The sequence below is a fragment of the Sturnira hondurensis genome, unplaced genomic scaffold (assembly GCF_014824575.4).
Source record: "Sturnira hondurensis isolate 20B ecotype Veracruz unplaced genomic scaffold, ASM1482457v3 Scaffold0014745, whole genome shotgun sequence".
Classification (NCBI taxonomy): domain Eukaryota; kingdom Metazoa; phylum Chordata; class Mammalia; order Chiroptera; family Phyllostomidae; genus Sturnira; species Sturnira hondurensis.
Genome location: NW_028087376.1, coordinates 1355251 through 1642931, shown reverse-complemented (window position 1 = coordinate 1642931; position 287681 = coordinate 1355251). Strand labels below are relative to the sequence as shown.

The window sequence follows — 287681 nt, the reverse complement described above, 5'->3', positions numbered from 1 at the left end:
GCAGATAAAAAAATGGTAGTACATGTATACGATGGAATATCACTCAGACAAAAAAAAAGAGAATGGAATCTTACCATTTTTTGACAGCATGGATGGACGAGAGGGTGTTACGCTAAGTGAAACAAGCCAGTCAGAGAAAGACAAGTACCAAATGATTTCACTTATATATAGCATGTAAAGAACAAAATAAAAACAAACAAAACGGAAACAGACTCATGGATACAGAGGGCACACTGATGGTTGCCAGAGGGAAGGGGTTGGGGGGCTGGGAGAAAAGGGTGAGGGATTCAGAAGTACAGATTGGGCCCTGGCTGGTGTGGCTCAGTGGATTGAGTGCCCAGCAGTGAACCAAAGGGTCGAGAGTTCAATTCCCAGTCAGGGCACATTCCTGGGTTGCAGACCAGGTCCCTGGGTTGGGGGTGTGTGAGAGACAACCACACATTGACGTTTCTCTCCTCTTTCTCCCTCCTTTCCTCTCAAAGTACAAATCGGTGGTTGTAGAGTAGTCATGGGGATGTAAGTACAGCACAGGAATTACAGTTACTAATATTGTAATAACTAGTATGGTATATTGAGGGGAACGCTTTGTAAAGTATGTGACTGTCTAACCACTAAACTTTATACCTGAAACCAATACAAAATAAAGTTGAGAGAGAAAGCAAGAACATAATGTTTTAAGTCCGCTGCCTGGGCAGAGGGAAGGCAGAACGCTGCTGCTCGGGCCTGGCCAGCGTGGGCCTCGCTGAGGAGGTTCACAAAGGCAAATTCGGGGGGCAGCTTGGTCCTCCCAGCACCTCTGGGGCCTTAGTCAATGGCCATCTAGGCAGATGGTGGCCGGCATGAGCAGGACAGTGTCACTAGTCCAGACTTGAGCTTGATTGGCTTTGAAGTTTTGTCTTTGGTTGTAAACTTCCTTTTTAATCGGAGTTGTGTGCTGTCCACAGGGGGAGCGCCAGGTGAGCGGAGCTCTGACCGGTGGGAACAGTGGCCCCTCTAGGACAGGCTCCCGAGGCCCTGAACCCCGCTGTGGGTAAGGGTTGAGGCAGCCACATTCCTGGGGGCGTGGAGGACGAGGAGGACGGGCCAGGGGCCAGACGCTGTTTACTGAGCCTCAAGCTTTTTGGTGTTTGAACTGGCTGTGTGCCATCACCCTGGGGTGTCCTGGCCGCATGTCAGCCCTGGCTTTGAGCACGAGGAATCCATACTTAAATGTCAAGCCAGGGTAATTTATTGAAATATTAACATTTGCCAGGTCCCCCCCTTACCCACTTACCCACTCATTCCAAGCAGGTAGCCAAGCCATTTGTATTTTTCTTGACTCAGGGCTTTTTCCAGAGCAGAAAACAGAAGCAGGGCTGTCATACCAGCTGATCCTCAGCCGACGGCAGCATGGGAGGACTGCAGCCTCAGAAGGCCATGTGCACCCAGTCTGCAAAAAGACATCTGTGCATTGGGCGATGTGCTTTCACTCTGAGCGACTCCCTGGGCCCCCAGCCCACGCCCCTGTTCCAACCAGACTGCGGCAAGGTGAGCACTGCCTAGCAGCAAGGTGGCCGTCTTGCCAGGAAAGACAGCCATCACCCTTGCCTAAAGCCACCTCCTCCCTTTTGTCCACATAGAGGGTCCCCATGGAGGCCCATACACCAGTTCTCAGGGGTTAGAACTCTGACTAATATCAGCCGGTGAAGACACACAGGGGCCAGGAGAGCCCGGCCCCAGCCCACTCTGGCTCCTGGGGATGTGGTGCCTGGCACTTGGCTGCCACCTTGAGACCCGGAGGAGGGAGCGAGACCCTGAGCCAGAGCCACGCACACCATCACTGTGCTGCCCGGCAGAGGCTGGCAGCAGCGCATGCCGGGTCTCCGCATGTGTGCACTCACCTGAGAAAAGAAAACCTTATTGTTTAGCTACTGTCGGCCGTGTGTTTTATCACAAAAAGCATCTTAAGTGATACAAAATGATAACAACATGGGTGCTACATGGCTTCCCTTTTCCCCTTCAGGTCCACTCTCTACCTTTCTCCACCTCACTGGCCTGCCGCAGACGGACCCTCAGGGATGAGACTGCAGGACAGCTGCCCAGGCCCTCAGGCTCCCTGTGGGGGTCAGCCCAGGGGAGACCCCAGCAGGAGCAGGGCCCTGCCAGGAGCAGGAGAGAGAAGTAGGGTGTTTATCCTCAGGCTCCCTTTCTCAGTGGCAGCTGAGGGCACGGCTCCTTCCAGGTGGCCCTCTCTGTACCATACCCCCTGGGTTCTCCGACTGCCCGCCCCTTGTCCCTTCAGCTCTGGCTGTGTCCCCATTGTTGCTAGAGCCCTGTACACCCACTATCCTTTGTTCATTTCTCGAAATCCTGTGGATTTACAAATCCACATATTTGTAAAAGTTCCCTGTATTTAAACTCTTCAAGCCCTGACTGGTGTGGCTCTGTGGGTCGGGTGGTGTCCTGAAAACCCAGGGGTCCCACTTTGATTCCCAGTCAGGGCCCCAGTTGGGGGGGTGCTAGAGGCGACCTATCAGCGTTTCTCGTGAACAGTGATGTTTCTGCCCCTTTCTTTCTCCCCCCTTCCCCCTCTATAAAATGAAATGAAATGAAGTGAAATGAAATGAGATAAAATAAAATCTCTCTAAAAAAAAAAGAAAGAAAGAAAATCTCCTCTGGTGTGGCTCCTCTGGTTGGAGTGTAGTCCTGTAAATTGAAATGTCACAGGTTCAAGTCCCAGTCAGGGCACATACCCACCTAAGTTGCAGGTTTGATTCCTAGCTGGGTTGCCACAGGAAGCAACCATCAGTGTCTCTCTTCCTCCCTCTCAGCAGTGGAAGAAACACAGAATGAACACACACACACTTGGGTAACCCAGCACACCAGCTCAGCTACTGGCCAGGATCCGCTGCACCAGATCTGTGTGCTGGTGAGTGTGCTGGCTGTTTTCAGGCAGGATCACGTTGGCTGCAGTGATCTTGGCCCCAGGACGCCTGAGCGCAGGATTCTGGAATTGGGCTGCCCCCACAATGGAGGAGTCAAGGGCAACCAAGAGCCAGGGAAGACGAGCCCCGCGGGCCTGTGGCAGGCAGGCACCGCAGTTACCCAGAGAGCACTGCGGGTGGCCCAGGCCTGCGTGCAGGTGGGAGCGGGGCCTGAAGGTCAAGTGGCCGCCGCAGGAAGTTTCCAGGGCGCCAGTGGTGGACATGAATATCAGGGAGCCACACGAAAGGCCGGTAAGCTCGAAGAAAGATGATCGATCCCCCAGGAAGATATCACTTCACACCCTTTAGGGTGACTGAGATAAACAAAAAACAAAAAATAGTAAGAAAAAGAACGGGTAAAGGTGTGGAGAACTCCGAACCCTTGCGCTCTGCTGGTGGGAATGTGAAACTGAGCAGCTGCTGTGGAAAACGGTGCGGTAGCTCCTCAACAATTAAAAACGCACTCTTTCTGCAATCCAAAGAATTAAAGGTAGAGTTTCAAAGAGACATCTGTTCACCCATGTTCGTAGCCCTGGAGTAGCCTCGGGTTGGGGAACAGAAACGGCTGGGGGAAGGCCGAGGGTCCCGCCCCACCAGCTTCCGGCCCCTCCCTGACGGGCAGCTGACCGGTTCCCAGCCCTCGGCCACCTGAGCAGGAGGGGTGCAGGGCTGGCAGGTCCAGGCCAGCTGTTTGCTCCCAAGGCCTCAAGTTGCCTAGGGCCACTGCGTCCCCTCCCCCACCCTGCCCTGGCTTTCCCCGACTCTAGCCTCGCCATCCTGGGGCTGCCAGAGGGTGTCAGCCCCTGCTCCCAGGAGTGTCTCCCCTAGGGCCCTCCTTGGTGGGCCCCTTGGCCACTCTGCCTGGGCCTGCTGCCCTCAGACTCTCGGGACCCCAGGAATGCTCTGCCAGGCCTTCGTCCTCGCTGTTCCCTCTGCCTGGACACTGTCTCCTCGGAGCTGCGCTGAGCGTGCACTCCCACACGCTCTTCGTTTTCCACTCAAATGCCCCTTCTGAGTGAGGCCCTCCTGCCTGGTAGTAATAGTAATGACAAGAATGACAGCGTAACTCCTTACCTAGTGGTGACGTGTATTTTTTTTTTTTTACCCTTTGCCCTAACCTCTCCCACCCCTTCCTCGTGTGAGCTTGACGAAGGCAGGAATCGAAGTTTCATTTCTTCTGTTCATGCGGTTCCAGCAGGGACCTTGTAAGTGCTGGTTGACTGGGTGCAGTTTCATGCAGAAGGGTCCCCAGTCCACATCCTGTTTTGCATCCTACTTGCCCTCCTACTATTGATACTTGGTGACCATCCCTCTCTGTCATTAGTCTTCTAGAATGTGCAAGGGGCAGCAACAGACAATTTGAGGAGTACAAGGAGCAGCCAAAGCAGGCCATGTGTTGGGTCTGGTCCTAGCATGCTCCACATGGGCCAGGCCCTTCCACAGTGTGGGGTGCACACCGTAAGCAGCCCTATTTCACATGCCTAGAAATGGGATCAGAGAGGGTAGGAAACCTGCCAAGGCCCCACAGCTGTAGTGCTGATGCCTGCGCCGGGAGCCACCACACTGCAATAATCAACAGAGCAGAAACAAGAACCAGCCACGAGATGTCATCTCCCTGTGCACATCGGGTGGCTTGTCCTACACCTGGCAGCCTCACCCTTGGAGTCTTCCCTCTAGGTTTACCAGTTGCTGGCACCACTGCCCACCACACTGCCCAGGCCAGCAGCAGGCCGCCCTGCTCCTGTGGTCCCACCTGGCTCATCCTGCACCAGCTCTCACTGGGGCGATAGCAGGGCCCCCCAGGCCAGCCCCTGGGCCCAGTCTTGCCCTGATGTCATGAGTTCAATTCCAGGGACAGCTGGGTAAAGAGGCCCAGGCCTATGTGAACTGGCAGTGTCTCACTCGCCTCTCGAAGCCACACTGCAAACAGCCTGAGTGGCCACCACAGATGTCGAAGTGTGCCTTCACTTGAGTCTTCTTGGCCATCCATTCTCAAAACTCCGGGGTCACCCTCAGCCCCTGGACATCTGTGCCCTTACCTGTGACTCTGTCCTGGCACCTCCCTCCACTTGACCGCACTGTCTGGGGGGTTTTGAACAACTAACAGACCGACTAAATGACTTGTCAAGGTCCTCCAGACCATGAGAGATGAGGCTGGGGCTCAAATCTTGCCCAGGCCTGATGGCTGTCACAGGGCCACTCCTGAGGCAGGCCCAGGAAGAGGAAGCTGAGTGCAGTGGGAATGAAAAACAGCCATGACGTGGCACTTTCCCCTTGGCAGTGGGTCAAGGGCCACCATGATAGGCCCCACCTTGGCCCTTGGTGCTGGCCCCAAGGTCAGCCACAGCCACAGCTGCTGCTGTCCCAGGCAGGCCTGCTCCAGCATGTCCTGCCCTCTCTGGCATGTGCCCAGGAAAGGGACTGTCACCTCAAGGTTCCCAGATAACAGCCTGGTGCCCAGGGATAAAACAGGGAGCCTGCCAGGCAAGTGCTCTCCACCCCCTGTGACATCATGGCCTTCCTCTGGCTCCTCTCCTGCTTCACCCTCCTGGGCACAGCCCTCGGTGAGTGCTGGGGCAGGCGGAGGCCCGGAGGCTGTCTCCCCAACCCTGAGGCCGGCAGGGGCCCCAGGGGCCCTATTCCCAGTCCAGCGGAGCATGGTGGTGTGAGCACGAGCAAGTCTCATCCCGCCTGAGCCTTACCAGCCCATCTCTCCAGTGGGGACACTGGGAAGGTTGGATCAGACCAGCCAGTGTGAGGCCTCTGGGCAGTAGGTGGCTGTTCTCAGGGCTGGCCTGAGGCCTCACAAGGGACAGGAAAGACAAGTCCAGAGGGACAGAAGTTCTCTGAACAGGTGGTGGTTCCCAGACAGATGCAGGTGGTGAGCAGGTGGGCAGCCACACCAGCCCTGTGGGGCCCCTGAGCCCAGCTGCTTTAAGCTCGTTTGCAGAGGGCCTGGTGTGGGCCAGGAGCACCTCACCTTATGTCCCCCTGCTTCGCCTGCTACCTTATCTTACATCCCCATGCCAACTTTGTGAGTTGGCGGGGGTGATGGTGCAGTCCCCATTTTGCTGGTGGGAAAACTGAGACTCAGTCGTTAAGGCTGGTTCAAACCAGAGCCCAGCCTCCCTGCCGGGCTCGGGTCCTGCACCGCCTGCTGGGCTTGTGTGGATGGAAGCACAGGGCAGACTGCGCTGTCCCTGGGGGACTCCTGGGGCAGAGGGTCCTGAATGGGATCCCAGAGTTGTCTGTGGCCTCCACCTCTCACCCCATACCCCCACCCCCAGGCTGCGGGGTCCCCGCCATCCAGCCCGTGCTGGGTGGCCTGTCCAGGATCGTCAATGGGGAGGAAGCTGTCCCTGGCTCCTGGCCCTGGCAGGTGTCCCTGCAGGTGAGGGGGGACTCTGCCTGTGAGTGGGGGCATATGGGGGTGGTTGGCCTGCTGGGGTCCAGTCAGTGCCGACCTCTCCATCTTCCTCCAGGACAAGACCGGCTTCCACTTCTGTGGGGGCTCCCTCATCAGTGAGAATTGGGTGGTCACCGCTGCCCACTGCGGAGTCAAGTAGGTGCCTGGTGCCCCTAGGAAACCCCTTGAGGTGGGAGGAGGCCCCTCAGGACTCAGGACTAGTCCTTTAACTCTATCCCTCAGTTTTCTAATTTGGAAATGTATAGAAAAGTCGAGCCCTGTTGGTTTCCCAGTGAGTCGCCGAGAAGGAAACATGTGGCAGGTGTTCTGGGAGCAGCTGTGGACCGCCTGAGCGCCCACCTCTGTGACCAGCACCACACGCAGGCACGCACACACTCCCATATATCTGCACATGCATGCACTCACACTCACATACAAGTACCCTGCCCCTGCGGCAGGGCCCCCCCACTTCATAGCAGGAACCCCCTCCTTTCTCTGGCCCTCTCCAGAACCTCCGACCTGGTTGTGGCTGGGGAGTTTGACCAGGGCTCAGATGCCGAGGACATCCAGGTGCTGAAGATTGCCAAGGTACAGTGGCCCTGGACCCCAGGTGGCCCCGGAACCCAGGTGGCCCCAGGCATGGTGGGCCTTGCGAGCTGCAGCCCAGGTTAACTGGGCTGTACTGACTGGGCTGTACTGAAAAGCCCCTGGGCTCGGGGAGTGAGAAGGGAGCCCCAGCTCCTCCCGATCACCCCAACACCCCATCACGATGTGGTGAAGGAGAAAGCAGGGTGTGGCGGCTCCGTGCAGCAGCTGTTTGGGCCTGGGCTCCGGGCCAACAGCAGGAACTGCCTCGCTGAGCAAGCCACTGCTCAGAGAGGGAACTGAGGCACTGAGGGGCAGCCCAGCCCTGTGTGAGTTTCTCTCCTGACCCCAGCTTGGGCTGTCGGCCCCGCCTCCCAGGTTTTCAAGAACCCCAAGTACAACGCGTTCACCACCAACAACGACATCACCCTGCTGAAGCTGGCCACGCCCGCCCGCTTCTCCCAGACTGTGTCCGCTGTGTGCCTGCCCAATGCTGACGACGACTTTGCTGCTGGGACACTGTGTGCCACCACCGGCTGGGGCCTGACCAAATATAGCAGTGAGTGACCCCGAGGGGGGCAGGCAGTGGAGGCTGGGGCGGGGTGGGGCTGCAGCTGCTGACCACCCACCCCACCTTTCCAGACGACAACACCCCTGACAAGCTGCAGCAGGCAGCCCTGCCCCTCCTGTCCAACACTGAATGCAAGATGTTCTGGGGCAGGAAGATCACCAATATCATGGTGTGCGCAGGCGCCAGCGGCATCTCCTCCTGCATGGTATGGCCTCGGGCTTGCTCTGCACCCCTTCCCTCCCAGCCATTGGGGCTCCCACAGAGAGGCAATGGAAGGAGCAGGCAGCCTCTTTCTGGGACCTGCTGCTTTCTTCCTGGGCATTCCTACCCGAGTAGTTGGGATCCTGGCAGAGCATCAGTGACCTCTGGGAAGTGCCAGAATAGCGGGGCTCTGGTCTTGTAGCCCAAACAGGGCAAGATTCCACTGATGCTGGCACCTGAGCAAACGGTGCTGTCTGGAGCTGTGCGGTGTGCAGCCAGGCAGTGGAACAGGGGAGCCTGGAAGGGCTCCCGAGGCAGCCCTTCCTCACTGTGGCCTCACGGCTGGCACCAGCCATGGTTTCCTCTTATCAAACTCACTTCACTGAGCCTCCAACACAAAACTTCACCCTGGGGGGCAACCCAGACTTTCCAGGGGCACAAACCACAGAAGGTGCAGCCCAGGTTCCTTTCACAGTCTCTCCAGTATGCTGGCGTGGGGTCTGCTGGATGTGAGGCCCTGGGCTGGGCTCTGGGAACAATAGTCAGGGGCCTCTGGGCTGCCAGGTCCAAGCCCCCTTCTCCTTCCCCTGCAGGGTGACTCTGGCGGCCCCCTGGTCTGCCGGAAGGGTGGAGCCTGGACCCTGGTGGGCATCGTGTCCTGGGGCAGCAGCGTCTGCTCCACCTCCAGCCCTGGCGTGTATTCCCGCGTCACAAAGCTCCTGCCCTGGGTGCAGCAGATCCTGGCCAGTAACTGAGCTCCTGGCCCTGCCCTGGTCTACCTGCCAACCCTGCTCCCGCAAGCTTCAATAAACCTGGGAGAAACATATCGATGGTGTCTATGTCCTGTATTGGCGTCTCTGAGGCTTCACTCAGACCCTGAACGTGGGCATTCACTGGGGCAGGTGGCAGGGGGGTTCCTGGGAGGGGTTCTCCTTAGTCCACATCCCCAGAGAGTGGCCAAGGAGGGCACACGCCAATGAATGGGACCTCGGCTCCCACACTCCCACCTGGGCTGGGCTGCCAGGTCCTCACTACCTGCCTCCTGCTCAACCTGCTTTGGGCTGGCACTGGGGAGCAGTGTCCAGAGGACGAGCCTGCTACTGGCTGCGTGTACCTCTGGTTCCAAGGACCCTCCCAGGAGTGGCCCCGGGCTGCCTCTCCCATGCCCACACTGGAAACACTGGAAAGGACCCCCTCCTCTCAGTGGTGGATGAGGGAGCCATGCCCTTTCTCGGCTGCTTCTGTCCTGTTCAAGGACCAGCCGGGGGCGCCATGGCATGTGTGGAACGTAGGATGCTGGAGGGAAGAAGGCAGAGCCAGCAGCTGGGGAGGGGAGACCAGTCCTGACTCCCAGACCACCGTCTGACTTCCAGCCCAGACTACACAGCAGGCAGGTTGCACGGGGCCCCGCAGACCTTAGAGCCATTCACAAACCTCTCCTCCACTGGGCAGGAGGTTCCTGGCCTCAGCTCCCTGGCCCAGTCCTGCTTCCCAAGGCTTTGCTTTTCTTCTGCTGGGACTCTCACCCTCCCCAGAGGCCACCCACAGCCTCACCAAGGGTCCCTCCAACCCACTACTCCTACCCTGGGCATCCACAAGGGGGATGAACCTACCTTCCCACCCAAGGGCCCTCTTGCCCCTCACACCTCAGGAAACTGCTTATCATTTTTAAAAATTTTATTTAAATGTAGACTATTAGCCAAATTATTGGAAAATCAATAATGAAAAATAGTTTTTTAGGGTTTTCTCCTGGCGCTGAGAAGGAACATATCACAGCTGCACTGATCCCTGTGGGGCAGGGACATGGCACCCCACAGCCCCCAGGGGTCACCCAAGGCCATGTGGGTCAAGGGGCCTGCATGCTCCTGGCTAGGCCATTTAGTATTGGGGCCTTCTCCAGGCCCACGGTGAACTCAGGGAAGCCCACCAGCCTGCTCCTTGGCCTCAGCTCCGGAGCCCTAGCTCTGCTTGGGCCCCTCTGAGCCCACACCCTGCCCTGTCATAAACATGTACAAACCCCTGGGCATCCAGGGCACCAGGCCTGGGTGGAGATGGGGTTACCTGCCCCCTGCCTGCAGCACCGAGACTCTGGGGGAGGGTGACCGGGGCAGCCTGGACCTCACTGCCCTCCTCCCCTGGCCTCCATCCCTCTGGTCATCCGTTCTCAGGCAGCCGCCAGCTGGCCCAGGACTCGGCGGAACTGCTGGGTGCTATGGCCCAGCTCCCTGACCCTGTCCACCATGTCCTGGGCAGCAGCAGGCGACGGGTACTGCAGTGCGGCAGCCTTGGTGGTCGCCACGATGCCGCGCAGGAGGTCGCACAGCAGGTTGCTGTAGTGAGTCACCTGGCTGCGCACATCGGCGGCCTTGGCCTGCCGCGACAGCGTGTCACCAATGAACACCAGCTTGTGGGCACTAAGGATGACAAATTTGCTGTGTGCCACAAAGATTTTGGGCGGCTGGTTGGTGGCCACGGCGGTGAAGAAGGCGTCCACCGCGTTGGTGAGCGTGGTCAGGTTGGCCTCGCACTGCTCCAGGTAGAAGAGGAGCAGCTGCCGGTCTGAAGGGCCCAGGCCCCCCGGGCGCCCTGGGGCCGGGGGCGGGGCCGGCGTCCAGTTGGTCAGGTCGTGGTCTATGGGGCGTGACACCTCCTGCTCCAGCCGCTCGAACTGCTTCAGCTGGGGAGAGGGAGAGCACAGTGAGGCTGCAGACACACAGCAGGCAGGAGTAATGGGGACAGCGCTCCGGGGCCGGCGGCAGCGGGGCCTGTACCCTCAGCAAGTAACGAGTTTCTTTTAGAGATTCCCCACTTGACTTTCACCGATCTCACGTACGATGCCGCTCATGTGACACGTTTCAAATGACAAAGTGGCAGAAATGGAGACAGACAAGTGGGTGCAAGGGCAAGGGACGCCACTGGGGGCTGCTCTCTAGTCCAAAGTGATTGTGGGAGGGACTGGGTGACGGGTGCACAGGACTGCTCTGTTCTCTTTGCAACTTGCCGTGAATCTATATGTTTTCCAAATGAAAAGTTAAAAAAAGGTTCCTCCTAATGTATACAACATAAAAAGATTCAAATACACCAAATGGGGGGAAGATAAGGTACCCATCACCAGGAATCCCATGCACCCAAAATAATCCGTTAAAAAATCTGGTAAAGTATCTTTTAGAATGACACATTCAAGTTATTTGCACATAAAGTAACACCTGCAAAATGATTTGGGGTCAGGGGGGCCAGACAAAACAGCATTAGCTGCTGTGTCGAGAATGGCTGATGCTGAGTGAATGGGACCCAGAGGGCTAGTTCTTTTCAATTTTATAACTATATTACATTTTTTATGATAAAAATTCTAAACAAAGAAATACCTTGGTATTTGTAAAATTTCAGTGCCCACCAATAGACAACAAAAATTTACATCCCCCCCCCAAAAAAGGTAAATATTGTTCAAGATTTTCAGCCCTGACTGGTGTGGCTCAGTGGATTGGGCACCAACCTATGAACTGAAAGGATGCCTGTTCAATTCCCAGTCGGGGCACAGGCCTGGGTTGCAGGCCAGGTCCCCAGTTAGGGGATGCGTGAGAGGCAACCAACTGATGTTTCTCTCCCTTTCTCCCTCTCTCTGAAAGTAAATAAATAAAATCTTTAAAAACTACTACAAACACTTTAAAAAACCTGACAACACTATATATAATATTTTATCACCTACTTTTAGCACCAACGGGTCAATCGTTTCATGCTAGTGAGTTCGTATGAAAGCACATGGTAAGAGGGAAGTTTCCATGAGTGGTGGTCTCACCTGGGAGTCTGGTTTGACTGACAGGTCCTCACCAGAGCAGCTTCTGACCAGGGCACTGAGTGGCTGTGACCAGCTTGTGCACAGACTCAGGGAAAGATGACTTCTACTCTACCCGAGGTGTCATGCCTTAATTTAATTGGCGAAACCAACACGAAACGTAACACTCACAGCACTCCAAATTCCCCCTCAGGCAGCTATGGTAAAGCTCACCCCTCAGTTCTCTCGTCTAGTAAGAGAAGACACTTAACTTCTGTTCTGTTCTGAACTCTGGTGGGTCTTTTCCATTTTCTGACAATTCTCAGTGCCACAGCTATATAACAGTCTACCCTATGAAAATGTCATACTTCATGTAAACAATACTCTTAGACAGATGTCGGGGGGGTGGTGGTTCCAGAGTTTTCGCTGATATGGAAACAGAGCAATCAACGTCCTTGTCAATACATTTTATCTGCCTGTACTTTACTTGTATTTCACGCCTCCAGACCCGAAACTCTAGACCTTCAGAGTTCTCCCACCTAGTCCTGCTTTTCAGTCCAGCTCCCAGCAACCTCTCTAAGTGATCTCTTGGAGACAGATATGCGAAGAGAGTTACACTCAGCGAGGCAACATTTACAAAAGTAACGCCCAGAGCCGAAATGCCCACCAAGGACTGGGTGAACAAACGCTGGTGGAGTCTGGAGGAAATAAAGAGGATAAAGCGCATGCCACTTCTTAAATCACTGGAGATGGCACATATTTTATGTACAACTATTAACATTTATTTACCCTGTCACTGAGCATCGTCTACGTGCCAGGGAAGTGTTCCAAGCCCTGTACCTTTCTTTAGTCATCATTCTGACGTCAGCCTGAGCAGATGCCTCTCGGATCTGCTCTGCAGCGGGGGAGGCTGCGGCTCTGCTCGCGTGCACCCAGGTCTCAGGGGCGGGGGCTGGGGGAAACCTGATGGGTGATATCCGTATTACCTCGTGCTAGTCTATAATTTTTATTATCTTCATAATCAGAATAAAACTCCCTTAATTTTTAAAACTATCTCTTTCAAGTGATCCAAAACATGCAGGAAATTCTATGCTGGAAGAGAGTTTATCTGAGGATTGGGTACAATGTGAATGTTCAATAGTAGCTATTGCAGCCTTTGTACAGAGTGTTTGATGCCATGGAAAAACCCGTGGGATAAAAGCAGACGTAACTGCTCACAAAGTATCACGTTAAACCACCTCTGGGGAGCTTGCTTTTTCTCTTTCACACTTGGCGTGTGCACGCTAACATGGCCACGGCCACCACGAGCACTCTGACAATAACATCAACCCAACCTGCACTCGGAGACAGTCACACAGCCGAGTGGGGGCTGGCCGAGGGGCAGCCGGCTCCTCTGATGGAGGAGAAGCCCGTGCGTGCTGGGCCAGGCTGGCGACCCCGAGCACGTCCTCACCTGCTGCAGCTCCAGCTGGCCCTTCCCCTGCCGCATGATGTTGCCCTTTTCCAACAGCTCCTTCTGAGTCTTCTCAAACTCCTCCTTCCCCTGGGGGGCAGACAAAGACTGGTTTGAGTGAGCCAGAAGCCCCAGTCAGGGGCAGCTTCCCGCGGAAGCGGCTCTCCCGGGCTCCTCCATCTCACGCTGGCACAGGAAAGGCTGGGCACGCTCTATGTGGCCACAGCCATCCTCTCTGCCTGGTTTCAGTGTCAGGAATCACATCCACGCCCGCCCTCCTGTCCCTGACCCCTGGGCATCTGCTGGCCCTCAGCCTGGAATGCTGAGACTGACTAGCACCCGTGTCCCTGCTCAGAGGTCCACCCCACCCCACCCCACCTTCCCACCACCGTGTTTCTTTCCCCCTGCTGGAAGTATCTGTTTTTGTGTATGCTTCAGAATCCACCTTCCCAAACACTACCTGGTCACCAGGTAGTCTCTATCCTGGTCACCAGAGAAGCCCCACCCCCGCAGGTGTTCCAGAGCCTTCCCTGGCTGGCACTGGAGGACTCTGATTGGCTTCCAGGGGCCACCTGGCCTGGAAGGTCAGAGTGAGAGAACACAGGGACTCCCGAAACCCTGCTGGGGCTAAATCCTCCTCAGGCTGCAGGGCCCTCTGTACAGGGTGATGAGGGGCCCACTACAAGGGTGGGAAAATCAGAGCTCAAACTGGGCCAGAGGGCTTCCCCAGGGCCCCAGGAGGGGCAGGCACCCACCTGCAGGTGGACATAGTCGTAATCCTCCATCCAGCCCCCCTCACTGTTCTCGTACTGCCCATCTGGTGAGTCCTGGGAGGTGAACTTGGGGGGTGAGGGCAGGGGCCTGGACTGGATGCTGCTGGCCTTGTCGGTGGGGTTGGGATGTAGGGGGCCGCCTCCCTCGGGCCCTGGGACAGGGGCCTTGGTCCGTCTGAAGAGCAGTGAGGCATTGCCGTGCAAGAAGGAGGCCAGCTGCTTGGCGTCCTCAGGCACAGCCCGTGAGCAGGCCACCAGGCGGTCCAGGTCTTCAGGAGTGGCCCCAGCGCCTCCATGGCCACTGTCGAAGGTCTGACCGTGGGCCACCAATGTCTGATACACATCCTCCATCTTCTGCAGCTGCCGGTTGAGCTTGGCATGCAGCGTGCGGTCAGAAGTGTGGGCAGCATTGCCCACGGCACTGCGGGCAAACTCTAGCAGCTCATGGACGGCCCCCTGGACGGCAGCCATAGCAGCTCGCAGGTCCAGCACCAGGGGCTCCTGAGGCTCAGTGCTGCCGCGCCAGCCCCCACACCTGCCAGCACTGCCTGCCACGTCCAAGAGGTGGGCTACAGTGGCACTCACACCCTGCTGTAGCCGGGCCAGGGCCTCCACGGCCACCTCCAGCTCTAGGGGCTCTCGGCCTGGCCCTGGTGCCTCCAGGGAGGATGCCGACTGGCTGCTGCGAGTGCTGCCCGTGCTGGAGGCGGACAGGCGCTTGGCCTCAGTCGGGGCCTCTCGCTCAGCCGGTGGGGGCACCACGTACACACCATCGTCAGCCACACTGCTGTCAGCTACCTCGGGAGGAAGGACCCGCTCTCGAGGCACGTCGTAGAGGGTGCCAGGGCCAGGCCGCCTCAAGCCGGGGGGCACATCGTAGAGGTCGGGAGCAGGGGGTGGCACATCGTACACATCCTCAGTTGGCGGGGAGTCTGGAGGCGGTGCGGCGAGGACCAGCGGGTGGCGGGTTGGGTCAAAGGGCTTGGCCTTGGCAAAGGCAGGGGGCACGTCATAGGTTTCTTCACGCAGCAGTGGGCCGTCAGGGACATCCTTGCTCACCGATGGAGGAACATCATACACCTGAGGGGCCAAAAGGTGGTCAAGGCTGCCCACCCACCAGCCCACGAGGAGCCTAGGACCAGGACTCGGTCACCTACGCAGACATGGCCCAAGTGCACAGGTTCATCCACGTAGGTTACACTTAAGAGCCCAATTCTGGAGCCACAGCTGAGCTCAGAATCCTGGCTCTACTGCTGCCTGGCCACGTGACCTGAGGCGGCGCCTGTCTGCTCAGCTGTGAGACGGGAGAACTCCCTCACAGGTTCATTGTCAGGGCTCCATAAGGCAGTGCACCGTGTCACTCCCAACACTCAGTGGGAGGTCGGCTACCACCACCTTCACCACCACTACCGCCGCCACCGCCACCACTGCCACCACCACTGCCATCACTGCCATCACCACCGCCATCACCATCACCGGCCACCACTGCTGCCTGTGTACTCCCTTCTCTGGGGCACGTGTGTGACTGAGCTTTTTATGTTACTTGTCAGCCAAGGACGACCTGGTTTGCGCCTACTGTAGTTTTTAGACTACAAGACATACCCTGCCCATGTCCCCCCGCCGACTTTGGGAGGAACAATGGTTGTTAACGCTGCTGTTGAGTTTTGTTTACATTTACACTGGTGAAATACTATGTTACGTTATTCAATATTTTACATTTTTTGCTTCAAAAAAATTTCTCTATTTTCCTCCTCTAAAACCTGGGTGTATCTTATGCTCCAAAAAATATGGTAATTCCCTCTCATAGTTATTGGTCACCCCTCCTCCGTTCTCAGAAGAGCCCTGATTCGTATGGCAAATTCTGTGGTCACCTTGCTGATACCCTGGGTGTCCCCCTCAAGCACCCGTGGAGAGGGGCTTCCAAGGGGCCCTTCTGCAGCCACGGAAGCTGAGGATCAGAAAAGCACCCGTCACAGGGCGAGAGAGGGACAGAGCTGGGGTCTGGAGTCAGGTCTCTTGAGGCCCCCAGCCCTGCAGATGCGGGCCCCCACTGTGGCGTACACACTTACAGTCCCGCCCAGAACCCTGAGCGCAGTCGGGACTCAGCCCAGAGGCCCCAGCATTCCCCGCTGCTCACCGCATGGTGGCTGGATGGCGGCAGGCTCTTCTCCACACTGGGGGGCACGTCATACACGTCCAGGGATGGGTCCCAGCCATTGGGACCCTTGACAGCCATGGGGGGTGTGTCATATACCTGAGGGGCAGGAAAGGTGCAGTGACACAGGTGCCAGGGTCCCCTGAGGAAATGGAAAGCGGAAACCCCACAGCACCCACCCCTGGACGCCCCTGCCCTGGCCACAGCTGAGAAAGCCTAGCTCCCCGAGCAGGGCCAGCCCGAGTTGCCCCCACTCCAGACCCTACACCTACCTCCTGGCCGTACTGGCTGGGGAGCAGCCCTCGAACAGGGGGCACGTCATAGATGTCCTGGGGTCCTGGGCCCAGCAGGTGGCGTGGGATGTCGTACTCGTCCTGCACTGGCTGGGAGGCCTCAAACACGTAGCCCTGCCCCACGCGGGTGGGCACCACCACCTAGGGCAGACGGCAGATGGCAGACTGTCGCCACTACCCCTGGAAGCCAGGCTCCAGGGTCCACCCTCAAGTCTTCAGGGAGATTCCACTCCTCCCATGAGGTAGCTGGGACACCAAGGCAGTGTGAGTGGGGGGGGGTCCCCCAAGGGTGGGCCCAGGGGTCACTCTAAGGCAAGGGCATTCTCATCCTCATGCATTCTCTGCCATTTCTTCAATGAAACGCCACCCCTGGCGAACACTAGGGCCCCAGGGTTTATTGGGAATGGCGGCTCCGGCCCGGGAACAGAGGCAGTCTGTACAGCTGGATGACCCAGGAGGCTGCAGAAGAGGGTGCCTATGGGCTCATGGAGGGTGGGCCACCCTTGAGTGAGGTGCCCCTGCCTCAGGACACCTCCCAGCTACATGCTCCTCAGAAAGGTCTGCCAGCAAGGAGCTGTCCTGACCGCAGGATCCAGCAGCCACCTTCGGACCCAGGACAGATGGAGGTGGTGGGGCCAGAGGAGGTGGCCTGGGCAGATCCCAACCACCACAGCCGGGGGCCTCCGGAGAGGTAGGCAGTGGCCTGGCAGAGCAGCAAGCAGGCCTCTGTCCTCCCCTGCCCCCCGACCCCCGGCATTTCTTGCGGAGACTCCTGAACAGGGCCACTAGGGATTTCCAGGCCTCAGAGACAGTTCTTGAGCAGATGGAGAGAGAGGGTGTGGGCATGAGGGAGTCGCCAACACTAGAACCGAGATTCCCACCCCCATCCCCACGGGCCCTGAGACCACCACTCACCCAAGCAGGAAACATCTGCCCAGAGAGGAGCCTGGCCTCTCCCTGCCTTGGTGCCCTGCCCCCCGGCCCAGGATCCAGAGCCTCGAGCTGCCCACGGCCCTTCCTGTCAGCACCCTGTCCAACAGGCAGTGCTGGGCAGCAGCCGCCTCCCTGCAGGCACCCAGCCCTGTGGGAGGAGCAGACTGGGTGGGGGTCAGCCCTGAGCCAAAGGCTGGCAGGATCTCCTAAGGCGCTCAGGGCTCGCCTCCCCCACAAGGCTGCCTGTTCTGCTCTTCTCCGACAGAGATGCCTTTTGTTTCTTGATCAAAGGGGACGTCTGGGACAGGGTTGACTCAGGCCCTCCCCACACATAGCCCTGGGGCAGTAGGGCTGAGGCAGGGCCTGCCCTCAGGCTCAAGGCCCCCAGATTCCGGTGTCCCTGCTTGTGCCCCACACCACCCCCACCCCCGCCCTGCCAGCTGCCAGGAGCAGCTGAGTGTCTCCCCAGTGGCCAGGCACCAGCACTTTTCTCGTGGGCCCAGAGCTCAGCAGAGCCTCCTGCTCCTGCATTCCCTGCTGGCCTCCTGGGCAGCCAGTGCAGCAAAGCAACACTGGGCTCTTGGGCAGGCTCCCATTAGCTGCTGGGGCGTGCCTCGGTGGGGTGTCCCCCGCCCACTGCCCCCCACCCCTGTGTGTCCTGAAATGGAGTTGGCAGCCCTCCCCAGACTCATCTCCCTCCTTGAGCCCCAGACTTGAGTCTCCTCCAGAGCTATTTTTGGACACAGTAACCTGCCAACAGTTGGGCAGGCGGGCGGGCAGGCGGGAGCCGGCGGGTTATGGCAGGTTGGCAGGGCCTTGAAGCAAGGCCTGAGGCATCTCTGGGTCCCACTGGCCTCTGAAGGGCAGATGGAGACCCGGCCTCAAGAACAGGGTTGTGCATGCAAGCCCCTCTCAGCCTCCTGCAAATGAAGAGGGCAGGTAGTGCAGGAGGAAGGGCCCTGGGGGCTGGACCCCAGGCCCTGGGCGGCTTGCCACTCCTGCGGCTGAGCTGGTGACAGTAAGCAGCTATATTGGCCAGCAAGTTTTTCTGGTAGAAAAAAACAGTATGGAAGCCGCCAGTGGAGAAGAAACCTCATTACAAAATCCCTCTCTCCAGAGAGCTGCTGAGCCCGCTAATTAGAGGCTGCCCTGCTCCCCACATGGGGCCCCATTAGCAGGACCTTGAGGCCCCTGGGGGTGAGGGACACAGCCAGAGTCTGGGAGGAGACACAGACCCCAACCCAAGACCTCTCTCTCTCTCACACACTCACACACTCTCTCTCTCTCTCTCTCTCTCACACACACACACACACACACACACACCTCTGCAGTGCGGACGGCAAACCCACAGAAGCAGGGTCCCATCAGTGTGTCTGCAGAGCAAGAGTGAGGCACGAAGCTAATGGCTATCAAGTCCCAGTGAGATAGGGCAGGCCTCCTGCCCAACTCTGTCTGGGTGCCCAGCAACCTCCAGGCAGCTCGGCTGCCAGACTTCCCCTCCTGCAAAAGGGTCACTGACTTACGTCTGCCCTTGGCACACCCCCACCACACTACTATCCAGAAGCTTGGTTTCCTCCTCTGAGAAATGGAACAACATCAGAATGCTGTGGGGCAGAGCAGGTGACCATCTATATGCTCTCACTGAGAGTGGGGGACACACCTGACACGGGCCCCCTTGCTCCTGACCCCACCATGGCCCAGTACCAGGAGTCTGGGGAAGAGACAAAGCTCCCAGAAGGAACAGGACTGAGCGCAGCTGCATCTCCCCAGAGCCTGACCCACTGCCCCAGCTGTTCCTGTCGGCACAGCTGCGCCCCTGCCCCAGAGGCGCGCCCCTGCCCCAGAGGCACGCCCCCAAGAATGACCTCACAAAACACGGCCCCCCCCTTACTTACTTCTGCTCTCAGCTTCCCAAAGCCATGCCCCAGCCCAAAGGGTGCTGACCTCTCTCAAGCCACTGCGCTCCAGGATCTGACCCCTCCTGACCACTACCCTCACTCGCCTTCCAGAGTCCTGGGCACCAGGGTCCCAGCCTCCCCAACCAAAGTCCTGGCAGGGTTCCTCCATAGCCCAGCCAAACTCTACGGCAGAACCAGGAGCTTGCTTCCCAGACCCAAAGGGAATAACGAGATTTATGAAAGCACAGCCTTGAAACGTGGGCACAGATGTGCACACACCAAGACATCTGCCCCCACACTGTCAGAGACATGCACCGTCAGAAACCGTTGGGCGCCCACTGGCGGGGGAGGCGGGCAGCAGAGTGAAACCCACAGCAGCAGTCACGATCATGCTTAGGGACCCAGAAGCGCTTTCGATATCTGATATTGGATTTACAGCTTCAAAATGCAAAAGAATGTGTATGAGCCTGCGAAAGGCAAATAGAGAATATGCTAGACAAAATACGCCCAGACTGGCCAGTGATTACCTCTGGACTGGGGCGTCTCCTGTCCAGGCTTTTTCATCAATTATGCATTTTCTATGACAAACAAGCATCACTTTCATGATCATGAAATAAAGATAGACGAACTCTCGGCTGCCCAAGCCAGGATCAGTGGGGCTTCTTAGGGGAGGGCAGCTGGACACCCGCCAGGTGAGCCCAGCAGCAGTGTGAAAGCAAGCCCCTCAACTGTAGGGCAACAGAACCAACGGTCAAAACGTGGGCTTGAGTCTGCAGCCTGCAAGAGTCTCAGCGCTGTTTCTTAGCCCCAGGGTTTCCCTGCCTGCCCAGCCTCTCAGATACACCAGGGTCGACTGCAAAGACTCAGGGGGGAGAGAAGGGTGGGGGAAAGGGTGCACCTCCCTGGGATGCAGTGTGCAGAGCACAGACTGTATGTGTAAGGGGATGGACTATGGCCTGTCCCAAGGCTCACCAGCTAGGCACTGCTCTCTGCCACCTCCCCACAGGATGGGGCTCCCCAGGCAGGGCTGTGCTCCTCCCACTAAAACTGCCTGGGAGCAGCCTTAGTCTGGGCTGTCCCCCTCCAGCAGGGCAAGCTTCTGCTACCAGCCTGTCTCTGGCCTGGCAGCTGAAGGGGCAGGTAGGGCAGGAAGTGGGAGTCAGTGACCAGGGGTCCATGGGCAGGTCTCCTGGCTGCCAAGCTCCACCCTGTGGGCAGGGGCAAGTCTCCCCCCTCAGTCCTGGGTTGGCTCTGCGGACAGAGGCTCAGTGAGGAGAGTGCGCGTCTGTCTACAGGGTTGCTGGCTCTCCAGACACAGGAGGCCCTGGGTTACATACAATACAAAAGCAAGGCTGGGCCCGGCCCGGGGAAGCTGATGCCAGCAGAGCCCAACTGTGGTGCCCACCACCCGTCCTCTCCTACCAGGGCCCCTGAGTCACACCACTCACTGCACCCTCCCCTTTTGAAGAGGGGGAGCTGGGCAGCCAGGACTGGGAAGGCTGCGAGGGCCTCCCTACTAGTGTGGGCTGTGTCTCAGGGTCCTCCTGGGAGAGCTGTAGAGGGTGAACAGGGAGACAGTCCTCCAAGCCCATGGGACTTCAGTTTCCGGGACTCAGGAAACTCCACTCCCCAACTCTTGAAGGGACATGTGCAGGGAAGACACAGGCCGAAGGTGAGAAAATGTTGCTTCTGACTGAGCCAGTCCCAGGCAGCCCGTGGACTGGGAGGGTGCAGGGCACAGAGCCTTGTCCCTTGGCCCAACATCCACTGGCAACAGCTCACAAGGGGCTAGAATCAGGGTCTCTCTCGGGGCAACCCCTACACCGGCAGCCCCACAGGCAGTGTATTTTCCACAGTGCAAGAGGCACAAACCAATCGCCCTATAGGAACCCACAGGCCCACAAACATGCCCCAGAAGAGAAGGGTAGGCACCTGTGGAACCAGAACACCAGAAGATGTGCCTCACCCCTACCTAAGGGGCTGACACGTGTGCCCAGAGGACTCAGGGGAGTCCCCAGGCATGTGGCATCNCAGCTCACAAGGGGCTAGAATCAGGGTCTCTCTCGGGGCAACCCCTACACCGGCAGCCCCACAGGCAGTGTATTTTCCACAGTGCAAGAGGCACAAACCAATCGCCCTATAGGAACCCACAGGCCCACAAACATGCCCCAGAAGAGAAGGGTAGGCACCTGTGGAACCAGAACACCAGAAGATGTGCCTCACCCCTACCTAAGGGGCTGACACGTATGCCCAGAGGACTCAGGGGAGTCCCCAGGCATGTGGCACCAGGCCTCTTCCCTTTGCCCCTTCCTCCTTTCCTGCTGGCTGGGATGCAGACACGTTGGCTGGAGCTCACACAGCAACCACTCCAGCGCAAGAGACCCAAGCCCTTCAATGAGGAAGTCAGAGCAACAAGAGGGAAGGAGCCACGGCCCCTGACAGGCACGGAGGTGCTGCGTGAGCACTGTGCTACTCACCTCCAGACCTCTGCTCTCATTCACTCCGTTCTTCTGGGAGTTTGGCCACGCTCACCAAACTGCCACACTGCCCTCCGTGCAAGATTTCTCCCCCTCGAGTGCCACCCAGCACGCCCAACCAAGCCTCCCTCCCCTTCCTGGGCTCCCTGCCTCAGCCTGGGTCCCTCGCTGCTCCCTGCACCCTCCGTGGGCAGGATGACTTCACTAGGACAAGGATTGGGCAGGTTGCTCCCACTCAAACCCCTCCGCCTTCAGGAAAGCATCTGGGTCTTAGGTGGCACCAGGGCCTGGGAGTGCACCCCCAGCCTGCTGCTCTGGCCTCGCCAGCCAAGCCCCACCCGCCCACCACTTTTCCGCACCTCCAGGCCTGCGACAGGCTGAGTTCTCTGCTAGTGCCACCCTCCCACAAGGGTTTGTCTGCTGGCAAACACCTCATGGTCCCAGGCCAGCTCAACGTCTCCTCTGTTGGCCCAAGCTGTTCAAGCCCAACGGCAGCAGCAAAATGAACCCATTTCCCAAACACTCACCTCCCCCAGATGAAACACACAGCCACTGCTGGAGCCCTGGAGAACCCAGGGAGGCTGAATCCAGAGACCTGGGTCTGGGCAAAATCTACCGGGAGGGCTGCCCTTGTCATGCCAGGGTGGCCTTACCTTTGCCGGTGGCTTCGTCCCCTCCCAGCTGCGTGCATCCATGGATGGAGGAACCTGGTAGATGTCGTGCCCTATCCCAGCAGAAGGCGGCACCTGGTAAATATCCTGGGTGGAGTTGCCAGGCCCTGGAGGCACCTGGTAAAGGTCTGAGGCTGGACTGGGGAACGGGTGATGGGGCATCTGCTTTGAGAACGTGGACGTCTGCTTGGCGGGGGGAGACTGAAACTGTGCGCTGGGCCCAGGGGCTTGATAGAGGCCTTGCTGGGTCTTGCTCGGGGTCGGTACCAGGTAGACACTGTCAGGCTGGGTTGGGTAAGTGACAGGCAGCATGGGAGTGTATTGGGCAGTTGGGTTGTGGAGGCCAGGCTGGGGCGGGGCCGAGGGGGCGGGCGGGCCAGGGCCGGGCCCTGCAGGCTTCTTGTCATGCATGCCCACCAGGATCTTGAGGCGGTTCCCAGGCACAATGCCTTGGCGCCCATGCAGCGAGCAGAGCCACCAGCCGTCCAGGCCCTGTGTGTCCCGCTCCAGCACCGTCATGATGTCGCCCTTGCGGAAGGACAGCTCATCCGGGGACTCGGCCACGTTGTCATAGAGGGCCTTGGCCAGCACGTTCTGGGGAGAGAACACAGGCAGACATGAGGGCAAGGGCAAGTGCATGGGGCCTCCGCAGCCTGCCCAGCTCCCGCAGAGGAAGCCACTGGCCTCTGCAGAGGAAGCCACTGGCCTCTGCACCAGGAAAGGAGCTCGGCAAGGTTTGGCACCCCCTCCCCCTCCCTCGGGCACCTCTGTCGCCTCAGCCTCCAGGAGAAAGTCCCAGCTGATCCTAAATTTTTTCCAAAGGGGCCTGGACAGTACCTCAAGATCCTCTCAACCACAGCCCCCACCTACACTCCAGGGAGGGCACTCAGGACACCCTTAAACACCACCCCCAGAGGCATACTGCGGAGGGGAGCAAGGATGACTGTAAGGGCCACACGTTCCGGGAAGAAAAGAGGATGCATGCCCTCCCTGCTCCAACTCAACAGTCCTGCTGCCCCCCCCCCACCCCCGGTGCCAGCAGCCTAGAGGGAAACCCAAAGACAGTGGGGAGGGGATGCGGGGACAAAACAGCCATCATCCATGTCAAAATCCCCACATGCTAGAAGAGTCCATAACTGACGTGAATGAAAAGTCATAGAATAGATGTCACAAAGCTACAAATTATTCAAGAATTAATCAGGCAAAGACTGCAGGGGGCCTCAGAGAAAGGAATTTTACCTTCTGTCACAAGGCTCAAGGAGAAACCTGAATTAGGGGAAAATGTACCAAGTTCACAGTGGGATGACTAAGTGCTATAAAAAACCAATTAGCCAAGCGTACTTAAAAACTACAATTACAATCAAAGTGACAACAGAAATTGTTGTTGTTGAAGAATCCGATCAAAGAAAACCAACCTTTCTAGAATTAAATGTAGAAATAAGAGGTCTACCTTGGCTGGTGTAGCTCAGTGGATTGAGAGCCAGCCTGAGAACCAAAGGGTTGCTGGTTCGATTCCCAGTCAGGGCACGTGCCTGGGTTGTGGGCCAGGTCCCCAGTTAGGGGAGCTCGAGAGAAAACCACACATTGATGTTTCTCTTCCTCTCTTTCACCCCCCTTTCCCTCTCTAAAAATAAAGAAATAAAATCTTTAAAAAAAAGAAGTCCACAAGTAAACAAATTAATTCTGGGGGACAAAAAGAAACCACCAAGGGGCACTCGGCGCTCTCCTTCCCAGCCACAAAGATGTGCCACGACCCCAAACCAGTGAGTGGCACAGGACCAAAGAACTGGGGCAGGGCTCATGAAGGACGCCCGCTCTGTGGGAAGCTCATGGACATTACAGGTGGTGCCTCCAAACACCTGGGAAGAATGAGACTACACCACAGATGATATTAAGAAAAATTTCACTCTGTAGGAAGTAAAATCCGTTTGGACACTTGCTTCGTGTTATAAACAAAAGACAATCAAAGGTCTAACTGTGATGTATAATTCTAGAACTAATAAAAGAAACAATTGTGGGAAAATATCTTTGTGACCTTGAGATGGGAAGAAATTATTTTAAAAAACCCTCAAAAAACGAAGACACCATCCCCCCACCGCCAAAGGCGCAAAATGTAAGCTGATGAGGACAAAGACATGGTAAAAAATCACCAAGAGACAAGAGAGCGACTAATCTAGAATGTGGAGGCACTAATCCAAATCAGTAAGAAAAAGACATGAAAACCAACAAAATACGAAGAATGCATTTTCCAAAGGGGAAAGCAGAATGGCCAAGACCATCACGAAGAAAGCTCAGGGCCCCAGCCAGCAAATAAGGACACACATGCCACTTTGCTCCGGGTGCCAGCCAGTGCCCAGGTGTCCTGAGCTGGTGTAACACACAGATCTACATGCTAGAGCCCTTTACTGTAAATGTTATAAACACCTACAAAACAATGCTGAGCATTTCTCAGAGACACTTAACCAGGGAGATTCCAGACGCCTTACGTTAGCACAGGCGCTTCTGGAAGAGGGGTGGCGATGAGACAGACATCAGGACTAAATGGGAAAAGTAAAGCAAACACGGAAGGGCAGCACCCTCCAACCCCACTCTTGACGGCTGTAATTCTCCTGTTAGCTTGCACAGCCACCCAGAAGTGAGCACTGATTTGAGGTTCTGTTAGTCAGCAGATCCCCGCCCCCCTGCAGAGCAGGGACATGAGCTCCATGTGGCCCAGGTACGGGAGAGGCCCTGGGAAAGGCTGAAAGTCAGAGGCAGAAGGACCAGGGCGCTGGTGACACTAGGCTGCAGGCACAGAACCTCACAGCCGTAGAGAACCCAGGGGCCAGGAGGCCTTCAGTTTTCCGCGCTCGGTTCCCGATGCCGCTGCTCCCCCTTCACAGGTGCCAGGCTCACACTGGGCTCAGAGATATCCCAGAAGTTCCCCCAGCTGGAGCCAAGGTCAGTTCCAAAGAGCTAAGGAGGCGCCTGGGGGAGACAAGGTCAGGGCTGTTTTGGCCTTCTAGGGCAGCAGAGGCCTAGGCCTCACACACGAGGAAGCCAGGTCTGTGGAGGGGACAGCGCCAGGCCAGCTGGGCTCCTGCCCCACCAGCTAAGCCTCAGCTCTGGTTGCCCTCCTCCGAGTCTTNCCAGGCTCACACTGGGCTCAGAGATATCCCAGAAGTTCCCCCAGCTGGAGCCAAGGTCAGTTCCAAAGAGCTAAGGAGGCGCCTGGGGGAGACAAGGTCAGGGCTGTTTTGGCCTTCTAGGGCAGCAGAGGCCTAGGCCTCACACACAAGGAAGCCAGGTCTGTGGAGGGGACAGTGCCAGGCCAGCTGGGCTCCTGCCCCACCAGCTAAGCCTCAGCTCTGGTTGCCCTCCTCCGAGTCTTCAGAGATCTGAGAACACAGAACCTGGTCTGGACCCCTGGCTTGGGAATGGGACCTGAGTTCTGGCCACCCACTAGCTGTGCGACCTTCCCCACTTGAGCCCAGTCTCTTCCCCAGAGAAGAGACTCATCTGCAAGGAGTCAAGCAGGAGCTGGAATTCCAGGCAGAAGGAAGAGCCACGCCTCCTCAGGCTAGAGCAGGAAGTGGGAGCCAGGGCCCTGGGGCAGAGAAGAGTGAGGGTGAGACCTCATTCAAGCCCAGGCCCCTCCCTCCACACCAGCCTCTGGGGCCACAACTGCACCCTGAGCTCTGTCTCCCCTGCCTGCCACACTGAGAACCAGGGAAGAGGACCAAGCACCATCAAGTCTGGAGCACGTGCTCTGGGACTCAAGGCTACATGTTCGGCCCTGGGGAGTGCCAACAGCTCAGAGCCCCCAGGTCCCAGAAAGGGCCAGAGGCAGGAAACTTGGGAGCCAAGAGGAGTGAGACCCAGGGGAGGAGCCAGCCCAGGCAGTTGGCTCAGAGTTCAGGGAGGGCAGAACTGGTGGGATCATCCCGGCACCAAGGTGCGCACTGAGGCAGAGGCCCTTGGGACTGCTGATTGCTGCAAACGGCCCACAGAGATTACCAGTTACAGACGCACACAAGTGCAGATTACATCTCTCAATAAAACATCACGCCAACTTCAATAATGGGGACACGGTAAGAACACCAGTGTTAATGTTTTCGATGACTAGGACGTGTTTTTCTCTTCCTGATTTTCAGAAGTTTTCAATATGAGCATTTTTTTTTGCTTTGGTGTTAAAAAAACTACACACCCTGAAAAAGAAAACAGTGGACTACCTTCGAGGCTCCAAGGCAGGATGGAACAGAGGAGGCCGAAGCAAGTCCAGAGGCCAGAGCCCAGGGAGAAGGAGGCAGGGGCGGGGCTGCCCTGCGGCCCACTAGGGCTCAAGGGCCCCATCCCCAGGCTGCCTGCAAGAAAAGCAAGTTTCCCAAATATGGTCTGTAGCCGCCCTGAGGCCTCGGGGAATCATATCCTTGCCAGAGGGCGGGATACTAGGTCTCCCGCCCCTAGTGACCCCAGAACACAGAGCCACCCCACTGGGTCCCCCGCAGCCCCTGCCCTGGTGACCACAGGAAGTGCCAGCAGAGTGAGTCACAGAAAAATTCCCCTCCAGCTCAGTCAGAGGGGGCGGGGTACAGACAGAGGGGACTGCCCTCTAGGAGGCCCCTTACCTCTCAGGAGGAGGGTAGCCCCAGGAAGGCTGGCAGATCAGCCTCCGCCAGGCCCCAAAGACAGGGCTGGGCACTCAGGGGGCTGGAGGGCTGTGCTGGAGGCAAGGTCCAGTGGGGAAGGGAAAGGAGAGAGAGTACACTGGGCCTGAGAAGCAACTGGGACCTCCTGTGCAAGGGTGGTCAGCCCTTACCGCCTCAGAGTGAGCTCGAAGAGCAGTCAAGAGTTGCTGCTATATAGTCCAGGGTGGCTGGAGCCAGGCTGGGAAGACCCCTTGGGCTGGGCACATGGCGCTGGGCACCTGGCACCAGGAGCTCTTTGCCTGTGTCAACTGGTGGCCCTGCCCAAGAGCCCCAGAGGCAGCCGCTCCACAGCACAGCCTGTGAGTCCAGGGCACTGCTGGCACCACAGCACTCCAGCTGGCCGAGCCCAGCCCCTTTGGGCTTCTAAGCCTGCCCAGCTGCTCCTGAGACAAGCTCCTCCTTCCTTCTCTCAGCAGCAGCAGCTAGGGCCAGACCTAAGGGGTCTCAGGCAAGTCCCCTAGTTTTTCTGAGCACCCAGAGCCCTTTGCTAAATTGACAGTCCTGGTTTCACAGGATTATTCTCTTGTTTAAAAAAATTCTCCTGGCTCTGCTTTTGGCCAGGTGCTGGGCCAGGCCCTGCAAGGTGGCCCAAGCCTAGCTCGACCAGGCCCCTGTCCACAAGGGGCTTATATTCCAGTAGGGCAGAGAGACACCAAACCACTTGCTAGGGCAGGGGACAAAAGTGTGGTACCAGCATGCAAGGGGCTGCTGCCCAGACCACCCAGCTGACCAAGGGCAGATTAAGAGATTTCTGGCCAAGACGGAAGAGTCAGTAAGTAAACACGCTTTGTCTCTGTGCACAACTACAGCAAAAATTATAACTAAACTACAAAACAAGCATCACCCAGATTTGTCGGAAAATCAAGCTGCGTGGAAGTCTGACAACCAAGGATTTAAAGAAGCCACATTCATCTAGACAGGTGACTTTTCTACAAGTCCATGCTGAGCAAGCAGTCAAAGCAGTTCTAGCTAATACACAGAAACAAACACAGGGAGGCTGCCAAATTGAGGAGACAAAGAAATATGGCCCAAATGAAAGAACAAAACTCCAGGAAAAGAACTAAATGAAATGGAGATAAGCAACCCATCAGAGGCAGAGTTCAAACACTGGTTGTCAGGGGGCCCACAGAACTCACTGGGCACCGCAACAGCAGAAAAAAAGACCCAGGCAGAAATGAAAGCTGCACTAAGTGAAATAAAGAAAAACCCACAGGAACCAAGAGTGGAGGGGATGAAGCCGAGATTCAAATCAACAATTTGGAACATAAAGAAGGGAAAAAGCATTCAGAACACCAAGAAGAAAAAAAGAATTTAAAAAATGAGGATAGGCTAAGGAACCTCTGGGACTTCTCCAAATATACCAACATCTGAATCACAGGATGCCAGGAGAAGAGGAAGAGCAAGAAATAAAAAACTTATTTGAAATAATAATGAAAGAAAACTTTCCTAATTTGTTGAAGGAAATAGACAAAGTCCAGGAAGCACAGAGTCCCAAACAAGTTGGATCCAAAGAGGACCACACCAAGACCATCACAATTAAAATGCCAAAGATTAAAGATAGAGAATCTTAAAGCAGCAAGAGGAAAGGAGAGAGTTACCTACAAAGAAGTTCCCCTAAGACCATCAGCTTAATTTCTCAAAAGAAACCTTGCAGGCAAGAAGGGGCTGGGAAGAAGTATTCAAAGTGATGAAAAGCAAGGATCTATATCCAAGATTATTCTATCCAGAAAGCTATCATTTAGAATGGAAGGGCAGATAAAGCGCTTCCCAGACAATGTAAAACTAAAGGAGTTCATCATCACCAAGCCATTATTATATGAAATGTTAAAGGGACTTATTTAAGAAAAAGATCAAAACTATGAACATTAAAATGGCAACAAATGCACAACTATCAGCAACTGAATCTAAAAAACAAACTAAGCAAACAAACAGAACAGGAACAGAATCAGAGACATGGAGATCATTTGGAGGGTTATCAGCTGGGAGGGAGAAGGGGGAAAACAGGGGGACAGGTACAGGGACTAAGAAGCATAAATGATAGCTACAAACAGACCGAGGGAGGTTAAGGACAGTATGGGAAATGGAGAAGCTAAAGAACTATGTGTACGACCCATGGACATGAACTAAGGTGGGGGTGGTGAGGGGCAATTGCTGGAAGAAGTAGGAGTACTGGACAGAGGAGAGCAAAGGGGGGAACCCTGAACAACTGCAACAGCAATAATCAATAAAGTATATGTGTATATATATATATGTGTGTGTGTGTGTGTATGTATATGTATATATATGTGTGTGTGTGTATATATATATATATATATTAAAGATTTTATTTATTTATTTTTAGAGGGGAAGGGAAGGAGAGAGGGAGAGAAACATCAACCCATGGTTGCCTCTCCTGAGTCCCCTGCCAGGAACTGGCCCACAACCCAGGCATGTGCCCTGACTGGGAATCGAACCGTAGTTGTTTGGTTCGCAGGCCTGCGCTCAATCCACTGAGCTACACCAGCCAGGGCAATAAAGTATATTTTAAACAGTGTGGTGCCCAAAACAGGAGGCGGGACCCAAACCCCCCTGGAACTTATTTATAAACAACTCTATATTTATTATTACATGTTTAAACCACAGTCACCTTCAAAGTCCTCTTCATTAGACTCACCTATTGAGACAATTTTTCCTGCTCAAAACAGTTTTTGAACTTGTTGATTTTGATGCCTTTTAGTGCTTCTGCTGTTTTTTGTTTCACCTCTGCAACATCGGCAAAACATTTCCCTTTGAAGGCTTTTTTTCATTTGGGGAAACAAAAAAGTTGCTTGGGGTGAGATTGGGTGAATAGGAAGGGTGGGGTATGGGGGTCATGTCATTTTCGGTCAAACACTGTTAAAACACTCAGCACAGTGTGGGCAGGTGCCCTTGTAAATCACCTATCATGAAATGGGCAAACACACCAAGTCTTCAAAAAACAAAAATTCACTGAAGCAGAATGCGGCCTCTCACAACAATGCCAGCTGATACACTGGTACAGATGAATCCCTAGAACACTCACCCAGTGGGGAAAGCCTGTACTACAAGGGGCATGCCCTCCAGAATATAATTCCAGGGTTTTTTTGGGTCCCCCCTTGTAATGTGAGATAAGGCCACTGCATATAGGGGTGGTCAGAGCTGTCCTCCCCAAGGAGGTGATACTTCAGGTGACCTCACGAATAATGAAAACTAGGCAACCATGAAACCAGCTGTAGAAGAGCACACAGGCAGAGGGGGATGAACCAAGGTGCTGAAGCCGGGGAGGCCAGAGGGGTGAGGGCTGAGGCCCTGGAGCAGCAGGCAGGCTGAGGCCAGTCACACTGCAGGAGGAGTCGGCGCAGTGTGTGGGGAGCTCAGTAAATGCTACCAAACAGCGGCACCCCGTAGCAGGGTAAGTCCAGCTTGAGCTCTGGACATGTCCCCCAGGACCCAGCGTCTTGCCCCAGCTTATAAGAGGAGTCATCTCCTTCAGAGCTCAGTGGTCCAGCCTCCCTTGCTGCTGGGACAGTCAGGTGCCTCAGCCCCAAGCTCACAAGAGGACACAACTGTAATCTCTTGGCAGGGCACACCACCAAGGCATCATCACAGTTCTGGCAGACGCTGCCAGCCACTGGTGTCCAAGACACCACACAGGCTGCTGCCTGAGTTGCCCTGCATCTCTGGCCACCTCGCACCTGCCTCTAGGAAAGCTCCCGCAATGCCTCACTCCTTCTCCTAGACATTAACTAGGATGGTGGCCCTCCAGGAAGGATCCCGTGCCCCCGCCACAGGCACCTGCTCCCTGTTGCCCCCACCTGGAAGTGCTGACCAATACATCTTATTATTTCCCATTTCATGCCCCTGAACCTCAACACCCAAAATGCGAGGGGCTGTCTCCTTCAGCATGTAATTCCCACAGCCCCACCAGCACCAGGCCTGGCCCAGGATGGGTGGGCTCAGGCAGAAGCCCTCTTTGCAGAAGGCAGTGTCCTGCCCTCCCTGGGAGCAGTGTAGTTTCACCTGGAAAGCCAGGAATGCCCTTTGGGGTTTGCTAACCCAGGGGGAGGAGGTGGAGGAGAACCCTCAGCCAGACCACGTGGGTCTTCAGACCTGGAGCAGCTGGGCCTTGGACGCTGGTGGTCACAAGCCTGGGAGAACCTCAGCCATCTGACGGGTATTCAGGTCTCCCTGCTGGCTCTACTGTCTGCCTCAGGGACCTTGGGTGTGCTCTGGGTATCCCAAAACCCCGCCTGGGAGAGGATGCTATAGGGTGGACCTGAATGGTGGAGACACAGTTGATGGCCCCCAGTGACTACAACAACTGCAGCCAGTGCTGACTCCATACCAGAGGTGGGGCTCTTCTGCACACCTCAATCATCTCTTTTAACCCTATGAGATGTTATAATTACCTCCATCTTACAGATGAGGAAACCGAGGCCCAGAACAGTTACTTGACGTGCCAGGGTCACCGTCAGGGAGCAGCAGCGTCAGATCAGGGCTGTCTGAAAATATGGAGCTCAGCAGTTCCTGGGATAATGCTTAGGCTCATGGAAGCCAGGAGTGGAAATTTCACAGGCCTCTCCCCCGCTCCCTGTTCCCCACTTCCCAATACACAGATACACACACACACACACTCTCCGGCCCCACACACAGCAGTCACTGGGGAAACACTAGTTTCCTTCATATCCAGAACCATATCAAATGGGAGCCAAGTTTATTTCTGGAGTATTCTGTTTGCTTATCCCAAGAAGCCCCAGTAGCCAATGGACACAGGCCCAATGTGCACGTGCCAACTGCAGTCTGCGCCCACAACCCTGCTCACTCATGCTTAGAATGCCCCTGGAGGGGCCGCCCACTGGCCAGGGTCCTGACAACTTTCTTATCTTGCTCTCCCATCCTCAGTTCAGCCGAGCTCTCTTCCAAGACACCCCCACACTCACATCCTTGGTGGAACCTGGGGACCAGTGGCCTTAGCATCACTTCTCTGATATCTCAGGGACAACTGAGAGAACAGAACCTGGGTTCAAGTCCTCAGTGCTTGGACAGCCACAGGCAAGCCCCTATTTGTACAGAGCCAACCCAAGGGGGGCATGAGAGCACAGCTCCTGCCCTGCCCTGCCTACCTCAGGGGCCCGAGGCTCAGGGGGCAGAGCCTCATGCCTGACACTCAGCAGCCAGAGGACAGGTCTGCAGGATGAAGGGCTAAAAACCCACCTGTAGGTGGCCACAGCCAATATTCCCGTAACAAGCCACACATGACAATAGCAGATGTGCTTGTGTCCAGGGCCAGCTCTGGGCTAGAGGCGGACCCCCTCCCCACCCCTGCTAGGACACCCCAGGTACTATCCTGGGAAGCAGGTGAAATGGGGAGGGACCTCCCGCTGTGGGACAAGGCATCTGAAGTCCCACATACTACAGCGGGACTGGACCAGAGCACCCAGGAGCCTGTGTGGGTAGTGTCAGGGCACAGCCTTAGACCCTCCAGGCCATTCAAACTTGCAGCTTGGGAATGGTCCCCACCCCCCTCAAAATCTGTACTACTGCTACCCAGCCCCGGGACTCAACCCCGGCTAGCAGACCCAGTCCTGGGTGCTTGATACTTTGCTGCTCTTTCCCAGTCCCTGGGGCCCTAATGGGAGGATTCAAAGTCTCTCAGCAAAGGCAGCATCAGGCCCAGAGTGGGGGTAACCATCCACATCCCCAGGTTTGTCATCATGGAGGGCAGAGACAGAAGGGACAGCCCAGAGGGGACAGTAGGGACTTGACTCCCTACATGACTCTCCACCTCTCCATCTAAAGCCCCAAAGAGTTCTGCCCACTTCAGTCCTAAATGAGAACTTTCAGCAGCTTTTAAAACACCACCTCTGCGGCCAAAATGGAGAGGGAGACAGACGATAGCATATAAAGTGCGGTGCCCTGGGTCAAAAAAAAAGGGGGGTATAAAATCCCTGATTTCTGGGATGCACAGTGAAGTTGGGTTGGGAGATGGCACCCTGCCCTTTCAACCCTCTGTGGTCCTTCCACCCCAGGCCAGTTCTTCACCCCACTCCCCACCTAGAGAGCGGAAGGAGTTAGGGCAGCAAGACAGAGGTGGAAACACCTCTGAGGGACCACCTTCTTGGAGGAAGACCATCCTGAAGCCCCTTATTTGGGGGCCCTAAAGGCCCAGAGAAGGAGCTGGCCCAGTGTCTTTGCTGGAACCCCACTCTCCAAGTCTGACTCCAACACTCTTCCTCAACCCTCTGAGAAGTCTCCTGGGTACACACCCAGCTGATGCCAGCTGTGGGCTCCTAGAGGGGCAGGGATGGAGTTCTCTAAGCCCAGGAGAAAAGGGTGGTGGATCCTAGGAAGGGGCCATAGAGGCCAGAGGGACCCCACCCAGGTGGCAGCCCCAGCAGAGCATGGAAGCGCCCCAAAGACCAGAGTGCCCCCAATGAGGGGTGCACACACAGGGCAGAACAGACTTCTGGATACAATCCTGTGCCTCGGTCTCCCCATCAGTACCATCTGTATGACTGGCAGAGAGGTGAGCTGTCTCAGGCGCCTTTCCTGTTCTGACAGGATGCCCTGGTAGCACTGCCCCTACTTCAGCCGTTCTCCCAAGCTTAGAGTGCTGGGGCCTGCCCACAGTACTCCCAACGTGCTCAGCACAAACAGTCATGGCCACAGGCATCAGGTCTCCTCCCTGAGTGGAGCTGAGAGTGACTCTCCTGCCCTGCCTCCACCCAGTTCCCACTGGGCTCCTTCCTCGCCCAGGGCAAGCGGGTAGTAGCTCCCAGTGCCAGGAGGGCATGTCAGCAGCCCTTCCCAGACCTCCCTTCCCTGCAGGCTCCACCTGTACCCAACCCCACTCTTGCTCCCCAAGCACCCGGCACACCCCTGCTCTCCTAGGTCTGTCAGCCCTGCAATCCTCAACCCCCAACATCAGTTCTCCACTCCAAAAAGTAATGGGCAGAGAGAGTGTATCCTCAAAGCCCAGGCAGATGAGGAATATCTCCCAGCCTGGCTGAGTACCTCCCCATCTAGACCCTTCCTCACAGTAGGGGTGTGGGAAAGGAAACTCCACGTTCTCGAGATGGATGAGAGAGCCCCAACCTCCAGTCTAGGATGAGTCCCCAACATCTCCACCCAGCTCTAATCCTCCCACTCTACCTACACAGCCCCAGCGCTCAGCAAATCTCAGCTTCTCCAACTCCCTGAAAGGGCCCTGGGCTCTGCCTAGCTGCAACAAGGGGTTGGGAGCCTGGGCTACTGACGCCTGAAAATTAGTTCGCCCGTACCCTGGCCCTGCGCCCGCACTCGACCTGCGGAGGCTGGAACCCTGGGGTCACAGTGCACCCCGAGCTTCTAGAATCCAGCACAGGCAGGCCGGAGTGAATCATTAACCGGACCCAAGTTGTCGCACCCGCCACGCCGACAGCTCTGTTGACGCCACGCACTTGCTCGCCCAGCCCTTAACCCCTAACCTGGGGGCAGTGCGCAATTCGAAAACACAGATAGATCAATAGACTGACCATCACCCCACTTCCTGGAAAGTCAAGCCTCCTGGAAGTTCACGCTCTAGGGACCCAGGATCCCTCCCTGTAGCCAAGGAAACTGAGGCCAGGGCTGGAAGGCCCAAGATCATTGACAAGGTGGCATCTGGCAGGGGGAGAGCGGGCCTCCTGCCAGCAACTTTCCCGGATCCAGGAACTTTCTAGCAGCCAGTAGCCCCTGAGTCCGGGCCACTTTCAAACGCCCCGGGTCGCGCAGGATCTGGGATCCTAAGCAGTTCTCGCCTCCCGGCAATAGGTCAGGGACGGGAGGCGGATCCAGGACCTCGGACCCCAGCTTTTTAGCGCCCCTCACGGAGGCTCTGGCGGCAGGCGATTCCCAGGACCCGCAGGTCCGGCAGGAAATGCCACTTCGCTTAACTCTCTCCGGTCTGGGCCTGCCCCGGGGCGCGGGCAGAGCAGTAGCCCTGAAGCTGGTATGTGGACCCCAGCCGGACTCCCAGGGGCAAGTACCCTACCCCGCCCATCGCACTCACCAGGTAGTTCATTCTGTCCTGCGGGCTGGCCAGAGGCCCGGGCTCCCCGCAGGGGCGCACACCTCGCTATCGTTCTCGGAGTTTCAAGCGCACTGCGGCCGCCCCACTCCGTCCGCTGCCTGAGCCACTACCTCTGCCACTGCCGTCACCACCCAAAGCGATCCCACCTCGCTCCGCCTGCAGCTAGGCCTGGCCAGCCGGCTCCCGGCATGCCCAGCCGCGTGCGCCCATTGGACACTGTGGCTCCCTATGCAAATGAACCGCCTGCCCATAGGGCGCGGGCCCGCGAGCACGCGGGCACGCGCCACCTAGTGCCTAGTGGGACCATCCCCCCACTTTCTACCAGCAAGAAGCTCTAGGCGCCTTCCGAATGCCAGGCTTCAATCCTAGTATGCGGATATCTCCTTTTTTCAAATGCACTTCTCCAACTTCTACCATCGGGAAGAATGAGCCCCTCCTCAAAGGCCTAAGCAAATGCCCTTTTTTTCTGGTCAGACTGCCGGCCGGGATTGCCATTCTCTGCGTGCCATTGCAACTCTTGAAGCGCCCACTCAAGTCGATTTACACCTTCCTCGCCCTCCAACCCCAGACATTCCGCTCGTGTCCTTCTTGCCATCAGACTCAGATCCGATGGCGCAAAGAGCACAGCCCTATACCCTACAGCCCAAATAGTAATTAATAATAACAACCACTGCACGGACTCAGGTCAGGCCTCTCATATAAACAGCCCAGGAAATGAGGACTCAAGGCAGGGAGGTTGGAGGCTGAGGCGGTCCGGTAGTAACCCAGGGAGTGCAGATCTGGGGCTCATCTTGTTCTACCAGAGGAGCCCTGTGGGAGGCTCCAGTCCATCTACAGACCTGGGCTCACCAAATCCCACCTTCTCCACTTAACTGAATCCAGCCTCCTTAAATTGTCCTCCACAATCCCAGTTCTGCTCTAGACCTCTGGCCCCATCTCAATCCCTCAGTCAGCTCTGTCCAGGCCTAACACCCTATGCCCCAACAACTCATTTGTTTCAGCAACATGGTGGGGGGGTCTGCAGAGAATGAAAGGGAAAGGAGCACCACCGCAAATGGGAACTGAGTGGAAAACGCTTTAGTTCTCCCAAGTCCTCACTCTAGGAGAACCAAAACTAGGCCGAAGATCAATGACTGCCACCCCATACAGCAGAACCAGGATGTACTGGTCCCTGTGCTGACTCCAGGCTTGTACAATGGTCTGCAGGGAGATCTGAGATGGAACCTGCTCCAGAACCGGTCAGTTTGGTGCCTTATCTCCAGACCCTTGGACAGTCAACATCCTGGGCTACTTGCTGCGTGCATGCGTGGACACACTGCCAGGGAAACAGCAGGGCAGACTTGAGTTTAGCCTATAAAATACCTATAAACCCAGTGGATCCATGGCTGCCTCTCCCCCGGTAACACACATCAGACACCCAGACGAGATATGCCACCTTGGGCAGGCCCTCTCCCGTCTGTATGAAGGGGCTGGGCTGCGGCAGCCCAAGTCTGGCTAGTCATAGGTCCCCTGGAGAGCTTGTTAAAAACACATTCCTAGGTTCCCCCTCTGGAAAAACCCTGTGGGAACCAGGACATCTGCCCTTCCTCAAAGTTTCTCAGGGAACCACTAGACAGAACTCACAGCATAAGGACTGGGGAAGGAGCAGTGGGATTTGGACACAATGTGATCCAGAGTCCTCAAGGAGCAGAAAAACTTAGCCGCCAGCCTGTGCCTTCCCCAAGACTGGCCTATTTGTCACCTTCAAAACAGCCTATTTTCCTGCAAAGAAGAGCCAGCTCTCTGAGAAACACTGCCTAGGGCATTCCCTCCTGCCTGCTCCCAACAGCTGTGCCCCAAAGTCAGGCAGGGAACAGTGGGACCCCTTACACCTTGACCCCCATCCCCAAACTGGCTGGCACCCAGGTTCCATGGGAGCAGATCAGAACCAGCTGGATCATCTGTGAGCATCTGTCTGTGCTAAGGGCTGGAGGGGGTCTTTGGGTGATTCCACAGGCCACACTGCTGTGAGGGGAGGGGCGGGGAGCAGGCCTCACAGTGAGGCAGTGTCCTGCAGTCAGGTCTCTGCAGGGATTGGAGGGGACACAAATGCCCTGGCCCTTAATTCTGTCCTAGCAGGCCTAGGGAGGGAGGAGGTGCCTGGTTGGGAACAAGGGAATGGGAAAGAAAGACCCTCCAGTCTCTGGAGTTGGATTAGAGCGGGCCCTGGGGGCGGGGCTGCCCATGTGGGGGCGGGCCGGGGGAGGGAACCCAGCTCCAGGCTGAGGCATTTCAAAAATTTGCTCCTTTTCTACTTAAACTCCCTCCCCCCCCAGCCTGTGCCTCCTAGAATGGCATTTCCGCTTTGGAATCAAGGCTCTAGGATCTGTGCCCCACTGTGCTGGAAGGAGGGGGAGAGGAATGCTCCTTCTCAGGCCTGGGCGGGAGGCGTGGAGGGTGGGACCCAGTGGGCAGGCTATGGCTGGGGTATATGGGGGAGCAGACCCTCCTGAGCTGACACAGCCCACAGGTCAGCCTCCATGCGGCCCTGGGCCAAGGCTCTATGATCACATGGTCATTTCATGACCACAGCAGTTCTTCCAAACAGGCTCCACAATAAGCCCCATTTTCCAGATGAAGAGGTTAAGACCCAGTTTACAGCCGCTTTGCCCCATCCTATGGACTCTCAGCCACAGAAGGGGCAGTGCTGGTATCCAGGGACAGAATGGTAGGACTATCAGACTGCCGGCCACCCTGTCTGCTCTGTGGTACCTTCTGGACAGGGCAGGAAGGGAATGGAGGAGCAGGGGCAGTCAGGCTCAGAAAGCCAGGGGCTCTGTAGCACTCAGAGACCCCAAAGGACAGACAGCCGAGAACTGGGGCCAGTACTACTCCCCACACAGGTCCAACCCCACATGGGTATAGGGGACCGTGCGGACAGGAGGGAGAGCAGTTGTGTGCTGAGGAGTAGCTGAGGAGTAGCTGAGGAGGTGTTGCTGGGTGGAGACGCAGGAGTGCCACCGGACGCCCACCCCAGAAGCAGCCTGGCACCTCCAGCCAGGCCAGAGATGAGCCCACAGGCTAGAAGGTGATGTCACCAATCCCTCCCACGGGAGCCTGGAATGGAGCTATCTGTACAGGAAACATGGTGGGCCCAGCACATGGGGACACTGGATCTCATCTGTCCATTAAAGTGTCCACTGGGGTGAGGGCTGCTGCTGCTCCCAAACCCTAGGTGGGAAGAAGAGCTTGGGACCCATCTCCCACTCTCTGGGCTTCCTAGGTCTTATTCTTCAAGTTGGACCCATTGCACAACAAATAATTCTTGCTTCGGGCCAACAATGTCTGTTGACAGCATTTATAACTGCAAACAAAGGGGGTGGGGCTTCCCCTAAATGCCTAACTATAGAGGACTGGTGAGGCAACCATGGCCTCTCAATGGAATATTGTGCAGCTATTAGGATGGCTACTTTCAAAGACCGAACTCATGTAAGACAACGCCTGCGATAATGGGAGTGAAAGGAGCGGGCTCCAAGGGCTTGCACAGTGACTTCGGGCAGCCCTTTTCCCTCCTAAAGCCTTGGCTTTCCCAGTAGCACAGGAGGGTGTCTAGATGGGTCGGCGGATGGCCGGCTCTGGGAGTAACAGCAGGAAAGGATTTCCTGAGACCGGAGGTGAGTGCTGCCAGCCCCAAGGACAGGAAGAAATGATGCATCTGGAGGCCCACAGAGTGAAGCCTTCCCCCTGGAACCCCCTGGGGCCCAGTCCTTCCTAGTCCTTCCTCCTCAAAAGGAGCCCTGGTGCTGGCACCAGCTCTGCATGGGTAACCCCTGCTGATGGCCCACATTGATGGCCTGGACAAGAGATGAGCCCAGCTGCTTCAAGAAATGCTAACACAGCCCTGACCCGTGTGGCTCAGTTGGTTGAGCGTCATTCACAAAGTGAAAGGCTACAGGTTCGATTCCCGCTCAGGGCATGTGCCTGGGTTGCAAGTTGGGTTGCAGGTTTGATCCCTGGCTGGGGTATGTACCAGAGGCAATGGATTGATGTTTTTTTCTCTCACTTTCATGTTTCTCTCCCTCCCTTTCTCCCTCCCTTGCCCTCTCTCTAAAAATAAATAAATAAAACTAAAAAAAAAAAAGAACCATTAACACAGGCTGGACATGGTCCTTGCTGCCACCCTGGGTACCAGGATAGAACTATCACTACTCAGAGGCTCCCGGGGGCAGGGCCTTGCTCAAGTCACACTGCCAGAAAGTGGCAGAGCTGCAACCACAACCCACCTTCCCAGACATGTCCCCATGGAGAAGCCCCCAGGGGACCCCAGACAGAGCAGCATGTGCTCTCTCAGGTGGGCGTTAGAGCTGTCTAACGCCCCCAGAAAGAGCTTTCCTACTGTCCCCTGCTCCTCCAGGGTAAAGAGGTGGGCAGACCCCATAGCCGGAGCCAAATCCCTGCCTAGTCACCGCCTCCTGGGGCAGATGGCTCTAGTCCTGGAGGCGTATCCAGGGCTATTCAGTATCCACCAGGCCAGTCGGCAGAGGCTTGGATGCAAAGGCAGGGCCGGGACCAAAGGAGTGGGGGCAAAGTGACCAGGTGCAGGGATGTAGCTGGAGGAGGGGAAATGGGTTTGGGCAGAGGGCAGACTGGCCTCCCAGGGCCAGGCCTGGATCCCAGCAACCTCAGTGCCCCCCATCTTCCTGTATTTCCCTCCCTGCCCACTCTGGCTCTTTCAAGGAACTGGAAGGAGGTGCATTCTCTCCTAATTGCTTTGTGAACTTGAAAATTACAGGACCTGGCTGGTGTAGCTCAGTGGATTGAGCGCGGGCCTGCAAACCACACAATCACGGTTCGATTCCCAGTCAGGCCACATGCCTGGGTTGCAGGCCAGTTCCCAGCAGGGGACTCATTGATATTTCTCTCCTCTCCTTCCCTTCCTCTCTAAAGACAAATAAATAAAATCTTTAAAAAAAAAAAAGAAAATTAAAGAGCAGCAAGCAGCAAAGTACCTGTAGGGAGCGGCCTGCTTCAGAAAGGGGCTCTGCTCACAGCAGACCCAAGGCTGGGTGGGGTGCATGGGCAGGCTGGGCCCTGGGGCACTTCCCAGGTGCTCTTTACCCTACTCAGGATGCTGACCCCAGTATTCTCAGTGCCCCCTTCTCTTCTGTAGCCCCTCTTCTATGCTCCAGGTGGGGGGCCCCCTGGGGGGCGGGCCTCCCTGGGAGCTGTCATGTAGTCAGGGGCCCCAAGTGTGCAATGTGAAAGTTGGGGCCTGGATGCACTTGCCCTGCCTTTGGCACTGGGACGCCGCTCCTGGAGCCCTCACCCAGCACCCGTAGACACTGCCTGGAGGGGGAAGGGGGCTGGCAGAAGCAATGGGGTGGGGAACAGAGGGGGTGGGTTCCGGCCGGAGGATAGGAAGGTGGGAGGAGGAGAGGCATGGAGACAAGTGCCTGTCCTCAGAGAGAAAGATTTGCTGGTGGCTGTCCGGCTTGGGCTGGGCTGGCAGGGACAAGGGCATGGTCAAGAGGCTGGCCCCAGCCCACCATCTGCTCTTGCCTCTCCCCATAGCAACCGGCCCCAGCACATCAGGGCAGTGGAGTGGGGGGGACTTCACTTCACATGCCATCTGCTGTCCCCTCCACAGCCTGCTTCCAGAGGAGCACAGGTGCCCACACCCACAGAGACCCACGGAGACTCACAGGGACCCAGAGACACAGACAGAGGGGCAGAACAGGGCTTCCCAGTGCTCAGCTGGGACAGGTGGGTCAGGCAGCCAGTGGTGTTGCCGGAGGGGACTCTGGGGGCAGTGGGCTCTGACGGCAATAAGGTGAGAATACAGGAGGTAGTGGATACAGAGCTAAAGCAGTCACTGGCAAAGTGCTGCTTTTTCTCCCTCCTCAGGCCCCACTGTGGAACATCTCACCTGCGCCTGCTCCAACCTACAGAGAAAGGCTCTGTGTGTCCCAGGAGAGAACGTTAAAGATTCCAGCAGGCATGGGACCCTCAGCCCACCACTGCAGCCTTCAGAGCCTCGGTGTGTGCATCTGTTAAGTGTGACTACCACCAGCAGCCCTGCCCATCACCAGGTCACCAGACTGCAGGCACACGTGGAGGCCGCACAGTGCACAGCCCTGCCCCTCCCCATCATCACATACCAGCCCCATCACATTCCTGCCAGGAACCAGGGGAGGGGGTGCCCTGCACTCAGCCCTCCCTGCTCTCCTGGCCCCTGCTTAGGTGCCCTGAGCTTCCCCAGCTCCTGAACCACAGGAGGAACAAAACCTCAAGTGGGCCTTTGGCCCTGCAGATCCGCCAGCCAAAGTGGGGTGCTGGGCAGGGTCTCCCCAGCAGGAGTGTAGGGTGTGGGGAGTGGCTAGCTGTGGGCTCTGTCACATGATTACGTGTGCGCTGGCCATTCCCTTGGCACCTATTCACTCCTAGGATACAGCTGCCTGGAAACCAGGTTTCTGGAACTGACACTCCAGGGTGTGTGCATTGGTGGGGCGGGCGGCCAACACGAACACGTGAACGAACGTCTTCGAGGTCAGGGATCTGAAGGAGAGCAGAGGGATGGCGACGAGGGGGACTCTATACAAGGTGCCTGGAGTCGGGGCTCTCTGCGGAGGTGGCATTTGAGCAGATGTGTGAATCTTTTGCTAAGACGTATTATGCAGAAAAAGTAACAGCAAAGATTTATAAAAATAGCACAGGCTGCCAACTCCTTCGGTGTGAAGAGTACAGCTTGAGGTGTTAGGGACTCAGGGAGCAGCTTCCAAGCAACCCCCCTCCCCCAAGCTGAGCTTCGTGAGAGGCGGGGTCTCCATTGGGCTGGGGCCTCCTGGAGTTGAAGCAGGTGTAGCCACAGTGCCTACCCCGAAGGCAGGGGCCAGAGACAAAGGGGAGGGTGCCCAGGACCCTGGGGAGGGTGGAGGACCTGGTTGGCGCCCAGGACAGCCACCACCCTCTCCTATGCCCTGCTCTTCTGGAAGCCTCCCTACTCTAGGGTCTCCGGAGTGGAAAGGGGCCTGGGAGAAACACAGGTGCCTCGAAAACCTAAGATGCCTATGGGCAACCTGGGAAGAGGGAGTTCAAACGCTCGATACCTGGGGAGAGCTGTGAACAGAAAGGTGTGTGGTCGCACCACTTTCGGGACAAGCACACAGCAGGGCAGCCAGGATTTGGTGGCACGGACGACTCCCTGGCCTGTCTCATAGCACACATAATTGGCTATCAGGTTTTACAAAAATACTGACAACACAGGTGCTCCAGGACTCAAAGATACACGGCACACAATAACTGGAGACAGATATCCATCAGCAAGAGAATGAATAAATACATAAGTTCATATTCATAAAAGGAATGACTGGGAAGGTGGGTCAGGGAGCCAGCAATGAAAAAAAGGAAAGACCCCTCGTCTTCAAGCCACCTAACGTCCTCCCCACAAGCAGCAGCTTCTCTGAGGGTCCCACTCAGCCACCCCAACAAGGCTTCTGGGACGGCAGCTAAAACACCCAGCTCTCAGTGCAGAGACACAGCCACCTGTCTGCAGGGGCCCCTCCGTTCTCCCAGGGACAGACACATCCTTGGCAGGCAGGCCGGGAAAGCTGGAGCCATGAGGTGGAGAGAAAAGAGCCAGGCTGGCCTGGGTCCTACTCTGAAGAAGCCTGCGGTCTCCCAAGGGAGCCTGATAGCACCAACAATAAATGCACAATCTCAGACACGGGTCCCAGAGGACTTCTCAGGGACATTGCCCTCAGCCTGGGCACTTGAGAGTGAGCATGAGCGACCTGCTAAGTACAGCAGCAGTGGGAGATCACCTCCTACACAGGGACGGCCAGGCAGGGCCAAGCCAGGTGGGAGGAGGGGAGGTGGCAGGAGGGCCATGCCATGCCATGTGCTTCAGAGACTGAACCGAGGACTTTGGACTCGGACACTGCCTCTCACCACTGTTCCCTTCTTAGCCCGTCCTGCCAGGCTCCAGCTGTCCATGGCCTGGCTGCCTTGGCCCGTGCTTCCTCGATCCCTAGCCACCTCTCCCGTCACAACACTGGCTGGCACAGAGCCACACACAAGGGGCCCCGGGACCACTGGTGGAGGTTCAACCAGGTGCCACGCCTGGTCTGCTGGTCTCCACCAACCACTGCTGGGGCCGCACGGGGCTAGACCCATCCTGCCGCACAGCCCTGGGCAAGCTGCCTCATCTCCCAGGGGTGCTGAAGGGGTTACACGAACTCATGCTTGGAAAACCATAAGCAGAGGGTCGGTCTCTCAGTAGACTTGGCCTCTGTGGACAACTCAACAAGCCACAACCCCCACAATTAGAGAGGCCACGCAGGATGACGCTCGCTTTCTGGCTTTGGATCCTGCCAAACTTTGTTCCCACCCTGGCTCTGTCTCTCAGGGGTCATGTGACCCTGGCAAGACACAGGTCCTCCCTGAGCCTGTGAAGCCCTGAGCCCAGCACCTGGAACACACATCAGCACCCTCACCCCTTGAAAGGACCCATCATCCCTCAGCAAAGGAGCAGAGGAGGGGCTGGAGTGGCTGAGCCCATTTCACAGGTGGGAAACAAGAGGCAGGACAGACCACAGGGAACTTCTCTACAAGCTGGAAGCTGGGGTGTTACCTGACAGTGCCAGAGGACAGCCAGCACCTTGACTCCTAAACACAGATCATGCCAGTGCCTGGCAGGGGTCTGAGGTGGGTGGCACAGACCTTTTCTTTTCAAATGCTTCCTGCCTCCCCAGAGGCAAGAGACAGGCCCAAGGCACCAGGTGTCTGTGCTCAAAGGAAGGCAGAGGTCAGAGCTCAGTCTGATACAGCGTCTCCAGGGGCTACGTGAGCCGTGCCCTCAGCTCAGGGCATAGGAAGGAGCACTGCGCAGGGAGTCAGCAGGACCCTGTGTGCCTTTCCCTTCCTGGGACCCAGACCCTGTGTGGGTTAAAGGACAGAGAGAGATTGGCTGATCCCTGGAGGGTCCTCATGCTTTAACCTGGCCAGCCCCAATCTCTTCTCTCCCCACCATCACCACCCATTCCATTCTGAAGCATCTTGTAATTTCTGTGAGCCAAAGTGCCTGCATCAGCCCCATCCAGGAAAAGACTGCCCAAATGAACGGGTATGCTTAAAGCCTAAATGTGTCTGTGAGTACCACATGGGAAGTCACTCTTCTGGGTTCCAAGAGCAGGGCTTGAGCAGGCAGCTTGGCCTGGAAGCCTTCAAGGCGCCTCACCACTTACCAGCACATGAAAGCAATTTTCTGAACATTTCATCATTACTCCAGAATTGAACTTGTCCTCCCAGCCCCACCAGCTATCACAATGCCCAAGGTCTGAGGTGAGAGCCTGGGTGATTTGACAGCCCAGCCACACAGAAGACAGATGGTGAGACCCCTGCCAACCCATGCAGAACCCCCAAGGGCTAAGGCTGCAGGCAGGAGGGTGGGAAGTGATTTGGAGCTGGCAACGGTGTGGACAGACCAAGCAGACCTCGGCTGCCGGTCTCCATAGCAGGTATCTACACAATGCCTGTCTGCCCAGGTCACGCTCGGACCCTGGCCTTCCTGCCATCCCTCTCTTGTCACGGTGAGGGGTTTGGGTGCCATCCCAGACTCCATGTCCCGGCCTCTGCTGTGACTTACTGTGGACAACCAAACCATACCAAGTGCAGACCTCCCAGACAGAGGCCCATCCAGGCTCTGATGTGACCTGAGTCACATTCCCTGTTCACTACCACCCTAGAGACCCAAGCTCCCAAGCAGTCCACTTCATCCCTGCGGCCAGTGCCCACATGGTCAGGGCAGGGCCCCAGAAAAGATCCAGAGGTTTGAAGGAAAGCAGAGCAGGAAAGAAGGGCCTGGAAGGTCCTTTTCTGTCTTCCCTCTTTTTTTTCTTTCTAAAGAGGAGGCAATTATGCTCTGAACCAGAATAAATGGTTGGCGGGGCGGGGGGGGTGTTCACATCAGCACCGCCAGGAAGCCCTAATTTTTTCATCTGTAACTGTGCATTACCACTTCTGGAGGCGGACAGGAGTTGGGCATCTTTAATTCCATAATAACAATGCTTTGCACTTACACAGCATCTCTCCTCCAGTAATCCCTACGGTGGTTAATTAAGAGGCCACTTGCCCTGCCAGAAGCCCCAACTGTCTGCTTCACCGTTAAGGATGGGGTCCCCCAGGTGAGGAGCAGTCCTGGAAACAAGGCCTGGTAGACAGACGTTCTGGCCCACTGCCCCATCCTGTCAGAGGGAAAGGCCCCGGCTCATCAGAGAAACAATGGCTGGAGGCCACAGATCCCTAGCCTGCAGACAGTACCCCTTCTGTGAAGGGCTCTGAGTGTCGGCCACCACCTCGGTCTGTCCCCCTGTACAGCAGGCTGGGGCCTGCACCTGGGGTCCGGTGACTGTGGGTAGGTGGGATCACCAGCCCCTTTCAGGGGATGGGGCCCAGATGCCTCCAGATGCCACTGGCCAAAGTGTGGAGCCCTCTCCTGGAGGCTGCCCAAGCTTGCCTGCTGGGCAAGGAAGAGGGGGTGTCAGGAAAGAAGAAAAACTCCCAAGGCTGGGAGAAAGAAAGGGAACTGCCCCTGCACCTTTAGGGGTTTAGCAGCAGAGGAAAACTTCCCAGGAAAGTGAATGCATCAGCCATTCTGGGGACCTGGCACAGACCGCACAGGGCCAAGCCGTCCTGGGGGGTCCTTGGGGGTCCTGGGGGATGGGTGTCTTTGGAGAGATACAGACCTGCAGCCAGGCCTGGCCATCCTAATGAGGTTCCTGGAGCACAACAGGGCAGCTATCCCTGGGAGACGTCACAGACCTTCCCCGCTCACCTGGCCCAGGGGCCCTGGATGGGGCTCCCAGAGAGCAGCAGAGACCTCTCCCCACTGGGCCTGGCCATCTTGGTGGGGAAGGGGGTCCTGGGGGACAGCACGGACTCCTGCCTGGCCCAGCTGTCTCAGGGGTTTCCCAGGGGCCAACAAAGACCCCTGCAAACCCAGCCGTCCTGGGGCTCTCCCTGAGGGGAGAGCACAGACCCCCATCGACCAGTCTCTCCAGGGACGGAAAAAAAGCAGGGGCAGAGAGGCCGGCTTGAGGAAGACACCCCCAAGCTGCCCCCAAACCCCGACCCCAGAAGGCCCAAGTGGGGGGCGGTGGGCAACCCTCAGCTCGGGAGCCCACGCGACATTAGGCCTGCAGCTGGCGGCGAGGTCGCAGGCCCGGCCGGGCGCCGACCCGGAGTCTTGGCCGGCAGTCTTGAGTCTTGGCCGGCAGTCGGTACTCACCGGCACGGACATCTTGGCCACTGCTCCCGGACCGGACGGGCAGCAATGCCGGCCGGCTGCGGGTTCCCGTCCGCTGCACCGCTCAGAGCACCTGGTGCGGGGTCCTGGTGCTCTCAAGGCTCCCCGCGGGCTCCTGCGCGCTCCCGGATCGCTCCTGGATCGCTCCCGGATCGGACAGTCCAGCGGCTCCCACCCTTTCTGCGCATGCGCTTTCCGTGCTATCCCTCCTCCCCTCGCTTCTGCCGGGCCGCGTTAAAGGCGAGGACCCCGGACCCTGGCATTTTTATGTCGGCCCAACGAGGCTCCAGGGCTTGGTTTCCACCCCTTATTCACCCTTCAACGGCCACCTCAAATTGTACTATCTCCTGTTCACCCACCTGGTTATGGAGATCAGAACCTTCACCCACCATGTTGCCCAGCCCAGGGTGCTGGGCGACGGCTCTGTGTCTGAAGGCGATTGCACAGTCAGCAGAGCAGGGCTCCTAGAAACCCTTCCCACCACCTCAACTGAAAGCCAAGAGACCCCGGGTAACCCCCAGATGCCGACCAGGGCTCTTCTGCCTGCTCTGCGCTCCCCACACTACCTGTCCTCTAGGGATGAGGAGCTCTGGACACCCCAGGAACAGCCTGACTCCTTGTTGGGTCACCCTGACAGTTGGAGCTGGACTGGCTTTTAGGGAGGCTGTTCCCCCTAACCCCCATAGAAGAATGACCCACAGACAGTGTACCTGCACCAGGGTCCAGCCTTCAGACACTAGAAAACAGACATTCACCAGCCAAGCCTCCGTTTGCCCGGGTTTAATACCCCCAGTTCCTTCTGCTGCTGCACCTCTGACATGGTATCCAAACACACATGCGTCTGAATCCCCTCACCCCCTGCAAGGTGGACCTTGCTGTTCCAATGACACACATAACAGACTGAGGCTCTGTGATCCCTCAGCTACCCAAAGGCAGGACAAAGGCTCTGATAACTGTTCTGCCACCCCTGCTCCATAGGGGCTCTTCCTGGGCAAAGCCTAAGAGGGGTGGGAGACCGTTGCTCCTGTGCAGGGCAGGAATAGTGAGCCCCAAGGCCAACGTTCCAGGGGCCAGGGCAGTGCCTGGGAAGGTCAGGACAGCAACCCACCCAGGGGAGGAAAGACAGAGCTGGTTCTGTCTATGAATTCAGCCTCTACGGTTCAGCCTCCATGAGGCTGGCACTGGCCTCAGCTCATGGGACACCTGGGGGCAGACAGAGAAATCTGTCTGCTCCCAGGCCCCTAGGAAGTCTGTGGGGGCAGCTGCCCAGGGGGACAGGCTCTTTTGTCTGCCAGGTGTGCATGGCCAGGAGGCCCAAGGTGGTTGAACAGAGGGAGGAAGCGATGGCAAGGGGGTGTTTTCCAGACACCCAGATCTGCCCTCGGGTCCCAAACCTTAATATCCTCCATTAGCAGGTCATTCAGTGGAGTTGAGGCGGCTTTCCAGCCTTCTTCTCCAAGAGGTGGGGCTGCCTTGATCTTTCTCCCCAGGGTCCTGAGGAGAGTCCTAACAGTGGCCACCAGCAACGAGAGGGGAAGCAGCTGTGCAAGCAAGAGGGAGACCGAGGCCTGCTGCCAGGTCCAGGGTCCAGTTCTTGGATCAGTGAGCCAGGGTCCCTTCCTACTCCAGCTGATCAGGGTTGTCCCCGCTTCACCCCCTTGAGTAGGAATTCCCAATTGTGGTACCTTAGTTTCCCCTGTCCAGAGCTTGGCAAGGGGGAGTTGGAAGGGGCAGACAAGGCCATAGGGAGCAGAGAGGGCTCTAGGCTGACAGCTGCCACCTCTTCAAAGGACGCTCTGTGTGTGTCTGGCAGGCAGCCTTGCCCGTGCCCACCCGCCTGTGTCCAGCTGGCATGGGAGTTCCTGAGCTGGGAACGACAGCTCAGCCTGGCGCCTGGGCTGCCAGCCACAAGTACTCACTGTCTTAGAGGCCTCTGAGGCCACCCTGATCCCTCCCTTACTGAGCCTTCCTCGCCTCCTTCTTTCTCTCCTACTTTGGCTAAAATCTTATTGCCCACTCTTTCTGTCTCCTCTCCCATCAACCCCATTTCTAGGTGCCTGGGAAAGGAAAGACCCTTTTCACACCCCTAGGTATGGGATGGGGGGATAAAAACCCAAGGGAGGGGTGCAGTGGGCGCCAGGACCTTAAAACCACCTAGTCCTCACCTCCAGCTGCCCTCCAATGTCTTCTTACAGCTGCTCATTGGCGGGGCGGGGGCATCACTAACTCTCCCTTAACACAGAAAGAGGGATCTCCGGCCAGCCCCTCACTTACTCTAAGGCAAGGGACCCAGGGCCCTGGGTGTGGAGTTGGGGACAAACAGAGGAGCCCTATAAGGGTACTAAGTGCCTTACCCCAACACTACCAGGTATCTGTGGAAGCAAGGATGCTCCTCTCTTTCTACACCCCACCCCCACATCATTCCATCCCCCAATCTCATCCCCAGCGGGCAAATCCTGAGTGACTCACTCAGTCCTGCAGACAACAGGCCCTGGGTCCTCCCAACTAGCAGTTTGCCCCAGAAGCAACAGCTGGGCTGCCTGAGCAGGCGCCAGCACCCTAAGAGGGTCCTGGAGGGCTTACCAGGGCCCTAGGGAGACAGGGGTTGTGGCTGCTTTTGGTACCGGTAGGGAAGGGCATTTGGACACAGGCACAAAGTAAATCTGGGCAGAGACGAGCTTCATACCTAGCTCCCTGGCCTTGGTCCCCTGGGCCTTGCTGTGTCTAGAGGGGCTGAGGTCTGAGGGGTGGTTCCTTGTGCTCTAGCCCCCAGCGTAACCAGGGATCTTTCTGGCAGAGGAGCCCTGGACCTAGGAGGGTACACGGAGTCTTCTAAGGTGCCTGAAGGCACCGTGTAATAGCCCTGCCTTAGCACGGCGCCCCTGTCACCATTGATGAACCAACACTGACACATCCCTGGTAACTAATGTCACGCTCTGTGTGGGCTGCCTTGGCTGTCCCTTACTGTCCTGTCCCTGTTCTAAGATCCAGTCCAGGAACCCACATCACGTTTAAGCATCATGTCTCCTTAGGCTTCTCCGGGGTGTGACGCTTTCTCAGACGCTCCTCGTTTTTGATGACCTCGAGGAACACTGGTCAGGGACTTTACAGCCTGTCCTTCCATTGGGGTCTGTCTGATGTTTTTCTCGTGGTTAGACTGGGGTTATGCCTTTCTCATTACAGTGTATCAAGGCTACCTGGTATCAACAAGATTTGTTGCTGTTGATGTTGACCTTGATCACCCGGCTGAGATAGTGTTCGTCAGTGTCTCCACTCTAAAGCGACTCTTCCTCTCCCACTTCCTATGCTGTCCCCATTCGGAGGGATTGAGGGGCTCCGCCTTCTTGAGGATGCAGTGTCTACAGAAATTGTTTGTAATTATTCTGTAACGGACACGTGTCTCTTCTTTATCCAATTACTTGTTTATATCAGTGTGAACTCACAGATAGTTATTTTACACTTTGGATCACAACCCCATACTACTTCATTTTCTTGCTCAAATTATTCCTGCTTTTGCTATTGAGAGTTCTTTCAGTTGGTAAATAAGATTTTTCAAGAGAAGCTAGAAATCCAGATTATTGGGCTTTTTTTTTTTAAGATTTTATTTATTTATATATCTTTAGAGGGGAAGGAGAGAGGGAGAGGACCATCAATGTATGGTTGCCTTTTGTGCGTCCCCTGCTGGTAGTTAGCCTGCAAGGAACCGGTCTGCAACCCAGGCATCTGCCCTGGCTGGGAATAGAACCGCGATCATCTGGTTTGCAGGCCCGCGCTCAATCCACTGAGCTACGCCAGCCAGGTGGGCTTTTTAAAATTAAGGTTTTACTTATTTATTTTTAGAGAGAGGAGAAGGGAGGGAGAAAGAGAGGGAGATAAACATTGATGTGAGAGAGAAACATCAGTTGGTTGCCTCTCACATGTACCCTGACTAGGGACCCAACCATCCACCCAGGCTTATACCTGATTGGGAATCAAACCAGGAACTTTTTGCTTTACAGAACAATGTTCAATAAACTGAGCCATACCAGTCAGGGCGAAATCCAGACTGTTTTTGTAAAACCTCTGGGTATTGAAATGTCGCCTGAGTAAGCCCATTGAAATGCTTCTACGGAATAACCCCAGACAGCTCCGGGCCTGGAGTGGTCACCTGGTTGGAATCTCGCTCTGCTGCGTGCGGCTGAGCGACCTTGAGAACAAGTTGACCTGCCTGGGGCCCAGTTTCCTCCTCTGTGGAACAGAAGGATGGTGCCCTTCGGTGGCTGAGGGAATTCTGCCGAGTGACTCAAGTAAAGTTTGGGGCACCAGACCTGGTACAGAACCCTTGCTTATTAAACATTAGTGCCACACACATGAGCCAGGTGCAGTTCAGCAACTCCCTATGAAGGGCAAGAACTAAGTTTGTTTTGGCGAGGCCTAGAGGGGTACTTCAGGACTGGGGCGACCAACGAGATCCTGTGAGCTCTGGAGTGGGTGAGAACGGGAGCTACCTACCCCAACCCTGGTTTTCAACATGAGAGTCGATCGCTACTTACTCTGTAGTAACACCACATTGACAGGTGGGACAGAACCAGATGTCCTGTTTCACTCACCCTAAAGTGTGAATGACTACCTCTCCCCAGGAAGACAAGTCAGACTAGCATAGAAAGAGAGGCTGCACTAGGTGGAGTAGGTGGCGAACATACTGTAAACAAGTCTGCTACTCAACATCCTTAGGGGAATTTCGAGGTCTGGTCAAGGGTGGGCTCTGTGGGCTGGGGCAGGGTGCCTCTGTGTCTGTCCTTCATGCACAGAACCCTGGGGGCACCTGGTTAGGGGAGAAGGTGATACTCAGGTCATCAGGCTGCTGGGCTCGGACTGGGACCATTGTCCCTCAGACACTGGGGCTTCAGGACCTAGTTAGTGGCAGAGGGGAGATGTTATTAGTTTCTCATTGCTGCTGTAACAAATTACTCTAAACCTGTGGCTTAAAACAACAGAGCTTTATCATCCTACAGTTCTGGGGGTCAGAAGTCCAAAGGGACTGCAGGACTGCATTCCTTCCGCAGGCTCCAGGCGAGAACCCTTTGCTGTGCCCTTTTCAGCTTCTAGGGGCTGCCCGCATTCCTGGCCTCACTGGCCCCGCATCACTCCAACCTCTGCTTCCGTCATCACATTCCTCTGGCTCTGGTCTCCCGACTCTGTCTTATAAGCCCCTTGCAATGGCGTTGGGCCCACCAGGGTAATCCAGGGAAGTCTCCCCATCTCAAGATCCTTAATTTAATCACTTTTTGCTTTGTGTGGTAACCTACTCATAGATTCGGGGGTTCAGAGGTGTTGGAGGGACCCCTGGCCCCCAGGTTGCTCCCCCGCACTGGGCACCACAGCCTGAACTGCCCCACAGCCGAGTGTGGCCAGTGTGGGAATCTTCTCTCTTAGTGCAGGCGGCATCTCTCACAGTTCACTGGAATAGCTAAAAATGTGCGCAGTCTGGGAGGACGAGGCAAAAACCCCTAAGAGGCCTGAACCCTTTGACCTCCAAATTCCAGGAATTTATCCTAAAACATGCACTCACAAGTATTCAAAGATATATGTGCAAGAACAGAACTTACAGCTTTCCTACCGATCAGGAAAACATGGGAACAGTTAAAGAAATTACAGGACATTCACATGACAGAATCCAGTCCTGGGCGGTGCCACAGATGACACAGAATGACAGGGAAATACGTTTATAATACATTGTTAAGTAAGGAAAAATAGTCTTTAAAATAGTAAGTACACTTGGATCCTATTTTCATAAAAATTCATATATTTAGCCCTGACTGGTGCGGCTCAGTTGGTTGGGTGTTGTTAGGCAAAGCAAAAGGTCCGTCTGTGGTTCGATTCCCAGTCAGGGAAAGTGTTTGGGCTGCAGGTTCTGTCCCGGTCGGGGTACAGACGAGAGGCAACTGATCTGTTTCTCTCTCACATTTACATTTCTCTCTTTCCCCCTCCTTTCCCCTCTCTATAAAAAGAAATAGGTAAAATATTTAAAAATTCACATATTAATTATGTTTGTGTTATATATTTGCATTGGGAAAATCGTGGAAAGATAAATGCCAAAATAACAGCTGTGGTTATCTTGGTGTGGGCGTAGGATTTCTTCTTCTTTTTTTTTTTTTTGCAATTGTGTAATATTTAGGGCAGGCCTATTGGGTACTTAGCACTAACTGTGCTAGTTAGAAAGTAGGGCTTTTTCTATCTCCGTGGATTAGAATTTCACAGGAGACCAGTTTGTTCGTTTCTTTGGAGAAGGGGAGGGACTTTTAGTATAAATAAGATTACATTCTCTATTTTCTAATGTTTCTTGAATGACACTCATTACTTGTACAACTTTTTTTACAGTAACCACTTTTTAAAATTGTGGTAAAACGTACATAACATGAAATTCACCATTCAACTATTTTTAAGTGTACAATTCAGCATTATAAAGCCGGTTTGCTATGCTGTGTGACCACCATCACCACCCATTTCCAGAACTTTCTTGCCATCCCGAATGGAAACTCTGCCTCCATTAAACAGTACCTTCTCTCTTCCCCTCCTCCCAGCCCCGGTTACCACCATTTTACTTTCCATCTCTGACTTTGCCTGCTCTGAGTACCTCACAGAACTGTAATCATACACTATGTATCTGTTTGTGTCTGGCTTACTGCATTTGGCGAGATGTTTTCAAAGTGTAATTTTTTTTAAAGAACACTTTTGGACAAGTTCTAGGAAAGGCAAGCCACCCTGGACAGGTTCCCACAAACCCCCTGGGGCCTGGCGCAGGGGTCTTTCCCAGAGGAGGACACCAAGTGAGCCTGTGCAGGGCGTGCAACAAAATGGCGAGCAGAGAAAGACCCTTGGTCACATACAGATCCAGAGGTCCTGTCACCCCTGAGCAGGCAGGGGACAGAGAGGGAGGTGCTTGCCAGGGGCTCCCAATGCAGCACAGCTGAGCTGGGCAGAGCTGCAGGCTCCCACCTCAGCTCCCAGGGCCCTGGCAGCTGACCTCCAGGTCTCCTAGAATGTTCGTAGACGCCCTGAGGCCAGGGCCCCTTCCAGGAACAGGCCTGTGTTCTCCGTGACTGTGACAAGTGGAATTTCACTCTTCACGGGGAAACAGTCCCCAAGGCATTGTGTTTCTGAATCCATAGATGAAACGCCCAGCTGAAGAGTATACATTCTCTAGCTTATTAAAGAGCCCGAAAGAGAGTGGCTGCCTCACTGGGGTCCCCAGTCCCCGGAGCAGCAGTGCTCAGGGAGGCAGGACCACAGCCACCCCCCACCCCCAACAACCCTCCCATCAGCTGCTCCCATGCCTGGAGGCCAGGGATCCTCAGCCCAGGGGCGCTGGGAAAGTCTCCCTGCTCCCAGGGTGAGACTGACCCTTGTGAAACCGGGGAAGTACTCACTGTAAGGGGTGAGGTCTGCACTTGGGCAGAAGCCAGGCTCCTTGTCACCTTTGCCCTCCAGTGACAGGGCCGGGGGCTTGGGGCAGAGGAGTGAGGAAGGGGAAGGACGGGGCTGGGCACAAGGCTGGCCTGGGTCTCTTTCTGCCTTTCTGCCACGTGACTTCAGCTCCATATTTATACTCTCTAAGCACGTTTTCCCCATCTGTCAAATGGGCTTAATAAAGCAGCCAAATACCCACAGCTCCAGGGAGTCCATCCCCACCTCCTTCCACTCGGGAGCTCCCAGCACATGCGGTGCAGTGCCCCCCATTCAACGCCCTGGGAGGAATGGGGTGTAAGGCCTGTAAGGGCCGCTACGCTGCTGCCGTCTGGGTCACTGACTCTCTGAGTCGCCCACCAGCCTGCCTTTTCTGATTCTGAGCTTTCCACTTCCCATGCCCCCCACAAGGCAGGACACCCCTGCTCCCCCTAAAGGACATCCCTGCACCCCTTCCCTGTGTTCTCCTCTTTCCCCTGTGTTAACCCCAGGTAATAACGATGCTGGAGGCTGGTCCAAGTTCTAGCCTCGAGTCTACTCTCAGGCAAATTCTTTACATAGGGCCCTTGGGCTCAATGTCTGACAGAAGGAATGGATGGCAGAAGGTTCTAGAAAGACGAAGCTGCCTGTCATCACCTGTCCGGAAGACAGACCTCTCAAACAACAGGATAAGACCCAGGTACATGGCAACAGACCCAGATGGGGAGGCCAAGCTTGGCCTCTGCCCCCCTGGGGTGGCAGAGGCTTCTCCGAGGTGGAGGCTCTGGGACAGGAGCTTGAAGGAAGAGTGAGAGCTCAGGGGCCTGTGTGGGCGGCAAAGCCAGTGTGGAGGTTGGTTTCTCCCACCCCCGCCGGGTCCAGCAGCCTGAGTCCCATGTGCTCCTGGGAGAGACAAGCCAAGTTTCCGGAAAGCACAGCCCAGTGGGGAGGCCTGCGTTCACACCCAGCTCTGCCAAGCTCTGACCTGGGCTAGCCACGCCCCCTCCAGACCTTGGCTCCCTCTTCTGAGCCCTGGGACAGCTGTGTGGGGTGCTCAGAGAGGGTTCCTGGGGCAGCTGGGCTCGGCCTTCTTGGGATCCACTTCTGTTTCCTCTACACATTATTGTCTACTAATACGTGCAAGGCACACATTTCCTGGAAGCGGAGCCTGAGATGGGGATTCTTTGAAAGTGGGGACCAGGGAAGGTCTAAATAGGGAAGTGGAGGCCTACACTCCAATCCAGCTCCAGCTGGGAGCTCTGCAGTGTGGATTGCACCAGAGAATTGCTCTCACCTCTGGGCAAGGGCTGGGCTGTTAAACTCCCAGTCCACTGCCTGGCCTGGGCTGAGGGGTAACCTCTGGACAGACAGGTTCCCCTCTGCCCAGGGCAATTTTCCGGAGACAGAGTGGCTGTGAGTAGTTAACAGTCAGCTCTCCCAGCAGCTGGGGGATGGGTGCACCTGCGAGAAGGGGTCTGGGCTGGCTAAGGCCAGTCCAGTTACCTTCAGCACCCTGCCCAGAGGAGGATGAGTCAACAAGCCTGAAGTTTTACAGGCTCTTTTGCCCTTAAGGAGCCGATAGCTATGGACTGCCTTGCCCTCACAGACCCTCGGTTGTGTTTGGGGAGTTGCTTGCAGAAAGGCCCTAAGTACAGGTGGGGATGGGTTCCAGACAACCTTTCCTGTGCCCCCGTCCCCCACAAACACAAACACACACCCCTAGAATCCCTGCATCACCCTGGTAAGGTGATCGGACTCTCCATGAAAGGAGAGGGCCATGGTGTGGGGAGATATGCCAACCTTGAGGGGTGGGGGATTTGAGCTTTTATCGAATTAAAAAATGTGGGGCTGCTGTTGTGTGGTCCCAGGCTGTTGGGGCATTGTAAGAGGCTGCAGTTTGTTCCAATGTTATCTTCTGCCTGTGGCTATAGGGAGTGGTTAGTTCAGTTCTTGCTTCCAGTCACTTCTGGTCCTGGGGACACAGACTCAGGAGACTACAATGGCAGTCTTGCTTAACGAGGTCACAGGCTTGCTAGGTAAAAGGTGCCATGAGAGCAAATGGGTCTGGCTGTGTACTTTCACACCCTACTCCACACCCCACTCCGTGTCCATGGCGGGAGTCTCAGCCCACACGCCTCCCTGCCCAGGGAGGAGCCCTGGGGGAGAACTAAGGCCTTCACCAAGACACTAAAGAACTGAGGCCGAGACCCAGGCCCTCTGACTTTCAGGTCTTTCTCTACTAGGGGGAACATCCATGACAGAACCCCTGTAAGGGGGAGCAGTGTCTCCCTTTTTGGGGTGAGAGTGGGGAAAGCTCCCCTGAAGAGCCGAGGCAGCCTCCTGTCCTACCCTCCATACAACCCAGACCACAGGGAGACTAGGGAACAAGGAAGCAGCAACCCTGGGCCAGCCTGGAGGGAGACTAAGCGAGTGGCTGAGCTCAGAGAGAGGCCCGGGCAGCTGCCCGAGAAGCTCCGCCCATGGAGGGTTCTGCTCGTCTGGGGCGGCCGTTCTTGCTGCCAGTGTCTCAGGCTTTTTGAGAAGGACATAACTTTTGGTTTTAAATGGTTTCCTTCCCCGACAATCCTTTCACCTGTCTGCAAGGAGGGAATCTTCGCCAGTTCTAAGGCATTCGTTAGCCTAAGCCCTGCTCATCCTGGGAGGGCCCCCTGGGAGGGGCCTCTGCTCCACCTGCAAGCCCAGGAACCCGAGCCAGCCGGGCTCTCAGACTGCCCCGTCGCCATGGGCTCCCTCTTGTCCAGGGTGCACTGGATGGAGCAGTTGCCACCAGTCCAGTCTGTACCACTCCACGATGGTCCAGAGGTGCCCCCATCTCACAGACAGCAACAGTGAGGCCACATGAAGCAGCCAAACTCACAGAAGAAAGAGTGATGCCAGATGTGAGGCTCAAGGCCTGAGCCACAGATCTGGAGTCCTGTGTTCGGGCCTGATTGTCCCAAGTCTAGGCCACATGGTAGACCTGGAGAAGACACAAAAGGCCACTGAAATGTGAAAGGGGGCAGGCAAGTCATTCAAGGAAGAACAACCTCAGTTTGGGAGGATAAAGGCAGAGAGGGGACCAGATCGGCTGCTACCTGATTGTGAATAATAGCATCAGGCAAATGTGGACCTGTTCACCAAACCTCAGGAGCACTTGGGAGGTGTGAGAGAAGTGACGTGAAGCTCCCCCCCCAACTGAACAAAACTCCCTTACCCAGAGAGGTGACAGGATAACTGGTTCAGATGTTGAAAGCAAATCATAAATGAATGGGCCACAGCACTGGGTTTGTGATGAATCAGAAGTCGTCAGGGCATATTTGGGATGCATTGGTCAGGGGCCTCTGGGGAAGCAGAGCCAATAGGATACAGGCAGAATTCCCATGATCCACCCTCTGCAAGCTGGGGACCCAGGGCAGCTGAAGGTTTCATCCCAGTCCGAGTCTGTAGGCCCTAGAACTGGGAGTGCCCATGGACAGGAGGAGATGGACGTCTGAGGTCAACGAGAGAGCAAACCCACCCTTTCTTCACCTTTCTGTTCTACTCAGGCCCTCAGTGCTGACAACTCAAATGCTAATCTCTCCCAGAAAAACCTTTAAACAGGCTTTATTTCACCAGCTACCTGGGCATCCCTTAGTCCAGTCAAGTTGACGCATAAAAGTAACCGTCATGCCTGCCCTGAAATGCCCCTTCCAGAGACAGGATGCAGGCTGGCACCGCAGACAGTGCAGGCGCTCAGGGGCGGTCCAGTCCAGCCTTCTCCTTCTGGACGCGTCTTGCCCACAGCATGGGGCTCTGCACGGGAGACAGACAGGCCCCCTGCTGAGTCCGGTCTTTTCAGAGGGCTTTCACAGGGAGGGGGCACCTTTCTCAGAGGTGGCTGGGCCTTGAAAATAGGCACCTGCCCTGATGCACAACTGCCCTCGTAGAAGCAACCTGGGAATAATCGGGGATGCAGGTCAAGGTCTCCAGACAAGGTGGTTCATCACGGCATTACTTATAACTGGAGGTGAGTAACCTCGGCAGCCAGTGGGGAAAGACTGGTAAACCGAATGACGCTACAAGCATACAATGGCACGCTTATCCAGTTGTTGAAAACCACACTGTGAAGGAAGGTTTGGATAAACCCGGAAATGCTTGTCATCTACACCATCTGGAAAAAACTGCACCCACCAACACAGGTCAATAGGATTCTGTGATCAGGACAAGGATCAGAGCCTGCTCCTACTACGGTCACAGCCCCCAGGACAGGTGACTCCTGAGCACATGAGATCTTTGGTGAGTGCGACTAAGGAACTGAATTTTGAAGTCTATGAGTTTAAGTTTAAATGTAAATAGCCACACACGTAACTGTGAGTGGCTTCTGCGTTGAGCTGCAGAGGAACGGTATAAATTCCATTGCGTTAAGAAAAAGTATGTAAAATAAATAAATAAAGTAAAAAAATCAAAAACAAAAAGGTATGTACAAACGTATGAAAAAGGACTGAGACATGCACAGCAGTCTTCTCTGTAAGATGAAAGGAGATGTAAATGTTCATTTTCTGCTTCCCAGTTTTCCAACAATAAACAGTTTCCTCCTACAATCAAAACACTCGCAGAGACCTACTGTACCTATGGCAACGGGGGAAAAGAGAGAGGAACGGCCCGCGCAGGCGGAGTTCCCGCTGGCAGGAGGGCCGGGGCGCTGGCCTGGGAACTGGGGTAGTCTGTCCTGTGCGGGGCTTGTTTTGACAGGACTGTTGTGCTTCTGGTGGCTTGGGCCAGCTCCAAGCCGCAGAGCAACCTGGCTGACACACGACAACTCGGTGTAGCTGGTGTGAGCACGCGTGTGTGCACGTGGGCCGTGCCATCTGCTGCCAGCCTGGCAGTGAGTGAAGCATTGCCTCTTCAGTTGTGTGTGTTGGGTCCCGGGGTGGGGGGGCGGATTTTGTTGTTTGAATTTCTCTCGTGCTTCCCAGGCCTGACTTCAGCTGCTCCTCCAAGTTACCCATAACTCTCAGGAGCCTCCCAGCTAAGCTCTCTGCTGAGCCTCCAGACTTGAAAGTAGGAGAACGTTCCCACAGGCGGCAGGAGAGAAACCTGGGCTCACCAACGATATAGTTTGCTGGTGCGTCAGGGATTTCGGAGTTCGAATGATCTGAAGTGGCAAGAGTAAAGGAAGGTTGGGATTTTCCTAAATACACAGCTGGAGGCTTTTACCTTTTTTATAAGTGAGGAGGCCACACGCAGTGGTTCTGCAACTTCAGGGTGCGTGGGAGTCGCCCGGCTGCTTGTTAGGAATTCAGAGTCCTGACATAACACCCGGGACTGCCGCCCCTCCCTCAGTTTTCGGAAGCAGGAATGGGGGCCAGAGAGGCAGTGGGCCAAGTGGGCACAAGCTGGTCAACAGAGCTGGGTTAGAATTGGGGTGTCCTGACGTGGCTGTGTGTCTTCCACTGTGTCAGCCACTTCTCAGTTGCCTGTGTCTGGCGTTCAGGGAAGAGTCAGGACCCCCCCACCCCCCGCAGGCTTGATATTCCCCAGAACACTTCTCAGACTCAGAAAAGTGCTCTACTTGCTGCAACAAGAGCTTCGACAGTTCATTATAAAGGCTACCAGTCAACAGACAGGCGGGGTGGTCCAGAGAATCCCATGCACAGGAGCCTCTGGGCCTGGGGGTTGGGGTGCATGCCACCCGCGCAGCACGAGGACGTGTTCATCCACTTGGAAGCTCCCCAGATCTTACAGAGGATTCATTTCACAGGCAAGATCGACGAAATCATTGGTCGTTGGTGATCGAACCCTGTCTCTGGCCTCCCTCTTCCCCGAGGCCAGCAGTGGAGATGAAGGTTCTAGTCACAGGCACCGTTTTGCTGGTGACCGCCCTATCCTGGAGCTAGATACAGCTCCCCCAGGAATCATCTCCTGAGAGTACAAAGACAGTAAATTCCAAGGGGTTTAGGCACTCTGTGCTAGGAACTGCGCATAAAACAAGTATCCGTTTTTATCGCACCACACAGGGTGCTTGCATTCACCCGGAAAACACCACTTGCGTTGCAAAGACAAATTAGGCCTCTACAGTGGTGCTTATTCTCACCATTTCTAGCCCCAGCTGTCAACAGCGGTCTCAAGGGCACACACAGGTCACACCAGACACTGTTGGTGCAGGAGGGCAGATGTGTGTGTGTGTGTGAGTGATTGGGGGAGAGAGATTGGGAGATGGGCAGATTTTCCTCCCTGTTCTCAGGACCCCCACCCTCAAATTCAAAGGTCCCATGATGGACCTCAATGATAGAGCTGTAACAGAACTGCAAGGCCCAGCTAGAGACGACAAAAAAGGAGGGACAGAGAGGGTCCACCTGGCACCCTCAGGCACCCAGTAGAGTTGCTGTGTCATGGCCAAGTGCAGCTCAAGATTTATTAGACAGGGCCTGTGCTCTTCAAAGTCGTGCTAATTTGTACTCACAAAAGCTTGGCTGTCTTAGGGAGCTGGGGGCCAGGTGCGCACTCTAATTAGAACAACTGAACACCTGGCTAGTGCATCCCATTCAACAAAAACGCTGTGAGATAGGCAGGGCAGGACTAGTAACCATCCCCAGCAACATTTTGAAGACAAGGAATCAGACTCAGAGGGACTCAGCCTGGATCCCCACGCTGATTTCGGGGTAGAGGCCGGAGACTGACCCCAGTGTGTCTGTCCCTGGGGAGTGTTGTCCTCCTGCTATTTCTCTTGCCCCCTCCCCAGTGTCAACCCTGTACCCCACTTGAGCATTGACCAGGTAGTCTTCCCACCAGCTTTCTGAGGCCACAATAAGGAAAATTCACTGGCAGGGCCTGGAGAGGAGGACACTCTGAAGGAGAGTCTCCACGGTTTGGGCCGTTCCTGGCTGCAGGGAACCAAGACAGAAGCTTCCAGACTTTCATATCCCACACTCCTTGTTGTTGGCAACTTGCCTGTGCACAGCGATTGCCTCTGAGGTTTTTTTTTTTAATTAAATATTTTATTTATTTATTTTCAGACAGAGGGGAAGGGAAGGAGAGAGGGAGAGAAATATCAATGTGTGGCTGCCTCTCGTGAGTCCCCCGCTGGGAACTGGCCTGCAACCAAGGCATGTGCCCTGACTGGGAATCGAACCGTGAGCCTTTGCTTCACAGGCCCGTGCTCAATCCACTGAGCTACACCAGCCAGGGCTGTCTCTGAGTTTTTTAAATCTAAGTTGCCCTAGGAGGGCACCAAAATTTGCAGGGGATAAAGAAACTGCAGAAAAGGCCCAAGCAGGAGCCCTGGGCACACCTGTGAGCCTAGGGCAGAGGGTGCAGAGGGAGTGGCATTTAAGATACTTGAACATTTGAGATGACCTGGCAGTCATCTGGGCACCCGGCCCCACCTCTCCTCACTCCCTGAAACCAGGCAGCATCCCAAGGAGGAGATGCCGCTTAGCACAGAAACCTGGCCCAGACTGAGCACAAGTGACACCTCACTAGGAGGCCTGTCCGAACAGGAACGGAGGGGTCTGTGTGAGGCCACGCTCCTCCCCTTGCAGGGAGCACCCAGGGCACAGGCAGGATTGGAAGTGAGGACGGTGTGCCTACGCCTTTGCTGTGCACTTCTGACACGACGTTTTGGCAGCCGGCATGCCAGCTGCACTTCGGCCGCACGCATCGCCTCATCTTTGCTTCTGTCCCCCTGCACCAGGCCCTGTCTTCCCAACATGCCTTCCCCAGCACGGGGATCCAGAAGGCGATGATCTCACCTGCCCCTTTTTCCAGTTATGGGATATAGGTGTGACCACTGGCTGTTTAGCAGTTTGCCTGAAGGCAAGTTTCCTTTTCTCAAAAGTGAGGAGGACCTCAAAAACGAGATAACGTGAGGAAGCACCTGGGACTGGGCCATAGTTTGCTGATGGAGATAAGAGCTTCTGATCCTTCCCTGGGAGCCCACTATTTCATACCACTTCCTATTTGTTCACTTGTTTGGGGGTAATTTAAAAAAAAGGCATGCCCTGGCTGGTGTGGCTCAGTGGATTGAGTGCCGGCCTATGAACCAAGGGGTTACCAGTTCTTTTTTTTTTAAAGATTTTATTTATTTATTTTTAGAGAGAGGGGCAGGGAAGGAGAAAGAGAGGGAGAGAAACATCAATGTGTGGTTGCCTCTCATGTGTCCCCTACTGGGGACCTGACCTGCAACCCAGGCATGTGCCTGAGAATCGAACCTATGACCCTTTGGTTCGCAGGTCAGTGCTCAATCCACTGAGCTACATCAGCCACAGCAAAGGGTCACCAGGTGGATTTCCAGTCAGGGCACATGCCTGGGTTTCAGACCAGGTCCCCAGTTGGGGACGTGTGAGAGGCAATCATATACTGATGTTTCTCTTCCTCTCTTTCTTCCTCCCTTCCCCTCTCTCTAGAAATAAAATCTTTTTTAAAAAGTTTCTTCTCTTAAAAAAAAAAAGCCATGAACTCTTACCTAACACACCCAAGCAATTCTAGTTCTGAAACCGAATGCCAGACTGCACCGTCGAGAGCCTGTTCTAGGTCCTTTCTGGCCCTCCATGCCACGCCACCCACACCATGCCAACCTAACTATACATCACACACTGCCCCTCACCACCCTTCTGTTCTGCTGATGCCATGAGGCAGCACAGCACCTGGAGAGCCCCGCCACCTGGTCCCTGCCTGGGTAGCAGAAGCGCCATCACGCCATCCTGTCTAGGAGGTTCTCCCCGGCCTTCTGCAGGGGCAGCCATCAGCTGGCCTCCTGCACCTGGATGGGTCTTAGGAACTCGAGGACTATGCTGTCTGCCAGGGCTCTCAGTCCAGTCTCTCCTCAACAGCGCTCTCGGGATGCAGTTCTTAATGGGGCCCTTCTCCCCTGGAGACCTCACGCAGAGTTCCTAACTGGAGCAGTGCATTCCTCGGGAAATAGAACACAAAGAGCAGCTTGTTTTGTTCTCTGACCTCGTGCTGTTGTAGGGCAGTTTTTTCGGTAATGGGAAGGTACCCGATGCCCTGGAAATCTGACACACCTACCAGGGACAAGGAGAAGACACAATTGATGGCATGAGCAAGGCCAGGAAACCCAACTCTAAGGGATTCCCTGGGCTCTGAAGACCTTCGAGAAGTGTCCCGGGCCGTTCTCCCGCGGTCACTCACACCAGGCGAGCCAGGCGCATGGCCCGGTCAGCGCTGCCAAACTGCCTCTTAGCACTGACTCAGTCTTTCCGCTTCCCGCTTCCTGTGAAAATTTGCCTTAACAATTCCCGACCCTGGGATAAAGGGACAGTACTTCCTTTGGGAGTTAGGCAGATTCATTTTCACTAGATTTGGATGTGAAGAGCTAGATTATCCATTTGTTCTTAAAAACGGCGGGTGAGGTGTTGTCTGCCATGGCTCAAATGAGGCTCTAACGAAAAAGGTGATTCCTGACTGCAGATGAACACACTTCAGTCAGCCCCACCACCCAGCCTGGCCTCAGCGGGCTTACAGAGAAAGGCCAGGCACTCGCTGAGGCAGCTGTGTCCTGAGAGAATGAGGAAGGAAGAGGACTGGGCAGGTGGCAATGCTGGCTGAGAAGGTAGGTCCCACCAAGGACATAGAAACATAGTCAGGTGACCAAGATGAAGGCCCGAGGCTGGACCACACCTGCCTGCAGCCTACCTCTCTCTCCCAGATTCTCTTACGCCTCAGTCCTCTGCCTGGGTCCCTGGCAGGCAGCAGACCCTTCATCCACAGCCATGGTGCTCAGCCCACTGTGGGTGGTCGGGCAGGGCTGAGAAGGCTGATATCTCCCGGGCCTAGCTTACACCTACAAGAAACAGCCACACATTTGGAGAGACCAGCTGTCCACGGTCCCTCGGAATTGATCCACACAGTAAGGGGTGAACAACACTCTGAGGAGTGGGGAGTGGCTTCACCTATACCAGGGTTCCCTCCAATACATTCCTGGCTGCTGCCCGACCTGCGGGGTGCGGAGCAGGGCTCTGGGCGGCTGCGCATTCTGTCCTGGATGGCCAGAGCACCTCCAAGTCTTCCTTACACACAGCTTAATTCTGCCTCCCTGGGACAATTATTAAAAAATGGTTTATGATGAAAATTTAAGTCTGTATAAAAGTAGAGTGAATAGTGTAAATAACCTGTGTTCCTCACCCAGCTTCAAAGTTACCAACAAACGGCCCGTCCTGTTTCATCTCACACTGCACCCACTCCTCTGGGGCGGTTGTGAAGGCCCAACGGAGAGAAGTCTGTTCGTTGATCACAAAGAACTGAGTGCGCCGGTACCACTGGCTGGCTGACCGATCACCTAGTCTCAATGCCCCTCCTCCCCCTTCCCTGCCTTCCACAGAGGTCTTCCAACCTCCCCCACAGCCAGAGGCGGTGGGTGACCCAGCTACGGCCAGTGACACATCAGCGAAAGCCTGCTCTGAAGCCTCGTTTAAGCCTCATTGTAAGAGGTGTACGTGCGGGAACACACACGTGCATTAGCCAGAGGAAGCCGCGTCACCAGTAAGGTGAACTCAGCTCCATATGGGTGCTTTTCAAGTGACTGCCTGTAGATCAGGAGGGAGGCAGCTTTGGTCAAGGCAAATGAAAGCTTTAAACGCGAAAGTCTGGGAACACCAAGTGAGGATCTATGACATGGGAGGGAGGGCACATGTAACAAGAACGGTGCAGCGCCTACAGCGCACCAGCAATGGGTTACACCCTTTGTGTCCAACTGTTTGGACACAAATGGAGGTTCTAAAGCTACAAATGACTGAACTATTGACCCCAGAAGCCCCAGGCTCCAGAAACCTACCACAGGCCCATGGATGGACACTTCCCTCTGCCCCGACTGGTAGTTAGCAAGCAGGTGGAATCCACAGAAGTCTCAACGTCTCTTCACAGCAGGAAGTAGCCAGAGTGGTCGTTGCCCCAAAGTCCCCAGGGATTTGTGTTCCTAATGCTTGAGGGGGTAATGTTAGGTAGAAGTTTAGGAGAAGGAGGAGGGGTAAGAGGGGGTCCATAGTACTTGCAGACAAAGCTCATAAGTAACTTTGATGAACTGCCTCTGGCCATATATTTAAAAGGATAACAAGAGGTGGTCACACCCTGCCTTGGGAGAGTATGAACTGCCTTCCTCCACCCAATCTGTCTGTAATTCCCTCCCCGCCACCACCCCCCCGATTCTGTAAAACCTCAGGACAAAGAGACCGAGGACCTCTGCCTTTCTCACGCCCCTTGGCTAGGCCTGTTCGCTTCCAGGAGAACATGTCACTAATAAACTTTGCTTACATGCTTAAAAATAATAATAATAACGGTCAAATAGCTAACCATTACATTCTCAACAAGCTGCCAGAGTGTCAGAAGATGGGACTGCGTCGCAGGGCTTTTGAAAAGACTTGTGAATGTGTAAAAAGTCATTAAGCAGAGATCAGGTATGTGCAGCGAACCTGCTGGGAAACCACGGAGCAAATCGAGAGACGGCAGAAAAGAAACTGAGCTTTCTGCAGAGTTGTAACATTAATCTGGTACAGAGGACAGAGAAGCCTGTGCGAGGATTCTCGCTGACAGAGCTGACCTCTCTCTCGATGCCTGGGGACAAAGTGAGAGTGGCAACCAGCCACCATGCCAAGAACCCAGCATGCTCTTGCAGTTTGTCTTAATCTCATAGGCTACAAAGGTGAGAAGATTTGCTAAAAAGAAAACCCTCATTTACAAGCTCAGCGCCATTTATTCTATGGGTTTACAACTCAGTCTTCAAACTGGGGGAGCTGCCTCCCGCTGTCGCTACAGTGCAGCTTCGGTGAAGAACTGTGAAGGGGAACGAACACCGGAGGCACTCAACTCCCGGAAGAAGCTGGGTCAGCCGCAGGGCGGTGACCAGTAGATGACGCACAGAGGACACCCCGAGGCAGGACTGGTGCCTCAGTCTCGGCTGGTGGCTCCTGCGGGTCCCGACGTTCTTCCCTTAACAAAATGCTGGCTGTCCTTAGGTTCAAGGACTTGCCTGTTGTTTCTGTGTCGCTGTGCGGGACCGTACCTGAAGCCTCACAGGTCACCTGTCCCGATGATGGCCTGGAAACGCTCCATCACGACTTCACTGACGTGGACATGAACAATGTGTTCTGTTCACATGCAGCCCGCGAAATACTTTTCCGAGAAGTTGAGATCCCTAACGATGTGGGGTGGACAATCAGGTCTTGGTTGCCTAGAGCTTCTGACCAGGTACCGGATGGGGAGATAAGTGCTTATACCCCTTGGGGGTGCCATGAGCCGTCGCAGCGCTGTGAGATACTGGTGTTACTCATGCCACTGCCAGACTGGAAAACAGAGGCTCAGAAAGCTAAGCTGTGGTCAAGGTCACAGAGTCGGTAGTTGTCCAGGCAGGAGCTGGATCCCAGGCTTTGGAACCTTCCCTTCCCCAGGACACCTCCCACCCCAGGATGAGGCTGTGGGGTTTGCTGCCTTATTAAGACAAAGGTTGGGATTTAAACTTTCCTATAGGGTACAGAAAAGAAAGTCTTTCAGAGTCTTCTGTGACAAGCCCCAAACTAAAGAATTAGTGAGGTAGGAACACATCTGAAGTCAACTTGAACTTTGGGAAGAGGAAAGAGGAGGGAAGGTAAAAGAAAAACCTTACCCTCAGTCTTACTTTATGCCAGTAATGGGAATCCCACGGAGAGCCAGGGATCGGGAAAGGCAGGGATGGAACCGAAAACAAAACTGCCCGGGGACCTGGTGTCCCACCAACACTAGGGGCTAGGCTGACTTCAGGAAGAGCCGCACGGCCCCGGAACCCACATCCTCGCCATGGCCAACCTGCACAGGCCTGGGGTGCACTGGTGGGGCCGGCTGGACTTCGAAGCAGAACAAAGGGAAGGCAAGTGGCCACTATTTCCACCAGCCTCTTCTAGGGCCTACTTTTATTTTTTAAATTATTTTTAAAAGATTTTATTTATTTTTAGAGAGAGGGGAAGAGAAGTAGAAAGACACATTGATTGGCTGTCTCTCAAATATGTCCCGACCAGGGACTGAACATGCCACACAGGCATGTGCCCTGACCGGAAATCGAATAGGTGACCTCTCATTTTGTGGTGCGATGCCTAACTCATGGAGCCACACTGGTCAGGGCCAACTTTTTTTTTACTTTTATTTTTTTAAGGACAAACTTTTAACAGTCAAATGAATGAAACCACGTGAGACCAAGATACAAAGACAGAATTCAATGTAGAAAAAGGCCTTGCTGGCGACAATGGAGGAGCAGCACTGGGGACACCCCCAGACACGCAGAAGCTCACACTGTAGACAGGGTTAGGCTGCGACTGGTTCCCCAATAACGTCAGGGTTTCATTTTGCTCAGCCTGAGATCTCGCTCAATTTCAAACTGCCTGTGATCCACTCGGTCCAGAAAAGCTTTCCGTTCAATGTACCTGGAAGAAAATGAAAGATGGCTGTCAGCAGAGTCCAGTAAGAGAACGTGTGCCCGCTGCAGGGCCCAACCCCCCCGCATGGCCTGTCCCTCAGGTGTGAACAGGCCCACCTGAGCAGCGGGACCACTGGGGTCACAGTACAGGCAAAGAGACGACCACAGTTGGAGCTCAGAATGACCACACATGACTCTCAGTAACATGGCCCTCACATTCGGTCTAAACAAGGATGTTTCTGGTTCAGATGAGAATGAAAATAAAACAAAAAACGAAAGCAACAACTTATCAAAGGGAAAATACACGGGGGCTTAGTGGTAGAAGCGATACAATTTTGTCACAGGGCTTTAGGGAAGGACAATCACGGGCTGAGCCAAGCATGGATCCAGAGCTCTCTCGCCTGCACGCTGGTCAAGGACTGAATGTGTCTGAGCTCATTTCCCTCAAGAGTGACACAACACTGCCACGTGTCCTGGCCTCAGTGGTGTGCTGAGCTGGTGAGGAGAGGAAACTGTGGGCCCTGTTCACACACGTCAAAGTGTCAACAAGGTCACCCAAACGTGGAAGACACAGGGGGGTAAAAACGCCCTGGCAGGCTACAGTGAGGGCGCAGTGAGGCGGCACACGCAGTGCTCGCATTGCTCGCCTCAGAGAGTATTTAACTGCCTCGCGCTCTTTCCTCCTCCTCACCCTCCCTCCTCTCCACGCACCTTGGCCCAGCTGGGGCCAGGCTGCTTCGAGGATGACAGAGGATGACAAAAGAGGACTTTCCCCTACTTCCTCTAAGGGAAAGGGATCAAGAGCCTCTGCCGCCCACAGTCCACCTACAGGGGCCCCTTACAAGGACAGTGTTCTGCTGCTAACCTGAGGCCAGGTTCAGCAGACAGGAAGGCTCCCCTGGGTGCTCCCGGGTGGGATGGGGAGGAAGCCCAGGGCTGAGGCAGGCTGGCAGACCCAGCTGCATGTTCCTAATGCTCTTTCTCACCATAAAGCATGTGGTCATTCGCCGGAGGGAGGGGATCTCTGCTGCTAATTAATCAGCTGAAAGTAAAACTGCCATTGAAAGTGGGACATATTAACTGAATCTCTGCACCAACTTTTCTTTTTGTTGCACCATGGAAAAAGTACGTCGTCTGTCATTACAAGGTCATTATGTTTACGGTGAGAACCTTACCAGGTTTAGGACCATGTTCCTTTGCTGAGTTCAGGGCCTCGCTTCCCCTCTCCCAGCGCCCTGTGAAGCGCAGTTTGTCCTGCTGCTTTCCAGCCAAACTGCCCTCTGTCTTACGGCATGGAGGTTCTAAATCTGAATCCTGATGCAGCCACTTGCTGGATGTTTGACTCTGAGTAAGCCACATAACCTTGCCAATTTAGCTAGCACAAAGTGCTCAATAAAATGGCAGTGAATGTTGTCACCATTATTTTGGGAACCTGGCTTCTGTCAGGGTTGTGAGGACGATGGATCCAAGAAAGCAGTCAGCTCTCCAGAGTTTTATCAGCAACAAGTAGCCCCCATGGGGTCCAGGCTGAGGGACTAGGGGCTGGGTCAGACCTGCCAGCCAGAGGCCGGAGTGGCTGAACACAAAAGGGCAGGGTCTGCCCCTAGGTTCGACATAGGCCCTCAGGGGAGGCAGTCAGGTGTCGCAAGTAACATACAGGATGCTGTTACATTTGAGTTTCAGATTTCCCTGGTGGACAGGGAAGCAACAGACACTGGGCCCCACCCCCCTTTCAAAATCTTCACTTGAGGATATGTTCACTCATTTTAGGGAAAGAGTCAATGTGGGGGAGAGAAACACTGATCAGCTGTCTCCTGCACGTGTACTGACCGGGGACTGAACCTGCAGCCTAGGTATGTGCCCTGACTGGAACATGAACCTGCGATCCTTCAGTGTGCGGACGCTCCAACCCAGCCAACTATCCCTGCTGGACCCCTTTTTGATAGAGAGAGAAAACAGGGCAGACTGACAGGGAAGCAGACACATGATAGAATAAGTTCCCTTCCATCTGTCATGAAGGGACCCAGGACTCTCCAGAAGTGACTGATGGGCTTTGTCACATCATGGCCACCATGGCTCCTCCCCGCAGCCCACGGGCCCTGGGTAAAGACGACAATGGGGACCAGCATTTAGAGGGCTAACTGCCTTTCGAAGTTCCCGCAGAAAATAAGGGTGACCCGTGGGTCAAGAGGAAGTTGGGGCATGTTTCGAGAGAGCCATTACCCAGGGCTACCTGTCTGAGGGCCGGTCACTGTAAGGGGAAAAGTATAATATAAAGTTAGAGCTTGGGTGGTCTTTTTTTTTTTGGCTTTCCTTTAAAGAAGAGAAAGTCATACTTCAGTTAGGATGCGCACTGAGTGTGAACAAAGGCCCTGAAGGTCCCGATGCTGTGCTGGGCCCGGCAGACCTTGAGACCATCAAGAGCGAAGCCAGGCTGGGTACAAAGAAGCAGATGCAGGCAGAGTTCAGGTCTGGGGACAGCCTCAGGCAGCAAAGAGGGGCTCCTGTGCGGAACGCGCCTGAACTCTCAAGGGCACTCCAGACAAAGGCCATCGAGAGAGGCTTGGTGACTTCATTTCCCCACTCATAGCCATCTGCAGCTGCTGATGGGTCCCTTGCGATGGCTTTGGTTTACTGCCAAGAGCTGACCAGGAACAGCATTTCTATTGGACGTGGACACCCCCACCATGAGAGAAAGAAAAGATTCCAAGGCTGAGGATGGCTTTGACATTTAGTATTTGTGTGACTTTGGGCAAGATGCTTAATTTTCTGTGCCTTATTTTTCTTCTCTGTAAACAAAATAAATATTACAGTACCCCTCTGAGATATAATGGAATGGTGACAACTTCTTTGTAAACAATAAAACCCCAAATAGCTACGAGCACTGAGGGGTTCCTGCTTCCCATTTCTGACCCCACTGATCATTATAAAGCCTCAGAGCCTGGGGTGGCTGGACAGGGAGGGACCCAGGGATCGGATGCTCCACAAAGAGGGGGGCCCTGGGGAAAGCCCCTCCTCTGAGCTGGCCTGAGCAAAGGCCTATTTAAACCAAGCCTCAGGAAGTTTCCAGGCAGCTTCAGCGGGTGACTGTCCCAGGACAGAACTGCCAGCTGACAACAGTAATGGTGCCTTTCTGGCCTGTACCCAGCACTCTTGGAGACTGAGGCCGATTCGACCCAGCCCACTGGGAGGCCGGGGGTGGGGTGCCGTCCCTTCCCACTACTATGGCATTATGTGGCCCATTTAAGAGGCAGCAGCAATTGCTTTCATTAATAAAATATGCTAATAGCATCAAAACCTAAGGGATTTTCTAGCCTTTCCTTTCAGAACCAGGTTACACCCAACAGGCTCTGACATCTTTTTGATCTTTCAACCCAAATTACTTTTCTGCCACTAATTTTCTTGAGATCCAGGCCAATGAGGAGAGAAAAGAAAAAGGAAGAAGAGGGCAAGAAAAGGGTGGAAAATTCTTCCAGGAAACATGTCAGCACCTACTTCTGGAAGCCCACGCCACAGACGAAAGGGGGGCCACCCATCCCCTGAGATGTCTGAGGTCTGTGAAGGCGGAAGTGCCCAACGGGTGTGCCCACCTCCCCAAACTCCGCTGCCTGCCCACAGAGGCCTGCCCACTGGTCAGGAAAGGGAAGAGCACAGTTGGGGCAGGGACACCTGGAGCAAGGACAGAACTGGGGATGCTCCAGGCTGTGCTACTAGTCGGCTGTGAGCACAGCCAACACGCATTCAGTGCAGCACAAACACGGGCAGAAAAGGGGGAGACGTCAATGCCCAGCACCAGAAAGCCACGGGCAGCAGGGCCACTCTGAGGCTGGAATAAAGCTCTGGGATGGAAGTAACGAGATAGGCACTTTTTTATTTTTCTGAAAAATACAACTAAAAGAAGCAATCTGTCCAAAACTGCACAAGCCTGTGTCCTCCCCACCCCTACAAGACGGCTGTGACTTGCAAACATCTTGAGGACCAGAGTAAAAGGGTGGCGATTTAAACTCAGTTTCTTTTCCAGTTTTCCTCCCATTGCACCTCCATGTGGGCTGGTCCTGAAAGAGTGACTCTTGGGGGTCATGGAGACAGGCCTTTGGACAAAGAAAATTATTTTCTCTGGTCTCTCCTTTAGGCCTCTCCAAATCACAAATACACCTGGTCGTCGAGCTCCATGACCTTCAATTTGACTGCCAAGCAGCAGCCCCAACCACGCCTGTACACCTTTTCTTTTCTACCATCAGTCCCTTCCCCTACGCTGGCCTGGAGGGCCTCCACCTCCCCAGCGTGGGAGGGCTGGGCTGCTGAGGGCCAGCGCTGCTGGGGCACCTGTGGGATTGCTCACAGGTGAGAGGGAAGCAACGCTAGATGCTGTGAGCGTGGACTGCTAACACCGGTCCTGAAATGCTGGACCCGGCCCTGGGGGCCTGGTCTCAGGAGAAAGGCATCTTTGGTGGAGGTATTTTAACCAACTCTGCTAACCAAAAATGAGGCCTGAGTGGAGACATCATTCGGATGTATCCTGCCCTTTTCTGAGTGGCTAACTCTAATCCCTCTGGTCTCTAAACCCAAGCCTTGGCTGTCTGGGACTCAGAGAGATGAGCACTGAGAGCCGTGGCTTAGCCCCCTGCTCTGGGCAGGGCTTTCATGGGTGCTGGGCACAAAGTGGTGAACCAGACCTCACCCTGGGATACTTACTATTCCGGAAACCAAACAGGACATGTATCCATTGGTACTAAGTGTGATGGGATTGAGGGTCCCTGGGATGGGTGGGATCTGGAGGAGTTGGGGTGTGCAGGGGACAGTCTGGGAGGGCCTGAAAAGCAGGGTGAGGAGCGAACACTGATTTCAGGAGGGAAGAGAGGGGGCAGACGGGAAGCGGGGCGACAGCGGGTGTCTGTGGCCCGTGCCGGAGTGCTGGCGGTAGGGCTGGACAAACAGGCGGGGCCACAACGGTTCAGGACAGAACGGTCTGTTGGACTGCAGGATATGAGTGGACAGAGAGGAAATCAAGGATGACGCCTAGGTTTTTCTTTTAACAGTTGTGTGGATGGCGATGGTGCCATTTTTTAGAGAAGTCAGAGGGAGGAGAAAGCATTATGCAGTTTCGGATGTTAACTTTGATGTGTGTTTCGGACGTGGAGATGTCAACTAAACAGGTGAAGTGGGGGTCTGGGAGTCACCAGCAGAGAAACGGTGCCTAGTCTGGGGATCGAGTGCGCTTTGTCAGGGGAGAGAGCGTGACAAGGGCTCACCCTGGGACTCCTCAAGTTTGAAAACTCAGGGAAGGAAAGGAGGCCAGCCAGGGCGAGTGGGAGGAGACGCCCCCAAGCTGTGTTTGCCACAGCTATGGAAAGCACTCCTGAGGCTGGCAGGAAGACACCAGAAAGCTGCCAGCCCCGAGGGGGCCCCTGTGAAGGCCTACCCCAGTCCCAGCCCGGCCAGGTGCGGCTCGCCCACACTCCCTTGCTCTCCTTTCAAGTCCCTGTTCCCTCGACATTACTGTGTCTAGCTGTGCCTCATTCTGAACTTGACATAAATAGACCTGTACAGTGTATGTTCTTTCACGATGTGCTTCCTTCACAGACTGTAATGGACACACTGGTTTTTGTTCTTCATAGAAATGAAATCATATACTCTTTGTGTTACGTTATTAAAATTTATACCTTTTTGTTGCTGAAAAGTATCCCTGTGTGTGAACATACCACACTTCATCACCTAATCGACAGACATTTGAGCTGTTTCCAGTTTGGGGGTGTTATGAAAAGTACTGTTATTTACATTTTCACATGTCTCTGGGGGAATACAAAGCTGCGTTTCTGTGGGGAACATGGCTGGGGGTGAACCTGCTAAATCATAGGGAATAACTGTACTGATAATGCCAAATGGTGTACTTGAACTTCAATTGTTACACCTCCCAGGTAAATTAAAGATCGTTATTACGTGGAGACTGCCCTCTATTTCTGCCTCACAGTCTATTTTGCCTAGTATTAACACGGCTACATCAGCTTTCTTTTAATTAGTGTCTGATTGGTTTATCTTTTCTCCCATTTTGGGGGGGGGTCAACATTTCTGCATCCCATTGTTTTACATATGTTTCTTCTAAACAGAAAATAGTTGTTTTCTGTTTTTTTAATTCAATGTGTCAATCTGTATTTTAACTATTTTATTTTATTTTAATTTACTGACATTTAATGAAAGGTCTGATAAATTTGGTTAAAAAACTACCATCTTACTTTGTGCATATTACTCGTCCTGCCTGTTTGGTTTCTTTAATTCTCTTTTTGTGTCTAATATCACAAATTATTTCATTATTCTCCCTCCATTATTTTGGAATTTACACACTATTTCTATTCTAGACATTTCAATATGCACACTTAACACTCTGGCCCTCCTCCTGGATAATACAAGATCTTTGGAAAACTAACCTCTGCTTACCCACTTCCAGCTTTTATGTGTCAGCCAGGTGTTTTAAACTATCTTGCTTTACAAAAAAACCCTTAACAATGTACAAGACATTGACATTATTGTTTTATATCATTAGTGCTCATTTAAATTCAGCAAATATATGCTTCTTTGTCTGCTGGGGCAATCTCTCTGTTTTATTATTCTGACAATGTCCATGCTGTCCTTCACTCTAATCTTTACCTACACATGGAGCACGTAAGTCTAGGTTGGCAGTTGTTCATTTCTGTGCTCTGAATACACCGCTCCAGCGTCTTCGGCCTGTACTGTTGCTGATGAGAAGCCATCTGTCAGTCTAACGCCCCTCCTTTCAAAGAAGTCTCTTTTTTTCTGGCTGCTCTTAAGGTTTTTCTCTGTGTTTGGTTTTCTGCAGTTTCACTCTACTCTAAGTTTGGATTTCTATTTTATTTATCCTGGGATTCTTTGGGCTTTAAAGAAATCTATAAAGAGGCATCTTTCATCTTTTTCCGCTCTGTCCGCCAAGTTGCTTAACCTCCCATATTCTTTGCCCTTTTGTCTCTCTGAACTATATTTTGGATAATTTCTCCTGTTTTCCAGTTCCTGGATTCTCTTTTCAGCTGGCCCAACTATTATTAAATCCATCCATTTAGTTTTTAATTATGGTCATTATATTTTTCATTTCTAGAAGTTCTGTTTATGTCTTTTTCAAATCTGCCAGGCTACTTTTAAAGTGAAAATCTCTGTCTGATATTCCATTGCCTAAAAATTCTTTGCAGATCTGATCCTGTGCCTCCTATTTCTCGAGGTGCCTTGTTCCCTTGTGTGAGTATTTTAAGATGGCAAAACCGCCCTTTAAAAAACTGGAAATAATAATCTAGCTTCAAATTCCATCGAATCTCTACAGTGGGAAAGACACGCTAGCATTTACTGAACTGGAATTACCACCAAAACACAAAAGCGCTATAGTCTTTTAAACTCAATCCGACCTTCTGTTAGTCAGAACTGCATAACAGGAATATTTTTATCACCGGTCATGGCCTGAATTCTTGTAGATGAGATTGATTTTAACACGGTGCTAGTACAAAGGTCATAGTATCATAATAAATAGGGCAGAGGCCAATCATTACTCACAGGTAGCTTTTTTGAGACATTACCAAATGTGACCTCTCCCCCTCCCCTGTTCAGGAAGGAGCACTTCTGCTCCAGGGGCACACTCTGAGGATCCCCCACAGAGTCACACAGAGGACCCTCTCCCCAGGTGACGCCTTTGCTTTGGTTGGCATCTGTGTGGGAGACATTGGGGGCCTGACCTGCCTCTGCCCACACAGACCTTACAGGTGTGGTTCTTGTGCTTCCCTCCCATTCGCACTGTGGCACTGGGTGCACTTTTCAATAGAAATCTTCTTGTCCTTCTCGATATCCTCTGTTTTGAAGTCGGCTCTCTAGTTACCATGTGCTGGAAAGGCTAAGCCAGCAGCTGGTTGTCTTGCTCTCATCTCTAGAATTTAAAAAAACTTTTACTATATTTAGGGCAGTGACATTAGTTCTTTATCTCTAGAATTTTGATGTGGTGGCCTAGTGATTCTAAGCCTTGGTTGTGCATCTGAAGCACCTAAGGAGCAATTTAAAAAATATAGATAACTATGACTCTTGATTTAGCAGCTCTGTATAGAGGTGACCTTATTCCCTGAACTCTGGAAAAATCCCCAGAGGATTCCTGTGCTTGACCAACATGAGAACCACAGGTCCGTCCCTAGACAAGGGGTTGGGCCCTTTGATCTGCCTGCAGGAGCTAGGAGAGGCAGGTGAGTGGTGTGGCAGTGGACACTGGACAGGGCAGGTGAAAACAGCCAAAGGCAAAGCACTTAAGTCATAGATCTGCCTTGGAAACACTCGATCAGACCCGAGGAAACCATCCGGCCAGGAGAAAAACCTCGGAAAAGGAGGGAAGAGCAGAGCACCCCCAAGCCGTACATCATCAGTTGTTCCCAACCCAGTCACTTGACTTCCACTGCCTGAAAAGTCTTCCTCATGGGGCAGACCTCTGTTTAATGATTCTAAAAATTGATTTTAAAGAAAGGGAGAGGGCAAGAAGGAGTGAAAGAGAGAGAGAAAGAAAAAGAGAGATACATTGACTTCTTGTTCCGTGTATTCATGCATTCATTGGTTGATTCTTGTATGTGCCCTACCCAGGGACTGAACCCGCAGCCATGGCGTATCAGGACAGCACTAACCAACTGAGCTACCTGGACAGGGTACAGATGTCTTTAGTCTTATTTCCTCTTCCAGTCTATGTTTTATTAACTCTCCCTTATCTTTAACAGCACCACTTCTTACTTTTTGTAAGATCTATATTAAGCAGAGTGAACATATTGTCTAACCCATATAATCAGAACTCTGAGAAATAACAGAGTGTAGCACACACTGGCAGCTGCCCTGCTGCCTTAGGTCACTAGGCAAATGCGGAAAAGAGGAGGGAGCTGTGAGTTACTGGAGCTGAGTCAGAGTGGGGAGGTTCGGGGCAGCTGTCAGAGGCCTGCTCCAGATAACGCTACCTCCGGCCTGCACCGTGCCCCCTCAGGCCTTCCCTCCCCTTCTGTCTCTGTTCTGTGGCATTCTATGTTTGACAGACTGACTTAGAAGTCTGGTACTGAAACAAGCTCATAAAGTCAGTAAAATTTTTTTTTAAAACATACTGATCAAAAAAAAAAAACATACTGATCAGCTTCCAAGTTCGCTCAAATAATCTTGAAGCCTAATTTAAAATATATGACATGCTAGTCCTAGCTAGGTAGCTCAGTTGTTTAGAGAGTCATCCCCATATACCAAGGATGCAGGTTTGATCCCCAGTCAGGGAACATACAAGAATCAACCAATGAATGCATAAATAAGTGAAACAACAAATCAGTATTTTTTTCCCTCTCTCCTTCCCTCTCTCTCTAAAAAATCAATAAAAAAATAAAAGAAGATATATGACCCTCCAAATAAATTCCTCATCTGTTTTTATTATGTTACATATATTATTTCATGAGATCCTCACAACCACTGCGGGTGGCATCATTATCCCGATTTCACTGGTGAAGGAGCTGAACCTCAGAGATGTCCAGTGTGCGGCAGGGAGGGCCCTTCTGGTGAGGGGAGGGGTGATAAGCACCCAAGGGCTCTCTGATGGATCACACAACATTTCCTTTCACGATTAGGGGTGGAAAGTGTTGACCTTGAGCCATGGACCCAGTTCTGTAGTAACTTTGTTCCTTAGTTCCTTCTGAGGTTCCCAAGTCCTCACGGAACACTGTTTCTCCCCTGATATTCCCAAGTACATAGTTTACGGACAGCCTCTTTGTACTCCGAAGTGAAGAGGAAGGGGATGCAAGTGATGGCCAAGGGTGAAGCCGCACCCTGGGTCAATGACATGGGTAAAAGTAAATCCCACAATAATGAGACATCTAGGCACTCCACTGGCTGCTTCTGAGGCACTGGGCTAGTCTGGCTTCTCGGAAGGCTGAACAATCTAGGTCAGGCCAAGACTGATGCAGTGAGCCACATCTGACCACGTGAATAAACAAGGTGACTTACAGTTCACAGGAGCTATACTTCAGCAAATTCAGCTTGGCAGACGTGACTGTCCCCGAGGGAGGTGTTGTTCACATGCCCCTCCCTTCCTGTTCCCCTCAGCATTTTCCTCACTGCCAGGACCTGCCCCACATTAGAACAGAGCTTTACTGACAAACCAAAGCACTCACACTTGTCATTTAAACTGGGTGGCCTGTCTGCAACAATTTCAGAGTTCTGAGGATTTTTCAGAGGAATAGGATCTATTCATTCTCACCCTTCTTTCCCTCGATTGTGGATGGCTAGTTCTTCACCAATGCCCTCTTCCTCCTTGAAGCTCTCCCAGTCCAATTTGGACTTCTCTAGGGTGCTCATCTTCTGCTTCTTGGCTCCAATTTTTCCCAAAAGGCTGCTCATGCCACTTGACCTTTTTAATCTAGGGAAAGCAAAAATATGAAACATGTAGCATGTGGAAACTATAATCTCTTGAGTAATGGTTTTTCTGATAGGCACAGGGCTCCCCAGATTTAAGCTATTTACCTTAATGGGACATGTTCATATCTAGGGTACTTACCATCTGGGGTGGAGAACATGTTACACAGACCAGAATTCTAATGTCTTTTTCCTGCTTACCATCTCTGACCCCTCTAAGGACCTGGGGACAGAAAATCCCGAGGATCTCTGTACGCTCCCACAGGTCTCTGCTTGCAAAGAGGGAGAGGCACAGTGTGATTTAGACACAGCTTTTGAATTACATGCCTCGGTTCATATTCCAGCTCTAACTGACTCTAGGCTAGTTATTTAACCATATCAGCCTTGGTTTCCTAGTCTGCAAAGGGAACCATTTACTCAGGGGCTATAGAGGGTCTTCTTTGTAAAGTGCTTAAACAGCACCTGCACAGAGTGAAGACTCAATAAATGTTAGCCATACGGAACCACTGTCATCACTTGTCCACTGAAGCCCCAGGGAACTCTTTTGAGAGAAAGAGAACCAGATCCCAACACTGACGATCAGGAAGTCACAGTATCTTGCAGGCATTCTGAGATCAGCAGTACCCTTTCAGCTCCTCTGAGTCAGGACCCTGGTTTTTTCCGGAAGGTGGAGAACACCCACATTCCTCACCCTGAAAGCGGGGAATGTACAGCCTGTGCTCTATTTGCCGGTGTTGCCATCATGGTCTGTGGGAGAAACCCCACATGCCTAAGGTCAAGTCTTGGCAGGTCAAATGTTTCTAGTCAATGTTAAATGTATGAGATAAAATAAGAATAACAGAATGCAGCTAGTTAGTAAGAAGGGGGTATCATGAGAAGGAGCATGACTTTTTGTCTATGAAACTAAGACAAATTATATACCAGCGTGCAGGAAACTAGAAGTTATTTTCTGCTTTCCTGGAACATGCAAGAGCGTGAAAACATTTAAAAATCTCTATGAGCTAACATCACAAGGTCTACTGATAACATCAGCACCTTTCAGGTACCTGGAATGCTGATTCTCCAGGTGCCTTCACAGACATGCTCGTATCTTAGTCTCACTGTGGCCTGTGTCTCAGAGTTGGAGGAGAACGCATCGAGAAGACTTAGGGTCACACTAACCATTCTGAAACCCCGCTGCCCCGCAGCACAGAGCCGGTCACCACCTCTACCCTGGAATGAGCTGACAGGCTGGTGTCCCCACTGCACGCAAGACTCTTAGGGCTGCAACAGCTCCCTCCCCACTCGCATTGTGTTCCTCTCGACTGAGAGTCTGTTAGCTACCCTACTGTGGTCGTGTCCCATGACATGCTGTTAGCTTACAATCAACTCAGAACAGGCCGGGCAGGCATCCTCATCCTGAAGGCTCTGACAATGGTTTTCCCGAGGTGGACAAATAAACAAAGTCTGACGAGGTCATTGACAGAGCAAAGGTCGAACCAATAAAAAAAGCAAACCTAGAAGGAAGCAAGGTCCTCCTGTGCCCAGTGCAGTGCACTGTGCTGTCTCACCTTTGAGGTGAGGCTCATTTGGAATATTTTCTGACAGCTATCTACTTCCCAATTTGAGTAAGGATTTTCCAAACAGTTCTTTATGAGCTTTTAATTCAGATCTTCTAAAAATTATTTCCTAAAACAATCTCTCCATCAACACACACACACACTTTTCGGTTCGCAGGCCAGCACTCAATCCACTGCGCTGCACCAGCCAGGCACACACTATTTTCACAGGAACAGAACATGAATGGGGATTTAGAAACAGTAGGTCAAATCTTTTCACTTCTCACCTGCCTCAATGCCACTGCTTTGGTTCTGTTAAATTCTCTCACCTGGGGTAATTCAGCAGCCTCTTCACCCATCTCTCCAAGTACTCCCTCCTGGCATTTATTCTACAGGCTGTCATTAGAGTGAATTTCCTAAAACACAATGTTATCATGCCTACTTAAATGTCTCTTCCTGGGCTCCTATTGCTCTTATAAGTATAAACTCAACTTGCAAAATTCTTACTGATCTTCTCTTGACACACCTACCTTTACAATCTATGCCCCAAGTATACAATCCTGAATCTGTACCTCACCTCTGCCTGCCTCCCTGCCATTCATCTGATCCACTCAGCTTAGAAACCACTCCCTCCAGGAAGCCTTCCAGACTCTTCCCTCAAGCTCTGGATTTGCTACCTCCTGGTGGTATTTCTATTGCACCCCAGTTCTTTTCCTATTTTAGTATGAATCCTTTCCATAGCAGATGCCTGAGGACTCTAATTTCAGCTGACCCCCACCCTGGGCAATTCTGAGCAAGCTCTGCCTCATTGCTGATAACATTCCACCAGGAGTACACACCTGGAGGCTTTCCATTTCTGGCTGCAGGACCTCCTTTGACCCTGCCTACATGTCACAAGCACTGTCTGGATATGTGGTGGAGTTCATGCCCTTGAGGCCTCCCTCATGGGGACAGGAGCTTGTGGACAAATGGCCCAGCCTCCTGTCCGCACAAAGGCAATTCTGGGAGATAATCTGAATGCTTCTCAGGAGTTCTGGTAGCATTGGGCTCTCGTGGCCTTGGATATGCAATCTTGTGTTGCTTTTTTAAAAAAAGATTCTATTTATTTATTTTCAGAGAGAGAGAGGAAGGAGAAAGAAAGGGAGAGAAACATCGATTGGTTATTTATCCCAAATGGGGACCTAGCCTGCAACCCAGGCGTGTGCCCCAACCTGGAACTAAACCTGCAACCTTTCAGTTTGTAGGATGATGCCCAACCCACTGAGCCTTACCAGTCAGGGCCAATGTTGTACTGGCTTTTCCTGCTTCCCTGTCTCATTCTTCCCACTGCTTCACTCCTGCTTCCTGGAATGACTTCCCAAATAACCTACCTGCATTCAAAGCCTCATAAGAAGTTCTGCTTTGAGAGGAGTCTCAGACGTTTAGGAGAAACATAATTTTCCTTGCACATGCTCTCTCTTTGGATACTCTAAATCTCTCTAGAGAGCACGGATATAGTTCTGCAAATATTGGGCACCTAACAAACCCAACAATGCCACCCAGATCACAGTGCCAATCAGTGGGAGAGAGTCAGATCTTTGTAAAATAAAAAGTGCTCAGAACACTTTTAAATCGAAGAATTTCTAAGTGTAGCAATTTCCACTTGTATTCACCAATCAGCTCGCTACAACCCAGGGTTCCACACTGTATCTGGGCAGCACCACAAGCTGGGCACCATCTAAGCCCCTCAGCCCGCAGCTCTGATGTTATCCCCAGATTGTAACACCTTTTCCACAAATCACTTTGAGAGCCCTATGAGAAAACAACTTTTTGCTGCACAGCAATGAAGAGGTTTCCAGCAAAGCAAAAAACCCTAATCCTTCTTTGCCTTGTTCACCACTAAACATCAGCAAAATGTCACCTGTGCTAATTATGCTTTAGGGAAAAGCTAGGCCGGCTTTCACTGGATCATTAACATGGTTTATAATTTCCTAATTTGATAGTCTTGAAAGCAAAAGTACCTGTCTTTTATTTGAAGCTAAATCAAAGCAAATGACACATTTATAGCAGCAGCCAGAACACACAAGAGGCTCATGGTAACTGAGAGACCGGCACTTCCTCCCTGGGCCCTGGCACCTGGGGTCCCTGTAAGTCTTCGAGCTCTCACACTCACTCTCTCATTTCGACACGGCTTTAGAGGCACAATCCTGATGCCATTCCATCCCAGATTTCGGGAAGGCAGATCTCCCAGGAACTTGGCCCTATTTCTGCTGTTGAGGTTCATCACTCAGGCTCTCAGGAAAGCTGAGCAGGCAAGAAAGAGTCGGCTTCAGGGCAGGGCCCTCTGCTGTCGGTGCTGAGAAAGGACACAGCAGAGGGTGCAGCAGTGGCGTATCTCCCTCTCTAAGCACCATAGGGCGGTGGGAGGGAGCCGATCAGCTCTGGTTTCCCATGGGCGTTTGGCAGCTGTGTTGATTAGAAAGCCATGGACAGGGGAGGTCAGAATTCCCTTGGGAGACCTCAACGCAGTTCCAGGCATCACTGATTTCTCTTGGTTCTGGATTCTGAGCCATAAAGGGGCACGATACTACCAGAAAGTTGGCTTTAACAGACCATCCCTGCCCCTTGCTGTGGATTTTTTGGTTTTGCTTCTAATGTGCAGTGCGCTGTGTCACAGAAGGCCAAGATTCTTCATTCAAGAGACTCCTCGTCTACCTTTTGCAAGTCAAAGTTCAAAGAAATGCACCACGTACTTGCTCACTCACAGATTACACCCAGAATGCTACATTCAGACACATCCAGGGCATTGCTGCCAAGATGTTTTCGATGTAACAATGACATTTCAAAAACCTTCTCCTGAATGTCCCATAACTTTATTGACCTTATAACTGTAAGTTCAATCCTGTCTGAGGAGCATGGCCTTCGCTCTAACCTGCGGGCTTCCCTGCCATAAGAGTATGGCTGAGTGTGGCAGGCATACTGGTGATAAGGGACTCTTACCAAGCTTTTCTTTATTCTGTTTTCTCTCCAGTTAGTTATTTGTCAATCAGCTATTCAGTTTCCTTCCCACCTAGCCAATGACCTCTCCCAACACCAGACACCAACCAAGACCTCACACAAAAACATTCAGAAACTCAGAAAAGTAAAAGGAACAAAAAAGGCAAAATGACAGTCATCCTTTTCCTCTTTGAAGTCAAAGTTTACAACAATAATTTGCTAGAATTTATTTTTTCTCTTTAGCTCCAGAAATGTGAGCCCAACAAAAGGATTGCAACTAAATTATAAACTCCACCCCACTGAGCCTGTCATAAAGATATTGCAGTAATTTGTTTGCTTGGCTCCAGCCCCATGAACACGCACCCAGGCTCACGCCAATGACTGTAGCAAAAAGACCCCTCTTCCGGGCCACCCTCACTGAGGGCTCACTGCTGTTACTATATATGAGAGGTACTGGAAAGGAACTGGACAAATACTTTCTTAAGTAGAACTAGAAAGGATGATAGAACACAATCGGCTGAGAAGGGAAAGTGGGAACATCTTTCCCCACTGTCTGTAAAATCAGCTCAAGCACCCAGCCATCCCACAGAAGAGAATTTTAGGTTTGGGAATACATTTAGGGTCATTCATTCATTGCATTCCTCCAACAGAGGTTACTGAGAAGTTACTGTATACCAGACATTGTGTTTGGAACTGGAGACACAATACAAGGCATGATCTTTGAGAAAATCTAAGAGATGAAATAATTATACTCACAAACTGTAACCACATATTATGAGGACATCAAGAGGGAGCAACTGAGAGGCAGTTTAATTCTTATTTTAGAGAATCCAGGAAGGATTCCAAAAAGGTTAAGAAACCTGCCCCAGTGCACAGCGGGAGACTTGGGACCAGTACTCAGTGCTTTTGACACCCAGTCTGTCTTCTCCATCTTCCTGATGCTCACCACAGGGACAGATAACTTTCAGGGATAACTTCCACACTCCAGTCTCTATCACTGCTAATTTGGGGGCAGGTATTCTTATTTTCCCCGCTGTCCTGGAACTCAGTGTACACAGGGCCCATGTCTTACTCATTCTTGACCCACTCGCAGTGTGGCACAAAGCCCTGCCATGGAACGTGACTGCGACATGTTCAATGAACTAAATCCCCATGACTTAATAACAGGCTTACCCAATTTTTTTCTCATAACAAAAACATTCAACACTATACTTTCACTGACAGGCCAGACAAGAAAGCTTCAAAACTGGACCAGCAAGGATGGGGTCAACACATGTGCTTGGAAGCACTACTGACCATTATTCAGAACTGCAACTTACAGAGCCTATGTTTTCCACCTCATTACCTGCATAACCACTAAAATGCAAATTACTTAGAGCTTAGTTTCTTTGGCAGAGATATGCAGTTTCCTTAGTATTTGTCATCTGTTTATAAGGCAGGAGTGGCCTTTTTTGTAGCCAGTATGTGGCTATTTTCCAGAGCCATACAAGGATCTGGAACCAGCACGGTACTTCCTGAGTAATGGGAAGAAAGTTTATGATGATAACTCTTCGGCGAGAACTGTCTGCTTGGAACCACTGTTCTGTGGTCTTCTCTGGATTGAAACCCGTAAGAATGAGAAGTGAAGCCCCAACTGTCGCCCAATCCCTGGGCCAATTTCACTGCCCACCTGTGTAACTCTCTAAGTAATCTCCTCAAAGCCCAAGACCAGATCACTTAAGGGATGGACTGGAAGTAAGCAGAACGTTGTGGAGTGTTTAAATCCCACTCACTTCCCAACCTTGTACTGACAGTATGGGACACTGGGTTCACTGGAAAACCAGAAGTAACACAAGAAGTTCCAAATAATCGTTAACAATCTGTGGCCTGAAAAACTGCTAGTACTCTTAAATCTATTACTGACATTGATACAGTGCCAGAAAAATACAATTTAAAAAAAGGGCATCTATCAGTGAAAGGTAAAAGCTGGCAAATAGCATCAGCCTCACAATTTTCTACAAATAAAAAATGATTTGCTACTAAGCACTATTGCTCACATGCCAATCCAAGAATGAACTGTACTTGTTTGTCTGACTTGACTTCAGCTGTTCTGCATCTTTACATGTGTCTGACAAACACACCCTTTGTTCCACGTTTAAAGTTTCCTGTCTCTTTTAATCTTTTAATCCAGCACGTTCTCCTACCTTTTCTTTTGTTTTGCTTGTTTGATTCTATTATATAATATTGCTGGTTTAGGTTTTTCTTTCCTACACCAAGTATGTCACACAGATGAAGCTGGGTACTTCTTACTCCACCATCACTTGGTGACAGGCACATTGTGCCAGGTCAGCCCAGGACTGAAGACGCTAAGTGTGGCCCAGTAAGGGAGTACAGTCTCCCCTCTGAATTAATTTGTAATTAATGTATAACATGCAGGATAATACTCTCAGGAAGTGTTCAGTGCTTATTTCTAGTGCCCCCACTATATACTACCCAGGCCATGTCTAAGGATCCTATTTGAAGGACAGATATTCAGAAAATCCCAAATAGATGATAAAACTCTGGCTCTGAGAAAGTCTCTAAAAAGTGTAAGAGCGGTAACTAGAGAAAAGGCCAAGGCTTAAGGATGATCAGCAGAGTCCTAGATTAGAGAGGCCAATGGTGAGAACAGAGGTCTCTGGCCAACCCAGAAGCATTCATGTGAGGGTTAAGTGCCATGGAAGTCAGTGGCAAAGAAAAACCCTTCTGGCCAGCCCACCAGACCTCTAGAGAATGACACTTGTAAATTTCCCCTCTCTTCTGTCCCGTTCTCATGTGGCTTCATCTCCTCCTTGGGAAAGAGATAATGCCACATCCCTTCCCGCCTCTGCCCCAGTGATTTCCTTCCTGGTGCCATTCCCATGGTGGGGGATCATGGCAAGGCAGGGAAGGGCCTCTGTTTTATATCAGCTGGGGAGCGCAGAGGGTTGGGGGCTGTCCAAGGAGGAAATGTTCAGTTTACTGGGAGTGAGGATGGTGTGTGTGGGGGGGGTGAGATGCTTTCCCCGAGGTGCAAACTGCTATTGCTTTAATTTATATAATCAGGCACAGCTGGGAGAATAATTTATTGACCAACAGGCCATTTAAATTTCTGAGACAGAATTTTAAAGGAATTATTAAATACAGCTTCAAACAAAGCCCATAATGACATTTTTCTCTATGCAGAACCCTGGGAGCTCAACCGAGGTGGGCACAACTTGTTTCCATGTGGAAACAAGGTTCCATGTGGGCTCTTAAATAATCCCAGCCACGGAGGCAAAGAAAAGATGAGGCTGAATCAGGATCTGGCAGCTAACAAGTCTATGACCTTTCTAAAGGTGAGCTTTGTTGTCTTTCTGAGACAGCGCTAAACCTGTGCTAACAGGGCGGGTCTTCGGCCTACCTGCCTGGGCTGAGGGAAAGAGCCACACTCGCCTTGAACACTCCCATCAGGAGAGCGCAGCTGGGCAGGTAGCACATCTCTCCAACGAGCGAACTTGGGAAGCAAAGCGCCAGGCACAGAAGATAAGTGTGCTGCAATTATGAGTTGTTTGGCTAATTGCTGATTAGGGTACTGGCATGCTTTCTCAAAAGGCACATCTCTACTTTTTCTTTGACTTTCAGTTTCCTTTTTCTTCCAGGCAGGTCTTTTATCACTTCATGAAAATATCTGAGGATGTCAATATAAAATAAATTTTAAATTCTTGGGCACTGCCCAGATTGAGATCAGGTCAAAGTTTCAGGATATGGGGGTGTCCTCAGCCAGACCAAAACTACTCCTTTAGTCTGACATCACAGAGACTTCACTGAGAATGGGATATGCCTGTGCTCCTTCCTAGAGATAGGTAAGCACATAAACCAAATGGCTTTATATGAAAGTCATGAGTTGGCCAGCATACATTTTACAAAATTACTTCCCCTCCCTGCCAAACTTCTCACTGCTACTAAATAAGCATGCTAAATTCCAAATAAGAAGGACACAGACATTGGACACAGTTGTGATTCCTGACACCTCAAAGTTCCGCCTGGAGAGGAGTGTTTAACGGTCTTTTCATTAATGAGGCTGAGTGGTAAAAAAGGTCATTTTTAGCACTTGGTGCTCCTGCTGGGGCCTGCCCCCAAATCCCTCTCATGGTGGCATCTGCCATATAGCTTGCTCACTTAGTTGCGAGGGTATCTTCTCCTGCCTTTTTTTAAAAAAGATTTTGTTTATTTATCTTTAGAGGGGAAGGGAAAGAGAGAGGGAGAGAATATCAATGTATGGTTGCCTCTTGTTCGTCCCCTGCTGAGAACTGGCCTGCAGCCCAGGCATGTGCCCTGACTGGGAATCGAACTGTGATCTTCTGGTTCACAGGCCCGCGCTCAATCCACTGAGCTACACAAGCCAGTGCTTCTCCTGCCTTTTAGAAGCCACAATCCTGCTAACTCAATGCGCAACTTGAGGCTCGGACTTCTACCTGCCTCCCTCCCTGGGGCAGCTCCCCCCTCTCCTCAAATGCCCAGGCACACTATCACCCGCATCAGCAGTTCACCCTTGTCACGGTACCCCTCACAACCCAGGATTTAAAGAGCCCATGGGGAGCAATTATCTTCACAAGGGTGATCAAAAGAAGGGGGCTTTTTAAAGCCTGAGCCCACAATGTCACTTTGCTAAGGCAATGCAATGGATTTCCATAAACAGAAATATCTGTTCCCATATAGTTTGTAGGGAAAGCGAAAAACTTTCTTTTTATTTCACGCAGGAAATGGTTTTCATAGATGCTAACCACAGCTGAGCATCTGTGTAACCACAACATAGTTTCTCTTTAATAAATGGAAGATTTTTACCCATTGCATCACTGACCACCAAACAGAATTCCCACCCTCCCTCTCTAAAGCAAGAAAAAATGCTAAGCAGCGTCTCCTTCCTTAATCTGCCGGCCAGGGCTGCTACCACAGCTTTTTCATTCAGAGATGTAGATTATTCTTCGAGGTTCCTGTCACCCAATCCCACTGCTGGGTGATGAACAAACCTTGAATGAACCTGGTTGCTTTGCACTCTGGGATCCCCTCAGAGCGCGTGGGTCACGATGTGAACGTGTATGACTTGCATCAAGGCCAAAAGGTTAAAAAAGGTGGACCCTCAGACCCTCCTACCTACTGGGAGCTGAGGGTCTGCTGAAACGAAGCTGGCCCACCCTGCCATGCATAGATAGTTTCAGGGAATTAAAACAGAACTAACGTGATCAAGAACTAACATGATCAAGTAAAGATGTGAAGGGTGAACGACTGATCACCCTTTTGCTCTGAGACACTAGGCCTCGCTCTGTCCCTGCTGTGAGAGTGAGGCTCCTCGCTCACAAGCCCGCAGGGCGGCCTGGCCTGGGAGAGTCTGTGAGCCCCTGCTGGGGGCCAGTGGCTCCCTGACCCCCTTCCCTCACTGTGAGGCTCTGCTGTACGTCAGCCAAGACCGTGTGAGCATGTTCATCGTTGTCCACACGGAGGAAGGAGGCTTGGAACTAGGGGACACTCACTGACAGTCTCATTGGAACGACACAACCAAAAGGGCACAGACAACCCTCCCCCGCCCAGAAACTACCTAGCCTGCCAGGGAAGAGTTTTCCTTTAAGAGTGAAGATAATGGGGACAGTAACCCAACTATGTATCATGCTGAATTTATTTGTGTTCTGAAAGAATGCTGGAAAATCTGATGACCAACCATTTCCTCTTCCCAGCTTTACTGAGATATAATTAACATACTAAAGAATCCACCCATCTAAAGTATACAAGTCAATGGTTTTTAGTATGTTCAGTTTCGCAGCCATTACCACAATCTAATATTAGAACATTCTGCCACCACCGTAAACAAAATACCCTCACACCGATTAGCAGCCATCCCCATCCCCTCCTCGGCTCTAGGCAACCATTAACCTGGTTTGGGTCTCTATAGACTTGCCTATTCTCTCAGCTAATACTTCTAAATCACAAGCTTAAGACTTTCAAATCATTCAGAAGCAACATTTCTCTAAGCTGGTATCTATTATAGCTTCCTATAGGAAACACACTTAAACTTTCAATTTGTCCTCTACATTATGGTCACATTTAATTTCACAAGGGCCAGGAAAATCAGGAATCTAGACTTCAGACCAGAACCCTGGAATAACTGAGCTGTCTGTATAGTGAAGTCCCACGCATCACTAGTACTATTTTGGAGCTGTGGTTTTACAACAGTGGGATACAGTGGCTTTGCACGCTGGACAGAAACCTGCCCCTGCCAATTAATCTTAAAACAAAACAAGACAAAACTAAACAAAACAAAAAAGCCTGGGCGAGTTACTTTCTCTGAACCTCAAATACCAACTGGTAAAGTGAGGATAATAACTACCCTGAAGAGTGATGATTACAAAAGCTATTAGTCAACTCCGCCCTTATTTACTTAGTGCCCTCAGTGTGCTGGGCGCTTTGCTGGCCACTGGAGATAGAGACACAGATTTCCTCCCCTCATCTAATTCATCTGTGCAAGAGACAGATACACAGACAAGTAATTACACCATGAGAAAACGGCTGCCCAGTAAGGGCAGCAGGAGCATAGCAGTGTGAGTTGGGGAAGGCTGCAGGGAGGGAGGGGGAGTTGCCTGAAATGTGAAAGATGAGAGAGAATTTGCCAAGGGGACAAGCTGAGATTAGAAAAGTCCAGAAAGAGGTAATAACACCTGCGATGTATGTGAAAGCACTGAGCATAATGCCTGGCACGCAGTAGATAACCAATACTTCCTGTCGCCCCCCCACTCTTATCCTCCTTGAAAAGATGCTCTCTAGAATCCAGAAAGAAACAAAAATCTTGCTGCCTGGAGGAAAATTAGAGGATCTGAACCTTTAGTAGTTGTGTGGTTTTTTTTTTCCTTGAGGCTAATTATTCTTTGGCAGCAAAGTATTTTAAATTTCTACTTCTTTTTTCCTCACACTTTTCATTTTGAAAAATTTCAAACCAAGAAAAGTTGTTCTCCTTTAATTTAGAACAGTCGTGCCCCCCCCCAATAGAATGGCCCACGATTGGGACTTGTCTGATTGTTAATGTCAGCTTCTTTGAAGGCTTCTGGGAGTCTTCCAGCATGTGATTCTTGGACTGCTTTTCTCCATCTACACTCACTTTTGGAGTGACCGCATCCAGTCCCATGGCTTAAGTACCAGTTATGTGCCTCTGACCCCCAAATGTCTTATCTTCAGCCAAGTCCTCTCTTCCTAACTCCAGCCATACACACCCAACTGCTCAGTGGACATTTCCACTCAGATGCCCTGTGGACCCAACCTCAGCAGCTTTCTGCATCTTAGTTGTGGAGGGCAACACCTGGCCTAGGACTTACCTCTCAGACTTCCTCTCTCCCACAACGACCTCCATTCACCCCACCTCAGGCACACGCTCACCGTACAGGCCACCATACAGGTCATTCCTCCTGCCCCAAATCCTCTCTCCCCAGGGAGCAGCTTGGTTAACTCCCCTCCCCTCCCTCAGGTCATCCTACTCAATGCCGGAACCTTCACCCACACCCTACACTTTTGACTTCCCTCCCCTCCTCAGATTTTCTCTTCTCCACAACACTTGACATTCTCTAGTGCATCATGTAACTATAGCTGCTCATTGTTTGTCTCCCTGCCAGAACGGAAACTCCACGCAGGCTGGAACCGGTGTGCTGTGCTCACTGATTTAACCCAAGCACCTGGCACAAAGGCAGGCACATGGTAGGCATTCAATAAAAATTTGTTAAAAGTCTATATGAATATTGGGAAAGCGTATCCACTTCGTACATTATAAATAGATCCCAACACTGAAACCTAAAGTAGGAACTCTCTGTGTCAGCTAATCACGTAGCTGCTGCCCATCCCTAGCTAGGTTTTCTACACGAGAACTGAGTACATCAGGGCAAGCACAGGAAACACGTTTGTTCGTTGCAGCAGATGGCAGACCGCCCTGAGTGACTGTCAGTAGCCTGGAATTTGTCCTAGGCTGGCCTTTGGCACCACCCCACAAGCGCCTGAAGAGTGTTCAACAATTCTGCCATTCACTGTAACCTGAGGTACAAGGGCTAAGATATCTCAACTGAACCACAAATGAGGGACAGAATTAAGGGCAATGCTGGACCAATCTTTTCTTTTATCTTCTGTCCATTACAGAATTTGCTAAAACAAACAAACATACAAACAAAAAACAACCCCAAAACAAAGTGATATTTGGATTCATTTTATGTGAAAATCTGGAACAACCAGGTCAGGGGACCTACTGGAAGACTCAGCTGCATGCGGCAAATGACTGTCTCCCTTGCTGTTGGTGACCTCACAGCTGGGCTGCTTTCGTCTGTTTTTTGGGGGAACTATTTAAAGTCATATACACTATTATGTTATCAGCCAGAAGCAATGCCTGACTCCAGCCATGAGGCTAAAACCAAATGGGATGGACGTAATTGGAGCAATGACCTAATCAACACTCGGCCAACAGAACGACTTCTTGTCCAAACCTGCCCCAAGAAGGATTCAGGTTCGCTGCAGGCAGCGCACTGAGCTGTGGCAAAAATGCCCACTCCCTCCAGCTGTCACTACCACCACCAGGAGGTAAGAGAACGATGCAGACTCTAACCTTCTCTCGTTTGGTGGGAATCTGGCTGCTGTGCACAGTGCGGGGGATGCGATGGCGAATGACCCCTGGAAAAAGATGCCAAAAGAACTGGTGCTTCTCACCGCTGGGGGTCTTGGTGCCTGGTGAGAATCCCAGGGGTAAAAGAAGATCCGACAAACTTCCGGGGGCGGGGGAGATGACAAAAATGAGATCATACACAAAGATTCAAGACTCCCAAACAGCTTCAGACTTGTAGACACTTGACTGTGGAACAATGTCTTCACAATTCTAAAGGAAAATAACTTCCCACCTATAACGTTACATTCCACAAAACCAGTAAAAAAAACCTGTGAAGGTGGAACAAACTTGTTTGCAGACAGGCAGAGTTTCCAAAACTCATCTCCCATAAACTGCTTCCTCAGGATGCTACTGGAGGGTGAGCTAAACCCGAACAAAAGAGTGAAGCTGGAGAGAGAAAGCTGAGGGGCCCAGGCAACGGCGGCTCCACAAAGAGGAGCAGCAGGCCCACAGCAGAACTGCCCAGAAAGCCAAGGCATCGAAGAGCCCTGACGTCACCAGGATAACGGAAGGCTCCAGAAGGAGCTGGCAGTGGGGTGGGGGGTGGAAATGACAGATTATCCGACTTAGTGGAGGGCAGTATTGAGAGGAATTTTACAGCCCTGTTGAAGAGTTTGGAAAAAAATCTGTGATAGGGACATGGAAAGCCAAGCAAAGTAAGGCACACAGGCGTACATGAAAGGAAGTACAAGGCAGCCTGCGGCCAGGAGCGGCACTTCGTGGGAGGAACGGACGGAGCTGGGATGCTGGGGGGCAGGGCTGGTTCTGGAGTGTGAACTCTTCCTTTTGCAAAAAAGGGGCTGATGCTTCTTAAAAACTAGAATTAACAGATGCTAATAAATAACATCTAAAACTCATAAACCAAGAAATAACAGTATATTAAATACATCAGTCTAAAATATGGACATAAAAAAAACAGACTAGGAGAAGTAATGAACAGAGTCAAAGCGGCTGGCTCAGAAATCAGGGCCCGGGACTGGGCCAGGAGACTGCTAGTACATTTTGACTTTTGAACTATATTATGGTTTTGATTTGATAACAATTTGAGTTAACAGAATTACGTAAGTTTCAGGTGTACAATTCTGTAACACACCATCTGTATAGTGTATCGTGTGTTCACCACCCCAAGTCTCCTTCCATCACCATTTATTCCCCTTCACCCTCTTTGACCTTCCCTCACCTCCCGTCCTCTCTGGTAATCACCATTCTGTTGTATGTGCCTATGATTTTTTCTTAATCCCTCCCCCTTTTCACCCAGCCCTTCAACAACCCCTCTCCTTTGACAGCTGTCAGTCTGTTCTCTGTATCTGTTTCTATTTTGTTAGTTTATTTTGTTCCTTAGATTCCACACACGAGTGAAATCATATGGTACTTGTCTTTCCGAATGGCTCATCTCACTTAGCATAAGAGCAGACAAGAGAGAAAGGGATTTTTCTGAGGCCATACTTGACTCTTAAACTTCCTAATTTTGACCCCTCTGACCCCTGCTGCTGTCATTACTTCACATGTTTACTGTTTATTCTTAATAAAGTTTTCCTACAGGTACAATCCTTTCTATAACATTGCAGTATCTGAACTGAGCTATATTTGAGGGTTCTGTGTGCAGGTCACTTGTTCATTTTATTTACTCTTTCAAAATCTTTTACATCCCTGCTGTGTGCCAGCAACCATGCTAATGCCAGGGGTACAAAGGAAAAGCAAGCCTCAGGACTGCACTTGGAGGCCTATGACCCTCACAGTGCCTGACAAGTAACAAGAATGAAATCCTCTTTCTTGTTTTTCCCTAGAACACCGTTTTAAGTGTTTCTTAGTGCTATCCAAGAACTACCTGCTTCAGAATTCGCTGTACTTATTAAAAAGGCCCAAACCCCCTGAATCAGAATCCCTGGGAGCAGGGCCCCGGCATCTGTACTTTACAAGAACACACCACAACTTGAGAGCCGCTTACTGTTTGAGAGAAAGTTCTCCATGTCTTCCATGAAGCATGGCACTACTCACGTAATTATCCCAACATTATGATTCAAAGAGAAATGGAATGGGCTGTCCACATATTTGGGGAAGGCCCTGAACTCAGTGTGGGTCAGCTGAGCCACGTCACTGAGCAGCCATGAGGCAGTTTTCAAAAACTATGATGCATGTAGAGAGGTAAGGAAGAGGCGAGGGCAGGGTGGGGGTGGCTCTGTCTCCTCCATCTGGTTCTGAACTCATTTGGCCAAATCACTCAAATGATTGCTGTTTCTTCACTGGAAAAGCTGGTGAAATGATCTGTTCCCCAGTGAGTGAGTAGACTGCTGAAATGAGAACTAGTGCATTCTTCTAGCACTTAATATAAAATATTTTGTAAGATAATATTGGTAGGATTCGGATGATAGTAACTAGCATATGAAAAGCATAAAACTGTTTTATAAGTCTCTTAAGATGAGAATGCCCCTCATTCTACTAACAATCAAGCTGCACTGTCCACCCCCAAGTACAGAGTCTAAGTAGCACAATGTTGTTATTATTCCGAAGGCTACTGCTCAGGCGGACAAGCCAGCCCTTATGATGACACAATGAAGCAAATCCCAATGGTCAGAAGTCAGAGAAGGCACAAAGTGGGGCTTATTCTCCAGGGCTACTTCAAGGGTGGGCCTCTCCTTGCATCAGGTACTGCTCCACCCACTGTGCGGGGTGCCGGGCACCGATGGCCACCCCTCGAACTTGCCCCTTTCCGACGGTGGCCAAATGAAGTCTGTGGTTTGCCTTCTGAATTACTGTTGTAGTTCTTTATATGTATATATGTCAGGTATACGTTTTGCAAATATTTTCTTCCGTTCTGTTGTTTGCCTAATCACTTAATGCTACCTTTTGATAAACAGAAGAAGGTGTCTCTGCCTGGCTGTTGGTTCAACATAAAAGGAAAAAAGTAATCATGTCACAGATTTAAAGAAACAAATCGATCAGTATTTCTTTTTTAAACTATTTGCTTTTAGAAGTCAATTGTATTATCTTAGTGAATGAAGAACCATCATGTCCATTCCATTGTCTAAGACCAAACTAAATTTAGGAAAGACAAAACTCGTTATGGGCTGCCCCTGCAGGTATACACTGTGTTGCAGAGCCAAATCATGAAGACGGCTAGGAGACGTGCCTGTCAAATGGGAATTAGGAAAGTAGTGCAATGGCACCAAGATTGTCATCAAACCAGAAAGCTTTTGTTTTTGTTTTAAATAGGGGAAGAGAAGTAAAAAAAATGCAATTGAAGGAAGTCTTTAAAGCCTTCCACACCACATTCTGATTATTAACACAGCCCTTTCCTCCTTAAGCTGATTAAAAATAAGGAAGGAAGTTATGGCGGTTAAGAGCAAGGCACTCAGATGGTAAGACTTCTGGGCTGCACTTCTAATCCATTTGCTGTGCGGGCTCCCCCATCCTGGATAAATCAGTCCTTCACATTTTCTACTTTGGTGACTGAGACAAATTCCAATTTCACTGCAAGAGGCTGTGAGCATTATTAATCACTAATGCTCTGCGAGCGCCTCTGTGGAACACAGGTGTTGGCTACTGACGGCCATCTGGGAACAACCACAGCTATCCCCCCTCTCCCCCATCCACAACTTGCCTCCTCCTTGCAGCACCTGGCCCATGAGAACCTGTGAAAAAGTTTGCTTTTTTTCCTCTTGTATATTAAGTAATCCACACAAAAGCTTTTAAAACAAGAGAAACAGATGAATGGAACAGGAAAGAGGACAACCATTAAGGATAAACTGTTGCAGCAATCCCACCTGCTGCCAACCCCGCCCGTCTGAAACGCTCTGAGAACGCTGCACTTCCCTGGGGTGCAAGCCCCAGACACAGGCTGCCGGCCAGCAGACCTAGGCTGTGTGCTGCAGAAAAGCCATCCATCTGCTGCAGGCGAGGCAGTGGGGGAAGGAGGTCTCCATCAGAATAACAGAGGGAGGAGGAAGAAAAGGTTATGTAAGGTGTGAGGTGAAGTCTCTTCTACTATTCATGTTAAGCTTGGTCAAAACAAGGCTGAAAGAGAAACAAAAGGTGGAACACTGCCAGCACAACCTAAACTACCAAACTGAAAAGAGCTGGAGAGAGGAGGCCAACAACAAACACAGCTGCTCCGCAGGTCAACTGATAAGCTAAGGAAATCGTGGAGGCTGAGAAAGGCTCGGCACCCCTAAAATTAATCCCCACACCATGCCTCTTTTTACCATTTTTTTCCTGGACAACATACTCCTGGTAATTCTATAAAACAGTGGTCACCAAGTGGGAAACAGTTTTATTTTTCTTTTTTTGAGTTCATTGGGGTGACATTGGTTAAGTTCATAGTTTGCACTCCATGGTGGGCTCTTTCATTCTAAGGACTCTTGCATGTCTTTTGGGAAAGTTCTGTTTGGGAATTTTTCTCTTATCTCTTTGGGTATTTGTTCCCCTCACCCATCTTATCTTTTTCTCCCACAACTCACTGGATGAACTCAAGAACTTCTGAAATAACCATACCTTGAATGTATTCACTTTCTGTCACCTTTCCTCTTTTTATTATTTTATATTCTAGGAAAACTCTTTGGCCTTTTCTTCTTCACTAATTCTGTTTAGCTGTATCCATTACGCCCTGCAGCCCTTTTAACAAGGTTCTAGCTAAACAAACAACTTTCATTTCCAAGATGTAGGAAATAAAATACGTTTCCCCCCATAAGAATGTTTTTGTTAAATGAATGCAGTATCCTATTTTTATCACTTCCAGGGTCTCCATTCTTGTGTTCTGTTTACTTGGATCCTCCAGTGTCAGTTTTTAAATTTCTATTTAGTTATTTATTTAGAAAGAGGGAGAGAAACATCAGTGTGAGAGAAACATTGATCAGTTGCCTCTCACATGTGCCCCAACTGGGGACCAAACCTGCAATCCAGGCATGTGCCCTGATTGGGAATTGAACCCGTGACCTTTTGTTTCGAGGAACAATGCTCAACCAATTGAGCCACACTGGTCAGGGCAGCTTTTTAATTTCTTGAGCATGGAGCTTCTCTCTGTGGTGTTGGATTTTCTCTGATGTTTGGCGATTCTTAGTTATGTGCTTGCTCGTGATGTTTGAGATCCCCGGCATATAGACTCCATCTAGGCCCCGCTGCCTGTGCCCAGTAATGATGGGGAGGGGCAGGACATTCAGAGCTCTAAGCTGCTGATGACCTTTAATATGATTCCATCTGCCCTCTCTCCTTCAGGAATTCCAGACTACCCAGGACATTCCTTTATTTCCAGCACTGTTAAAGACATACGAGTATACCCTTCTGATATATTTAGGGATTTAGGGCACATGTGTAGTGACATGTGTTCAATTTACCATCAAGAGGCTATTTAGCACTAACCAGGCAGAGAGTGTTCTAAATATAAACCACTAATACCAAGTAATGGATAGATACACACCTTATGTAGAGCACGATTCCTTAAAAGTCTCCAAATGGCATACAGAGAATGTGTCTTTGAGGTGACCCATGCGTTTTCATTTCTTTGCTTAACAAACAAAAAGCCTCCTGTCACTTTTTGTCACTTTCCAGGTACTGCTTTTGGGATGCATCAACAGCACAGACTCTTCTGGTTAATGAACTAGTAAGTCAACAAAAAAGCATCTGGTTTTCTAAACCAGATGTAATACCAGCCGTGTGAGTATGGCTGCCATGAATCAGCTCAGTGGAATCACACTGCCCGATAAAATCTCATTTCCAGAACTGCACTGAGAAATAACCCTGTGACAGAGGTATGTACAGCAACCCCAGGGCCCCTTCAGATCACGAACATCACCATCAATAACTAGAAGAAAAATTTGATGTCAAGAGAAGAAATAATTTCTGGTTCTCAAAGATAACCTAATTTAAAGGAGACTTCTTTCTCTAGTAAGCTAAAGAGAGGATCTGCCTCTTTTACTAAATTCTAGGTTAATAACATTTACTTACACATGTGAAAATTTACTTTATTTTTACTACATTTAAATGTTTTCATAGAACTGAGATACTTACATTGCTCAATTCAAAGTAGTTTCTGGTCAGCATAATGGGTGGGGAAATCCCTCAACACAATGTCATTGCCTTGGGGTGAAAGGCATAATGAAGTAAAGACCAGTTTTATTCAGGTTATGCAATAAAAGAAAAGTACTTTTTTGAATGAAATTTTTGTCTGCAAGTGAGGTTAAATTTTTTACCCAAAAAAGCCCCTTAGTAGACTCTCCACTTCTCTGCCTCACAGGTTCTTTTCTCCCCTCCGTTTCTCATTTGCTAAGGAGGAAAGAGTTCACTCATACATCAGAGGAATGCTGTTTCAGCTCCACAGAAAGCTTTTAAGGACAGGGTCAACTCAAGGACCAGATTCTTCATTAACTTACTATCAAGACAGGTCACTGCAGACTCAGGAGTCCACGTATCAGCAGGAAAACCTCAGCTGGCAATGGCCAGTTGTTTCCTGCACATCTTAATGTCCAGAATGGAGAAGCAGACTCCATTGTGAGTGTTTCCTGGCTTGGAAGGAAAGAAAATATTTTCATGATGACTGTTCTCTTCTCAGGCCAGTGTCACATTTGGCCCAAAGGCAAAATGGGCAAGCAAGGGGCCTCTACTGGCAGAACGCTTGCTATGTCAGTTTGCTCCCAGTTAATTGTGTTCTAATGATTCCATGTGTAACCTCATTAGATTTTACTGGCAAGGCACTAGCTTTTAAATGAATTTTATGTAAATGTTAATGGCTATGTAAATTAGGCAAATTTCAGCAGTAGCTGCCTGCCCATCCACCTGCACCACATACTAGCAACTACAATTTTCCTTGATGGCTGTTGTTCTTGACAGGGACCTACAGTTCTTAGTCCAAAAGACACTGGACACTGTTAATAGCCCTATGGAAACCCAACTGGTTTTGCTATAATATTCGTAAAGACACTCTTTTGTAATGCTGAGGCTGGCACCTAGAGGAGAAAGTCCATGAAAGACTGAGCAATCACTGCACTGTCAAAAGAACACTGGTAGTTTCTCTCCAAAATAGGCAATTGCTTGGATTAACAGAGAACTTAAAAACCTCTGAGTGAGGAAATTGTTAGCAGAACTCCTATATGCTAGGCATTGCTCTGGCAGAGGCCTCAGGAACACTTCTCTGGCCTCACAGCAAACAGGAGAAGGCTTCAGTTGGGTACAGGAAAAGAAGACCTGGTTTCCCAGTCTGCCCCTCCCAGTGCCAAACCAGCAATGCTGACACACCTTCCATAGCTCCAGGAAAAGAAAAGGCAGACACAGCGTTTCTGGAGGAGGCAAAGGTGCTGCTATGTTCCCTTTCCGCTTCCTGCTTTCGCATTTGCCACCATCTCTAAAGCTCCCTTTCTGTGCTTAGCTGATTGCTCTTTTCAAGCAGCCAGCTCGGGAGGCAGAGCGGCACACCTGAGAAGACCTGGAGGTAGCAATCAAAAGGCCTCAGTCTTCTGACTCTGCTCTAGTCCTTAGCCTCTCTTGGCTGCCTATCCTGTGGTCTCTTTCACTTCTAAAACTCTAGTGGCACTTGCTTTTTAAAATTCCTAATTACTTGTGTGGTATACACATTCCAAGCTTAACACTTTAAGTATGCACCACAGGTGCCTGAATATCACAGGCCGCACCAAGGGTGTTAGCTGTTGCCAGCACCAGGCCACAGAATCAACCCAGTGTCAAAACCAATCTGTGGCATGCTGTGCAAGGGGGTTATAATCCTCTGACACCAGAGTGTACTTTCTACTCTAAGATGTAGAGAACAGTGGTACTTCCTAATGGGTATTGTTGGGAAAAACATTTCAGACCTATTGTTTTGAAAAACTGCTACTCACTGTAGTCACAAATCCACGATGGCACTCATATTTTTTGCCAGGATCCCCCCCGACTCCAGGAAGAAAAGTCTGTATAACAGGTACTTATGTGTACAAACTCCATTATGTCTCCGCCTCATAATAGCTTTGGCAAAAGAGTGTTTTACTAGCTGACATTTTAACAGAAGACTGTAAAAGTTTTTTTAACTAGAGAAAGAGGCTGGGTGGTAAGGTCACTGCTGGCTCATCACTTCCCATCCCCAGTGGTTGCCAAAGCTAAATCCAGTTATAGCTCTGACCAAATCCTGGAGATTAGCATCCCCACTCCCTATATGCACACAAAAGCAGAACAGGCATCTTTTTTCTAGGCTCTTGGGAGAACAAAAAACATTTTGAGGTTAGGGGGCTGGGTTAAGAATTAAGAACCCTACGTTTGGGAGAAAACATGGGTCAGTGATTTTCAATTCTGGAGTGATTCTGGGACCCAAGTAACATTTGGCAATGTCTGGAGACATTTTTGGTTGTCAAAGCCTAGGAAGGAAGACGAGGTACAACTGGCATCTAGAGAAGAGAGGCCAGGGTGGCGGCTAAACAGCCTGTAACTCAGAGGACAGTTTGCCACCACAAAGAACTCTGCAGCCCAGTCAGGGGTGCAAAGCTGGGAAGCCTGTCCCACTGAAGCGGCATTCCCTCCATCCACTGGGAGCACCTCTAAATCCGCTGCAGCGAGGAGGCAGTCTCCCTGATACAGCAGTTTAAGTTCCTTGAAGAAAACAACTGGATTTAAGGTCAGGTCCATCAGTAAACATACCCTGTAGGGGTTCCAACTTCCTGTTGTTTATGGGGAAGGCGGAGATTGGCTTGGTCCTTGGGAAACAGAGTCTCTACGCTAAATTTAAAGGCTCTATTGTATGACACTTAATATTTCTAAATGCCATTCAGCAAAACTCTTTCCCATTTTAGCTGGTGAGAAGTGAAAATGCTGGTGGCACTAGGAGCCACTTTTCTCTGCACGTGAGTGTTCTTCTAGCTTGTTCAACAGCAGTTCCTTTGTTGAACATTCTACCTCTGGGCAGCCCTCAAGCGGCCTGTGGCTCTGATTCCCTCACACTAATGTGTTGACTTCATTTTTCTCTAGCAAAAAGCTGCTGGTCCATATCGTGCAGATGAGTTACAAAGGCTAATGGAACTGTTCCAAGACAGAAAGGAATTTTAGAGAAAATATGTGTGCATGACAAAGTAGGGGCACTTCCCACAGTCTTTAGGGGAGCACAAGGCCCCAGAAGCACGACAGAAGCCTGGGAAGGAGTTCATGACTTCATCACTAGCTCAATTACTTTAAAAGCTTCCAAAAAGAAACTCAGCAACAGCTTTGGAACTGCCTTAGCTAGTAAACTAAGCAGAGCTCTCCACAGTGGCCTGATGAAATGAACATGATCAGAACCCTAACACTGACTAGCCCTACTCCTTCCTGTCATACCACTGTAAGTCAGTTAATCAATGCAAGGTTATACAAAGCTGATTTCCTAACAAGGCAAAGAAAAGGATAGTTCAGTGGGTGATTTGATAGTAGTAAAATGTGCAGCAAATGAATATACAACCTTCTCTGCAAAAATTTAAAAGCATTTGTTTAATTATGAGGATATTTTAGGAATCTCTGTAAGAAAGTCTGTCCTTTATCCCAAACTTGAAGCGGCATGAACAATTTTAGAGCTCTTATTTAGTGCAATTATGGTAGGGACAACAGGCTATAATAAACCAGTTACTTAAAACCCAACAGACCAACTGGCTGTTGGATGAAACTACCCTCCAGCAACAGTGTACAAATTCTAAAACTAAGGAAAAGTTTGCCCTGTCAGCCTATTAAGGCTTTGGGGACCTATGCATGTTTTTTCACTGCTGTGTGCAAATATTAAAAGAGCTCAAGGTAAGATTGCACAACAATGTGAAAGTACCAGATACCACTGAATCGTACACTTTAAAATGGTTTATTTTATGTGAAATTCACCTGAGTAAGAAAACAAAGGAATCAGGAGTTAAGCCACTTTAATTGCTTTAGAAAGCAAAATTATGGAAAGTATGCCAATTAGAAAAATACCTATAAAATAATAGTATAACTTGAGACCAACCATATTAGTGTTTTTTTAAAAATATTTCATTTATTTATTTTTAGAGAGCGGGGAAGAGAGGGAGAGAAAGAGGGAGAGAAATATTGCCGTGAGACAGAAACATCAATTGGTTGCCTCTTGTACGCACCCTGACTGGGGACCTAACCCACAACCGAGGCATGTGCCCAGACCAGGAATCGAACCAGAGATCTTTTGCTTTGCAGGACGATGCCCAACCACTTGAGCCACACCAGTCAGGGCTCTAGCTCAAGTTTAGATGTTTTATAGTAGAAGTACATTTGCATGAGAAGAAAAGCAAAATAGAAGGGAAGCTGAACGGAAGAATACTCAAAATTTTTAGAATGAAAATAATGATCCTTAATAAGAGCCCAGACACAACGATGTTCAGAAAAAACACCACCAAAGACTGAGCTTGGTAATAGAAAGTCAAGATCTTCTGTTCCTACTATTGTGATTGCTTTGAGGTAGACCAGTGTGGAAGCTCAAATATAAAAAACATAACTGAATAAACTTTAAAGTCTTGGTAAATGTTGGTCCATTTAAGGCGTATTATTTGGTCCTAAGTTTGTGTCCAGCTGCCACAGGACCTGGTCAAGTAATCAGTGACTGCACTGAGGCTGCACAAGGGAATAATCAAGGTCTTGAAATGAAGTCTGGAGGCTTCCAGATCGCCCCCCAAGAACTCGGAACATCTATTAGGAGAGACTAACAGAATTAGACGACAGCGTGGGCACCAATGAGTGACAGCACAAATGTAAATGTGCCACATCCACAAAACACTCCCCACAAGGACTTACCTTTCTTAAATTTCACAGGACACACAGTGCTTACCCATGTCCATATAGTGTTAATGACACAAAGGTAGTGCGGTCATGTCCTGGATTCTGATGTAAAAAGTTCCTGGTGAAAAGTACATGAAGTAGCCATGGACCAGGAATGTTACCTTTGCCAAAGTCCTCTGGGAGGAAAGACTCTACCACACAGAGGGTCAGATGGACAGAGAGAATTAAGGAAGTTAAGAATAAACTACTACCATGTGATCTTACCTTTAACTGGAACATAATCAACAAAAGAAAAAAGCAAACAAAATATAACCAGAGTCACTGAAATTAAGAACAATCTAACAATAGCCAGAAGGGAGAGGGGAGGGGACAGTGGGAAGAAGGGTTTTCAGGAACTACTATAAAGGACACATGGACAAAACCAAAGGGGAGGGTGGAAGCAAGGGAGAGAGGTGGGTTTAGAGGGGGTGGAGTGAAAATATGGACAACTGTAATTGAACAACAATAAAATAATTTAAATTAAAAATGAGTAAACTAAGCCCTGGCTGGTGTAGCTCAGTGGATTGAGCACGGGCCTGCGAACCAGACTATCAAGGTTCGATTCCCAGTCAGGGCACATTCCTGGGTTGCAGGCCAGTTCCCGGCAGGGGCCAGTTCCCAGCAGGGGATGCACAAGAAGCAACCATACATTGATGTTTCTATTCCTCTCTCCTTCCCTTCCCCTCTAAAGATAAATAAAATATTTTTTAAAAAAAGAATAAACTATTTCTAGATATTCTGCACTATGCATACTTTGATTTTCCAAGATAGTTGTAAAAACTACCACTTAAAAAAAAGTCAACACTCCCTGAGAAAGAGATGGGTATACCATCCAAACTCTGGAAATCACCCTGCTCCATTCCCCTCCTCTGAGGCAGTACTGTGCTGCCTAATAAAGACTTGAAAACCCAGGCATCAGGACTCACCCACCCCACCCCCAAAAAGTGACTTTACTTTCTGGGGGAAAATGCAGATGGTCTCAGCTATGCTTCATGTGTAACAGGAAGTAGTTGGGACCACAGTGTATTCTGGGAGCTCAAGCTCAGTAACAAGTATCAACAGTCCTTTATTAATACCAATAGAACACTAATCCAAAGTGACCTGAAAAACTGAAAAAGAAAGCAATAAAAAAGATAAACGTAAAGGGAAAAAAAGTACTAACTTTACAGTGGAGAAACCTGGTAGACTCCACTTTGAGCGAGTGATCAAGGTTAACATCACCAGTGATATCTTACTATGTGTGAGACTATGTGTGATTAGAATAGGGCACATCATTTCCCTGACAGTCTTTCCAAACATCCACTATTCCAGTCTCACTGTGAGAAATCATGAGGCAAAACCAAAAGGAGGGATGTTTTACAAAATATCTGACCAGTACTCAGTCAGTGTCAAGGTCGCCCTGGCTGGGTGGCTCAGTTAGTTGTGGATTCGACCCCCTAGTTGGGGCGTGCATGGGAGGCAAAGGATTGATGTTTCTCTCTCACATCGATGTTTTTCTCTCTAAAAAATCAATATACATATCCCTAGGTGAGGATTAAAAATATCAAGGATATGAAAAATGAAGACTTAGAAACTGTCACAGGTTAAAGGAGACTAGAGCACAGGAGGCAAACACAGGCCTGCGGGCCAAACGGGCCCGCCACCTTGTTTTATCCAGCCCTGCACCTTGTTTCTGCCCGGCGGCAGCGCTGAGCTCTCACTTAACTGTTAAGGAGTAGTTACCTGTATACCATCCTAAAGTTACATTCTGCCCTTCGAAGGCAACAACAAGGTTGATGTGATCCCTGGTGAAAATGATTTTGACACCCCTGCTACAGAGACATGACAACTAAGTGCAAGGTGAAATCCTAGTTTGGATCCTGGACCACAAAAAGGATGTTAGTAGCAAAACTGGTGAAATCCAAATAAAGGTCTGTTGTTTAGTTCAAACTTCAGTAAACTGCAAGTTGTTTTTTTCCTTTTGGGTTTACCTTAAATCAACCTTTATTGAAGTAATAATTTACTGCAAGCTCTTCCTTTTTTGTAAAGAGATATAATTTGCATATCATAAAATATACTCTTTTAAAGTATTTGTTTCGGCAGTTACTAGTACAGTCACAAAGTTGTTTAGGGAACATGACTAATTCTAGAAGAGCTCCCTGGGCCCTCCCCCGCCAAAACGACCAGCACCCGTGCCCATTAGCAGTTGCCCCCCTTCCTTGTCGTCCCCAGCCCCTGGAGACCATCATTCTACTTTTGGTCTCTACAGATTTGCTTAGTCTGGAGGATGTTTCAGGTAAACGGAGTCATACAATGCACGGCCTTTTGTGCCTGACTTCTTTCACTGAGCACAAAGTTTTCAAGATTCATTTATTTTGTAGCATGAATCAGTACCTCACACATTTTCAGGGCCAAATATTCCATTGTATGGATTTTACACATTTTGTTTATACATTTATCAATGGATAAACATTTGGGTAGTTTCTCCCCTTCGGCTATTATAAATAACAGTACTATAAGAGTTATCCAGGTGTCGTAGTACAGTATGTTGAAGAGACTATACCTTCCCCATTTAACTGTCTTGGCCACCTGGCCAAAGATTCTTTCACCACACATGTGTATTTCTGAACTCAGTTCAATTCTATTCATTTATACGGCTCTCCTTATGCCAGCACCACACTGTCTTGATTACTGTGGCTATGTAGTACGTTTTGAAACTGGGAAATGTATATTCTCCAACTCTGTTCTTTTTCAAAACTGTCTTAGCTATTCTGGGTCCCTTGAGTTTCCAAATGATTTTTAGAATCAGCCTATTAATTCCTACAAAGCCAGCTGAAATGCTGGGTAAGTAAAAAAAAAAAAAAAAAAATCAAGCATTTTGCATTTGCCCCATCTTTCCTACAGGAACTGGGAATCAGATGAGGAGAGGTGGGTATTACACAAGTACCAGAGCCAGTGATGAGGAAGGAACAGCAGAGTCAGACTGTCACTGCTACAGACTGTGCTGTGTCCTCTCAAATTCGCAGTGAAACTTAATCCCAACGTGATGGTAGTTGGAGGTGGGCTTTGGGGGGACGATTAAACATGAGGGTGGAGCCCTCCTAAATAGGATTAGTGCGGTTTAAAAAGAGGCCCTAGAGAACTCCCTTGTCTCTTCCAAGTAAGGCCGTCTGAAGAGAGCCATTCATGAACCAGAAAGCAGGTTCTCACCATACACGGAATCTGCCTGTGCCTTCATAAATTTCTGTTGTTTACAAGCTGCGCAGTCTGTAGTAATCTATTACAGCAGCCGCTTTCTCGGAACAGTGGAGACATTTGTAATTGAGGCAGACTGCTTGTGCCTTCTGCTGTAACCACCTTTCACATTTAAAGGGAGAATCTCTATAGAAATGACCATAAACATCCATTCTAAAGAATCTTAACTATACCAATCATGTCTCCAATGAAACAGGTGTTTACCTGATACTAATATGATAAAAATTTTTTCCTGTAATATAAAATCTTAACTATTTAAGCATGTAAGTTAAACATGGATCACAACCTTTCTGTAACCCCTGTCTCTCAAAGAATATTTAAGGTCCAGACAGAAGGAAAGCCCTTCTTTTAGAAAACTGAAAGCACAAATATCCAAAGGGAAAATTATCGCCTGGAGAGGGAATGGTTATCTGCCTCACCACGTGTCCATGGGCCCTCCTCCCATGCCCACAGCGGGCTCAGTCACGCACAGCGTTCTTGCCTTCTGAATCCCCATAGAGCTTCAGAATCTTTCTTTACGTGGCAATATGATAATCGTGATCATTACTATTAGGTGTGAGGAAAACTATTTGCCACCCTTGTTTAAGTTTCTGCCTCTCAGCTTCTATCTCCTTGGAAAGACATCACAATACAGAGGAAGGAGCTCAGGCTTTGGAATCAGACTAACCTGGGTATGAGTCTGGGTTCTGCTTATTTTGGGGAGGGGCAAATTAACAAACCTGGCTTTTATTTATCTGTAAAATGTGAATGAAACTATTCCCTAGGAGTAGAAATAATATGCATTCGGCATCCACGTGGTGAGTGTAACTATTACCATCATTCTCTCCTGAGGTCTGCTGAAGGACCAGAGTACCAAGGCATTATTGCTGCCACTACCTGAAGGGCAGCAGTGGGTCTAACTGGGGAAAGGACATCTGGCCCACAAGGAAATATTGAGATGTTTGTTGCCTTTAAGATCTATTCTACAAAGCTGTAATATGTGGAAGCCCTGAAGTGAATTGTGACCTGTGAAATAAGGACAGACAGGGACATACACAAGCCACGTGGCTCTTTAATTGGGCTGGAGATGACTGCTTCAGATCAACGATTAAGAATGACTCGTTTCAGAGTTCGTTATAGGGGCCTTTCTCTCCCCCACTAGGATTTTCATCCTTTGAGCACACAGTCATTTTTCTTTATTTCTCTATCCCTAGCACCACACTTTGCCATAAGCATTCTTCACTGCCTGAGGATTAAATAAATAAATAACAAAGAAAAAAGTCTAGTTTCACTTAAGAACAAAGCAGTGGTTTGTTGAGTGCCATTTGCCCATTTGTGGAGGAGGAAGCTAATATTACTGAGGTCACAGAGCAAGACATGGCTGAGGTGGAATGCGAAGCCCTGGTCTGCCTGACTCCAAGCCTGAAGTCATGGGAGTGTGAGGCTCACAGATGTGGAGGTCTCAGAAAATCTAAGACATATCTCCAGGGAAGGTGCCCTCATGACGGTATAAAAGGGCGGTGACCTTATTGGTCTATCAGTTCAGACAAATGCACTCTGGTTATGCAAGATTAGGAGAAGCTGGGTGAAGGGTATAGGGCAGTTTCTGTTCTATCTTTGCAACTCTTCTATAAATCTAGAATGTATTTATTTTCCTAAATGTGGTGGGAAATGGAAAAAGTGCTGTTTAAAAAATTACTGCCTAGCCCTGGCCAGATTGTTCAGTTGGTTGGAGTTTTCTTGTGCACCAAAAGGTTGTGGTTCCATTCCTGGTTGGGGAGCGTATGGGAGGCAACGGATAGATGTTTCTCTCTCCCACCTTCTCTCTATAAAACAATAAACATCTCTTTCTCTAAAATGAGGGGGAAAAAATGACTGCCTAAAGGCAATGGAGTATTCTGCATTGGATGCTATAGAAGAGCAAAAGGACAGTCCTGGGAAAACTGAAATAAAGTTTAGAGTTTGGTTAATAGTTTTGTCCTATTGTTGAGCTCTTAATTTTGACAAATGTTCCATGGTCACATAAGATGTTAATATTTGGGGAAGCTGAAAAGTTTATGGGAACTCTGCACAATTTTAGCAACTCTTTTGAAATAATAATCTATTCAGATTATCCAATATAAAATTATTCTAAAATAAGAACTTTAAGAGAGCAAAGTAACAATTAAGTACAAATGAATTTCTATACACTATATTTGTAATGATATTTGTAATAAAGTAAATACAATTTTATTAAAAATAAGGTCACTAATTTGTTAAATCTTTTTTCTTGAATAGTTATCATTAATATCCTATTTTACAAAATAGGAAGTGAGCATAAAGCACTTCTGCTGAGAGGGGTGGTCTTCAGGAAAAGCATTTGTGCAACTGAGTTGCAAGCTAAATAGTCTGCTTTATTCAGATCAACTGTGGTTATTCATACTAGCAGACTTAGCAGACATTTTCTCAAAAGTGAACAAAGTAAACTGGTCACTCAAGGAGAACAACTGAGAGTATCTGCTGCCAATGATTCATTTCTAGCTTCAGAATTTTGGGAAACCTATATCTAACACCATGAGCTGGACAGCCTCCCAGTACTTAAAGACATTCTGATGAGACTGGCAGTGATATTAATGTGTGTGACTTATTAATGAAATTAGTCAACATTGAATCTGTATAACTCAGTAAAAAAGTATTTTCCAAATTGCTAATGCATGGTGTTATAAATCATGTAGATAAGGAAAAAAAGTCATTCAAAGTGCAAGTGACACCAAAGGTTTTAATGTAATAGTACAAAAAGTATAATGATATGCTTCTAGATTCTACATTACAGCTAAACTAAGAAACTACCACAATTCATATTTGGGGTAGTATCACAGAGTCTTGGCCAGTGTGGCTCAGTTGGTTGGAGCACTGTCCCACACACCAAGAGGTTGAGGGTTTAATCCCTGGTCAGGGCACATCTCTCGGTTGTGGGTTCGACCTCTGGTGGGGGCAAACATGGAAGGCAACCGATCAATGTTTTTCTTTCACATTGATGTTTCTCCCTCTAAAAAACAAAAAATGAGACTTCTGGTCAAGATGGAGGCACAGGTAGACATGCCACACCTTCTTGCATAACCAAAAAGGACAACAAAAACTTAGAAACAAAAAAGCAACCAGTACTGACAGAAAACTAAACTATATGGAAGTCCGACAACCAAGGAGTTAAAACACACTTTCATCCAGACCAGCAGGAGGGGCGGAGTCTGGTGGCTGAGCTAAGCAGGGTTGTGACAAAAAAAGTGGTGGCTGGTGAAGCTGGGCACAGGGTGGCAACAGGCAAACCCAGGGAGGCAGTGGATTGTGGAGGGGTGCAGTAAGCAAGGCAACTGGTGGACACATTCATGTGCAGATAAACCCAGCGAAACTGGGGAGCGAGACAAGACAGTGCAACCCAGGGCTCCAGCGCCAGGAAATAAAGCTTCAAAACACTGATTGAAAACACCTGTGGGGGTTGAGGTGCTGGGAGAGACTCCCAGCCTAACAGGAGAGTTCATTGGAGACACTTATAAGGTCCTAGTATGTATACAAGCCCACCCACATGGGAATCTGTACCAGAATGGCCCAGTTTGCTTGGGGGAAGTGGCGGAATTAACTGAAATCTGATAGAGAGTGGAGCAAGTGCCATTGTGCCCTCTCAGACCCTACCCCCATATATAGTGTCACAACCCAGCAACTGGGTGGCCCCACCCTAGTGAACACCTAATGCTCCACCCCTCACACGTAACAGGAGCATCAAGACAAAAAAAATGGCCCCCCAAAAAGCTCAGATCAAAGATCCAGAAAAAATACAACTAAACAACCAAGAGATAGCCAACCTATCAGATGCACAGCTTAAAGCACTAGTAATCAGGATGCTCACAGAACTGGTTGAATTTGGTCACAAATTAGGTGAAAAAATGAAGGCTACACTAAGTGAAATGCAAGAAAATGCACAGGGAACCAATAGTGATAGGAAGGAAACTGGGACTCAAATCAAGGGAGTGGACCAGAAGGAAGAAAGAAACAACCAAACAAAAGAATGAAAAAACAAGAATTCCAAAAACTGACGAGAGGCTTAGGAACCTCCAGGACATCTTTAAACGTTCCAACACCCCAATTATAGGGATACCAGAGGGGAAGGGGAAGAGCAACAAGTGGAAAACTTATTTGAACAAATAATAAAGGAGAACTTCCCCAATCTGGCAAAGGAAATAGACTTCTAGGAAGTCCAGCAAGCTCAGAGAGTCCCAAAGAAGCTGGACCCAAGAAGGAACACACCAAGGCACATCATAACTACATTAGCCAAGATTAAAATGAAGGAGAGAATCCTAGAAGCAGCAAGAGATAAGGAGACAGTAACCTACAAAGGAGTTCCCATCAGACTGTCAGCTGATTTCTCAAAAGAGACCTTCCAGGCAAGAAGGGGCTGGAAACAAGTATTCCAAGTCATGAAAGGCAAGAATTTACATCCAAGATTCCTCTATCCAGCAATGTTTTCATTTAGAATAGAAGGACAGATAAAGTGCTTCTCAGATAAGGTCAAGTTCAAGGAGTTCACCATCACCAAACCCTTATTATATGAAAAGTTAAAGGGACTTATCTAAGAAGAAGAAGATAAAAAACATGAACAGTAATATGACAGCAAACTCACAATTATTAACAACCACACCTAAAACAAAAACAAATTAAGCAAGCAACTAGAACAGGAACAGAACCACAGAAATGGAGATCACATGGAGGGTCAGCAACAGGGGAGTGGGAGGAGGAGAGGGGGGGAATAGGTACAAAGGTACAGGGGGAATAAGTAGCATAGATGGTAGAAAGTAGATTATAAGTAGAAAATAGACAGGGGGAGGGCAAGAATAGTATGGGAAATGTAGAAACTAAAGAACTTATAAGCATGACCAATGGACATGAACTAAAGTGGGGGAATGTGGGTGGGAGAGGGTGTGTAGGGTGGAGGGGAGTGAAGGGGGGAAAATGGGACAACTGTAATAGCATGCTCAATAAAGTATATTTAAAAAATAAAATAAAATAAAATAAAATAGTTACCATAAAAAAGTCAGGGAATTTCTATTCATTCTTTATAAAATAATATGGTATTGTCAGATCCCTTATCTATAATTATGTAAAAAGACAGTTTTTTAAACAAAGTACTGGAGGAATTACTCTATCTTACCATTACATTATTTTGGTGTCATTTAAAATAAATTAAATTATAAAATTAAAACATTAATTTTAAATAAATAAAAAAATCAATAAATACACCCTCACGTGAGGACTAAAAAAAACAGACTGAATAAAGAAGGAGATCTGAGAATCCAGCTATTCCCTATTAAGTCAGGCATTAAAGAGATAAAATTATACTATTCTCCTTATTAATTTTGAGGCAAAATAGTTAATATATAATGGGTTTATTATTGTATTAGAAAAAGAGTTAGTGCCCTGGCTGGTGTGGCTTAGTAAACTGAGTGCCAGCCTGTGAACCAAAGGGTCACCAGTTCGATTCCCAGTCAGGGCACATGCCAGGGTTGCAGGCCAGGTCCCCAGTAAGGGGTGCTTAGGAGGCACCACACGTTAATGTTTCTCTCCCTCTCTTTCTCTCTTCCTTTCCTTCTATCTAAAAATGAGTAAATAAAATCTAAAAAAGAAAGAAAAGGAGTTGGTAAATATTTTAAATTTTGTTTTAATTTTTTTAATACCATAAAGGAGAGTTGTAACCTACTCAGTAACTCTGAAGAGTGCAAAAAGTCCTGAGAGCAAAAAATTTAAGACCTGATGGATGGTAATGTGCACACACGCTCTTTTTTCCAATAGGAAAAAGAAGAGGCCAAATTCTTATTAACAGGGAATAATTCACACCACTAGCTCCAAAATAGTAAAGCTCTGCAGAGGTTGATGTGCTCTGAAGTGGATTAAGTGTTGAGTTTTTAGTTAATCTGTGCACTGACTCCCCCGCCCCACCAAAGACTCTTAAAGAGCAAAGAAGTAAGACAAAACACCACCAAAAGCACCAATTCGCATGCCTTGGGTTTGCCAAACCATTAGGTCAGTCTTTCCTGAGCCTCCATGCCTTTGGAGTATAAGCAGTTTCCCTGAGCATCACTACCCCCATCTGCTGTTAAAGCACCTCCTATTAGATTCTCCTATGTTTCCTTCAGAGATAACACCCTAAGCAAATTTGGAGACACATTCAGAACCATTGAAAATAACTGGTTTTGAATTCAGAACAAAAGGGTAACAACCTCTGGTCCAACGTGGATGTGCTTCACAGTCTACTTGGCCAAAATCTACTTCTGTGAGTGCCAGTGTTTCATAAGTAGCACCTCAAGTTTTCAATGTTTGTTTACTGTGCTATCAAACTTCACATTTGCATTGCTAATGGATACCCTCCAGAGAAAGCTGAAAATGATAGGCTGAGATACAACTAGTTTTCCACTTGGCTGAACCTGTTTTGTGACTTACCCACACATACCTCTTATCGCATCAAATAAAAGATGGCTTCTGCAAGGGGGTCTTTTACAAAGTAAACACAGGGTCCTTGTACTACAATACAGCTTAATTTTGCAGACTTTGGGACTTCAGAGTGAAAGGCAGGAAAGGGCTGGAGGCTTCTAATGCATCTAATGAGAATGCATCTAATTAGTCTCAACCCCTGACTGGGTAGTGAGTCAGATGACTGGGTAGTGAATAAAGTTCCTTAAGCCAAATTAGAGGGATAAATTCTGAATTCTGGCATTAGATGAATAAGAGAAGCCCTAGGGGCAATAAAGCTGAAAAATTTCTATGGTACTGGGAGATAAAGAAAGCACAAACCAACTTCCAGCCAAGGTGAAGGTGTAGGTAGACTCACCTTGCCTCCCTGCACAATCTTCAGAAGGATAACAACCAATCTAAAAACAAAAAAATAAAATAACTAGAACTACTAGAAAGCTGAACTGTATGGAAGTCTGACAACCAAAGACTTAGGGAAGAAACATTCATCCAGATGAGTAGAAGGGGTGCAGAGGACATGGTGTGGCACAGCAAGGTGGTGGCAGCAGTGAGGCAGCTGTGGCTTATAGAGTGGGCGGTCCCATATTAATGAGCGTGTAATGGATAAAAAACTTGGAGGGACAACTGGAGAATGAGCAATCCCAGCCCCAGGCCAGACCACATAGCCCAGAGTTTCAGAGCCAGGAAATAAAGTCTCATAAACTCTGGCCATAAAAACCAGTGGGATTTGGGCGATGGAAGACACTGCTGGTGTCTCAGGAGAGTCCGTTCAAGAAGCACAAAGGGTGCTAGAATTTAGGCAAACCCACCCACTCTGGGTATCAGCACCAGGGCAGCAACTAGAAGGGCACCAGACACTTATGGGAAGTGGGGGAAATGACAGGAAAGGGGGGAGAGCCAAGCAAGCAGCACTGTTCCCTCCCCAAACCCTCCCCCACATACGCCTTAGCACAGCAAAGCAAGCTGTGCCAATCCTGGCAAATACCTAAGGCTCCATCCCTTACAACCTGACAGGTGCACCAAGCATGGGGATCAAAGCAGCTCTAATACATAGAAACACAGGGACACTGCCAAAGTGAAGAGATAGGAAGATAAGGCCCAAATGAAGGAAGAGATCAAAACTCCAGAAAAAAAGAACTAAGTGACACAGAGACAGACAACCTGTCAGATACAGAGTTTCAAGGCACTGGTGATCAGGATGCTCAGAGAAATGATTAAGTGCAGCCACAACATAAAGGAAGGAGTGAAGGCTACATTAAGAGAAAAAAGAAAAACATACATAGTGAAGAGAAGAAAGTAGATTCAAATCAACAATTTGGAACAAAAGGAAGAAATAAAGTCAACCAGAACAGAAAGAAGAAACAAGAATTCAGAAAAATGAGGAGGGGCTTAGGAACCTATGGGACAACTTTAAACTTTCCAATATTCAAATCATAGGGGTGCCTGAAAGAGAAGAGCAAGAAATTAAAATCTTATTTGAAATAATAATGAAAGAAAACTTCCCCAATTTGGTGAAGGAAATAGACATGCAATGCCAGGAAGCACAGAGAGTCCCAAACAAGTTGGACCCAAAAAGGACCACACCAAGACACATCACAATTAAAATGCCGATTAAAGAGAGAATCTTAAAAGCAGCAAGAGAAAAGCAGAGAGTTACCTACAAAGGAATTCCCATATGACTATCAGCTGATTCCTCAAAAGAAACCTTGCAGGCAAGAAGGGACTGGCAAGAAGTATTCAAAGAGATAAAAAGCAAGGAACTACATCCAACATCACTCTATCCAGCAAAGTTATTTAGAATGGAAGGGCAGATAAAGTATTTCCCAGAAAAGGTAAAGCTAAAAGAGTTCATCATTACTAAGCCCTTATATGAAATGCTAAAGGGACTTTTATCTAAGAAAAAGATCAAAACTATGAACAGTAAAATGACAACAAAGTCACAATTATCAACAATGGAATCTAAAATAACAAAACAAACTGGGCAATCAACTAGAACAAGAGCAGAGTCATAGAGATGCTGTCAGTGCAGAGGGGTGGGGGGAAGAATAGAGGGAAAGGTCCAGGGATTAACAAAGTTGGTGGGTACAGAATAGACAGGGGGTGTTGGGAACAGTATGGGAAGTGGAAAAGCCAAAGAATTCATATGTGTGACCCATAGGCATGAACTAAGGGTGGGGACTGCTAGAGGGAATGGGGGTACCAGTAGAAAATGGGACAACTATAATAGAATAATCAATGAAATATACTTAATATAAAAAGGAAAGCATAAACCAATTTTCTTGTAAAATCAAATTACACATGTAGAATTATACCCACCTGCTAATGGTATCAGTTAACATAAATGATGTTTTGTGTAAGTCAGGTCCATGTAATAACTCTTTTCAGTTACTGAGGTGTCACCAAGGCCTCAGGGCTACTAGATTATCCTATTTTTTTTTTTAAGATTCTGTTTATTTATTTTAGAGAGATGGGGAAGGGAAGGTGAAAGGGAGTGAGTGAAACATCAATGTATGGTTGCCTCTAGCACACCCCATTCTGGGGATATGGCCTGCAACACAGACATGTGCCCTGACTCGGCATCAAACCAGCAATGCTTTGGTTCGCAGGCCTGCGCTCAATCCACTGAGCTATACCAGCCAGGGCCCTGTCTATTAAGATTTAAATAAAATCAGTTCAATCTATCATTTTATATATAGGGAAAAACATGCAACTGCCCACTTTCTTCCGGATATTCTTAGGATCATTTATCAGTTGCTTGTCTGTAGATTCAATTTTCTTCAGTTGTGTTGAATTCACAGTATCTGCTCTGCTGCTCATCTGTGGCACACACTGTCTACACACACAGTGTGTTCTGTATGTTGGGTCCTGGGATGGACACACACCTGGTTCTGCCGTCAATGCAGAGCTGCAGGCCACAACCAACTTTTACCGGTTTTAGGGTGTGGGGCAGGCAGGGTATTGGCATGGAGGAGGAGAGAAATCTCAACCCAACACAGTTAATGACTTAGAGTAGAACAGAAAATTAGCCATCTTTCTTTTTGGGAGCTCCTGGGAACTTCTCGCCAGGTTTTTCTTCCTCTGAAGGTCCTAGACTAGTGAAGAACTTGCTGAAATTGTGTCAAATTCATGTAGTGCATATATATAATTTTTCTAGTAGGTAGGTCCAAAATTTTCATATTTTCAAAGGCCTCAAGACTGAAGAAAGTTTAAAACTTCTTTTATATTTAGTTGAACATCAAATGCACTCTAATGGTAGATAAAATTGTCTCCTCACTAGATAATATATTAGTAATGGGGAAATGCAAGTTAAAACTACAGAACCTAATATTTCATACTCACAAGACTAGCAACAATGAAGTCTGCTAATACCAAGGACTGGAACAGTTAAGAACTCTCACTGGCTGCCAAACTGGTTTGAAAGACAAATTAACATAGTGATCTTATGTTTACATCAAAACATATTCTAGACCCACCAAGTTCACTCTGAGAGTAGTTTTTCAAATTGCTGGTTGTAACAATTCAGTTTAGCGGGTCATAACAAATATTTACCTTACTTTAATGAAAGAGAATGGAATAGAATGTTGTGTATTTTTTGACCTTGTAACATATAAGTGTTGAATTTTAAAATTTTAATTGTTTCACACTTAAACATTAATTTTCTTTATTTTTAGAGAGAGCAAGAGGAAAACAGATTTGTTGTTCCACTTGTGTATACATTCATTGGTTGTTTCTTGTAAGTGTACTGACCAGGGATCAAAGTCACAACCTTGGCGTTTGGAGATGGTGCTCTAACCAACTGGGCTATCAAGCCAGGGCTTAAACATTGATTTAATAGACAAACTAAATAATTGACTATTAAACAACCCAAAGAAATGTTAGATAAAATATTAAAAGTTGTATATAAGACTTCTTTTTTGAAAGCAATAGTAAGAAATAGCAGTTGACTGTCTGCATGGTTTATATTCGACTTCTTGAGTATTAAGATGCATTTCTGCCTTTTCCAACACACTGCCTATTAACCAGTTTTCTTCCAACAGTTATTCATTAATTCAACAAGTATTTACTGAGTACCTACTTTTAACATAAACTGTTCTAGGTGCTGCTGATGTAGATCCGAGTTAAACAACGCAGACTGGGTTCTCCACTGTCTCTGGCTTATGACCTCATTATATACAAACATGGTCCTGTACACACTGGCAATTCCCAACACCTACCCAGTAAAGAGAACTTTCATAGGTGATATTCTGGATTTAAGTCACAGATTCAGGTCCCCATAAATGCCTCCTGGAATAATACTGGTATCAGCATTACAGAGTTTACTGCTTTGGGACAAAAAGAGGTATAGCAGGAACTATACATTTAATCTCAAAACAGAGTATTAGGTCAGATATTACAAAACTTACAGGTTATGATTTGAAAAGCTCAGAGAATAAAAAAACTTTTACAATACACAATAGAACTGCCAAGGCACCTGTCCCCTCCATAAATATACTGTAGAAAAGAACTCTAAACACAGGGGCATGTTCTCCCCTTGTAAAGTTTCTTTATGAATTTCTCGTGACTGTTTCCTCTTTGGGCCCCTAGTTTCCTTCTATTTGTTTTCAGAACCTTTGTTATTTCTTTGCTGTCTTCCTTCTCATATTCCACAGTGTACAGCTGGAAGTGAGGCCTAAGAAAAACATGCAAGAGCCTGTCTTGACCAATAATTCCCATACCTACAGGAAGTTTTGTGTAAGATGAAAAAACTCAGAAAAGCCCACATATTCAATGAAGTTATTCTTTCCCAGCAGAGGTGCTGGGGACACCATCAAACATTTACTAGTTCCTGCACTGCACGGTCTACACAAACTAGGTGGTGACAGCCAAATGGGACTGTACTGAGCCACTATTGCCTTCTCTTTCCATTTCTCCACTCTGCAGGCTTCAGGGCAAAAATGTCCTTCATACCAGAAAACAAGTCTCCACAGAGACCGATGGTTTTGCCTCCGGTCTAGTGAGCAGCATCCTACTTTGGGAAGAGAGGCAGGGTCAGGCTGCAGCCCTAGGCATGCTGACACCAACACTCTGCTGAAAAGACTAGTAAAGTGGAAATTTAAATACAGCGTGACACTCTTTTTTAAGCAATATATGAAATGTTATTGTGTTAAGCTACTGAGATTTAATCATTTATCTGTTACAGCGGCTACAATCATTTACCATAGCTAACACGGTACCATTGCTATCTTTTTTTCTTTCTATTTCTATTGTAGTTACTTTCACCATCTTTTTCCTTAATACAGTATAATATTTTCGGGGGGGATTCATAAATTTTGTTTCTTTTTCTTGTTTTCATTATTGTTGTTCCTAAGCATAACACTCTTTTAAGGAGCCAACCTCCTGTCTTCCCTCCAGGCAGGAGAGCCAACCCTATGTTCTGGATTTTCCTAGACAGTCTCAACTTTTAAATTTTACTCTGTAATCTATAAACTACATTTCTCTTTAGCTCAAAAAGACATGTGGCACAATAATGAGGCCAATCTCAATCTACAACACAAACTGTGAGCTGATGCACCTTCCAGAAGAGTATTCTCTGCCCTTCATTCCTACAGTTGCAAGCAAACCTGAATTAAAATTGTTTTTAAGAGGGAAAAGAATTACTTTACTGTAAAACTGTAGTTCGCTGTGGGCCTCCCCTAAGGACTAGAAACCTTCTGCTCCACAGGGCTGTTTTATATAAAACAGACATGAATTCTTTTTTTAAACAACGATATTACATAAAACCAGAGGTGGGGGCAGGAGGCCGCTGTGTGGACCTCATCGGCTGCAGCAAGCACTCCAGCTGAGGTTTTGTTCCTATGGCAGTGGCAGAGCTCGGGGCAAGGGAGGGCTTTGTGGGGGCAAACTGCTGGCTCTGGGATCAGCCGCCTGCCTCTGATGACCCAGTGATGAATGAGCCGAGAATACTGCAAGAGCCACCACAAGGAAACAGATGAAACATTTGGCTAACTTCATTCAGGCACAAAGAAGTGTTTGGTGTAATGCTATTTACTCTGGCACTAGTGCCAGGTTTGGTACAAGGACAAATGAAGTCTTTTTGGAATGTTTATTTAGAGAAAAGTAGGACAAATTAAAGGATGAGACAGAGAAAGAAATCTTTATAGCAAAAAAAGACTTCACATATGACAGTCTGAGCACAAAATAATTGCTTTGTGGCCCTCTCGTGATGCTCACCTCCTAAATTGCTTATTAATCCTTACTGCTCATCTAGTGCACAAGCTATGGGGAACTCGAACAACTGCAGGAAAGTTTTCACCCATCTGTCTGAAACTGCCCAGCTCTGACGAATGGGGGAATGATGGGAGTTCTCCAAAGATCCTTCCTTCTTCATTCATTTAAATAAATATTTACTGACAAAGTACTACCAACCAAATACTAAATTGAGAATAGTGAACAATCAGACCGGATTCATGGGTTCAGGGAACTAACAGTGTAGTGAGAGAGAAGAGAGATGAAAAAAATAAAATATACATGAAAATCCATGGAATTACAGACTGAGGTAAAAGCTATGAAAGAAGAGAATAAGGGGCTGTGATGGATGATGACCGCAGAAACGAATTCAGACTGGAGAGGTGTCTCCTAGGACTCTTCTCCTCTCTAAATACGTGTTTAAATAATTTTAAAAATCTATTACGTTAAACAACTTTTAAAAAAATATATATTTTATTGATTATACCATTACAGTTGTTCTATTCCCCCCCTTCATTCCCCTCCACCCACACACTCCCTCCCCCACCACTCTCCCCCAAGGGAGAGTGCCTCAAGTTCTTTAGATTCTATATTTCCCCTACTATTCTTGCCCTCCCCCTATCTATTTTCTACCTACCATCTATGCTACTTATTCTCTGTACCTTCTCCCCTCTTTCCTTCTCCCTAACCCTGTTGCTAACCCTCCATGCGATCTCCATTTCTATGTTTCCATTCCCGATCTAGCTGTCCTCTTAGCTTGCTATTGTTTTAGGTGTGGTTGTTGATACCTCTGAGTTTGCTGTCCTTTCACTGTTCATATTTTTCATCTTCTTTTTCTTATATAAGTCCCTTTAACATTTCATATAATAAGGACTTGGTGATGATGAACTCCTTGAATTTGATCTTATCTGAGAAGCACTTTATCTGTCCTTCCTTTCTAAATGAAAACGTTGCTGGGTAGAGCAATCTTGGCTGTAGGTCTTTGGATTTCATGACTTGGAACACTTCTCTCCAGCCCCTTCTTGCCTGGAAAGTCTCTTTTGAGAAATCCGCTGACAGTCTGATGGGAGCTCCTTTGTAGGTGACTGTCCCCTTATCTCTTGATGCTTTTAGGATTCTCTCCTTCATTTTAATCTTGGCTAATGTAATTATGATATGCCTTGGTGTGTTCCTTCTTGGGTCCAACTTCTTTAGGACTCTCTGAGCTTCCTGGATTTCCTGGAAGTCTATTTCTTTTGCCAGACTGGGGAAGTTCTCCTTTATTATTTGTTCAAATAAGTTTTCCACTCGTGGCTGTTTCTTTCCCCCTTCTGGTACCCCTCTAATTCGGATGTTGGAACGTTTAAAGATGTCCTGGAGGTTCCTAAGCCTCTCCTCATTTTTTTGAATTCTCATTTCTTCATTCCTTTCTGGTTGGATGTTTTGTTCTTCCTTCTGGTCCATTCCATTGATTTGAGTCCCAGTTTCCTTTCCATCGCTATTGGTTTCCTGGACATCTCCCTTCATTTCAATTAGTTTAGCCTTCATATGTTCCTCTAATTTGTGACTATAATCAACCAGTTCTGTGAGCATCCTGATAAACAGTGTCTTGAATTGTGCTTCTGAGAAGCTGGCAATTTCTTGGTCGCTGAGAGTTACTGGCTCTGAGACTTTGAGTTCTTCTTGCACCATCTTTTGGGCTGTTTGTGCCTGTTCCGTAGCAGGATCGGAGCCCTGGGTGTTCACCAGAGCAGAGCAACTCAGTCGCTGGGTTGTGACACTGTATGTGGGGGCGGGGTCAACGAGGAGCAATGGCGTCCTGTCTGCCCCCTCCTGCCGTGGCCCCCACAGGTGCAGCAGCTGCCACCATCACCGGGACCCACGAGTTTCATCCCACTGCACGTAAGTGTGCCACCGCCGTCAGCCCTCAACCCCTGGGGCCTGCGTGGTCAGTCTCACTGTGCGAGAATGTGTGAGCGCGGTCAGTCTGCCCCACACCCTGACTGGGTCCGGGCCACTTGTGCGCCTAGATTGGGGGATCTGTCCTGCCCGACCCTGCTCCGCTGCTGGCTCCACTCCTCTTACCATCCCGGTTGAACGGTTAGTTGTAGCAGACTTCCGTATAATTCAATTTTCTGTTTTTTGGCTGTGTCTTTGTTCTCCAAACCTTTGTTGTATTCAAACTTGGTTGTGGGAGAAGGCACAGTGTTTCCACCTATGCCTTCATCTTGGCGGAAGTTTGCTTCACAACTTTCTAAATCCTCTGAAATAAATAATAGCTAGCCTTAGTGAACCCCAGACCCATCCCTCTTCCTAAGTAGCCCAAGACCCAGCACTAGCACTAACCAGCCTAGATTCACAACATGGCTTGCCTGGGAATCTCCAAGCCCATAAGCAGCAACCATCTTAGGTTGCTTTATAGCTCAGGCAGGGTGACTCTGGGCAAAAAACATGTGAGGGCTGACCTTGGCCTGCACTAACCAGGAAACCCCAGAGCCTGTGGACCCAGTGGACAGCTACAGGTCACATTGGCACACTACCACCCTGCTCCTGCAAAGCTGATCCTCCACAGAAGATAGAAGTTGATAGTCAGTGATCAAAGCTAGTCCTGGCTTTGGGTACTAAGCGGGCTGGCCTGGGTAAATCCCTCCCATTGACCTGCCAACAGCAATCAAGGCTGAACTACAAGAGAAGGGTATACTCAGCCCACGTGAGGGGTGCACCCTGAGTACCCAGCCTGGGTGATAGGGAAGGTTGTGTCACTGGACCCTAAAGGACACCTACTACATTAGGCCTTGCCACCAAGACAGGGAGTCATAGCAGCTCTATCTAATACATAGAAACAGACACAAGGAGGCTGCCAAAACGAGGAGACAAAGCAATATGGCCCAAATGAAAGACCAGATCAAAACTCTAGAAAAAGAACTAAATGAAATGGAGATAAGCAATCTATCAAATTGCTTAGAGCTCAAAACACTGGTTATAAGGATGCTCAAGGAACTTAGTGAAGAACTCAACAGCATAAAAAAGATCTACTCAGAAACAGAGGATACACTAATTGAAATAAAGAATAATTTACAGGGAAACAACAGTACAATGAATGAAGCTGAGAACCAAATCGATGATTTGTAACATACGGAAGCACAAAACAACCAACCAATCAGAATAACAAGAAAAAGAAAAAATATACGAAAAAATGAGGACAGTGAAAGAAGCTTCTGGGACAACTTCGAGCATACCAATATTCACATCATGGGGGGGGGCAGAGGAGAAGAGAAAGAGCAAGAAACTGGAAAATCTATTTGAAAAAAATAATGAAAGAAAACTTCCTTAGTTTGGTGAAGGAAACAGACATGCACCTCCAGGAAGCAGAGTCCCAAACAAGATGGATGCAATCAAGAGACATCATAATTAAAATGCCAAATGTTACAGATAAAGATTCTTAAAAGCAGCAAGAGAAAAGAAATTAGTTACCTATAGGGGAATTTCTATAAGACTGTTAGCTGATTTCTCAAAAGAAACTTTGCAGGCTAGAAGGGATTGGCAAGAAGTATTCAAAGTCATGAAAAGCGAGGACCTACAGCCAAGATTGCTCTACCCAGGAAAGATACCATGTAGAATCAAAGGGCAAATAAAGAGCTTCCCAGAACAGCCCTGGCTGGCATAGCTCAGTGGATTGAGCGCGGGCCTGCAAACCACACGATTGTGGTTCGATTCCCAGTCAGGGCACATGCCTGGGTTGCAGGCCAGTTCCCAGCGGGGGACTCACAAGAGGCAACCGTACATTGATACTTCTCTCCTTCTCTCCTTCACTTCCCCTCTGAAGATAAATAAATAAAATCTTAAAAAAAAAAAAGAGGTTCCCAGACCAGAAAGAACTAAAGAAGTTCATCATCACCAAACCATTATTATATGACATGTTAAGGGACTTATTTAAGAAAAAGACGAAGATCAAAACTGTGAACATTAAAGTAGCAATAAATGCATATCTATCAACAACTGAATCTAAACCACAAACTAAGCAAACAAGAACAGAGACAGAATCATGGATACTGAAAGCATTTTGATAGTTGCTAGATGGGAGGGCAGGGACAGGGGAATGGGTGAAGAGATCAGGGGAGTAAGTACAAATAGGTAGTTACAGAATAGCCATGGTGATATAAGATACAGTATAGGAAATGGAGTACCCAACGAACTTATAGCATGACCCATGAACATGAACAATGGTGTAGGGATTGCCTGAGGGAGTGGGGAGTGCTGGGTGGAGGTGAGCAAAGGGGGAAAAATTGACACAACTATAATGGCATAATCAATACAATATAATAAAGAAGATAAAAATCAGATGATTTCAATAGATGCAAAACACAAAACAAAACCTGAATCATGCATGATGAAGGTTATAACTCTAAAAAATTTATCAAAAATCATTAAAACTGTATACTTACTTTAGGTGAATGTATAACAAATTATACCGTAAGCTGTTAATGCTACAGCAAAGGGGCAGGGTGGGGGATGGTAAAATGAGAGGCAGGGTAAGGGAAGGTAAAATGAGAATTCTAAGACTCGTGTGTCAATTGTAATACGCAGACCTTTGCAGCCTAATACAAGCAAACTAGCTGGGGGGAAAAATCCTTATGATACAATTAAGGAAATATGAACAAAATAAATACTTGAAAATACCAAGGAATACTGTTATTTTCCAGATGTGATAATGGTAATTGTCTCTAAAGGAGTACTTACTGTTTAGAGACACATATTGAAATACTTATAGTTAAGACAGTATGATGCTGAAGTTTTGTCTGAAAATATCCAGTGGGTGTGCTAGTAGTGGAGTGAGTAGGGCTATTGTAAACGACACACAGACAGGACATGTGTTGGTGAGTGCTGAAGCTGGGTGATGTGTATATACACAGGGATTCAGCAACACTATTCTCTCTACTATTACTTGAAATTTTCCACAGTAAAAAAAGTTAAAAGGGAGCCCTGGCTGGTGTAGCTCAGTGGAATGAGCACAGGCCTACGAACCAAAGGATTGGGGTTTGATTCCCAGTCAGGGCACATGCCTGGGTTGCAGGCCAGTTCCCAGCAAGGGACGCACAAGTGGCAACCATACATTGATATTTCCCTCCCTCTCTCCTTCCCTTCCCCTCTAAAGATAAATAAATAAAATCTTAATAAAGGAGTTAAAAGGGGATAATATTATCTACTTTATAGATTTGGCAAATGTTGGTAGTGCTGAAGTTTGATGATGGTACAGGCATTCATTATACCTCTCTCTTTAAATCTGTATGTTTGAAGTTTTCCATAATAAAAAGATTTTTTTTTAAAGTCTGAGAGCCCTGACTGGTGTGGCTCAGTGGATTCGAGCACCAGCCTGTGAACCAAAGGGTTGCCAGTTCAATTCCAAGTCAGGGCAAATGCCTGGGTTGTGGAACAGGTCCCCAGTTGGGGGCACGTGAGAGGCAACTGATTGATGTTTTTCTCCCTCTCTTTCTCCATCCCTTCCCTTCTCTCTAAAAATAAATAAATAAAATATTAAAAAAAAACAGGTCTGAGGACCTACATATCTCCTTACTGGTATCAACACTATCCGTTTTTCAACAATCCAAACAAAGTAAGAGTAAAATGCAACAATCCAATACTTTATGCAATCATATCTTGCTTTACAAAGACCAAGATACTTATGTGGCTACTTAGCTAATGAATAAAATTTAAGGTTTGGTTAGAATAGGCAGATCAGAAATATAAGTATATGTAAATATGAGTTGCTCAAAAGTCAAAAGTACATATAGTCCTCCCTTCCTTTGTATAATTCTTAAAGGTAAAGGGAGACTGATTCCATTAGACTTAGAAGAAATATTTTCTTTAAGGAACAGCAGTAACATAATAAAACAACTTAAAGCACACACTGCTATGTAGAAATCTATCCAGACGCAGTCTCCTGCTGTAACTACTCTATTTTCAGAGTCAAGGCTCTGCAGTGGGTAGCCTAATTATTCTGAGATGGTCTAAACACAAACTATTGCTAGAGATACTTATTTCCTCTGATGAAAATGGAAAAGCAATGATTACAAATCTGTGCACCAGACACAAAGGATTCAAAGTGGGTAAAAGAACCAGTCTTCTACTCTCTACTGTTCAGTCTCAAGAAACTAGTTAAGGGAAACAGATTGGAGTTTCCAATATGGCTTGCTTTGGTCTTACCTACACACTGTTTTAAAAAAAAAAGAAGAAATCCACACAAATTCACATATACAGATCTCCCAATATCTGTCAAAAAACCTTAAGATCTGGTAACATTTCCATGTGGCAACAACTGACTGGCAGATAACGAAGTTTGGGACCCCTGTACTACACTAATATAAAGACAGACATCACCTTTGTGTCATTCAGGTCGAATTAATTCAATTGCAATGAATACGGTAGTGGTAGTAGTAGTAGTAGTAGTAGCAGCAGCAGCAGTGTGTATGTGTGTGTGTGTTTGTGTGTGTGTGTCAGAAGTTCCCTAAAAAAGTTTTTGGTCTCTTTGTAATGATATTCTGCTGCTTAAATATGGTCCATTTTACGATTTTTGCTGCCTCATATATTAGACACACATTTAATATAAGGACTACATTAGGACCACAGTAAGGACCACGCATACTGCTTAGGAGTCTTTAACTGGCAGTAGACTCGTAACACAGCCCATGTATCTTACAAAACAAAATTAAAGATACTAAACAAAATTAAAGGTCTATTTGCAGAAATCAGCTCACCTGCAAAAGTTCCTGCCCACAACAAAATTCAAGATGGGATCACTGTGGTGGAGTCGGGGGTAGGGGGTGGAGGGAAAGAGGAAAAAGGATTCATGGACACAGACAACAGTGGTGATTGTGGGGATGGGGAATGGGGGAGTATAAGGCGAGTAAATGGTAATGAAAAAATACAATAAAAATAAATTTAAAAAATAAAGGATATTTCTGCTTAGTAGAAAAAAAAGGTGGGATCAGCTTTTGTTTATTCAGTCATCCAGTATGTCCTATTATGAGCACATAATGTGTCAAGTACAGAAAAAGGCAATTTTAGAATTGTAAAAACCAATGGCGAAGTGTTTGCTCTGGCTTGCTTAGTACTACACTGCATTTAGTTTCTCAACCTGGGTACTACTATTATTTCAAGTCAAATAATCCTCTGTCGCGGTGGCTGTCCTGTGCACTACAGCATCCCCAGCTCTTACCTGCTAGGTGCCAAGAGCATTCTCCCCAGTCCCCAGAGCAGGTTATGATAACCACAAATGTCTCCAGACACTGCCAGAAGTCCTCTGGGTTACAAATTAAAACATTTTAAGTGATGGCAGTAGAAATATGTACAAACTTCATAATTAATGATCTTTCTTTCTCCCTCTAATATCTATACATGTAAAATGACCAAACATTGGCTAATTCACAATACCCTAAGTAAATAAAACTGTGGACATTAAAAAAAATAGTGATGCCAAAATACACTAAGAAACTTAAGATTTATATAAAACCCAAATGACATTTTTAAAACTAGTATCTCCATCTTTAAGTCCTGTGGTTAAGCTTCCACTATAGCTGAGTTCTTATTCTGCTAATTCAGGCTCTTTCTGAACATAGGTTTCTATATTCCAATACATAAAATCATTAATATACCTTCACATTCATGAGAAGAACCTCGGTTTCTAGTCTTCCCTCTCAGATGTTTTGTTATACAATAGGATAAGCAGAGAAAAGAAAATTAAATGAAATTCAGTCAGAGATTATTCTCCTCTAATTGAAAGGGCTATTTAGTAGGAAGAGGATAGAAATATTATTAAACCTACACAGATTTTTAACTAGTTGTAAGTTTCATTTATTTGTTAATTCTGCTTCTTATTTTTCTTATTATTTTATAATTTTCTTGTCTAAATATTAACTAGTAAGTAAAGACTAACCTCATTATTTAAGAAGAGGGGAAAGGGAACAACAGCTAATTTCTATTGAACCCTTTTTTTGCCAGAAACTTTATTAAGATACTTCATCTCATTTCATTCCCAAAACAGCTCTATGAGGTAGAAGTTATGATTCCCATTTTACAGCTGAAAGAATCATGCAAAATTAGGGTTTGAGCTAGGCAGGACTGGCTAGATGAAAAGCACAAATATATACAATTACAATTAGTATATACAATTATACTCTACCTACTTCCAAAGAAAGAGTCAGCAATAATAACACTCATTACACAGCATTCTCTTCCCTCTGCTGTAAAGTACAAGAGGATGAAAACAATAGCTAAAAGAAGGGTCTCAATCTGAAGAGTTTGACAATAGAGCAAAGAATCCCCAAATAAATAGAAAGAAAAAGGGAACACAATCTAGTGGTAACAAAATTCAGATGTAGATGGTTTTTATATCTGTTCACAAAGAACTCAACACTGGGCAGCAGGAACACACCCACAATTTCAAGACTCCAGCCAGGAGTGCTGACGAGTGTCAGTAAAAATGTCAACTTACTGCCAAAGGATCCAGATTGGTGGAACTTTCCAGTTCTCGAAGGAAGCAATATATAGATGCCTACAAAATGGTTCCAGAATCCAATCGGAACTAGAAATTTAAAATCCAGGCTCCTAGACCAGGCTCTGAGCACAAAATATCTTCTTCATGAAAGGATCAACAGTAAATCTGACAGGTGCTCTACTGGGGCCTCGAGCCAAGGTTTAAGCTCTGGAGGTCACCTGACTTTTGCAACTGCTTGCAAAGTTCATTCGACTTTTCCTTCCAGGTTTTGTTCATGGAAGAAAAATAAAACTATCATCTTTTAACATGAGGGAGTGCTAACTTTTCTTCCTGGCATCCTGTCCCCTGCATATTTAAAACCATGGGCACAGACATAAACACACACACACCTTTCAAATGCCTGTCTGAATCCTAAATAAATCAGAACACGTGTGTCAAGGAGAGGGGCAAGAAAAGCCTCAGCAAGAAAGCATTTTAGTTACAAAGTTCTAGCAAATTGTTACTTGAAAAGGGAACTTAACTTTACCAACTATAAGGTACCAACTATAAGGTAATGAAAAAAGTTAATAATCTTGTTGTTTTAAAGAAATTCCCAGGCATGGAATCAGATCAAAGTTAGTTCCCAGTTTAGGAACTGAAACAACTCTGGCCTGGAGATAAAACAGTGACAATTTCCTTGACAAACCTCTGTTGGAACAGCTGTTCCCATCTGTCCATTTCTCTCCCTTACTCTAAAAGCTAGTTCAAGGTCTGGATTTATCAGTCAAATTGCGGTAACTGAAAAAAAAAGGGCGCATTTCCTAGGAAAAAATATGGAAATAACATGACGTCCCATTTCAACACTCACAAACATATTAAATTGACCAAAGTATATTTAAATAACTTCATCTCATTCATTCTTATTGATGCTTACAGATTTGTTATCTCTTGGGATTTTCTTCCAAAATGACTGTCTATATATTAAGTTTAATAAATATTAAGGTTACTTCTTCTGAAAAAAAAGGGAAACAACTGGAAAAGAAAAAGAAAGCTGTTCAAAAAGTTTTCACACCATGGGCATTAAAAACTCTCCTAAGCTGAGACAGACACGGGGTCCCTTCCCCTTCTGCCCCTCCACCCTACCTAAACCCACTGTGTAACTAATCACAAACAAACGAGGCGCAGTCGGAAATCCAGCAGGAATCATACAGTATATTTAAAGGGTCTGCTCCCTCTACACTGTTCTGATAATAGCCATTTTGTCCTTTCAAGGGAAGCCTTGACTTCCTCTGCACAACTCACCCATCCTAGCTGAAATAACCATTTCTATTTAACATGAAAACACTAATTAGAGTTTTATCACCTTTCTAAACACAAAGCAGTCTCTAGGAACACAATGTTTACCAGAAAGCAAAATTGTAAACAATCTAAATGTCCTTATAGGAACAGGGTTTCATAATACAGAACATTCAAATCAGAATACTATATAGCCAGAATATCAAATAAATCTACATGTACTAACATGAAATGTGTTAGTGGATATATTTCAGTATTTTTAAGCAAAAGTTTTAAAAATTCAGGAAAATAGGCTTACATGATTCCATTTACGTAAATAAAAACACCTTTTATATGAGGAAGAAAATTCCAGTAGAAGACGTATGCACAAAGATTGTTAACACTCAGGAGACGGTCTACCCTAAAGCCGTCCAACTGAAATCGAACAGGAACCATAAATGGGAGCCACATGTGGTCATTTTACAGTTTACAGTAGCCACATTACAGAATATAATGAAAAAATAATTTTAACCATTTATTCTATATGTCCAATATATTAAAAACAGTTATGATTTCAATAATAAAATTGATACAAAAATTAAGATAACTGTCACTAAAATACTCTCAATTAACTCTTCTTGATGTGTGAGCTCAAGAATCTAGTTTCTTATTTGTTTTTTTCAGATTAGTAGAGTTTATTTTTTGAATTTAAATATATTTTTTATTGATTATACCATTACAGGTGTTCTATTCCCCTTCATTCCCCTCCACCCTGCACACCCCCTCCCCTCTCCTCCCCCCCCCCTTTAGTTTATGACCACGTGTCTTGAGTTCTTTATTTTTTATTTTTATTTATTTATCTTTTAGAGGGGAAGGAGAGAGGGAGAGAAACATCAATGTATGGTTGCCTTTTGTGCGTCCCCTGCTGGGAGTTGGCCTACAGGGAACCAGCCTGCAACCCAGGCATGTGCCCTGACTGGGAATTGAACCTCGATCCTCTGGTTCACAGGCCTGCGCTCAATCCACTGAGCTACACCAGCCAGGGCTCGAGTTCTTTAGATTCTGTATTTCCCCTACTATTCTTGCCCTCCCCCTATCTATTTTCTACCTATTGTCTATGCTATTTTCTGTACCTTCTCCCCCCTTCTCCTCTTCTCATTTCCCTGTTGCTAGCACTCCATGTGTTCCTCACTTCTATGGTTCCACTCCTGATCTAGCTGTCCTCTTGGTTTGCTTTTGTTTTAGGTGTGGTTGTTAATAACTGTGAGTTTGCTGTCCTTTCACTGTTCATATTTTTCATCTTCTTTTTCTTAGATAAGTCCCTTTAACATTTCATATAATAAGGGCTTGGTGATGATGAACTCCTTGAAGTTGACCTTATCTGAGAAGCACTTTATCTGTCCTTCCATTCTAAATGAAAGCTTTGCTGAATAAAGCAATCTTGGCTGTAGGTCTTTGGATTTCATGACTTGGAATACTTCTTTCCAGCCCCTTCTTGCCTATAAGGTCTCTTTTGAGAAATCAGCTGACAGTCTGATGGGAACTCCTTTGTAGGTGACTGTTTCCATATCTCTTGCTCCTTCTAGGATTCTCTCCTTCATTTTTTTAAATTTTTTTTGAGATTTTATTTATTTTTAGAAGGGAAGGGAAGGAGAGAGGGAGAGAAATATCAATGTATGGTTTCTCTCCTTCATTTTAATCTTGGCTAATGTAATTATGATGTGCCTTGGTGTGTTCCTTCTTGGGTCCAACTTCTTTGGGATTCTCTGAGCTTCCTGGATTTCCTGGAAGTCTATTTCCTTTGCCAGACTGAGGAAGTTCTCCTTTATTATTTGTTCAGATAACGTTTCCACTCGTGGCTGTTTCTTTCCCCCTTCTGGTACCCCTCTAATTCGGATGTTGGAATGTTTAAAGATGTCCTGGAGGTTCCTAAGCCTCTCCTCATTTTTTTGAATTCTTGTTTCTTCATTCTTTTCTGGTTGGATGTTTTGTTCTTCCTTCTTGTCCATTCCATTGAACTGAGCCCCAGTTTCCTTTCCATTGCTATTGGTTTCCTGTTCATTTCCCTTCATTTCAATTAGTTTAGCCTTCATATGTTCCTCTAATTTGTGACTATAATCAACCAGTTCTGTGAGCATCCTGATCATCAGTATTTTGAACTGTGCATCTGAGAGGTTCGCTATTTCTTTTTCACTCAGAGTTATTGGCTCTGAGGCTTTGAGTTCTTCTTGAGCCATATTTTGGACTGTTCATGCCTGTTAGGTATAAGGAGCAGAGCCCTACGTTTCACCAGGGTGGGGCAACTCAGTTGCTGGGTTGTGACACTGTATGTGGGGGCAGGGTCAAACGAAAGCAATGGCGGTCCCGTCTGCCACCTCCCACCGCTGCAGCTGCCACCGTCGCCGGTGCCGAGCGTTCTGTCCCACTGCACTCGAATGTGCGACCCTGGTCAGCCCTCCGCTGCCGCTGGGTTCGCCTGCTGGGGCCTGCGTGGTCCATCTCACTGCTCACTCTGCTGGTTTATCTGCGCACGAGTGTGTGACCATGGTCAGCTTGCCCCGAACCCTCACTGGGTCCAAGCTGCTACCCCAGCTGCCTGTGTGCCTGGGGTTGGGGGATCTTTCTTGCCTATCCCTGCTCTGATGCTGGCTCCGCCCCTCTTCCAGTCCCAGTTGAATGGTTCACTGTTGTCGGACTTCTATATAGTTCAATTTTTTGTTCTTTGGCTGTGTCTTTGTTTACTAAACCTTTGTTGTATTCAAACTTGGTTGTGGGAGAAGGCACAGTGTTTCCACCTATGCCTCCAATTTGGCGGAAGTCTCTTATTTATAAATGAGATAAAGGAATACTAACCACAACTGAAATGATATTCTTATCTCTCGGAAGTCTTGTTTTACAATATTTATATTTCACCTCTCTCTTGATTATTTTCAATGAATGTTCATAAAACAAGGCAGCACTTAGCTAAAATAACAAAAAGAAGAAAAAGAAAAAAGGTGGAAAGAAGAGAAGAAACTAAGCAAAAGAGAAGATATAGAAAAGACCTTCTGTATTCAAATGCAATTTAGATCCAAAGGAGAAAAACCACGAAGCCATTAAATTTGCTAATGAAGATCAGGATAAATTCCTTAAACTCTTTTCCCTACTGCCCTTCTCCACAGGCTCACTCAGTTCTATTTTTTTCTTGAAGTCATAAGAAAATCCCCTAAAGCAACTGAGAGAGTCACCCTGAACTGGCCTCGCAATTAACAAGATCCGGTGGCAGCTGGCACGTTTAGCTCCTGTCCCTGTAATGCCTCCCACAGCTATTCCCTCTAGTCTACATAGCAACTTTGCTAGTGGTCATCAGCCACAAGCTCAACAGTTTAATAATGGCATACACCATATGTTAAAATAATGGCATACATCATATATTAAAATCCCTTATTACTTTTTAACTGGCACCTATGCTAAATGGGAGAAAACAACAGAAGAGCTATCCATAAGGAAACCCAAGGTTAAGTGCAGGAAAGGCTGAGCGAATGCCATGTGTTTCCTGACTAGGAAACAAGGCTTCTAGGCACATATCAGAGCTTTTGCTCACTCTGACAAGAATGTGTACTGAGAAATGTACTGCTGTGGAAACAACACGTCCACAAGAAGACAAGTCAACCTGAAATAAAGGAAATATCAGGAGCTGAAGAATAAGCCTTGTAGCATGAGTAAGGAACTTCCCACACGTCTATGCTTGAACTACGGCACGATTAAGCTGAAATTAATTGTCATTTCAATCATTTAATAGACAGTACAGTCTGTTTCCAGGGTCAGTTACTTCCTGAATATGAGCTATGGAACCAAAAACATTCTGCTTTTAAGATTAAGACCAATAGGAGAACATACATAACCAAAAAAATAAGAATGAAACCTCCTTAGATCAAAGTTTTCCCAAAACTTTTTAAAGATGGTGATCATTAATAAAAGCTATTTATATATTCACTCATTCAACAAACACCTATAAATTATTTACGATGTACCAGACTGGAGATAAGAAACAAAGATACTCTTAAGCTCACAGTGCAGCAGTGGAGAAGGACAGGTACTGACAGAGGACAGCATAACACACACTACAGTGACGGCAGCTGGAAAGGGATTAGGGTTTTTAGATATTGACTGTGGCTGATTCAGACAGAAAAGAAGCTTATTTTAAAAACGCCAAAGAAAAAAGAAGATAATGGGCTTTACAAGTGTCCACAGAACATATGCCAAGATGGACCACATGCAGGGCCATAAAATTAATGTCAACAAATTTAAAATAGTTGAAATTATATCCCAGGACTTCCGCCAAGATGGAGGCATAGGTGGAAACACTGTGCCTGCTCCCACAACCAAGTTTGAATACAACAAAGGTTTGAAGAACAAAGACGCAGCCAAAGAACAGAAAATTGAATTATACGGAAGTCCAACAACAACGAACCGCTCGACCAGACCGGTAAGAGGGGCAGAGCCAGCATCGGAGCAGGGACAGGCAAGAAAGATGCCCCAACCCCAGGCACACAGGCAGCCCCGCGTGGGGCTGACCCAGTGAGGGCTCGGGGCGGCAGGCTGGCTGCAGTAACACATTCGTGCGCAGATAAACCAGCAGGGAAGTGAGCAGTGAGATGGACCGCACACCCCCAGCAGCAAACCCAGCAGGCGGAGGGCTGACCAGGGTCGCACATTCAAGTGCAGTGGGACAGACCACATGGCCCGCAGTGGTGGCGGGAGGCAGCAGAGGGAGCCTGCCATTGCTTTCCTTTGGCCCCGTCCCCACATACAGCGTCACAACCCAGCAACTGAGTGGCCCAGCCCTGGTGAACACCTAGGGCTCTGCTCCTCATAAGTAACAGGCACGAACAGTTCAAAATATGGCTCAAGAAGAACTCCAAGCCCCGGAGCCGATAACTCTAAGCGACCAGGAAATAGTGAAACTCTCAGATGCACAGTTCAAGACACTGGTGATCAGGATGCTAACAGAACTGGTTGATTTTAGCCACAAATTAGAGGAACATATGAAGGCTAAACTAATTGATATGAAGGGAAATGCACAGGAAACCAACAGTGATGGAAAGGAAACTGGGACTCAAATCAATGGAAGGAAGACCTGAAAGGAGGAAGAAATGACCAAACAGAAAAATGTGAAATAACAAGAATTCAAAAAAATGAGGAGAGGCTTAGGAACCTCCAGGACATCTTTAAACATTCCAACATCCGAATTAGAGGGGTACCAGAAGGGGGAAAGAAACAGCCACGAGTGGAAACGTTATCTGAACAAATAATAAAGGAGAACTTCCCCAGTCTGGCAAAGGAAATAGACTTCCAGGAAATCCAGGAAGCTCAGAGAGTCCCAAAGAAGTTGGACCCAAGAAAGAACACACCAAGGCACATCATAATTACATTAGCCAAGATTAAAATGAAGGAGAGAATCCCAGAAGCAGCAAGAGATAAGGAAACAGTCACCTACAAAGGAGTTCCCATCAGACTGTCAGCTGACTTCTCAAAATAGACCTTACAGGCAAGAAGGGGCTGGAAAGAAGTATTCCAAGTCATGAAATCCAAAGACCTACAGCCAAGATTGCTTTATTCAGCAAAGTTTTCATTTAGAATGGAAGGGCAGATAAAGTGCTTCTCAGTTAAGGTCAACTTCAAGGAGTTCATCATCACCAAGCCCTTATTATATGAAATGTTAAAGGGCTTTATCTAAGAAAAAGAAGATGAAAAATCTGAACAGTGAAAGGACAGCAAACTCACAGTTATTAACAACCACACCTAAAACAAAAGCAAACCAAGAGGACAGCTAGATCAGGAGTGGAACCATAGAAATGAAGAACACATGGAAGGTTAGCAACAGGGAAATGAGAGGAGGAGAAGGGGGGAGAAGGTACAGAAAATAAGTAGCATAGACGGTAGGTAAAAAATAGATAGTGGGAGGGCAAGAATAGTAGGGGGAATATAGAATTTAAAGAACTCGAGACAAGTGGTCATAAATAAAGGGGGGGAAGGGTGGGGGAGGGGTGTGCAGGGTGGAGGGGAATGAAGGGGGGAAAAAGAACAACTGTAATGGTATAATCAATAAAATATATAAGAAAATTATATCCCAGACAAGAAAAAGCTAGAGTTATTTACCACCAAACCACTATTACAAGAAATGCTAAAATGACTTTTTTAAGAAGAAAATAAAAATACGAACAATAAAATGGCAATAACTACATACCTATCAATAATTACTTTAAATGTAAATAAATTAGCCGGCCCACTAAAAAAAATGAGTAAGGAAACAAGACCCATACATATGCTGCCTACAACAGCATACTTCAGATGCAACAACACACAGAGACTGAAAGTAAAGGTATGAAAACCATATGTCATGCAAATAGAAAACAAAATAAAACAAAAAGGCTGGGTAGCAATACTTCTATCAGACAAAACAGACTTTAAAACAAAGGTTATAAAGAAACAAAAAGCCCTGGCTGGTATAGCTCCGTGGACTGAGGGTAGCCTGTGAACCAAAGGGTCACTGGTTCGATTCCCAGGGCACATGCCAGGGTTGCACGCCAGGTCCCCGGTGGGGGCCATGTAGGAGGCAACCACACATTGATATTTCTCTCTCTCTTCTCTTTCTCCCTCCCTTCCACTCTCTCTAAAAATAAGTAAATAAAACCTTGTAAAAAGATAATAAAAAGAAGACAAAGAAAACTGATCGGAGAACATATATAGCCTTCTTATTCTTTTCGTAAGAAGGACTTTTCATAATGACAGAAAAAGGGATCAATCCAACAAGAAGAAATAACCATTGTAAATACTTATACACTCAACATAGGAGCACCTACATATATAAAGCAAATATTGACAATATTATATAGTCAAGATATGGAAGCAACCCTAAGTGTCCATGGGTAGATAAACTGGATAATGATGTGGTACATGCATATAACAGAATATTACTCAGCCATAAAAAAATGAAATAATTTGTGGCAACATAGATGGAGGGTATTACGCTAAGTGAAATAAATCAGACAGAGAAAGACAAATAACATAGATTTCCCTCATATGTGGAATCTAAAAAACAAAATAAGTGAACAAAGAAAACACAAATAAACGCACAGATACAGAGAACAAAGTGATAGTTGCCAGATGGGAGGGGACTTAGAGGGTTAGGTGAAAAAGGTGAGGGGATTAAGAAGTACAAATTGGTAGTTATGAAGTAGTCACAGGGATGTAAAGTACAGCATAGGGAATGTAGTCAATAATGCTATAATAACTATGTGTGGTACCAGATGGGTACTAGAGTATCTGGGCAGACCACTACTTTGTAAGTTATATAAATGTCTAACCACTATGTCGTACATCTGAAAGTAATATAACATTGAGTATCAAGTATAATTGGAAAAATTTTTAAAGACTTTATTTACTTATTTATTTAGAGGAAGGGAAAAGGAGGGAGAAAGAGAAGGAGGGAGAAAGAGAAGGAGGGAAACATTTACTGATCGCTCCTCATTCATTCCCCAAATGGGCTTTATGTATATACCCAGGTATATACATAAAGGTATATACCTTGACTGGGAATCAAATCTGCGACCTTTTGCTTTGCATTATGATATCCAACCAACTGAGCTTTGCTGGCCAGACCAAAAAAAAATTTTTTTAAAGGAAATAAATCTTAGCAAGTGTATTCTCCAACAACAGTGGAATGAATCAACTTCTACCAAAATCTCAGTGTTTTTAGATACAGACAAAATTATTCTAAAATTCACATAAAATGGGAAAGAAACTAGAATAAAAATACTTTTTAAAAGAAATAATAAAGCAGGAGGAATCAGTTTACCAAATTTCAGGACTTACTAGTTAAGTCAGTAATCAACTTTGCATGGCATTGGAACAGGACAGACACATCAATGGTATAAGAGAGAGCCCAGAAATAGACAGACCCACACAATACGCCCAACTGTTTCTTGACAAAAGTACAAAAGCAGCTCAATAAAAAATGAAAGAGCAATTTGATGGCCTTTTCAATAAATGGTGCTCCAAACAGGCAGCAAAGGCAAAAAAATTAACTTTGATCCAAATCACAAACCTTATACAAAAATTAACTCAACATGAATCATAAGGCTAAATATTGCACAAAAAACTATAAAATGTTCAGGAAATAGCAAAGGAGAAAATGTGTAGGACTTAGGACTAGGCAAAGAATTCTTAGACTCGACACCAAAAGTACTATCAATAAAAGGCAAAACAAAATTGATGAACTAAACTTTATCAAAATAACTACAATTGAACAAATTGTAGCAACTACAAATTGCCGTCTGAAAGATCCTCTTAAAAAGAATAAGAAAAGCTATACACTGGAAGAAAATATTTGCAAACCACATACCTGAAAATTACTAATAGCGAGAATATACAAAGAACTCTTAAAACTCAATAATAAAAAGTCTAAATGACTCAATTAGAAAATGAGCAAAAGACATGAACAGTCACTTTACCAAAGAGGATATATAGATGGCCAAAGAGCACATGCAAAGATACTACCCATTAGGAAAATATAAATAAAATCATAATGAAGTATCACTACATACCTACCAGAATGGCTAAAATAAAAAACAGTGACAATGAGAAATTGGATGCCTTATACACTGCAGGTAAACATGTAAAATGGTGCAGCCCCTCTAGAAAAGCTTGGCAGTCTCTAATAAAAACTGTGCAGCCACCAAATAACCCAGCAACTCCACTCCCCTCACAGAACTGACCTCTGAGAAATGAAATTTTAGTTGTGGTAAGCAGATTAATGCCTCCCTATCCCTCTGGAATCAGTAAATTAGTTACCTTACACAGCAAAGAGGATTGTGCAGATGTGGTTAATGGAATGGACCATGAGATGGGGGAGGTAATCATCGATTATCTGGGCCCTGATCTAATCACAGGAGTTCTTGAAAGCACAGAATCTTTCTCAGCTGGGTCAGAGACATTAGATGGAAGGAGTACAGATTCATAGATTGAGAGGGAATCAACCAGCTTTGACATTTGAAGGGGGCCATGAGCCAAGGAACAGGAATGGTGTCTAGAAGCTCAGACTGGCCCTTAGCTGAGAGCAAGAAGTGAGGACCTTAGTCCTGTGACCATGAGGAACTCAGACTGCTTTGGTTTTAGTAGTGAGACCCACGTTGGAATTCTGATGTTCTACAAAATGGTAAGACAATAAATTTATGCTGAATAGGCAGCTAAGCTTCTCATAATTCATCACAGAAAACTTACGTTCACACAAAAACCTGTACACAAATATTTATAATACTTTATTTCTGATAGTCCCAAACTGGAAACAACGCAGGTATCCTTCAATGAATGGTGAAATGAATGGTGGTACGTCAATACCACAGAAAAGGAGTCAGTAATGAAAGGGAACAAACTATTGCTACACAGAGTGGAAAAGAGACCACCTGAATTACAGAAATAGAGAACAGATTAGTGGCCGCCAGAATTGGGGACAGGAGGAAAGTGGGTGTGGTTACAGAAGCAACACAAGGGACCCTAGTGGACTGGAAATATTCTCTTGTCTTCATTGTATCAATGTTATTATCCTGGCTATGATATTGTAAGATGTCACCACAGGGGGAAACTGGGTCAAGGTTTCAGGAATCTCTCTGTAGTCTATTACACAACTGCCTGTAAGGCTATAATCCCTCAAACTAAAAACCTCAGTTTAAAAAAGAGGTATTGGGTTACTCATAAAATCCAGGAGACTAAAGAACCAAGTTCCGAGGCCACATCAGACCAAGGCAGGCGAGGATGCTGCTGTCACGGCGGCCGTGTACATGTTACGGCTGGCACCTGAGTGGGCCCAAGATTTTTGGAGTTCTCTGCCTCTGCCTCTCTAGCCCTGGACTCAAAATCCTGGGCACACGTCTGATTCATGAAGCCAAGGTTCCGGACTGACAAGTAGCTGCAAAAGAAGCTAGGAAATCAAAGGTTTTGAATTTTCAGCTCCTTGCATTCCATAAAGGGTGGCATCTATGAGGTTTTTGAAGATCTCTGAGGAGGTCAGATGCTAGACAGAAGGTTCACAATAATGGGGGCAAAGATTTTCAAAATAAACATTAAGCTGGATCTGAGTGGAGTGTCAAGTAAACTGACACGATAATGAGGGAATTTCACATACGAAAATTCAAGTATATTTTAGAGGTCATACCAAAAAAATATTCCCAAACTGCTTAAACAGAATAAGGAAAACCAACAAAGGGAACAATGTAAACAGCTTAAAAAAGAGAAGCACCAGACATGTAAGAAACACAGTATTTTAATGGTAAAAACCAACAGGTCTTAGGAGAAGCAGAAGTTCATATCAGATATGAAAAATAAGTCATAAATGTGTTTCAAAAGATAGGTGTTCCTTCCTATGTTCAGAGTGGTCAGGAATGTTTCTTTCATGTCACTTCAAACTCATCAAATATAATGAACCGCTTTGTACTAGTTGGAAGGAAAGACACTGCAAAGCAATATAGGCTACCTACCCTTACAGAGCTCACAATGAACTCCCGGTTCCCGGCAAGACAGAGGTTTAACATATAGCGGAAGTTATTTTAAATGTGCAGTTAAACTCACAAGGCAGAAAGAAAACCCTCAGGGTGCCAGGATCAGAAAAGGAACCGAAAACCACAGTAGCGGCGCATGAGCTGATACAATGGCTACAAGGGAGTGTGCAGGGTAGGGGAAGAGTTTCAGTAACTTCCAAACTGGGCTCTGCTATCCACATAACTGGACTGGCCTTAGGCTTACAATAAGGTGGAAACCTAGAACTAAACCCCTAAATAAAGTGAAAATTCTATGCATCCTCATGGAAAGGACTAGAAAACACGCACCTAACAGCCTGGGAAGCAGGCAAGAAAGCTTCTCTCTGCTTGGGCTGTAGGGAATAGAGGGAAAAAAGTATCTCCAGACAAATGGGCCTGTTATCACAGAAATCTGTGGCTCAGAATTATTTCAATTATAATACCTCAATGTTCCAGGAACTACAAAGCAAAAAATTAACATAAAAATTAGCCCAAGCCAAGGAATCTAGAAGAAGGAAATTCATCTCCACTTTAGAGAAACATAACTTCACCACAGGCCATGTGAGCTCATCCCACAGATAAAATCTTGCTTAAAATCAGTAAAACAAAATTACTAAATAAACACAATAGGAAACAATCTACTATAAGGAAGCCAACAAATAAAGACAGCTTTAGAACCCCAAGAACTTCTGATAAAAGAACCATCAGAGCCCTGGCTGGTGTGGCTCAGTGGACTGAGTGCTGGCCTGCAAACCAAAGAAAGGGCTGCAGGTCAGGGCCTCAGAAGGGGTATGCAAGAGGCAGCTACACACTGATGTTTCTCCCTCTCTTTCTCCCTCCCTTCCCCTCTATAAAAATAAATAAATAAAATTAAAAATAAAATAGAAAGAACCATCAGAGAAAGCAACTATAAAGAAAGTACACTTAAAATTACAAGTATAAAACCACAAAACTATAAAAATAAGGTTCTATGTGAAAAAAAAACAAGCAAATTTGAAAATCAACCAAGTAGAATTTTTAGAAACAGAAGTTAGTCACTGAAATTAAACTCAATGGATTAAGTTAAAACAGATTAGACACAGCTGAAGAAGTAAAGCAATGAACATAGGTAACAGCCAGAAGGCAACTCAAGAGAAATGAGATGAAAAATACCCCAGAAAAGTGAAGTGGTATGAAGAACAGAATGAGTAGATCTGACATATACCTAACTTAAGTTCTAGAAGGAAATAATAGAATGAAGAGACAATATTCAAAGAGACAGCACCTGAAATTTTTCCAGCTCTGTGGTCATCAATAATTTTAAATTCACCAATGTAACCATGCTTCATCGTCACAGTTAGAAACTAGATGATGACATTAGAGCACGGCCTAATAAGAGCCTGGCATTTGCCTCTTTTTGCCACTGTCAATGCCACGGTGGATACTCTGGAGAGCATCAGCCACGGCACTCGTGCACACCACCATGACAAAAGATGACGGAAAGAAGGAAAGAACTTTCTGCGTGTCAAGTAAAGTAACGCGGAAAAAGGTGTGAAAAGGTGTGATTGGCTGGAGCTAAAGTATGGTGTTCACTAATATCAGGCTAAAGAATGTGAGCTTAAAGTAGGCAAGAAGAATCCAATTTTTGAGCAAGGGATGTAATCTAAATGAAATCTCTGCCGAATTATCCCAGCAGCGACATGGAGGGTGGATACAGGAAGAGGGACTATAGGATTTAAATAACTGAGGAGAGAATTACAACAGGCCAAACCTTTCAAAAGACAAAAAAAAATATTCCAATTTCATGAAGATAGATGTTCAAAGTGAGACCCAGAAAAAAGGCAATGGGAATGAAGATGAAATACACAAGAAAGAGGAAGAAGAGAGGGAGAGGAAGAAGATAAGTGAGTAAGTATGGACATTTTGAAGGCGAAATTAAAAGGAGTCAGTGGACTGGGCAGTTGGGTACGGGGAGGCGGGGGAGGAAAGGGAAGCATTGAAGATGGCACTGAGGTTGGGGCCTGGGTGACAGAGGAACAGTGGGGGTCCACTGTTTTTCCCCAGTGATCCACCAGCGGTTTGACCCAGAAGATGAGGACACTAGATTGCAAAGAAGCCTTAGATTCTGATTCTAGTCGGGCTCTCTCTCCCAGACAAGCTACTTTATTTCATACACTGTTTCTTCAGCTTTGTAAAATGGCAGAATGTAAGAGATAATGAACTAAATGTTGAACCAATGCGGTGTTAAGGGAATCCAGAATAAATTTCTACCAAGCAGTGAAAATGTGGGTCTGGGCTCAGGAGAAAGGCAGTATTACAACAGCAGAGCAGAAAATTGCCCACATAGAAGAGATGGCTACAGCTACTGGAGGAGATGAATGCTATTATTAAATGCATAAAGACAAGAGGCCTGCGAATCTTGGGAAAACTGTAAACAAGTTGTGTTCCATCTTCCACTGCCAACCAATCAATGTCCTCAGTGATCGATAAAATGTAAAGGAAAAAAAGCCTTTATCACAAACTTTCCCTTCTATACCTGGAAAACAATGATCCTTTGCTTTCATTAAAGTGTTACACAAAGTCCTATTTCAAAGGAGTTTTTAAAAAGTACAACTCTAGTTTCATGCAGACAGACACCTCATAATCTAAGCCTTCACAGAGCTGAAATTCTGTCCGACTCATCCTTGTGTAAAACACACAGCTGACCCAAGTCAGCCCAATAAGAAAGCTGGCTTCACCACATCAAGACTGAGAAAATGAGGTTCAGACTAAGCCCAATGTAAGCTAAATCGGAATGACTTTCTGAAATTGTATCAAAAACTTGGATTTAGTTAACCCACAGCACAACACAGAAACATGGCTGGGATGCAGACACGATGTTTGTGGTTACTGTTCTAAAGGGAAGTTTTGCTCAAATCTTTTCTTTGAAGCTAGTTATACCAGACAAAAGACCAAGATCAAGACTGTGTGGTACGTGGCATTCCCTGGATCTTTCTAATTCTCACTCCTGGTCCAAGTAAGTCATGTCACACCCTGACTGTAGAAGAAACTCTCCTCCTTTGGTTTCTGCCTCCTAAAGCTCACCGTCTCACAGGCAGCGGGGCCTAAGGGTCCCAATTTAAAGCAGAAGTCAATGCAAAGAATGGGGTTTTTCCTGCTCATTCTCAAATTAGCAGCCATTGAAACTGTACCACATTTTAAAGTCAAGGAAAGGCTAACAATCAAAAGGCTGTGACTTTTTCATGGTCATATGCACCCAGAATTACTTACTAGATCTGGGTGCATTACAAGATGAAGACTTGTTCAGCTTTTCCATTTTCTCAACAATATGGAAATATTAACCCAGTTTAAAAGCTTAAATTATTTCAACTGAAATTTGTCACAGGTGTCCTTGGGTAACAGGGTTTGGGCAAGAATCCAGGGCTAAGTAACTGAATATAGTAAATGCTAAACTTCAGGACCAGCCTGCTTTTCAATCCCTGACCAAAATAATTAGAACATAGCTGCTAAGCCTCTCCCATTAAAAAAAATTCTCATTCCAAATTAAAATTGTACCCCCCAAAACACCTGATCAGAACACTGATTATTATGTTTTGGACAAATGACATTCTTCACTGGTGTTTAAACATTTGGAAATACACAGTAACTTTCAACACTAAGGACCCAAGAGAGAAGCAGTACCACATTTTAAATGATGTATACAGTCCCTAAACTGGCTTACAATTTCCCTCAGAGTTTATGAACTCTGATGATTTGATTCAGGATGGAGACTATCTATAGGCAATACCCAAATCTTATTCTTTTTTTAACACTTGACAAGCCCACAAAAATGTAGCATTAGTTTAAATCTTGAAAAAAAAAGTACGTTTTTGGTACATGTTTTCAAAGGAGGGAAAATTTTAAGCCACAACTCAAACTAGCAGTTAGTAATGATCCAGTTAACCTAATGATTGTGAAGAAAATCCTGACGAGGATGGGTAACGGTGTGCCAAAATGGGTCCTCACCTAACCCTGGGCAGATTACAAATGGGTACTGCCTAACTGGCACCATCTATTAGGATTCTCGGCACACACACATTTGATGACCCAGCAATCGCACTTCTAAGAATATCCTCCAGAAATAATAGCACAAGAACATAAAAAATATGTGTGCAAAGAATTATCACAGAATTACTCATAACTGTAAAAGTTGGAAAGCTAATGTTCAATAAAGGGATGGCCACCCAAATTAGACAATATTCATACAATGAAATGGCTTGCAGGCATAAAAAATGGAGGGGTTTATACTGAGCCTGGCAAGATGTCCAGGGGAGATTGCTAAGTAAACATTCAAGTTGCAGACTAACACAGAGTTCATTTCTGTTTTAATGTATATATGATTACAAAATATTAGCACAGAATTAAGAAAAATCTGTACAAAACTGATAACCAATTAACAACAATTCAACTCCAAGGCTAGGAATCAAGAAAAGGCAGGTAGGAAGATTTCACTGCCTGCTTTCTGAAAAAATTTAAGCAGTAGGACTTCGGGTCATTTTTAGTTTCTTATTTGCAGCAAAACAAAAAAACCCCCAAAACCAACAGTAAAAGCATCATATAATCAAAGAAAAAATGAGAAAAGAAAAATCGTCTTTACTTTCTAAACATAATAGTAAAGTTGAAAACAAAACAAATTCTAATAAAAGGAAAATGTAGAAACTGTATAGCTCGTAGAACTCTCATTCCAAAAGACTAACCTAATTAGCCATGGAAGAATGTGCAGTGCTCATGCACCAGACCTTGCTTGCACTTTAAGTTCCTGGAATCTTGCCAAAGACAAGCTATCTTTTCAGGGAGGATTCTGCCCTCTAGTGTACACTAAGGGAAGCTAAAACACATGGAACAATCAAATCAATAAATTAGTGAAATTCAGTGATTTCATTAGTAAAATGAAAGCATTCCCATTTCATTCATAGAGCATCACAATTTTGACCTTAAATGGAAGTCTCCATATCTTTGTTTCTAAGCCAATTTCCTACTAATCTAAAAAAAATAAACTGTTGAGCAAGATAAAACCAGAGGCATGGACACATGGAACACACTGATAGATCTCAGAGGGGTGGCAGTGTGGGAGGCTGGAAGAGATTAGCTGAAGTACATATGTGCAAAGGCCATGGACACAGAAAACAATGTGGTGAAGGTGGCCAGGTGCTTGGTGGAGGGGGGCAAAGGGGAGGGGGAATGGAGGGTTAAAAAAATCAATTTCCTATTATCATACTGAATAAACTTTGTGAACATTGTAACCACAGCTACCTATTCTCCATATTCTTCCCTACATTCCCAAGATGTGCCCAAAGCATTTTACTAACTCATAATTCACACCAAGAAAAATTTGGTACAATCAAAGGTTTAGGAATATAGCAAAACAGCCCTGGGTGGTGTAGCTCAGATGACTGGGCACAAGCCTACAAACCAAAGAGTTGCCGGTTTGATTCCCAGTCAGGGCACATGCCTGATTTGTGGGCTAGGTCCCCAGTAGGAGGTGCTCAAGAGACAACCACATATTGATGTTTCTCTCCCTCTCTTTCTCTTTCCCTTTCCCTCTCTCTAAAAATAAATAAATAAAATCTTAAAAAATATATAGCAAAATAAAGCTTTAAAAATTTATAACAGATATAGGCACTGGCTTTTAAACTCAGATGTTTGGAACTTGTTAGGACTCTAATTTAAGGCCAAAGGAAAAGGGGTGCATTGTACAATAAAGTCTATCTCCTCATCAGGTTTTCTGAGAACACAAGAATATGTTCAATTCCAGGCAACCTTGAAAACCACTAGAGACACTTCCTAAGTTCATAGTATTTGCTGTAAGTATTCAACCCAAACTGACATAGGTTGCCTTATCCTGGTGACCACTAATGGAAAAAGTTCTTGCTTTGAAAGCTTTTCTATGTTCAGAATCTCACTGAGATGCTCACATTGGCATGCATGACATTGCTTGATTCAAGTGTCAAATATTGCCCCCACCCCCAACAAAAACAAAAGAATGCCATGAGTCTCTCCATGATTCTTTGAGTTACCAGCTTGGCCTGGAACAATCTCTTCAAATCAAGAATGGAAATGAGAACGAGACTACCTTTAATAAATACAATATATATTCCAACTATTCATGGGGAAATCTTAAAAGAATTATTTACTTTTAATTTCAAATCCGTTTACTCTATACCTGTAAGACCTATAGAGGTATATGTTAAAAAGCAAGTTAAGAATAAATTAAAATCTAATGAAAGAGAGTTTAGCATCCATTGAAGAACATGAAAGTAAAAATCTTGCCCTGAGACAAAGCACATCATTCTGGAACAGACAAGCAATATAACAGCAATACCACCAAGGCTGCCAGAATCAATCACTTCCATTTGCCCCACTAGCTCCTGGAAGCATCCTCTTAAAAGCTAATTCTAGCTAGTCCTATCCAGAACAAATGGCTGCCAGAAAAAAGGCCCCTAACCCAAGATGGTGAGGGTCTCTCCTATCTGACTCCCGCGGCAACACCCTCACAGGTCCTGAGTCCTTGAGAACTCAGACCTTGGTAGGAGTTCATCGCCAGATAGCGACAGTGACAGCCATGATTCCCCAGCTGACCCATCTTGTCCACAGCTTCCTTGCTGACTGTTAAAAGATTATCAATGTACAAACATATCTGGAACTCAATTTTTAAATCATGCTAGCCCCTTAAGTTTCATGAGATAGGAATAACACTGCAATAGTGGAAACCCGGACTGGCTATAGTTAATGGGGGAAAAGGCTCATAAAAGAAAAGGGAGGAAACAGTCATCTCACTTTCTTCAAAAATAACAAAATACGCAATAGCTTTCAAAGAGTCCTTCATCAAGTATAAAGGAAAGAAAGATGCTTTTTAATATATAAGGCTAATTAGAAGGGTAAGAAAGAGGGTGTGGTACAGCGGTAGAGAGTCTAGGCTTTGGTCTCAAATAGATCTGGACTAGAATCCTGAAATACATGTAGCACTGTGCCTTAAATTCGGTACGTTGTCAACAGAAGTTACACAGTCTTCTTAAAAAAAGTAAGGAAATGTTTAACCTGCATTGTGAGAAGATAAGATGTCTGACATTTAATCTAAAGAACTGGTTCCAACAGAAGCCGATCTGATCACTGAAGGGGAACCTGCCACCCCAGAGTGTGAAACACCTGACTACAGGAACCAGGCAGGCAACAGAAGAGGGAAGCAGCCAAGCAGGGGCCAGAGAAGGGCGAGCCCCGCCCACTCTGCCCCAGTTCTGCAGCAGTAAGGAAAGGGAGAGGGCCTCGGCACAACTGCATTTCTGAAGAAAAGCCAGTAATCCGGATTTTTATGTCAACTCTCTTGATTTTTAAACACTGGCCAACCAAGGACTCCAGCTTCCTAACACAATGTGTCTCAAAGGGGACATTGCTGGCATTTTGGAAAAGAAAATTCTCTGGACAAACTCTCTTAAGCAGTACATGATATTTAGTATCCTTGAACCCTACCAGTGGTCTCCAGTCCTGTGACAACCAAAATATGTCACCTCACATTTCTTTCTTTTTTAAGATTTTATTTATTTAACTTTAGAAGGGAAGGAGAGAAGGAGAGAAACATCAATGTATGGTTGCCTCTCGTGAGTCCCCCGCTGGGAACTGGCCTGCAACCCAGGCATGTGCCCTGACTGGGAATTGAACCGCGATCCTGTGGTTCGCAGGCCTGCGCTCAATCCACTGAACTACACCAGCCAGGGCATGTCACCTCACATTTCTGAACACCTCTTACTGGCAGTACCATGTTTGCTAAGAATAACAAAGTTCAATTCAAAGNAAGGAGAGAAGGAGAGAAACATCAATGTATGGTTGCCTCTCGTGAGTCCCCCGCTGGGAACTGGCCTGCAACCCAGGCATGTGCCCTGACTGGGAATTGAACCGCGATCCTGTGGTTCGCAGGCCTGCGCTCAATCCACTGAGCTACACCAGCCAGGGCATGTCACCTCACATTTATGAACACCTCTTACTGGCAGTACCATGTTTGCTAAGAATAACAAAGTTCAATTCAAAGTTAGTGGGAGGGTCAAGAACATCTGTTTACAAACAGTAACAGAATAAGGACAGGGACAGCCCAGAGTCAACTAAAACCAAAACCCCAAATTATCATCAAACAAGAAATCTCACTGAATAGAAAGCTTACAGGTGCTTGTGAGAACAAATCAAGGCCTAATTCCCTCTCCTTCCAGAATTAATTACGACAGAAGAAAACTGCCTTCCCTTTTCCGAAGCCATTGCTTGTATAGCATTGCTCGACATTAGTTTTCCCTCAGTCTCTTTCTTCCTAGAGCAGGAACTTCCATACAGAACTGCACATACTTCAGATCACGGAGGAAGAAATCTAGGTACCCAAGTCCCCAGGGCACTAACACTCCTAGATTTTTCTCTCATGGCTCACTCATGCTCCCATTCAAGACCACATTTGAGATACCATATGACCCAGCAATTCTGTAACTTGGTACATACCCAAGTGATGTAAAAATGCATGTACACATAAAAACATGTATATGAATGTTCACAGAAACATTATTCATAACCAACGGTGGAAACAAACCTATGTCCATCAACTAATACACTACAAAATGTAGGATATTCACACATGAAATATTATTTGGCCATAATGAATGAAGCACAAACACATGAATGAACCTTGAGGACATAATACTAAGTCAAAGCAGCCAGACACAAAAGGATTAAAAATATTGTACATTTCCATGTACAGGAAATGTCAAAAAAGGCAAATCTAGACACAGAAGATAGATTAATGATTACTTAGAAGTGGGAAAGAGGTGGGGATGGAAGTGAAGAGTGAGCACATTTCTTACAGGGGTAATAAACACTTTTGTGGTTGCATAGCTTTATGAATGCACAGCTCTATGAATATGCTAAAAGCCAATGAACTGTAAAATTTAAGTTGTTGAATAAATAAAAACAGTTCAAAAAAGCTGTTTTTAGAGGGGGAAAAAGCACATTTAAAATTATTAAATTCGCAAATACCACTCTGTTCTCATATAGAGTCCAAAAATTATCATAGGTTACGTCTGCTAGAATACCCACTTTCTTCTAATTACCTTAATTATTACGATGACCAATAAACTCTCACTCATGACAGTCAGTGAAACAAGCTGACCTCCCTCTTCTGGAACGGCCATTCCCTAAGGCATTAAGCAATCTCAACATGTTTCATTGGCCCTCAAACAATGTGGGTTTGAACTGTGTGGGTCCACTTATACATGACTTTTTTCAACTGACCCATGCAGTTCAAACCTACACTGTTTAAGGGTCAACTGGGGTTGGGAGTCTGCACATGCAGAGGACAAATTTAAGTTATACTTGAATTTTCTTCCTGGGCAGTCAGCATTCCTAACCTTGGGTTGTTCAAGGGTCAACTGTATCTATTCACCAGGCACAGACAGACACAGGCCGACTGATCAGACATTTCATGACAGCATCAAACCAGAAGGTAAGGTCAGATTGTAGCTTATCTTTTGTTGTTGATGATGTAAATACTATATTAGCTTTGAAATGCCCCTCTCAACTCCTGGCTGGTTGCTTTCATGTTGAAAATAAAAAAAGCCTGTCCTGGCTGGTGTGGCTCAGTGGACTGAGTGCTGGCCTGAGAACCAGAAGGTCGCCAGTTTGATCTCCAGGCAGTGCACATGCCTGGGTTACCGGCCGGGTCCCCCGTTGGGGGCATGTGGGAGGCAACCCATTGATGTGTCTCTTGCACACTGATGTTTCTCTCCCCCTCTTTCTCCCTCTCATCCTCTATTTCTAAAAAGTAAATAAATAAAAGTCTTTCGAAAAAATCTTTACATCTAGTATTTAAAAAGAAATAAAATGTTTTTTTAAAGAGCCTAAAAAACAACTAACATAGGTCAGAGGTCTAATCAATCTTCATAGTTAGAGCTTCTGATTAAAAAATTAGGAACATTTCCACCTAATATTATGGCAATATCAGATTTTTGTTACTTTAAGTGAAATGTTCAATGCTCTCTATCAAAAGACTGCATATATCGAAAAATTTTAAAACTTTCAAAAGCCAACCAAGTCATATTAACTTACACCCAGGGAGTCTGGGAGGGACTAACTGGCCAGACAGGAAGACTCTGTTGTACAAACCAAGGTTCCTGGGAACTGACTGGTCATTAGGCTGAATACTGATAAACCTCAGAAAGTCAGGCATTACCACTGTCGTCTCGAGCCTTCAGTCTGGGTCTTCTATTTGTATTATGACACTGTGATCAATCCTCTCTCCGAACCTTTGGGGCAGACACTGCTAAACTGAGACCCTCTTGATGCTAGTTGAGACTTCACAACAAAGCCCCCTCTCCTTTTTAGGTCGATCCCAATCTACAGGAGTGAGCAAAAGTGGGTTTACACTGAGTGTGAGTACACTCTTGTGAGTACACAAGACACAGAGCTTATTCTTGTATTATTATTTACTAATTAATTATTGTATTATTTATTTGTATTATTTGTCATTTTATTAGTGCTGTTAATTCATATCCTTACTTAGGATTAATCTTTTAGGTAATGATGGATGGTTTCAACCTACTTTTGCCCTACCCTGTATAAGGAGCTAACCAAATAAAAAGCCCTTAATTAAAGAAGTTAGTGCCTATGGCTAGGGTTATAAACTCCAACGAGACTAACAGTCCACTAGTTGCCCCCTGCTAGAATAAGGCTAAGCAGTAAATGTGCAGTTGAAGGCTGACCAGCCAGACACCCACAAACTGGGAGAAGCTGGACGTAAGTGGCCGACAGTATTGGTAATGAGGATAGAGGGGTGTCTGGGGTGGGGGGTGAAGTGGATCAAGAGTTTAAAGTTAACAAAACTATGGGAATTTGAACACACTGAGCATTGTGCTTTCTAAACCCAAGGTAGAGAGTGCTTCTTGTCGTCTCTAATTTGGGCCTCCAATTAAAATTGGATGTTTGGTTTACTCCATTCCCAAAGCATAAACTTTGGCTTTTTATAGCCTAAGCATGTTTCTATTTTAAACATGTGAAGGAAATGCATTTTCCGTTATAAACAGTTGCTCCTGCGAATCTGTTCTTATTTGCTAGCAAAGGATGTGGGACAGGATGTTTCACTCTGTTGCCCTGGTTTTCCTGTATTGCTTAAATCTGTTTAGAGAGAAGAAAAATAAATAAAGTGTTTCTGTTGGACAATTTCTATAAACTGAAGTAATTCCAAAAGTGAAAATGAAAAGCCTGTGGGAAAAAATATTAGAATGATTTCTTTTAATAAGCTGGATTATTCCTACTGGTTTTTCCCCTGGAAAGACTTTCCACGCCTTGCACATGCAGCCGGCAGCGGGTACTGATGTCGCACTGACCAAACGTGCCCACTCAGACACCTCAGGTCAGCTGACTCCCTCCTGACCCTGTCTTTCCCCAACCACAGTTACAACTGTAGAAGCTGAGATTTTTAAAAAAATCATGCCAACCTTGGTCATCTTCTAGATTTATTCAGACATTCAAAATACACTGCATAAGTCAATGAGTCCCCACTTTCATGTACAATTCTGAGGGCTTTTTCACTCAGGCAGACATATCCTTGTGATGTTATGTTCCATTATAGTTTTCAAAAACGCTGATTTTGATCAACTGTCACATTACCCCTTTGTAAGGGAGTCAGCAGTTCATTAATCTATTGAAGGATATTTTATCAGCTGGCCCCTCCAGATTCCCTCCAAGTCCTCCATGCCGCTCTCTGCCCAGATGCCGTCCTGTACAGACAAGACTCTTCTGAATCCAGTCTTACTCAGACTCCTTTGAGCCCTCTTTTCGACTAGGCCTCAGTCACGGCCTCTGTCTTTCCTGGGCTTGCACAGTCCAGTTTTAGCAGGTATCCTGCAAAGTCAGTTTAAAGAGAGTCACCATTCTTACTATCCGATCAGTCCCATTATCTGATCAAGTTCTTCAACATCTTTGTATTTAATTCCTAGCCTGCCTTTAGCAAGAATCCTGTTAGGAGGGTTCAGCAAGAGTCCCCCCACACCTGAGGTCTCCTCGTAGTCATATTCCATCCACTGACCGGCCCTGTCTCATTCTGCTCCTTGGCTACCTTTGCTGTACTCAGAGTTGAGCCTGATCGCTTTCCCCTACTTAATATCTAGGGCAAGAATCCTGAGTCAGTCTTCCTTACCAGTTTAACAACTGTTAGAATAATTTTTTCTTTCACAAGACTCGGTGGTCAATCAACTTATGAATGCATAAATAAGCAGAACAAATCAATATTTCTCACTCTTTCTAAAATAAATTTAAAAAAAATTTTAAACACTCAGTGGTCAATGGAGCATCCTGGCAAGAGATGGGAGGAAGGGAGGAATGAGAGATCTGGACATTTGTTCCCCCTGCCTCCCCCTGGAGGATCCATCACTCAAGTGAAGGTCTTGGCTCCTGTCAGGAGGCCCTCTCTCTGTGCCATAAACTGCTCCCCTCTTGCCCCTTCAGGTCAAAAGGTGGTAAGGGAGCCTCATTATTATTACCAGCCCTAGAGACACCACACTATTCCTATCCCTGAGGTTTCCCATCACTTTGTGAGTTATTAAGCGCTCTTCAAAGTATCCTAATTTGAGGATGCCATCTGTTTCCTGCTGGGTCTCCCTAATACAGACATCACCTCTGCAGATTTCTTTCTAAAAAAGCTATTAGGTCTTTCTAAGAATGGAAGGCTGGTTACAAAATGCAGTCGTCTTTCCATGTGAGGGACTTAGTGACTCCAATAGGCTGACCTGGTTAAGCTGCCACTTCTCCCTCCTCCAGCTATCTTCATAATCACAGTAACAGAGCATTTTCTGAAACACATAGTTTCCAAGTAGAATCTCTAAGTATCAATAGGAATTGTTTTAACCCTGCAGAGGTTGTGGTAAAAAAAAAATCACAGCATAGGTCGCATGTATCCGAGAGATACATTCATTACTAGTACGTGCTGAAATGTAAAAAAAACAAAAAAATCCCTACAAATCTGCATTTGTTATATTTATACAATAAATTACATGATTTTTATTTATTTTCAGTTACAATCTAGAAATTATTAAATAAATAGAAAAAAAGGATAAAAATTTTTCTTTTCAAATGATGGAAACATGGATATTGCTAAAAAAATACAACCAAAAATGTTTTTAACATTAATTAATCAAAATCTTTAATAGCTGACTTTGCAAAACCTTTATAACAGTCATCACAAACAATATTGCTATGTTCAAGGCATAAATGCCTTTTACAACACTTGCAAAAATATTTTGATAAGCACTCTAGTAGCATTCGCTGAAGTTCTTCAACCTCTCTTGGATTACTGAATATATTTTTCCAGCCATTTTCAATAGTAAATAAAAAGAACATACACAACACTGACTTCTAAGTACACACACACACACACACACACACACACACATTACACCAACCGAACACTAACTTTGGAGTTCACATTATCTCTTAGATACAATTTACTATTACATATCACACACCCTTACAAAACATATTATAACCAAACTGATGGCTTAAAACATCATGGGTAAGCATTAGTCACATACAAACGTGCAGCTAGTCATGACCTTGAACCTATGCACCTGATATATGTAACAATATTCAAGGAAAGAACTTGTTTGTATCTCTCAGATCAGCCAAGACCTCCGCAGGGTTAAGAAAGCCAAGGAGGCTAGAAGTGAAAATTGTGTTAGATGAAACTACGTTAGAAACCTAAGGCAGAAGAACGTTTGCCTTTATGTCTATCGGACACTTAATCTAGAGATAACTTTCACCGTAACACTTTTAATAAATGCAAGGGACATTACTTAATAATACCAGATACAAGCCTGGTAACTCAAGTAAAAGCCTAAGAGACTAATTCCATATGTAGTCTAAAGTAGTATTTTTTCAAATAACTTCAATTCAACAAGTCCTAACATTTCAAAAAACAACACCTACTCAACATAATGTAAGATGGAAAATCAAAGTTAATCATATATAGTAAAGGAAAATACTATTTTACCAACTTTTTATATCACTTTTTTTACATACCTATATTCATGGGTGTACTAGGGCACAATGCAAAATGTTTTCCTTGCTATGAGTGTCAGTCAGTGAAAGTCAGTGAAGTCTACAAGTTGCTGATCTGAAGTGAATCCCTTTCAAACAATATAATGATTATAAGGCTAAAAACATGCTGTTTCAGCCTACAAGCTCACTTTTAAAAAATCTCAACTCTCACTCAAAATCTAGCTTGTTTTGTGAAAAGCACACCGATAAGTGAAATAAAAATGTTATAAAACAATATTTACTCTTACTATGTGATACACTATAAAATTCTAATTTGATTTCACTTCTTTTAAATGATGATTGCAAACGACAGCTTAAAAACTGCTGAGCCAGGCCTGGAGAACTCTGTTCACATTACCCTGGTCCTTCCACCACTGCCTTTGTTGGTGTTTACATCACTTCCTCTGTGGTAGCAAGCATTCAATCCTTTTCCCTTTTTTTGGTTCCTGTGTAACTACTACGATGAGTTCTGCCACCTAGTTGCTTCACGGGGCAAGAAATACTTGGAGTAAGAAGCAAATAAAGAGCACGGAGCCGACGTGGACATAGCTCCAGCTGCCTGTCCTTGCACTTGGCCCCGTGGCACTCCCTGAGAGCAGCCCCTCAGGAAAGCACCTGCAGCTGGGGACTGAGGACTAGGGACAGGCGGAAGCAGCCGAGCCAGTAAAGGATAATACCCCAGCCTCCTTGCCCTGGCGTGTTCTTCACTGCTTCCCTGAGTTTCCCAGCAGGACTGAGTACCAGCCACCACCAGCAGTCATCTGCTGGGTAGCGCACCCGTGCTGGCTTCCTTCCCACTTTTCACCTCCCAACTGGGGCTTCCTGGAATCACCTTTCAGTTAACAACTAACACTCAAACCTTTGTCTCAGGGTCTGCTTCCGGGTAAAGGCAACCCTGGTGAGCACACCAGTGTGACAAAGTGTTATTTAGAGCCAGGGCTGCAGAGATGAAAAAGGCCTGTCCCAGACAAGCTCATATTCTGATAGGAAAACCAATGATTTTTTTTTCAATGTAAAAAAAAAACTTTACTGTTCAAAGCAATGACATAAGTATGCTTGGGAAGGGAAGGAAGATGTGGCAAACTCTGACAGAAGGGTCAAGAAGCCCTATAGGTGACCTTTCTCCTCTAAACACCTCAGGGACACAGAGTTCCCCAGGGGAGCCAGCAGGTGATCAGTGCTACCTACAGGGTGTGGTCCACATTTACTTCTTTGCAGGCTAGTGCCCTCCCTGGCTTTTCGTATTTACTGTGAGGCTTTACGTCTCACACATAAGCTAAGAAGAAAGAGATTTTTATTTTCTCCAAAGAAAAAGAATTCTAGTCTAGTCTTCAGCTAAAAATAACTCAAGTAATATGAAAAATATGAAAGAAGAAAGACTATGAAGTTCCTGAAAATGTGTTAATAGAATTACCTGTGAATCAGCTGTGACCTTATTATGTTCTTTTGAGGTCCTTGGGGGATGGGAGTATGCAACCTGAATCTTCATTAGATGTTCTGAAGAACTGCTGAAATTTTCATTTACAAATTATTTTTTAGATGTAAGGTTTACTATGTGTTCAGCCTTGTGATCAGCACTGTAAATCGGCACTTTTTTCAGGCTGATATAAAATGAGAGACCTATGGCTAATTTCCCTTCACATTTTCCACTTGGCAACTATTTCAGCAAAGGCAGGGCAGCAGCACGATTTTGTCTGTCAGGAAAGGAGCCGTGACAGCTGCAGTTAAGGTGACAACTACAATTAGGGTGCGTTCTCCTACCGACAGCAGCTTCTTTAGTGTGCCAGGTACACCTGGGCCTGGGCCTAGAATACTCACCCTGAGCCGGCAGGGAGTGACGGCGAAGTTGAAGGCACGTTAGCCTGTGGTGTTTCTTGATCATTTTGCTTGAAGAAGGATTTGGCCTCTTTAGATGTAGCATCCACTTCCTTAGTCACCCTGTGCCGAGGAAGGAGACATTAAGTTTACAAAAGGAATACAAAGACAGAAACAAAATTTTAAAAAAGGGAATGAATGAAGACAAGGAAAATACCCTCTGGGGCTTCAGTAAGTTCTGGCTGCCCAGCTTTACGATTTCAAGTTTACTATAACAGTTCCGGATAAAGACATTTTCCTTTGCTAAATGAAATGACAATGCACGTAAGTTCCATGTCTCTAAAATCCCCTCTTATTTTTGTCAGGATGAAACACTGCGGTAGTCACTACTGAATCACAAACTGCCCTTGTGGGCTACTGCTGTGAAGGCTGGGAAAGGCCCTCACACTGCACCGCACGTGTAGATCTGGACTCACCCTGAAAGGCCCAGTACAAGTTGGAGTGGGGACATGGAATATTGGGGAGGAAAATACGGGTGTTATTTCGAAGAGAAGAGCAACAGTATAAACAATTAAAAAACACTTAGTAGAAGATTCCTATTCTATAACTAAAACAAACCAAAAATGAACCAGGATCCCTGAAAACTGGCTAATTCAGCACTCATCTGGGAATGGACGAAAACTTTAATTGAGAATTCTGCCAACTTCAGATCTGCAAAAATTGCCCTCAATAAAATTGATGATCAAATAAGGAGCAAATAAGGATATTTATGGTGCTTAAATTTTCAGATAAAAAAGAGAAATACCTAATGCCTGCCCAGGCTTGCCAACTTAACAAAAACATCTGAGGAATTTTCTTTAAATTCCAATCTATCTGTAGGAGGGTCAAAAATTACAGTCACTGTATTATGGATGTTCAACCAGCTGACACAGAATAAGACTGGCCAAGAAAAATGACAGACGAATCCTGTAAATTCCACCTTTGCAGGGAAGTAAGCCTCTCTCTTCTCTCCTTCCTTCTAGGCTTCCCAAACCAAATTTTCTTGTCAAGAGCCACCTCACTCCTGCACTCAGTACTGTGTCACCCACAAAAGTGACAGAATTAAATGTGAGAGTTTTGTATTAAGAACCTTCACGGGGAAAGAAGGCCAAGTTAATCTCGAAGGGTGACTTAAAAGCAAACAAAAAACTCTGTCAGTCCCCTGCTCAAGCTCTTGTCTTGTGATGGCTCAGTACTACCCAGAGAATCCAACGTAAGCTGCTGAACCCTGCCTTCACGACCCTCTAAAATCCAGATCGACAGAGTAATATTAGCAGGAGATTACTCAACCTGGAAGAACTCCACTTTCAACAAGTATTAAGAAGAGATTCAGCCATCAAAGTGTCTTCAAGCAGGAGTGGTCTAAATCGCAGACCACGCCTAACATACAAGAAGGAACCCTGACTGGAAAGGGCCCACTATGGGCTGCAGTTAATTCAAGTATTAGCAGCAGAAACTCCACTTTAAGTTCATCTTCACTTACTCAGAACTTCCTCAAAAGTCTTATTTAGGCAGAAAGTTTCCACGACTGGCCTTTTCCAAAAGGTGAATCATTTAGGAAAGTTTGAGCTAACTGGCTCAGCTGGTTATGCGACAGAGAAGGATAAAAAATGCTATTTTTCCTCATTCCCCAAGGTTAATAAGCTATACATTTTTATTTTTTAAAGATTTTATTATTTATTTATTTATCTTCAGAGGGGAAGGAGAGGGAGAGAAACATCAATGTATGGTTGCCTTTCGTGCGTCCCCTGCTGGGAACTGGCCTGCAACCCAGGCATGTGCCCTGACTGGGAATCGAACCACGATCCTCTGGTTCACAGGCCCACGCTCAATTCACTGAGCTACACCAGCCAGGGCTATAGATTTTTAACTGGGGAAAATAACAAAACAAAAAGGTATCGATCCAAAGTTTAACAGTTATAATATAATTAGAAAAACTAAAAGACTAACTTGGTGCTATCATTACCTTATACTTACAAATTATTCCCAGTCATCACTAGCTCTTTCTCACATTTCTTAAAGATGAAGTAATGCTCTGAACTTGATATCAAGACAAAAAGAAGAAGTAGAATAATGACATAAAGAGATTAAAAGATAGGCTCAAATCTATATATCAAGTTTGTATCTAGCTGTCAATTAATATTCAGGCCTCCCAAGTTCCTACATGAGAGTTCCTTATAATATCTAAATTTAAGTATAAATAATTGAAATTTTAAAAAATCCTGCCAAATTGCCAACTATTAACAGGGGTTTAGTTTTCTTTAGAAGGTAGAGAACTTTCACTTGTCATGTTCTATATCTCTGTAATGTATGTTTTTAAAATAAGCACATATTGCCCTGGCTGGTGTGGCTCAGTGGATTGAGTGCTGGCCTGCGAACTGTGGGGGTGGGGGACGGGGGTGGGGGAGTAGTCAGTTGGATTCCCAGTCAGGGCACATGCCTGAATTGTGGGCCAGGCCCCCAGTGGGGGGCACAAAAGAGGCAACCACACATTGATGTTTCTTTCCTCTTTCTCGTTCCCTTCCCTTCTCTCTAAAAATAAACAAAGCATTAAAAAAATAAAATAAGCACATATTACTTTTGAATACACGTGTGAGTGTTATATTCATGAAAAAGTGCTTCCCTACTCATCTTTGTTAGAAGATACACTGCTGCCCTCTTCTGACAAATCATAAAAATAGCAGGCTTCCTGAAAATGCATGCGGTATTTAAAATTACTATTCATTTGTTTTAAAAGTGAAATAGGACTTCCAGCCAAAATGGAGGTGTAGGTGGAAACACTGTGCCTCCTCACACAACCAAGTTTAAAGACAACAAAAATTTAGTAACAAAAACGCAACCCAGACAGAAAATTGAACTGTACAGAAGTATGACAACAATGAAACCATTCAGCCAGACTGACAAGAGAGGCAGAGTCAGTGGCTAGCAGAGAGGGGTCGCGCAGGAAAAAGTGGCCAGACCAACCCAGGTGCATGGGTGGCGGTTGGCAGGTCCCAGGCGTGGGGTGGCAACGGGTGGACCCAGTGAGGGCGCAAGGCGGCTGGCTGACCGTGGTCACACATTCAAACTCAGATAAACCAGGTGAAGGAGCAAGCAGTGAGACAGACCACGCAAACCAGGGCCCCAGCGACGGGAATTAACACCTAAAAGCACCAACTGGAAAAACTTTTGGGGGTTGAGGTGCCGGGAGAGGCTCCCAGGCTCACAGAGAGTTTACTGGAGAGACCCATAGGGTCCTGGATGGTGCACAAGCCCACACACTCGGGAACCAGCACCAGAAGGACCCAATTTGCTTGCGGGAAGCAGCAGAAGGGACCAAAATCCGAGAGAGAGAGCTGCACAAACACCATTGCCCCTCTCTGACCCCACCCCCACATATAGCGTCACCACCCACAGACCGGGTCGCTTCCACCCTGGTGAACACCTAAGGCTCCACCCCTCATATGTAAACAGACCAAAACATTATGGCTCAAGAAGAACAACTCAAAGCACCAGAGCCAATACTTCTAAGCGACAAAGAGATAGCCAACCTATCAGATGCACAGTTCAAAGCACTGGTGATCAGGATGCTCACAGAATTTCTTGATTTTTGTCACAAATTAGATGAACAAATGAAGGCTACACTAAGTGAAATGAAGGGAAACGCACAGGGAACCAATAGTGACGGGAAGGAAACGGACTCAAGTCAAGGGAGTGGACCAGAAGAAAGAAAGAAACAACCAAACAGAAAAGGATGAAGAAACAAGAATTTCAAAAAATGAAGAGAGGCTTAGGAACCTCCAAGACATCTTTAAACATTCCAACATACAAATTATAGGAGTACCAGAAGGGGAAGATGAAGAGCAACAAGTGGAAAACTTATTCGAACAAACAACAAAGGAAAACTTCCCTAAGCTGGCAAAAGAAATAGACTTCCAGGAAGTCCAGGAAGCTCAGAGATACCCAAAGAAGTTGGACCCAAGAAGGAACACACCAAGGCACATCATAATTACATTAGCCAAGACCAAAATGAAGGAGAGAATCCTAGAAGCAGCAAGAGATAAGGGGACAGTCACCTACAAAGGAGTACCCATCAGACTGTCAGTGGATTTCTCAAAAGAGACCTTACAGGCAAGAAGGGGCTGGAAAGAAGTATTCCAAGTCATGAAATCCAAAGACCTACATCCAGGATTGCTCTATCCAGCAAAGCTTTCATTTAGAATGGAAGGGCAGATAAAGCACTTCCCAGATAAGGTCAAATTCAAGGAGTTCATCATCACCAAGCCCTTATTATATGAAATGTTAAAGGGACTTATCTAAGAAAAAGATAAAAAACAGGAACAGTAAAAAGAGAGCAAACACACAGTTACTAACAACCACACCTAAAACAAAAGCAAACTAAGGAAACAACCAGAACAGGAACAGAACCATAGAAATGAAGAACACATGGAGGGTTAGCAACAGGGGAGTGGGAGGAGGAGAAAGGGGGACAAGGTACAGAGAATAAGTAGCATAGACAGTAGGTAGAAAATAGACAGGGGGAGGGTAAAAATAGCATAGAAAATGTAGAAGCCAAAGAACTCACGACACATGGACATGAACAAAAGGGAGGGAATGTGGGTGGGAGGGGGTATGCAGGGTGGAGGGGAAAGAAGAAGAGGGGAATGGGACAACTTGAACAACATAATTGATAAAATATATTAAAAAATTAAAAAAAGAAAACACATCTTTTCTGAATGCAGCAGTAGTAATAAATCACATGATGATAATGGAAATAATTCCAAAGAAATGAAAGCCAACTGAGGTCTCACTGCTTTCATGTTGCAAGCCCTCTCCTACTGCCTGTGGTCTGTGATCATGCAGCACTAAAACCAAAGTGGGTTCTTTGCCGTGATGTGTCGGCTAATGAAGCATTTACATATAAAACCTAAGGAAATTAGTTCATATTAAAAGAATTCTGAAATAAAGAGTACTGAACTAAAAAGCCAATAAAAGTAGATGCAAAATTCCACTCATTAACACTAGTGCACTGCAGCCTTCAGAGGAAAGAGTGTTTTTGGTTACTAACTAAAAAACAAACAAAAACAGTGCCAAGACCCTAGAAGAGACTATATCAAATGTATTTGTTTGTGACAGATGGTAGTTCAAGCCCTGACCAGGTGGCTCACATGGTTGGAGCATCACCCTGCACACCAAAAGTTTGTTGTGGGTTCGATCCCAGTCAGGGCACACACCTACGCTGCGGGTTCCATCCTGGGTCAGAACGTGTATGGGAGGCACCCGATCGATGTTTCTCCCTCACATCAGTGTTTCTCTCTGTCTCTCCCACCCTCTCTCTAAAATCAATAAATATTTCCTAGGGTGAGGACTAAAAAATGAAGATAGTTCAAGCACAACTTTCCAATACACCATAGCTTGAAGTATTCAGGATCTGGCTTATGGTAGTGAAAACTGGAATAAAGTTAGTAAAGTGATGTCTCAATGCAGTTTAAAGAATGTCATATCACTTGTAACATGGAAATTATTATGGTATATGTGTGATTTAAACATGGGGATGATAAAAAAATCACTTTATCAATTTCTTGCTGACAAACATACCTGACACTCATCTGTATGATAAAACTAGGGTTACACTGTCAACAAATGTAATGTGAAGTCTGAGTGTTCGGAGGGGCATGTTCCAGTGGCACAGCTGGTAAAACAGAGAAACAATTTAGATTAAGGAGCATGTGCCAGAATAGAAATCAACACACTGCTTCCTTCATCAAGAAAAGTCCTACGACCAAAAAAAATCTTGCTACAGCAGTAAAAATGATGAATTATTTAAGGTTAATGACTTAAAATTTTAAACAACTCTCTTTATATGTGATAAACTGAAAGCTGATCATAAAAATGTCTATGTTATGTTGTGTGCTGAGGTATGATGGTTATGAAAGGGAAAAATGATGTTCTGAATGATGAACTAGGAAATAAAGTGTTTGCAAAGGAAAAAGTAACCAGCTGTTTCCCAATTTTAAAGATCTCAACTACACAGTAAAACTCGCTTATTTCTCTGATACCATTTGTTTTTTAATAATCTTAGTACTCCCAGGCAAGGAGTTTTTCAGTAGTAAATAAAATATAAGGGTGAAAATAAAAGTTAAGAAGCCTGGAAAAACAGAGTTTCTACAGATTAACATGTTTCACAGAAGGTTTAGAACTGTATTTTTTATCAAAATAATAACCACAAACAGGAAATTCATGCATCCAGAATTTTTTTCTACTGAAACATAACTTAAATTCAATTATAACTTGACAGGATAAACTACTGGAAATGGACACTGATAAAGCACTGCAGACGAACTGTGAAAATACAGTATTGCTGGCTTCAATTTAGACTAAAAAAAGGAAAATCCTGAACTCAGTGAAATGGCTATAAAAGCTATACTTCTATCTTCATGAAAATATCTCTGAGATGAACTGCTTCATGATAAATTTTTTTTTAAGGAAAAAACAAAAAAGGAAATAGTTCACACACACACTGTCCTCCAGGAGCACTGCCGTCAGCAACCCAATTTAGATTAGATGAATTAGCACCAAAAAAAGCTATTTTGTCTCATTAAAAACTAAAAATTAATATACAAAGTGTCTAGATGTTACCTACTGAGAACTGATACTTTAGATTGTTTTGATTACAGAATAAAAAAGGTATAATTATAACACTAATTTCCTGTATCAATCTCATATTCACTTTCAATGAACAGTATGTATAGTTATCCTTTTACTTTATTTTTCTGTAATTCCATTTTATTGTATTTTACAAAAGCATTGGTCTGTAACAGGTTGAAAATTTAAAATCAGGGTCCTTCATCTCAGAGTTCAGATAATAATCTGCATTAACGTAAAATTTACTGACTATGAGAGTTATATTGTACCTCAAAGGAGAATGCCCTTGTTCTTATAAAACAGTGTTGAGGTATTTAAGAGTGAAGTAATTCTCAAATGGTTCAGCCAAAACAAAAAGAGAAATACAGGTGGAGATGAGAGAGACACTGACAAGTAGTAAATCTGCGTGGAAGGTATATGGGTGTTCCTTCTAATACTATTCTTGCAACACTTCCATATGTGAAATGTTTCAAAAAAAAGTTGGGGAAAATTTTTTTAAATAATAAAAAGTTTTGCTCTACACCATTTATAAAACTAATAATGCCAAATTCTTTTTTCCAAGATGTATTTCTCTGGATGAAATAATTGGTGGAAAGAAGATATTTTTAAGAATTGATTTTAGCCCTGGCCAGGTGGCTCAGCTAATTGAAGCAGTGATTCATCCACCAAGAGGTTGGGGGTTCAATCCCCGCTAGGTTGCGGGTTTGACCCTCAGTTGGGGAGCATACGGGAGGCAACCAATCCATGTTTCTCTCTCTCTCACTCTATCCCTTCCTCTCTCTCATCAATAAACACATTTAAAAAAGAATATCAATTTTAGGGAAAATTATCTTTTCAGAGAACATACAGGTCTGATTAATTACTGTCAAAGAAAATAAATGTGACTACCTAAAAAGTATTGATTGGCACTTCATCTGTTCTCATTTAGCTATAAATCAGAGATCTGCTGTCTTCACGTAATAAAACTTTAGGAAAGAGGAAACTCCAAACATGTGGCTCTTACCTGAAACAGCCAGGAGGTTAATAAGTCCCTACTGTTTTTCTAAACTGGTAACAAACCTCATGAATTAATTTTAAAAATAATATTAAAGTGAAGAAATAATACTGGAACCAAACCTCTCTCCTGGCACTCTAATTTTTACCTGATTTCAGAGGCTTCACAGGGACTCAGACTTCACAGTTAAGGAAAGTAATAAAGGGAGAAATGACATAGCCAAGCTTACAAAACATGACTATGTAAAACCATATATTTTACTCTTACATGTTCTTGTTTCTGTTCAGCCAACCACTTCATAATATCCAAAAACTAAATTACGATATGTGAAAGGACCTTTCTTGTGTTCTCCAATAATTCATAGAGCCACTGTTTTCCTTGAGTTCAAATATAAGGCTTCCAAATATTACAATGGGTTGGGATGAGGGCAGATGACTCATAACACCATTTAGAAAAATGCTCATTTTTAAAAGAACTATTGTATTTTACAATGTATAATGTGCATGGTTTTGCCCAAATTTTTGAAGGAAAAATAAGGATGCACATTATATATAGGTAGTACTAATTACATATTTATGTAAATGTTTTTAATTCTTTTATTCATGCTTATGGGTTAAAAGCATAGCTCTAGAAAGCAATAATGATATCCATATGCAAAATAATACTCTGGAATACGATACTCAGTTTTGTTTCTAAATATAAATAAATAACTGAATTAAAAAATTAAAACCATAGATATTTTTCCTGAAACTTTGTGCCAAAAACCTGGGTGCATATTACACTCAGCAAAATACGGAAGTTTCAAAGTTTGTGAGGGTCATCTTACCTGACTTCTTCACCAGCAAAATCAAACACCTTGGTGATTTTAACTTTCTCTGTTTCTTTAGGTTTCTCTAGCTCTTCTGCTTTGACCAACAATTTATTTGAACTTGTCTCTTCTGTCTCCTCTCTTTTCTATGAAAAAAGTAAGAATCAGTTTCACTTAAGGATGAAATCTAAAAGAATCATTCAATCATGCTGCTTATGGCTATTTTTAAACATTTCATCCCTAAAACAGTTAAAGACCTACTGAAAATTTATTTGAAAAAAGCTTATTTTTCCTTCCAAAGGGAATGCTTTGTTTTTTACTCAGTAGAGTTACTATCTACAGCCCTGGCTGGTACAGCTCAGTGGACTGAGTACTGTCCTGCAAACCAAAAAGTTGCTGGTTTGATTCCCAGTCAGGGCACCTGCCTGGATTGTGGGCCGGGCCCCTGGTTGGGGGTGTGTGAGAGGCAACTGATTCAATCACAACGATTCTTCTCTCCCTCTCTTTCTCTCTCCTTTCCCCTTTCTCTGAAAATAAACAAATAAATAAAATATTTTTTAAAAAAGACATCTATTCAGTCTATTTTCTACTGTAAGCTTCAAATTGGTTTGTAAATTTTTTTTTAAATCTATCTGGAAGATTTCCAGTCAAGATGGAGGCATAGAAAACATGCCTCATCCTCACAAAACTACAGCAAGAATTACAACTACAAAACAAGTATCACTCAGAACTGTCAGAAAATAGAGCTGTATGGAAGTGCGACAACCAAGTGTTTTAAAGCCACCACACTTATCCAGATGGGTGGGAGGCTGGGCAGAGACACATAGGGGTGGGGAGGTGTGGAGAGGCACAGAGACACAGAACACACAGTCCCACATCCACTTATGGTGGATAAAAATAGGGAGGAACACCTCGGGAGTGAGGGATCCCATCCCAAGACCAGACCACCAAGCCAAGCCCAGGGTTCCAGCGCCAGGAAGGTAAGTCCCCATAACTTCTTGATGTAAAAATCAGTGAGGGGTGGGGTGGCGGAAGAAACTGCAGGATTCTCAGAAGACTCCTCTTAAAGGACCTAAAATTGACCTAGGACTTATACGGACTCACTCCCTCTGGGATTCGGCACCAGGACACCAGCTGGAAGGGTACCAGTGGCATACAGGGAGAAACTGAAGTGAATGGCAACCAGGTGAGTGATGGGAGACAGCTTCCTCCTGGGCAAAATCCAGAGGCCAGACAGCAGCAATGTCCCCACCTGAGCCATCCCCACACAGAGCAACAGAGTGGTGACACAGTTGACCCACCCTGGCAATTACTGAAGGCTCCACCCGATACAACTGACAGGTGCAGTTTTCTACAATAGGCCACACTACTAAGACAGGGAGTCAAAGCAGCTCTACTTAATACACAGAAACAAACACAGGGAGGCTGCCAAACTGGGGAGGCAAAGAACAAGGTCCAAATAAAAGAACAAAACAAAACTCCAGCAAAAGAACTAAACAAAATGGAGATAAGCACAACACTAGATATCAGGATGCTCAAGGACCTCATTGAGTACATCAACAGCATAAAAAAGGGCAGAAATGAGGGTTACATTAAGTGAAATAAAGAAAAATCTACAGGGAACCAAGAGCAGAGGGGATGAAGCTGAGAATCAAATCAACAATTTGGAACATAAGAAAGAAAAAAGCTATCAATCAGAATAGTAAGAAGGAAAAAGAATTCAAAAAAGTGAGGATAGGCTAAGGAGCTTCTGGGACATCTCTAAACGTACCAATACCCGAATCACAGAGATGCTGGAAAGAGCAGAGAAAAAGCAAAAAAATGAAAACATATTTGAAAAAAAAAGAAAGAAAACTTCCCTAATTTGGTGAAGGAAACAGACATACAAGTCTAGGAAACATAGATAATCCAAACAAGTTAGACCCAAAGAGAACCACACCAAGACACATTATAATTTAAATGCCAAAGGTTTAAATTGGAGGTTAAAGACAAAGAGAGAATCTTAACAGCAGTAAGAGAAAAGCAATTCATTACCTACAGGGGAGTTCCCATAAAACTGTCAGCTGATTTCTCAAAAGAAACTTTGCAGGCTAGAAGGGACTTGCAAGAAACATTCAAAGTGATGAAAAGCAAAGACCTACAACCTCGTTTACTCTATCTAGCAAAGTTATCATTTAGAATTGAAGGACGGATGAAGTGCTTCCCAGACAAGGTCAAGCTAAAAGAGTTTATCAGCACCAAGCCATTACTGTACGAAATGTTAAAGGAACTACATAAAGAAAAAAAAGATCAAAACTATGAACATTAGAATGGCAAGAGCCCTGGCTGATGTAGCTCAGTGGATTGCGCACAAGCTTGAGAACCAGAGGGTCACTGGTTCCATTCCCACTCAGGGCACAGGCCTGGGCTACAGGCCAGGTCCCCAGTAGGGGGAGTGTGACAGGCAACCACACATTGATGTTTCTCTCCCTCTTTCTCCCTCCTTTCCCCTCTCTAAAAATAAAATAAAATCTTAAAAGAAAACCAGTTTTGTTTTTTAAAAAATGGCAACAAATTCACAACTATCAACAACTGAATCTAAAAAACAAACTAAGCAAACAAGCAGAACAGGAAGAGAATCGCAGGCATGGAGATCATTTGGAGGGTTATCAGCTGGGAGGGAAAAGGGGGAGAACAGGGGAAAAGGTACAGGGACTAAGAACTGGTAGGTACAAAATAGACAGGGGGATATACAGTATAGGAAATGGAGTAGTCAAAGAACTCTTCATATGCATGACCCACAGACATGAACTGTGGAGGACTGCTGGAGGGAATGGGGGTACTGGATGGAGGGAGGAAAAGGGGGAAGACTGAGACAACTCTAATAGCACAACTGGTAAAACACATTTTTTAAAAATCTATCTGGAGGACTGACTGGTATGGCTTAGTAGATTGAGTACAGACCTGCAAAATGAAAGATCGAAAGATCGCTGGTTTGATTCCCAGTCAGGGCACATGCCTCGGTTGCAGATCAGGTCCCTTGATGGGGCATGTAGGAGAGGCAACTGATTGATATTTCTCTCCCACACCAACACCAATGATTCTCGCGCTCTCTTCTTCCCCTCACCCCTTCCTCTATAAAAAAAAAATCTCTCCGAGAACTTAGGGTATTTCTGGGGAAACATTCATCTCATTCACGTATCAACTTACTTTAACTTGTGGACTTGGAGACACTTTTGACTTTGGTCCCACATCATTGAGAAAGCTGGCCCAGAGTTCATCCTCCTTCTTTTTCCTTGCAGCCTCTGACCCAGTGTCTTCTCCCTGCTCTGCAGCCGTGTGTTCCTCCTCACTGCTACTTGCTCCAGATTCCTCACTGGCATCTTCCTCTTCTTCTTCTAACAAGAGGCCACCTGGTTTTCTTTTCCTAATCCCCAACAATCACAAGGAAAAAGAAAGATAAGACATGCAAAATGATTTCAGTTATCCCTTCCTCAATTCCAAAGTCAATGTTGCAAACTCAAGAAAACTTTCCAATCTGGGACCACTGATTAAGATGTACACTGAGGGGCATAAAGAGGTACAATGAGATTTTTGTGGAAGAAAAAAAGAATTGAGCTCCTAGCCTCCCCCTAAAACACTTAGAATAAAAATATAGTGTTCTATAATACTCCTAAGTCAGGACTAAGAAACACCCAAAATTACCACAGAATCAATCTGTCCAGAAAGAGTGTGCCAAGAACATACATACATACATACATGCACATGTATATGTGTGTGTATATATATCAGGTACTTTTGACTTTCTGAAGTCATTACATATGGAGAGCATGTTCCATTGAGGACAGCCTCGAATTTATTTTCACTGTTTCTTCCTAGAATTACCCGGGGACAAGCAGGGGGTGGGGGAACCCATACTTCTTCCCCTTTCCTGAGGATACAAAAGCTGGAATATGGAAAATTTTAAGGACAAAAAAACTGGGCCCAAAATTCATGAGAGCAAATTGATTCTAACTTCAAGTGAATCTAATACCTAAAATTCCTCTTCCCCTTTTTATAAACTACGATCTGCTTTTTTTGCTTCAATGCCCAGAAAGACTGCAATACCAATTGAAGAGAATAAAAGACTTCTATAAAAGATTCTCTTATCTGAGTTTAATAACCCATCAGAATTTTCTTTTACTTTTCTTTCTTTCTTTTTTTTAGGAAACTTCTTCTTTTGAAACCATACAAGACATTTATTAAAGATTTATCCTCAACCAGATGGTATACAACTGGAACAAGACCACCCAGAATAAAAATAAGGGTCTTCTTCAACATAACTTTGCACATCTTTCTGAAACACAACACGGGACAGCCAGCGGTTCTCCAGAGATTTCATGATCCATTCTGGGAGACACATGCTTATTTTACCCACGACAAAGAACATCATGACCTCCACCAGCAATTTCATGGTGCTGCATTTTACAAGGGACATGACTGAAATCCTGGGGGAACACAGTGGCAGTGCCAGTCTGGGCTCCTCCTACAACAGTGACTGCAGGCCTAGAGGTCCAACTTTTACAGCCAAAGGAATGAGTAGTTTATCCTTCAGAATTTTCATAATTTTTGGTGAAAGTGTAATTCAGATCCAGGCCTATGGAAGGTAATTTGCTAACATCTATAAATATTATTTTTTACTGCATATAACCCTGGGTCAAACAATTCTACTTCTACAGATCTGATTTACAGATATACTTTTTATATACTTTAATATCTTTATATAAAAGATATATAATTTCATATACATATTTATATGAAGATATATACAAAAATATTGACTGCAGTCTTATTTGTTGTAGGAAAGGTAAGGTACAGCCTTGGCCAGTGTGAACATCGTCCCATAAAACAAAGGGCTGTGGGCTTGATTCCTGGTGAGGGCACATGCCTGGGCTGCAGGTTCAGCTCCTGGGTTAGGGTGCACATTAGAGGTAACTGGTTACTCTCACACCGATGTTTCTCTCCCTGTCTCGCTCCCTCCCTTCCCCTCTCTAAAATCAAAGAGCATGTCCTTGGGTAAGGATTAAAAAAAAAAGATGGGGTACAAATCAAATGTGTCTCAATACGGGAATCCCTGAATAAAGCAAGGTCTAGCCATATAATGAAATACTATGCAGCCAATGAAAGGAGTAAGGTATAGCTAAATGGTATCATCTCTAAGATGTAAAATAACAAAAGTGAGAATGATATGCAGAGCATGCTACCGCTTGTTTTTGTTTTTAAAGGAAGTAGGCAACATCTACATACATGCTTGCGCATGCACTGAATACCTCTGGTAGCACAGTTCTGACACATGGCGATGAAGGCTAGAGATGGGGTACATGTTTTTGTAAGTAACTTGAGTTTTTCATTTTAAATATATGTACACATTACATATATTTAAATACATATAGTTAATTTTTTAATTAACTCAAACATTTTTAAAGCTTTCCAGAAACCAAAAATCTAATCCTAAAATGTCTCCAAATGCTCAAAGAGAAAAAGGTTAGAAACCTTAGCAGCAAGAAATCTACCAGACCAGCACCAGCAATCAGGATGGTTGTGACAGCAGCCCTGACTTCTAAGGGCCTTAAGGGCAGCATCACCTGGCAGGAATGCTTTGAGCCTTTCTTTTTTTCCCTTTGGTTTTCTGTGTCTGCTCCTCACCATCCACTTCGTCTTCTTTCACTAATTCATTTACATCATCTTCACTATACTCTTCACCTGCAATCACATAACAGGGGGGTCGCACAGACATTAATAAACGTTTTCACATCAAGATGAGACATTTGCATTAAGTAAGAAGTCTAGTGCTTTCCTCCGTTCTTCACCTAACTAGAATATTACTTCCTGAGACAAGTTTTCCCTGTCCCTGGAGACTAGGCTAAGTCCCCAGATTCTAGGCTTGCAGAGCAGCCCATACTTTCCCCCCATAACTCATCCCACTTATATTTAATGTTCTCAATTTCTGCCATGCTCTGCCCATCATGAGGACAAAGATCCTGTTTACTCTTTATAGGTATTTGCTGAATGAATGAATGATAGAATGACAGAATGAGTGAACAAATAGAAATCCCAATTCTACCTACCGTATTTTTCAAAGAAGAAACTGATCCTCCCACTTCATCTTAAATATATCTTTCAAAACTAAGCAAACAATTCCATGTCTTGTCAATAAAAGAGGTTTGGAGAGAGGTCTAAAGACCCGCAGTGGGACACAAGCGTGTCTGCTCCCCACCCTCACACACTGACACTCGGGCTCCCCTGTGAAAGAGTGCTACCTGGATGCCCAGCCCAGTCTGTGCACGCGAGGGCACCAGTCAATAAATTCTGCTCACAGGGGTATTCAAGTGGCTTTTTTACTTCATATAACCTTTTACTGGAAGCATAACATACCGTCGTATTTTTTGGAGTATAGGACACAGTTTTTGACCAAATTTTTTGCTTCAAATTTTTTTTTTACTGTTTTTCTCCTCTAAAACCTAGGTGTATCTTACAGTCCAAAAAATAGACCAAAAAAAAAAATAGATACACCTAGGTTTTAGAGGAGAAAAATAGAGAAACAAATTTTGAAGCAAAAAATGTGGTAAAAGCCCTGGCTGGTGTGGCTCAGTGAATTAAGTGCGGGCCTGCAAACCACACGATCGCGGTTCAATTCCCAGTCAGGGCACATGCCTGGGTTGCAGGCCAGTTCCCAGCAGGGGACTCACAAGAAGCAACCATACATTGATGTTTCTCTCCTTCTCTCCTTCCCTTCTCCTCTAAAGATAAATAAATAAATTTTTTTTAATGTGGTAAAAAAGTGCGTCTTATAGTCCCTAAAATATGGTATGCGTGAAAAACCACAAAATCTAATGTACAGTTCAATAAAATTACGCAAAGTGAACACACATAACCAGAACCCAGCTCAACAAGCAGAATGTGGTGATCAGCATTCCCGAAGACCCCTCGGGCCCCCTTCTAGTCACCAGCCACCAGTCCCATCCAACAGCAGCCACTATCCTGACTTCCAGTGCCACCGATTAGCCTTGTGTGCTTTTGAGCATTAACAAACAAGACTACATTATGTACTCTTTTGGGTCTGGCTGCTCTCATTCAACATTGTTAGTGACAGTCACCCTATCATTTCATGTAGCTATAATTTATTCATTCTCACCCCAAAATAATATTTCATTGTATGACTACACCATAGCTTATTTATCCACTCTTCTGTTAATAGACATTTAGGTTGTTTCCAGTCTGGAGCCATTATAAATAGGGCTGTTTTGAATATTCCTTACATCTTATCAGCTTTTAAATATTTCACTCACAATGAACCAACTATCACCAAACACTTCAAGGAAGCCTCCAATACGAAAAGCAATACTGAAAACAAGCAGAAAGAAACTCAGAGGAATTAGGGGTAAAAAAAGCTACAACATTTTTTTAAAAGCCTTTGTATTTAATAGTCTCAAAGAGGCAACCATGAAATAAGAATGATTTTTAAATTTTTTCCAGAAAACTAAAAACAAAAAAAAATCTTGAAAACTACAAATATGATAGCAGATACTCGAAAAAGAGGAGAAGAAAGATGCTGAGAAGAAGCCAGCCATGAGAAAATCTGGAAAACAAACATGAGCCTGAGGAAACAGTAAATATAAGGGCTCTACAGTGGAAACAAGTCTGGTATTCAGCTACCAAGTGATAAGCGAAAGGGTCTCATGATGAGGGGGGTGAGTTCCGGGTTAAGATGGCGGTCTGAACACACAAATGTAATTTTGCTTCCTCCTGACACCCTAGGAAATCTACACAGCAAAAGACGTAAACCTACGATGGTGGTCACCTAGTTGTATCGTATTTGTTTGTATTTGTAAAAGGCAACACTGGAAGGACAAACAAAAAAAAAACTAATGGAAACAGCCATCTATAAGGGTTGGGTAGAACAGGGTGGGGAGTAGGTAGGTACAGAAGCTAGAAGTCTCTTTATCTTCTATGGAATTCTGAATTATCTCTTAAGCACAGCTTGAATAAATAAATATAACTATATGCCCAAACCATACTATAACCCATAAAGACGGATTCCAACAAGTTTAGAAACATAGTTTCTAACTGTGTACATTTTCAGCAAGATGCAGTCTAAAAACAAAAACGTTTTACTCCTTGTGGTGATATCAATGTTGGTGTTGTACAGTTATTTCCTTTATATGACAGGGGAAAGCAAGCAGTTACATTAATCATGTTAGGAATCCAGACATTCAGAACAGAGAAGTGACACACAATTATAAAATCAAAGAAATTAAGTATGAAAACACAAATGTTAAAACAGAATTTAAGCCCTGGCCTGTGTGGCTCAGCTGGTTGGAGCATGTCCTGTAAACTGAAAATTTGAGGGTTCAATTCCTAGTCAGGGCACAGGCCTAGGTTGCGAGTCCAGTCCCCAGATGGGGCACGTACAAGAGGCAACTAATCGATGTTTCTCTCTCACATCAATGTTTCTCTCTCTTCTACTGTCTAAAATCAAAAAGCATGTCTCTGGGTGAGGACCAAAAAAAAGAACCACATAATTTAAAATATCAATATGAATTCTAACTCAAACTGGGACATTTTGCTGTGCCAGAAAGCAAGGAATGGGTCACTTTAAAAGGTTTTAAGATCCGACTTGAAAGAAGTCCTAGTAGCCAAAAGTGATGACATGAACTAAAAGGAACAATGGTTAGTAGTAACCAATGGTTACTAAATTAACCAATGGTTAGTAAATTAAAATACATGTAATTGATAAAAAATTTGTGAATACTTTACGATATTAAAAAAACTGTACCGTTCTAAATAAGCTATTATTAAAATTGCTCCCCATTTTGAAAATTGATAATTAAGGAAAATGAATTAACATTTATTCTACCCGAGTTGATGAGAGAAAGCTATATATACTTTCAGAAGAACATCAATTAATAAATGTAAAAGACCCACAGAATTAAAAAAACACCACAGGGAACAACAATGACATAATAGAGGGATCTAGCTCTCATCATCCTAATTCAGCAGTCACAACCATGGGATTTGACCAGGCATAAGGTATCTTCTGATGTCACACATTGTGTCATGCACTGTATTCTAGGCAAAAAAATTTTATTTGAACCCATCAAGCATTTAGATCTACCTTCTAATGTATGGAAAATTCAAGGGACAAAGGAACAAAATAACACCGTGAGGGAGCAACAAATCCTGAGGTTGAGACATTCTGCAGGACAAAGGCCTGACCCTTTTAAGCATATCAATGTCATTACACAAAGGTTTCGATTAGCTTAAATAGATTTCAGGGACAGGACAACTACATGACACGTGTAGTCCCGAACTGAACTGTGATTTGGACACACAGGCTATATAGCCAATTTTGGAGTCAACTGGGAAGATCTGAAGATGGTCTTTACATTAGATGAGTTAAAAGTTTATTGAAATGGATAGGGAGAGATTGTTCGCTGAAAAGAGCAGGTAATACCCTAACATGAAAAAGTAAAATTTCAGTTTGGGGAAAATACAAACACCTATAGCTGGGTATAGAAAAAGATCAGAGTGAGTAGCAAAAAATCCTCAACAAAATATTGGCAAATATCTTCAGCAATGTATAAAAAGAATAATACATTATGACCATGTGAGTTTTATCTCAGAAATAAAAGGCTGCTCAAAATTTAAAAAACAATCACTGTATTTTATCACATTAACAAAAAAAGAAAAACCACCCATACCCAATACATGGGAAAAAAGCATTTGACAAAGTTTACCTCTCGGCCAATGAAGAATAGAGGGAACTTTACTTGATAAAAGGCATGTATAAGAGGCAGAATATTCAGAATGTCACAGTTCAAATCCCAGCCTAGCTACTATCTTAGCTGGGTGACTTTGGGGGCCTCAGTTTCTTCATCTGTAAAATGGAGAGCATGATAACAGCACATATCTGGTAGTTTTCTGTGGTTGAGTTAGTCACTGTAAAATGCTTAAAATACACACAGAAACAGCAGCCTTGAAAAACCTACAGCCAACATTTTACTAAACGGTGAAATACTGATTCTTTCCCCTTAAAACTGGAAACATGGCAAGGATGTGCACTGTCACTAATACTATTTAACATATTGGAAGTCGTATCAAGCACAGTAAGGCAAGCAAAAAGAAATAAATAAAAGGCATATCTAAGGAAAAAGAAGAAAACATTTTTGTTTATTCTCCACAGATAACATGATCTATGGGCTTTTTGGTTTTTTTTTTTATTTATAGCGCAGGGAGAATAAGGGGACAACCTTGGAACTGTCCGTTTTGGTAGTTGTTACACAACTGTGTTTGTTGAAATTCATAACCGTACACCGAAAAGAGTGAATATTACTGAAGCTCAAAGATTTTTAAATGTAGTATTATTAATATACTATATATTTATAGTACACACTATACTATATAATAAACTATATTATATATAATACATTATTATATACAGCAATAAAAATTGCACTTATGAAACAAGAACGTGATGGCTATAAAAATTATCCAAAGAATAAAGAGTTCTTCAAAATTAAAAATATGAAAGGAGGAAATGCAATAGATGAACTGGAACACAAAATATTGAGAATTTCCTATGAAGTGAAAAGAAGTCAAAGGGTTGGAAAATAGGAGATAAATAAAAATTAGAGTACTGGTCCAGAATAGTTAACATAACATTCAACATATGAATAATTACAATTTCCTTTTTAAAATATATTTTATTGATTATACCATTACAGTTGTTCTATTCCCCTCCTTCATTCCCCTACACCCGCACACTCCCTCCCCCACCACTCTCCCCCCTTAGTTTATAACCACGTGTCTCAAGTTCTTTAGCTTCTATATTTCCCCTACTATTCTTGTCCTCCCCCTATCTATTTTCTACCTACTGTCTATGCTATTTTCTGTACCTTCTCCCCCCTTCTCCTCCTCCCACTTCCCTGTTGCTAAACCTCCATGTGTTCTTCATTTCTATGGTTCCACTCCTGATCTAGCTGTCCTCTTGGCTTGCTTTTGTTTTAGGTGTGGTTGTTAATAACTGTGAGTTTGCTGTCCTTTCACTGTTCATATTTTTCATCTTCTTTTTCTTATATAAGTCCCTTTAGCATTTCATATAATAAGGGCTTGGTGATGATGAACTCCTTGAATTTGATCTTATCTGAGAAGCACTTTATCTGTCCTTCCATTCTAAAGGAAAGTTTTGCTGGATAAAGCAATCTTGGCTGTAGGTCTTTGGATTTCATGACTTGGAATACTTCTTTCCAGCCCCTTCTTGCCTGTAAGGTCTCTTTTGAGAAATCCGCTGACAGTCTGATGGGTACTCCTTTGTAGGTGACTGTCCCCTTATCCCTTGCTGCTTCTAGGATTCTCTCCTTCATTTTAGTCTTGGCTAATGTAATTATGATGTGCCTTGGTGTGTTCCTTCTTGGGTCCAACTTCTTTGGGACTCTCTGAGCTTCCTGGATTTCCTGGAAGTCTATTTCCTTTGCCAGACTGGGGAAGTTCTCCTTTATTATTTGTTCAAATAAGTTTTCCACTCGTGGCTGTTTCTTTCCCCCTTCTGGTACCCCTATAATCCGGATGTTGGAACGTTTAAAGATGTCCTGGAGGTTCCTAAGCCTCTCCTCATTTTTTTGAATTCTTGTTTCTTCATTCCTTTCTGGTTGGATGTTTTGTTCTTCCTTCTGGTCCATTCCATTGATTTGAGTCCCAGTTTCCTTTCCATCACTATTGGTTCCCTGTACATTTCCCTTCATTTCACTTAGTGTAGCCTTCATTTGTTCCTCTAATTTGTGACTATAATCAACCAGTTCTGTGAGCATCCTGATCATCAGTATTTTGAACTGTGCATTTGAGAGGTTCACTATTTCTTTTTCATTTAGAGTTATCGGCTCCAGGGCTTTGAGTTCTTCTTGAGACATATTTTGGACTGTTCGTGCCTTTTACGTATGAGGAGCAGAGCCCTAGGTGTTCACCAGGGTGGGGCAACTCAGTTGCTGGGTTGTGACACTGTATGTGGGGGTGGGGTCAACGAGGAGCAATGGTGTCCTGGCTGCTGCCTCCCACCTTGGCCCCCACAGGTGCGGCAGCTGCCACCGTCACCGGGACCCGCGAGTTTCATCCCACTGCACGTGAGTGTGCCACCGCCGTCAGCACTCAACCCCTGGGGCCTGCGTGGTCAGTCTCACTGTGTGAGAATGTGTGAGCGCGGTCAGTCTGCCCCGCACCCTGACTGGGTCCGGGCCACTTGCGCGCCTAGGTTGGGGGATCTGTCCTGCCCGACCCTGCTCCGCTACTGGCTCCGCCCCTCTTACCGTCCCAGTTGAACGGTTAGTTGTTTTCGGACTTCCGTATAATTCAATTTTCTGTTCTTTGGCTGTGTCTTTGTTCTCCAAACCTTTGTTGTATTCAAACTTGGTTGTGGGAGAAGGCACAGTGTTTCCACCTATGCCTGCATCTTGGCGGAAGTCCTCTTTTTTTTCCTTAAAATGTTTTCATTTTGATGATCTCTTCATTAACCATTTTAAGTTAACCAGCGACTTTATTTTTTTTTTATTTTAAAGACTTTTATTCATTTATTTTTAGAGGGGAAGGGAAGGAGAGAGGGAGAGAAATATCAACGTATGGTTGCCTGTTGTGTGTCCCCCACTGGGAACTGGCCTGCAACCCAGGCATGTGCCCTGACTGGGCACCGAACCGCGATCATCTGGTTCGCAGGCCCTCGCTCAATCCACTGAGCTACACCAGCCAGGGCAATAATTACAATTTCAAAAAAATAAAAAAACAATGTTTTTTGAAGAAAGAGGGAGGAGAAACATTAACGTGTGGTTGCCTCTTGCGCCCCACTGGAGCCTGGCCCAGAATCAAACCAGCAACCCTTTGGTTCACAGGCCAACACAGAATCCACTGGGCCACACCAGCCAGGGTGAGAAAACAGAAAATTGTTTAAAAAAAAAAGTCCCAGAAGCCAAGCACAATAAATGAAAATAGACTCAAACCAAGACAGGTACATCATTGTGAACTATCAGAAAATATCAGGAGGAAAATATCAGAAACAAGAGAAGACTATCAGCCTCCACAGACAAACAAATCATATATAAACAAGCATAAATCAGCAATAAAACAGATTTAAAAAAATTCTCACCTTAGGATATGTTTATTGATTTTAGAGAGAAGAACAGGGAGGTGGTAGAGAAAAGACAGAGAGAGACAGAGAGAGACAGAGAGAGACAGAGAGACAGAGGGAGGCACTAAGACAGAAACATATGAATGTGAGATAGAAACATCAATCAGCTGCTTCCTGTATGAGCCCCAACTGGGGATCAAACCCAAAACCCAGGTACGTGCCCTGTCCAGGGACTGAACCTGCAACGCTTTGGTGTACAGGATGACACTCCAACTAACTGAGCCATCCGGCCAGGACCAAAACAGATTTCTTTCTTTCTTTTTTTAAAAGATTTTATTTATCCACTTTTTAAAGAGAGGGGAAGAAGGGGGAGAGAGAGGTAAAGAAACATCAATGTGTGAGAGACATAATGGTTGGTTGCTTCTCGCAAGCCCCCAACTGGGCACCTGTCCCACAACCCAGGCATGTGCCCTGACTGAGAATCAAACCAGAGATCTTTCAGTTCACAGGCTGGCACTCAATCCACTGAGTCACACCAGCCAGGGCCAAAACAGATTTCTTAACAGAAAACACTGGGAACTAGAAAATAATGGCACAACACCTTTAAAATTCAGGTAGAAAAAAGCAATCTATTGATTCGACATTATTACTATCAAAATACCAATGGCATATTTCACAGAACTAGAACAAATAATCCAGAAATCTATATGAAACCACAAAAGACTCAAATACCCACAGCAATCTTGGGAAAGAAGAACCAAGTTGGAGGTATCATGCTACCTGATGACAAACTATACTACAAGGCCACAGTAATCAAAACAGCATGGTACTGACATAAAAACTGACATACAGTCAATGAAACAGAAAAGAGAGCTCAGAAATTAACCCATACCTATATGGTCGATTAACATATGACATATGTGGCAAGAATCTACAATGGGGTAAAGACAGTCTATTCAATAAATGGTGCTGGGAAAATTGAACACATACACAGAAAAAATAAAACTAGAACCTTCCTACACCTTATATTGAAGTAAAGACTTAAATGTAAGGTTCAAAACTGTAAAACTCCTAGAAAAAAACCATAGGCAGTAAAGTCTCAAATATTTCTCTTAACAATATTTTTTCTGATATATCTCCCCAGGCAATGGAAACAAAAGAAAAAAACAAACAAATGGGACCACATCAAACTAAAAAGTTTTTTGCACAGCAAAGGAAACCATCAACAAAATGAAAAGACAACCTACTGAATAGGAGAAGATATTCACCAATGACCACATCCAATCATTGGGGTTACTATCCAAAATTTATAAAAAACTCAAAACAACTCAACACCAAAACCACAAACAACCCAATTTTAAAAATGGGCAGAGGAGCACCTGTATTTCTCCAAAAGAGGATATATAGATGGCCAACAGACATATGGAAAGATGCTCAATATTACTATCATTAGAGAGATGCAAATTTAAACCATGACGAAATGTCACCTCACACCAGTCAGAATGGCTATCATTAATAAATCAACAAACAAGTGCTTGTGAGGATGTGGAGAAAGGGGAACCCTCATTTATTGCTGGTGGAAATGCAGACTGGTACAGCCACTATGGAAAACCTCCATATGGAGGTCCCTCAAAAAATTAAAAATGGAATTGCCTTATGACCCAGTGATTCCACATCTGGGCATCTATCTGAAGAAACCCAAAACACTAATTCAAAACAATGTATGCTCCCCCCTATGTTCATTACAGCATTACTTACAATAGCCAAGATATGGAAGCAACCCAAGGCCCCACTGAAAGACAAGTGGATAAAAAGTGGTAGTACAAATACACAGTGGAATATTACTCAGTCATAAAAAGGAATGAAATCTGACCATTTGCGACAGCATGGGTGGACCCAGAAGGTATTATGCCAAGTGAAATAAGCCAGTCAGAAAAGGATCTCACTTACGTGGAATCTAAAGAACAGAATAAACAAACCAAAATGAAACAGAGTCATGGATACAGAGAGCAGAGGGAAGGGGTTTTTAATACAGTATATGAATGTCCACCCACTATGCTGTACAGCTGAAACTAATACAAAATAATGTTGAATTAAATTGTAAGTGAAAAAAATGTTTAAGGGAAATAAAAATTTGAATGGAGAATTATTATAGAACTTGAAATTATTATTATAGAACACAAAAATCTATACAAAATGAATTATCAATCATGCCTGAGGGTCACATCATAATTTTTTGACATTCAAGTTCTCAAGAAAAAAATGTTCCTACCATACACCCTTCTTCAAGAAGTTATTTGAGAGGCCCTGGCTGGCGTAGCTCAGTGGATTGAGCACAGGCCTGTGAACCAGACGATCACGGTTCGATTCCCAGTCAGGGCACATGCCTGGGTTGCAAGCTGGTTCCTTGCAGGCTAACTACCAGCAGGGGATGCACAAAAGGCAACCATACATTGATGTTTCTCTCCCTCTCTCCTTCCCCTCTAAAGATAAATAAATAAATAAAATCTAAAAAAAAAAAAACCCTTAAAAAAAAAGAAGTTATTTGAGGATATATTTTCATCGTGGTGGATCTCACCAAGAAAAAAAAACAAATAGGACCCAAGAAACAGGAAATTCAACAGAAAAGGGAGATAAAGGGAACACCTGGCATGGTAATGAGATGGAAGAAACTAGGTTTAAAAGTTGTAAAAATCAAGCCAAATTGGAGCAGGTCAGAAGGCAAAGATGGACTTCAAGATGAAAGTGGAACATTATCTACTAAATCTAAGTATCTTGGAAGATGATTTAAGCAACTCTGAGAATTAAGGGTCAAATCAAGAGTAAGTACATAGACTAAAAAACAACCAAACGGCATTAACTCCAGAGAAAACAAGTGGCACAGGAAAAACAATCACAGCACGTAGCACACGGTGCAGCTGTGAAGGTGGTGTTCCGTCATTACAAAAAATACGTACGGATGAAAAAGGGCTCTATGGAAAGACCTTACACAGGGTAAATTCCTACCTGGGAAGGTCATCGTGGGTAGTCAGGCCCCAGACAGACACCTTCTTTAGTAAAAGGTGAATTTTTGCCTTGAGCAAGCCCTGTCCATTTTTTTCTGTACATCTAGGTTAACACACTTTTGAAATACCCCCTTTCAGGTCCTTCCTCCTAAATCAACCACCCTTAAGACAGCACATGACCTCAATTACCCTGTAATCCATCCCAAATCCTGCCTCACTTTCTTCCACCTTCATGTCACATCTTCCTCATGCTCCCTCCTTAACTTCAAATGCATAAAAGAAACTCAAAATGAGGAACTAGTACAAAGGACACATGGACAACAATTAAGGGGGGTGGAAATGGGAGGGAAGTGGGGAGCACTGGGGAGGGTGGGCTGGGATGGGAGTAAAAGACAGAAAACTGTACTTGAACAATTATATTTTAAAAAAGAAACTCAAAATGTTATTCTCTGGAGCATTTGAGATTTTGCTCTTCAGCATACATCATGAGTTTGGCTCAAATAAAGTACTCTTTAAAAAGTTCTCTACAGGACTGGACATTTCTTAAGTCAATTGGATACTGATATAACCAAAATTGGACATAGGAACAATAGTAAGTTAGACAGTTGGAAGGGTGTGTGCGCGCTGGGAGTGAGAGGAATGAGTCCAGAGAAGACTGAAAAGGAGGAATGATGAGAACTGTTTGGTTTCAAAACAAGCCTTTTTGATTAAAATGAAAAGTGTTTTTCAAATGATCGCTCTGGCCACCCTGGTCCTTACTTAGGGTAATTCAACAGCAGTGAGATTAGTAAGGGAGTGGTCACAAGTTAATTTCCCACGTAGACACAACAGAACTTAATTGATCAGCTGGACCAAAAGTAAGGAATAAGGATGACTTCATTCCTTGGGGGGGGGGGGGGTTGTTCGTTTTCTACCTAAACGATTGCATGGGTACTTCTACTGAGATGGGAAAGCCTGGGGAAGGCGCAGGATGGCGGAAGAGAGGAGTCTGTTTGGGTAACAAGATGCAGTTTGTCTCCGCTCAGTTTGAGATGCTTACACAAAACCATACATAAAAACTGAGACGGGAGCAATGGGCATATATGTGCCAACAAGCAAAAGGCATTATCATGCTTTCTACGGACCAGATCCCTTCTGAGGGCAGAAAGTGGACAGATCTACCTCGCACGGGATGCTAGCTGGCAATTCCCTCGGGACGGAAGGTCGTGTAAGTTTCACTGCTCAGACTGCCTTTCCGACGAGTTCGGCATTGGCGTGACCAGGAGACTGCTTCGGCCGCAGGGAGGCCGCCGGGACGGCTGCGCGAGGTGCCCTCTGCACACCTCTCGGACCACAGGGACGCAGCTGGCAGGGATGCTCGAGACCCACGGGGCCCACGCAGTAGAGCCGCGCGCACCTCAGGTGGGGCGCAGGGCGGGGCAAGCCTCGAGACCCACGGGGCCCACGCAGTAGAGCCGCGCGCACCTCAGGTGGGGCGCAGGGCGGGGCAAGCCTCCGAAGGCGGAATAACTTACCCGAAGGCACGTAGTCTTCGTCTTCCTCTGAGGAGGAGACGTCGTCGGAGTCGAATTCATCCATGTCGCTGCCAAGCGGGGCGGGCCAAGCCACAGGACCGCAGCAACTGACCTCAAGATAAAAGATTAAGAGATAGACCCTAAAGCGGAGGCTGGGGCAGGTCCCCTTGGCGCGCGCACAGGCGCAGAGAGCGTACGTAGTGGCTTCCAGGCCCATGCGGGGGCCTGACGTCACTGTGGGCAGTTGACCGAGTGTGGGCTTCGTGATGCAGCGGTGCATTCTGGGACTTGTAGTCTTCGGCTCTACTTAGTTTTATTAATTTAGTAAATGGTCTTAAATAAAATTATATGTCTGTGGGAATTCAGTTGACTCTCAGTATTCGCAGGTTGGTAGTTTCGAATTCGCTTATTTGTTAAAATTTATTGTAACCCCAAAATCAATATCTGTGGGGCTTTCTGGGGTAATTTGCAGACTCAAGCAGAGGGTGAAAATTTTGAGTCAATAGTGCGTTTTACCAGCTGACAATGAGCAAGGCAGGCGATCAGATTTTTGGTTCAGTCCTCAGACGTGTATATGTACTTTTTGCAGTCTATTAATGCCACTTCTTTTTAGCATTTTTTGTTTTCCATTTCTGTGCTTTTTATTTTAATTTTCCTGTTTGCAATGACTCCCAAGCTCAGTGCTGAAGTGCTGCCTAACGTTCCTAAGAGCAGGTAGGCTGCGATGTGCCTTACTGAGAAAATACATGTGTTAGGTAACCTTCAGGCATGAGTTGTAGCGCTGTTGGCCGAGAGTTCAGTGTCAATGAACAAAGAATTCAGTGCATCAAGAAAAGGGGGAAGGAGCCCTGGCTGGTGTAGCTCAGTGGATTGAGCGTGAGCCTGTGAAGCAAAGGGTTGCTGGTTCAATTCCCAGTCAGGGCACATGCCTGGGTTGCAGACCAGATCCCCAGCAGGGGATACATAAGAGGCAACCACACATTGATGTTTCTCTCCCACTTTCTCCTCCCCTTCCCCTCTCTCTAAAAGTAAATAAATAAAATATTTTAAAATAAAGAAAAAGGGAAAGGAAATTCGCAGATCCATATTCGAGGCTGCTCCAGAAAGCACTAATGTGACATCTATAGTGTGTGAGGAAGATATGGAAAAGATGGAAAAACGGCTAAATTTTTGGACTCATGACAACAGATTTTTAAAATGTGTGGTGGACAGCCTGGTTGTGAGGCTGAAGTTCAAAGAAATTTATGGTCATGTTACTCAGGTTCAGGAAAATGTGAAACCCTCTCGGTTAGTGCTGGCTGACTTGCACATTTTAAAAGGCAATATGGGAAGAAAAATGTTAAACCTACTACAGGCAAGTTCTGCAGACCAGGAAGCTGTGGAAGAATTTTTTAAATACTTGCTAAGTGTTACACAGGAAAAGGGATATGTGGAAGAGCAGGTCTTCAATGCTGATGAGACTGGTGTGTTTTACAAGGACATTGACAAACAAACCTATGTAATGCAAATGGCCTCCAAAGCTCTTGGTTTTAAATCACTCTGAGAATATGCGACCTTGCTATTGTGAGCCAATGCCACCAGCGACTTTCAGTGCAAACCCTTCATGTTGTACAGAGCCCCAAATTCACTAGCACTTCAAGGGAAAGGCAGTCCATTGGTAGTGGAACAGAAAAGTGTGGATGACGTTTGATTGGTTTCACAGCTGTTTCATACCAGAAGTTGAATGCCATCTCCAGGGCAGAGACCTTGCCTTCAAGGTTTTATTAATTTTGGATAATGCCCCAGTCCATTGCTGTAAAGAACTCCAAAATGCCCACTCCAGTGTAAAGGTTCTTTTCATGCTCCCAAATACCATGTCTCTCTTTCAAACCCAAAATCAAGGCATAATAAAAGCTTTCAAGGCGTACTGTACCAGCAAAGATATATTAAGCAAGGTTTCTTTAAACAGAAACACACATAAAAAAAGGTTATGTGTTGATCAGTTGACAAAAATCTGACCCTAGACTCCCAGGCCCCCAACCTTGTATTTTATTTTTTTTCTTTCTTTTTAAAAACTAGATCACAAGGAGAAATTAGTAGGTAGTACATTAATTTTTTATGTAAACTTGATACAGGTTCTTAAAAGAAAATTAGTTCCTGTAATAAATATATTTAATTTCAAGATTTTGGGGGGAGAAATAAACCTCAGTGGTTCCCGTTCTTTACGCACCCTGTTAGTGTGATCATAACTTTCTCTTCTCCCAACTTTTTCTGCAAAGCTTGAGTTCATCACTCCCTAAAGTAGATGACTGGAGCAAATCATATACCTTTTTCAATTAGCAAGACATCAGAAGAGATTTCAAGAGCTTGGGAAGGGGCTGCATCTCTTACTGAAAAGAATTAGTAAATAGAGAGACTCCAGAGTCAGAATGGTTAAATAACTTTAGAACCTGGAAAATACGAGATTCACAAGGAAGCCAACCTCCTCCAAACCTCTTCATCCTAATGCAGGCTTAGGGGAACATCCATCCTGACATTTCTCTATAACCCCACACTTTCTAAACAAGGAGGTGTTTTTATCTACCATATGGTAACAAAAAGCTAGATATTTAGAGGAGTGACAACACCTAGTATGTTGTATATGGCTGCGTGGCTTTGAAAGTGATATCTGAATTATTGAGTAAAGAACTATAGAATTTCATTAAATTCCAGTGTGTATTAGCTTATGGAAATTACCAATAGAAATAGATTTGTATAATAGTGTAGGATCTCTACTTTTTTGTTTGCTTGTTTCTTTAAAATATATTTTATTGATTATGCTATTACAGTTGTCCCATTCCTGCCCCCGTTATTTCCCTCCATCCTGCACACCCCCTCCCACCCACATCCCCCCGCTTTAGTTCATGTCCATAGGCCATACATATAAGTTCTTTGGCTTCTCCATTTCCTATACTATTCTCAGCCTCCCCCCTATCTATTTTCTACCTATCATTTATGCTACTTATTCTCTGTACCTTTTCCCCCTCTCTCCTCTTCCCACTTCTCTGTTGCTAACCCTCCATGTGATCTCCATTTCTGTGATTCTGTTCCTGTTCTAGTAGTTTGCTTAGTTTTTTTTTTTTTTTTTTTAGGTTTGGTTGTTAATGGCTGTGAGTTTGTTGCCATTTTACTGTTCATATTTTTATCTTCTTTTTCTTAGATAAGTCCCTTTAACATTTCATATAATAAGGGCTTGGTGATGATGAACTCCTTGAACTTGACCTTATCTGAGAAGCACTTTATCTGCCCTTCCATTCTAAATGAAAGCTTTGCTGAATAAAGCAATCTTGGCTGTAGGTCTTTGGATTTCATGAGTTGGAATACTTCTTTCCAGCCCCTTCTTGCCTGTAAGTTCTCTTTTGAGAAATCAGCTCATAGTCTAATGGGAACTCCTTTGTAGGTAACTCTCTCCTTTTCTCTTGCTGCTTTCAAGATTCTCTCCTTCTCTTTAATCTTGGCTAATGTAATTATGATGTGCCTTGGGTCCAACTTCTTTGGGACTCTCTGAGGTTCCTGAAAGTCTGTTATTTCCTATGCCAGACTGAGGAAGTTCTCCTTTATTATTTTTTCAAAGTTTTCAATTTCTCGGTCCTTCTCTTCTTCTGGGACTCCTATGATTAAGATGTTGGAACTTTTAAAGATGTCCCAGAGGTTCCTAAGCCTCTCCTCATTTTTTTGAATTCTTATTTTTTCATTCTGTTCTGTTTGAATGTTTCTTTCTTCCTTTCACTCCAATGCCTTGATTTGAGTCCTGCTTTCCTTCCTGTCACTGTTATTTCCCTGTAGATTTTTCTTTATTTCACATAATGCAACCTTCATTTCTACCTGGGTCTTTTTTATGATGGGTCTTTTTTTACCCAATGAGTTCCTGGAGCATCCTGATAACCAGTGTTTTGAACTCTGCATCTGATAGACTGGCTATCTCTTCGTCACTTAGTTGTATTTTTTCTGGAGATTTGATCTGTTCTTTCATTTGGGCCATTTTTTTTTGTCCCAACATGCCTGGTACATATTAGAGGTAGAGACCAACCCTCTATCTCCAATTGTCATTCCTTATTCACTACTTGAGTGTGTGGTGACTTTATAGACATAACTACCAAGAACAAGAATTGACTCATTCTAGAGTTCAGACATCATTCGCATGAATCCTTCCTTCATGTTAATCCATATGGAAGTACAATCACATATAATCTCTATCATTTTATCAGATTAAAATTTTTGTTTGATTATAATCCAATATGGGAGGCAGTAATGCAGATAAGACATAACTAATATCCCATTTGTGCAGATTGTGGGGTTTTTTTTTCTAGCTGAAAAATTGCTCCTTGCTGGATTAGACTGGGTCTGTCACCCAGTTCTACAGTTACCTAATCAAGGAATAGATGAAACACAACTGTGAGTAAAAGGACATTATGTGGCTCTATGCCAGCAAACTTTAAAAAATAGCCTAATTGAAATATAATTCACACACTGTAAAATTTACCCATTTAAAGTGCACAATTCAGCAGTTTTATATTGTCACAGTTTGTGCAATCATTGCCATAATCAATTTTGGAACATTTGTATCACCCCCAAAAAGGAACTTCTTACCCATGGGTAATCACTCTCCGTTTCTCCCCCAATCCTCAGCCTCGGGGTAACCCTTCTGTCTCTATAGGTTTGCCTATCCTGGACATTTCATATGAATAGAATTATACAACACATCATCTTTTGTGATTCTTATTTCACTCAGCACTTTTCAAAGTTCATTTCTCTTAGGTATATATGTACCTATGGAATTGCTTGATCATGTGATAACTCTGTGCTTTACCTTTTGAGGAACTGACAAACTGTTTCCCAAAAGCACCGTATTGTATTCTCACCAGCAGTGTATGAAGGCTCCAATTTTTCCATACCCTTTCCAACACTCTGTGATTATAACCATCCTAGTGGATGTGAAGTAGTATTTTCATTGTAGTTTTGATTTGTATTTCCCTCATGGTGATTTGTACTTCCATGCTGTGTTCTTTGGAGAAGTATCTATTCAGATCCTTTGCCCATTTTAAACTTGAGCCATTTGCCTTTTTATCGTTGAGTTGCTAGTTCCTTATGTATTCTAAATACCCGGTCTCATAAAATATATGACTTGAAAATATTCCCTCCTATTCTCTGGGGTGTCTTTTCACTTTGTGCTTCATACGATGGCACCTTTGAAGCATAAAAGTTTTTATTTAACTTTCATGAAGTCCAGCTTCTCTATTTTTGTCTCTTGTTCCTTGTGCTTTGGGGATTGAATTCAAGAAAGCTTTGACTAACCCAAGGGCACAAAATTTATTCTTTTTTTCTTCTAAGAGTTTTATAGTTTTAGTTCTCACATTTAGGTCTATGATCCATTTCAGCAGATCTTTCTTATGGGACAATAATAAAAAAAATAGATACAGGAGTTTACCATTCTTACCGTAATTTTCCTTGAATGGCATGAAGGGACCCTGCAGGGATGCAGTTGACAAACTGGGTCAACCCTGTAGTGACACACTGGGTCGTAGTCGCTTGCCCCATCACTGGGGTCTGAGTCTAGGGAAAGGGCACATTGGAGTTCTCCAGCATCATCCCATTTCTCCCTGTCTCCTCTTGAGCTCAGTAGCACTCCCCACACTTGTTCAAATCCACAACCAAAGTTTCCAGCTACATCCAGGGTAACTAGGGGAGGACATATTTTTCACTATGTCAAGTAATTTAGCAAAGAGGTAAAAAAATGGTTTGCAGGCCAAATCCAGCTCAAAGACATGTAATGTTTGAGTTCAAAAGATTTTACATGAATTTAACTGAAGTAGCCAGCACTTAAAAATTGGGAGTTTTCAAATAATCTAGATTTCCAACTTCCCTTGAAAAACTAGAGAACGTGTCAGAAGTGGGCACGTCATATTCTCATGAAGTAGGAACGGGCTGGAACTGAACAGTGGCTTTAGACAGGGCTCTCCAGTGGGCCACAGTACGAGCCCCAACTCCCGACAAAATTCCCAGTTCATTACTGCCATGTTATCTTGGCAGTAATTTACAGAGTCCTCTCTGCTGAACTCAGCCCCTTTAGCCTATCATCCTCCATAGTCACATTGCACTATCCAATCTTGGGTTATCACCGTTTTTTGAAAATTGAAAGTTTTTTCTCTGCTGGATCCTCTATACACACATGCATAGCTTCTGGCCAAACTGCGTGTATCCTTCTGGGGGCCAGGAACGTTCTGTATCTTGATCTATGTGGTAGTCATGTAGATGTGTGAATAGGTAAAATTCACCAAGATGTATGTTTGTGCACTTTATTCTATCGCATATTGTACCTCAGAAAATGAGAGAATGGATGAGCATTCTCTTGCCAGTCATTGCACGTCTGCCTACGATGCCTGCAACTGCAGCAGTCATGGTGGGGCCGTGGGTACACTGCCCAGGCTGGACAACCCAACTTGATGGACATGGCAGAGCACGAAAAGATTTATGTGCCACAGTAAGTGCTAAACTAACCTTGGAGCCTCCCATCATGTAAACATTTATCAAAATAATAAATTTTTGCCCTGGCTGGTGTGGCTCAGTGGATTGAGCACCGGCCTGCAAACTGAAAGGTGTGCTGGTTTGATTCTCTGTCAGGGCCTATGCCTGGGTTTCGGGCCAGGGCCCGGGGTGGGGGCGTGCAAGAGGCAACTGATTGATGTTTCTCTTGCATATTGGTGTTTCTCTCCCTCTTTTTCTCCCTCTCTTTGCCTCTCTCTAGAAATGCGTAAATAAAAAAAGAAATAATGCATTTTTCCACACTAACAGCTTTCCACCATTTCAGTGTATAATCAAACAAAAGTTTGTTGACAGTAATATACAGCCCACAAAGTGGAGTTAATAAGACTCAAGTTCACATGTAAGTACAGTTTAACCACATCTTTGAACAAGAATTTTACCATAAATTAGTAAGAAATTCAACATAAAAGGAATACTGCTGAACATATTAAATACTAAGTTATAAAAAAAAACCCCAAACCCTCTTCTGGCCAAGATGGAGGTGTAGGTAGTCACACTGTGTCTCCTTGCACAACCAAAATGAAGACAACAAAAATTTAGAAACAAAATAACAACCAGAACTGCCAGAAAATTGAACTATGTGGAAGTCAGACAGCCAAGGAGCTGAAATAGACACATTCATCCAGACCTGTAGGCAGGGCGGTGGCTGGAGAGGGGTCATGGCACAGAAAGTAGTGACACCAGGCATGCAAGGTACCCCGGGTGTGCAGGCCATGGCTGGCAGACTCTGGGCATGGAGTGGCAATGGGCAGACCCTGTGAGGCAGCGATTGTGAAGCGGGCACCTGCGCAAGGTGGCTGGCTGACTGGTGGTCCCACATTTGCGTGCAGATAACTGGGGAATGAGACAGACTGTGCAATCCAGGGTCCCAGCGCAGGGAAATAGAGCCTCAAAACATTGATTGAAAATACCTATGGGGGTTGAGGCACGGGGAGAGACTCCCAGCCTCACAGGAGAGTACATTGGAGAGACCCACAGGGGCCTAGAATTTACACAAGCCCACCCACCTGGGAATCAGCATCAGAAGGGCCCAGTTTGCTTGGGGAAAGGGGTGGAAGGGACTGAGGTTCGACAGAGTGGAGCACCATTGTTCCCTCTTGGACCCCATCCCCACATACAGTGTCACAACCCAGCAACTGGGTGGCCCCACCCTAGTGAATACCTAATGCTCTGCCCCTTACTACATAACTTGGCTCAACAAGAAAAAAAATGGCTGAAAAGAACAGATCAAAGCTCCAGAAATAATACAATTAGGCGACCAAGAGATAGCCAACCTATCAGATGCACAGTTCAAAGCACTGGTGATCAGGATGCTCACAGAATTGGTTGAATTTGGTCCCAAATTATATGAACAAATGAAGGCTACACTAAGTGAAATGAAGGGAAATGCACAGGGAACCAATAGTGATGGGAAGGAAACTGGGACTCAAATCAATGGAGTGGACCAGAAGGAAGAAAGAAACAACCAAACAAACGAATGAAGAAACAAGAATTCCAAAAAATGACGAGAGGCTTAGGAACCTCCAGGACATCTTTAAACATTCCAACATCTGAATTATAGGGGTACCAGAATGGGAAGGGGAAGAGCAACACATGGAAAACGTATTTGAACATTTGTTCAAATTAAGGAGAACTTCCCCAATCTGGTAAAGAAAATAGACTTCCAGTAAGTCCAGAAAGCTCAGGGAGTCCCAAAGAAGGTGGACCCAAGAAGGAACACACCAAGGCATGTTGTAATTACATTAGCCAAGATTAAAGAGAAGGAGAGAATCCTAGAAGCAGCAAGAGATAAGGGGACAGTCACCAACAAAGGAGTTCCCATCAAACTGTCAGCTGATTTCTCAAAAGAGACCTTCCAGGCAAGAAGGGGCTGGAAAGAAGTATTCCAAGTCATGAAATCCAAAGACCTACAGCCAAGATTACTCTATCCAGCAAAGCTTTCATTTAGAATGGAAGGGCAGATAAAGTGCTTCTCAGATAAGGTCAAGTTCAAAGAGTTCATCATCACCAAGCCCTTATTATATGAAATGTTAAAGGGACTAATCTAAGAAAAAGAAGATAAAAAATATGAACAGTGAAAGGACAGCAAACTGACAGTTACTAACAACCACACCTAAAACAAAAGCAAACTTAAGAAGACAGCTAGATCAGGAGTGGAACCATAGAAATGAAGAACACATGGAGGGTTAGCAACAGGGGAGTGGGAGTAGAAAAGGTACAGAGAATAAGTAGCATAGACAGTAGGTAGAAAATAGACAGGGGGAGGGCAGGAGTAGTAGAGGAAATGTAAAAGCTAAAGAACTTAAGACACATGGACATGAATAAAGGGGGGAATGTGGTTGGGAGAGGGTGTGCAGGATGGAGGGGAATGAAGGGGGGAAATGGGACAACTGTAATAGCATAATCAATAAAATATATTTTTAAAAAGCCCCAAGACCTTAAGTCAGATAACTGTATTACAAAAGATTAAACTCATTGACCACTGAAAGAGAAATAACAGTTCCAGTTCACAGAATTGAAAGTAATTCTTTATTGATAAACATTTATACCAGAATTAGAAATGTCAGTAGAAAAATAAAATTTAAATAATTTTCTATCATACAAAGAGTTGATCGTTTTGACTGTAGCCGTTAGTGAAATAATCTAATACAAAAAGTTAAGCTGATTTTAGTCACAACCAGCCTAAGAGAGTGCACAAAAAGAAATGCAGGTAAATAGAAGTTTCTGCTTGTGGACCGCTAATGGCACCAGGGCTTCACATTCCAGGAAATGGCGTCTCAGGGAAGGGTCTGTGCACTGCAGTTGCAGTAAGAACTTAACTCAAACCAGAGCAGTGAGAAGGGGCATCAAAAGCCAACATACAACTTAAAAAACAGAAGGAAGGATTTAAAGGTAATAATTGCAGGAACGTTTTCTCACTGGTTTAGACATTTCCTAAGAAGTAATGTTTCCTGAAGAAAAAAGGGGGGCCGGTTAATAGCACAAAGAGCCATGGTTCTCTTGAGACATTCATTACACATTGGACCTAAGTTTTCACGAAATGCTTTTACCCCCAAACACCCATTATAAAGAATCCAGAAGCCAGTGTTTTGGTTGAGGGCTGTCTCCCTCCCTCACATTAAAAAAAAAAGTGAATATACAGCTGGGTGTTGGGGTAGTTGTGTATGTCTCTTAAAGAAAGCCAGGTGTTGGTAATAATTATCCAAACACTGTACAGTAAAATACAATGTTCGATACAAATGCCAGTATTTTTTCATTTGAGCAACTACTCCCAAATAATTGTGTATTTGAAATGAGAAATTTAAAACAAATAAGGAGGAACGGCCATTTTTTACCATTCAAAGTTTCATCCTAAAAACATTCCAAGCTGCAAAACTCAATTTATATAAAGTATATTCACAGAGGAATGTTCACATACTTGGATGGAGAAAACATTCAGTTTGACGATGCATTTTATATTTGAAGTTTTTGAAAAGAACATGTAATCAAAATATAGCAAACACGAAAGGATGAAAACAGAAAACACCTTTCAAAATGCGTTCATTTTTTGTGTCTTGGCTCTAAAAGAAAAATAACCAAACATTTAAATCAGAGATCAATATGGTTTTTAAATTAGTACTCTGGGGGAAGGGTCCACCAACCACTGGGCCACTTGTTCAATTTGTGAAATTCTATCCAAAAGAATGTTTTAGGTGAGAATGCTGAGGCATCCTTCCACAGAGATTATTAAAATCATATCTTATAATAAAGGATATACACCAAATTTCTTAGACTGAAGGGCTACTTTTCAAAATCACAGCTCCTTGAAGTGAAAAATGGAGTCTTTTTTTTTTTTTGAGTCTTTAAATAAAGGCTTAAAAGTTGCTTGAAAGAAGGATTTGAGCACTGGAAAGTAACCTTGGGGCATTTATAAAGACTTTGGTCTGCATTCCAACTCTACCTGTAATCTTCCACCTAGGCTGAGTATATGTCACTGTAACTTTGATAAGTGGCCTTTAGTTGAAAGAAAATGTCCAGTTAACCCTTTGTAATTTTTCTCTTTGACTATCCCTGGTAAATTGGTCCCCCTGGCTGTTTTTAATCAGAAGCCAGAATGTGTATTTCTTTAAGTGAAACAGTTTGTGTGTATGTGCCCTCATGGGCCTTCGGCCTTACTCTCACAGTGAAACTTTTAAAAAATGTCAAACTTAATTACCAGAAGTTATTCTGAGAACAGATAACAACAATATTGATTGTATTCCATACAGAACAGTTTTAGTTTTTCCAATCCTGTTTGAAGGTCACAGTTTTCAGGCCTTTTAATGAAAAAGATCATTAGGCAGTAAAAGAAAAATTTAAAAAGCTAAAATTGGGTTTTAAAAGCCTTTTAATATTTGACCCTGCAGGTGTGGCTCAGTTGGTAGGAGCATTGTCTGTGAACCACAAGGTGGCAGGTTCGGTTCCCCGTCAGGGCCTGTGCCTGGGTAGCTGGATCAGTCTCCAGTTGGGGCAGGTATGAGAGGCAGCTGATCGATGTATCTCTCTCACACTGATGTTTCTCTCCCTCTCTGTCTCCCTCCCTTCCCTTCTCTCTAAAAATCAATAAGCATGTCCTTGGATGAGGATAAAAAAGAAAAAAACCTCAGTATTTAATGTTCTTTAAGGACATAGATTCTCTTAAAGAAAAATGAAAAGGACACAGTAGAAGGCATATCTGAATATTAAACTTCAGGCACTTTCTGGAAGTGACACCTACCACTAAGTAACTAAGCAGACGAAGTAGCTATTAAAACAAAGAAATCAATAACCCTAACACTAGTTTAAGCTTCACTTCTATAATTTTTTCAAGAGCCAGTAATAAACCAGTCACTAAGAAAAACTACAACAGAATGTTTAAAATATCTTTTTTATATGCTTTAATGTCAAGAGTACCCTAACCGATCTGGGTTAAAATTTTCAACTTGAGTTATTTAATAGGATATTTTTCCAATTAAACTAAATAGAATTCATAGAAGTAACAGGAAAAGGTGGTACTGGAATTCTGGAGGAAAAAAAGTCTCAAGTAGCTAGTTTATTTTATTTATTTATTTTTTAAAAAGATTTTATTTATTTATCTTTAGAGGGGAAGGGAAGGAGAGAGGGAGAGAAACAACAATGTGTGGTTGCCTTTCGTGCGTCCCCTGCTGGGAACTGGCCTGCGGGGAACTGGCCTGCAACCCAGGCATGTGCCCTGACTGAGAATCGAACCGCGATCATCTGAGTCACAGGCCCGCGCTCAATCCACTGAGCTACACCAGCCAGGGCTAGCTAGTTTATTTTGATAAAATATATAAAACAACAAATTCACATCTCTTAAAATATATTAAATAATCAGAGGTCAAGATAGTTATCCATAGAATGTCACATCATTCAGTAGTTAGCTCCTTTTAAAAAAAAAAAACAGTGGAATCAAAGCCACTACATGTGTTATAGATTTTTTTTTGTTTTATTTCACCAAATTTATTCACAAAGCTATATTTAACCATAACTATTTGGCACTTACTATGGTGAAGGTGTAGCAAAAAAAGTCTGCCAAATTTCAATCAAGATCAGATCAAATAAGATTTTTAGTACAGTATAGTCTGCTTAGAAATAAACCAATATTTTCCACAGTTTTTCTAAAATACGTATCACTGCATTTTCTCACACAATATTGTGAATTTCAGTGCGAAGACTGCTGACCCAGGAGCATGGCTGACCTGGCTTTGGGTAAAGGTGCACCTGTAAAACTGCTTAAATTAAATATCAAAACAAACAAACAGACAAACAAACAAAATAAAACTTGATTTGTTTGGTTGAGAACAATAAGAGTCCAAAAGGATCTTCACTTCCTGGAGCTTCAAATCGAAGGAAAGGCTGAGCTGCTATTTGATCTTCCTGCATACTCTTTCATCCAAGTTGCTTCCACTTGAAGAGCTAAGAAAACACTACATGCCACACCTTATTCTTTTTGAGGATTCTATAAAACTTAAGTTCGACATCGCAGCATAAGGGCCTGTGCTATAGAGTAGCTAAAACCCGTAGAAAGGAGACCACCACCACACAAAATGTCTGTCCAGTGCCGAAGGTGAGAGCTTCGAACGGTATCATTTCCTTCCCTGCTGCTCGGTACACTCCAGCAATGGCCGCGCCTGTCGAAAGTTCGAGAGTTTAAAAGAAAAATCAAGATTAATGTAATCAGTAAATTACAGCACTTAAAATTCTATGATAAGTAAAATGTTCCAGATTTTTTACATTAAAATTTAAACATTGTACAAATGTTTTTGTTTTCCCTATTCTTTTGCTGACTATTCTGGGTTTTAAGTATTCCTTTTATGGTTTGCAAACTACTGATCTATGCTTTTAGATATTTTAAAGTGACACCTTAAAACTGAGAGTCTCCTAGACATAGTGAATGAAACCTATCTGGAGGTCATAAACCAAATGACAAAAACTGCAATTTCCACCTGACCTGATTACAAACTCAAAAACATCTCTTTCTTCCCCATACATTTAGCAGGTACCTAATACATTCTTGGCAATAAATAACAAAGAANTCCCTATTCTTTTGCTGACTATTCTGGGTTTTAAGTATTCCTTTTATGGTTTGCAAACTACTGATCTATGCTTTTAGATATTTTAAAGTGACACCTTAAAACTGAGAGTCTCCTAGACATAGTGAATGAAACCCATCTGGAGGTCATAAACCAAATGACAAAAACTGCAATTTCCACCTGACCTGATTACAAACTCAAAAACATCTCTTTCTTCCCCACACATTTAGCAGGTACCTAATACATTCTTGGCAATAAATAACAAAGAATCTTCTGTGTGAGAGTGCAAGAAATATTTCAGGAAAAGCCACAGGGAACCTCCACTCCATTTTCCACCATTACTTAAAGTTCTCTCTAGGAAGAGGATGTAAGAGGGGAGGGGGTAGAAAACGGAAGAGGGGAGGAGAGAGATACTCTAACTACTAATTCAAAGGGTGCAGGAAAGAGAGACTCAGGGATTCCTTTCTGTTCCCTACATCATTAATTGTTTTTGTTATGTCAGTCACTATAACTCCCTAGAAATGGAGTAAAACAAAACAAGCACATCTGTGTCTACTCAGGTATCCTGAGTCGCTGCAGGGACTCAGCGTTGTGCCAAGAAAGTTAAGATTTCATTAGTATGAAAGGAATAGATCCAAAGTTCCCAGGTGAGCACCTCTCCCAAATGCTCCCAGCAAGATTCTCCTTGGTCTTGGCATGTTCACTCATTCAAATACTCATATATTTCTGTGTTTCGTAGGTGTGACCCCTACCCCCTAGTACACAGAATCTAGCTGAGGACACAAGACAGAAAGCACAAGCATGAAAGAGGTTTTGAATGATTCCAGACGTAGAGTGTCTCAATCAAATGTCTATGCAGTTTATAAATATGATGTGAAGGCATATTAACTAATTTAAGAAGAAGAATATTAATTAATACCTGCGCTGGTTTCCTGGAACATTTGAACTTTGAAAAGCCCTTCTGCACTAGCAGTGCATACATACTGTGCTACTACCACCTGAGAGGCACAGGCTTCATTGAGCCCCTTTTAGAATTTAGTTCCAAAAAGTGGGTTGGGTAGAAAGAAGCTACAGCAACCTGACCTGGGCCTTAAAGTGGGATCTGGATGATGAAGAAGGGAAGAAAAGAAAAAACTTCCAAAAAGATCAGCAATATGAGTAGGGAACAGACTCTGTGTTTATCTTAAAGACAAACACAGCATGTATGGCACAGTTAATGTGTGTTTGTATTATGTTAAACTTTTCACATACACACTATTTCATTTAATCATCACATTGCATACGAGGTGGGTAGTATTGTCCTTACTGCACTGGTGAGAAATCCCAAACAGGTCCTCACAGCCAGTAATCCAATCAAAACTGGAGCAGAGGGTCTCTAAAGACAGCTGATGTAACTCAAAATACTGGATAAGGCCATTTACGGAAACCCCTTAATGCAGATAGGAGAGAACTGGCCTCCTTCCTGTGTTATCTCAAAGGTTTTATCATTTGCAGAACACAGAGAAAAGAGGCCACTTTGTCCCTAAAAAACCCCTCACGTCCGTCAGAGGCAGAGGGAGATTTCTCCTTGAAGCTCAAGGTTTAGATTCACAGGCAAAGAAATAAAGTTACAAATTAGTAGGAATGCTATGTTTCTATTTTGTAAAAATATATTTGTGTTTACATGTATACCTAGAAAAGAGTGAGAAAACAGACCAAAATGCAAACTGTGGTTCTCATTTAGGGATGTGGCAATGGAGGATTTTTATTTTTGCTCTCTTATACTTTTTAATTTATATAAAATATGCATGTTAGTTCTATTTAATTATGAGCTTAAGAAGATTTAAACTTATTCACATCCCTGTGACCTGGGCAAAAGCCAAGGGAAAAAAACACGTAAAAATAATATATAATATGAATGTTACTCTAATTCTTATTCAGAAATTCCTAAGAGGAAAAAAATAACCAGGTACTTTTTAAAACAAGAATTCTTGCCATTGGAATTATTCTTCCATCCTTAAAGTAACCACCCCTGAATGAGCAGAAGTATTCATCAACCATCCTATCATGCTATCCGTCCAGTGACAGCTGATAAGAGAGAAGCAGTAGATGCCAAAAGGACAAATATCTTCCTTTTGCTGGTGGCCTGTCAGAAGATGTGCCTCACAAAGATTAATTAACATAGGCTTCCCTGAAGGCAGCAAGAGGAAATCTGACTCAGGAAATCAAAGATGTTAGCCCAAAAATGGGGAAACAGGGGTAAGGAAAACAACAACACATAAGAAGGGGCCCTGTGCAATCGATCTATGTCTCTCTCACACCAGCGTTTCACTCTCTCCCCCCCTCCTCTCTAAAAGCAATGAAAAAAATGTCCTTGGGTGAGGATAAAAAGAATTTTGTTTTAAACGGACCTGTCGTTAAAGACCACTCTTTCTCTGCATCTCACTCAGGCCTGTTTCTAAAATGGGTCCTGAAATGAACTGACAAGTCATATGAAATATTTTGATTGGCATTTTATTTTATTTTTACATTTACTTTTTATTAAACTTATTAGGGTGACACTGGTTAATATAATTATATAGATTTCGGGGGCACAACTCAATAACACACCATTTGTATATTGTATTATGTGTTCACCACCCCAAGTCCAGTCTCCTTCCATCACCATTATTTACCCCCCTTATCCCTCTTCTACCCCCCCACCCCCATTTCCCTCTGGTAATCATCAGACTGTCGTGTGTGTCTATGATTGACTGGTATTTTAATGTCTAACATACTTGTCAAGATTCCAGCAGTTATTGGTCCCACGATGCCCATCAACAGGATGCTTACAGACATGAACCTACCATATTTGTGATGTCTGAGGGTGAAGAGGGCCAGTAATCCAGCGGGGACATGAAAGAAGAGAGAGGACACCAGTGCCCACAGGAACACACCATACCACATCTCTACAAGGAAAAGCAAAGAAGGGTCACAAATCACTGCCTTTCCCAGTGCAGTCATCACAGAAGGTGGTCATGACACCCAGTTAGTCCATTTTCAAAACCACTCAGTTGCTAGGTAGGTTCGCCAGTGAACTATCCAAATAGTGATGGTTTTAGAGGGACTGGCAGACTGCAGTCACCGCCTGTTTTTGTCCATAAAGTCTCACTGGACCACAGCCATGCCCATTCATTTAAGTCTTGTCTATGGCTGTTTTTAAGCCACAAGAACAGAGCTGAAATAGTGTCAGGGACCACATGGCCTGCAAAGCTTGGAATTTTACTATCTGGCCTTTCACAGAAAAAGATGACCAATCCCTGATAAGCTACCTCTAGCCCCAAACACTGGGAAAAATAAAAAGGTTCACTCAGATTTGAAAACTGCCCTAAATCATGTCCCTCCTGTAAGAACTACAAGCCTAAACCGCTGATAGGGTACCATGAAATCAATACCTACTGATCTTTCCTGGCTTTTTGATTGATTATTCAGTCTCCTACAATGGAAAGCTATAAATTATACTCATTCAACAATCGTTTTCAAGATAATACAGTAAATACCAAGCCACAGCCTCCTTTTAGGCTATCAAAGCTCCACAAGGTACGACACGAATACCAGGAAGTAGAAATGTTTGGTTTGAAGACAAACGGGAAGCACGGGGAAGGTCAGAAGAGGAGCTGGTTCCCACAGAGAACCTCTAATCACTCTCAGGATGATAATAATTTAGTAACATTAAAAACTCTGATCACCAACCACGCACACAAACCTGTGCATGGGACACCTTGGAAAACAAAAAAGAAGGTACCATCCTGCCCTCAGGACTTTATAGTTTGGTAAGTGGCAGGCACCGAGTTCCCCCAGTGAGCCCAGGCAGCTTTCAAACTCTCCGAACAGCTCTCTAGACACCCACGTGGGTATAGAGAAGGTGACAGACACATAGGATAAAATCTTGTCCATCTTTGTGCTAGAGGCGGGTGAGTAACAGGCAATTTAAGAGACCAGTCCACAGCCCAACTCAGGGTTTCTCCATCACAGCACTATAGCCATTTGGACCAGGTAACTGGTGCGGGCGGCTGTCCTGCGCACTTGCAGGACACGGAGCAGCACTCCCGGCCCCCACCCCCTGGATGCCAGTGGTACTGTTTCAGCAGCTGTGACGGCCAAACATTGCCAAAAGTCCCCTGGAGGCAAAACTGCACAAATTAAAAACCCACTGGCTGAGGCAGAGGGTTTATAAGAGCAGTAACAGTTAAAGCAGCAAAGACAGATGGGGTTACATTATGGTAAGCTTTGAGGCCCTGACTGGAATTCAACCAACATGAAAGGCCTGATGTACCATTAGAGGTTTTGAGCAGTAAAGCTTTGTCGGAGATTATATCCCAGGTCCTACCTTATGCTTTCACTAGAATAAACTGGAGAACTTTTCTGGAGGGCAATTTGGACACATGTATCCAAAAAAGTCAAATGTGCATATCCTCTGCCTTAGCGATTGCACTTCCAGGAATACAGCCTACAGGGATACGCATGCAGGCAAGGACAGGCAACAAGATGTTCTCGGCCGCACTGTCTGTCAAAGGGCGAAAACTAGATCCAACGGCACGCCTGTCGATATAGGATTACTTGCGAAACGTGTTTGGTGCATCCACAAAATTGAACATGACACAATCATATAAAAATGTAAGATAGATCTTTCTATACTGATGGGGTAAGATGCCATCAGTGTAAAAAGTAATGTAAAAAAATGCCATTGCAGGGGGGCGGGCAGGGTTGGGAATATAAGACAGAAACCTGTACTTGAACAAGAATTAAATAAAAATTATATTTAAAAAAATGCCATTGCAGAACAGTATGTAGAATAAGATCCCATTTTTGTAAAAACAAAACACAAACATTCACATGTAAATGCTTCTGTGTACTCTGAGAAGTCTGGACATGTTTGTTTCATAAATATTTACAACATGCACAGGTGCTGTTCTGAGTGCTTTACAAATATTAACACATGTAATCCTCTAAACAACTCGGTGAGGCACATATTATTAATACCCCCAGCTCTCAGGATGAGACAATGGAGGCAGAGGGAGGTGAAGAAATTTGCCTGAGCCGACGCCGAGCACAAGACAGGGCCCAAGTTCAACCCTGACCGCGGCAGCACACCCTCTCTAAGCGCCTCTTGGCACATACTAAGCAACAGAAAATTGTTATTTCTGGAGAGTAGGATGGGTTGGGGGAGGGTTGATGACAATTCACTTCTCACTTTGAAAGAAAACAACAAAATGTGTGTTTTAAAAAGAACTGTTCGGGAAGCCTGGTCTAATTGGGATGAACAGCTCAAGAGGGGCCAGTGAGGAGCATCGGTCAGCTGTTTTTGAAGCTGAATTTGAGTTGTAAGCTTCTGTTGTGTGTGTGGTTTTTTCCCAGATAAATTTCTTATTCTTCTTGGGGCAGGGGGGTGGGGGGCAGGCTGCTTAAGGGGCTTACAAGGATTAGAGGTGGGGGTCAAATCCCCCAAACCACCCTTGGCATTGTCTCTGATGGCTGCGTTCTTTGCTCACTTTGAGTCAAATAAGCTTCAGTTAACACCATGTTCTACATATGCCTAAATTAGGATGCCTAGATCCTGTTTGGGATGAAAGGCTCTGAATGAGAGCATTGGAGGGGCACGACCCAGGGCTCAGGCCTTACTGAAAATAACAAACAACTGAGGGTGTTTGGCACTGTTGTTCTGGTGAAAAACCATCAGATAGCTAAAAAAAGTTTCAAACAACTTGTGAGCTTTTATTTTTCTTTCTGCTGAACAAGCTATTATGTATCTTCAGAATTGTTTTTATAATACTGTCGCAACTGGTCTATTTTGTTTGATGTTTTTTTTTGCAAATTCTGTTAAAGCAAACTAAATGCAATATGGAGTATAAAGTGATTAAATAGCTGTGTTTCAAACTTAAAATTAAATATATAACATATAAATAACTAACATATGTGTAATGTATAAAAATGTATTTATTAACTAACCATTGCTCTTTGTCTACAAAGAAACAACCACCTGTCCAGTTAAAGTGTCGATCAGCAATTGCGGGCAGGATTCTGAACCCTCAGGGTCTGGGTCTCACCCTCTTTAGAAACAAACCTGCAGCCTCCTTTGCAGCCTCGAGGGGGAAGCCATTCTCACTTCCCTGCCCAGGAGACTTGCCCTCGCTTCTTGGCAGCAGCTCCAAAAGTTTCACTGTCTGGTGTCCAGACTGTGCTTCTCTCAAACAAAAGTGTACCCACCAGAGCTCTGACACCCACAAACCCCTCCTGCCTGGGCAGCTTCTGCTGTACCCTGGCTCAGTGACAGCAGCCTGGCCCCCCAGCCAAAGGCCCCCAGGCGAACGCGACCTCATCAGCAGATGATCCCCAAACCACGGCACAGCACCATGAAGTTTCCTTCCAGAGCCGTCAACCCCACCTTGAATCCCACAGTCCTTACCAGCACTTCCCCTAATCACTCGGAGACTCTGCCCTCCACAACGGCACCCAGTGCGCAAACCAAGTCCTATGATGACACCAAGAATGCCACTGCCCCAGGTGGACAAACGGGATTACAAATCTGCCTCAAAAACACAGGGCCACTGCCATGGGCTTCTGGCTGCCACCACTGACCTGATACTGCTCCTGGGCCCTGCTGCAGCTCCCCAAATTCAGAGAGAAGCACTGCTCTCTGTATCAACTCAAGGCACGGATGGCACACAACCTCTTACTGGCTGCCATACAACCACCGGGCAGTGAACTGTAAGTTGAGGCCTTGATCTGCCAGAGACTCACTCACGTCCATAAAAGTGGGTCTGGACACTCAGGTGTGCAACCTGACTGCCATGAAACAAACTATGTTCCACCAAAATTCATATATTAAAGCTATAATCCAGTAGGGCTGTAGCCTTATAAGAAGAGAAAGAGATCTCTCTCTCTGTCTCTCATTCTCGCTCTCTCACCCTGCCATGGGAGGACATGGCGAGAAGGTGGCCCAAGAGGGCCCTCACCACAACATAACCATGCTGGCACCCAGCTGTCAGACTCCCAGCCTCCAGAACCATGAGGAAACCAATGTCTGTCATTTAAGGCACTCAGTCCATGGTATTTTGTAACAGCAGCCTGAGCAGACTAAGACACCAATAATCACCTGGTCCCACTTCTGGAGCACAAGACCTGCCCAAGGGGATTTGCTAGGCTACCGACCCACACCTCCATTTTCCTAAAAGTTGAAAGGCCTGTTGGCAAACAAAGAAAGTCTGGCACATAGCAGGTCACCACCTCCAAGGTGCTGAGAAAGGGAAGGTCATCGCATCTTCCCACAACCCTGAGCTGCATCCCTTAGCTACCTCAGTGCCTACATATTTTATTCAGTGTCATTCACATCACTTTATGTAGGAAAAAAGGCTTAATTATATCAGATTAGTACGGTTTAGAAAACACTTCTCAGATGGCTAGGATTATTATAGCACTCTAATAGGAAAGGCAAACCCCAATCAATAAAACACTTAAAGAGAAAAACTAAGTGATTTCCCTTTAGTCCACTGCATCTTAATTTGCTACGTATTTAATAGCTATTTATTAATGATCATACGGCGCTTTTTATTTCCCTGGCTCAACACACTGTCAAAAATCTTTGTCTACATATCGCACAGGACTTCCTTGCCCACTGTTTCAAATTAAGTGCATTATCATCAGCTTTGTTTATTTTGGCAGCTAAAGTCACATCACTTGCTGATGTTGAAGTATAAATTAAATGATCTATAATAAAAGATTATAGGGGGAAATCAGATTTAGCACTGGTGACAGAATGGGCCCCAAAGATGTCCATGTACTTATCCCCAGAGTCTGTGAATGTGTGCGGCAAAAGGGAGTTTGCGGGTGTGAGTAGGTTAAGTATTTTGAGAGATTTTCCATTGGCCTAATGTAATCACACAAGGGTCCTTGGAAGCGGGAGGCAGGAGCGTCAGAGTCAGAGGTTTAAAGGGGCTATGGCTTTAAAGATGGAGGAAGAGGCCCAGAGCCAAGGAATGCAGGTGATGTCTAGAAGCTGGAAAAGACAAACCAATTTATCCTTGAGCCTGCACATCACTGATGTGGTGGAAGGAACACATCACTGATGACCTATTTTGGACTTTTGACCTCCAGACTATAAGATGATAAATCTGTGTTGTTTTAAGATACTAAATTTGTGATAGGTTGTTACAGTGGCAACAACACTAAGAGTTCATTCATTCAACAAATATTTATTTAGCCCATTCCATATGCCAGGCACTTCAGTGGGAAAAAAAGACAAAAAGACAAAGATTCCTGCCCACAGGGAACTTAGTATCTTTAAGAATCTATTTTTCAGACAGACATTTCAGTTAAAGAGAGAAGCCACGCAGACTACAGGATCCTCTAGGTGAGCTCTGTATTAACAAAAGGGGTTTACAATGGCAGGCTCCCGGGCCCTCTAACATCTGTAGCTGAGTCATCTAAACTCCAAGCAAGGTCTCAAGGCCAACCTGGCCCCAACAGGCAGAAATGGAAGAAGCCTACACCAAGTGGGCAGTGAGGCTCAGCACTCAGCCATCCTTTCGGCTGGCCTCCCACCTTATGTTCCAGGTCAAACAACAGCATGAACATAGCCAGTTCCTATGAAGCCGGGGTTCTAGGTAGACCACATCAGTCTTCCTGGGAACTGTAGTCCTACTCTGTCCTGCAGCTTGATGCTAACGGCCCCAAAGCCTGCATCTCTCCACACTGCCCATCGTGAGACCCCTCTCTTACTGAATCCCACCCACCTGCCTAGGGGCCCATCTGTTCCCTTGTGAAATAAGAAATACAAATACACTGACTGGTCTCTGCTCCAATATTTCCTGACACAGAGCTTCTAAAACCCTTGTAAATAGGGGTGCTAGGAAAATATTTTGTCTTAATATTTACTCTATGATCCTGGTTCCTGACACAGAGTTCCAGAATCATCTCCTGTTTTCCTAAGGGGACCTTTGGTGGGCTCCTGGGTTGGGGCTGGCAACCCAGAAAGCCAAGATTATAAACTTGGAACTTGCAGCCCCATCTCCCCATTCTCTGGAGAGGGGAGAGGAGCTGGAACTGTAGTTAATAATTGATCTCACCTATGTGATGAAGCCTCCATAAAAATCTCCAAGTACAGGTTTCGGACAGCTTCTGGCTTGGTGAACACACCTACGTGCTCAGAGGATGGCCCACCCCGACTCCACAGGGGCAAAAGTCCCTGTGCTCTGGACCCTCCCAGACCTCACCCTGTGTGTCATTCATTTATACCCTTTAATATCCTATGTAATAAACTTGCGATCTAGCAGTAAACTGCATTCCTGAGTTCTGTGAGCTGCTCTAGAAAATTAAACCAAGGATGGGTTGGTGGGAACCTCTGATTAACAGCCAGAAGCACAAGTGACAACCTGGACTTTTGACTGGCATCTGAAGTGGGGGACGGGGCAGTCTTGTGGAACTGAGCTCTTATCTTGCAGGGTCTGATGCTCTCTCCAGGTAGATGGGGTCAGAAGGGAAATGAATTGTGGAACATCCAACTGATGTCACGGAATTACCTAAAGTGTGGGAAACCTACACACCTGGTGTCAGAAGCATTGTGAGTGCAGCAGTAGTGTGAGGGTAAAGGAAAACAGTGAGTTCTCCCTAGATACCCCTCCCCTCCTCCCTGACAAGGATAACCTGCTCACTGGGACTGCCAGCTGCAGCTGTCACCTCTCTGCTGACCCTGCTGACCCTACTGACGGACTGCCCTCTCACCCCTGGTTTCCGGGGGTGCCCTCCTGGCTGGCCTCACCCTGACTGGCGGTCTTGGTTCTAGTATGGCTAGATCTTGCCTTTCCTGATCTGGCTTTCTATCTAATCTCCACGCTAAGGCAGAAAGTCAGTGATAATGGATGGGTATGAGGTTTCTTGCTGGGGTGATGGAAATATTTTCAAGTTCCCTGTGGTGATAGTTGCAAATTCTGCAAATATAGTGTAAATCATTGAACTGTACACTTAAAAAAAACAACAACCAGTAAGTCAGATCATCCCTCCTCTGCTCAACACCCTCCAAAACGGTTCCCCAGGATCTGACCTCCCCTCCCCCTCCCGCTTTACCCACACTGTTCCATCCTTTATGCTGGCCTCCTTTATGTTTCTTAAGCAAGCTCCTGTTCCAGAGCCTCTGAACCTGCTACCCCCTCGCCCAGAATACTCTTCTCCCAACAGCTATGGTGCTCACTCCTCGCTTCCTTCAGACTTCAGTCCAACAGCATCCTCATAAAGGGTTCCCTACCTTCCGTAAAATGACATTCCACTTGGACACACAAGACCCACCGCCTATTATCCCCCTACCCTGCTTCACATTCACCACAGCTGCTCCTTCCCACACATTTCCATGCCGTTTATTTTCTCTCTCTCCCCATTAGAATGAAAACTCCTTTGTTCACTACCACATCCTTACTTGGTGCCGAGAAAACAATAGGCATGCAACAGGCACTGAGTAAATACTGGCTGAGCGAACGAATAAATAACTGGTCCTAGAGTGACCCATTCTTGATTCCAGCAACGGCACAACTAAACATTAGTGGGTTTTAGTTTAACTATCACAAGATACACTTTGGCACTGATTTAACAAAATTTATACCTTCAGAAAGGTACTGTTATTCCTGATATAAAGAAAAGATCTGCCTTCCTAGGCATCCAGGTTTGTTAAAAATGACAGCAACAACAAAAGAAATCTGAACAACTTGGAACAAGGAAGGTGAGTTGGAAATCTAAATGGCTAAATTGCAAATGGAGATTTAAAAAAAATCAATTCAAAGCTTCCTGATAGTGGTAAACCACAGAATATTTCAGAGCAACGATTTTGCCATATTGAGTTAGCATAATATACAAATAACCTTTTCAGTGGGGTCAAAATAAAAACTATTCCAGATCCAGGTCAATGAATGAAATTCACTGTCTGCAGGATCCAACTTCATGCACCTACTGTATCCATCATTTCAGCAAAAGGTGGGACAGGGAGGTCAGTGTCCAGGGGTCTTGAGGTCCAGGGCTCTATCTCATGAATGTTTAACCCCCAGTCCAGAGCCTGCACTTTGCCAAATGCTTTCAGGTACCCCCTGCTTTTCAAAAGTTCACTTTTTGCCACTTTGCTTTTACAAAAGGTCTACATTAGTACTTACTGTTTTGCTAACCAAAAAAAAAAAAAAAAAAAAAAGCAAAGAGGATTTTCACTTTTACAAAAAAAGGTGAAAAGTAAAAATAGCGTTCAGCACTTGTCATGCAGCGAGCTGTTATTACAGGCTGTGTGCACCAGAACAGCGAGGGGCACCACAAGCTTCTTCCCCAGAACTACCCTTTGCATCAAGCCCCCATAGCTCTGAACAGTCTGTGAACATCTGTGCTTTAATCTGGACTCACTTTGTGCATCTGTTAGCAAGGCCTGTCTTAAGGTGTTTATTTCTTCACTTCGTAGCATTTCAGCTTAGGAAAGGGTTCACAGGAACTCTCATTCAGATAGCGGGGAAACCTTTATCGCTGAATGAATGAGCGCTGGTGACCAACACCTCCAACTATACCTCCACAGAAGTACTGATGAACTCAAGTATACACTGCAATTTAATATCTTCAGAACAATTTCTGAAAACAAAACAATCCCCACAGCTATAGATTCTCTACTATGAGGTAATGTTAAAAAAGTATTATCACAGATCTACGCATCTCAATTTTTTTCTTAAAGAAAGAAGAGGCAAGCCCTGGCTGGTGTGGCTCAGTTGGTTGAGGCACCATCCTGTAAGCTGAAAAAGGTCGCGGATTCGATTCCCAGTCAGGGCACATGGCTGGACTGCGGGTTTGGCATCCAGTTGGAGCTCATAGGAGAAGCAACCAACCCATGTTTCTCTCTCACACAGATGTTTCTCTTTTGCCCTCCCTTTCTCCCTTCCCCTCTCTCTGAAAGCAATGAACAAAATGTTCTCAGTTGAGGGGAAAGAAAGATAAGAATCTAAAAAGCCAGACAGACTGAACAGCACACTCACAGTTTCAAAGTATCACCTTACCTGACTTTTTTAACATTTTATTTATTTATCTTTAGAGGGGAAGGGAAGGAGAGAGGAAGAGAAATATCAATGTATGGTTGCCTCTCGTGCATACCCTGCTGGGAACTGGCCTGCAACCCAGGCATGTGCCCTGACTGGGAATTGAACCAAGATCCCTTGGTTCACAGGCCCGCGCTCAATCCACTGAGCTACACCAGCTAGGGCTCACCTAACTTATTAACTTAAAAAGAATTAAGGTACTCTCACAGTGCAGGGATCTGATAAACACCACCTCCACCAGACGTTGAATGCTCCCCCACATGATGCACTGGGAAGTGGATAACATCATCTGTGTGGGGAGTATTTTGACCAAAAATATTTAATTTGAATGTAACCAGGAAGAAACAATCAGATAAATTTAGATCCTGGGGCAAACTGAAAAAACAATTAGCCTGGACTCTTCAACAATGTCAATCTCAAGAAATTGAAACAAAGATGGAGAAACTGTTGTAGATTCAATCAGACTAAAGAGACATGACAGCTAAGTGCAATGGGTGATCCTTGATTAAATCCTAAAATTAAAAAGGAAACAAGGCTACAAATGATATTCTTCACACAATCTGGAAAATTTAAATAAGGCCCATATATTAGATAATATTCTATTGATGTTAAATTTCTTGGGAGTGATAAGAGTTTTCTGACTACAATAGAAAACGTCCTTGTTTGAAAAGATCCACGCTAACGTGTTAGGCATCAAGTGCCACCACTTCTGTAAATTCCTTTCAAATGACTCTGCAGAAAGTAAAAATGTTATGGTTACAAATATACATACACATATGTATACACAAGGGAAGGAACATAAACATGAATTACGAATCTAGGTAAAGGGTATGTGGGTATTTGTTATACTATCATTTCAATTTTTCAATAGGTTTGAAGATTCTCAAAACAAAGAATTGGAGAAAAATAAGGAAATGAACAAACACAAACTCATCTGGTCCAGGGGTGCCTGCAGACTGTGTGGGCATTTCATTTTTTGGACAGTGTCCCCGGAATGCTGTGTTATTACTGTCCGTGTGAATTTATGACCTTTAGAAACACGGTGAACTGCCAGATTATCATTTTGGGCATGATTTCAAGCTAACATCTGCATCTGCCCCATTACCAGCTATTTCACAAACCTGAGTGGGGCACAAACAAACAACAATAAAAAACCAGGCAGGCAATACAGAGCAAGTGTCCGGTGTCTACTGAATGGCGCCTGACAGTCGCTGACCACTGGAAGAAAAAAATCACAGATGCTTCGTTTATGACTGCAGTCCGTAATCCAATACTTTTTTCTTTGCAGGTTTCAGGCCCCATTCTCGCTTTGTTTACTAAGTCAAGGTATCAGTTTAGCTGGAGAGCCCCAACCTTAGCCTTCAACTGCCACTGTTCTTCCTCTAAGTCCTGCCTTTAAAGGTCCAGCACACATTAACTGTGCCATCCCCTCAGAGCCTTTCATTAGCCTTCCCAAGAAACTGCTCCTCTAGGCTTTTGGAGCACAGAGAGTTTTCCACCTTGTATTATAAATTTGAAAAACCTTTCTATCAGTCCCAGCAGACGCTCCAGTGGGGATAAGATGAGTCAAAAAGAAGCTGTACCAAAGATCTTAAACACGTGAGCGGAAGACTCGGCAACGTCTCCGAAAGTGTTTCCTAGAAAGAGAAGCTTGTAGAGTGGGTGGATCTGGACGGAGGTGGGAGCAATCAGCGGGCAACCTCCTGGCGAAGAGGGGACCAGACCAGAAACAAAGGGCGCGTGAGTTCTGACTGCCCCTCAGCCTGGCCGGGACCATTCGGCATCGAGCTGCTAAGGCCGAGAAACCGGCGCGGACGGAAGGGTCCAGGCGCACCCTGCGCCCTAAACAAGGCGGAGACGATCGCCGCCAGGGCTCTTAAGAGATCAAGTCTGAATCTAGGTCGTTTGAAACTGCAAAGACCAAGTTCGGGTCTGGCCGAGCTCCCTTCACCGACAGGTACACCCGCGGCCGCTCCCTCCAACCTGGCCTCCAACGCAGGTTTAGGGTGGCCGGATCTAAGGGGCCGGCGAGGAAAGGACAGGAAAGGACAGGAAAGGCCGGTAGAGCTCCCAGATCTTGGCCCAGGGAGCGGGGACCCTCCAAGGAAAACAGCCCCAAGATTGCTAGGCGGAGGGACTCCAGAGAACAGGCACGCCCCACCGTCGGACGGCAGGAAGCTCAGACCGAGTCGCGGGGTCGGTACCTGGGAAGGAGCAGAGAGAAGTGGAGTTGGGGCACAGGGTCCCGTTGCCCACTCGCGGGACAAGCTTCAGGCTGAGGATCTGCTGCAGGAGCCCGGCCGACCCCCCGCTGCCGCCGCTCCCCTCGTGCTCCATTCTGCCGCCATTCACCGCAGAGAGATGGGGGAGAGCGCCCGTAGTGTTGCCGTGGCTCGCTCACTTACAGCCCACCCCGCTCTCAGTATCTCTGTCGCCTAAGCGTCACCTTCGGCCCGAGGCCTCTTCCTCCTACCCAACCGGGGCTGTTAAGTGACGGTCCCTTCCTCCAATCAGCGCGCCGCAAATGGTGGGGGCGGGGAGAGATTTGATCCCGCCCTTCACGTTACGTAGATACCTCACGGAATATTCCCCCCCTACCCGGAAAGTCTCTCCTGCTCCAGTAGGGCGCGCTCTACTCTGCCTTTCTCAGCAGCGCCATCTATAATGAAGTTAAGGAATTGCATACGCCGTTGCACACAGAAGGGAGGTGTGAACTCCCTTCTGCAGATGTCGGGGGGCTGTGTCAGAAGACAATGGCCCCGGTGGCCAGTTAGAGAGAACTCATTGGTCGGGTTATGAGAGTCCCTGAAGGTCTGGAGTCCCAGGCCCCTGCCTTGGAAGAAAATGCTGCCCAGGCTGCAGTGGAACTCGCCTCTCTGTAGCGCGGCATGGCCTTCCTGGTGCCCCCACACAGCTGTGGGGCATTTGCGTTCAGCCCCAGGCTCAGGAATGTGGAGGCGGGAAAGGCCCCAGAGAACCTCCAGGGCACGGCACCCAGTCTGGGCATATGTTGGCATTTTATCTAATAAAACCACACAATATTGTCATCCATTAAAAAAAAAAAGATGACCAAGATGTAGGTTTAAAACATTTGTATCTGGAAATGAAAATAAGATGGTTCAACAGACAAGTGAAGGAAGCTGAGAGACAATGCACAATAACTTCAACATTTGGAGGGGAAATGAGTTTTTGAAAACTTAATTAATTTACTTTAAATTTAAAAGCACTGTGCATTTAAATGCAATCATTAGCAAGATTGTTTATTAAAGTTCCCTCTTAAAGCCTTTGTTTTGGAAGCTTTTTTAATACCACTTTCCTAGTACTGCAACTGAGATTTAGCATCAAATCAAGAATATTTTCTAAAACAAAAATAGTATTTAAAAAGTCATGAAATATTTAACAATGCTGCCTTTTGGTACATGTCCCAGAAGAGCAGAATGTACAAGAAGTGGAGAAACAAATTATTTTAAGGTAATATAGCAATCAATCATATATTACATTAGGAAACATTATCTTGAATTTAGAATTCTATCCCTAGTCAAATTGTGAAATGAGAGATTAAAAAAAAAGACAGACTTTCAGGACTCAGAAAATGTATGTTTAAAAAAAAACAAAACACCATTGCTGGTGTGGCTCAGTGACTTGACCACCTGACTGTGAACCAAAAAGTCATGGGTTTGATTACCTGGAAGGGCACATGCCTGAGTTGCAGGCAAGTTCCCCCAACATTGGTGTTTCTCTCCCTCTCTTTCTCCCTCCCTTCCCCTCTCTCTCTCCCTTCCCTTCTCTCTAAAAGCAAATAAATCTTTTTTAAAAACTTCTAAAAAAGAGAGAAAATGTGTTTCATGTGCCCTTTCAAAGGGAGCTGAGTATATATCCCAGTGAAGTTAAAGAATGACAACCAAGAAAGAGAAAGATGTGCAATACAAGAAATAGCAGATTTAACCTGGAGTTTAGACTGACTTCTGCGCAGTAGTCCTAGTGAACACCTCACCAGATCAGAACAGAGAGAAGAGTGTCCTCAGACGTGATAATGGAATAGATTTTAAACTATAGACAAAGTGGTTAAGAAGCTCAACTTATTAATGGCAGGGTGAAGAAGGTAATGCTTCTTCTCTCAGTGCATTAAAAATTACAACTCATACCCCTACACATATACATCCCAAATCTCCATGATCCTTCCTTACTTCTGCTCTTAGCACTTGTTGGTGCTTAACCCATATTGTGTCCTGAATGAATGAATGGGTATGGAGGACTTGAAGCCTGAGATCACAATAGCGCCAAAATCACAGGGGCAACCAAGATCTCCAATCTTATCCTCAAGGGCGAAAATACTCAGTCAGCTGAAGGACTTGCCACCTGGGAAAATTTAGTCTAGTCTGTGGTGGTTGCTTCAGTCTCAGTGTAGATGACCATCCCTCCCATTTTTAGCAGCACTCCTACACCTCCCTGAGGGTACCAAAGCTTTTTTGCTCCTGACCAGTAGAAGAAATAAGTCTGTTTTTTTAGACTTATTTTTTAAGACAGTTTTAGGTCTACAACAAAATTGAATGGGAGGCGCAGGGATTTCCCCCACACCTCCTTCCCTCAGACATTCACAGGCTTCCCCATTATCAACATCACTCACTAGAGTAGTACATTTGTTACCAAGGATGGCCCTGCACCGACACATCACAACCACCCAAAAGTCTGCAGTTTACTTTTGGTGCTGTAGAAATGAGAATTAGAGTTCACTTTTGGTGCCGTATGTTCTATGGGTTTGGACAAATGTACAATGACATATATCTGTTATTATTATAATTGAGTATTTTCACTGCCAAAATTCCTCTGTGCTCCATCTACTCACCCCTTCCCTGCCCCTCCCAGGCCCCAGCAACGGCTAATCTTTTCACTGTCTCTATAGTTTTGCCTTCTCTGGAATGACATATAGTTGGAATCCCTCAGATTGGCTTCTTCCACTTAGAGATAAGCATTTCAGTTTTCTCCATTTCTTCTTATGCCTTTTTTTTTTTATCTTTAGAGGGGAAGGAGAGGGAGAGAAACATCAATGTATGGTTGCCTTTTGTGCATCCCCTGCTGGTAGTTAGCCTGCAAGGAATCAGCCTGCAACCCAGGCATGTGCCCTGACTGGGAATTGAACCGCGATCGTCTGAGTCGCAGGCCCGCGCTCAATCCACTGAGCTACACCAGCCAGGGCTTTCTTTTTATGTCTTGATAGTTCATTTTTAAAGCACTGAGTAATATTCCATCAGATAGGTGAGAATGAAAATGATTGATTTAACCCTGCATAGGTAAGGGTGGGAGCTGTCAGTAGGAGGTGACAAAGGCCTTCTTGACCTCGTTCCAGGGAGGAATTGGTACTCCATTTCTAGAGTAATCGGACAGTTCCACATTTCGAACATAGACACTCTTTGATCCAGCAGTTCTTTTAAGAACTGCTGTAGACAGGCAAACTCAGGCACCTCCTGGGGGCTACTCCCATCCCAAGAGCCTGGATTCTCAGGAGTATGTCTTTCGCTTTGTCAAGGAAACTTGATTCCAAGGGGACCAATGGGAAGTCAAGGTTCCTTGAGCCATGACCCAATCCCCGTCTTTCTGTTTCTGTTCCTTCATCCTGTACTTGATGAACTCCTATTCCTCCTTCATTTATTGAAACCAAATGTTTCAAAGGTCTTTCTGACTCCCCATGCTAAAGTACAATAGGTCTACCCATTCTTACTGTTTCTTCTTAGGGCACAATCAACATTTAAGTTGCATGTTTACCTATGGGGATACTTATATAGGGTCTGCACTCCTCACAAGAGTGGGGGCTGTGACTGCTCTGTCCCTATGTCCCCAGAGCCTGGTACTGGGCCTGACTCATTGGAGCACTCAACTGGTTAGTGCCTGTCTGTCTGTCCTGAAGCTGCTCTGGTTTCATGCCAGGGCCAGGGAACTCACCCAGAGTCTTGCCCGGAGTGCCCGATAGGCATGGAGCAAAGTCTGGGACCCCAGAAGTCAGGTGACAACGGATGAATTTTACAGTAAAGGCCAATAATTATAGCCATCAATACAAGTTGTGAGACAGCAGAGGCAAATGTAACTTGCAAGATGCCACAATCAGGCTGTGTCTAAGCCTGACCCTAAAGCCTTCCTCCTGGACCTCACTAGGGATCATTGTCTCCCCATTCTTAGCCTCTGGCACCATGAACCTCCTGCTCACTCTCCTTTGCCTAAACATACCGCATTGCCTGGGAATGTTCCTAGGCTGGGTCCTCCACTCCAGTGTGCTCTGTACAGGGAGGGCCAGCAGAGGGTGGAGGACAGCTTTATCCCCAGGGGGGCAGAGTAGAGAACAGAGGACAGAGAGGAATGCAGGAAGGAAAGGAGCTGGTGGCTGGGGCCCCAATGCCTCAGCACACCCCTCAACATTCTGGTCCTTGAGATATTTGCAGCCAAATGCCAGGACTGCTGCCCAATACCCACTGATCTGTCATTGCCAGGGAGAAATGATCTAGCCTCCTAAGCCTGTGGCAGGGTCCTTTGCTGCACACCGAGTTTGGTTTGCCTGTTAGAAGTATTGAAGTCAAAGTTGTGTTAGAGTCCTACCCCCAAAATTAAGCTATGTGACCCTAGCCTCTCTATGTCACAGAGCTCCTATTAATAGATCTGGGGTTTTCTTTTTTTTTTTTTTTTAAATATTTTTATTTATTTATCTTAGAGGGGAAGGGAAGGAGAGAGAGAGAGAGAGAGAAATATCAATGTATGGTTGCCTCTCGTGTGTCCCCCGCCAGGAACTGGGAACTGGCCTGCAACCTAGGCATGTGCCCTGACTGGGAATCGAACCTCGATTGTGTGGTTCGGAGGCCCGCGCTCAATCCACTGAGCTACACCAGCCAGGGCTATTAATAGATCTGGGGTTTTCAAATATGGTCTCTATGGTATTGTGAGCAGGGGCAGATCTAGGGTTTATGGAGCCTGAAGCCCCTGCAACTTGATGGATCCTCCAATGAGGAGTCCTGAAACTTCAGCTTCAAGGTCAATATTATCACCGCTCTGTGCAAGAAAATAGGCAGAAAATGCCACACCCTCCCTGCTTTGCAGTGAAGATGTGGGTCCACAACTCAGGTCCCACCAACCTAAGGCCACATTTGAGAATCAGAAGCTAGCATCCTCCAGAACCCCTTCTGGAGGCTGATGGCAACAGTGAGGATGGCTCCTCATTTCCAGAGGTAATTGGCACCGTAGTTCTGGTGGCAACTTTCAGTCCCCAGACCAACTCTCTGGCCCAGTTGAATTTGGTGTATTCCATTTGTGTGGTCTCAAATCTGCTGCCTTGAGCTTCCTGGAGGTTTTGGGAGCTTTTTTCCCTCTTTGTCATTTTTTTTAAAGCTCAGTACTAAGCCCTCTACACAGCCAGCATCCCTTTAATAAGATTTTGCTTCCAGAGCTAGCTGTTGCAGTTTGCAATTAGGAATCTTACTCTGTTCTCCTCTAGGGCTTTGGCCTGGAGTGACCAAAGGAAGACAGAGCCTTCCCCCTGCCCCCACCCCCCTGCACTCATAGCAAACCTGATCTAGTTACATTCACCCTGTGACCTGCCCTCCAAGCACTGATCCTGCTGCCAGCCTCTTGTTCTACCACACGCTCTGCCTGGCTTGCTGCCCGGACCTTCCCAGCCTTCTCTCCCTCCACCTTTGCTCCTCACTGCACCCCTCCAGACTTAACCAGGCGGCTCTAGATTCCTCGCCTGGGGCCCAGAACTCACCACTTTCTGTATTGCACACTCTTGGCTCCAGCCACGGCTGACTGCTCTTCCCTAGAACACATAAGATGGGAAAACCTGACCCATCTTCACCCAGGAGACAGATCTCTGCAAGCCTAATTCAGCAAAACCTTCCTCCTCCCTTCATTCTCCTTACTGTGTGGCCTTGGATAAGTCCCTTCACTCTGGCATATTGCTTATCAAACTTTACAGGCTGCAAACTCTAATCTGTATCACACAAGTTAATTATGTTTATTTCTGTATGTAGGATCTTTCCCGTCAGGACAAATCAAAGGTTCACCTTACCTGGGCAGGTGATGGGGGTGTGTGGGCTCCCGGGAGATGGGGCAGAGACTAGGGGAAGACCACAAGATAAGAGGCATCTGGTCTGATTCTTTGCTGAAGATACAAGTGGATATAAATGTCAATGGCTGTGTTGGAGTGTGGTGCTAGGGACGTGGGGAGAATGGCGTCTGAGGCGTGTGTGAGCAGATGTACAGACTTTGGGACCCAGCTCACCACAGAGCCCTCCACTCCCAGATAGGGAGGAGACACCCTTTCAGCTGCTGGATGGTGCATCATCCAAGGGAGGAGAGAGATAAGGGGAAAGAAGGAGCTTGAGTAGAAGCCAAGTCCCCTGAACTATTCCCAGTGCCCAGAGGAAGTGGGGACAGGAGCTTTGCTTTCCATGAAGGATGTGCCTGTTGGGAACTTGGCTGGGAAAGAGGGCTGGAAGGAAAATCAAGCAGTGGCAATGAAGAAACACGGAGTTTGGGGATGCAGCCCTATGCTAATACATGGGAGGATGCCCGAACTTCAGGCCACTGCAGTAACGGCCTGTGCACTATATATCCTGGTTCCCTCCCCACCACAGTTTCCTCCAGAGCTGGGGCCCACTGCTAAGGTCCAGGATGCTTGTTGGTGGATGACGCCCAGCTGAAGCTGCTCGGGCCGCGTGGCAACACCAGGTCCAGGGAGAGGTCACGCTGCTCATCCTCAGAAAACACCGGCCGATAGCCCAGCAGTTGCAGTGCACCGGCACATAGCTCCTGCACGCGGCGGATCTTGGTGAAGGACAGCGCATGGCGCCAGGCCTGGGAGACGTTGAGTGCATCCCTGGACGTGGTCTTGAAGGCCTCGCGGCGCGCGCCAGGCCCGGACCCATGAGTGATGTTGTGGATCCAGGCCTCCAACTGCGGCGTGAGGCTCAGGCCAGCGAAGGCATAGAGTGCGCGGATCTCGGACAGAGGTGCTCTGGCCAGGTCCTCAAAGCGCACCAGTCGGTAGCGGCCACGCAAGAAGGGCGGTGGCTTGCGGGTGGCAGCTTCAGCGATGCGCACATGGCTGCGGCACACCTCGCGCACCACACGCAGGCCCGGGTCGGCCTCCACCCACGTGCCATTGGTGCCCAGCACAATGCCATTGTCACGTGCCAGTGCCTTGGCTGTCTGCTCGCGTGAGCGCAGCACTGCCCGCGGGTCCCGCACCAGGTGCACAATGTGCAGGTTGAGCGCTGGGTCGGTGAGCAGTGGGTAGAGCACCTGCAGGTTGAAGAAGCGCACCTCCTTGAGCACCACATGGCTGTAGGAGCGGCAGGCTTCCTGGGCCAAGCCGAAGGGCCTCCGTGCGCACAGCGGCTTGCACACGGCCTCGCTGCTAATGGCTCCACGCTGAAAGGCACTGCAGGCTGGCGGCGAGCACAGTGCGCGGCTCACCGCCCACTGGAAGAGGTCGGAGAGGTTGTGACGCCACGGCAGGTAGGCGTCAAACACCTCCATGTCACACAGGAAGACTGAGCGCACCAGGTCACGCACTGCCATGTGCAGCGCCGGTGCGCTGCCCTGTGACAGGGCAGACCACACGTGCCACCCAGGCTCCATTAGGTAGAAGACATCAGGGTGTTGGCTGAAGAGCTGGCCCACAAAGGATGAGCCTGAGCGCCAGGAGGACAGCACCAGCACGTGCACTCGCTCCTCGCCGCCCGCTGGGGATGTCAGCCTGGGCCGGGAGACCAGGAAGAGCAGGAGGCCCGTCTGCGCCAGCAAGAGCACGGTCACCGCGGTGCTGGAGATGCGTGGCAGCCACATGCTGCTGGCCGAAGCCTGCAGGAAGGGAGTTTACCTGTTGAGGACCACAGCCCGCTCACCCATTCCACACCCTAACTCCTGCCCAGTGATTGTAGGGGGTGAACCTGGGAATGTGACGTTAAGACCTAAATGTGATCTAGTCCATGCAGAGCAAAAGGCCAGTGGCAAAATGCTATGGGAGAAGTCTCCTCCCCTCTCTTCTCTCTCTTCTCTCTCCCCCTCGTCCTCTCTTCTTTCTCCCCTTCCTCCTTTTCTGATGAAGAAAATATTTTAAAACAAAACTCCTGCCTTTTGGTTAAGAATTCCTCTTGGGGAAACACTTTTAGGTTGCTTAGCTAAACAGCATGATGGATGATTTTGTTCCTTCAGTTTGAATTCTGGCTCTGCGGCTGCCTAGCCTGTGATGTTGGACCAAACACTTAACCTCTCGGTGACTCAGTTTACCCATCTGTGAAAAGGGGATAATACTGGTTCTGGAGTATTGAAATAAACATGGGGGTGGGGCAAATGTGCTAAACTCCTATAACTGATAACTTGCATTATTCCACACAGTGATTGTCTGCATCGTTTCATTTTTTAAAATAAGTAGATACAACTTTTGTTATTAAAAGTAAACACATGAAAGCCCTGGCTGGTGTAGCTCAGTGGATTGAGCACAGGCCTGCAAACCAGAGGATCGCGGTTCGATTCCCAGTCAGGGCACATGCCTGGGTTGCAGGTCGGTTCCCTGCAGGCCAACTCCCAGCAGGGGATGCATGAAAGGCAACCATACATTGATGTTTCTCTTCCTCTCTCCTTCCCCTCTAAAGATAAATAAATAAATAAATTCTAAAAAATTTTTTTTTGAAAAAGTAAACACATGAATTAAATAAAAGACAAAGAACACCAACTGTTGCCATCACCCACGGGGAGTGAAGTGCTACAGGAGATGTGGACTCAAGGGTGGGCATCTTTCCAGAGCCTGTTAGTTTGCATAAGAATCCAGTTCAGGGAGAGACAGGACAGAGCCAGAGAAGCTGGGAGGTGAGAACAGAGTCAGACCCCTGGTGGCTGCTTGACCTTTCCCTGCTGAGAATACTCACCACTGTCCTGGGCTGCCGGGATAGCTGCCCACCTCAATCACAAATCCATGGAAGATGCCTGGAGGGCCCTCAGGTCCTGAGAAAGCAGGAGGGAGGCTGGGTTAGAGTCCCACAGGAGTATATAATGCAGCACATTTGGAGGGCTTTGCCTTCCTGGACTGACAGAGAGTTCCATATGGTAGGAGTGAAGCTGCACCGCCCCCCGCTGCCGCTGGGCACAGACCAGATGCTGGATACATTTTTCCAAATGACTGAACTGACTTTCTCTCCTGCAGGAGAGGCTGCCACTGAGTTCTGACAATGCCACTCAGGAGCTGTGAGACCTGGGGCAAATGACTTGAATTCTCCAAGGCTCAGTTTCCTCCTTTGTAAGTTGGGGATAACATTTAACCTCTTAACAGTTGTTGTGAGGAGTGCTGGCACAGACACATGTGAGGGAAGGGCTTATTAAGGTGCCATACTTATTCCCCAGGTTACTGTTGCTGTGTTGAGCTATGTCTGGAGAGCAGGAACCAAGGGAGATCACCTAGAGGCCACACCCCGAGGTCCCCGATGCTCGGAATCCCAGCACTTCCTAGGCCCACCTCTAGCCCTTCAACCGCCCCTCATTCTTTTGGTGAATCTTTTTTTGTTGTTGTTTCTGAAATATTTTATTTATTTATTCTTAGAGAAAAGGGAAGGGAAGAAAAAAGGGAGAGAAACATCAGTGTGAGAGAGAAACATCAATTGGTTGCTTCTCACATGCACCCTGACTGAGGACAGAAGCTGCAACCCAGACAAGTGCCCTGACTGAGAATCGAACCAGCACCCTTTTGCTTTGAGGGATGATGCCCAATCAAGTGAACCACACCAGTCAGGGCATTTGGTGAATCTTTAAAATGTCATGCTTGTGTTACAGGAAGGAACACCACACCTCTCGCACCCCAAGGTTCCTAAGTTCTCTCCTCTCTGCTCCCGAGATGATCTCAAGGAAGAGGTGCTTTGGCGGGAAGAGGCCTGGAAGTTGCCTCCTGCTTTCATGGCATTTGCTCCCTAATAACACTGGTGACACGGACCCTCTCTGTCCATGTCACCAGTGAGAGAAGCCAGGGACTAGACTGTGAGCAGAGCCCTTGTCTGCTCCTTCCCCTTATCAGGAGGCTGCAGGAGCGGGTGGAGGATGCCCAACAGCCACCATCTGCTGACTCCAGAACTGCCTCCTGGATCCCATGCCCACTCCTGGAAAACCTGCAAACCACCCATCTGCTCTGCACTTGTTATTTAAAATAATTGATTTTTTTTCTGTTGCTTACTACCATGAGTTCTGATTAGATAGTGGATTCCATTGGCAGGGTGGCCGGGGTTAGCAGTATAAAGGAGCAGGGGCGGAGCTTCTGGAGGTCTGGTCATGCTCTGTTTCTTGATAAGGGTACTAATTACACATGTGTGCTTGATTTGTGAAAAGTCAGCAGGCTCTCCTTACATGATCTGTACTCTTTTCTGTATGTATATTTCAATAAAAAGTTTAAAATCCTGACTAAGATAGTAAGTGTCATATCAGAGAAGGTCCTGAAGACTGGATGAATAAATGATGACAAATATTTGCTGATGGAAATCAGATGCTCTGTGATCCAAATCTAAAGGGAGTAATTTCCCATTTATCCCATGTTTCCTTCTGCTGAGCATCTTAAAGTTTCACCCTCTCCATATCCCTGCCTATTTCTTGGCCTGAGAGATCTAGGAAGGAGCTATCGTTCTACCTGATTTGCAGTCAGGAAAACCGAGTAAGGGCAGGGAACGGTTTGCCATGGCAGGGGCTGAGCTGGGGCCCCAGAGTCCAGCTCTCTGGGCAGCACTGACCTGTAGCTCAGTTCTGTGTGCCCTTAACTCAGCAGCACGCCCTGTCACCAGCCTCTCCTAGCCCTGGCAAAGAATCTAAGGGAGTGAAATATAATAGTAGGTTCAAATTCTTGGCTTAGATTTCTTTCAGTTTGGCATCAGCTGGAGACCAGCCCTGTTGAGGAATTCCAAAGGCTGGAAAAAATGGATTCGGATGTGGGACAAGTGGACCCTAGGTATCAGGGGCCACCCCCAGGGGCAAAAGAGCTCCAATGGAGCCCAGGGCATCCATTAGGGAGAAGACTGCAAAGGAGGGGAAGAAAAAGAGAAAAAGGAGAGGAGGAAAAGAGAAAAGGAAAATAAAACAAAAATAAAACAAAGCAGCCCTGGCTGGTATAGTTCAGTGGATGGAGCTTGGGCCTTCGAACCACACGATCACTGTTCGCTTCCCAGTCAGGGCACATGCCTGGGTTGCAAGCCAGTTCCCAGTGGGACTCACGAGAGGCAACCATACATTGATATTTCACTCATTCTCTCCTTCCCTTCCCCTCTAAAGATAAATAAATAAAATCTTAAAAAAGAGTTTGGGAGTCTTCCCTCTTAAAAAAATAAAATAAAACAAAGCAGAGAGGGAGAAAAAGAGAGAGAGAAAGGAAGATGAGTGTTTATGGTGGAGTGGGACCAAGAACAATCAGCAAATACTATCTACTGAGGGCTTCCTGTATGCCAAGCCCTTTCCACCCATCTTCAGATTTAATCTTCACAAGAACCCTGCAAACCAGACCTGCTGTTCATCCCTGTTTTACAGCTAAAGAAACGGAGGGTTAGAAAGATTAAGGAACTTGCCTAGAGGACTCACCCAGCAGCTGAGTCAGTCTGTGAACCCTACTAGTCTAAGTTTAGAGCTTTTAACTATATAGTATCAAGTGGAGAAACACAAGTAACAACACATACGCACAAATACACACACCAAGTGTGTCAGCTGTGTATAACACCACTGTGTTATGGACACAAATATCAAAGGACACCCAGAGATGGCAGAAAGTATTTGCAAATCATATCTACAGCAAAGGACTGACACCCAGAATATATAACATGCTGTTGCAACTCCACAATAAAAGACAACTTGATTTAAAAATGGGCAAAAGATTTGAGGAGCCATGTCTCCAAAGAGGCACAAAGAACCTATAAGCACTATGAAACGACGCTTGACGTTTGTAGTCATGAGAGAAATGCAAATCGAAGCTACAGTGAGAGCCTACTTTCCTTCTACTGGGATGGCTAAAATGAAAAAGATAGAGAGTAACAAGTGTTAGTGAGAACGAGGAGAAATTGGAGCCTCATACATTGCTGATGGGAATGGGAAATGGTGCCGTTGCTGTGGAACGAAGGCAGTCCTCAGAAGTTTAAAGAGTTACCAAGTGGTACAGCAATTCCAGAATACCCATCCAAGAGTATTAAAAACATATGCCCACACAAAAACTTATTTATGAACTGTCATAACAGCATTGTTCATAATGGCCAAAATGTGGAAACATCTCAAATGTCCATCAATTGATGAATGGATAAACAAAATGTGGTGTGTCCATGTAACAGAATATTATCTGGAAATAAAAAAGGAAGGTAGTACTGATACGTAGATGAACCGTGAGGTGCTTAACGCACAACACTGAATACACCACAAACCATTGAACTGTGCACTTTAAAAGGGTGAACTTTAAGGCATGTGAATTATATCTCAATAAAGCTATTATAAAAAACACGCATTCTATACTCGGTCTCCACACACACATGGTACGGAGGCAGTGAGGGCACAGTTAGCACATTCCCCTGTGTTCCCCCAGGGGTTGACTAAGCCCTTTTGTTACAGAGATAATCTGGAATGTTCTCTGGTTTACTTTTGTAACCTTTTATTTTGCTGAATGTTAGTGGTTATTTTGGTATAGCCAGATTAATGTTTTTTTTCTTGTTAATGTTTTGCTGTATTTTCTAGTCAGTCTATAATAAACTTTGATTACTGTGGTAATCCTAAAGTCAGTTCTTTTTAGTTGGTTAAAGGAGGCATGGGTGGAGCTTGCCTGCTCCAGCCTTCACTGTGGGGAGAGAGGTGCTTGCAAGTCTGTCTCCCAGCTGACATGGTACCCAGTAGACTGGAGAACAGGTGCACGGGATGAATGACCTCCTATGTGCAGTGATAGGTGTCAAGCTGCCCACGCCCACCCGGGGACAGAACACGTGTCTGGCCCCAAGCCCTAGCCACATCCGCCATCTCTCTGCTGGCCCTACGAGCAATTGCACAGCATCAGCCAAAGTCAGGGAGGCTGGAGTCGCACAGCCCAGATGCTGCTGGAGGAAACAGGTTTGCCTGCAAGAATCTATTGGGAAATGAAATCAAATTGGTCTGGGAAAAGAGCCTCCAGTCCCCCAGCCCAGAGGCGCCCTGGGGGCACTTCAGAGTACATAACACACAAACCCCTTTCCCTGGCTCTGAGTTTTGGGGATCCCCAAAGTACACTTTGCACAGCCCCTAATTTGGTCTAAATCATAGAACCTGCCAGCTGGACAGCCCTCCAGTCTGGGGCTTCCGCCTCTCCACTGTAGTAACACACACACTGGACAGAGGCACTGAGGGCCCTGTGTTCCCCCAGGTGTTAACTGAGCCCTTTTATTACAGAGATAATCCGGAATGTTCTCTGATTTATTTTGGTAATCTTTTATTTTGACTGATTGGTTTTTAAAAAGTAAATCATTCTTACACATCAATGACATAAAAAGAGATTGTTTTAGAAGAAATCAACTCAAAACACATAACAAGTTGTGGAACTTGTATGAATTTTGATCCAGACAAACTAACTGCAAGAAGATCTCTTTAAGGTAATCAGAGAAATTGTAATATGAATGGAATATTAGGTGATATTGTGAAACCATTGTTAATGCTATTATCATTACCCAGAATTCTCTTGTTCATGCATTTCTGCACCTGTCTCCCCTTACTAGACTAGAAGCAGAGCCCAGCCAGTCTCATTAAAGGGATTACATGGTAGCACAGTGGCTAATAGTGTGAACTCCACTTGATCATTTATTGTGAGATCTTGGCTAGGTTACTTAATCTCTCTGTGCCTTTTCCCCCTAATCTATAAAATGGAGAATACTGCCCTGGCTGGTGTGGCTCAATGGATTGAGTGCCAGCCTGTGAACCGAAAGGTCACTGGTTTGATTCCTGGTCAGGACACATGCCTAGGTTGTGGGGCAGGTCCTCAGCTGGGGGCGTGTGAGAGACAACCGATCCATGTATCTCTCACACATTTATGTTTCTCTCCCTCTCTTTTTCCCTCTCTTCCCCTCTCTCTAAAAATAAATAAAATAAAATAAAATAAATTGGGAAAATAATACAGGTGTAGGCAAGGGTAGGTTTAAATAATAATAAATAAATAAATAAATAAATAATGCAAGAATAAACTGTGTTCACATACTCAAAACAGTAAATCTTTGGCCTACTTCTGTATAACCCAATGCATGAGCTTGATTTGATGATCAAATATATATATATATATATGTATATATATATATATATATATAGAGAGAGAGAGAGAGAGAGAGAGAGGGAGAGAGAGACAGAGTGTGCAAGAGAGGGAGAGCATGCTTAGAACAATGTCTCGCACATAGTACACTTATAACTACTTGTTCAAGCATGTTCCAAACCCTGGGTGACAACTATATTCTATGAATCCAAGGGAATCCTTGGATCTCATAAGGAAAACTCAAGGACAATAGCTTAATCAAGGTCAGGTGACTCTAGCACCCTAGCAACAGAAGGTGGCAAGCCAGTAGGCGCAGACCAAGTACATTTAAAACATAAACCAGTGAGTAAAGGCCAGAAGCCTGGCTTCTGAAGCCATACTGGGTTCAAATCCTGGCTCTACAAACAGTTAGGTGAGTGACTTTGAGCCTGTTGCCCCTAAGCTCTCTGTGCTTCAGGTGACTCCTGTGTAAAGAGGCTATCACAGCACCATACTGGTTGGAGAGGAGTAAATGGAACAATCTAGCATAGGCAGCAGGCTCTCATTCGCTCTGGCACTTGGCTCACGGTTTCAGGGAAGCCAAACCCTTTCTGCTCTTCAGCTCTCAGTTTTCCCATCCTCATGCCTCCGTTACAAGGGGGAAGACGAAGGAGAGTTAACATTTTCTGGACACCTATGCCGAGGCCAAGAGAGGTCTCTATTGTTAGCCCAGACAGGGGCGGCCAGACTCACATCAGCTGCATCTGGTTCCAAATTCACTCGCTAAGCTGCTTTTCCTCAAGAGTTCCGTGGAAAAAGCCCTTCGAAAGCTATCTAGATTAAAGCCATACCCTCTGAAACTCAAGTTACAAGAGATAAAAGATCCCCAGTAGTAGTGATCTCGCAGGCCGCTGAAGTCCCAGGAAGGCACTTTTAAACCAGAGCTTGGGGCAGCGAAGCCCTTTGCACGTTTTTAGAAGAAACAAGACCTTCAGCTCCTCCCCCAACAACCCGACCTCCAGCAGCAAGATCAACGACCCCTACGCCCCAAAAGTGCCACTGGCCCAGCCCCAAGCCGGCCCAGGATGGGGGCATCCGCGCGGGAGACGAAACCAACCTATCCCAAGCTTGGGGCCCTTGGCTGACCTGGCGCGGCTCCCGAGGCTCGGCAAAGGCTTCTTGTCGTCTCTTCCACGCTCCACTCCACAGTGTTTTGTCTCTTTACTGGGAATCCGCAGGGGCTGCTTTGCTCCGTAGGGTCCCAAGGCTACTAAGGGATACCGGGTGAAAGCAGGGATGAGGCTTTACGGATACCAACTTATTGGCGGCACCTGGAGACCCACGGCGGAGGGAACCTGGAAACAAGGCAGGAGTTCCCGGGGAAAAAAGAGGCGTCGTAAGAATGAGATGCTGAGGTGGGGGTAGTCCTGGGGCTACAAGGCCCAGATTCCCCCTAACCCTGGGTCCCCATCCGTACCAGCCCCGCGGCCCTGCGCTACCTGTGCGGCCGCCAGTGGCCCGCGCGCTGTTCAGCGCTGCCCGCCTGGAGCGGAGCGCACACAATGAGGAGCTTTCAGACGTGGCTGCGGTCCCGGAGCCGGCGGGCGGGAGCCAGGATGGGAAGGAAGGAAGAAAGAAGCCGGTTGGCCCCCGGATCCAGCTACCCTGCCCACCAGGGACCGAGGGGCCACGCCTCGGGGGAGGGGCAGCTGCCCAGGGGCGGGCGTAAGAGGGTCCCGGATAAGAGGGAGCACAGGTGGGTTTAAGGGGGCTGCAGGAGGCGCACTGTTTGGGCGAGGATGTCAAAGGGCGCGGGCAGCCACCTCTCATCTGACTGACAAAGCAGCGGTCTTCTTTTCCGGTCCCGAGAGGGAGGCTCCCTTCAAAAAACTTGCGAAGGAAAAGGAATCTTAATCTTGCCCCTCCACGCTCTCAGAGGAATCCTCTCAGCGAGGTGACCTGGAATCCAAATGGGCTACCCAAGCCCCCGGCCTCAGCCCTAGGCCAAGTCCAAGGCTCCTTGATGCCAGGCAGAGCTGTCTGCCTCTCGTCTCATCGCCCCCCCCCCCCCCCCCCCCCCCCCCCNTGCCTCTCGTCTCATCGCCCCCCCCCCCCACCGCCACCCCCCACCCCCCACCCCCGTTCTAGCCAAGAGGGCAGCAAGTCCAGATAAATACAGGATACGTTTCAACAAATAAAGCAGATTTCCCCCTCCACCCCCTACAGATTAACAGAGCAGACTCCAGGCATCTGAAAATGACAGACTATTCTGACCTGGGTAATCCGCGGTGGGTTCTGAAAGCAGCCTCTGCTGCGGGAGCAAAGATTAGTGCATTCTCTCCAGAATGTGGCTTGGCAAGATGAATTTAAATCTTTAAGAACCGCCATAAGCTTTTGGAATTAGTAATTCCTTTCCAGGATCTATCTTAAGGAAATAAACCAGCAACAATGATTTATATACAGGGATCACAGAGTGTTTTTTATGACAACCAAAAAAAATTAGACATAATGCAAAAGATGAGAAAAATATGTCCTAGAATGCCAACAGCGGTTAACTTCTGGGTAGCAAGTTACAGACAACTTATTTTCTTTAGTTTTCTGTAATTACACATTTCCCCCAATAGGCATTTAGAACTTCTCTGGTCAGAAGGAAACTTCTTTTTAAAAGTATGAACATGAAAGAAAGAAAGGGGAAGGTATAGAATTGCTTTATTAACCTTACATGGTTAAGGGGACGAAATTGCTTTATTAACCTTACCTGATGGGACCTAAGTGGGGCTCTAAGGCCTCCATCTGATTCAAACAGAAACTGGATAATCACTTGGCAAAATTAGGGACTGCCCCCTCCAAATATTGACTAATTGTTTCAAACTCTGACTTAGCTATTTTCATTATAGCTCAGTTGATAAAATCCAGTATATTTCTCACCTTTTCTTTCAACTGCGCTGTGTGATTCAGATTCAGAAGCTACCAACAACTGATCTGTAAACAAAATAACATTCACCAGACGCAGTTGTAATTTTCCAGCCTGTGGTTTCCACACATCGTGCGGATTCCACCAAAAACTCACATGTACCTGGGGCTGGACCAGGGGACTTTTGCCAAAAGAGCTAACAAAAGCTCCAAAGTTTTTGGGCAGAGCCCTGGCAAAGCAAGGCTGCTGGTGAGTAACTCGGAGAAATGTGGGCCACCTCTGCCCTCCCCATTCTTCCCCTTTCCAAACCTTCCCCTCTAAAAAGCCACACGCAGCCTCCATTTTGAACACTTTAATTAGAAAGTTACAAAACATCATGGTTCTTTATACAAATTTTGCATGAAAATAATAAAATGCAAAGCAATTTTGCATTTTATACAAATTGCAAAATTTTGTACTCCTTGTACAAATTTTGTAAATTTTGTACATTTTATACTCCTTTAGCTGTCTTTCCATACCTCATCACCTTTTGGTAATTCAGAAGATTCAGTAACCAATTTTCATTTAAATCTCAAAAAAAGTTTAGGCATATAAATAAGCAGCCCTAAATTTTGAAAGCAAATCAGAAGGGCCAGTGTTAGGATATTTGGGTGCTTAAAATAGGTTTGTTTCCAAAACACTTATTTTGGCCAGCCTGAAAGAAAAGGTACTTTGGAAATAAGAACTGAATCTCCAAGGTTCAGTGAGGCACACACTGAGGTGTGTGTTTTTGAATGGGCCTGAAGCACAGGTCATGGTGGGCACGTCCTTCCAGTACCAATGACATCTCTGGATCAGGAAGCAGATCCATCTGTCCTTTGAGGAGGCTGCATGTTTTCTCAGGGCGAGGACAGAGGATCAGTCTTCTGTGTGCAACAAAGACCTGTTCCAGCACTCTGCTCCTGCAGACACTCAACTTAGTCATGAGGGTCATCTGGTGGCACTGCTTGTCATTCTGCTGCTGGCCAGGCTGGGCTGGGCTGCCTGGACGGGCATCCTCTTATTCCCCTCACTGCTCCCGTGTGTCTTCCCCCAAACTGCCTGCTCTGATGGGGGCCCTGTTCCTTAGTCAAGGGAAACACAAGTAGCCAGGCTTCCCGCTAGCCCTCCAAACAAACTCTGTGGTTGTTGGGCAGGGAGCCAACACCAACAACAGGTCCTCTGTCACCCATGTCCTTTTCGGGAAGGGGGAGGGGCTGGTGAGAAGAAGGAGTGGAAAGTGTCCAGGCTGTTAGATGAGGGCCAGAGAGAAAAAACCTGTTGTTACAATCTTTACTTCCCCCACGGTTGCTTAGAGGATTGTGAATGAAACAGCACTTTTGACTTCAGCCTGCTATTCCAGGGGCACAGACAGAGGGCAAAGGCAGGGCAAAGAGCCAGCCACATAAGAGCAGGATAAAGGGCTTTTCAACTAAGCTGATGACAGACGATGTCTGTTTGACTGAGGGCAGGTGGATGGTTCTAGTGTCCTCAAGTTGCCCACCCACCCCTGCATGCACACAGGTGTTTGTGAGCACTCTCTCTCTCTGCCCTCTTCTCCAATTCTCCAGTTAAAGGCGTCTCAGTTCTGGAAATCAAAGTTCTGAATGGGAAATTTCGGTGCCCAAGAGTAGAAAGTGCTAGTGATTTGAGTATCTGTCATGAGAGCCCAGAAAAAGAGTAAAACATGGTTTACAACAGGGGGAAGAAATGTATAGCATGTTTCTCAGTTTGAGGAAGAAAAAGTCTTTGCTTGACTAGAGATGGGACTCTCCTACATATCTAAACTGATAATATGTTTCTCTTGAAATTCAAGTCTAAGATTAAACAAAAAAAGCGGGAAGCAAATTACAGCCTTCAGGAACCCGCAGACCTTTCTGAAAACTAGTCTCTGATGATTTCAGTAGGCACTTATATGATATAGAATTTGCGTAGAGAAAAATTAGAAAGAGCTCTTCTTGGTCTCCGGTAAGAAAAGCACACGTGCTGATGCATGTCCAGGGGCTCTTTCCAGAAGTGTCCTAAGATGGCAGTTCTCAGAAGACAACATGAGGTAGCCAGAGTCCCGCTCAGAGTTCTCAGTCGAGGTCTTCCTACGATAAGTGCTCCTTACACAGTTCTCCCTGGGGCACTGCTATGACAGGGATGGTGGTGACCACTTGATTTTGAAACACAAATCTTTTGATTCTTTCAAACACCCAGAGGAAGATAAGTAGGATACTGACATACTGGATCCAGGCAAACTTTATAATTTCCCAGAATCCTGGTAGATAAGTACACACAGTTAAGGATTCTCAGATGACATTTTCTAAGCAAATGTGAAATTAAAGTTTAGACAGGATATGGCAAAAATGTTTCAAATACCTTTAAGATAAAAGGGATAATAAAATGTTATTAAGACATAAATATGGATGATTCTGACCTAGAAAAATTGCTCATGAAGGAACAGAAACAGGAAATGAGGTTTCCCCCCTGTGTGAACAACGCCCACAGTTGTTTGTGCGAGGCCTCAGTGCAGCAGCAGTTTCCACTCTAAGGCTTCCTGAACGTTCCTCCTTGGGACAAGTGAGGAATCCGTTTTTCTATTCTGAAACTGAGCTCCCGTTGGCTCCTTCACAGAAAGGATATGAAATAACTTCTACTGGGTATCGGATGACAGCGTTAATCACAAACGGAGCTTCAGCAGCCCTTCCCACCAGCCAGATGGGGTTGGGGTAGGTCAGGATGGTGGTTACTGCAATGCAATCCGGAGTTAGATAAAACATTGAGGGCTATGAAAGTACTGGTTTGACCTCTAGGGACAATTCTGTACTTCAGAACTCATCTCAAAGACATGATCCAAAAGGAAAGTGAAATTGAATGTGAAAAGTTGCTCACACATTATTTGTTAAAATGCTTGTCAAAATGCTTATGTTAAAATAAAGGGGATGTTCGATGTCACTAATCATTAGAGAAATGCAAATTAAAACTACAGTGAGATATCACCTCACACCTGTCAGATCAGCTATCATCAATAAATCAACAAACAGCACGTGCTGACAAGGACGTGGAGAAAGGGGACCCCTTTTGCACTGTTAGTGGGAATGCAGACTGGTGCAGCCACTGGGGAAAGCAGTATGGAGATACCTCAAAAAATTAAAAATGGATCTGCCTTTCAGCCCAGCTATCCCACTTCTGGGAATATATCCGAAGAAACCCAAAACACTAATTTGAAAGAACATAAGCACCCCTATGTTCATTGCAGCGTTATTTACAATTGCCACGATGTGGAAGCAGCCCAAATGTCCATCAACAGATGAATGGATAAAACAACTACGGGACATTTACACAATGGAATACTACTCAGGTATAAAAAAGAAGAAAATTTTACCCTTTGTGACAGTATGGATGGACCTGGAGAACATTATGCTAAGTGAAATAAGCCAGTCAGAGAAAGACAAATACCATATGATTTCACTCATATTTGGAATCTAATGAACTGAATTAACAAGGAAAATGGGGACAGACTCGTAGATGGAGAGCAGGATGACTGCTACTGGGGTGGGGAGGGGGAGGGATTGAGCAAAAAGGAAAAAGGACTGACTCATGGACATGGACAACAGGGTGGTGACTGCTGGGGGAGGGGCTGTAAGAACACTAAATAGTAATGGGAAAAGTACAATAGAGATTAAATTTAAAGAAAAACAATATGGAAACAGTCAATGTGTTCTATAGTTCTTGAGTGGCTAAGCAAAGGAATACCACTAAAAAGAATACCAATTAAAACTTTGTAGCAGCATGGGAAAATATTTATACTACTCAGTATAAAAATAAACTGGATCCAAAATTGTCTCTAAACTTGGATAGCAGCTATATAGAAAAAGATTTGCATATAGACAAAAACTGGAAGGAATAAAGAAAAAAACTTGATTTGTAGTTTTCTAAGTTTGGTCAAAGCTTTTATTTTTAAAATTTGTTTTTAAAATAATGCTGTTAGTGTATTACTCAAAATCAGGAAGAAATACTCGAATTGCAGTCCCCCCACTTGTTAAATGTCTGTGTGGTATCCATGATGTCTGGTTGCCAAGCAACACTTTAGTGCCTTTGGAGAAAACCTCAGACCACCAACCAGCCCAACATGCCAAGTTGAGCGTATGTGATGGCCTAATAGCCTCACCTCTGTAAGGAACAGACACACTTTGTTTATAGCCAGAACCTTGGGTGCCTCATGTCTATTCTCCTAATTCAGTTGTTGACATGGGGTGAGTCACTCACCTCCCCCATTTCTATTTGAAAACTAGGGGCAGTCATTTGCCTTTTTTAAAAATAAGTGTGGTAAAGGGAGCACTTCAGTTGAGCTTACATTTAAAACAAGGGAAACCCATCAAACCCATGGTGGGATAAATACAGCAATGAAGTGGCCCTTACCTGCTGAATCACAGAAGTAGGGGTGGGTAGGGTGTGGGTCTTTAGATTGAGAGGAAAAGGACAAATCTGGAGTAGCCTCCTGGATTTGCCCCCCATCACTGAGTATTCACTGGTTTTAACGTCTTCATCGTGATAAGGGTTCCAATTCTGTTTCAATTCCAATTTCTCTCCAAAGCCCCCACAAACCCGGGAAATCCTTGACAGATATCTGAATAAAATTTACTCACCATTCCTTTCTTGATAGGCAGCAACAATGTGGGTGAGGTCGTAGTCATAGGCAAAAGGGCTGGTCCCGTTGATGACGGACACCTGGGATGCAGCAGGAAGACCTGGTATGAGCATTTGAGCAGCTTCTTCTCTGGTCTTTCCACCCCCTGCCCACCCAGGCAGATCTGAGAGGCTACCTTCTTGTTTTGGGGGGCCTATTCCAGTATCAACAATCTTTTCTTCAAGGATGAACGACCTCTCTTGCAGTAATTGACTCTCAATCCTTCCCCTTATGAGATGGAAACAAGGGCCAATATCCACCTTTTATAGGTTTTACAGGTTTTAAAGCTACTTATAAAATACTGCTCTCTATTCCAATGAGAGAACTGAGTCCTTTAATTTTTAAAAATAGACCATATTTTCTGCCTTGGCTGATGTGGCTCAGTTGGTTGGGTGTCCTATAGTAACTGAAAAGGCTGCAGGTTTGATTGCCAGTCAGGGCACATACTTAGGTTGCCCAGTGGGGAGCATATGGAAGGCAACAAATTGATGTTTCTCTCTCACATTGATATTTATCTCTCTCTTTCGCCCCCTTCCCCACTCTCTAAAAGCAATAAAAAATGTCTTGAGGTGAGGATAAAAAAATAGGCGATATTTTCAACTCCCTTGTCTTTTCCTTACTCTTCTTTGGATGATCTCTACTTTATCCCTTCTAAATGCAAATTTGGAAATAAGGTAAAATGCAAATAGCAAGTATATAATCCTTTAAAGAAAATGACTTCCTGCCCTCAAATATCATATTCCCATTGACATAAACCTTCAGATAAAAGGTGATATGGGTTTCTAGGTGAAGACAGGACTCAGAATGCTGAAAACTTTGGGGAGGCATTAAAAAATGTAAAAAAAAAAAGGTTCCAGTCCAAGATTGCAACAAAGGAACTTCCTGAACTCACCTCCACCCACTGACACACTGAAGCCATGGCTATACATGGAGCAATTCCCTCTGAAAAAAATCTAGAAACTAGTTGAGTGACTCCTCCACGCTGGGCAAGTGAAGAAATACCCACATCACTCACAATGAAACAATCTTAGCACATCTTCAACTACGGGGAGCCACAAGAACAAAGAAGGCAACTTGGACAAGGACAAGATTTGACAGCAAACAAGAGCTCCGGCTGGGCTCATTGGTAAGATTCATTTCCTATGTGAGACCCTTCCATCAAGACTGGGAGAGGGGGCGCCCTGGCTCGTGTAGCTCAGTGGATTGAGCACCGGCCTGCGAACCAAAGGATCACGGTTCGATTCCCAGTCAGGGCACATGCCTGGGTTGCAGGCCAATTCCCAGCAGGGGATGCACGAGAGGCAACCATGCACTGATAATTCTCCCCCTCTCCTTCCCTTCCCCTCTAAAAATAAATAAATAAAAACTTTAAAAGAAATAAATTATTAGAAAAAAAAGATTGGGAGAGGGGGATGTTTTATCCAATGCACAAAAACCAAAGCAGAGAGTCAAGGAAAATGAAGAAACAGAGAAATATGCTCTGAACAAAAGAACAAGAAAGAACTCCAGAAATAGACCTTAATAAAATGGAGATAAGTGATTTATCTGATAGAATTTATCATCAGTCACAAAGATGCTCACTAGGGTCAGAGAACAATGCATGCAAAGTAAAAAAGGACATTATAAGAAAATCACAGGCAAATATCCCTGATGAACATAGATGCAAAATCCTCCACAAAAGATTAGCAAACCAAATTCAACACCACAATCAAGTAGGATTTATTCCAAGGATGCAAGTATGGTTCAACATCCACAAATCAGTAGATGTGATACACCACATTAACCAAATTAAGAATGAAAATCACCTCAATAGGTAGAGAAAAAAGATTTGATAAAATTCAACATCCATTCACACACACAAAAAAACCCTCAATAAAGTGGGTACAGAGGGAATGGGAACATACCACAGTGTAATAAAGGACATCTATGACAAGCCCATAACTAACATCATAGTGGAGAAAAGATTTCCTCTAAGATCAGGAAGACGATAAGGATGTCTACTCTCATTACTTTTATTCAACATAGCACAGGAAGTCCTGGCCAGAGCAATTAGGCAAGAAAAAGAAATGAAAATCATCCAAATTGGAAAGAAATAAAACTGTGTCTGTTTGCATATGATACAATATTACATATAGAAAACCCTAAAGACTCCACCAAAAAAACCTCTTAGAACTTACAAAATGAATCAGTAATGTTGCAGGATACAAAATCAATACACAAAATCATTTGCATTTCTATACACTAACAATGAAATATCAGGAAGCAAAATTATGAAAACAATCCGGCCCTGGCTGATGTGGCTAAGTGGATTGAGCACCGGCCTGTGAACCAAAGGGTCGCTGGTTCGATTCGCAGTCAGGGCACATGCCTGGGTTGCAACTCAAGTTGTACTCCTAGTAGGGGGTGTTTGAGAGGCAACCACACATTGAAGTTTCTCTTCCTCTCTTTCTCCTTCTGCCCTCTCTCTAAAAACAAATAAATAAATAAAAATCCCATTACACTGTATCGAAAAGAATGTAAGATATGTAGGAATAAATTTAACCAAGGAGGTGAAAGATCTGTTCACTGACATTGGTAAAAGAAACTGAAGAAGACACAAATTAATAGACAGATATTCTGTGTGCATGTATTAAAAGAATTAATTTAATGCTGTTAAAATGAAAAAAAAATGTCCATACTACCAGTGGAATCCTTATCAAAATTCCAGTGGCATTTTTCACAGCAGTAGAAAAAACAATCCCAAAATCTGTACAGAACCACGAAAGACCTCAAATAGCCAAAGCAATCGTGAGAAAGAACAAAGCTGCAGCCATCAAACTTCCTGACTTAAAACTATATTACAGGCTGCTGGGGCGGCAGGCCGGCTTCTCTACGTGGGTCACAACTGCGGACAAAGTGCGGGTGGCCAAGGGCGTGTATAGGGCCGCCAGCCAGGCTGGGCCAGATGCCAAAGTGGCGAGGTCGTTGTGCTGTGAGGAAGACACCATAAACCTTCTTCGCGACAGCAGGTGCGGCCATGTTAGCCCCAGGTGGGCTCAGCGGCTGCTTGGCCAGTCTAGGCTCGCGCCCAGCCCTTCCTGGACTCAACGTCAAGCAGCGACGCCGCCGAGGAGACCACCACAACCGACCAGGGCTGCAGGCAATGGCATGGCGGCCTCGCAGGCCTCGCTCAGGCCCCCAAAGGGGATCCTGAAGAACAAGGGCTCTACGACTTCCTCCATGGTGGCCCCCAGCGAACTGCAGCCCGAACTGCTGCCCAGCAGGAGTGGCGACGAACCGAGGAAAAAGTCCCAGAGGTGGGATGAAGTGAGCATCCTGGCGACATATCATCCAGCAGACAAAGACTATGGATTAATGGATATGGATGAAGCAAGCACCCTGTACCATCGCATGGGAGGTGATGATGAAGATGCAATGCGTGATTTCGAAGCCGCTCAAGCCCTGACCCCAGATGCATTAGCTAACAAATCGGCTGCTGCTGAGGGCTCAGAGCTAAAGATTCGGGTTCATGGACAGGACAGCAGTAATGAAGACTTCTCACCCGAGAAACAAGGTAAAAGGTCTTTATTGAGTGCCTGCTGTTTACTCTTTTGTAAGTGCTCTGTAGGAAATGCGCAGGGGGAAGAAAGGAGCCAGCTTCAGGAAACTTCCACAGCAGCTATAGAAAGAAAGCGACAGTTTGAAATGAAAAGGAAGCTTCACAGCAATGAAGGGCTGAATATTAAATTAGGTAGGCAATTAAGTTCAAAAAATCTAAATAGTGATGAGGAAGATGAAGAAATGTCAGAGACCGCAGCTGGAGAAAATATGGATATGAAAGAATCAAATCAAGGATCTACTAGTGGGGACCAACTGCAAACGAAATCACAGAGTTCATAGAAGAGACCTGTTCAACACTGTAATTGTCTGATACAAACCCTGTTACTATATTATACTGCTCCTCGTTCTCTGCGATTCGTGACTTAAGTACCAAAACGCATACCAGTTATTACATGTTACCAAGAGTTAAATAACTCTGGAGACTAATTGGACTGGAAATGCCTAATTGATACATATATTCTTGTATTTAGTACTTGACCAGAAATACAGCATAGTATCAACACTCCAAAACAGCACTACTTTTGTAAGAACACTGGTTAATTTGTATAAGATATTAGTTTTTTATGCTTGGAGGTTAGTATCTTGGGAAGAGGGAGAGGATCTAATTTATTTTCTTCACCTTTAGATGTGATAACTCATATATTTTTTAAATTGAAATTTATTTGGAGCAATAGATTATAGAGGCTGATAGATATTCAGTCTGAAAACTATTTTAACACGTCTCACCCTGATTTATGTGGTTAGTTGAAAAGAATTATTATAAGAGTTACTGTTGCATTTTTAGGCCTACTATCTTTAAAAATCCCTTTTGAGTTTCTTTATGTTTACAAGGAAGAGACTGAATTGTATCTCATCAAAACTAGCTTTATTCACAAATAAATTATCAAGTTGAACTTGCACTAATGGCTGCTCTTTTTTTGTAAGTCTGATTGGCAGACTTCAGATCAGTTTTTAAAATAAATATAAGTGTAATATAGCCTCAGCATTCCCTTTACATGCCTATCCTAACCACCTGCCTTTGCTTCTCACTCCTGTCCACATGTGTGCATGTGTGCACAATGACCCTTCACCTTTATAAAGGGTCATCAAGATTGTCCCAACATTAGGAACTCTTCCCGCACATATTCTGTGATTTACTGCAACAATCAAAATCTTATTTTGATGATCAGTGCCTGTTTTTTCTCCTGACAGATGGAGAAAATAGGTTAATAGCAGCAGTACTACAGACAGGAAATACAATTCAACTGCAGAATTTCTACACTGCTCTGAGTTACAGCTTGCTGATTAAATTGCTATTATTAGTTGATTGTTTGACCTCAATAGACCTTAGGAAACAACTGAGGTTCTTTTGCACGATGAGAGAACTGGGAGTCGGCAGTGATATGGTGACAGGTCCTGCCTGGACAGACAGAAGTAATCCTGAACACATTTCAATTTAAGAACTTTAATCTCTGCTTTAAGGGAATATGACAACGAATGCTATCACAACTGCTCTATTCTAACACAGTAAGGTTGAGATGTTTTTCCCCCCGAAATGAAGTGCTGTTCCCAAGTATCTTGGTTCAGTAATAGTTTCTTTGTAGTCAATTATTTGTATCTTAATTTTTTGTTAGTACTCAATGAATGCATCATATGAACAGACTTAAAATAATTTCTGAATACTATATATATGAAATGGCTTTTATTGAACAGCTTATCTTCTACTTACAAGTTTATGGAAATATCAATATGTCAAAATAAAGTGGGAAGGGAAACTGTATTATAAAACTATGGCAATAAAGACAGTATGGTATTAGCATAAAAACAGACATATCAATGGAACAGAATAGATAATCTGGAAATAAACCCAACAATGTAAGCTCAGTTAATTTTTGACAAAGGAGCCAAGAATACAATGGGGAAAGAACAGACTCTTCAATAAATGGTGTTCTGAAAACTGCACAGTCATATGCAAAAGAATAAACTGGACTCCTATCTTATACCACACACACAAATCAGTTCAAAATGGGTGAAATTCTTTATTGTAAAACTCCTGGAAGAAGACAAGGGGTATGCTTCCCAATATCAGTATCGGCAATAATATTTTTGTATTTCACACTAAAAGTACAAACAACAAAAGCAAAAATAGTAAGTGGGACTTCATCAGACTAAAAAGGTTCTGCATGGCAAAGGAAACCATCAACAAAATCAAAAGGCAACTTACAGTATAGGAGAGAATATTAGAAAATAATATACCTGATAAGGGTTAATATCCAAAATACAGGGTCCAGCAGAAGTAACACCTGCTTGAGTGTGGTTGGTAGGTGTGTAATGTGAGTGTGGTAATTTCTAGTTTAATTTGAACATTTCACCTAAAATGTTATATGGTGTGCTTGAGTGTGATATTGTTATGTTACAGAATTACATTCTGAACTTCTGCCAAGATGGAGGCATAGGTGGAAACACAGTGCCTTCTCCCACAACCAAGTTTGAACACAACAAAGGTTTGGAGAACAATGACACACCCAAAGACCAGAAAACGGAATTATACGGAAGTCCGACAACTACGAACCGTTCAACGGGGATGGTAAGAGAGGCGGAGCCAGCAGCGGAGCTGGGTCAGGCAGGACAGATCCCCTGACCTAGGCGGAACCAGTCGGGGTGTGGGGCAGACTGACCGCGGTCGCACATTCGCGCACAGTGAGACAGACCACGCAGGCCCCAGGGGGCGAGCCCAGTGGTGGAGGGCTGACGGCGGTGGCACACTCGCGTGCAGTGGAACGAAATGCATGGGCCTGGTGACGGTGGTGGATGCGGCGCCGCAGTGGCAGGCGGCAGACGGGAAGCCATTGTCCCTTTGACCCTGCCCCCACATACAACGTCACAACCCAGAGACTTAGTTGCCATGTTCTAGTGAACACTTTAGGGCTCTGATCCTGCTACGGAACAGGCACGAACAGCCCAAAAGATGGTGCAAGAAGAACTCAAAGTCTCAGAGCCAATAACTCTCAGCGACCGAGAAATTGCCAGCCTCTCAGAAGCACAATTCAGGACACTATCAGGATGCTCACAGAACTGGTGGATTATAGTCACAAACTAGAGGAACATAGTCACAAATTAGAGGAACATATGAAGGCTAAACTAATTGAAATGAAGGGAGATGTCCAGGAAACCAATAGCAATGGAAAGGAAACTGGGACTCAAATCAATGGAATGGACCAGAAGGAAGAACAAAACATCCAACCAGAAAGGAATGAAGAAATGAGAATTCAAAAAAATGAGGAGAGGCTTAGGAACCTCCAGGACATCTTTAAACATTCCAACATCCGAATTATACGGGTACCAGAAGGGGGAAAGAAACAGCCACGAGTGGAAAACTTATTTGAACAAATAATAAAGGAGAACTTCCCCAGTCTGGCAAAGGAAATAGACTTCCAGGAAATCCAGGAAGCTCAGAGAGTCCCAAAGAACTTGGACCCAAGAAGGAACACACCAAGGCACATCATAATTACATTAGCCAAGACTAAAATGAAGGAGAGAATCCTAGAAGCAGCAAGGGATAAGGGGACAGTCACCTACAAAGGAGTACCCATCAGACTGTCAGCTGATTTCTCAAAAGAGACCTTACAGGCAAGAAGGGGCTGGAAAGAAGTATTCCAAGTCATGAAATCCAAAGACCTACAGCCAAGATTGCTTTATCCAGCAAAACTTTCATTTAGAATGGAAGGACAGATAAAGTGCTTCTCAGATAAGGTCAAGTTCAAGGAGTTCATCATCACCAAGCCCTTATTATATGAAATGCTAAAGGGACTTATATAAGAAAAAGAAGATGAAAAATATGAACAGTGAAAGGACAGCAAACTCACAGTTATTAACAACCACAGCTAAAACAAAAGCAAACCAAGAGGACAGCTAGATCAGGAGTGGAACCATAGAAATGAAAAACACATGGAGGGTTAGAAACAGGGGGGTGGGAGGGGGAGAATGGGGGAGAAGGCACAGAAAATAGCATAGATGGTAGGTAGAAAATAGATAGGGGGGAGGGCGAGAATAGTGGGGGAAATATAGAATCTAAAGAACTTGAGACACGTGGTTATAAACTAAGGGGGGGAGAATGGTGGGGGAGGGAGTGTGCAGGTGGAGGGGAATGAAGGGGGGGAATAGAACAACTGTAATGGTATAATCAATAAAATATATTTTTTTAGAAAAAGAATTACATTCTTATGATTTTGTAATAAAGGGGGCATTATTTGTGCTGGACTCTATACAAAAAACTCATACAACTCAACAGCAAAAAAAACTAATTTAAATAAATAAATAAATAGATAGATAGATAAATTTGATTTAAAAAATGGGCAGAGGAACCTAAGAGGCATTTTTCCAAAGAGGACATACAGAAGGCCAACAGGTACACGACAATGTGCTCAACATCACTAACCATCAGAAAAATGCAAATCAAAACCACAATGAGGTATCACTTAAGGGCTGTTACCAAAAAGACAAGAGATAACAAGTGTTGGCGAGGACAGGAGCAAAAGGCAATACTTGTTCACTGTTGGTGAGAATGTAAACTGGTGCAGCCAGTATAGAAAACAGTGTGGAAGTTTCTCAAAAAATTAAAAATAGACCTACCATATGATCCTGAAATCCCACTTTTGGGGATGTATCTGAAGGAAATGAAAACAAGATGTGGAAGAGATATCTGTACTCCCCTATTCACTGCAGCATCGTCACTCACAGTAGCCACGACATGGAAACAACCTAAGTGTCTTTAGTGGTTGAATAGATGAAGAAGAAGATGTGAGATGCATGTGTATGTTTGTGTGTGTGTATGTATATATATTCAGACATTAAAAAGAGGGAAATCCTGCTATTTGCAGCAGCATAGATGGACCTTGAAGGCATTATGCTAAGTGAAATAAGCCAGATAGAGAAAGATAAATACTGCAGAGTATCACTTATATGTGGAATCTAAGTAAAAAGTCAAACTTACAGAAACAGAGCAGAAAATTGGTTGCCAGGGGCTTAGAGCTGGGGGCAATGGAGAGAGGGCGAAAGTACAAAGTTTCAGCTACAAGATGAATAAAGGCTGAGGATCTAATGTATAACATGATGACTATAGTTAATGATACTGTATTGTATAAATGAAATTTGCTAAGAGAGTAGAACAAAATGTTCTCACACATATACAGTAAAAGATGAATATGTGTGGTGATGGATGTGTTAATTAACTGAGAGGAATCCTTTCATAATGTACACATCTATCAAATCATCATAATGTATACTTTAGCTTACAGTTTTGTCAATTATACCTCAATAAAGTTAAAAGGCACCAGCAAAGACCTTTTCCAAGCCATATTAAGTTTATACCTTATAGTCCTCCTTTTTTCCCAACTTACATTGATTATAGCTAGGGTAACCATAAATCCTACTTTGTCTGAGCCAGTCCTGCAATAACTGATAACATCCTTCTTCCCTTTTCAAAAATAGCCCAGCCCAACTTATATAGCCCCCCTTGGGATATAAGAAAAGTTAGTAGTAATGAGTGTTTAGATGCATGAGTTCTGGTCTCAGACAGACAATTCATGGCCCTGTCACTTTCATGCTGTGGGGCTCTGGAAAAATTCATTAATCCCTGCAAGTCCCAGTTTTCTCAAGTGGAAAATGAGACTTCATTCTTTCAACAAATGTGTCTGAGTGCTTACTATGCACCAGGCACTGTTTTAGGTACTGGGGTGGAAGTAGAGATGTCAGTGCTTTTTCTGCTGAGGGAGACAGCAAAAAAACAAACTGAAAACGTATCTTTATATTTCTGGTGGAAGAAAGTCAATCGAGGTGACAGAGAGAGGCGGATAGAGGGGTGGGGATAGAAGTGTCAGGGAAGGGCTATGTTCAGAGATATTTACACAGGGAACTGAATGGAGTGGCAGATTAAGCTCCATGTGTCTTTAGCAGAGGGAAAGGCAAGTGTAAAAGCGCCGAGGCAGCAGTTGCTGTGTGGCACAAAAGCCAGTATGGCTAAAAAGGAGCAGGGGGGACAATGACAGGACAAGCAGCTGCAGAGCTGGGAATGTGGAGTAGACTTCCCCTGGGGTTGCTGGGATGAATATTCTAACCTCTTAACTCAGGACTGGCATATATTATCTGCTCAATAATTGGTCACTCGTTTTATTTTTGAAATGGTTTACAGGAACTGTAAAAGATCACTTTCAATATGGTGTGTGTGTGTGTGTACACATCCAAAAGCAATGAAATATTTGGTCCTTAGATAAAAACAAAGATTTTCTTCTCTTTCTAGATGTAAACACAGGCACGTCTGTCTCCACATTTTGAGAATTCACGGCAGAGATTCCTCAGAAATCCTCTTCCATGCCCCTACTGAGAAACACTGTTTCCAACTTTCATTTGCCCTCTTCAAAGAATTGCAAACACTGACATGTAGAAACAGAGGAGATGGACAAGAGAAGCATCCTTACATTGTACCGAACATCTAGGCCACTGTAGCTCAGGGGCTGCTTCTGTTGCAGTCGCAGGTCTCCGTTCACATATAGCTCGGACCCCGGAAGAGCAAAGGAGGACTGGAGAAATGCCATGCTCTGCATCACGAATGTAGACATCCTCTGAAATCATTAGAGGGAGAGACAATATCAATTTCGGTCAGATCTTAAGGGCTTTGGGTTCTAAGCGCTCCCTGTCTGTGGCTGAAGCCTAGTGGTTCCACACATACCTGGCTTAGCTCTGCAGGAAGCGCTCTGCCCAGAACGCTTTGAGGTGTTAATAGCTTGCACAAGTCAATGTGACCCTAACGAAATACATTTAGTCTGCCTAAATTAAATCCCAAACTACACCAGAGAAAAGAGCCTTTTTCCATGGTGTGGGTTTTCCTAGAAATCAGAAGAGGGCTCTGATCTATTAAAAGACAAAAGGAAGAGGACAGGCTTCCCTCAGGAATTGACTCACGTGCAATTGGTAGGAGAAAGTCAAGATGAGTTGCACCCCAAGAACGTGCTCTGTGGACTGCAGCGGAAGCTCCAGCTTAAAATGTAACATGTCCATTTTCCCATCCTGGTTCCTGTCTTCTTCTCTAGTCTAGGAAACCCAAAGAGGGCCAGTGACCCTGGTCCTTATTAAGGCAGGAAGAATCCACATCCTGGTGGTATATACACTATGACCCATTGTTCCGCTATACACAGGTATTATGTCCCTCATCAAAAGAAAAAGAGAAAAATAAACATCTATAAGTGGATCGATATTGGAAAAACAGACACAATCTGCATACTTGTGCTTCTCAAATATTCAAGGGCTGTCCTGAACGGGAATTTGAAGTGGTGACAGCACTAAACATCTGGATGGCACTTTTCTTTTTCAGTTGTCTCATTTGACCTTTGTTTGTTTTGTTGCTGGCATCTTCTGAGGTTGTAAGGAAAATTTAAATAGCACATCAGAATTGTTTTCTACTTGTCTAGAAAAGAAAGTAATACTAATGATTTTGCACTCCCAACTCAGCAAAAAAAAAAAAAATCAAAACCCACCAAGCTCTATTTATACATCCTTAAACCACAAATGCCTTTGCTTCAGATTCTCAGTGTTGGACCTCATCTCATTATTGTCAGCACTTTAAAGCCTAGTGCACCTTTTAGTACCAATCAATAAAATGAAAAAGGAAGCTCTGCAAAATCAGTAAGCCGTTAAATCAACACAGATACTTTATAAATTATGGACATGAAATGTAGGGAAAAGCAGGTCTTAAGAGGGAAAAGGACAAATTACAGCTCATAAAAACTCTGGCGGTCCTGTGTTTTTGTACCCAGGACCCAGTCCTGCCATCTATAGTCTTATCTCACAGTGTTCCTAAAATGACCAGCAGGAAAGGATGGTTACTGAAACGGGACCACTGCTTCCCCTACGTGATTCCTTGGCACAACTCTGGACTTTGTTGCTACAACTGATCCTTTTTCAGTGTAGGTTCCCAGAGGATTTTACTGCAGTGTATCAGCATTCCCACCTGAATTCTCCACCTACTGATTCATTTTTATTTCCACTGATACCATTATGCAAGGAAAATTCTTGGTTCTTATGGAGATATCTCAGTTTCCAGAAACTTCCAATTGTTTCTTTCCTTCTGGACAATACTGCCCTTATCCTAGAACTTGTTATAGGGAAACCTGCCCTCTCACTTCTGTTGGATACTGTTTTCTCTGTCCCGTTCCATCCGCTTGGCAGGTTCAAGGGAGGGATCTGTTATCAGGGATGATGATCAAGTTACTGAGGCAATTACGTATTAGCAATTATGACAGAGTAGAAAAGAGGCTGCTTTGTCTTTCCGTGAATCTTCTTCAGTTGGTATCTGGGAAGACTTGGAAGACAAAATCAGGTTAACTCTCTAGTGATCTATGCCTTCTGGATCCTTAGTGTTAAATAGAAAGACGAAGATCAAATGTTTCAACCTGCAAGTGAGGATAGTGGCCAGGAGGGAATTCCCAGAAGAATACAGACTACGACACAGTGTGGGAGGGAGAGGAAAGCAGCTCATTTGACTTTGAAAATAAGTTTAAGCTAAGCAGAGCAAGTATTGTCCCCACTGTATAGATGAGGAAATCAAGGCTCAGGGAGGCAAAGGGATTTGTTGGGTACGGCTGGTGATGGTGAGGACTTGCAACTACACCTTTGACTTCAGATCCGGTTCCTTCCAGAGCTAAATATCTGGACATTTTACAAAACAAAACAAAACCCCAAAACAACTCAAGATGTTGGGTAGGACAAGTATTTTTGCAAAAGCCAGCACCAAAAGTACAAGTCTGTACACTTGTTTGACACTTTGACTCCAAGTTCAGAGAAGACAGAGATCTGGCATGGCATCGTAATTAGCATCTATTTGTTAAATTCACTCATTAATCTGTCAAATATTTTTTGAGGATCTACTATATGTCAGGCACATAGTAGGTGCCAGGAATATAATGGCAAACAAAATAGACCAAGTTCCCCACCCCCCGCGCCCCCACCCTCTGCCAAGGGAGCTTACATTCCCAGCCAGGGAGGCAGATAATAAATCAATAAAGAGGTAAATTCATACCAATATTAGGTAATGATAAGTGCCACAAAGAAAAATGAAACAGTCTAAAATTAGAGAATCACCAGGGTAAATTTTTTTATAGCAAATTTTTACAGAAAATATTCAAGACCCGACTGTTGGAAACCTGAATGGAGTGAAGTGAGGAGACGCGGAAATGTCCGTGGGAAGTGTGATCCAGGCTAGCAAAGTGAACATGCACGGGGGGAAAAGCGAGTCAGTGTTGAAGAGAGTGCTCCTCGGCCAGTGCAGCTGAGCACAGGAGGGAGACAGACAGACAGGACCAAGAGAGAGCCATGGGGGCGAGAGCGGATGCAAAGGGTGCATCTCCTACAGTGACCTATCACCAAGGTAGAATCTCACTCCTCTAAGGCTGGCAGGTTGGGCCACATTTCTACACCATGACTTGGACAATTAATGAAATCGATTATTTAATTCCATTTAGTTCAAATCAATCTCAACACATGTGTATTAGCTATAAAGGCAGGCATTCAAAGAGTTAATACTTCTCTTATTTGACACAAGTTCAAGGTTATTATTTAAAATCAAAGTTGTGTCTGGCTAAGACACTTCATAAATCACACCATCACCTTATTTCTGTAAGGTATATTTGCAGTTTGGAACAATGTTTATATCCAATGATTGTTCCATCTGATTCCAGTGCATAACCCAGGAGACAGATATTCTTATTAGCAATAATTAGAGAGGTAGGCTCTACAGCATGCTTGTCATATAGACATTTACACTGAGGCCAAGAGAGGTATGGAACCCAGTAGCAGAATTGGGTCTAGGATTTAGGTTTGCTGACTTCTGATTCAGTGCTCCTCTGTAATAGCCCACAATAACTGTAATTTCAAAGATTTCTGATAGTTTAAGGAGGATAATCCTTTACAGATACATGTGAAATCAATGCTCATATACTAGATAGGATAAATATAGCCATTGTTGGATTTAGTCAGTGCATATTAGTCTACTTATATATAATCAGAAAAGCAGAAACTAGCTCTGGCTAGTGTGGCTCAGTGGATTGAGCGCAGACTGCAAAACAAAAGGTGTCCGGTTTGATTCCTAGTCAGGGCATGTGCCTGGGTTGTGGGGCAGGTGCCTAGCTGGAGGTGTTGCAAGAGGCAACGATTGCTGTATCTCTCACACATTGATGTTTCTCTCCTTCACTTTCTCCCTCCCTTCCCTTCTCTAAAAATAAATTAAATTTTAAAAAGAAAAACAAAAACTAAACAGTTATCTTAATAGAGGACTAAACAGGCAAAAGGGAATGCTGTGATAACACAGAATGGGCAGCTGCAGGTGGCTTCTCCAGTGCCTGAAGCTGGAGAAGGAAGAGAACCCAGAAGAGGCTGGTGTAACCTGCAGGAGCTGGGACTCAGACCTTGAAGAGGGAGTGCTACCTCTGATATTTCCAGAGCCGGAGGAGGAACCCACTAGAAGGAATCAATAAGGCTGGAGAAAAACTTACTCCTCCCTGTTTGTATCACCCCAGCAATGGTTCTTCACCCCGGCAGTGGAAACTGGTTTCAGTTTCCTTTTTTTCCTATTCCCAGAACAAGGGTCACCATGACTCCTACTGACAGAACGTAACAGGGAGTTAGTGGCAAGATGGCAATGTGGTTTTCAGCAGCCCAGCCTTGAGCATCACAAAGCAGAGGGATAGGAGTGTGGATTTGGAGCTGAGACAAAAACCTAAAAACAACACACCACTGACTGTAAAAGTTGCTATAAATATAAGGAATGTAATTGTTTACAAATGCCCTGACTTGCAATATTTTTCCCATAAACGATTCTAAAGTATCTCATGTTTTTGAAAGGTTTTCAAACCGTTCATTCTTTTGAGTCATATTCTTTTATTAAAGGTTAATTCCCTAGTTTCTACCAGTGTTCATTTTACCATATATTTGTCATCACTGAGTGTTCCATTTTTTTTTCTTTTTGTCTCCTGCAAAGTAGGGATCACTATTTCAGAGCTCCTAGACTCATCATATTCTTGCTACCTGTATTTCAGTGAACCTAAGATACCATCAATTATAAAATGCACCATTATTTTATGTACCAGTAAGAAAGGAAAAAGAATTCAAATTAAACTATGACACAATGTTTCTAATCACTTAGAATATTTATTTTATACTTATTCAAAGAGTTTTTAGTGCACTCTCTGCAAGCCTGTGCCTTTCCCTTTCCTCTCTTCTTCCTTCCCAGGAGTGCACATCCTAAATTCTAAGGGACCCCATGAGACTTGCAACCAGGGGAGCAGCAGCAGCTTGGTCCCCAGGCTACCCCCCTGAACCTGTCTTCAAGGCCCCCCTTCCTCTGAGTCTCCAGTGAGCTGACAGCAGCCCCACCTTGGCTCACTTCATTCCCATGTTTCTAAGGAGCCAAAGCAGCCCCACCTAGTCCCCTTCCTGTTCGTTCTTCTGCCCTAAGCCCTTCTTGGTTTCACTGGCCCAGCTTTAATAAGCATGCTCTTAAACTGAAAAAAAAAAATAAAAAGAGCTTTTAGACTTAGGCATATTTATATCAGATATCATACTTATGCACACAATTATAGTAAAATAAATTGATCAGGGGCTCCTAAAAGTTCTTTACATCATGATTCTTTTGAATCGCTTTTTGACCCAGTGATATTCATATTTTTCTAAGCAATGTTGTCCTTTGTGCCATCAAGCACATTGGTGATAAAGGATTTTTTAAAATTTCATGAAATCCACTGGTCTGGGCTCTTGAACAGGCTTTAAAATTATGTGAAGCTAGCCTATTTTGAAATGCCTCTTGAATCTCCTGTTACCCACTCCCCATTTGGCTCTTAAGGGTTAAAATAATAGTATTTTACTATCTTACTATTTTGTCAATTATACCTCAATAAAGCTGAGAACAACAACAGTGTTTTACTGTGGTCTCTGAGGTTTTCTTTCATGCTGCTGATGTGCCTGCTGAAACTTTTAGCGCTGGCACTTTTGATGTTTGCACCCATGTAGGCAATGAGGACTCTGCCAAGCTTGTCCCCTGGCCAACAGCCGTCATAAGATACCATAGGCAGGAAGACACACCCTGATTTCAGAGATGTAAAAACAATAAAGTGCCTCAGACACGTGGACTCTCCACTCTCCTTCCTATCGCCTTCAGCCCCCAGATTCTGTGGGTTCACAGATGCCCTAAAGAGCCAAGTCAGCCTCATTGAGGAAAAAAATCTAGATGTGTTTTTTTCTTCTCTCATTTAAAACAAGAAACTTGACTTTAAAGCATTAAAAATATAGGGACTTTAGAAGAGATGCTGTCCAAGGTGAACTGACCAAAACAGAAGCAAGGTCATTTCTGACTTCTGAGGCATTTTCCCAAATTAGCAACAGAAAAGCCACCTCCCAGCATTTAACCAAACTTTGATCTAAAACCACTGCTTCCTTGGCTTACTGGCTATTTCTAGGTTGGGCTGTAGGTCAGTCTATTTATGTTCAGAGTTAGAAAAGTGAAGAATTTTGTTGTAATAAGGGTTAAGAGTTTAAGATATGGAACAAGAAATCCTTGAGCTCATCCAGGAAGGCGGCAAATCAGTAACAGAGAAAGACTATAGATGACAAGGTCATTCATTGCTTATAGACACAGGCCTAGAATGGAGGGGGGTGGGGAAACTAACAGAATGAATGCATTTTGGGGATATCAAATTGCCCAGTATTAAAGAAGATTAGTACTTGTGGGCACCATAAAAATAAGAGGTAGGCTTGCCCTGGCCGAGTAGCCCAGTTGGTTACAGTATGGTCCTGATGCACCAAGGCTGCAGGTTAGATCTCTGGTCAGGGCACATTCAAGAATCAACCAATGAATGCATTAATGAGTGGAACAACAAATTGATGTTTCTCTCTCTCTCAAATCAATTTAAAAAATTCTAGAAAAAAAGTGAAGATTACATTAAAAAAATTTTTAAGTAAGGCCCTGGCTGGTGTAGTTCAGTGGATTGAGCATGGGCCTATGAACCAAAGGGTCACTGGTTCAATTCCCAGTCAGGGCACATGTCTGTCTCTCCCTCTCTCCTTTTCTTCTCCTGTCTCTAAAAATAAATAAATAAAATATTTTAAAATAAAATAAAATAAAAAATAAAAAAATTTTAAGTAGTAAAAGGTAGTCTCAGCTTTGCAGATTTAAAATTAGAACACACACTCACCAGAAGCAAAGGAACATGGGCAGTGCCTCAAGTGAGCAGTGTCTGGGTGAAGAGATTAGGGGCTAACTAGCAGTCCAACTGGGGAGTCAACCAGTTGTGGTAGATGAACGAATGGCAAGAATAAGAAAAAACCAATGCTATGTACTTGTTTTTAGAATTAAGTTTTCATGATTATTTCTTAGATTCAAGTAACCAGAAGAGTATGACTGAGAGGAGTATACAAATGTCAAAACAAAACAAAACAAAACACTGCTACTCAAAATTTCAAAGACAGAGAACACTAACCTAGAGTATCATTAATATGTTACATCTCTGTTTGTTTGGAATTAAAAAAAAAAACCTTTCCTTTCCACTCTGGGAAAAGAAACATGCACAGAGAAATGGAAGGTAAGCATACTCTGGTACTGGCCTTTCATCCAGTCACCCTTCCACAGAAGCATTATAATCTCAAATAAGAATAAAAATGGAGCCCTGGCTGGTGTAGCTCAGTGGATTGAGCAGGGGCCTGCGAACCAGACTATCACGGTTTGATTCCCAGCCAGGGCACATGCTTAGGTTGCAGGCCAGTTTCTGGCAGGGGCCAGTTCTCTGCAGGGGATGCACCAGAAGCAACCATACATTGATGTTTCCTTCCTCTCTCCTTCCCTTCCCCTCTAAAGATAAATAAATAAAATATTTAAAAAAAGAATAAAAATGGGCAATATGTCATGAGTAGTGAGGAGCTATTGAAAGAAATTTGTCTCCTACTCCAGTTCTATTTTTAGAACCAGTTTAAAACTCCTGATCATTTAAAGAATCACAGAGTTCAAAAATGCTTATTACAAAAGCCAGAAGACTTCCACCCCCATGGCAAATGTTTTCATCTCATTTCGGGCGTTCTCTGTTGACTTCCCACAAGAAGAGATAAAGATTTAATTTTCTTCCCCATACTGTCCACCAACCCCCGGCCCCCCACACACACCCCAATCCCAGGACAGAGTTAAACTCTCATTTGACTATGTAAATCCTATTCACAACAAATTAACTTTCTCACTTATTCCTTACTTTTTACTTCTCTGGAGTTAGTAATTATTTTACTTGCTGCTTAGTTTCCCATGTACTTATAAATTTTAACAAACAACTTCTACTGAAATTCCTCACAATGTAGTCTTTATTCAAAGTCTTGTTTACTGCAGTATTCTAATAGTGGAAAAGTGAAAACAAATCAGGGAACTGGTCAAATCCATTACAGTTCCATATTCCCATGAAATACCTTGTAGATCTTAAAAAGAATAATGTTGGTTAACAAGTGTTGATACATGTACCAAACCGAGCCTTTAACTTTGTCGTTAGATATACTGGTAATCAGAAAAAAATATAAGAATACTTAAAGTAATCAGAAAGAAGTAATCTGAATCATATTTTGTTTGTAGTTATTGATTCAACTAATCAAATTTGTTTTCCATTTCATTTAGTTGCTGGAAAAAAGTCTTAAATTTTTTTTTTCAGCTACACAAGTTTATCTTGCAGGCCAATCATCTCGGGGATGTTTACAGAGATTCAGCTTCAGAAGGAGGAAAACCAGAATTTTCGTATGTTCTCCAAAAAATGAGCGGAAAGGGAGTGCTTGTAAAGGAAGCACTCACTTACCTGAAACAAATACTAAATCACAGACAGTATATGCTCCATTTTCATCCTGGACAGCTGCAGAATGGAGCTGCGTCGGAGACCAGCCCTGGAGTGGGGAGGGCCATTAACCAATCAGGGGCTGGGCTTCCCCGCGTCAAGTCTGCATGAAAATGCCTGCTCTTTCTGTTCCCGGTGTTTAGATGCACAATTGCGGCAACACCACGACGTTAACAAGAACACCACTCGTCCTTCATGACTCCTAAAGGAACTTTCACGACCACCTTTATGGTCCATGTAAATGAAGGTCCATGGCCTTCATTTATGGCCAGGTCCATATAAATGACGGGAGCTAGAAATAGGCTGCTTCAGGCTTCTGGACGGCTTGGGGAAGTCGAATGAAACAAGAGATTTACTCCCCAGGAAGTTAAACATTTGTTCAGGCCACTGAGTCTGTGTACACAACTTACTGTGGGTTCGCGAACCCCTAAGACCTAAGCTGGGCTCTCCCGGGGCCTGGCCGTTCGCCCCCCTTCGCACCCCTCTCTCTGCCCAGTCTCGGCCCCGGGCAGCTAGGCCCCGGCAGGAACCACGCACCGAAACGAGTGGGACGCGCAGGTGATGCCCTTGCAGCCGGTTGAAGGCTGGGAACGTGCTCCAGGCGAGGAACCCGCTGCGCTCCGGTCCCAGCAGGGCCAGAAACAGCACCTGGTGCTGGAAGCGAACGGTGGGCTGCTCCTCGTAGCTGCTCCTCTTCAGCCAAAACCCTGTGGTAAAGAAGGCGGGAAGGATGTGGGAAAATGTCAGGAAGGCCGGCGCTAGTGCAGCGGGACCGAGGGAGCTGCGGCGCGCACCGACAGCGGGCTCACCATGGCTCCGGAAGGCCACCAGCAGCGGCGGGATGTACGTAAGCGCGGTGGCCAACAGCAGGAACACTGCAGCCTTGGAACAGAGCCCCGCGCGGTAGCCGCGCTCGACTGGTTGAGAGAAGAGCTCGTAGAGCGCCATGTGGGATACACAGAGTCCGTCCCCCCTCTTTCAGATCCCTTCGCGGTTGGGGAGGGATGAGCAAGTTTGGCTTCTCCTGGTTGCCATAGTCTTGGTCGCCAAGGCAACAGACAACGCAAAGAACGGAACCAATTGAAAGGACTCGGGGCCCTGGTAGGGGTGGAGCTAACGAGGGGCGGTGCCCAAAGGGACCTCCCACTTTGCTTTACAGATTACGTGCGTTTTCCCGAGGGCTGAGTGGAAATAGTGTTTCCCTGCGCCGAAATCGTAGCTGTCGTGTTAGTATTTGCGTAAGGTAAGTTCTTCATAAAAGTTGACTCAAAGTAAATATCTATTTGTCTTTCGTTAAATATGAATTAGTGGTTATTTCCAAAGGTCTAGCACACCATATACATTGGAGGAAAACACAGGACATAAATGTGCCCATGGTCTTGGACCTGGTCCAGTGCTAAGACCAAACCCAGGTCCCTTTGTCTCCAAATTTTCTGTTGCTTTTACTATACTCCATAGCATCACCGACAGAGAAACACGACACAAATCTCCCAGTTCTTCACAGGATAAAGAATAATTACTACATAGGTCTTTCTGTTATACTTTGTTTTGGGTACAAGCTTGGCTACCGGCTTTAGGGGAAAATGTGGTCCTCCTCAAAATTAACATTGGCTTATCACTGAATTGACTGCTTCCGTCTCCTGCCCCAAATAAGTATTTCGGACATGGCAGAAGAATTTACTTTCTTTCTTTTTTAAAACTATGGTTCATATCCAAGTTCATCAAAAGGCCCTGAAGGGTCACATTACAGTGCCACGACAAGAGTGTGAGGTTTGTGTTCATAGTGGAGTCCAGTACTTGATGTTATTATTTTGAAGGCAACACCTAGAAATGGCTTTTAGATGAAGAGCATAGCCAAGATCCTAACACAGAGGGAGGTCAAGACATGCCCATCTGGAAAAACTATCCAGGATCCATACCACAGTTCAAGATGACAAGGTCATCACCCATGTCAAGATGCTTTTGACATCCGGTCTAGTACTACTTGCTTTAAAGCTTTTCTGGGTGGCAACAGAAACTCTTAAATACAGCAGTTGTATTTCTTAAACCTTATGCTATTATTCTGAGACTGTATTGTATTTATGCTTTAAGTGGATGACTTTCATTTATTTAAACTAACCACTAAAATAAGAGTCTAAACTAGATGGTTCTAGTGTCATCTTTTGAGAGTGGCTGTGCTCTGGAAGGAGGTGTTTTCCTTCAAAGCTCCTTTCTTCAGCAGAAGGAAACACACATGTTGTAGCTAGTGTTAGCATAGTCACTTTCGAAACAGGGAGGTGACTGCTAAGAATTTAGGTGTATTAAGTGCCCCAGCTTCCGTGAGCTGTCATGAGCTTTGCAAAACTGTTTAACAATATTTACTTTTTGTTGCCATGATTTGAGGAAGCTAGTCTTTGTGGTTTTATTTCAATTCTTTAAGAAAGAACATTAGATTTTTTTAAATGCTAAAGATATTTGTATATTGTGTCATTTTCACATATTCATGACTTTTCAGTTTACATATCCATATTCAGTTTACACATCCATCTCATGTTTCATACAATTTACCTCCAAGGACAAAAAGAGTTGTTCTCTTAAAACTACATATTTTAATCATATTCTGTTCCTTTCTAGATGCTCCCATTCAGGATCTTTTGAATCAATTTAGAACTATTGAATGTTTACTTCAAGGCTTTCCAACACTTCTTTCACCTTGAAGTATACCTATACCACTAAACCTCTGGCTTCCCATTTTCCTCTTCTAACCCCAGCTTTTGTTTCTACCTGTTAAGGAAAAATTATCCTTTGAAAAAATGTACCCTTCTCAAAACATGAAATTCACATTTTTTCTCTGAAGTCTTTCTTGATAAGTCTTACTTGGCTTCGTGTCAGCCCCATTGCCCTAAGCCATTCCTCAATATCCATGTTCATGCACCTCTCCAATATTTGAAATTTATTCTGTGTGTTTGATAGGTCTGTTAATGTGTAATTACATATATTCAGTATCCTGTTTCTTCTCCTGACTCACCTCTTCAACTAACCACCCCCTCAAGGAAGGCATCCAGTGTCCTTAGAACATTCAATAAGCCAAATATAATTACCCAGTAGGTAAAGAAAGTTATAGATTATATATAATTTATATATATATAATTTTCAATCATCAAGGCAGATCAGAGAAGCCAATTAGAATGGTGAACTTGAAAGACACATCACGAAAGCAGGTAAAGACAGAAAACAGAAAGACAATACTTTGGCCAAAATAAAACTCTTAATTCTAGTTGGATCCTCAAGCTGGATCCATCCTATTTCAATAAATGGCAACATCATTGAAATCATCAGGTGTCATGCCTATGGATTGGTGGATGGTGGGTTGTTCCCCTGAGAAGTGTACTAAGCTCTTCTGTGTGCAAGGTGGTGTACACATGTTTTGGATTAGGACACAATGACCAACTCTGTAAAGGGAAGCAGAGGTTTCAGTCCAATTTCTAACTCATCCAGTAATTCACTGTCAGATGGTGAACAACCATTTTCATTCCTCAGTGTTTAATTCTATTTGTAAAAAAAAAAATGCGCTTACATTTTTCACTTACTCTTTAGCTAATTCCATCCAGTTCAATAATTTCAAATACTTCTCTCCTGAATTTGGACTCATAGATCCTTTTACCTGCATCTATATCTTCACTTGGGTGTGTCTCTTGGACATCTTATACTTAACATATCCAAAATAAAACACTTAAAATTTTTTTATTGATTCTGGAGAGGGAAAGGGAGGGAGAAAGAGAAGGAGAGAAACATTGAAGTGAAAGAGAAACATCACTCCCTGGCTGGTGTAGCTCAGTGGATTGAGCGCGGGCTGTGAATTAAAGGGTCCCCAGTTTGATTCCCAATCAAAGCACATGCTCAGGTTGCCTGCCAGGTACCCAGTGAGGGCCACGTGAGACACAACCACACATTGATGTTTCTCTCCCTCTCTTCCCCTCTCTCTAAGAATAAATAAATTAATTAATTTAAAAAAAAAGAAAGAGAAACATCAATCAGTTGCCTCTTGTATGTGCCCTAACCAGGCATCAGTCACCAAACCCACAACCCAGTCATGTGCCCTGAATGGGAATCGAACTAGCAACCTTTCTGTTCCCAGAAACAGAACACCCAACCAACTGAGCCACACTGGCCAGGGCCAAAATAAAACTCTTAATTCTAGTTGGATCCTCAAGCTGGATCCATCCTATTTCAATAAATGGCAATTTCATTCTTCAGAACATCTTGACTTTGACTTGTCCCTCACACCTCATATCCCATCAGCAGATTTTGTCAGCGCTACCTTCAAAATATATTTATGGAGTACAACTATTTTCCACACGTGCACAGACATTTCTTGGTGTAAGCCATCATTTTTCACCTACATTGTCACAGTAACCTTTTTAAAAAAGATTTTATTTATTTATCTTTAGAGGGGAAGGAGAGGGAGAGAAACATCAATGTATGGTTGCCTTTCGTGCATCCCCTGCTGGGAGTTGGCCTGCAGGGAACCAGTCTGCAACCCAGGCATGTGCCCTGACTGGGAATCGAACCGCGATCCTCTGGTTCGCAGGCCCGTGCTCAATCCACTGAGCTACACCAGCCAGGGCTCACAGTAACCTTTTAAAAATTGATTTTAGAAAGAAAAGGGGGAGACAGAGAGAGAAACATCAGTTTTGTTGTTCCACTTATTTATGCATTCATTGGTTGATTCTTAGAAGTGCCTTGACCGGGACAGAACCCACAACCTTGATATAGTAGGAAATGCTCTAACCAACTGAGCTCTCCAGCCAGGGCCTCTTAACTCTTCCTCTCACTTCCATCCTCAACCCACTGTAGTCTACATCTATGCAGAAGCTAGCCTGATCATTTAAAAAGGAAAGTTATATCATGTCACACCTCTGCTTAACATGGAATTAATTCAAACACCATTCTATTAAAAACAAACACAAGATCTAGAACCCAAAACAGTGTTCTAGATCTTTTAATCTCATCTTCTGGCACACTCCCCCTTGTTTATTCAGCTCCAGCCACAAGGGGCTCCTTCCTGCTCCTGGAATATGCCAATCCCTTCCTCAAATGACCATTCTACCACACCCCACTCTCAAGTCACCAACAGTTTTATTTTTCTAAGCAGCACCTGACATTTATTTTCTGGTCTTGTTTCACTAGAATGTAAACTCCATGACAGCTGTTTTTCCCAATACCTACAACAGTGTTCCTATACACAGCAACAATAATATTTGGTAGGAAATTTAAAGGATATTTCACTTCAAACAGAAAAAGTTTGGGTTGCTTAGAAACACAATTTAAAAATAACAAAAATAATTTTGGAATGAAACTAGGTTCCACAGCATCCATCAAGAATTTCAACTGTAGGAAATGATGACTGACAATGTTCAAACATCCAGGCCTTTCAGGTGCCTCAGAAGTACAGGCACGTGGCAAGGATCATGTGCCCAATTAAGCGAATATCCATTCTTGTTACCTGTTCACCAGCTCATAAACATGTGATGACCTAGAGCAGACTGCCCTGATGACTTTGCTAAGAAGAAAGGAATGACATCACTGGAGATCCCGAAATCTCAGGCAGATGACACATACACACAGAGCGTAGGCTGTGCTTGCTGAATCTCACACTGACTGCCAAGGAAGCCTGTTCATGACCAGCTACCAGGGGAATTCTCCAAGTCTGAGAGTCACCTCTAACTTCTCTGCCTATTAAGATTAAGGGGTCTCTTTGTGATCAGTGTGAGGTTACAGTTCTCAAATGCATATTTCTGACAACTTTTCTTAAATGTTTATTCAAACACATATTCATGAATAAAGGAAGGAAACTGGGTTTGTTTAAACTCAATTTCTAGGTCCAAGGCAACCTATCATGGCTGCCCTTAATACTGAACCCGCCTGGATTGTCATCAGTACCTTCCCCCACCCTGTTACTCCAAGGGCCACATGCAGCCCAGGATGGCCGAGAATGAGGCCCAACACAAAATCGTAAATTTACTTAAAACATTAGGAGATTTTTTTTTGTGGTTATATGTCACAATGTATTTAATGTGTGGCCCAAGACAACTCTTCTTCTTTCAGTGTGGTGCAGAGGCGCCAAAAGGTTGGACACGCCCCTTCACAGAACCCGTGCCATCAGTAGTCACCAGAGACCCCTCTTCTGTCATACGTAACTCCAAAACCCCCCTCTTGTCACTAACGCCCCAGTCAGACTTCCTTCATGAACAGTCTTCTATAAGAACTCTATCCTATCAGCTAGACCCTCAAACTCCCCTTCCCGGTACCAACGTCCCCCGAGACACTACTATTACAATTCCCGGATATCTCCTTCCCAGTCGCCAATTCCCTCACTTAAGCCCCTGGTGCCACCAATTTACACCCCGCGTCTCCCAGTCCAGACCAACGCCTTCGCGCCCGGCCTCTCCCCGCTGGCACCTCGTCTGTAGGAGCGGCGCCGGAAGCCCCGCCCCTGCCGGTTGCTAGGCGCCGGCAGCCGGAAGTCCCGCCTGCTGTGTAGTCGCCGCCGCCGCCGCCGCTGTCGTTGTTGTTGTGGTTGGTGCTCTGAGCTCCGCGGCTCCGAGAGCCGGCTGAGTCCCTTCTCCGCCGCCGCCATGAAGTGGATGTTTAAGGAGGACCACTCTCTGGGTGAGCATCGGGCCACTGGCCGGGCTGTAGGAGCCGACTGTGGTCCCCTCCCCCACTTGGGCCGCTCTGGGCTGGGCTGGGCTGGGCTGGGCCGGGCAGGGCGGATGCCGCTCTTTAGGTTAGGGTCTCTGAGGCCCCAGTCCCCAGACCGGCTCCCCACGGACCCCGTGCCCCCTTCGGAAGGCCTTTACGGGAGCCAGGGGCTCACGGACCAAGACAGCTGGGACTCTCGAATGAGGGCCCGGGGCATGCGTAGGTCGCGGGGTGGGGGGGAGGAGGGAAGTGGGCCCGGGAACCTGTCGGCGGCCAGGCGGCTGTCATCCCGGTGTGTTTCTCCAACAGAACACAGATGCGTGGAATCCGCGAAGATCCGAGCAAAATATCCGGACCGGGTTCCGGTGAGTGGACTCCCCGCCCCTTCACCTCACTGTCACCTCTTTCTTCTAGTACTCTTGATAGGGCCCAGATCGTTCAACAGTTGACAAGTTAAGGTTCCAGTCCCAGTACAGCAGCAGCCGGGCCTGACTGGATTAAGGGTTGTCCGGGGCCGAGCGTGAGGGGCTCTGGATGGTACTGTTTAGGGTGCTTGGGCGCTCAATCTCCCGATCTAGGCCAGTGAGCTGCCTGAGCCTCTAGGCTCCCTCAGCAATTATGTAAGGAACGATATTCTAGGACAGGGCAACAGGTCACTGCCACTTTGGGGAACAGTGGTGGAGGGAGACCATCACTTTGGACTTGGAAGTGATACTTTAGTCTCAGGACAGCCTCATCTTTAACTTTGAACCCCCATCTTTACCTGACTTCCAGCTCACTTCTCTCACCTTGACCATGTCATCTTTTCCTGGCAAAAGAAAAAAGAAAAAAAAAAAGCTGAGAAGCCGCCGAAAACTCCTCCCATATTTTTTTCTTAATCAGTATTAAATATGATCCTATATTTCTTCCATGGTAAGGGAGGTGGTTTCTGTAATCCTTATTGATTTTTAAAGGATGTCAGGCGTGTTATTGTAGCTCATTGCTTGTACTTCCTGTGGAGAGGGGGCAGGAGATACAAATTTGAAACGTGGTTCAGAGAAAAGCAACAGGCCAAATGCACAGCAGCCTGGGTTCCTGGCTGGTTGGGAGTGCCAGTGCTTCCCATTAGTCCATCCATTCTCATTTCCTGTGTTCCTAGGGATCCTAATTCCCCTGAAGTGCAGATCCATTCTGGGGTCTTGGGATAACAAGGCTGCAGAGCAAACTCCCACAGATACTGCCCCATCTGCCCAGACAAAATATTGAAAAGCTTTGTGTTAAAGGCTGTGTTTCTCTTATGCACGTAAAGATCAGGGATAAGAAATATTAATAATTGAACACAGAAAAGCACTTACTGTTTCCCTATAACACATTTATATTGGTTTTTAACTCCAGAGTGTGTGGTTTAGTAAGTCAAGGGCATATTTCTTCATGTTGTGCAACTCCCCACCCACCTCCTTGCTTACATATTATTTTCCTCAGTTCCCTGACAATGCAAGGCCAAGAGCCTCACATGAGAAATCTAGTCCTGACCACTCTTTGGTTTCCCAGGTGATTGTGGAAAAAGTATCAGGCTCTCAGATTGTTGACATTGACAAACGGAAGTATCTGGTTCCATCTGACATCACTGTGGCTCAGTTCATGTGGATCATCAGGAAAAGGATCCAGCTTCCTTCTGAAAAGGCAATCTTCCTGTTTGTGGATAAGACAGTCCCACAGTCCAGGTGAGAGATATTTACTGGTATGGGCCATCTGTTTGGCTGTTTACACAACTCAAAATTTGGGGGGTGTGAAAATTCTTACAGATCCTGGCTGGAAATCCAGACTTTGTGCTAACATCAGTAACTGAATGAAAATAAGGTCCGTAATATATGGGAGTATACTTAGGGTTAAAAAAATACAACCAGACCTGAACTTAAAAAAACTGATGAAATCTACCTTAGACCCCCAAGAACCCTTTAAAACAGTTGGGGGATTAACTCAGGCTTGAGCCACTACTAGAACTGTAGCCTAAAATGGTTCTCTCCAAATGGCTCCTGAACTGGGTCCTGTCATTCTCCATCAGGAGCCTGTGTGCCTTGCTGAGGTGGAGCTGTAGTTAGTCACCGACGTGCTTGCTTTCCAAACTTAGTTCTGCAACTGCGAGTCTCTAGCTGCACCTGATCTTCAACACGCTGGAATGGCTGCCGTTCATCATAGGTCTCTCTACAGACTTAAGCCTCCCTTAACTGCCATCTGTTCTTACTGTCAGAGTCTGACTGTGGAAAGAGGAAAGTGGAGGGCTCAGTCTAGTTCCCTGGTCCTCCCTTCCTTTACTGATTGAATACGCCTACACCCTCTGCCAGATGCTGGCCCCTCTTCCCTGAGTGTGAGTTCCTGGCTGCATCTCCTCTCTGTGACCCAAATAAGTTTAATTTATTGTCCCCTCCAAAAAGTAGTACTTCTAAAAGCTCAGGCTTTTAGAAGCCCTGGGAAATAGTGTAATGTGTTTAAAGGAATGTTCCTTTCGAAAATCCTTGAAAGCTCTAGAAGAGGCCTAGGCCATATTCTAGTCCTTTTCCTATGAAAGGCAGAAAGCTCTTTTTTTATCTTAAAGAGGTTATGTCTTCATTCATATCACCTGCAATTTCTGCAAGACCTTGGTGACTCTGTTTCCTCCTTCCTAGAAAGTATGTGACTTAGTGGAAATACCTGATTATGACCTGTGGCACTGAGTTTATTTCCTTGGGTTCTGATCCTCTGATACTGGAAGGAAATGAAGCAGGTTTTGGGGGTGATTAAGATTACTCTAATGACTCAGTGTTAATCTTACCATTAAAATGGCTGCAAATTTTAGCAACTGCCTCTTCCTCCCATTATCCCTGATATATAAGTAGAATTGGAAATGAGCCTTGCCTGGTGTGCCTCAGTAGATTGATCACTGGCCTGTGAATCAAGGGTTTGCCGGTTCAATTCCCAGTCTAGGGCACATGCCTGGGTTACGGGCCAGGTCCCCGGTAGGGGGTGAGCAAGAGGCAACCACACATCGATGTTTCTGTCCATCTCTCTCTCCTTTCCTTCCCCTCTCTAAAAATAAATAAATAGTGCACAAAAAATAGAATTGGAAATGAAAAGCCATTCTTAGGGCAGCAGAGGCTAGCTACTTCAGGGCCATTTCCTCTCCAACCTGGTAAGAATCTGCCCTAAAGGCCTTTAGCGCCAGTTTATGACTCCCTTAAACACTTAAAGCAGCAGTGTTTTGTTCGGGGGTTTTATTCTTAAAGACATACTTGTTTATAAATAAGAGACCCGTGACATCATGGGGCTTTATGCAGGTACTGATCACCTGATAGCACAAACAGAATTGCCACAGGGTCTCCTTCCTGAAGCTCCTGTGCGACTCATCTTCTCCATCTCCTTCCCCAGGGCAGTTTAGCAGCCTTTTTTCTCAGCTCTCTCCAGACTCCTTAGGGGAAAGCCCAGGTTCTCTCTGAAAACCTTCAGTTTTGCTGCCTTCAGAGAGACTGGGGAAATGAGTTGAGAAAGGATGAACCCAACCCTGCAAGAGCCCTTCCCCATCTAGAAACCCACACACAGGTCTGCACATGGATCACTCGTACCTGAGGCTTCCATTATACCTGCCTTGGAGCAGAACTCTGGGGGAGTATTCTGAACACAGATGATCACCCTGTAGAATGTTGTGGTTTAGTATTAAAATATCTATTCTAGAAATAGAAGCAAGTCCCTCAGAGTTTTACTTCCTAAATTCTTTCTGAGTTCAGTTTTTCAAAAAGGGGGAATCTTAACTACCTTCTTGCATTTATCTTTGGAAAGTTCAATTCTCTGCCTAGGTTCCAGCATCCAGAATCAGGCCAAAAACGAAAAGAAAACTATGGGTGGGTGCAGACAGAACTTGAGAAAGCACATCAGTGTATAAGTTTCCCAGTCACAGCATTGGAAGGGAACCCAGGCCTGGCAATGGTACCTACTTTTTGGTCTTTGTTTAGATTTAGAACACAGACAAGAACCTTGTTAATCTTGTTTAAATAGAAACAAGAGCATACTATTAACTAAAATATCTCTAGGTTGTGATGATTTGAGAATGTTACATTGGTAAACCTGTGTTGTTTAATATTATAGTGTTTAGTTGTTTCTGGGTCTTAAAAAAGTACTAAGTAAAAGGAGGTTGTGATTTCTTATAGTCCATTCAAACTTTATGTAGAAATGTGCTTAAATCAAGCACTTTTTACCATTTCTGGGTAAATACCTCTTTAGTAATGGGGTTTATTTCAGCCAATAAGTAAGTTTATTTATATCAGAGAAAAATTTGATAAAAGGAACAAGCAGTGATTAATTTTTATTTTTTAGAATCTCAGGAGCATTCAGGGTCACACTGACTTTCACTTTAAGGCATTATCGTTCCAGGATCCACAGCAGGGTCCTCTGTCCTCCCACCTCATCCCACCTACCTTCCCCTGCTGGAAAAGAGATAAATGCGGGTCCAGTGGAAACACGCATGCTCCAGAGCAGATGGATAGCCAGGTGTGCTTATCAGTCCAGCTAATTCATGAGTCAGGCAGGATCCCACAGCCTCCATGACCTGACCTTGGTTGCAGGACAAGAGAAGGTTCTGCAGGGAATGGGCATCCACACAGCTGTAGGTCAGTCTCCTAGTTCATAGGCTTTTGAGTAGCTTAAAACTGAGCAGCATGGCCATTCTTGGATATGGATTCTCCAAAAGGCTATTGGTTGGTTAGTTTGGATCTGTGACCCTGAATAGAGTAGTTAGAGACAAGTTTTTAAGGGGCAATCTAGGTTCATTCTGTTCAGAACTTCAGGGTCCCACCACCTGGCCTGAATCTGCCATTGGCTTTTCCCATGTCTTTCCCCGTCAGACTCAGAGCTTGGAAGGTGGGAGTACCTCTCGTCCTCAGCAGCATCCTTCTAGGATGAGTGCATGTGGTACTTGATGCCCCTGTGGTATGCATTAGTATTAGACTGGAGGCCACCTTTGGGTGTCTTCTGCAACCAGTAACTTAGGCAGGAAGCCTTGGAGTTGAAGTGCTGTTTGCGAGTGGTCAGGTTATCCAGTGAGCCTGTACAGCTTAGGCAGGCACACGCATCAGAGCTGCCTCTGTGCTTCAGAATCCTCAGGCGTTCCAGCAGCAGGCTGCTCACTGCTATGTGGCTCGGCCTCTGGGAATTCTGAGAGGGAAGGTCATCTTGGAGGCTGTGGAACTTGTAGTGACACAGCAGCCTTCTGCAATAGACTGCCTGCTGACTGTTCTTTTAGTGGGACTTAAAAACCTTTTTTAAAAAGCTATTTGCAGCCCAGCTCTTTTTGGCTCCAGGCCAAGTTACTTTGACTGTGTATGTCTGTGTCCTGGTACTACAGTGCTGTTTTCAAATCATACTGTACAGATGTGCCAGTCTTCTTTCGTGGTGCCCAGGGAAGCTTCAAAATCAGGCATTCAGTCAGGGGCTGCTCGATGGGGTTGAGCATTGTCAGTTTTCAAGTTCTGCCCAAGGGGTACCCGGAGTATAAGGACACAGTGCTATTGCCAACTAAAGTTTCCACACAAAGCTGCATGACAGAAAAGGAGAACAGTGAGAGGACTCTTAAAGTCATTAGGCGCACAGCCCTCTCGTTGTCAAATTACAGGATCTGAAGGAGAGAGTGTTAAGAGCTGGATACTCAGTGTGTGATGCAGAGGCTGGCAGTAGTGACCTTACTTGGGACTTGTTAGAAGTGTCACGGCCCCCACCTTGGCCTTCTGGTGATTATGTATGCACGTTTGTTTGTGTGAAGAGCACTGTGCTAAGGAAGATCTCTAGAACGTACAGGGATGCTGACATTGGGGCTTTAGATCTAGCTGTATATGAACTTGGAGGCAGCACCGGATGATGGTAAGAATGTCTCCTGGCTTTGTGACCTGGGGTAAATTATTTGACCTCTCAGCCTCACTTTTATGTATGAACTATGGATTATGAAAGTACTTGCTTATAAGATTGTTGTGAGGATAAAGAGTTAATGTATGTAATGCAGTTAGATCAGTGCTTGGCACATTTCTGTTTGCTGTTATAGTTAGCATTTTTATGATCAGCCTCTGTAGCTGCTGTGGCACTGATTAAGCAAATTAAAAACCCCAAGCTTTACTTTAAAGACAATGGAATCTAAAGATAGAAAGTCCGGTGATTTCCCCACCTCCCACCTCAGTCTCAGAGCCTGCCTTAGACTGCAGTGGTTTCAGTGGTCACTTTGCTGCAGACAGACTAGAGAGTCTCGGGTGGGACACTAGTGTGTGTAAAGCTGCTCAAGTATTTCTAATTCAGCAGGTCTTCTGACCTGCTAGGAAAATTGCAGAACTTAGTCTGTCAGATGGAAGCAAACTTGCATAGGCACCAAGGGGTGGCTGGCTGCCTTTGAATTACACACAGTATCTGTTACTTCTGTGTCTAAACCCCTGTGGTAATAGTAGTGGGGAGATGGTTGGGACAGGTCTCATCAAGGTCACCCTAGATACTTAGACAGAATGGGGCAAAGGGAGTTGTGGCCGTAGCTGTAGCTCTTTTCCTCCTAGCCTCATTCTGAGGAGTCTCAAACAAAAGCAGAGTTCCTTGGGGCATTCCCAAACACCAGAGTAAAAATCTCGACAGACTCAGCTGCTTGTTCAGGCCCTTTGCTAGCAGATGGCTCCTTGCTCCACTTCCTGTCATGTTACTCTGCTTCCTGATCACATGGCTCTTAAAGATAAGCATCTTGAAAAAACAAAGAAAAAGGACAGGCATCTAGCCCTGGCTGGCTAGCTCTGGTTGGTTAGAACATCGTCATACACTGAGGTTGCAGGTCATTCCCTGGTCAGAGCACATACAAGAACCAACTAATGAATGCAGAAATAAGTAGAACAACAAATCAGTGTTTCTTTCCCTTTCTCTCTCTCTCTCTCTCAAAAAAATCAGTTTAGAAAAATATATTGGAAAAAAAGGCAAGCATCTATCTTCCTTTGGCAAAGGGACTGGTTCTCAACCTGGATGCACATGAAATTATCTTTGGCATTTTAAAACATGCTGATGCCTGGGTCCTACATCTCCAGAGGTTCAGATTTAATTGGTCTGGCATGGGGTGTAGGCATGGAGATGTTTTTAAAGCTCCCCATTGTTTCTGATGTGCAGTTAAGGTTGAGACCCCCACTCCAGGTGTTCTCATGAGCAAGGTTCCTCCCTTCACCCACTGCTCCCCGAGTCCTCACATGTTCCAGGGCAGTGCTGTCGATAGGAATGGCATTCGAGCTGCATTTGTTACTTTAAATTTTCTAATAGTCATATTAAGAAAGAAACATTTAAAATTAATTTTAATGTTTTATTTATCTAGTATATCCAGAATGCCATCATTACAGCACGTAATCAAAATTGAGGTATTCTACATCCTTTTTCCATACTAAGTCTTTGAAATTTTGTGTTATGTTTTGTACTTACAGCACATCCCAAGTAAGCCACATTTCAAGTGCTGAATGTAGTTAGTGGCTACTGTATTGAACAGTAAAAATATGGGACATTTCTATCATAGCAGAACTTTCTAGCAAACAGTGCTGATCCAGGGAGTCCTTGTTTTACAAATTCCAGGTTAAGGGATCCTCACAAGAAGTGCTGTTTCATTGCACAAGGTGCTGATGACAGGCCATTTCATATTCCTACTTATCCACCCCCACTTTGTTACTTAATAATTCTTATCTACCCACACTGTCAAATGGGCTGAGCTTGAAACTGGGTGGGAAGAGTAAGAAAGGAAAAACTCCCCTTTACAAATGTAGCCTGTGACAGAGGTGCCACAAAGCCTGCCAGGAGCACAGCAGCAGAGGGGGGCAGTCCTTGCTTCCCCAGGTTGAGGCCCTAGACCCCTTGTTGTGCACCCCCAGTGGCCCTTGTTTCACTGAGTCCTGCATTTGGTGTCTCTTGGGATTGGTCCAGGCTGGTGACCTTGATGTCTCTGGCTGGCTCTCCGACTGTTGCTGCTTTACTGCTGGTTCTGGTTGACCTTACCACTTATGGTTACACTGATGCTTTGCACATGTCTTCTACTACTTCTCATCTCTAATACTACATTCAGTGGCTAGAGAGCTCACCCGGGGTCCCCGGTGTTACTAGTATTAACTGTGGAGCCGGTACAGCTCAGTTTCATGGCAGAGAACTAGAGCAGTTCTCCTCGACTGCAGTCTGGCTTGTGGCTTAGGGAAAGCTAGCTTTCCTAGCCACGTGTTTAGTTTGAGCAGTGTCTGTTTCTGGAGGGTTCTTAAGAAGGTTGGCCAGGGCTTCTTTGGATCCTGGATATAATCTGAGAGATGTCTGCATCACACGTGAGGAAAAGAACTTCTCTTTGATGATGCTGACACAGGTCTCTAGAACACAGGGGTTTTGGTGGGGGAGCTTCCACAGAATGAACCTACTTGTAGGTACATGTCTAGAAATAACCAATAAACCTACCTGAGGCAGAAGAAAGCTCCATGTACTCTTCCTTTCCTTAGTCCTTCACCCACATGGAGATGGGCCTCATAGGCTCTTAATTTTGCTTAGTTTTTTTCCATTTGCCCTTAGCATTCAGAAAGCATTCTAAATGTACTAACCAGCCAAGGCCACTCAAGGAGCTAGATAGAGTTGGCCTCTGAGGGATTAACTTTATGTGAGGTCACTTGCAAATGGCATTGCCCTGGGTCAGGAGAATGGAGATTTGATTTTAGTTACATGATTCGGCTTAATTTACCTTAATCGTTTGTGGCTCCATTTACCTTCTTTGTAACAGGAATGTAGTGCTATTGAGATCCAAGTTTCTTTTTACCACCTACCACCAAAGGTGTGGGAAAGGGTTGTTGAGTTCCTTATCCCTAAGTCATCTTTCGCAGACACCTAAACTCAGTAACCAAACTCACTTCTCAGTGTTGTTTTTTCTTTTTAAAAACTTCATTGCAACATAACTATACTTACAGAAATACACTCATTGGTTAATAGAATGCAATTTAAGTTTACCTTATTTTACGTGATTTGGACCAAAAATTGGTACATGGTTTAAACATTTAAAAAATTGGCAATCAGGTTAATTTTTATCTATTACGAATGTATATAAAAGCTCCTCCATCAAGTGCTACTAAGGCGGTAGCAAGAACCTTGAGAAACTAATCTTTGGTTTGTCTGTGAAAAATGACATGTATTGTACTGCAAAAATTATAAAATTAGTCAACAAAATAATGTTGCAATGTTTCAATGCCAGTTTACAAAGTTCAATAACTAATGGATGCTGAAAATGGGGGAGAGACTATATATACATGTTCAATGTTGTTTTTTGTTTTTCTTTTTCAAGCCTAACTATGGGACAACTTTACGAGAAGGAAAAAGATGAAGATGGATTCTTGTATGTGGCCTACAGTGGAGAGAACACGTTTGGCTTCTGAGAGCCAGGGCGGGGCTAGGCGTACCGTACCTGCTTGTGTATCTTGTAAATAGGCGGCCGTTTTCAATTACTATACCAGATCCTCTTCACCTTAGACCTATTAGTGCATTTGTAACTGGATTGATTTCTTAATATATTGGGAGGTTTTTGTTTCCTTAGACTAGTAAATTATCATACAGAGTTTTATTTTGAGTTTTTCTTTTTGTGCACTGTCCTCATGGCTATACTCTCCAGAGGTCGTGCTCCTCTGGGAATCATTTAATGAAGGTATTTCCATATTGAAGTGAGACAGGTGGGGCATTAAAGTGAAAGGGAGGAAAATGATGCATTTATTCTGGATTATGTTTGAAGTGTTAGATGGCTAAGTGTTAAAAGCATCCAAATTAAATCCTTAGCAATCAGAACACTTGCTTCACTAGATTTTGCCAACTGCCAATCAGTTGGACTGAGCTAATCTGTTCCTCTTTCTGAAACTATTAAGGTAAATAATTAACAATAAAACTTCCTCTTGTAAAGGCATTGCAGTGTGACTATGTCCTTTGTTCATCAGCTTCTGGATGTGTCAGAGAAGTAGCTCCTATGTCTGCCGGGCCAGGAGGAAGGTTTGTGGGGGCAGGACAGCACAGCCGTGAAGGAGGAGCAGTGGCCCGTGTCATGGAGAGGGACTTTTTTTAAGTGGTATGTTCACATGGTCCCGATCTTGGACCTCTGTAAAAAGGTGTGCACGGCGAGCTCCCACCACGGTCTTCTGACTGCACTCACCCTCGCCTATGGGAAACTGCTTTTACTGCCTTCTTGTTTCTTGTTAGCATTTGTTCTTGGAAGTACAATTAAATACCAGTATATATCCTTATTTTATTTTTCTTGTACAAAAGAAAACACATATACTTATGTATATTGCTTTTTTCATTTACCAATATATCCTGGTGGTTTTTCCATATCAGTCCATAGCCTTTCATTCATTTTACAGCAAATTGTATTGTGCTGTGTGGATATATGATTATTACTTAATGAGTTTCCTATAAATGGCATTTGGGTTGTTTGCAATCTTTTACATACAGTGTTGGAATAACTGTATACATATAGCCTTTATATGTACCTGTACTTGTCGAAGGTGTTGCTGTTTTATCCCTTCTTTCTAAAAATTAAGATTTAAATTTTTCCAGGCCCACGAGTTTCAAGATATTCTAAGAGGAAATGCTTACTTTCTAAATCTTCCTCAGACTGTATTAGAGGCTAGAGCCCTACATAAATTATTAGAATAAAGAAACCAGGGATCACCCATCAATCTAAGGACATGTAGTTAAAATGACTGTCAAATTTCTACTGGAGAAGAAAAACAAAGATCTTTAGCTTCATCTTTACCAAATTATATAAGCAACCTGTCAAAGCCCTCTACTGATGTCAGCTTCCCAGTTGGGATCAGAAGAAATAATTCTTGTCATAAGATCTTGTGGGTCTTTCCCAAACCTGACCCAATAAACTCTGGTGCTCTTTACTGTTACTTTCAAACTAGGAACAGAAACTGACCTCTGAGTGAGCAAGGTAAAGGGGAAGGAACAGGTTCTGTGTTTCAAGCAGTCTTGTTGGCAGTAACATAACACCCAACTCAAACTGGCTTAAGCTCTAAAAAGGCAATTTATATTTCAGCTCTCAAGGGTGGTTTACTGGCTTCAGGCATAGCTTGAACCAGAGATCCAGTGATAACATCAAAACTTCATCTCTTGGTTTTGTTTTCCTCTATGTCGACTTCATTCTCAGGCAGATGCCCTCCATGTTACGGCAAAGATGGCCTCACCAGCTTAGCGACTCCAGTAGAAGGAAGAGCATTTCTTCTGAGAACTATGTCAAAAGTACCTGGGAGGATTCTGGCCTTGCTTGATGTACTAAACAGCAGCCCCCTGCTTGGGGGAGGGGCTGATGGGAAGGAATGGTGACACCCTTCTTAAGCATGTGAACAGAATAGGGTTATACAGACACGAAGTTTAAGAAAGGGCCTTTTGACTTGTTTGTTTCACAACCACAAACCACAAATGCAACTGAGAAGAAAGAGGGAAGAAGAAAATCAAAAGACAAGTGTCATTGAAGCCAACTGTGTTTTTCTTTCTTTTAAAAGTAATTTATGTCCTGGCTGGTGTGGCTCAGAGGATTGAGTGCTGGCCTATGAACCAAAGGGTTACTGTTTCGATTCCCAGTCAGGGCACATGTCAGGGTTGTGGGCCAGGTCCCCAGTAGGGGGCACATGAAAGTTAACCACACAATGATGTTTCTCCCTCTCCCTTCCCCTCTCTAAAAGTAAATAAATAAGATCTTTAAAAAAAATAAAAAAGCTTTAAAAAAGTAATTTATAGTTAGCATTCATTGAGCACTCAACTCCTGGATATGATGATTTATATACATTATCACAATCTTCAAAAGCCCTCAGAAGATAGGCAGTGTAATTCCCACAGCCATACTGCTACCAAGTGGCAGAATGGACACACCAAACTTTAGATTAAGAGGGAAGACAATATCATCAGCAGGTTCATATTATTTCATGATGTTTGTTTTTCTCTACAGTGTGCCCTGCCCTGTGCCAGACACTGGGGTACAAATATAAATAAAGCATTACCCCATCCTCTAGGAGCTTATGTTCTGGTGGCAAACCAACACATGAATAATTACAAAGCAATGTTGTAAGTGCTGTAATAGTATTACTGGAACAGAGGAAAGAATAACTTACCTATTAAAACTATTGAAGAAATACTTATTTGTAATATCAATCAATAAAAATGGATTTGTCAGTTTTGCCTTAAAATACAATATCTGAGTGAAGGGTTTTAAAAATTATATTAGTAAATAAAATTCAGCAGTATACTTAAGCATCCCCAAGTAGTTAGCTCATAGTTCACCATTATGTCTATTAATAGAATAAACCAAATTAACAACTAAAGGAGAATATATGATATAGATAAAGAAAAAGCATGTGAAATAACTCAAAACCCACTTGTAATTCCTGTTAGCAAATTAAGAAAAGGGAACTTCTTTAACTTGTCAAAAGCAATTCATAGAAAATCTACAGCAAGTACAAATACTATGTAAAGCTATGGCAAATAGGCAGTGTACCGACATTGGGATAGCAATTCCACTAATGGAATAAAACCCAGAAATAGACCTGTGTATAAAACATGTCAGGTGGCATTACAAATCACTAGGGAGATGATGAACCAGTCAACAAATATAAATGGTACTGTGACAATTGGTTACTTATATGGTAAAATTTAAGAGGCATTTCCATTAAAAATAGGAACTAAAGGAAGTCTAAAGGGTGAGCTTTATGGTATGTAAATTATATTGCAATAAAACTGTTAGTCTGTCACTTTTTACTGAACACTGTTCTGGCATAAAACCAATACAACTAAAGAAAAGTAAATGAGAAGCATAAAAATCAAAAAGGAAGACTAAATGTACTTATGTGCAGACAATGATATTCTACATAGAAAAATCCAAGAGAAGCTATAAAAATCAGAACAAAGTTCAGCATTGATCTGGATACCAGATCAGTTACAAATATTGATGGTATTTCTACATACCAGTTGTAATCAGTTGGGGAGTATGGTAAGAATAAGGATCTCATTCTTAATAGGAGAAAATTCTATAAGCATATAGGAAAACATTTAATACGTTATTAAATGTATGTCCTTCAACAATGTCATTCAACAATGTTAAGGGACATAAAAGACCTAAATAAAAGGAGAGATATACTAATATGCCATATTTAAGGATGAGAACAACCAATATTGTAAAGATTCGTATTGCCCCCAGGTTAATCTGAGTTTAATGCAAGAATCTGATAATGCTAAAAGCCATCCAGAGGAGCAAAAGGCCAAGAATAACCAAGGAGTGTCAAGGTAAACGAGCTAGGGAGACGTGTATTTGCAGTAATTAAGATTGTTCCAAGCCCTGGCTGGTGTAGCTCAGTGGATTGAGCCTGTGAACCAAGGGATCGAGGTTCAATTCCCAATCAGGGCAGATGCCTGGGTTGCAGGCCAGTTCCCAGTGGAGGACACATGAGAGGCAACCATACATTGATATTTCTCCCTCTGTCCTTCCCATCCTTCCCCTCTAAAGATAAATAAGATCTTTATAAAAGAAAGACTTCCATATAACAGGGGCCCCCACCCCCCTGGCCCCAGACCAGCACTGAAGAACCGGGCAGCACAGCAGGAGGTGAGCAGTGGGTGAGCAAGCAAAGCTTCATCTGAATTTACAGCCGCTCCTCATTGCTTGCATTACTGCCTGAGCTCTGCCTTCCGTCAGATCAGTGGCAGCATTAGTTTCTCATAGGAGCATGAACCCTACTGTGAACTGTGTATATGAGGGATCTAGGTTTCATGCTCCTTATGAGGACCTAATGCTTGATCTGAGGTGGAGGTGAGGCAGCGATGCTAACACTGGAGAGTGGCTGCAAATACAGATTATCATTAGTGGAGAGGTTTGACTGCACAGAGACCATAATAAGTCAATTGCTTGCAAATTCATATCAAAACCCTACCAGTGAGTAGCAAGTGACAATTAAGCTGCATCTGGTGGCAGGCTTTATAGTGGCAAGTGTGTTGATGTACTTCAATTGTACAGATGCATCTGGTGGCAGGTTTTAAGTCAGAATCCAATACTTATTTTAGTATGTGTGTAGCCTGCCCATTATTTTATTTACCACTTCCATCAGCATCTCTTTCCTGCACTGCACACTTGTCCCAGTCACAGTTTTGGTAAGCCCACAAGCTAGCCCTAGCCAAAATGAGTGTTTGTTTTTTAATGAACATCACTGGAGAGCTTCTTTGAAAAGGCAGAGAGACCCAACAATGAGACAGCAGAAGACTCTAAGACTGTCAACAAAAAGAAAGCTGCATTTAAAAGAAAATATCAACTCCTACTTAAATTATGGGTTCATTGCAACAGGTGATTCACATTCTCCATGCCCACTTGGTATAATATGTGGTGACTGGCTACCCAGTGAAGCCATGAAACCTTCAAAACTGCTTCACCACGTGGAGATCTGCATTAAAAGACAAGCCTTTGGAGTTTTTCAAAAGAATAAAAACATGAACACAAGGAACATTAGAAATTACTGAAGGTCACCACTTCATCAAATGTGTCTGCACTGAGAGCATCATTCTTAGTGGCTGACTGCATTGTTAAAGCTAAGCAGGCTTTTACTATTGGTGGAGTTGATCCTGCCTGCTGCTAAGGACATTCGTCAAGAACTGTTCAGAGAGGCTGCAGTTCAAAAGGTGGCACATGCTCCTCTTTCAGCCAGCACCATAACCAGACACACTGATGAAACAGCAGAGAACACCGAGGCACAACTGTTAGGATTAATGAGTCACCGTGGTACATAATCCAGATGGATGAGTCTACCCATGTTGACAACAAGGTAACAATGCTTGTTTTTATGTGATATATTTTTCAGGAGGATGTATGTGCATGAGGGTATGTGTTGTGCACTTTTGTTGCCAACCAACATCACTGCTGCAGAATTATTCAAGTCTTTGCATGCTTACGTATCAGGAAAACCAAATTGGTCATTTTGTGTCAGTAAATGCACAGAGTGGCTGCCATGACTGAACGTTTTTCTGGTTTCACTACTTGGGTCAAAGAAGTCACTTCTGAATGTGAGCCTTCACACTGTGTCATCGATAGAGAAATGATGGCTAACCGAAAAATGGCACCTGAATTGACAACATTTTGCAGGATATAATTAAAACTATCAACCACGTTAAAGTACATGCCCTGACTCACGTCTGTTCAGGCAGCTCTGTGAAGAGGTAGATGCAGAACACACACATCTTTTCTTACACACAGAAGTGAGATAATATGGCTTTCTAAAGGGAGCTCACTCGCCACAGATTCTGGGTTATGAGAGCCACTCCAGAGATTTCTTTTAGAAAAAGAGTCACCACTGGCAATGCATTTCAGTGACACAGAATGCAACACAAAAGTTGTTTACTTGTGTGACATACTCAACCTGCCCAACAAACTCAATCTGTCGCTACAGCAGAGAATGACAACTGTGTTCAAGTTGGCAGATAAAACAGCATTCAAAGCCAAACTGGAATTAGGGGGGTAATGAGTGAACATTGGGATTTTTGACATGTTTCAAACATAAGCAGAGATTTCGAAAGAGACTGAGCCAGGGCCTCTGTCTCCCAGTTGGTGAGTGATCACCTATCTCAGCTTTCAAGAGTTTGCACTACTTCCCAACCACTAAAGACCCCCAAACTGGGAAGGAATGGATCCATGACCCATTTGTGAATAAGCCAGGTGAATCGACTTTGTCCGTGCTAGAAGAGGGTCAACTGCTGGAGATCGCAAATGACGGTGGCCTTAAAAGTATGTCTGAGACAACTTCAACTCCCCATACGTTCTGGATTAAAGTCAAGGCGGAATATCCTGAGATTGCCACAAAAACACTAAAATGCCTGCTTCCATTTTCAACAACCTATCTTTGTGAAGCAGGTTTTCTGCAGTGACAGCAACCAAAACCAGATTATGGAGTAGACTGGACATAAGCGACACACTTTGGGTGTCACTGTCTGTCGTCACTCCCAGATGGGACCATCTAGTTGCAGGAACTCAAGCTCAGGGCTTGATGCAGACTCTGACCAGCGGTGTCCATGTGTTGTGGCTGCAAGGAACAAATTCACATGGCTTGCAGAAGTCCTATGGAGAAAAAGGGATGGCATGGCCACTCTCTGAGTGAGAGATTGCCCGACCCTTGCCTGGACAGATTTTTATTGCTTTTCTGGATACATTACATCAAGGATGGTCCTCACTTATTATGCACAGGTTTGCTTTAGGTGATTACCTTTTACAGATAACAAAGGAAAGGATGTTGCAAATGCAAGGGGAAAAGTGGTCAAACTGGTTACACTCCATTCCTTGGGAGGATTAGCACAGACTTTAGGAAGTTACTTTAAGGATATGCAGTAAATATTTTCTGCTTCAATTCAAGGTGAGAGAGTTTTAACAAAAGCAAGCCTCAAAGCAGCCTAGGTACAATGCAGGCCTGGTTCCCCATGGGAAAGATGATTTGTGGGCCTGGCTCCTGTGTGCCACCTCACTCCTGTCGGTTTTCTGAACTAGGGCTGAGCTGTATTAGCCACTACCATGCAGATTGGTTCCCTATAAGGGCTTCCACGGATTCTGCGTTATGGTGAGTTGTGTAGTTATTTTATTTTACATTACAATATAAAAGTAATAGAAATAAAGTGCATAATAAATGTGATGCACTTGAATCATCACCAAACCACCCTCCACCCTGGTCCATGGAAAAATCGTCTTCCACAAAACCTGCCCCTGGTGCCAAAAAAGTCGGGGACTACTGCCATATAGCATAGAGATAAATAAATCAGGGAACACAACAGAAACCCAGAACTAGACCCATGCTTAAAATATAACATTGATGGTGTGAAAATCAAAGAGAAAATGATGAACTAGTTACTCCATGATTCCATAATTTGTTATATATATGAAAAAATAGATTCCTATATTATAGCATGGCTAAAATAAATTCAAGGTGAATTAAAGACCTAAAAGTGAAAATCAAAGCTTAAAAAAATCTAGAAAGGCATGCCCTCCTTGGGGCCTACCCAGTCAAATCTCTTTTTCGAGTGAATTTTCTTTCTCCTAAATTCTAAGGAATCCCATGAGACTTGCAGCCATGGGGGGAGGAATGGGCAGCAGCAGCTGGCCCCCGGGCTGACCCCCTGAACCTGCCACCAAGGCCCCCCTTCCACTGACTTCCCAGTGGGCTGACAGCAGCCCCACCTTGGCTCCCTTGTTTCCCATAACATTTTTAGGGAGCCAAAGCACCCCACCTAGGCTCTCTCCTGTTGCTTCTTCTCTCCTAGGCCCTTCCTTGTTACACTGTCCCCAACTTTAATAAGCATACTGCCAAAATATTTTAAAAATATAGAAAAAATTAGAATATCTGTGACCTTGGAGGAGGGGGATTACTCTTAGACAAAAATACAAAAATTAAGGATAAGATTGATAGGGACTTCTGCCAAGATGGAGGCATAGGTAGAAACACTGTGCCTTCTCCCACAACCAAGTTTGAATACAACAAAGGTTTGGAGAACAAAGACACAGCCAAAGGACAGAAAATTGAATTATACAGAAGTCCGACTACAACTAACTGTTCAACCGGGATGGTAAGAGGGGCGGAGCCAGCAGGGAGCAGGGTCAGGCAGGAAAGATCCCCCGACCTAGGCGCGCAAGTGGCCTGGACCCAGTCAGGGTGTGAGGCACACTGACCTCGGTAGCACATTTGTGCACAATGAGATGGACCACACAGGCCCCAGGGGGCAAGGGCTGACGGTGGTGGCACACTCGAGTGCAGTGGGATGAAACGCCTGGGCCCGGTGACGGTGGCAGCTGTGGCACCGGTGGGGGCCGCGGCGGCAGACAGGACGCCATTGTTCCTCTTTGACCCCGCCCCCACATACAACGTCACAACCCAGCGACTGAGTTGCCTTGCTGTAGTGAACACCTAGGGCTCCGATCCTGATATGTAACAGGCACGAACAGCCCAAAAGATGGCGCAAGAAGAACTCAAAGTCCCAGAGCCGATAACTCTAAGCGACCAACAGATTGCCAGCCTCTCAGAAGCACAATTCAAGACACTGTTTATCAGGATGCTAACAGAACTGGTGGATTATAGTCACAAATTAGAGGAACATAGGAAGGCTACACTAATTGAAATGAAGGGAGATGTCCAGGAAACCAATAGCGATGGAAAGGAAACTGGGACTCAAATCAATGGAATGGACCAGAAGGAAGAACAAAGTATCCAACCAGAAAGGAATGAAGAAATGAGAATTCAAAAAAATGAGGAGAGGCTTAGGAACCTCCAGAACATCTTTAAACATTCCAACATCCGAATTATAGGGGTACCAGAAGGGGGAAAGAAACAGCCACGAGTGGAAAACTTACTTGAACAAATAATAAAGGAGAACTTCCCCAGTCTGGCAAAGGAAATAGACTTCCAGGAAATCCAGGAAGCTCAGAGAGTGCCAAAGAAGTTGGACCCAAGAAGGAACACACCAAGGCACATCATAATTACATTAGCCAAGACTAAAATGAAGGAGAGAATCCTAGAAGCAGCAAGGGATAAGGGGACAGTCACCTACAAAGGAGTACCCATCAGACTGTCAGCGGATTTCTCAAAAGAGACCTTACAGGCAAGAAGGGGCTGGAAAGAAGTATTCCAAGTCATGAAATCCAAAGACCTACAGCCAAGATTGCTTTATCCAGCAAAACTTTCATTTAGAATGGAAGGACAGATAAAGTGCTTCTCAGATAAGGTCAAGTTCAAGGAGTTCATCATCACCAAGCCCTTATTATATGAAATGCTAAAGGGACTTATATAAGAAAAAGAAGATGAAAAATATGAACAGTGAAAGGACAGCAAACTCACAGTTATTAACAACCACACCTAAAACAAAAGCAAACCAAGAGGACAGCTAGATCAGGAGTGGAACCATAGAAATGAAGAACACATGGAGGGTTAGCAACAGGGGAGTGGGAGGAGGAGAAGGGGGGAGAAGGCACAGAAAATAGCATAGATGGTAGGTAGAAAATAGATAGGGGGGAGGGCAAGAATAGTGGGTGAAATATAGAATCTAAAGAACTTGAGACACATGGTTATAAACTAAGGGGGGGAGAATGGTGGGGGAGGGAGTGTGGGGGTGGAGGGGAATGAAGGGGGGAATAGAACAACTGTAATGGTATAATCAATAAAATATATTAAAAAATAAATAAAAATAAAAAAAAATAAAAAAAGGATAAGATTGATAAATTCAAATATGTTAAAATTAAAGATGTTAAAGTAAAACAACTTTTGTATATAAAAAGGGTACTATAAACAAAATTAATGGAAGCCACAGATTGAGTGAGAATGTAACAGATACCAACCAAAAAAGAATATCCAAAATAGATTTTTATAAACTCTTCCAATTAAAGGTAACATAAAATCTTTAACTTCACTCAAGGCCACTGAATATATTGTACATTGCACCAACTTTAGAGTATGTCTTTCACAAACACTACAATGTGAACAGTGTCCCCTAGGGTTGTGCACTGTATAAACTCTACATTAAAATATACAGACTTACACTCTATTGTTGGTGGCCCTGTAAAAATGCAAAGGAAAGTAAACTACGGGATATCATTTCATATTCATCAAACTGGTTGAATTAAAAGTTTCAACCTAGGAAACGTTAGGGAGTATGTGAAGGATGTGGACCACTCATAAACTGCTGCTGCGAGTGTAAACTAGTACCATCGCACTGGAAAGCAGTTTGACTATATCCAGTAAAGTTGAGATCCGTCCTAGGAAATTCCTTGCCTAGGTGTACACCTAGAAATATCCCTACCCATGTACAAAACATGTATAAGAATGATCATTGCATCCTGGCTTGTATGAGCAAAAACTGGAAACCAACTAAATGTCCATTAACAGGAGAATGGAGACTAAATAAATGGCATATTCACACACAGGAATACTATACAGCAGTTAAAAGGAATGCCCTAGTGCTACACATATCAACATAAATAAATCTCCAAAATGGTGCTGATGAAAGAAAAAAGCAAGATGCAGAAATATACTCTGCATATCATTCCTATAAAGTTTAAAACCATGCAAAACAATGGTATGTATTGCTTACAGAAACAAACTTATGTGATAAAAGTATAAGCCATGCAGTTCAGGATGATGGTTACCTAATGGAGAGAGGGGAATAGTATCAGGGAGGGATAAATGTGGGATTTCAAAGACAACTAGTATGTTTTATTTCTCCAGAAGTAACAACCTGAAGCACATATAGTAAAATGTTTCCTGTTATTGTTGGTGGCTGTTATTTTTTCTATTGTTGTATTTGAAATATAACTTTTTACTTTTACATTACACAGTGATAATAGAGATTGGGTCCTTCTCAAAGAAGAGCCCATGGTGCCTCCATTTCTCACTTTCCTTAACTCCCAGCCAAGGAGCGGCCAGCTTCCACCTCCCTGACCTGCATGTGCTGAGGTGACCAAGAATACCCTTGTCCCCAAATAGGGGAGCAGAGGGATGACAAGGTTCTTCATTCTTACCTTCCTTATTTCTCTCTCTTTTAATGTATTCTACACTTTAGATTACTCCCTCCTTAATGCTCCTATCTGCCTTTTTCCTGATTTTCCTCGGGCCTCTTTCCTGATCACCCTCTTTCCTCTGCTTCTCTACCTGCTCCTAAACTCTCTATACTCCCTAGGGTTCCGCCCAGAGTCCCTTTTTCTTTTCACTCTATACACATTTTCTCTGTATGATTTTACCCTGGTCCATGTCTTCAAAGACTTCCTACAAATAGAGAATCCAAAATCTGTTTTGCCAGCCCACCTCTCTCTCTCAACCCCAAACCGAGTACCTCCAAACGCCCACTCTAGGTCCTTATCCCGTGGTATCACAGAAATCCCAAAGTCTGAAACATCGATTCATCCCCCACCTGCATCTCCTAGCCCTCAAGACTAGCTCCTCTTCCTCTCTCCCCTTTTCCTGATATGTGGGACCAATTCTACCCAATCACCCACACAGGTCTACAGCCCAAAGTCACCCTTGTTCTGCTAGACTAGCAGTTACGAATTGAAGGCCTATCTGTATGTGGCCCCTAAACATGTACATCAAAATCCAATTTTCTCATTTGTCCTGAAAAAATTTGGAAGATCTGACAGTATCAGATGTAACAAAATAATGGCTCCTCATTGGATAAGGAATACTTTTCTCAGTTTGTTTTGCCTCCTTTCTTCAAGTTTCCTATTCCTAGAAATATTTGTGTCTACAACCTTTGCACCACAGTTTATGTGCCATCCTTTATTTTATAACAGAATTTCTCCAAATTACATGCAAACAAAATACTAAGCCAAGCTGGCCCTCCTCATTCACGGAAGAGGCAAACAGCTGGGCTGCATGATCTGCCTGTGTCAGGGCCGGTGAGTGCACAGTGTCTGTTGTCTGGAGCTGCCTGGGACTGTGTGGTCACTCTATCATCCCGAAACCTTGTTTCTCCCACTGCCGACTGATTTCTCAGTCCAGTAGGCACTGCTATGCTAGAATAGAGGGCATTCACGACGGCACTAGATAAGTGAAGAACAAAAGTAAAGCATGAAAATATCAGCTGGAAAGGTACTCATGGGAGGTCAAGTGGCAGCGATGAAAAAGGAAGTTGAAATCTTGGGGTGGCTGCTGGAATACACATTGAGAAGAGCTCCTCTTTCTCCCCATTATCAGCATCTAATTCAGTGGAAATGGGCAAACTAGATCGTGTGCATCTATTGTGGGGCAAAGCTTAGGTTGCCAGCAGTATAACTTCTCAGAGATTTCCTGAGAGGCTGCACACAAAGGTTTTGTTGTTGAACTGAAGATGCTGGGAAGGGGCTGTAGTCAGGATGGTTTCACCACCAAGGGGCCCACCGTGCCTCTCCCCATGGAGACACCATGGGTTTCAATGTGCTTTTCATTCTCTGGGCTGCCTGAGCAAACAGCCATCACTGTTTCCATTGTGAGCTCTCCTTCTGGAGCCCAGCCCAAGTTCAGGGAACATGTGTTTGAGAATACCATTTGGCAGTCTGGCTCCTCACTTGGAGCGAATTTCTTCCTTTGCTTTTTTCCCATCAAGACACTTTTCCTGCATTTGGAGGTTGAAAAGCAGTGCTAAAATAAACACGCTTAGTTCTAAAAGCTGGTTCCTAATCCTGCTGGCTCATTGGGAAGAGAGACCAAAAATCCACACCCAAATACAGAAGCCAGGTTACTAAACTATGAATTATTTCCATTCCGTCCTTGTTGCAGACATTACTGAGGCCATATGTGTCTCAAAGTGTCAATGGGCTCAGTTTCCTGGAGAAAATTTCTCTTTGTCTTATCTACCCCATTAAGAATTTTTATGAGAAATCTTACTTCACAGTTGAAAAAAAATTGAGCATCTTAATAGCTGGAGCCTTATTTTGTAGAACAGGTGACAGGTTAGAAGTCAGAGATTACTTTTCCTACACCTACATAGGTAGTGGCAGAGTTGATATGAGAATATAATTACTTGAATATCCAGACTATAAGGGCTAGTTTCTATCCCCTTTGATCAGTTTTGGGGCCTCACATTTAAGAAATGAAAATTGGCCCTGGCTGGTGTAGCTCAGTGGATTGAGCACAGACCTGTGAACCAAAGGGTCACCAGTTCAATTCCCAGTCAGGGCACATGCCTGGGTTGCGGGCCAGGTCCCTGGTAGGGGGCATGTGAGAGGCAACCACACATTGATGTTTCTATCCCTCTCTTTCTCCCTCCCTTCCCCTTTATATAAAAATAAATAAATAAAATCTTTTTAAAAAGAAATGAGAGTTGAATTCACACAACTTTTCCTGCAGCCCTGAAGTATCTCTTTGCAGAATTTTCCTCCCAACTTTGGACAAGTACTACTTAAGTTTTGTTTTAGTTTCATCTGCAAAGCCTTCCAGAAAGTCAGTCTTAGTCCCAGTATAGACCCATTTAGGTTTATAGGAATTCACATTTATAGGTTTTGAAGGTAAATTATGATTTCTCAATATGTGGTAGAAAAAGAATTCTTTCTGGACAATAAAGTTGCTTTCTCCAAAACATCTGCCTTCTGGCCTCTTTCTGTATCTAACCACTCCTTTGGGATAACTACCTTTGTTTCTATGCAAGAATCGCTTGAGCCCTTGAAAGTGAGCACATGTGCACACATCTTTCCACCTGGAAGCCGTTTCCTGGTGTCAATAACCTTCCTGTGGCAGTGGGACTCCTTTTACCAGCTTTGACTTCCCCAGACATGACAACAGGACAGTGGCAGCTGAAAACATAATAGCCATCAAGGGAACTGAAAAACTGGAAACTGGGTTCTACAAACTGGAAAACTTTGAGTAAAGCCTGCTCAGAACATTGTCTTAAAGCCAAAAAATGTTGCCAAGGTCCAGGTGAAGGCAGCCTTCCACTAGCCACAGACACAACCAAATCAGATGGGGTTTGCTTCTCTTCTAACTGGAGTGCTGGCAGCCAGACTGGGTCATTTTCTCCACAGAAGATTCGTCTCCCCAGACAGTGAGCTAATGCTTGGCACTGGCGAACTCCATTAAAAAAAGGCATTTAACTCCAACGTTTAAGGAATAAATGACTACACGGAATATATATACAAAATTAAAGCAAGCCAAGCTATAAAAATTCTAAAGAAAGAGAATAAAAATGATGTGAAGCACATGGTCACTACTTTAGAACCTACTAGTGAACACAGAGCAAAGAAGCAATGCTGAAAGTGTAAACTTCCCCCAAAGAGCCGGATTCCAGATGACATTTTGTTGGTAAAGAGAAAATTCTGTGAAATTATAAGCAGAGCTGCTGAAAGCATGTGGTGAGTCCTCCTTTCCTATACAATGTCACTTCTGAATATTGTCTGGTGTTTCTACAGTTTAAAATAGGGAAATGTTTTTCCATTTTTAAATTTCTAGAGTGTACTTTAAAAATAGGATTATATTAACATGGTTCAGAAATTTTTATTTTTTAAAGATTTTATATTATTTATTTTTAGAGAGATGGGAAGGGAGAAAGAGAGGGAGAGAAACATCAACATGAGAGAGAAACACTGATTTGGTCCCACCCCAGTAAGGACAAAATCCACAACTGAGGCATGTGCTCTGACCAGGAATTTAACTGGTGACTTTTTGCTTTGTGCAAAGATGCCCAACCTGAGCCACACTGGTCAGAGCAGTTAAAAAAAATTTTTTTTTAATGAACTATAACCCAATTTAAAAAAATGGGCAAAGGACCTGAATAGACACTTTTCTAAGGAGGACATACAGATGGCCCATAGACAGATGAAAAAGTGCTCAACATCTTTGGGGAGCTTTGCCCAGCAGAGCCCCACCAGCTGTCATGGATGAGAATAAGTCTACCAAGACATGATCTGCTTGGGGAGGAGAGGTGGCCAATCTCTCAAAGGAGAAGGGCCCTGAGCCTTTTCCTCAATGGGCTTTTATTGGGTTCAATTCACACAGGAATACAGGTAAAGCTCATCAATCACTGTCAGGCAGTAATCATCAAACAACAGATAACATTCAAAGAACTATGAGGGCTTATTCTGAGTCTGGGTCAGTTATCCACCCTTGCTGGGAGGATAAGCTTTGTCTCCTTAGTGGCTTATGGTCCCAAGGTCTTTTATTCAGCCTTAGCCATGGGGGGTTACAGCTTCTGAAACCATGCAGGGCAATTCCCAACATATATCACTAGTCATCAGAAAGATGCAAATTAAAAGTACAATGAGAAGACTTCCAGCCAAGATGGAGGTGTAGGTGGAAACACTGTGTCTCCTTGCACAACCAAAATTAAGGACAACAAATATATAGAAACAAAAACACAAACAGAACAGACAGAAAACTGAACTGTATGGAAGTCCGACAACCATTCATCCAGACTGGTAAGATGGACAGAGTTGGTGGCCAATGGACAGGGGTCACAGCAGTAAGAAGCAGTGGCTGGCAGACCCAGGAAAGCATGCAGGCATGCAGGCAGTGTGGGGCTACCAGACCTGGGCACAGGGAGGAAACAAGCAGACCCAGTGAGGCTCCAAAGGCTACTGGCTGACCGTGGTCACACATTCATGGCAGATAAGGCAAAAACAGGCAGTGAGACAGACTGTACAACCCAGGGAAATAAAGCCTAAAAGCACTGATTGAAAACTCTTCTGGGCATTGAGGTACTGGGAGAGACTACCAGCCTCACAGGAGAGATTGTTGGAGAGACCCACAGGGTCCTACAATGTACACAAGCTTACCCACCTGGGAACCAGAACCAGAAGGACCCAATTTGCTTGTGGGAAGCAGCAGAGCAAGCACCATTGTTCCCTCTCTGACCCCACCCCCACATGCAGCATCACAACACAGCAACCGGGTTGCCCCACCCTGGTGAACACCTAAGCCTCTGCCCCTCATAGGTAACAGGTGTGACCTGACCAAAAAAATACTTTCTTTCAAACGAAAGAAAAAATCAAAGCCCCAGAGCCAATACTTTTAAGTGACCAAGAGATAGCCAACCTATCAGATGCACAGTTCAAAACACTAGTGATCAGGATGCTCACAGAACTAGTTGATTTTGGTCGCAAATTAGATGAAAAAATGAAGGCTATGCTAAGTGAAATGAAGGAAAAGGCACAGGGAACCAATAGAGATGGAAAGAAAACTGGGACTCAAATCAATAGAGTGGATCAGAAGGAAGAAGTAACCAAACAGAAAAGAGTGAAGAAACAAGAATTCAAAAAAATGAGGAGAGGCTTAGGAACCTCCAGGACATCTTTAAACCTTCTAACATCCGAATTATAGGGGTACCAGAAGGGAAAGAGGAAGAGTGACAAGTGAAAAACTTATTTGAACAAATAATAAAGGAGAACTTCCCCAATCTGGCAAAGGCAACTGACTTCCAGGAAGTCCAGGAAGCTCGGAGAGTGCCAAAGTAGGTAGGCCCAAGGAGGGACACATCCTAATTACATTACCCAAGATTAAAATGAAGGAGAGAGCCCTGGCTGGCATAGCTCAGTGGATTGAGCACGGGCCTGCGAACCACACGATCGTGGTTCGATTCCCAGTCAGGGTACATGCCTGGGTTGCAGGCCAGTTCCGAGCAGGGGACTCATGAGAGGCAACCATACATTGATACTTCTCTCCTTCTCCCCTTCCCTTCCCCTCTAAAGATAAATAAATAAAATCTTTAAAAAAAATGAAGGAGAGAAACCTAGAAGCAGCAAGAGATAAGGGGACAGTTACCTACAAAGGAGTTCCCATCAGACTGTCAGCAGATTTCTAAAAAGAGACCTTACAGGCAAGAAGGGCCTGGAAAGAAGTATTCCAAGTCATGAAATCCAAAGACTTGCATCCAATATTGCTCTATCCAGCAAAGCTTTCATTTAGAATGGAAGGGCAGATAAAGTGCTTCTCAGATAAGATCAAGGTCCAGGAGTTCATTATCACCAAGCCTTTATTATACGAAATGTTAAAGGGACTTATCTAAGGAAAAGAAGATAAAAAATATGAACAGTGAAAGGACAGCAAACTCACAGTTATTAACAACCACAACTAAAACAAAAGCAAACCAAGAGGACAGCTAGATCAGGATCGAAGCCACAGAAATGGAGATCACATGGAGGGTTAGCAACAGGGGAGTGGGAGGAGGAGAAGTTGGGAGAAGGTACAGAGAATAAGTAACACAGACGGTGGGGAAAAAATAGACAGGGGGAGGGCAAGAGTAGTGTGGTAAATGTAGAAGCTAAAGAACTTATGACACATGGACATGAACTAAAGTGGGGGAATGTGGGTGGGAGGGGGTGTGCAGGGTGGAGGGAAATGAAGGGGATGGGAAATGGGACAACTGTAATGGCATAATCAATAAAATATAAAAATTATACATATATACAAAATATAAAAAAAAATATATGTACAAAAAAGTACAATGAGATATCACTTCACACCTGTCAGAATAGCTATCATCAATTAATCAGCAAAAAACAAGTGTTGGCGAGGATGTGAAGGAAAGGGGACCCTAGTGCACTGTTGATGGGAATGCAGACTGGTACAGCCATTGTGGAAAACAGTATGGAATTTCTTCAACAAATAAAAAATGAAACTGCCTTATGACCCAGTGATTCCACTGCTGGGAATATACCCTAAGAATCCTGAAACACCTATTCAAAAGAACTTATGTACCCCTATAGCCATAGCAGCGTTATCTACAATAGCTAAGTGTTGGAAACAGCCCAAGTGCCCATCAGTAGGTGAGTAGATTAAAAAACTGGTACATTTACATAATCACATACTATGCAGCAGAAACAAAGAAGAAACTCCTACCTTTTGCGACATCATGGATGGAACTGGAGACTATTATGCCAAGTGAAAGTCAAATACCTACATGACCTCACTTATAACTGGAATCAACAAACAAAATAAACAAACAAGAAAAATAGCCCTGACTGGTGTAGCTCAATGGATCAAGTGCGGGCCTTCGAACCAAACAACCACAGTTCGATTCCCAATTACAGCACATGCCTGGGTTGCAGGCCAATTTCCAGCAGAGGACGCATTAGAGGCAACCATACATTGATATTTCTCTCCCTCTCTTCCCTTCCCTCTAAAGATAAATAAATAGGATCTTAACAAAAAAAGAAAAGAAAAATAGAACCAGAGACATGGAAACATGGAACAGACTGATAGCTGTAGGTGGAGAGGAGGCTGGGGGGAATGGTGGTAGGAAGTAGGGGGAACCAATCAAAGAACATGTATGCAAGATTGCTTTATCCAGCAAAGTTTTCATTTAGAATGGAAGGACAGATAAAGTGCTTCTCAGATAAGGTCAAATTCAAGGAGTTCATCATCACCAAGCCCTTATTATATGAAATGTTAAAAGGACTTATATAAGAAAAAGAAGATGAAAAATATGAACAGTGAAAGGACAGCAAACTCAGTTATTAACAACCACACCTAAAACAAAAGCAAACCAAGAGGACAGCTAGATCAGGATTGGAACCATAGAAAGGAAGAACACGCGGAGGGTTAGCAATGGGGGAGTGGGAGGAGGAGAAGGGGGAGAAGGTACAGAAAACAGCATAGACAGTAGGTAGAAAATAGATGGGGGGAGGGCAAGAATAGTAGGGGAAATATAAAATCTAAAGAACTTGAGACACGTGGTCATAAACTAAACGGGGGAATGGTGGGAGAGGGGGTGTGCAGGGTTGAGGGGAATGAAGGGGGGAATAGAACAACTGTAATGGTATAATCAATAAAATATATTAAAAAATCAAATCAAATCAAATCAATAAACATAAAAAAGAACATGTATGAATGACTCATGAATGGACACAGACAACAGGGAGAGCATTGACTGAGGTAGAGGGGTGGGCTGGGCGGAGGGCGGCAAAAGGGAAAAAACTGGAATGATTGTAACAGAATAAACAATTAAAAAATTAAATTAAATATAAAAATGAAATATAAAGGATCTTCAGAGACAAGTGTCCCTCCCATTCCTGGGCCCTAAACATTCCCTTTTCTTCCCCATAGACCTGTGTTAGTGGTTTCTTGGTATCTACCTCTTCAGAGATAGTTGAGCACTTATAAACAAATCATAGAGGTCTGTCCAGAAGGTATTCAGCCATGAACTGTGGAAAATAGAGACATTTATTGAAGAAGATACAAGAAACAGTGTACATAGGACAATGACATCTCGGTCTCCTTCAAGACAGGTATCTTGAGACCTCACACAGTTCTCCCATTTGCCATCAGCTGCTCCATCATATTTTCCTGAATCTCATCGACAGTGAAATCTCATCTTCCTGAAATCTCTTCCTTTTCAAAGATGATTTTAGTTTTGGGAAAAGCCAGAAGTCACAAGATGCCAAATCTGGGCTGTAGGGGAGCTGAGTCACCTGGGTGCTTTGATGTTTTGCCAAAATACTCTTCATGAGATGCAGTGTATGAGCAAGCACATTGTTGTGGTGAAGCTGCCAATTACCAGTTGCCCATAGCTGCAACCTTCTGAATCATCTGAATAGTTTCTGTGAGGAATGTTCAAGCTTAACATAAAATTTGATGCAATTAGTTGTTCTACTCCCTCAGTCATTTTGAATGTAATGGCCACACAGTGCATGTGCTTACTCAATGCCATCTATCAACCTCAAATGACTAGTACAGTGAAGTTGTCATTGTTTACACATGCACATTCCAGTCCATTCTCCTTGGCTGCCAGGTTGCACTGATATCATGCAAGTCATTCTTGTTATAGCAACAATGGCTGGACTTTTTCCAGACAGGCCTGGGTATACCTTTCATTATCTTTTTATTTTTGTTTTATTGTTCAATTACAGTTGTCTCTGCTTTTCCTCCCACCACACACTCCCACCCCAGCCAAACCCACCTTTCTCTGTTGCTTCCACCCTGCCACCTTGGTTTTGTCCATGTGTCCTTTATAGTACTTCCTAAAAACCCTTCCCCCCACTGTCCCCTCCCCCATCTGCTCTGGTTACTGTCAGATTGTTCTTAATTTCAATGTGTCTGGTTATATATTTGCTTGCTTTTTCTTTTGTTGATTAGGTCCAATTAAAGGTGAGATCATATGGTATTTGTCCCTCACTGCCTGGCTTATTTCACTTAGCACAGTGCTCTCCAGTACCATCCATGATGTTGCAAAGGGTAGGAGCTTCTTCTTTCTCTCTGCTGCATAGTATTCTATTGTGTAAATATACCATAGTTTTTAGATCCATTCGTTTACCGATGGGCACTTAGGTTGCTTCCAGCACTTGGCTATTGTAAATTGTGCTGCTATGAACGTTGGGGTGCATAGGTTCTTTTGGGTTGGTGTTTCAGGATTCTTAGGGTATAGTCCCAGCAGTGGAATTGCTGGGTCAAAAGGTAGTTCCATTTTTAGATTTCTGAGGAAATTCCATACTGTTTTCCATAGTGGTTGTACCAGTCTGCATTCCCACCAGCAGTGCACTAGGTTCCCTTTTCTCTACATCCACGCTAGCACTTATTGTTTGTTGATTTATGATGGCCATTCTCACCTGTGCGAAGTTGTATCTCATTGTGGTTTTAATTTGCATCTCTCTGATGGCTAGTGATGCTGAGCATCTTTTCATGTCTGTGGGCCCTCTGTAGGGTCCTCCTTGGAAAAGTGTCTGTTCAAGTCTTTTGCCCATTTTTTAATTGGGTTGTTTATCTTCCTGGAGTAGATTTGTGTGAATTCTTTATATGTACTGGAGATCAAACCCTTGTCCAAGGTATCATTGGCAAATGTGTTTTCATTGTCTTTTTTTAATACTCACCCAAGGACATTTTTTTTCCATTGCTTTTTAGAGAAAGAGGAAGGGAGAGAGGACGGGAAAGACAGACACATTGATGCAAGAGAGAAGCATCAATTAGTTGCCTCTCTGATGCACCTGAACTGGGGATTGTATGTGTCCAGACTAGAGATCAAATGCACCCAATCCAGGGATCAAACCCACAACCTAGGTACATGCTCTGGGCAGGAATCGAACCCACAACTCTTCAGTTAAGGGATGATGCTCCAACCAACTGAGCCACACCCACTATGGTTCATTGTTCTTTTTTATAGAACTGAAGTGTTATAATGCTGTCCTGCATTTTGCTTCCTCTGCACTTGTATTAAGAAACAGAACTTTGAAGATATATTTAAGTAAAGCAAAACTGAATGTTCGGTGATCTTTGGACACAGAATATCCCACTTCTAAATCTATCCAAAAGATACATTAGCAAAAACAAAAAAAATATTTTATGTAGGTTACTCACAGTGCCTTTCCAAAAGAGAGTGAAATGTCCACCACCAACTACTAAGAATAATTATGCTAGGGGAAGGAAAAAACAGAGGGGAGAAGGTAGGATAGAAGACCTTTCTAAATGTATCATTTTTCTTCTTGTTTAATAGCTGAAAACAAAAATGAAACAAAATTAACTGTGTGTAGATTTGGAGCAAAAAAAGAGAGGAACTATTTCAAGTGACTTTTAAAACACAATCCTTAGACCAGGGTTTCTCAACCACAGTACCGTTGACATTTTGGGCCAGATGACTCTGTTTTGGGAGACTGCCCTGTGCATCATAGGGCATTTAGTACTCAAGAATCAGGTGGGCTTCCTTGGTTGGCAACACTTTGAATGTACTGTTACACTTCGTTGCTGATAGAAAGAATTAAGTGCTGGGTGTGCCAACTCCACTGGAGAGTTGTAAAACACAGGAGGAGGGGGTATGCTGTGGTTGTGGCACATGGAGCAACATGGGGAAGCACAGGAAGTAAGAGCCATTAATGTGAGGGGGAAGGGAGGGGGACACCAGGTTGACATTGGCTAGTTTGACTAATCTCAATTTGACTAATTTCTGTGCCTTGAGGCACAGAAGCTGTTCCTAGTTTTCTGGTAAATGGCCCTGGGGTGATTAGGGCAGGTGGAAGGTGGCCCAGGGTGTGAAACCCCAGAAAGGAGATGGTTGGAGTATGGGCTCTGGGTAGGTTGGTTTGCATTATAAAAGAGAGGCTCACAGGTGAATCATTTACAATCTCTAGGGTTGGGCTAGTCCTCGGAGGGGCAGACTCTCCATGGCTGGAAAGGCCTCTGGTGTCAAAAGCATCAGAAACATACATGGTTAATACAGAGAGGACAAGTAGAAGCTTGTATCTGCTTTCTCCAGGACTTCACCCATATATCTTCCCCTTTTGCTGACTTTAACTCTTTCACTGTAATAAATGGTAATTATAACAGCTTTTCTGAGTTCTGTGAGCCTGTCTAGTGAATCAGAGAGCCTGCGCATAGTCTTAGAGACTCCAACCCAGCTGCTAAAACCATTAAGTGAAAGGGTGATGGGGAACTTCATAATGGGATAGATCAGGCTGACACCATTGCTTAGCAATGGAAAGTGGGACTACCAGATATATTCTTCTTGACATGATGCAACAGAAGTATGCAGAGTCACCTAAGGAATCTTCATGTCAAATGAACTGAATCTGAATATAAATCTAATCAGGCCTCTCCATATAACTGCAAATTTATAAGAAATACGGGGAACTAAGGAACCCATTATCAACACTGGAGGAAATATACAGCTAAACCCAGGATGGGGGAGATTTCACAGAATAAGTGATGTATTTGTTCAACACATAAAAGGAGAGTGAACGGTTACAGATTTAATGAGACAAAAGACAAATCATTCAAATGCACTGTGTTAACTTTAGATGCTAATTTAAACAAATCAATAGTCAAGACATTAAAAACATTTTTTGATGGATGGAATGGAATAAAGTTTCCATTCTAGACATGATTTCTAGATCATCCTAAGAGTGTTTTTTTCCATTGCTCAAAGCATTCTTTTATGGAAGAATCTTCTACTAATCTTGTCATGGTGAGACCCAAGCATTGCATTCTTGGAAACATCTCATAAACTGCTCTCTGCACTCCTCAAGCAAGAGGATTGGAAGAGAACCAAGTCTGGTGAAACATCCTATCTAAATGTTGATTCTTCCTTAACAATACCAGAGAGGAGTGCATACAAGCTGTTTTAGGGTCATTGAACCAACACCTTACACAAGCTCATTGATTTTAAGGACTGTGTAGATCTGCCAGTCGGGGAGTGAGCAAATACTTGTTGAGTACCTTCTATGTGTGTATGCTGTGCTAGAAGTAAGTGACGCATAAATGAATATGTAGAATAGAATACAGAGCCCAGAAATAAATCCTAGCTTATATGGTCAATTAATCTATGACAAAGGAGGCAAGGATGTACAACGGGGTAAAGACAGTCTCTTCAGTAACTGGTTCAAAACTGAACAGACACATTCAAAAAAATTAAATTAGACCATGTTCTCACACCATATACAAAAAGAATTAAAAATGGATTAAAGACTTAAATGTTAGACCTGAAGCCATAAAATTCCTAGAGGAAAACATAGTGGTAAACTCTTAGATGTTGCGATCGTTTTGGATATATTTTGCCAAACAAGGAAGCAAAAGAAAAACAAGCAAATGAGACTACAACAAACTAAAATGTTTTTGCACAGTGAAGGACACCATCAACAAAATAAAAAGACAACCAATTGAATTGTATCCACAAATGATACACTGGATAGGGATTAACATCCAGAATATATAAGGAACTCACACAACATCAAAAACAAAGGAAAACTCTGACTAAAAAATGATCAGAAGACATTTCTCCCAGGAAGACATACAGATGGTCCACAGATGTATGAAAAGATGCCTATTGTCACTAATCAACAGAAATGAAAATTAAAACTCACCCCAGTCAGAATGGCTAGCACCAATAAATCAGCAAATAACAAGTGTTGGCAGGGATGTGAAGAAAAAGGAACACTTGTACACTGTTGGTGAGATTGTAAATCAGTGCAGCCACTGTGAAAAACAGTAAGGAGATTACTCAAAAAATTACAAACAGAGCTGCTATATGATCCAGCAACTCCACTTCTGGTTATTTATCTGGGTACTGAACAAAAACACTAGTTTGAAAAGATATATACACCCCCTCTGTTTACTGTAGCACTACTACTAATAGCTAAGATATGCAATCAACCTAGATGTCCATAAATAGGTGAATGGATGCAAAAGGTACACACACACAGACAGAGCAATATTTTTCGGCCATAAAAAAGAATGAAATTGTCCCATTTGTGACAACATGGACGGACCTAGAGGATATTATGCTAAGTGAAAAAATCCAGACAGAAAAAGACAAATACCATATGATCTCACTTAAATGTGGAATCTACAGAAACAAAGTAAATAAACAGACAAACAAACGAAACAGAAACAGCCCTACAGATATAAAGAATAGGCTGATGTTTGCCAAAAGGAAGAGGATACAGGGATGGGAATAAAAAAAATTAAAGGCTGTGATGGGCATCAAATTAATAACATATGTTAACTGACAAATAATTTTTGATGACCTACTACACACCTAGGGCTGTTTTAGGCATGCAGATAAGCTGTA

General features: G+C 45.5%; 8 protein-coding genes across 20 annotated transcripts; 3 read left to right on the top strand and 5 right to left on the bottom strand.

Annotated features, from left to right (window-relative positions):
* Window positions 1-4783: 4783 nt before the first annotated feature.
* LOC118999277 (chymotrypsinogen 2) lies at window positions 4784-8504 on the top strand. The gene is made up of 7 exons (XM_037063753.1): window positions 4784-5527; window positions 6251-6354; window positions 6446-6525; window positions 6879-6957; window positions 7333-7513; window positions 7597-7730; window positions 8320-8504. Exons 1-7 carry the CDS (start codon window positions 5476-5478, stop codon window positions 8479-8481), a joined length of 792 nt encoding a protein of 263 aa, XP_036919648.1. The 5' UTR covers window positions 4784-5475; the 3' UTR covers window positions 8482-8504.
* An 881-nt stretch (window positions 8505-9385) lies between these two features.
* BCAR1 (BCAR1 scaffold protein, Cas family member) lies at window positions 9386-46302 on the bottom strand. 2 transcript variants are annotated; one of them, XM_037063617.1, is made up of 7 exons: window positions 46150-46302; window positions 22134-22745; window positions 16152-16313; window positions 15862-15978; window positions 13707-14804; window positions 12952-13041; window positions 9386-10403 (listed from the first exon to the last, which is right to left on the bottom strand). In XM_037063617.1, exons 1-7 carry the CDS (start codon window positions 46159-46161, stop codon window positions 9891-9893), a joined length of 2604 nt encoding a protein of 867 aa, XP_036919512.1. In that variant the 5' UTR covers window positions 46162-46302; the 3' UTR covers window positions 9386-9890. The 2 variants fall into 2 exon arrangements, with proteins under 2 accessions (XP_036919512.1, XP_036919511.1); XM_037063616.1 differs by lacking the exon at window positions 46150-46302 and adding an exon at window positions 34866-35010.
* Window positions 46303-66672: 20370 nt separating this feature from the next.
* Window positions 66673-179759, bottom strand: CFDP1 (chromatin stabilizing protein CFDP1). Its single transcript, XM_037063614.1, has 7 exons — window positions 179532-179759; window positions 167487-167604; window positions 165073-165289; window positions 161902-162029; window positions 153422-153541; window positions 77223-77381; window positions 66673-66977 (listed from the first exon to the last, which is right to left on the bottom strand). The coding sequence occupies exons 1-7, from the start codon at window positions 179746-179748 to the stop codon at window positions 66887-66889; spliced, it is 1050 nt and encodes a 349-aa protein (XP_036919509.1). The 5' UTR covers window positions 179749-179759; the 3' UTR covers window positions 66673-66886.
* A 12252-nt stretch (window positions 179760-192011) lies between these two features.
* Window positions 192012-207195, bottom strand: TMEM170A (transmembrane protein 170A). 2 transcript variants are annotated; one of them, XM_037063612.1, is made up of 3 exons: window positions 206913-207195; window positions 195400-195570; window positions 192012-192241 (listed from the first exon to the last, which is right to left on the bottom strand). In XM_037063612.1, exons 1-3 carry the CDS (start codon window positions 207043-207045, stop codon window positions 192111-192113), a joined length of 435 nt encoding a protein of 144 aa, XP_036919507.1. In that variant the 5' UTR covers window positions 207046-207195; the 3' UTR covers window positions 192012-192110. The 2 variants fall into 2 exon arrangements, with proteins under 2 accessions (XP_036919507.1, XP_036919508.1); XM_037063613.1 differs by having other exon boundaries at window positions 195469-195570.
* Window positions 207196-212056: 4861 nt separating this feature from the next.
* On the bottom strand, window positions 212057-222973 carry CHST6 (carbohydrate sulfotransferase 6). Of its 5 annotated transcripts, XM_037063609.1 has the most exons (6): window positions 222439-222972; window positions 222086-222294; window positions 217461-217535; window positions 216021-216097; window positions 215622-215697; window positions 212057-214554 (listed from the first exon to the last, which is right to left on the bottom strand). In XM_037063609.1, exon 6 carries the CDS (start codon window positions 214537-214539, stop codon window positions 213352-213354), a length of 1188 nt encoding a protein of 395 aa, XP_036919504.1. In that variant the 5' UTR covers window positions 214540-214554; window positions 215622-215697; window positions 216021-216097; window positions 217461-217535; window positions 222086-222294; window positions 222439-222972; the 3' UTR covers window positions 212057-213351. The 5 variants fall into 5 exon arrangements, with proteins under 5 accessions (XP_036919504.1, XP_036919505.1, XP_036919503.1 ...); XM_037063610.1 differs by lacking the exon at window positions 216021-216097; XM_037063608.1 differs by lacking the exons at window positions 216021-216097; window positions 217461-217535 and having other exon boundaries at window positions 222417-222972.
* Window positions 222974-223087: 114 nt separating this feature from the next.
* Window positions 223088-248103, bottom strand: TMEM231 (transmembrane protein 231). Of its 5 annotated transcripts, none has more exons than XR_005069066.1 (7): window positions 247838-248103; window positions 247566-247735; window positions 239086-239214; window positions 238602-238745; window positions 228506-228587; window positions 223693-223921; window positions 223089-223656 (listed from the first exon to the last, which is right to left on the bottom strand). XR_005069066.1 is itself a non-coding variant. In XM_037063603.1 (7 exons), exons 1-7 carry the CDS (start codon window positions 247974-247976, stop codon window positions 223314-223316), a joined length of 765 nt encoding a protein of 254 aa, XP_036919498.1. In that variant the 5' UTR covers window positions 247977-248103; the 3' UTR covers window positions 223096-223313. The 5 variants fall into 5 exon arrangements, 4 of the variants coding, with proteins under 4 accessions (XP_036919497.1, XP_036919498.1, XP_036919493.1 ...); XM_037063603.1 differs by having other exon boundaries at window positions 223096-223360; window positions 223868-223921; XM_037063598.1 differs by lacking the exons at window positions 223089-223656; window positions 223693-223921 and adding exons at window positions 224191-226145; window positions 226500-226605 and having other exon boundaries at window positions 247838-248100.
* Window positions 231694-232425, top strand: LOC118999209 (protein phosphatase inhibitor 2-like). Of its 3 annotated transcripts, XM_037063606.1 has the most exons (3): window positions 231694-231943; window positions 232007-232099; window positions 232211-232425. In XM_037063606.1, the coding sequence occupies exons 1-3, from the start codon at window positions 231694-231696 to the stop codon at window positions 232423-232425; spliced, it is 558 nt and encodes a 185-aa protein (XP_036919501.1). The 3 variants fall into 3 exon arrangements, with proteins under 3 accessions (XP_036919501.1, XP_036919500.1, XP_036919499.1); XM_037063605.1 differs by having other exon boundaries at window positions 231694-232099; XM_037063604.1 differs by having other exon boundaries at window positions 231694-232106; window positions 232215-232425.
* Window positions 248104-253504: 5401 nt separating the features above from the next.
* GABARAPL2 (GABA type A receptor associated protein like 2) lies at window positions 253505-263631 on the top strand. Its single transcript, XM_037063597.1, has 4 exons — window positions 253505-253679; window positions 254022-254077; window positions 255243-255415; window positions 263023-263631. Exons 1-4 carry the CDS (start codon window positions 253646-253648, stop codon window positions 263111-263113), a joined length of 354 nt encoding a protein of 117 aa, XP_036919492.1. The 5' UTR covers window positions 253505-253645; the 3' UTR covers window positions 263114-263631.
* Window positions 263632-287681: the final 24050 nt, after the last annotated feature.

Coding starts and splice junctions, on each gene's coding strand:
- LOC118999277 (XM_037063753.1), top strand. CDS start 5,476: ATGGCCTTCCTCTGGCTCCTCTCCTGCTTCACCCTCCTGGGCACAGCC. Junction 5,528..6,250: donor CCTCCTGGGCACAGCCCTCG/GTGAGTGCTGGG, acceptor CCCCACCCCCAG/GCTGCGGGGTCCCCGCCATC. Junction 7,731..8,319: donor GCGGCATCTCCTCCTGCATG/GTATGGCCTCGG, acceptor CTTCCCCTGCAG/GGTGACTCTGGCGGCCCCCT.
- BCAR1 (XM_037063617.1), bottom strand. Junction 16,314..22,133: donor GGACGAAGCCACCGGCAAAG/GTAAGGCCACCC, acceptor CGTCTGCCCTAG/GTGGTGGTGCCCACCCGCGT. Junction 13,042..13,706: donor ACGACTATGTCCACCTGCAG/GTGGGTGCCTGC, acceptor TCTGCCCCCCAG/GGGAAGGAGGAGTTTGAGAA.
- CFDP1 (XM_037063614.1), bottom strand. CDS start 179,748: ATGGGCCTGGAAGCCACTACGTACGCTCTCTGCGCCTGTGCGCGCGCC. Junction 167,605..179,531: donor CGAAGACTACGTGCCTTCGG/GTAAGTTATTCC, acceptor ATGTGATTGCAG/GTGAAGAGTATAGTGAAGAT. Junction 77,382..153,421: donor TCACTCCCTGCCGGCTCAGG/GTGAGTATTCTA, acceptor TGCTTTCCCTAG/ATTAAAAAGGTCAAGTGGCA.
- TMEM170A (XM_037063612.1), bottom strand. CDS start 207,045: ATGGAGCACGAGGGGAGCGGCGGCAGCGGGGGGTCGGCCGGGCTCCTG. Junction 195,571..206,912: donor TTCTCTCTGCTCCTTCCCAG/GTACCGACCCCG, acceptor TTTTCCTTGTAG/AGATGTGGTATGGTGTGTTC. Junction 192,242..195,399: donor AACTGCTGGAATCTTGACAA/GTATGTTAGACA, acceptor AACTTTCGACAG/GCGCGGCCATTGCTGGAGTG.
- CHST6 (XM_037063611.1), bottom strand. CDS start 214,539: ATGTGGCTGCCACGCATCTCCAGCACCGCGGTGACCGTGCTCTTGCTG.
- LOC118999209 (XM_037063604.1), top strand. CDS start 231,694: ATGGCGGCCTCGCAGGCCTCGCTCAGGCCCCCAAAGGGGATCCTGAAG. Junction 232,107..232,214: donor CCCGAGAAACAAGGTAAAAG/GTCTTTATTGAG, acceptor AGCTATAGAAAG/AAAGCGACAGTTTGAAATGA.
- TMEM231 (XM_037063598.1), bottom strand. CDS start 247,976: ATGGCGCTCTACGAGCTCTTCTCTCAACCAGTCGAGCGCGGCTACCGC. Junction 239,215..247,565: donor TGCGCGTCCCACTCGTTTCG/GTGCGTGGTTCC, acceptor TGGGTTTCCTAG/ACTAGAGAAGAAGACAGGAA. Junction 238,746..239,085: donor CTTTCTCCTACCAATTGCAC/GTGAGTCAATTC, acceptor TAATGATTTCAG/AGGATGTCTACATTCGTGAT.
- GABARAPL2 (XM_037063597.1), top strand. CDS start 253,646: ATGAAGTGGATGTTTAAGGAGGACCACTCTCTGG. Junction 253,680..254,021: donor TAAGGAGGACCACTCTCTGG/GTGAGCATCGGG, acceptor TTTCTCCAACAG/AACACAGATGCGTGGAATCC. Junction 255,416..263,022: donor AAGACAGTCCCACAGTCCAG/GTGAGAGATATT, acceptor TTCTTTTTCAAG/CCTAACTATGGGACAACTTT.